The sequence below is a fragment of the Camelus dromedarius genome, chromosome 2 (assembly GCF_036321535.1).
Source record: "Camelus dromedarius isolate mCamDro1 chromosome 2, mCamDro1.pat, whole genome shotgun sequence".
NCBI classification, from domain to species: Eukaryota; Metazoa; Chordata; class Mammalia; order Artiodactyla; family Camelidae; genus Camelus; species Camelus dromedarius.
This window is the reverse complement of record NC_087437.1, coordinates 20,716,441-20,960,160: the sequence shown is the minus strand read 5'-3', so window position 1 is coordinate 20,960,160 and position 243,720 is coordinate 20,716,441. Positions and strand designations below refer to the sequence as shown.

The 243,720-nt window shown below is 45.2% G+C and overlaps 2 protein-coding genes and 2 long non-coding RNA genes across 14 annotated transcripts; 2 read left to right on the top strand and 2 right to left on the bottom strand.

Moving 5' to 3' along the window:
• Window positions 1-38,955: 38,955 nt before the first annotated feature.
• On the bottom strand, window positions 38,956-150,979 carry ZBTB38 (zinc finger and BTB domain containing 38). 9 transcript variants are annotated; one of them, XM_010976792.3, is made up of 7 exons: window positions 150,597-150,979; window positions 149,801-149,925; window positions 109,805-109,948; window positions 108,548-108,631; window positions 92,157-92,222; window positions 78,040-78,144; window positions 38,956-43,781 (listed from the first exon to the last, which is right to left on the bottom strand). In XM_010976792.3, the coding sequence occupies exon 7, from the start codon at window positions 43,779-43,781 to the stop codon at window positions 40,191-40,193; it is 3,591 nt and encodes a 1,196-aa protein (XP_010975094.1). In that variant the 5' UTR covers window positions 78,040-78,144; window positions 92,157-92,222; window positions 108,548-108,631; window positions 109,805-109,948; window positions 149,801-149,925; window positions 150,597-150,979; the 3' UTR covers window positions 38,956-40,190. The 9 variants fall into 9 exon arrangements, 8 of the variants coding, with proteins under 8 accessions (XP_010975094.1, XP_064347686.1, XP_064347684.1 ...); XM_064491616.1 differs by lacking the exons at window positions 149,801-149,925; window positions 150,597-150,979 and adding exons at window positions 91,210-91,569; window positions 143,503-143,741; XM_064491614.1 differs by lacking the exons at window positions 149,801-149,925; window positions 150,597-150,979 and adding an exon at window positions 143,503-143,752.
• Window positions 111,836-129,004, top strand: LOC116150742 (uncharacterized). Its single transcript, XR_004134496.2, has 3 exons — window positions 111,836-112,090; window positions 112,260-112,329; window positions 128,278-129,004. It is a non-coding gene; the product is annotated as an uncharacterized LOC116150742 (long non-coding RNA).
• A 269-nt stretch (window positions 150,980-151,248) lies between the features above and the next one.
• LOC116150759 (uncharacterized) lies at window positions 151,249-157,935 on the top strand. Its single transcript, XR_004134506.2, has 3 exons — window positions 151,249-151,594; window positions 154,434-154,503; window positions 157,777-157,935. It is a non-coding gene; the product is annotated as an uncharacterized LOC116150759 (long non-coding RNA).
• Window positions 157,936-159,574: 1,639 nt separating this feature from the next.
• Window positions 159,575-225,493, bottom strand: PXYLP1 (2-phosphoxylose phosphatase 1). Of its 3 annotated transcripts, XM_031445049.2 has the most exons (7): window positions 225,398-225,493; window positions 224,796-224,950; window positions 193,657-193,788; window positions 176,502-176,660; window positions 175,556-175,682; window positions 166,414-166,553; window positions 159,575-161,948 (listed from the first exon to the last, which is right to left on the bottom strand). In XM_031445049.2, the coding sequence occupies exons 3-7, from the start codon at window positions 193,733-193,735 to the stop codon at window positions 161,011-161,013; spliced, it is 1,443 nt and encodes a 480-aa protein (XP_031300909.1). In that variant the 5' UTR covers window positions 193,736-193,788; window positions 224,796-224,950; window positions 225,398-225,493; the 3' UTR covers window positions 159,575-161,010. The 3 variants fall into 3 exon arrangements, with proteins under 3 accessions (XP_031300909.1, XP_031300977.1, XP_064347716.1); XM_031445117.2 differs by lacking the exon at window positions 224,796-224,950 and having other exon boundaries at window positions 225,398-225,492; XM_064491646.1 differs by lacking the exon at window positions 225,398-225,493 and having other exon boundaries at window positions 224,796-225,299.
• Between the last annotated feature and the right edge of the window lie 18,227 nt (window positions 225,494-243,720).

The following is a 243,720-nucleotide window of genomic DNA, read 5'->3' as shown; positions in this document are numbered from 1 at the left end:
AAGAACTAAGATGATTAAGCTGGGAAGTCAGGGAATGCCTTCCTGGGAAATGTACTGAGGAACCAACAGAAGACAAGGCGGGAGGGGCAGAAATGTGCCAAAGAGCAGAAGCTTCTTGTGCCAAGGCTGGGCAGCGCAGGGAATGGCCTTGGTATGTGTCTGTGGCCAAGGAGTGACCCTTCCAGGTCTGTGCGTGTTGCCGTTGACCTCTGTGTGATTTGTACACATGTTGGGGAGAGTAAACCTACCACCTCATGTGTTTTGCTGTCATTTCAAACAATAGATCCGAAACATATTCCCTATCATCCTTTTCCGAATCTGAATTCACAGCCATATTCTGTTATCCAGGCTAAAACTCTGACTCTTTTCTGAATCCCTAGGCCCCATACTGTTTTCAGTTGCCACATCCTTCTGACTCTGCCGAAATCTCTCTCTTCCTTCCTTTCCATTCTCTGTCATTGTCCTTGTTAAAACCATCCTCATCTGAGTAGTGTCGACATGTTACAGTTTTTGTGTGTGTGTTTCATCTTCAAAAAGAATGAGTTTATGAGACAGACAGACTTGGGTTGGAGCCTAATTCTACCACTTTTATATGTGTGACATTTGGGCAAGTTACTCAATCTTTCTGAACCTGTTTTTCAACAATAAACTGGGAATACTATACTTACTATCCCTTCCTCAAAGGGTTATTCTCAGGATTAAATCATGATGGAGAGTACATGTGTGAGGCATCTAGTGGAATGCTGGGCATGTAGTTGGATTAACTCAGTAAATGTCACCTCATGCTCTTGACTGGAACTCATAATAGGTCTCCCATCCTTCTCATTCTGCCTACACACCACTTAAATTAATCTTCCTGAAGCAAAAATTGGGGTTTGTCACTTGTCTGCTCAAAAAAGCATCAATGGCTTCATTCATCCCTTCAGCCAGCAAGCACGCTACGCTACAGGTCATGAAAAGTACTAGAAATGACTAAAGAGTAAAGTTCACATTCCTCAGGCAAGTGTTCAGCGTTGGAAATGGACCCAGCCTACCTAACTCCTCTTATCTCCCGCCATACCGGGCCACTTTTCCCCCCCAGCTGGGCTCTGTTAGGAGGGCCTTTCCTCCCTCCTGGCCAAATGCTGCCCCATCTGTCTCTCTCTACCTGGTGTTATAAACCTGTGTACTTGTTTATCTCTTCTTCTGGATATTTAACTCCACTGATAAATATCTGTCAAATGAATGAAATTGAATCATATTTGCCCACTTTCTTCCTCCACTCTGCAGACTAGATATTTTCCTATTTTGGAAATCCTGTTATGTACTCAGTATTCATTTTCATATCTGTCCAAATGGTTAAAAGAAGAATGGAAAACCTTAATGACATCCTATCATTTGAAATTAAAAGCCAGCTTTTAAAGGTTTGTTCCTTTTTTAAAAATAATATCCATACCAGATTCTTCTAATTTCCTTTCTTTTCACTAGCTTATTCCCAAGTCCATAACTCTATCACAAAATTGTGTGAAAAACAATTTTACATGAAGTGTAAAAATTACACTTTTTTCTTCCCAGGCAGTCTTCCTGTTGCACAGTTCAAAATTATCATAGTCTTTCACTAAAACTCAGAAACTCCATTTTTTTCCATCTGAAATTACTCCCAATTACTCTAATTCTGAATAAACATGTAAGGACATTGATGTTCTTTTACTGGCAGCGGTCTGCTTTGCAGAGACTTTTAGCAGAATCAGTGTTTCCTGAGTGTAAAATATTTGGGAAATAAAGTTTTGTAAAGACTCGTAGGATTTACTCACAGTGCTATGACAAGAAGGCTGTTCCATCCCCCTCCCTTAATTGCCCTTGCACTGTGTTTTAAATTCAACTAGAGTTCCTCTCCTTTCTTCATGAGGTTTGGTAACTGGAACAATATTGCATCATACACAAACTGGCCCTTCACTTCCTTCCTCAAATTATTAATGAATGTGTTTAAAGGCCCTCACTCCTCTCTCTACCCACTCCATTCACTACTTCGTCTTTTCCTATTTCTTAATCAGGTTTTAACCCATTCAGTCATTTTTCACCCATAAATTGGCTGTCTTCATGGTGACCGAGGTAGGGAAACTCTTAATAAGAATATGTCCACACATGGAAGCAACCTAAATGACCGTTGACAGATGAATGGATAAATAAGATGTGGTATATATACAATGCAATACTATTTAGCTGCAAAAAAAAGAAAATGAAATAATGCCATTTGCAGCAACATGGATGGACCTAGAAATTATCATACTAAGTAAAGTAAGTCGAGCCAGAGAAAGCCAAAAATATGATATCACTTATAATATGGAGTCTAAAAAATGATACAACTGAACTTATTTTCAAAAGAGAAACAGACAGACATAGGAAACAAACATAGTTACCAAACAGGAAAGGTGGGGAAAGGGATCATTTAGGAGTTTGGGGTTAGCAGATACAAACCACTACATGGAAAATAGATAAACAACAAGGTCTGACTGTAGAGCACAGGGAACTATATTCAATATCTTGTAATAACCTATAATGAAAAAGAATATTAAAAAGAATATATATGTAAAACTGAACCACTTTGCTGTACACCAGAAACTAACACAACATTGTAAATTAACTATTCTTCACTTAAAAAAAAGAATGTGTCCTACAGCTAGAAAGAAATCCCAAGATGGGTCAGTTATACAGCATTGTTTGGAAACAACACCCATCAACCTATAACATGGCAACAGAAGGGGTATCTCCTGGCCCTGAGTTATTTATTTATTCACCTTCTTTCTGGTGAGTCAGAGGAATACAAATGGGCTTGCTTTTTAATATTTAAATGTAGATCATTTTCATAGGGCTGTCGACTCCGGAGGCAGAACTGGTAGGGAGGCAAGTTCCTTTGGTCGTTGATGACGTGATCTCCCCATTCATCTTGTTAGAGTACTGTTTGTGTCTCAAGCATGATGCACTCAGCTACATTGTACAAATAGTCCCTCACTTCAGGCATTTTTCTTTTTGATAATTTAAATTGGTGGAAGGTGAGACAAGACCTTAAATATTAGGAGTATTTGCAGAATATTCAAAATGCACTTTTAACAGCTTACCTCAAAATCAAACAGGGCCACAACAGGGATGTGCTCAAAAATACACACAAGGTGGGGGGTGGGTATAGTTCAGTGGGAGAGTGCATGCCTAGCATTTATGAGGTCCTGGGTTCCATCCCCAGTACCTCCATTAAAAAAATTTTTTTTATTAAAAAAAAAAACTTTCACTATAAAAAAAGAAAATTTATTAAAAACACACACACACAAGTTTTTCTCCTAAAGCCTCCAACTCCTCCATTAAAAATCTTTTCAAATTTGCTGCGCTCTGAGAGCAGGACATTGAAGGCCTGAATGCTGGAGCATGGGACAGTCTATGCCCTTAGGCCTGCCTGACTTCACTTTTTTCTCAGCCTCCCTCTTTTTGAACTGTGATGGTATATCCACTGCACCTCCACTGAACTTTTCTTATCATTTTAGACTGACAAAATAATGGGTCTGAAAAGAAAACCAGAAAGTTGGACAATCATGCTCACGTTTCATTGCTACTCTGTCCTTGAGAAATTTCTCTCTTTGTCTGGGCAGATTTGTCCATTCACCGTGAACCCTGGAGACATGCTCCACCCAGTTGGCAAGAACTGGGCTGTGGCCCAGCTGATTTTCATGCTGTGAAGATATAGGCAAGGTCTTCTGAGGCCAAGAAGCCTGTCACTTGCCTGGTTGGTACCCGGTTGAGTTTGTCCCTCCAGCACTCATCAAAGGAGGATGGCTAGAGACCCACCTGGCTGTACTTGTGCAGGTTGGAGATAGATGTGTCACCTCCCAGACCCGTCCCCAGTGCCATGGGGGAATAATGGAGTGGTGCTTGGATAGAGGATGCCCTTGCGTTCTTCCAAACTCTGAGGAAGGAGCAAAGGAGACTTGGGTGGAACTAGAAAGGAGATGGCCACAGAGCAGGCCCAGAGCATCCTCCTACAGCAAAGTTCAGGGGTGAGAAAACATCAATAAGGAGAAAGATTCAAGGGAGGGTATAGGTCAGTGGCAGAGTGCATGCCTAGCATGTGTGAGGTCATGGGTTCAATCCCCAGTACCTCCATTAAATAAATAAACAAACAAAGCTAATTACCCGTCCCCCACCCCAAAAGGAGAGTGATTCAACAATGCAAATCCAAGGGGAACTTCTCTGAAAAGTATCTCTACCGTCTGGCAAGACATAGGAACTCATAGTGCCCTGTATTGAGTGCTTACTCTGTGCCAGACTCTTCACCTGGACCCACAGGATCTGATATTATTGTCATTTATTGTTGCTTGTGTTGTAATTGTTATTCCCATTTTATTGATATCTCTGAGTAGAGAAAGATTTTTTTAAAATCTTGCAGGTCAGACAGCTAGTAAAGAGGCTATCTGTGATTGGAACTGATGCTGTTCTGGCTATAGGTCACACCACTCCAGTGTCATCCTGGAGATCCATCTCCCACTGGGCAGTTTTCCCAGCGGTAAGAGATTGGGAAAGTCCAGTTCTGAGAGGCAGTCCGTCACTCCTGATGGTGACAGCAACTTCTGAGCAGCTTCCATTGGTGTGTTGGAGGTGAAAAAGCTATTTGGACGTTTAGCCCTAGAACAGCAACGCTGATTCCAGAAAAGAACCATAGGAAAATCTTATTTGAGTAGAGAAGGGCACACGTCACTCCTGGAGACAAAAAGAACTTTAGAGGGAGGGGACCTGACTGGAAGAGCAGGGCAGCTTGGAGGGGGAGGGGCCAGCAGCTCCTGCACTAACCACTGTGTTGCATAAGCAGAATTCTGGGCACTGATGACTTTATTTCCCCCTCCATGTCGTTTCTCTCTACCCTCTACTCTCCCAGCCCTGGGTGAAGGCTCATACAGGTTTCACTGCTGGTTCAGTCACTTTTAGTTATAAAAAATGGCTCATGTCAGTAATTAAATGTTTAATTTAGACTAATAATCAAAATTTCTCACTTCAAAGTCAAGGCTTCTCCTCTGCCTTGATTTAGATGTGCCCCAGGCTGGAGGGTTTACAGAAGGAGGGAGAATGAGATTGACTTCTTGCCGTTTTTCCTGAGCTCCTTCTGCACTCAGGGAGATGGCTGACTCCTTGGGGATAGACAGGGTCCAGGGGAAGGGAGATGGAGAATGACACCCCTTGGATGACCTGTCCTGGAATGATGCAGCACTGCAGCTCTGAGCCTCATGGTGCTCAGAGCAGCCTCTTTCATTCATGGACCACTTTGGTGGGTTTCCTGGAGATTCTCTGTTCTGAACCTCAACTCTGGCCATGTCTCCTCCAGTCAACAGCTGGAAACTCCAAACATTCGGCCCCTAGACTTCCTCAGCTTATCCCTCTGCTAGGGCTGGCCATCTGGCACCTCCCACTTCAGGTGAAGCCCTTTAAGTGATGTCTCCAGTCAGTCCCTCTGGGAAATCATGCGCCCTCTCTGTGGAAGGGAAGCGCTCTCCCACTGCATCTAGTTCTTGCTTCCTCTCTCTCTCCCTCTCCCTCTCCCTCTCCCTCTCTCTCTCTCTCTCTCTCTCTCTCTCTCTCTGCTGTTCTGCAATCTTAGGGCAGTAGTCTCAGCCCCTCACTTTTAGATTTCTCATGCTTGTCACACTCCAGGGACACCCTCCAGGTGTAATGAGGAGTCCTTTGGGGGTCACTTTCGCTTTTCTTGATAAGAAACGCCCTCCTTGCCTTTGCCCATAGAGGTGCATGGAGAAATGCCGTAGCACACTAACGACCCTTTCTGGAAGACTTTTCCACCCTCTGCCCACTATAGGTCAGAATGGAGAGATGGCTAAAGCTGGCCCGCAGAATGGGTCCCCCCTAGTCTCTTGCAGACCCTGCATAGGAGGTCTGGCTCCTCATATTTAGGATGTGGGGAGATACCTACAGTAGCATCCTGTCACACCAGGACAGTGAGATGGATCGTGCCACTCATCACCCCCCAGACAGCAGAAGAAAGTAATAGACCTTAAAGGAGACTGGCTGTTGAAGACCTCCTAGCTTTTGGAAGGGAGTGGTCTTGAGACCCTCTCTGACTCACTGAATGGAGGACAGTCCAAGAAGATAAGGAACAGGGGATGATGAGGCTGATGAGGCTAGAACCCTGAGGTTGATCCAGGCGGACGTCACACTCAAGGCTGCTCCAGCCTGCCTGCAGACAGCAGGGAAAGGTGCTCCCTCAAGAAGCCTTAGGTCCAGGGGACTCTGAGCCTCAGGGCTTCTGCAGCCCTGAATGACTGGCTGTTCCTGGGGAAAGTAAGGTGATGGCCTAATAGAGTATATCTTCCAGGGGGACTGGTGAGGCCTCAAAGGTGCGTGGAGGCAGAGTGAAGTTTAGATGGCCTGAACCCAGGAGCTGAATTCGTCAAGGGCTCACTCTCCACGAACGGAGGAGGAAAGCTTATTCAATAAAAAATTCACTGAAACCTGATAACCACAAATACCTACATCTAACTTGTCAAGTCAAAAAGTGTGTTCTTTTAAAACACTTCCTCTTTAGATATCAATTAAGGCTTATATATACACCATTTGACCCTCTAATGTTAACATTTAAAAATATTTCCTTTTTGGCTTTCCCATTTTCTCTCTCTGCTACTCTCCCTCTCTCTGTCTCCCTCCCTCCTTCCCCTCTTCCTGCAACCATTTCAGAGTAAGTGGTGCCTCTACCCATAAATACTTCTGTGTATATGCCCTGAAAACAAGAGTTCTCTTACATGACCTAGTGCAATTGTCAAAATCAGGAAATTAACATTGATACCATATACTAGCTAATCTATGGGCTTTATTTGAATTTTATCAACTGTCCTGATAATGATCTTTATAGAAAAAGAAAATCCTTTATGATGAATTGCACTCAGCTGTTTTGTTATGTGTCTTTAATCTGGGACAGTTCTTTCAGTTTTCCTTGTATTTCACAAGCTTGACATTTTTGATTAGTACAGGCCAGTTATTCTGCAGAATATCCTCCAATTTGTGTTACGTGTTTTTGGCAGGAGCCCTGCATAAGTAAGCAATGCTGAGTTCTCAGTCCATCTTTTCAGGAAGCTCCTGGTGACCATCTCTCCCACTGCTGGTGACGTTAGCTTTGATCTGCTGGTTAAGGTGGTGTCTGCCAGTTTGTCCTCTGTGAAGTCACTATGTTCCCATGTAATGAATAAGTATCTTGTGAGCTGATTCTTGAAGTTTAATAAAAATGAATTGCTTTTTCTCCCTAGACATGTTCCTCCTTACATATTCCACTTGGATGAATTACACCTTCACTGGCCCAACTGCCCCAGCCAGAAACTAGGCTCATCACTCTTTCCTCTTCCTGGTCCTTCGTGTTCAATTACCAAATCCGTAGATTCTGCCCCTTTAATGTCATTCAAGTTGAGCTTCTTCCCCACCTCCATTGCCTCAGGTTAGCTCAGTGTCTCATCATCTTTCCCTTGAGTTACTGAGACACCCTTAAGTAGGCTCCCCACTTCCTGTCTCTTCCTCTCCCCACCGAACCCGCTTTGCCACCAGAGCTGTCTTTCAAAAATGCCAATCTACATTTTCCTGTCTAAAAAATCTTTCATTGCAAATTGGAGGTTTTCAGGCCGTGATGGGAACCACATGACATTTGTACTACAACTCTGTACCATAACAAAATACCACAGACTGGGTGGTTTAACCAACAGAAATGTATTTTCTCACAGTTCTGGACGCCAGAAGTCCAAGATCAAGGTTGTGGTCAGTTCTATTTCTGGTGAGAGCTCTTTTCCTGGATTTCAGATGGTGCCTTCTTGCTCGGTCCTCACATGGCCTTTCTTTGATGCATGCACAAGGAGAAAGACTATGGGCTCCCTGATGTCTCTTCTTATAAGGAGACACTAATCCTATTGGATCAGGGCCCCTCTTTTATGACCTCATTTAACCTTATATGTCCTTAAAGGCCCGAGCTCCAAATACAGCCACACGCCATAATACAAATGCTACAGCTTCAAGATATGAATTTCGGGGGGACACAGATGTTCCGTCCATAACAAGCTCCCATGTCTGCCTTCCTCATACCCATGGCTCACACTGTCAAACAATCAGAGCACTCTTCTGCTGAATTTGAATGAGCCTCAGACCATTGTGCCCCACCTTCTCAAGGTCAAAGTCTCTCTTGAAGCTGGGATGCATGCATGTAACTCAGTTTCCCCCAGGGAGCTTTAGCCATATGAGACTTTGATTCAGAGGAGAGAAGTATGAGAAAGAAAAGGATATTGCTGGTGAAGGTGGCAAGGCAGAGCAGAAGGCCCTCAGGCAGTAGAGGTAGCGGCCCAGGCTACTGTGTCCTGTGCAAACTGCAGTTCCTGTGAGTGTTGACCAGATGTGTGACTTGGGCGTTGTTTTCAGATGAAAAGTTTTCCACTGGATTCTTTGACCCGCCAAGAGATTGTTAGTTACCCAATACCTTTAATGCATTTGTTTCCTGCTTAAGCTAGCTAGGATGGGTTTTGTTTTCTTGACAACAAAGACAAGTGATACATTCTTTCACTTTATGCACCGATACAAGCTCTTTGCAGTTTCCTTAATGTGCCAGGTGGTTCTGTGCAGATCTGCTGTACTCCAACTGCCCCCTTTGTCCAAGATTCCCTCCCTACCCCATCCTCCATTAATACCAGTTAAGAGGCTTTTGTCTGCAAGTAACAGGAAAACTGTCAGAAAATGCTTTTTTTAAAAAAATCCAGTTTATTTTGTCAAAAATGAAGTCCTATGGGCCCTCAAAATTTAAAAATAGAATTACTATATGATCCAGAAATTCCACTTCTGGGTATATACCCCAAAGAACTGAAAGCAGAGTCTCAAGGAGATTTGTACACCCATGTTCATAGCAGCTTTATTCACAATAGTGAAAATGTGGAAGTAACTCAAATGTCCATTGACGGCTGAATGGATAAGCAAAATGTGGTATATACATCTAATGGAATATTTTTCAGCCTTAAAAAGGAAGGTAATTCTAACTTGTTACAACATGTCTGAACTTTGAGGCTATTACATACTCTAAGTGAAATAAGCTGGTCATTAAAAGACACATACTGGACAATTCCATTTTTACATGGTACCTAGAGTAGTCAAAATCCTAGAGACAGAAAGTGGAATGATGTGGCCAAGGGCTGAGGGGAGATAAGAACAGGGAGTTATCATTTGATGGGTACAGAGATTCAGTTTTGCAAGAGAAAAGGAGTTCTAATGTTCTGGCTCATTTTTGGCAGAGGTAGCCAAGAGAGCATCATGGGTCATGAACTGTTGTCTAGTAGTGAGCTAGATCTAACCATTTTCCATTTTTTTTTTTTTTTTTGTGGATTGTTGTAGAAGCTGGAAAATTGATTTCAGTGGGGGAGATATAGCTCAAGTGGTAGAGTGCATGCTTAGTATGCACGAGGTTCTGGGTTCAATCCCCAGTACCTCCATTAAAAAAAAATTAAAATAAATAAGTAAATAAGCCTAATCACATCCCTGCCCCCCCCACAAAAAGGAAAGAAGTGATGATTATACAACAATATGACTTACTTAATATCACTGAATTGTATATTTAAAATGGCTAAGATGGTAAATCTTATGTATATTTTACCACAATAAAAAAAATTCTTGGGGGTGGGAAGGGACAGACTGGGATTTCAACATGTAGAACAGATAAACAAGATTGTACTGTGTAGCACAGGGAAATATATACAGGATCTTGTGGTGGCTCACAGCAGAAGAGAATGTGGCAATGAATGTATGTATGTTTATGTATAACTGAAAAATTGGGCTCTACACTGGAATTTGACACAACATTGTAAAATGACTATAACTCAATAAACTTAAATTTTAAGTTAAAAAAAAATCTTGGGAAAAAAATCCTTAGGTATGTAACTCCAGGATGATTAATTCATCAACTCAACAATGTCAAGGTTTGAGTTAGCATCTTTGCAATTCTTTTGGCTTTGGCCTCATGGGCACAAGAAGACTTGCTGCAGCTCCAAACATCTCAACATCCAATGAGAGGAAAAACCATTTTCTCCTAAAATGTCTTTTTTTTTTTTTTTTTCAATTAGAGAGGAAAAGCCTTCCCAGATACTTTTTCTGGAAGTCACCCCGCCACCACTCTTCCTCTCACCCTGATCAGGAAACTTTTCCTTCACATCCCATTCACAATCATGATGAATGTATAATTAACATTAATACCCCTGAATCTGGAGGCGAACTTTCCTTCCCAAAGTGCATTTCTGCCTGAAACCTAAGACCTGAACCAAACAAATGCTGTGAAAAAGAGGGCCACAGCCTCTGAGTAGACAGCCAATTCTGTGCACCACACTAACATATCTACTTATCTTTCAATGATAATGTCAACCGAAAATATGTCGATGTGCGTAACAGCAGAGATTCATCTCCTGCCTTGCCCTGTAGAACTGGCGCCTTCTTTCTTGGTGCCACTGTGGTACCCTGTGTGTACATTCACTGCAATGCCCAAATCACATTTACTGTTCCTATTTGTTGATCTGTATGTAAGATTCTCAAAGATTGGACAATGTTTTATTTGTCTTTGCCTCTCTTGTGCACAGAAAACATAGAAGAACACCAAAGGCACTTATGAAGCAATTGCTGAATGGTGAATGAATAAATGAATGAATGAATGAGCAAATGAATGAGATGAACTATTCAGAGAAGCTGCTAACACATGAGCTGAGAATTTTGAATTTCAAACCCACAAGGGAAACCAGAGCAGACCACATAACCATGCTGGGCTGAGCCCGAGTTTTGCAGGAAGCTCAGGTGCAGAAAAAAGGCAAGGTCTCAGAAGTCAGATGAGGAAGGAGGAAGGGAAATAGGCAGAGTCTAGGGTTTTCTTTCAATCCTCCTGCTGGGCTGGGGTTGTGTATGTCACAAGCAGCTCATTTTTGGCAGAGGTAGCCAAGGACAACAGAAGCTCATGGGTCATGAACTGTTGTCTAGTAGTGGACTAGATCTAACCATCTTCCATTTTTGTGGGTTGTTGTAGAAGCTGGAAAATTGATTTCAGTTGGGGAGATAAAGCTCAAGTGGTAGAGTGCATGCTTAGTATGCATGAAGTTCTGGGTTCAATCCTCAGTACCTCCATTTAAAAAATTAAAATAAATAAGTAAATAAACCTAATTACCTCCCTGCCCCACCCCCAAAAAAGAAAATGCAATTTCATAGTCAGAAAAGAGTTCCAGATTTTAAAAAATTGATTTCAAAGTTGCAAGTTGTTTTCATGCTTGTTACTATGGTCAAATCTCCAGGCAGCTATTTCAGCCTGTGGTTACATCCTTACTCCCAGGAATCCTTTTTAGTAGATGTCTGATCTGCAACAACACAAAACGTATTTATTGGGTCCTCCGTGAAATTGCCCTGAAGGGTGGGATGGGGGAAGACTAGATTCTGAGGGTTCTCCAGGAGTGAGCAAAGGATGGAGAGTAAACATGACTGCTCATATTGATCACGTCTTAAATGTGATAGCTATTTGGTGGGCTAGTTTTATATTTTTATACTGAGAATAAAAATATAAGGGTTTTTCATGAATTTTCTAGAAATTTCCATATTCACCTCTATTTTTCCACAGGGTCTGGAATTCTTCAATAGAAATCCTCCCACCTGAAATGTTTTCAGGAACCTGAATCCTGTGATCTGGCTGATATTACTGCATGTGTGTAAGTGCTGGTTAAGAATTTTACAAACATGAAATGTTTAAGTTGAAAAAAAAAGTGTCTTTTCATTGAGAAGATGTAAGCAAACAAGAGCCCCTCCTCCATTTTTCTGTATCAGAGTTTTTCAACCTTGGCACTACTGACAGTTTGGCTGAGATAATGCTTTGAAGTTGGGGGCTGTCCTGTGCCTTAGGATGTTAAGCAGTGTGTCTGGCCTCTGCTCACTAGATGCCACAAGCATCTTCCCAGTTTTGACAATCAAAATGTCTGTGATTAAAAAAAAATGTTTTCTTTTGTATAGCACAGGGAACTATGTTCAATATCTTGTAATAACTTCTAATGGAAAAAAAAATGAAAATGAATATATGCATGCATATGCATGACTGATATATTGTGCTGTACACCAGAGACAGACACATTGTAATTGACTATACGTCAATAAAAAATAAATTTAAAAATAACTGACAGAAAGAATATTGAAATGTTCGCCAAAGTACATTATATAAAATAAAACCTTAGCCTTTTGACCCACCCCCCAAAAAAAAGTCTGTAGATAATGCCAAATGTCACTAGGGAGGCAAAATCACCCCCTGCTCTATATTTATGCGTCTCATATAGTAGCAGGGTCACTGTGTTTGTAAACCTGACACCTGTCACAGCTGAGATCCACGTGGTCCAGCCCCTGAGTGGGTGAGGTTCAAAGAAGCAAAGTCCTGATAGGATTTCTAGGCTTCATCTCAAGGAACAGAAGTGAGATCTAAGTATGTAATCGGGAGCAGCTCTTATCTAAACATCTTTCCTCTTCTGTCATATTCAGCCACTCCATTCCTCTCTTTCCCCAGAATGGAGCGCTCTCACCCACCCATTCTGTCCCTACATCTCTGTGTCCCCCTCCCACCTGATGCCTCTGAACACAGTGATGACCCCTGTTCTCTGTTTCTCCCCTTAGAATCTACCCAAGTGGCTTATACCACCACCATCCCTCCCCCTTTCCCCTAATTCTCCAAAGATCCGGTCTAGACCATCCAAGCTCTTCTCCACAGTTAGATGTGGGTGGATGGGAGGAACTGAGCAGCCCAAACAGCACCAAATTTAGCAGCAGGGAGGAGGACAGGGAAAGCTGACAACACTCGTATGTGTGAAGGTTTGCAGATTTTTTCACCCTACTCACAAATGTGCAAAGAAGATGTAGCATTTCATGTCTCCAAAATTGTTCTCAACTTTCTTACGCGCCTCCAACCACTAAACAGAGGGGGAAATATTCTGACACACTTTAGACATTTTAGGTAAGTGGTCCATCTCTTCAGGTAAAAAATGCTGTCTCTCAGGCATCTGTATCCTCCTTTTCTATCTTTTTAAGATGGTGCCTAGGTTTTGGTGGAGTTGGGACTCATAAACCTTGGAGGGACAGAAAGAGGAAGGGATCCACAGGTCTGTGCAGCATCTTCTGCTTCCTTGCTGATTTCCATCGTGGGGGTTGGTCTGGACACTCCTGGGCTGTGTCTAACCTGTCCCTGGGAGTTCAGTGAGGACCTGCTGTTGAGGCTACATTTATTGCACCTGTGGTCTGGTTCCTCCTGGCTTGGAAGCTCACTGATGACTCTGCCTCTGCTCTGGCTGCTACAGACCCCTTATCCTCCACCTGACTCTTACTTAGAATGTTCACCCTTGGTCTTGCTGCTCACTTCCCTTTCCCTCATGATGGCTGAGGCGTAGAGGCCTCTTGGCTCTAAACTCAGCTCCTCTCCTGGCCTCTTGTCTGGAGCCAGTGGGAATTCCTTTATCTGTTTTATTTCATACTTGTTCTGGGGGCAGCCCTGCCCGTCTCCCGGCAGAATCCTACTGTGCTGCTGAGTTAAACCTGGATGTAGCCACTCCCAGGGTGGTGCCAGCCAACCTGCAAGGTGAGCCCCTCCCAGAGTCCCAAACACAGAGGCTTCAGAAGCCCTCCACCTTTCCCCCAACTGCTTAAAAAAACTCCCCATTTAGGGTGGAATCAGGAGAAAGGAGATTAGAGTCACCTCTGACAGCCTAGGACTGATAGGGTGGGCATTCCTCTTCCTCTTCCTGTCTTCTCCAGAACTTCCCCGTGTAAGACTTTGTGATCAAGCTGGCTTTTGATATGCCAACAAGAGAAATAAAGGAATCTAGACCATTTTTTTCCTCTCTCTTACAAAGCCTAGCTTTTAAGAGCATCTGGTAGAAAAATCTTAAAATCCGATTTGGAAACTGATACTTACCTTTTTCTTTCTCTTTTCCTTTGCTGTTGTTGTTGTTTATTTTTTCCCTTGTAACAACCCTAAACCTCCCTGGGGTAAATGGAAACCACTGGAAATACGGGGCAGGGGGAGGGGAAGTGTAAGGAAATAAAAAAGAAAGCAGCCTATTGGGGTATTTCAAAATGAAATTATCATCATACATACATCGATCATTTTTCCTGTCACATGTCATGTTCTTATGAGGTTGTTCCATAGAGGTCTGAAAGCCCGAGACCTCAGCCTGTGGGTAGACCACGTCTGTCCAGTGAATGGCCAGAAGTAAGTAGATGTAGGTCCTCAGACAGGAAACCAGAACTCTGAGGGCAAATCTTAACAGACAGGAGATCTGTTTACCATCCTCGAGGTCTCTTGGCTCAGACCCTCAGGGCCTCAGGACTAGCACAGCCCTTCCAGGTGTGGGCTAATTTTCTCTCCCAAATGAAGTTGGGCCAGAGTCTGCAGAAGGGAAATTTCTTTGTAGGGCTGTCCTTCCCTGACTCTACAGTCCAAAAAAATCAGTGTAATAAAATGCTTTTAATGGGAGGACTAACATAGAGGTATCAACTTTTTATTTTGCCAAGCAAGTATGTTTAAAACAAACCACTATTTCTATCATCAATATTTATTTTTTTTAAAAAAGGACTTTTAACACCTAAAAATTTGGTGATTTAGTTTTAAGGAAGGAATCATTTATTGATAGGAGAGAAAGCTAAACAGATGCCTGGAATGGCATGGGGAAAGGGCATGGAACAGAGGCAGGGAAGGGAGATAGGAAATGGCTATTCCCAGGCGGTAGGTATGCTTCTTTGCCTACAGGATTTGTACAGGAGCCGCTGGAATGTGGACTGAAAGGAAATCAGAGCATGTCATAGAGATCCTTGAGTAACAGGGTGAGAGACTGGAAAGTCTGCTTTGAGAGAGCCAGAGCTTCTGACTCTTTCGTGAGAAGGGAATTGACACAAAGAAAGCCACTTCGGGGAAATTTAAGCTGTAGGTTATGTACAGCCTCTGATGAAATCACTACACTGTGAGGGAGAGAGGCTAGAGGAAGGAAAGACATTTAGGAGAGAAAATATGGAACCATCCTAGACTTTGGCTGAAGTGTAACCTTCAGTGGGAGATGAATGAGTCACTTTTTCTGTGTCTGTTGGTTATTGTGTCATATGGTTACCCTGGTGGGGGTGGTTGGTGATTTTAAAGAGGGCTACATGTATTACTAATAACTTAATGGGCACAGGGTGGATTTTTAACACTTTAGACAATTCCTGTTTCATTCTGTACAGAAGTTAGTCCATATTGATGCGGGCTTTCTGCCTTGATTCATCTTATCTCAGTGTCTGTACAGTTACACGGCTTGTACTTTTCTTTTGGACGACTTACCACAGTTTGTGATTATGTCATTAACGTGAGCATTTCAGTGATGTCTGTTTCCTCACAGAATGGGGTTCTTGAAGGCCACAATCAAACACAAATAATTGATCCCATGATCACTGCTACAGGAAGCGGTCTCGGTAGTTCCTGGTGGCCTTCTTCCCCAGCTAGCGTTCATGAGCCAGGGTGCCACCTGTTGGATAAAACAGACAATCCAGCATTTTGCACAATCACATATCTCTTTACAAATAAGCATGTTGCAGTCCCATCTAATTTTTGCTGATAGAGAATCTTTTCCTGGCATTTACAATTTTTTTTTACATTAAAAAATTTGGTTTCATTTCCTCAGCAAAACTTAGTGTTTTCTCACTCTTTCTTAAACAGTAGCTTTGTTTAATCCCATGCTCCACGTTTCAGATAAAGGAAGCTTCTATGTTAAATTGTAGTAAAATCTCTCTTACATCTAAGGAGTCAGAGAATGGAACAACAACTGGAATTACCTTTTGTGCCAGGCATGCACAAGTGACTTGAAGACACAGATATTTGCGACAGAAGAACATCCCATAGTGCTGGTGCAAGCACACTTTCGTTGATAAAAGATTATTGAAAAGAAACTTTGAGAATATGTAGTTCCTCAGTCATTATTGTAAACTCCTGTTATTATAGTGGAAAAGCATGAACATAATGGTTAACGGAGTCCTGGCCAAAGATGGTACTAATTGTATTTTTCAGGAACACATATATTTTCAAACATTTTCCGTTAAACACACATTCACACCTTGACCTACTCGTCCATGTTGGGAGAAATGCACGTTGACTTAAATGATGTTGGGTTCCCAGGGTCTCTTGTCAGTGGTTTTATCACGTCAGCCTTAAAGAGGAAACGTTGGCTTGCTTATCTGGACAGATTTCCGAACTCTTTTTCTAAAGTCTTACGTTTTGATATTTGATATTTTATCTTCTATTTGCTTTCCTCATTCCGGGTTCCATATCAGAAGTGGAACCTTTTCGTGATCCTTTGACTTGGGGAGGTGTGGGAGGAGAAACAAGTTTTCTTCTTACTGATTTCTGGGAAATATTTACGTACAGCAGATCTGAACTGTTTGTATGCAGATGTGATGTGCTGCTATGTTCTGTGTGTGTGTGTGTGTGTGTGTGTGGTGTGTGTAGCCTTGTTTGTAGTATTTTCATCGGATAAAAATTGTCAATTTTGACAGATCCAAACTCAATCTTTTCCTTTGTGATAATTTTTATCACTTTTGTGCTCAGAATAGCTTGTCTTTCCAGAAATTAGATATATGTGCATTTAGTTTTTATTTTGTTTTCCTGATTTTATATTTTCCATTGCACTCTTTGATTCATTTGAAATTGAGTGTATAGTCTGAACCAAGCTTCAAGTATTCTCTCAAACTGGCCGTGATCTCAACACCATTTGCTTAACAGACCATTTTCTTTTCATTTTATTATAAACTACATAATCTTTTACGTAAAAATCAATTTTGTGACTTCCATTTCTGTTCCCCTAAGCAGCCTGTTAGTTATTGTGCCAATTCCACACATATTTAATCCCCATAACTGTTTAATAGCTTTCAATATCTGTCTTCCTCATTACTATTCCTTTAGAATTTTTATCACCTATTCTTGTTTGCTTTTTCTTCCAAATGAACTATGAGGATCATCTTGCCAGTTCCCAAAATACAACTATTAGAATTTTGATTCACCCTTTACATCCTATTCAGTAAACATTTATTAAGAATTGATATGAAGGCGCTAATAAACATTGACCAAATAATAATGTTATGAACGTTTGTAAGCGTATACTTCCTTATATTTGTAAGAAAGATCCTTTAAATATTTTAAAGGATATCACCTTTCATATTGTTCATCCAGGAGTTACAGAATACTTGAACACAAGACAATTAAGGTAGGTATGAAGAGGGAGGAAATCTTTTCGCTGTAAACCAGGAGGGGAACAGGCTGGCTGAGTACAACTAGGATTGAGAATCTCTTTAATTCAAAATAGAAAATTGAAAGTTATATAAGAGGTTAAGACAGAAAGGAGACACATGGGCTCAGAGAGTCCCATACCCCAAAATGAGACTCCACATGACAACAGGCACCAGGCTGGCATTTCAGAGAAGGGCACCTGGGTCCCATGTTCAGGTTCCATGGATCCCAGATTGCAGCTCTGCACATGAGTAGGATAACTGCCTTGTAGCCCCAAGAAGACAGAGAAAAAAGTTTGGGCATGATAAAGAAAATCAACCCATGCTATTAAAAACTGGAATTAAATATGAATTTTATAATCAGCATAATCTGTGAGTGTTTATTATTTATGCTATTGGAAAAATTAAGAGTTTTCATTAGAAACTACTAAGATAATGTAATTAAGCTTGTCAACAGAGTTTGAATGTTAAGTGAATCTAAATTACTACACCTACATGTTTCATTTAATATATTTATTACTTTTTGATGGATTTAGTAAGATTTTGCTTGTTAAATTTGAAACTCCATTCTGCGAGGCAACTGAAATGCCTGAGAGGATCCAATATTAAATTTATAAATATTGTTTAAAATGTTTAACGGTGCTTCATTAAGTCAATTTATATAAAGAGTTGTTTGCTTAGGGGAATATAATCTTTTAAATGTACAAGTTAATGAAACATTAATTCAAGGATGAGAAAAAATGGTTATTTTTACACATAATAGACTTTTATACATAATTGCGAACATGCATATTTGGATAAAATAACCATATTTATAAGTTGATTTGTATGCTTACATTTTTAAAAACTTAAACTTAAATGAATTGAATATTGATTCAGATACATGTTAACATGCATATTTCTTTGCATGCTGCAAGATCTACCTTAAACATTAAAGCCCAGTTGTTAGTAGTAAGGAAACCAACTCATTTTAGTTTTCTTGAGCCTACTTTTGTTTTTGCTTCTGCTTTTTCTTTTCCTTTTATTGAAGTATAATCAGTTTACAATGTTGCATGAATTTCTGGTGTACAGCATAATGCTTCAGTCATACATATACATACATATATTCCTTTTCATATTCTTTTCACCATAGATTACAAGATATTGAATATAGTTCCCTGTGCCATACAGTATGAATTTGTTTACCTATTTTTTATATAGTAGTTAGTATATGCAAATCTCAAACTCCCAATTTATCCCTTTCCACCCCCTTTTTCACAGTTACCATAAGTTTGTTTTCTATGTCTGTGAGTCTGTTTCTGTTTTGTAAATAAGTTCAATTTTTTTTGTTATCAATTGTGGGTTTTTTAATTGATTTTTAATCATTTTACAATGTTGTGTCAAATTCCAGTGTAGAGCACAATTTTTCAGTTATACATGAACATATATATATATATTCATTGTCACAGTAAATAAGTTCAATTTTGTCTTTTTTTTTTTTTAGATTCCACATATAAGTGATATCGTATGGTATTTTTCTTTCTTTCTGGCTTACTTCACTTAGAATGACAATCTCCAGGTCCACCCATGTTGCTGCAAATGGCATTATTTTATTCTTTCTCATGACTAAGTAGTATTTCATTGCATAAATATACCACAACTTTTTCATCTAGTCGTCTATCGATGGACATTTAGGTCATTTCCATGTCTTGGCTATTTTGGGACTACTTTGGTTTTAAAACTGAAAGTCTCCCCTCCTGGGAAACTTGGCAAACTGAGACGGTAGGTCACTGTCATTGGCAGACAATCCTCTGACCTTCACAACAGGCCTGTGGCCACCTTGCATGAAATCTGTGCTCAGATTTATCATCCTTGTTACCTGAGGAAGCACCTGGGCTCAGGCGTTCACATGGCTTGGCCAAGGCCGTGGATTGGTTTATATTTATCTTCTTTCTCTATGTTCTTTTTCTACTGAATTTGATTGGCTGACTTATATCTGAGGTCTCCCCCTGGCACCCCATAGAGAACTTGGTTTCCTCTAGAATGAATGAGATCTATTTTTACCTAGAAGGGACTTGGACTAGGAATAATTTTAGCAATGGTCTCTGCAAGTTCCTTTGCAGAGACATTCAGGGAGGTGGCCTTAGCCTTTACAAGACAGGTAGAAATGGACGTGATGAAGATGTTCAGGGGCAGGATTACTGTACTTTTAAAAATCATTTTGCTGCCTATTTAAAATGTGTTACTACTTATAATTCACTTTCTAATAACAACTTTATTGAGGTAAAAATAACAGACCATACAATTCAATCATTATAGTGTATAATTCAATGATTTTTAGTATATTCTCAGAATTCTACAACCATCATCACAATCAATTTTACAATATTTTCCTCACCGCCCCAAAAGAAACTCCAGGCCTATCAGGAATCACTCTCCATGTCCCTTCAGCCAGCCTTTGTCAATTACAGATACTTTCTATCTCTATAGATTTGCCTATTCTGGAAGTTTCATATAAATGGAGTCATGCAATATGGGATCTTATGCATCTGGGTTTTTTTCACTTACAATGTTTTCAAGGTTGTAGTATGTGTCAGCACTTCAGTTTTCCTTATAGTCAAATACTATTCCATAGTGCAGATATACAACATTTTATTTATTCTTTCATCAGTTGATGGGCATTTGGGTTGTTTATACTTTGTGGATACTATGAATATCCCAAGGCTGCTATGAACACTGGTGTACACATCAGTGTGTGGACATATGCTTTCATTTCTCTCAGGTATAGACTTAGGAGTGGAATTACTGGGTCATATAGTAACTCTATGTTTAATCATTTGAGGAAATGCCAGACTGTTTCCAAAGATGCTGCAACATTTTACGTTGCCACCATCAGTGCTCAGGGGTTCCAGTTTCTTCACATGCTTCCTAACACTTGCTATTATCTATCTTTTCTTGTTATAGCTACTCTATTGGATGTGAAGTGGTATCTCATTGTGTTTTTGATTTGCATTTCCCTGGTGATGAATGACATTGAGCATCTTCTCATGTACTTACTCGCCATTTGCGTACCTTCTTGGAGAAAATGTCTGTTTAGATCATTTGCCTATTTTTAAATTGGGTTGTCTTTTTATCACTGAGTTTTAACTGCACTTTATATATTCTAGATGTAAGTGTTTTATCAGATATATTATTTTCAAATATTTTCTACCATTTTGAGTGTTGTCTTCATTTCTTTGATGCCCTTTGTAGCAAAAAAGTTCTAAATTTTGATGTCCAATTTATCTATTTTTTGTTGTTTTTGCTGTCATATTTAAGACAGAATTTACTTTAAAAAGTTATGGTATGAAAATAGATGTTATTTGTGTATGTGTCTGTGTGTTTGATTTAAATACTTTATGGTATATGGACATTCTTAGTGACTGAAAGTCCAGAAAACAAGATGTGACCCTAAACTCAAATTCCATTGAAGAAGAGAGACATTTTCTATCTGAGACAATTGTTTTAAAAGCTGGAGGAGGTTGGGGTGGGACTGAGGGGATGGATGTTATCCGTGTGAATGGCAATACCCTTTGATCACGAACACTAAATGTGGGAAACATTTCTTGAACTTCTGTGAGAGGAAAATATTTTTCACCCAGGTAAGCGTTAAGCCTGGGAAGCACCGCGAAGAGGTTTTCCAAGACTGGAGGGCGGCGAGGGAGGGGGATAATAGTTTTAATTAAAGGTGCCATAAAACAAATTTGGTGAATTCTTTAATTCCAGAATCAGTAGTAATTTGTTTTTCTTAGGACTGGACACTAGATGTCTCAGTTACATTGAGTCTGCAATGAGAAAAGAGGAATTTATTTAAAAAGACTGGCACAGAAATGTGAGCTTTGTAATCACATATATTGCAGCTTTTTATTTGGGATGGTGAAGTTTAACTTCAATGAAACTTTCTTTGAAATAAGGCCACTGATAGCTATTACCTTTAAAATTCTTAACTAAAAACATTGAAATGTCAGTCATGTCTGGCAATTTCCTGGATGAGGAAATAAAAAGGAAGATACTTAAAGATTTATTAGAAGACTTAGATGAAAGTGGAATTAGAAATCGGGTACAATCCAGAAATTACTCACTCCCTATAATATAAGAAAGCAGCTATTTCCACTGAGTAATTTACAAGAAGATTTTTGTTAGTGCAAAACCGGAAAGTGCTCCAGATAAGACAGATGTATTTAAAAGAAGTATAATGTGGAGGAGCCTAAAGACGATTTTTTAAAATACTGAAATCACTGTTTTTATGCTCCAAGATACCCTTCAAATTCCCTCTGTCTGGGTCTTGTTTTCCTCCAGCACCAGGGGCAGTTTTCTTGAAGGTGGAGCTCAAGAATCAACCGAATTCTCATGACCACCACACAACTCGCAATTTTTTTTGTAATGAAAAGTAAAATAAATGCATAGCTAATTCAACTATAAAATGTTTGTCTGTGTGCTCCTGAAATTATCTTGGGTGCCTCTAGGTGTACACATGCCCTGCTCTTAGGGGAAGTGGGCTCCTGACTACTGCAGCCTTCCACAGAGACAAGGAGAAAGGATGAGACTAGAAGCAGAACATGGATAGAGGTAGAAAAGAGGCCAAGAGAGTGCAGGACAATGAGCACGATCCAGCACACACCTGTTCTACGTTGGGCTCATGGGCTCCTCCCAACCCTGGGAGGGAGGAAAAAGAATGGCTCCCAGTGAACCCAGGGTGACCCCTGGGGGTGGGGTGGGGTTAATTACAACAGGTGCCACACTCTCTGGCCCTCGGGCCCCGCCCACTTTGCTCCCACTCGCACTCATACCCAGCTCCTGATGGCTCTCTAACATACACACGCAGGCACAGTCACACCCTGTAGCCAGGGTAGCCTTGGTCCTGCCTCCACGACCGCAGAAAGGGCGGAAATAAAAGGATAATTGTTGGTACATGAGCCTCTTAGGTGACATTTTTGGTACTTCCTGGGAAATCACCCCTCGCCCTCAACCTCTGGCCCTCCCGGTCATTGCCCACCCTCACCCGCCTCCCTCACTGGGCCATTTATCCAGGCGCCTGTGGGTGTGCCCTTGAGGTGGAGCTTGCGAGGGAAGTTGAAGGGGACTCGCTTCTGTTCCCAGACTGCTGAGTTTCACTGAGAAGGAACAAATGATGACTGTTCTGCAAGGCCAGACAATGAGCTGCTTTCTCCAGAGCCCTGACCTTTACCCAGGAAGAGGCCAAGCACACTTATCGAGTCTCTGCCTTGGCGGGAGAGGATCTGTGGTAAACAGGGCAAGAAGGCCTTCATTGTCACGGAGGGCCTCCAGAAGCCACCAGAGATTTTTACAAAGAGCCCCAGCTCGCCTGGTCAATGGCTGCCATCCAATTTTACTATCGAAATGGATTATTTAAAGTTAAACAATAATTTATTTAGTTGAATTTGGATTGGCCTGGATGATTGCCAGTGACTGCCCATGTGGTCGTCCTATGGCAAACGTGTTGGTTGCTCACTCATAATTCATCTCTTCTTCTGTCCTCAAAGAGCCTGGGTTTCGTGTGGCCATTTGGTGACCAGAAACCTAGTTCCAGGGGCTAACACTTGGCGTAACCACCTGTTTCCTCTTTGTCAAAGATTGGTCTAAATTGTGGAGAGCTGAGGGCCTCCGAGGACAGGAGAAAAACCCTGCCTTTTTGCCCTTTCTTCTTGCTTTTGGACTCATGTAAGGGCCCGATACTTGGACTTGCTTTGGCCGTCTTCTGTGTGTGAGGGTAGATGTAACAGACAGAGCTGACAGATGTGAATAAAGGCCTGAGTCCTTGTTGACACAACTGAGCTACAGAATTGCTTACTGAGACTTCTTGTTAAGTTGGTTTTTCTCTGGGTTGCAATTCAAAGCATCTGAATTAATATATATAAATATACACATATCTTTTCTCCCAGGAGATCTAACATTATTAGGCATAAAGCAAACCCTTCAGCAAACAATTTATAAACACTCTGGTATCATTATGGCTTAAAGCAATGACTCCAGAGAATTTCCAGGGAGTCTGATTGTGCAGTTATACTACAGAGGAACTGGAAATTGATTTGAACAATAAACATCAGGTTGGACGGCCAGGGAGTCCCTATCCTGTTAAGATGACAGCCTGCTTACCTCAGAAATGGCCTTCTTCTTTGTTTAGTTCTTTTTCTTTCCCTGAAGAATTTGGAACAGAGATCCATCCATCCATCTATCCAGCATATATCTATTAAATCCCCTCCATGTGAGCATTTGCTCAGATTGTGGCTGTGATGGGGTCCCCTGGTGCGCTGTGACAAGTGTGGCAGTGCTGTGGGCAACGGGAGTTTTGGCCCACAGCCTCCTGCTCTCAATGCTGGGCTCTCTTGGAGGCAGTGTCAAGGCAGCCCCTGGAGGATCTCAGCCTAACAAAAAGGTTTATCCCATGCCAGTCATGTAGGGCCGTGCCGCAGGTACAGGGTAAGAGACCTTCTGCAGTTGTGATATAGGGGCTATTGCATCAAAACACGCTGAATGGGTGTCATTGGCTTGGAAGACGTCTCAGAGGAGACACTTAAAAAATGCTGCCCCACTAACAGTTACTGGACAGATAAGGACACACATGCAGAGAGGACAAGTCACTTGTTTTACGCATATTCAATCCGTCACACTGTCCACTTGAGATTTGCACTCTTTTTTATTTTTTTTCTCTTTAATAGAGGGACTGGGGATTGAACCCAGGACCTTGTGCATGCTAAGCACATGCTCTACCGCTGAGCTATACCCCCACCCCCCAATAAAATATACCCCCACTCCCCAAGATTTGCACTCTTCAGTTTGGGTATGTTTTTTCTTCAATAAAAAAGTAAAAAAAGAACAGAAGAAATAAAATGACTAGATATTTGTTACCATCACGCAGAGAAAGGAATAAAGGCAGAACTTTGAATAAAGGGAAAATTAGCGATACTTTACAATTTAAATTAGTAATGATGGGAATGATCCAATTAATTTACCATCCTTCTCCAGCTGGAATCTCTTTTAGATCTTAAGTTGAAGTTTCAACGAGATGATTCTAAATGTGTGTTGTTTTCTGCAGGTCAGGTGATATGCATTGGAAACACTGGTATCTCAGGGTTGATCTTAGAGTTCAAATTCATACTTTGAAGGTGTTGGCTCCCACTCTGGGGTCAGGAATGGGCACCAAGATTCAGAATGGTCTGGATGTTGGTTAAAGAATAATCTCCAGTGATCTTTGGAGCCTGAGCAGCTTGCCTTGGCTGATCAGGTTTATCTCAAATGAACCTCAGTCAGGAATCCTAAGGTATCAGATGTCAGAACTTGCTCAGAGAACCCAGGAGTGCAGTTCTAAAAAGGCACAAGAGGAGCTCAATGGGCCACTGAAGATCTGGGAGTAGCATGAACTTCAGGCATGGCTGGATTCAGGGCTCAAACAATGTCATCAGGACTCCATTTCCCTCCACTTTGAGGTTCTTCCACTGAGACAGTCATGATCGCAGGAGCTCCCAGGTGGCCCCACTCAGCTCCAGGTTTTCCCTCTTGCTGGCAAGAAAGAGGCAGTGTCTCCAGACTGAATTTCCTCAGCTCCAAGTCCAGTCAGGAGAGAACCACACCTTCTTCTTCTTCTTCTTCTTCTCCTTCTCCTTCGTCGTCTTCGTCATCTTCTTCTTCTTTAAATTATTTTTTGTTTATTTAAATGAAGGTACTGGGGCTTGAACCCAGGACCTGACGCATGCTAGGCATGCGCTCTACCACTGAGCTACACCCTCCCCCTAACACCTTCTGTCTTACAGCACTGCCACGAGTCGTTAAGTCTCATTGGCTCTGAGTGGGTCACATGCACATTGCTGAGCCAATCACTGTGACCATGGAAATGCAGTGTATTGATTGGCTTAGGCTGAGGTCACATGCTTCTTCCTCAGCACTCTTCTGGAAAGGACAGCTTCCTCCCCTTCCCATAGGGTTTCCTGCTGCCACTGTGCCTCTGTATTTCCTGCTGGTTTCATAGGATCATCACACATCTATTGCCCAGTGGCTGTGAGGTGCAGTTACCTGGCTGCCTGTGTGGGGAACAGACCACATATCCTAATGGCTTATGAAGTTTGTATTCTCACCCGGCCTCTGAGACTGGCAGCATCTTGGAGACACGAGGTGGGTGCTACCCTGTGGCAATTCAATGGTTTGTAGGTGCTCTACTACTTCTTCCCTCATCCTGCAAGTGCAGTTTCCTCTCCATCCTTCATGCATAGATAGCCCCTAGTGGCATCTCTTTGCTCTATTGGTGGCCACTTGAGAATGCTGGCAGTTCAGTCCATTGTCTCTGGCTATTGTCCATGGCTAGCTTTTGGCCCACAGGTAGCCCTCATAGATGCTTCTCATTCTTTGCAAGCAGTCCACAGGCAATTTCTTTTTTCACTCTTTTGGGTGTACCACACCATTCCATACCATGGCACCCATCCTTACTCTATAGGGGTTTTTGCACGTAACCATGGCTGTGTGTGTGTATATGAGCAGTGGGTAAGAAGCAAGTGTAACTAGTTTACAGAATGGGGAACACCTGGTCAGGTACAACCCAGGGTTAAAGCAGATCCTGATGTCCTGCTATTGTCTGTCTCGTTCTGAGTATTAACTTAATATTAATGTAAAGCCCCTTAGGTGGGGATATCCAAAGGTGGGTACTGCTGGGAAAAGGTGCTGATAGCATGCACACACTTGGTCCGTGCAACAACGACTTTCACTTCCTTCAATAAGCTAAGCAGGGAGCGAGTTAATGGAAAGGGGCTGGAATGGGGCAGACACAACCTTATTGGGATGGGCTGGCCTGCTGAGTCCCAGCTGGAGCGACAGTGACCTCTGCTGGCAAGATTTTCCCCTCTGGTCCACACAAGGGTTAGAGTCTTCTCCAGGTTTGTGTGTCTGTTCCATGTTCTTTCAGAGAGATGCCTGAGATTGATCTCAGAGAGGGTAGGGCAGGATGGGCATTCACGCTAAAATTTTTACTAGGGGGTTAGAGGTTACAGCAGCCAGGAGTTTAAGCATAGATCCCATTCTGCCTCCACCAGCTTATTTCCATTACTCATTTTCCAGATATATGCATGTTTTCTTCCTTTTTAAAAAAATGCTTTTCTCAAAAAGGACATATTTATTTATTGTTTTAAAAGCCTTTTTTTTTTTACTTTATTACATTATGGAGGTAATTAGGTTTATTTATTTAATTAATTAATTTTTTAAATGGAGGTACTGGGGATTGAACCCAGGACCTTGTGCATGCTAAGCAAGCACCCTACCACTGAGCTATACCCTTCCCCAAAAAGGACATATTTAAAAAACACGTTTCATAGAAACAAGTTTACAAAATGTCTTCAGAATAACATATTTGCAAAGCGAGGTGAAAACACTCTATCAAAACAAGTTCACTTTTGCACGTGTGTGGGTCAGGGGCTGAGGCGTCCTTTACAAACACCTCTACCAAATCATACATGTCACATTGCCACACGTCAGCTCACCCACAGAGACACGTGAAACGCTGTCATTGGGTAAGGCCTGAGCCCGCCTCTACACCTGGCAGACTTTTTAATAACTGCCCAGGGACATCAGTCATGGGAGACTCTGGGGTAGAAGGCTGGACAGCCAAGTAGAAGCCATTATGACAGGTTTCAAGGGTCACCCTGATGCAGAGTTACTGACTAAGCAGCTGTTGTCCCCGTGGGACCACACGGTGGGCACTTGAGGGCCTCTGCCAGCCCACCCGCCTTCTCTGCTTATGGATCATGGTTTGCCTTGGGATTGGGCCTCTGCAGCCATCTTCTACAAGGGCTCTGTCCCGTTAACCAGAATTCAACAGACCAGGAGGAAACCGACCAAGGGGAACCCATTCCTTCCATGGGGCGTGGGGGAGGGTGAGAACCAGATTTCCTTTTCCTGAAATTGGCAGTTAGGATACAGGGTCGGCAGTCATTCTCTGATGGAGACTGTGCCTGTCCTGTAGGGCCGGCCAGCATCCTCTACTGCAGGCAGAGAGAGTCGAACAAAGGGGACACGAGGGAGGCACAGAGATGAGGTGATGTGGAGAGAAGGATGCTTCTGCTTTCTGATTTCAGTTCGCAGTCATTCTCCCATAAGCTCTGTCATATCTTCTTGTCTCCCTCCCACACTCCATTTTATTCAAACAACAAAAGCCCCCAAACACGTGCACTTCTATTTAGTTTGCTTGTGATACAGAGCAAAGTAATTCTGAAACTTTGGCTTGAGAGCTCAGAATTTGAATTGATCCAAACTACCAGGAACCCTCAGAGCAGAGTGAGGCCTCTGTTAATTGGATTTTCTGGATAAACGTGAGGTCAGCAGAAAACTGTTGTTTTGTTTGCTTTCATCTTTGATATAAAAATCTATCTAAAATGCATGAGTAAAGAAAAGGTGGGAAACAACTAAAATGTCTGTCCATAGGAGACTGGTTAGGGATTCACCCAGGGAGTGGCATCATGCAGGCATTAAAAGAAGACGACAGACCCAGGTGCCCCACCATGGAATTTTCTCCATAATAAACAAACTAAATGAAGAATTGAATGCTGTGAGGAATGTGTAAGGAAAAAAAAGGAAATAAAAATATGTAAGTTCATAAGTACACATACATATATGCTTGGATATACACAAGATATCTGTCGAAAGGTAGCCAAGATCTGGAACAGTACATGCCTCTGGGGAGAAACCTGGCGGCAGAATGAGAGGGAAATTTATTTTTCTCTGTGTGTCCTTTTGTGCTATTTGAAAAAAAATTTTTAATTGTGTACTTTAGCTCTTTAAATCCGGATGTAATACATAAGCACACAAATGCATTCGCCTACTTTCCACTTCTAAAGTACAGAGCAGTAGTTTCCCTTAGCCAAGAGAGTTCCTGGAAACTGGAATAGAAAGATCTTTTTTAAGTGGCAGGGGAGGTAATTAGGTTTGTTAATTAAATGAATGAATTAATTATTTTGACGGAGGGACCGGGGATTGAACCCAGGACCTTGTGCATGCTAAGTACACACTGTACCACTGAGCTATACCCTCCCCACCACAGATCTTTATAAACACCCACATAGCTGGGGCCACATATTCTAACGTGTTCCTTTCATTGGTAAAAGTCATTGAGTGCTCCGATAAAGATGGTGAGAAGTGAGGGCCCAGCGTTCCTGGGGCAGCAGGGAAGTGGGAGGGGTGGTTCTGAGTATCAGCAAGTCGGTATCCAAGGTGGAGGGGCTGCCAGTCAACTGGGTTCTCATTTCCTACGTGGATTCTCATCTCTCAGTTTGAAGTCCTTGGGACTGTGGGGCCTTTTGCATCTATTAAACAGTGAAAACAACACCACCTTTCCAGGTTCTTCTGAGGAATGAAGACAAAAGCTCTCCCAGCCCAGACTCGCACAGCCTGGCTAGATGTTTCCTCATGGCTCAGGGGCGGGTGGTGGAAAGTCAGCAGTCCCATTCATTGTTTCAAACTTAAATTGGCGACTTTGTTCTACTTGTGTCACGGCTGCTGATGCCCCGTTTCTTTCTGAATAGCCTCTTCCCCATGAGGGTGACCAATCATCCTGGTTTTCCCGAGACTGTCCTGGTTTCACACTGAAAGTCCAGCATCTTGCAAATAGCCTCCTTCCCGGGCACACCTTAGAATGGGGAATCGGCACTTTTTGTAGGTGACTCACGTTTGGGAGCTCTGTGCTGATGCTGGAGACATAGAGCTAAATAAGTCAGCTCTGGGCTCGGCCTGGAGGGGCTAGTCGTCTGAGAGGAGGGATAGAGTTGAAAATGGGTGATCCCGGAGAGCTGAGTAGGACGGAGGTGGAGGCCAGCAGAGGTCTGTGGGGCTGTTTCACACAACACTGCAACCAAGATCTTTTAGAGGGGCTTTTGACCTAGATGTTGAGAAATGATTATTCCTATGGATGGGGGTGGGGTGGGGGTGGGAATGGACATTTGCATCCCATGGCCCGGAGCTTGCACACAGACATAGGTATTTTGGGGATTGGTGACAGCACCCTCCTCACCCCAACATATTCGCAGGGTTGGGGGCAATCACATAGATGGCGGCCTATATATCATGCATCAAAATATTTAAAAGTTACAAATCAGGCTAATAAGCTCTAAATGAAAAATGCTCTATTCTCCCATGACAAACATACCTTCTTAACAACCTAGAAGGCCAGGTTTGCACCTGAAATTCCCAGGTTCTTTGGTGTTTGGGCTGGAATGAGCCAGCACAGGGAAGCTGGGCTCTGGTCTCCCTCCCATCCCTTCCTGTCCTCTCCCCTGCTCCTTCCCACACTGCTGGGGGCCTCATGTGGACCCTGAAACTACATCCCAAACTCTGGCCACATCCCCTGCAAACAGTGGCCGCTTGCCCATCCACGGGACCTGGGGGAGTGACACAGGCAGGAAAGAACCCAGGGTGTGCCCTGGAAGGGGATAGGGAATTCTCAGGACTGGATACTCAGAGTGGGCTCTGGGGGTTGGCACAGACTCCGGGGGGCACATCTCTGTTGGCCCTGCAGACTCTTTTCCCGGGGGGAGGAGCCTCTGGAGGAGGCCAGGGCTGGGCTCTCTTGCCTGGTGTGAGAAGGATGCTGAGTGGTGAGCAGTTCCCAGTGGCTGAATTGTTGTCATATGAGCATGAGCAACAGCAGAGGAGGAGGCTCCTTCCCATTATGATGAGAGATGACAGAAAACAGTGGCTCCAAATTCTTACCGTTGGTCTTTCAGAGGAGAAACAGCAGAAAAGACCTGGGACATGGCCCGCCGCCCTTCCCACTCTCTGCATTTACACAGAAGCTCAGCACATCTGAAACAGTGTATGTGGCCTGACCTTTTAGCCCAGTAAAATCGAAAAGCTAGAAATGAATAGGACCTAAGCTATACACTGTCTCAGGTTGTCAGAGTTCGAGAGAGAGAAACTGGTCACTTGGGAACAAGTCCGCTTCTCTCTGGTAACAGTGCATGGCTCAGATGAAGTGAGTAAGCTTTTTGAAGCAGAGATGCCATTTCCTTGTCCTTCTAGGGAGGGGCCAGAACATGTACAAAGTAAGCCAAGACCCGGACTCTCAGGGCAATGGCGTTGTACAGCAGGGGGCGCTGAAGGAGCTTGAAAAGCCTTTCTGACGCTGCCCTCCACCTGCATGCTAACTCCCTGCTCCGAGCCCTAGGCGCCCCCATGTCTGACCCTTTTGAGTAGATAACTAAAAGTTTCAGATTTCAGTTACTTAAAGCAAAAAACAACACACGCATACAGTTTTCCAATTCCTGATTGGAGAGACAGAAACAAAATTCTGAAGTCTTCCATTTGCTTTGGGCTGCGCAAGACCGTACTTTCACCCCCAACATAAAAAGAGCCTTGTTTAGATTGTCCTTGAAATTTGACCCAGTTTGTACTCATTTCTTTCCATTGATAGTATTTTTAGAATTTCTCCCTCTCTCTCACATTCCTGACCGATAACCCCAGGACCTCTCTGGGTCTACTATGAGTAACACTGTGCTCGTAACCACCGCAGTTTTCCTGTGAGAGCCTGTGCTGTGCTCTTGGGCTCCAGACCCTTTGGCCTCTCCTAGCAGGCTCTGAAACTCAACTACCTGGGGTTCACTCTGTTTCTCTGCAGCTGGTAAGCTGTGTGACCTTGAGTGAATTACTTAACCTCTCTGTGCCTTGGTTTTCCCACTGGGAATTATCTCTTGCAGTAGCTTGTCTCCGAGGATGGCTGCCATCCATTCCTTTCCTCCCTGTACGTGCCTGCCACTCCCCTGTTGAGAAGCGGAGTCCATTCCTCCACCTTCTTGCATGTGGGCTGGGCTGTGACTGTCTTGATGCAGTGCAGTCCAGCCCTTAGATGACTCCGCCACACCACTGTCTGACTACAACTACATGAGATGCCCGCTCAGCTGACCCCAGTCAAACCACAGAAGATGTGAAATAGTAATAATGGTTGTGTTAAGCCACTAAGTTTTGTGGCAAAAGATGACCACACTAAGCATCCGTGGGGATGATGATAATTAGGTCTGTCTCACAGGATCGAAATGAGGATTATTTATTTGTTGAAGTATACTCAGTTTACAACGCTGTGTTAGTTTCTAGTTTACCGCATAGTGATTCAGTTATACATATATATATATATATATGTATATATATTCTTTTTCATATTCTTCTCAATTATAGGCTATTACAAGTTATTGAAGATAGTTCCCTGTGCTATACAGTAGGACCTTGCTGTTTATCTATTTTATATACAGTTGTTAGTATCTACAAATCCCTAACTCCCAATTTATCCCTCCACCCCTTCTTGCCTCCCTGGTAACCACAAGTTTGTTTTCTATGTCTGTGAGTCTGTTTCTGCTTTGTAAATAAGTTCATTTGTGTATTTTTTTTTTTAAAGATTCCACATGTAAGTGATATTATAATGGTATTTTTCTTTCTCTTTCTGGCTTACTTCACTTAGTATCTCCAGGTCCATCCATGTTGCTGCAAATGGCATTATTTTATTATTTTTTATTGTTGAGTAGTATTCATTGTATACATATACCACAGCTTCTTTATCCTGTCATCTGTTGATGGACATTTATTTTGCTTCCATGTCTTGGTTATTGTAAATAGTGCTGCTATGAACACTAAGATGCATGTATCTTTTCGAATTAGAGTTCTCTCCGGGTATATGCCCAGGAGTGGGATTGCTGGATCATATGGTAAGTCTATTTTTAGTTTTTTAAGGAATTTCTATATTATTTTCCATAATGGCTGCACCAAACTACATTCTCATCAACAGTGTAGGAGGGTTCCTTTTTTTCCACACTCTCTCCATCATTTTTTGTTTATGGACTTTTGAATGATGGCCATTCTGACTATCGTAGGGTGATATCTCATTGTAGTTTTGATTTGCATTTCTCTAATAGTTAGCGATAGTGAACATTTTTTCATGTGTCTATTGGCCATTTGTATAATGGAGAAATATTTGCTTAGGTCTTTTGCTCATTTCTTTGATTGGGTTGTTTTTGTTGTTGTTGTTTTGTTATTGAATTGAATGAGCTGTTTGTAAATTCTGGAAATTAAGCCCTTGTCAGTCTCATCACTTGCAAATATTTTCTCCCATTCTGTAGGTTGTCTTTTCATTTTGTTTATAGTTTCCTTTGCTATGCAGAAGTTTATGAGTTTAATTAGGTCCCATTTGTTTATTGTTGCTTTTATTTCTGTTGCCTTGGTAGACTGCCCTGGGAAAACATTACTAAGATTTATGTTGAAGAATATTTTGCCTATGTTTTCTTCTAGGAGGTTTATAGTGTCTTGTCTTATGTTTAAGTCTTTAAGCCATTTTGAGTTTATTTTTGTGTATGGTGTGAGGGAGTGTTCTAATTTCATTGACTTACGTGATCTGAGGATTAAATGAGTTAACATTTCTTAGAGACTTAGTGCAGTGCATGGCAATACTAGCTGCCGTATAAGAACACGTTGAATGAAAAAGTGAGTGACCAAGACCCTGAGGGTTTTAGAGTCTCAAACTAATAAACACTCTTTTCGAGGAAAGCACAATACTTACCATCCCAGTCTCTGGTCTTCCAAAAATACCTTAGTCCATGTAGGGTCAGTTGTTGATGGCGAAAACAGTATCTTTTTTTTTAAGGACCTTTTTTTTTTTTTTTTTTTAGTTGAAGTATAGTTGATTTACAATGTTGTATTAGTTTCAGGTGTACAGCAAAGTGATCAGTTATATAGAGATTATTACAAGCTATTGAATATAGTCCCCTGTACTATACAGTAGGTCCTTGTTGTTTATCTATTTTATATATAATAGTGTGCATAGAAAACAGTTTCTTAAAAACCCAAAAGCTAAGTGTTGGTCCCATCTCTCTGAGCCTGGGCAAGCCCACAGGCTTCCCTCTGCCTCCATGTCCACATCTTTCAAATAAAGACAGTCATCACTGCCACCACAACAGGACTGTTGTGAGGGTCGAATATGAAAATGGTTGTGAAAGATCTTTGAGGAACATAGATTCTTTAGCTTTCCTGAGACACCTCATGTCTGACCCTCTATTAGTGTCTATCAGACACTGAGGTCTGTATGTCCTTAAATGAAACCCAGGCTCCCCAGTTCTTGGCTATAATCAGTCTCTCACCAGTACCCTCAGTTTCCTTGCCTCTTCATCCTTTGTTCTACCCAGCATGGTGGAATCCTGCTCTCCAAATCTTAGGTTCCACTTACAGCTGCCTCTCTGTCCTTCTTCTCCCCTTCAGAGCTATGCTTCTTGAAAGAAGAGTCTCACTCCCTGTCTCCACCTCCACTCATGCATCTGCTCCCCCCAGTTCCCACCCTCACCACCACACTGGAGCTCCTGCTGCCAGGAAACTGGTTGAGTCACTACAGCAGGCTCTTAACCAGCTCTCATGAGCCAACTGGATGCCTCTCTTCCCAACCCCACATTCAGTGACATCATGTTGGTAGCTTAAAATCAGCCATGATGGGAGTATTTACACTGCAGAAATTGGCAAACACCATAAATCAGGCTTTTGCCCCCACCCCCAAAGAGCTGGGGTTAACCATTTACCAGTGCGCACTGCCAGGCTCCTTCCAGTTGCTGAGTCCAAAAGGGCCCTTCCCAGCCTTTCCTTACTTGGCTTTATCTTCAATCGACATGACTGATCATTCTCTCCTTTCTTAGAGGTTCCTCATCTCTGGCTTCCTAGATGCCACTCCCTCAATTTTCCTCTTACTTCTCTGGCCCTGTCTCTGCCTCAGACTCCTGTATACTTTTATTTAACTCATCTTTCAAATATTGGTGTTTTCCAGGATTTTGTCTTCCTTGTCTGTACAAGCTTCATAGAGGATATCTTACTTTCCCACAGTTCCAACAATTCTGAAACCAAAAGGTTATCCTTGACACCTTCCCAGTCCTCACTTCCCGTATCAATCCAACATCAAGTCCTGCTGGTTTTGTCTCCTCAACAGCTCTCAAATCCTCCCCTCTCTGTCTTCACCTTCTATACGTAATCCACGCCACCGTCACCTCCAGCCTGGACCACAGTGATGGCTTCCTACCTGCTCTCCCTCTTGCTCTTACTGTCCTCCAATTCATTCTCTACATTTCAGCAACAGTGACTTTTTCACAAGGCAAGACTGACTGAACTACCTCTTCTTGTCCCAACCTGCTTTAAACAATTCAGTGGCTTCCTGTTGCTCTTAGAATAAGATCCAAATCCTTTGCGTGACGTGGGAGGCCTGCGTGGCATGGCTCCGGTCCCCCATCTCAGACCCATCTCTCTTGCACTCTGGCCACCACTGGTCCAGAGCGCTGTGTTCTCTTTAGAAGCTGACTTTTGTACATGCTATTCCCTCCACCTGGAAACTCTCCCCCCTTTCAACTCTCACTCACCTCTCAGCTCGCAGCTCAGAAGTTACTTCTCAAGGATGACTTCCCTTAACTGCCAGACTTGGTTAGGTGCCCCCATTAGATGTCCTCACGGCATCACGTGGCTCTTCTTCACAGCATTCACTGAAGTTGTAATTAGTTTTTTATGGTCCCCGTTAGAGCAGGTGAGTCTATAAATAAAATAACATTGGCTATGTGCATGACAGGGACATTGTGCTGTACACCAGAAATTGACACATTGTAACTGACTGTACTTCAGTCTAAAAAAATTGGCTATGAATTGTTGATTGCTGACGTTGGATGATGGGTACACTGGCGTCCACCGTACTATTCTACTTTTGCATGTTTGAAAAACTTCTAATTAAAAGATTAAAAAATACCTATCCAGAACGTGACCTATTCTTCCTGTTTTCGTTACTCCCACTCTTGGCCAAGCCCCTGTCGTCTCTCACTTGTTCTGCCACAGCCTCACATCTGATGTCTCCACCTCCACCCTTGCCCTGACATGTGGTTTCTTCACTACTCTGCAGTGACAATGATCCTTTAAATACATGAGATGGTTCCCTCTCTGCTTAAGCCCTGCAATGGCTTCTCGTCTTGCTTGGACCTGCAGTACATCTCTCTGACCTCGTCTGCTAGTACTCAGCCCCTCACGGTCTCCCTGCCAACCCCCATTGCCCTTCTGCTCTTGGGAGAGAAGTACAGACTCTTCGGCAAGGGCCACGAGGCCCTGCTGATGTGTCCTTAGCAGGCTTCTCCTGACTCACCACCCCGAACCCCAGGCTTGTGGGACAATCTACACTCACTCGTGGCTCCTTTAATCACTGCTACCTGGACCTGCCCTCACTGGGAAGCGCAGACTCTGTCAGCCCCAGCTCACTGCCAGTTTTCTCTGGTTTGGTTCTGAGCCCCGAGGAGCTTAGGGCTTGTTTTATAATTATCCATTGCCTCCTTCCCTGAATTCAGGTACCTTGAAGTCACAGGCTACCACCTATATCGTTATAAAAATACCCAGCACTCAAAATTAAGCATATTCCGAGTAACTGAATTAAAATTCTCCGTCACTTAGCATTGTTACACCTCTTAAATTTCTGTATTCCAAAGTTTTTAAAAACAGGAATAAAGTACTCCTATAATTACACAGAAGTCATCACATTAAAAATGACTGGAAAAGATGTTCTCGACTTAGTAAAATATTCAGAATAGAATTACTTGGTATCTTACGTCAAGAATGAATTAATATATACGTAATCACACTTCTGTTATGATCAGTTCTTCCAGTAGTTCTCTAAATTCGGAGTGTTTAGTTTTAAAAGTTGCACACCAAGCCAACTCGCCCACTCACTGATCATCTTGCTTAAAGAATCAGGGTTGAAGGGTGCAAACTGGGAGGAGGGGGCAAAGGGGACTGCTGTCCGCAGAAGGGAGATTAATAGATGGCCAGGGTGGGGGTTGGTGGGGAGGTGAATGGTTCTCAGATCTGGAGGAACTTGAAATGGAAGAAACATTGCCTCTGCAAAGAGGAACTGATGGAGACCAGAGTGGAACCAAATCATGAGGAAGGAGAGCGGGGGAATGGAACGATCTGATGTCATTAAAGAATGTGGAACTGCTTTGCAGGATTTGGTTTTTACACTTTTAATCCAGTTAGTTTCTCAACTGTTACAAATCCTTTTGATACTAATTCTGTTGTTTTGATAGAGAATTAAATTCATCTGAGCAGATAGTAATTACAGAAGTTTTGGAGAATGGGTCTGGACCGCCCTTCAAATACAAAATCATTGCTATCGGCCAGTCATTAGGACTGGAAATGTGAGTTCTTCTCCCTGTGTTGGTGACGGATTGTGCTGCCTGAGCCCTTCCACGTTACCCATTGTAACTAACTGCATGCACTTGCAGACAATTAGCTAAGGTTAGGAGTACAGTCTGCGATGATGGAACAGACTTTCTCTTCGTGTGAAAAATGGCTAGTTTATAATGGCATTAAATTATAATTTCACTCCATAGTCTAAAAAAAAGTGTACAAAGTCTTAAAAGCTGATTTCATAAGGCAATATCCCTGAATAGAAGAAAAACCAAAGGCCCAAAGTATTGAGGCCTCAGTAAGTAAATCAGCGTGGCGTCCGGGGAAGCTGAGTCTAACACGGCCTCCTTCCAGCCAGCATCGTGGCAGCTCCCATCACCAGCTGCCCTGCTTTGTCCAATCTCTTTCCCTCACTCTCTGCTCAGTTTCCATTAAGCATTTTTCTCTAAGGTGTTGAGAAGGAACAAAAATATGAGCTTTGGAGTCAGGCAGCCCTGGGTTGGGATCCTGGCTCTGTCTGGATGTGGGAGCTTCTCAAAATCACTATACAACGTGGACAGTGAAAGCTACTTCCTAAGATCGTTGGGAAAGGACTGAACAAAAGAGCCCATGTAAAGAACGTGGCCAAATACCACGCAGTCAACAAATGTGATGCTTCCTGTGGATGGGCAGAGCAGAATGCTTCCAACACTGATTTATCATGAGATCAGGCCTATCCAAAGTACTAAATGATAACAAGACGTCCATCTCTTTTATTCTGCTTTTTTTTTAATGTCATATTCCATTTGAGTCCTAAGCATGTAAGCAGGTACCAGGAAATGTAAACAAGTAAGGAAACAGAAATATACTGAATGAATCGTATGTGAAGCAATGCTGTGACTCACGCAGGTGACATAGCTGCTTGGCTGCACAAAAGAAATTAACATCAAAACGTTTAAAAAGAGACAACATAGGAATAAGCTATTTTAATCGAGCAAAAACACATTTATATTCATTAGTTCTAAAAATAAAATTAGACTTTTCCAACCCTTAACATCTGCATTTAATAATATCTTCTAACCAAAATACAGATGCTAAAACAGCAAATTACATTATATCTTGTACAGCATACAGTATGTTCACTGTTAACACTTACTTTAATTCTAGTTGGTCGTTATGTACTCAATGCATAAACATCACTTATAATAAAATTTTCACAATGAACAAAAAAAGTGACAAGGCTGTCTTAAAATGTCTCTGCTATAAATTGTATAGAATATACAGAATTACAAAGTCAAGTATTTTTTATCAAAATATACACCCCTCCCTGAAACTAACACAAGCTATCAACATTTGAAACGAATAATACAATTATAGAAAATATTTGCAAAATTATTTTTTCATGTATAAATATTCTGCCATATTTACTTTGGTCTAGAATTATCAGCATACAAGTCCACTTAAAAAATACCCACATGTAAGGGCTGGGAGACATCACTACATGTAATAATTTTACATTTGGAGTTGCCTCAAATCAAAATGACTCAAATACACAGTCATTCTCCTTGACTCATAATCCTAATTGAGATAAAACAAATTAGTAGATCACAGGATTGCTTATTCAGTTTTCTAATTATCAATTCAAAAATGATTTTCATAAGCCCTTTGCAACTATCTGTTTAACAAAACCCAAATGAAGAGTGCAGGTGTACATATATACAACATATAAAATAAAGTTGAATTCATTTGCATTTTCCTGTATTATATAATACTGTTTGTAAGTGAAAGTAGCTGAACAAAAGGTAAATGCAGATACAATGTTGGGGTTACTTAACAGCAAAGTACAACAGTATAAAAATGTCAGCTTTGATCATGTCCTTTTCTGGGTGTTTAAATGCTTTCTTGCCCACCCCAATCCATATTAGGTCTTCTTCATGGAGACATCACAACACTTGAAGAAAGAAACTGGAGTCCTTTGAGCTACTTCTTCACAATGGTAACCTGGCAACCTTGGGTTTCCATCTATTAAATCCCATGAACGTGAATGGCTGCAGGTCATCCTTGAACCGGGTTCCAGATTCTGTTCATACTGGTGATCAAAGGGGTAAGAATGCTTTCTCTCCCCCTTCTATTCTGGCAGTTTAAAGAGTAAGAATTATGAATTCCAGCTTCCCAGGAACCTAGTCCACATGATGGAATATCCTATAGGGTAATTAGATTTTGAGGGTAGTGTTGACAGTGTGGATTAGCATAAAAGAGCATTAAAAAAAAAAAAAAACCAGAAGTGGGTTTTCAGCAAGGGGGCTAGGTGACTACAAACATGAAGCCAAGGCATCTGGCTTGTGGATATATTTCTGAGTCACACAGGGGAATGATGGAAACTTGTCACTCCATGTTCTATTCCCCCACCCCCGCCAAGGACAAAGCTCTGTTTGAGGCAAGGAAGGTCATCATTTAAGTCATTAATGGGTGGGGTAGGGGTGTGTGTTTCTGTTGTCCTTTTTTTTTTTTTTTTTTTTTACTAGTATATACTCCTGCTGCATAATCTCCAAGAAGGCTGACATTTGTAGGGAGCAGGCTGTCGCTTCCACGTGCCTGGGAATTCACCACTGTATGCATGCCTTGCGCTACATTTCCTGGACACTCCTTCAGTGGAATGGGAGGTGTCCAGTTTTACTTGAACCCTTGAGCCTGGTTAAGTCTGTCTGGAAAGACCTCCACCTCCATGGAGATGTGATGAATGGAAGACTGCAGGGAGTTTCAGAAGAATTCGACCTTTCTTCATTTTCTGAAGTGAGGCCACTAAAAATAATTTATAGCACAGCACGCGTAACCGCAGGTAAATTCTGGGAAGGCTCTCCCCCACAGATAAGGCATGACCCATGTTTTCTGGGACTTGAGTAGACCAGTTCCAGTAACAGCTCGTCCATAATGTCAAAAGAACAGCATTCCGCAGCACACACATGCTCTGAAGTCATACTCGAAATGCTTGCTACTGAATTTTACATCAGTCCTCATTATTTGTGGATCTATTGCTCATCCTTCTAATTCTCTACAGGGGACCTGGACAGTTAGAAGTTACAGTGACTTATATATGTATTTTACAAGGCTTGTGTTGCAGAAAAGTATTTCTAGATAATGTATGAATGTCCTACTTCAGTTACTCATTTCACACATATTTTCAGCTATACTATTAAGTATTTCATATGTATCCATTAATTTAAACGATTTTTTAATAGTGCAGAAGCTGGATGGGGGTAATAACTGTCATAGCTCACTTACCTTCTAACATATTTATGAAGATGACATTTTCACAATCTCTAACCCTTATTTTCTCCAGTGACTAAAGACAGTTCAGCAGCCAGCTCTTATAAGCACTTACAAGAAAGTTTTAAATTAGGCTAAAATTAAACCCTTTTCTGTCCCCGCTGGTAGAAATACCACAGCTGAGAACTTCATAGACTTTCACAAGATACTTGGGATATTGGAAGATTCCGGTATTTTGTTTTTGTGCACTTTGCATGAAGTTAATGCTAAAACCCAAAGTAGATATTAGGATCCTTTTTCTGGAATTTTCGCAAATGAGATTTTGTTACATTCCATTCCTTCATGACTGTTATGTGAACAAAACTAAACAAAAACAAAGATAACAGCTAACTAAAAAAACAAACAAAAAAACCCAAACCCACCAACTTCCAAGTTAGGTTTTTGAAGATTTTTCTAAGTGTCGCCATTCAAAGGACATTGTCAACAACAGTTTGTACATTATCCTTTTGGTCACTGTCTTCTGAATCAACGAAATGTGGATTCTCCATTGAGTTTTCATGGCCCGTGTCGCCTTCTGTTTTCTCCTGCTGACTTGGGCTTTTGAATGAGTGTTTCTTCTGGTGCATCCCCAGGGCAGCAGCTGTCTTGCAAATCTTGGGACACTGGAAGCAGGCATAGCCCTTCCCATTGTGCTCCCGAATATGCCTCTGCTCGTGATTCCGTTTCGTGGAGAGATACAAAAAACTCTGAAAGCAGATCTGACAGTGGTAGCGCTTTTCGCCAGTGTGGATCCTTTCGTGGATTTTGAGGGTCTCGTTCAGCGTGAAGGCCTTATTGCAGTACTGACAGATGAACTCCTTCACGCCCAGGTGGATGCGCTCGTGTTTCTGCAAGTTGCCTTGCACGGAGAAGCACCGCCCACACGTCTTGCACTCATAGGGCTTCTCGCCCGTGTGACACCTCATGTGCATCTTGAGGGTGGAGGGGCTCTGGAACGGCTTGGCGCAGAGCTCGCACGTGTAAGGCCTGGCCGTGAGATGCCGGTGGGGCCTGCCTTGGTTCCCGGCCCCCGAGGCTTTGTCCCCGTCGCAGAGTTCGCACTGCAACTTGGGCATCTCTTTATTTTCTTCCTCCTCAAGGGCCTTCTCCTGGGGGGCCCTCCCCACAGCGCAGTCCAGTTCCGCCGGGTATTTGCATTTACCGCTCGGGCTCCGGTGCTCATGCTCCTTCCTCCAGTTGGCTTTCCTCATTTTTCTCAACTGCCTGGACTTCTTTTTGGGTTTGTAGTTGTAGTAAGGGCGCCACGGTTTGTCCGTGGAGTCCTGGTCACTGGCGTCGTCGAACATCTCGCTCATCTCCACACACTCGGACTGGCAGAGCCCGAGTGGGCTATCTCCGTTGGTCTCCTGGTCACTCTCTTGTGGCAGAGTCTCCTCCTGCGTTTGGTACTTGGGTCTCCTCCCTCTCTTATAGAACAATTTTGATCCTAGGATGTGCCTCTTCACAATGGCCTCATTCCCAATTTTCACCGTTATTTGGCAGAGGGGCGCGACGTTGCTGTTGGTGGAGGTTCCGGGGAGAGCAGGCTTTGCGATGTAAGTTTCAATCTTACTGGATTCTTTAATGATGCTTGTGGTTTTGCTCAAGGACCCTCCAGGATCAGCCACGTATTTGGACTCCTCTGGTGTTTCTCCCCTGTTACACAGTATGGTTTTCTTTTTCTCCTTCATACTCTTGGGTCTGCTGATGACCCTCCCCACTCTGTCTGGCTCGGGTCTGCTGTCGTCTTTTGGGGTCTGACTCACAGCCGGGTCTGGAGGGGCCCTGGGGAGGTGGCCGGTGGTGGCAGCGACTGTGTTGCTGTGCATTATCACCGAGGAAAACTGGCTGCTGTGCACAATGACCGAGGGGGCCGAGCCACTGTAGCTGATCACAGAGGTGGAGTTCTCACTGCCGTTACTCACCGACAAAATGGGGGCCTCCCCTGCCGGGCCATCAGAACTGACGGCGTTCTCAGTGGAAGAAACTGACACCTCTGTTGAATAAAAGTTACCATCCGCATCGACTTTCAGCTTCCCCCGCTCTCTCCATTTGGTACCCTCTGCGTTCTGCACACTGGCGGGAGTGGGAACTGCATCCTGATGTGCTGGTGTTTCCAAAGGGATGGCTGGACTGTTGGTCAAGGTGTTTACACTGTCTTGGAAATTCAGAGCAGGTAATTCAGAGCCGTGTGGATTCTGAATAACATAGGGACCAGGGGCAGATTCATTCATCTGACTGTTTTCTTGCGTGTTTTCATAGGAAGAATGTCGGTAGCTCTTGTAAGGAGCCCTCTTGCATTTCATTGGCAGGAGCCTATAAAGTTTATATGGATAGACACTAGGCTTCAAGCCGCCGTTTGCTGTTTTTTTACTGATGGAAAGTCTGTGATCGATGGCATGGAAAGACTTCTGGTGGTTTTTCAGTATATAGTAGGTCATGAAAGTTTCAAGGCAGAAAATGCACTGATAGCGCCTCTCTCCTGTGTGCCAAATCTCGTGTCTTGTCCTGTACTCGGCCAATGCAAATACTTTGTTGCAGTAATGGCAAGGATACGTTCTTCTCCATGAGTGAACATTCGCATGTCTGCGGAGGCTGGATAAAGTCACATAGCTACGTTTGCATACAACACAGCTGTACAGCATCTGCCCGTTAACAAATTTAACCATGTGGTCTGTTTCTGGCAAGGTGCTCCCGGCACTGGAAAATTCACCAATCCTGTTTTCAGACAATAAAGGTTCTGGACCTGTGAAGGAACTTCCGTTCTGCCCAATGGTGGGGTAGTTTTCTAAAAAGCGCGGATTCCCTCCAGGAACGGGCATATGGCTGGACCGCATGCAGATCTGCTCGTGCCGGTCCAGTCTGTTGAGGGTGCTGAACTGTTTGTTGCAGTACTTGCACACTAAGGGCTCCTGGGTTGGCTTGTGAAGCTGCATGTGGGCGCTGAGCAAAGTGCTACTGTCAAAAGATTTGGAACAACAGCTACAATTGTAAACGAGAGGCGGAACCTCCGCGGCCGGCGGCCCGGGGACGTCAGAGGATTTATTTTCCTCTTCCCTGGGAAAACGGACATCTCCTTCGCTGGTGCTGGGAGATTTTGAACGGGAAAGACTTGCAGCGGGCTGAGGACTTCCTTCTTGATTCCCCTCCGAGCTGGCTGCTGGAAGGGGTGGTATATTTTCGGGAGCTGAGTCTGAATCCTGGGGTACAGGGAGGGTCTTTGGCTTTCGGCATGTTTTCGGTTTTGCTGCAGGGGCCTCGCAATTTTCTTTAGCCGTTTTCCCAGGCGAACTGCTGTCGTGTTCACGTCCAGGCTGACTTCTGTAAGCCTCGGCCACGGAGGACACGGCGTATGAGTGCTCGGCGAGGGTGCGGACAGGCTCCACCTCGTGGCAGACATCAGTCCTCTCCAGGCAAAGGCTCGTGGTTCTCATGGAGTCGGAGACCTTTTTGAAACTTGCCCTCAAGTCCAGTGGAGAAAACATGTTATTACTATTTTCTGTCTCAATGATGGAAAAGGCATTTGTGATCCTTGGCCCATTTGTGATGGCTGGCTCTTCATGCCTTTTTTCATTTTTTTCTTCTTTAACCACTCCTTTTTCAGTAATGCAGAAGACATAGGGACCTGGGGAATTTGAGAAGTTGCGATCTGTAAGATCTTCCAAGAAGGATATTCCCAGCTTTTTTCCTGCAGCTGCAAGGTCAGTGACTGTTTCCTGTCTCTTGACGACGACTGTGGAGCTGTAGATATAATTAAGGATTTCTGTAAACACTTCAGCTTTGAGATCATCCAGCTCCAGAACGTGGCTGGAAATACAGATTGTATGGCTCCAAAAGATATTTTTGAAATAAAGGCTTGAAGCAGCCAGGACATTGCTGTGGGCTTTAAATTTGGTGTCTTCCACAATGATAGTGACATCACATAAAATGCCCCGAATGCGCTGCTCATTTAAGATGGAGAGCACTGTGTCGCTGTGAAAGTCGTCCTTGAGGTCCCTGGAAAGGGACATGACTGTCATCTGGAACAAGAGGAGAGAAATGGTCAGAGCCCCTTCCACAATGAGCTTCTTTACTTCCAGGCTATTTTCAATTTCTTTGAGAAACCTTCTTTTTTTTTTTTGTATGAAAATATAGGGTTTTGTTTTTTTTTTAAAAAAAACTCATCCTGTTGTTGCTTCTAAGACTTGGACAAAGCTAAATCTTTATCTTGCCCCAGCCTGTTTCTCATACCATTGCTAAGAGTTGTTATAGTTGGAAATCCTCCCAGAATTTTTCTCCTTCTTTCTTCAAAGTTGTAGCTACATATGCATGTCCAAACTTAGGGGGAGAAGGTTTTCCCACCAGATGTTAAGGGTCTTATCATCGCTCAGGGCTGCTGCATTGAACTCTTAAGAGTGGGACAATACCATGGTCCCACCACAGGCCTCCTATCTATTTCCAAAGACCACCCTGATGATCTGATCCAAACATAATTCATGAAGCAGAAAAATTATTTTTAAAAAGTTTCCGCTCAGTAAGCAGTACCTGTGAGTAAAGGTACTGGCTGCTCAGGAAAGCAGTGAAAACTGAAGGAGCCATTCCTAATTTGTGGCTCTGAAGGGTCTCTCAGTGGAAAGGCTCAGTCTGCATGACCGAGTCTGACCACCAGGGGCACCCTGCTCCTCTGCGCCACCGGCCCTTGTGGGGACCCATCCCGTTCCTTCTGGTCTGATTTCCCTTTCATGATAGCCAAAGTAGAACAGGTTTTGTTTTGTTTTGTTTTTTTCTAACTGAAGTACCATCGGTTCCAATGTGTCGATTTCTGGTGTACAGCACAATGTCCCAGTCATGCATATACATACTAGACCAGGGATTTCAAAAAGAATTCACGGAGGTACTAAAGGCAAACAAATAGGAAACAAAATACAAAACCAGGAAAGTACGTTTCTGAGTTGCCATATAGCGTCTAGTCACAGGTTCCTATATTTGCACAGTTTAAAGGCACGGTGGATCTTGTTCTGGTCTGAGGAGCCCACCTTTGTGGTCCCCAGAGCCCAGTTGTCATCCCCTCTATGTCCTTGAATGAGCCTGGGATGGCCAGTGCCTACCCAGCAGCGTTCATGGTTACCCACAGTAAGAAATACACAGTACGTAGTGACCTAAGACAGTGGTGCAACTAAAACTTACCCTTACCATATGTGATGCAGTCTATTCTGTCCTATTATCTTTCATGTAAAAAAAACTGAAGTATAGCTGATTTACAGTTCGTGTTAGTTTCTGGTGTGCAGCACATGATTCAGTCATACATATATAAGCATACACATATATATGTGCATATATATATATATATATATATATATATATATACATATTCTTTTGCATTATAGGTTGTTACAAGATACTGAATATAGTTCCCTGTGCTATACAGTAGGACCTGTTGTTTGTTCTGTATATAGTAGTTTGTATCTACTAATCCCAAATTCCTAATTTATCTCTCTTCCCCTGCCCATTTTCCCCTTTGGTAACCATGTTTGTTTTCTATGTTTGTGAGTCTATCTCTGTTTTGTAAATTAACTTCATTTGTCTCAGTTTTTTTAGATTCCACATATAAGTGATATCACATGTTATTTGTCTTTGTCTGACGTAGTATGCTAATCTCTAGGTCCATCCATGTTGCTACAAATTGTCCTATTAGCTTTCATTTAAAAATGCTAACAGCAACTCACTAATTTTACTACACAATAATAGATCATCCCCTAACTTAAAATAAAACCCCAAACCCTCTCTGGTCTAAAAGACATACTACCCCACTCTTCATCTAGTCTCTCTACCCCTTGTCCAGTGCTGTCGAGAAAGCCGTAAAGCCCATTTCTTTAACTCCATGGCAGTGTCTTCAAGCACGGGAGTATAACGTTTAGCTCGTGGCATTCATCACTTGGAACAACCTGATGGCCACATAAAGAATCTCTTTTTAACTTTTTGTAAAGTGATTATAAGCTGTGTCCAGTATGTTATTTAGTGTCCTTTACACAAGAATCCACTTGATAAATTCTTTTTATCTCACTCAGCCATTGGAAAAAGTGCATTCCTACTAACAAATTCTTCATTATTCTGATAACGAGAACAATGTACTTGCCATGCTTCTCTTTTAATTCTCAAGATGAGGCAGCGTAGAACTTTCATCATCAATTGTTGCAGCCACTGTGAGCCTGGGTTTCTGGTGTGACTACTGTCTCACTTTCTTTATTCAGTGATGGCTCCTCCCCTCTTGCTTTCCCTGCCTTTAACTGTTAACCTTCCATGAATCTTTTCTAGAGATGTGGGAAATTAAATCTATCAATAAAAATGGAATTAAATGAAAAGGAATCTGTATGGCTTCCTCTGTGCCCCCAAAGGGAGAAAGGGTCCCCCTGAACGGGCTGCAGGACTCCATCCTTCACTGGGTTATAGATCATAGCATATTTGGCTGATGCTTCTTTTGCCTTCCTTGAGGTCTCTCTGTCCTGGGTCCCCATAGGATCTACTTTCTCTCCTGACTCATACCTTCTTATCCTGCTTGGCTTCTCTGAAGCTCATACATTATTTCAGTTCTTTATCTGGCCTGACTGGACAGTCTCAGAACTGGCAAAACACACGCTATAACTCAAAAAAGTGGTTTCCAACTCGGCTTAGTTCTTTGCTGACATCACCTATTGTGTCTTCTGCTGCCAAACCCCTGCACCTCCCGGAACCTCCTCCTCCACAGCACTCTGAACCTTCCACTAGGTTCTGCTCTGTCTGGGGAATACAGTGTTTCATGGCAAGTTAATAAATACCCTAGGGTGTCAGATTATAATCCCTGCTTGCTTCTGTAGGCTTCTCTGATTCTTAGCTTGTTCAGTTAGGATGGTTAGAAAAAGACCAACTCAACCATATCTTAGTCATATTCACAGTTAGAACAACAAGTACAATAGGACATATCTTTATACATGTCATTAAAACACCCTCATAACTTTAGAACATCCAAGTACAACATCTTTCAGGGCAATATCAACCACTGAATCACAGAAATCCTTAAAATATCAGTTACTCAGCAGCACCTTACTTTGCCTTCTTGGCACATACACAAAAACGTCCTTGTATCAGTTTTATCCAGTAGATATGTTATTACCTAACACAGTGCCTGGAGCTGGAGATACCGAGGAGAGTAAGGCAAGTCTCTGCCCTCAAGGAGCTCAGCGTCGAGGGGAAGAAAGAGAACTGTCAACGAATAGCGGGCATCCACAAGGGCAGGCCTCATACTGAATGCACAGCATGTCAGAAGATGAAACGACAACTTAGTATTTACAGGGGCCCTGGAAGGCTTGGCATCAGTGAATAAATAACACAGGGGTGTGGGAAGGGCATTCTAAGCAGAAGGAACACCATAGGCAAAACAAACAATGGTAACGGAGGACACCGTACTCAGGGACTGGTGAGTGGGTCTGTGCAATGGCAGGGGAGGGTGTGTGCACAGCTCCGTCCCAGCGTCCTCAGCAAAGCTGGGCACACGGCAGGCCTCGGCGTCTCTCTGTTGGATGCGATGGGCAAGGAGCGGAAGTCAGCCCAGATCATACAGCACTCTAGAGGGCTCCCCACAGCAAGTTTTACGTTGCAAGTACCAGTTATCATGGAAATTAGAGTCAGATTTGAGTTAAAAAAAAGATCCCTCAGGATCACTTAGGTGGCAGGCTGCTCAAAGGATGAGAGAGGGAGGCAAGCTGGTTGCACATCAGCTAGTTAGGCCATCCTAGTGGTCCAGGTAAAAATTAACCCATCCACCCCAGACAGAGTGAGAGCCTGGGAAGGAACAGGTGGCCCCATCCCCACCTAAGAAAGTGGGCGAGTTAGTATCTGAACTCAGAATTTATTTTAATTCCTTTGACCAATTTTTTTTTGTACTGAAATGCCATTTATTTTGTAAAGCTTCAGTATGCATTCTGAATTCTTTTTAAATTTTATTTTATTGAGTTATAGTCTTTCAAACTCCCAGTCTGTCCCTTCCCACCCCCCTCCCCCCAGCAACCACAAGTTTGTATTCTATGTCTATGAGCCCGTTTCTGTTTTGTATTTATGTTCATTTGTCTTTTTCTCTTTCTTTCTTTCTTTTCTTTTTAGATTCCACACATGAGCGATCTTATACAGTATTTTTCTTTTTCTTTATGGCTTACTTCACTTAGAATGACACTCTCCAGGGACATCCACGTTGCTGCATTATGTTGTCATTTTTATGGCTGACTAGTATTCCATTGTATAAATATACCACATCTTCTTTATCCAGTTGACTGGTTTATTGAACAACTGCTAAGTGCAAGGCATCTGGCTAAGTGCTGTAGGAAGACAAGCGTTCATTTCTCCTTTGAACAGATGCTTACTGAACACCTACTTTAGGGCTTTGGGATAGTAGTTCCCAAACCTGGCTATGCATCAGAATCCCCTGTGAAACTTTAAAACAGTACAGATTTACAGACTCCCCCCTACAGATCCTGCCTCTGCAGAGACTGGTTTGGAACAGCTGAGGTAAGAGCCTGGAATCCATAATATTTTTATACTTGATTTAGTGAATAAGGAATACATTCATATGATAAATTCAAAAGGCACAATGAGTAAACCTTGAAAAGTCTCCTTCCCACTTGGTCTCAGAGGCTCTTCAGGTTTACTTTTATCAACCAGCCAGAGCTAGGCCTGGGGGCTGATACTAAAACCTAGTGCTGTTGGTGTTAGAGAAACAAAAATTCTGCCCCCAAGGGTTTGTGGAATAGCAGGGAAAATAGGATGTGTTCACGAACTGCTGTAAAACAAAGATGCCTGGTGGATGTGCTTCCTGGGAGAAGGTTCTGGGAGTTGGGGGGAGAGGCTTGGGAACAGGTGTGAGGGAAGGCAGAGCCCAGCAACACCTTGCAGGGAGATGTGGCACTGACTTTAGCAATGCAGATACAGACAAGGCTGAGGAAAAGGAAATTCAGTCAGAAAGAGGCACAGTCAAGGGGTTCATGCCCTCAAGAAGCTCATAATCTAGCAGTCAGTGGAACAGTTTAGAACAAAGACTCCAAATCTGCAAATGCAAATTGAAAAAGCAGTCGAAGCTGCAAATTAAAGTCATATTCTACATGTGCAAAGTGCAACCAAGGAATAAGTTCCAAGTCTGCAGCCCAGAGGGGACCCACTGGAGGCCACGGGCACATCTGGTTCCCACAGGTTGGGTTTTTGAAGTCATGTTTTTGAAAAACTGAGCTGATGTTGAAAAACAGTAAGATTTAATATAAAAATCAATATATCTTTTCTTGAAAAAAAAGAAGACTGGGCAACGATGGGTTATTACCTGCCTAGCAACCGAGCAGCCGTGTCCCTGCGTCACAGTCACCTACATGCACGTGCTACCTGCCCACGTACCACTAAGCAGCTTCTCTCGGTAACAAGACCAGCCTGGCCCCTTTCGTCAGTTTGGTTTGTGCAACTGATAAGAACATTAAAGCCAAATCACACTGGACCCACAGTTCTGATCAGATAAACTTACTTTAAGGATAACCCCCCAATTAAGATGTAAATGAGCTTGTGGGGGGGAGGCAGTCATTCTCACCAAAAATGTATTCTTTGACTTAAAAAAGTAAAGTGATTTTCTCCTCTGCAATATTTCCTCATAGAGAGTAACTGCATACAGAAGTCTTAGGAATTCCTGCCAGTGGACAGCCCACAACAGACTTCAGAAAAAGACACAAGTTGGGAAGCAGATGAGATAGAATTTACATGAAATTTTCTAAAATGTGTTCTAAAAAGCGAGTTTCGTGCAATACATTCACTCTTTTCAGTAGTACTGCTATGATGGAGTAAATAAGCATGGAAAAGGCTAACAAAAATGTTACACATGCAAAAATTTGGGTGAACCAGCATTTTAAAGAATAAAATAATTTGTGATTAGATAACTGTGGTCACCTGACTTATGTTACCATTTTTCTGAGTCTCTATTTTAGCTGCAATAGTTTTTAACATATATCTTCCAAACACATACATACACATATGTATATATCCACAAGCACGTACACATAAATGTATGACTATAAAAGTATATGAACATATGCTATATATATATTTTATAAGCACACAGGGTGGACATATAATTCAGCATCTGAAAAACAGGACACGAGAAAGAAAGGGGGTGTAATGAGTAACTATGCAGGGAAACAGGTACACATTGGGAATGGACCCTGGGAAGTAAGAATAAATGATCATCCTGTATTTATATATATAAATATGTAAACAAAATAAACACCTCTAGATAAATTAAATATAAAATTCTGTATTGTAGCTATAATTATATACGGGTATATTTACATAAAATATACTTTATAAGTATGTAAAATGCTTTTAAGGCTTTTACAAATATATGATAATATATTCATACTTAATATAAATGCCATTGGGAAATGCTAGTTAATCAGCATATTTAGAATCTGCTGCTGCTTTTGTCTCCTGCCATATTCCAGCCTTATATGATAAATACACACATGTATCATGCAAAGATAGGCACTTAAATGAGATGCTTTTGGTGATTAAAATGACTTTTCTTCACCTACTTTCAGAATTAACTAGTTTTTAAAAAGTAAAATAAATCTGTGCTCATGGGAAAATACTCAAACAGTCCAGAAGTGCATTAGGGTACAAAGCAGAAGGCCCTCCTCCGTGCCAGCCTCCCAGCCCCACATCAACACACTCACAACACGCACAGCACACGCACTCCCTACGTGGGTGCCCTTCCTCGTGCCTCGGGAAGATTTCCACACTCTGCATGAAACTCTGGAAGGAAAACTGTATTTCCTCTTGAGGTCCTCCTTTATCCTCGCCCCTAGGCTCCTCCGCCTGGCAATTCCCATAATTTACTCATCTCAGGTGCCACCTTATCTGGTCAGCCTCCCTCCTTTGGAGTTTCTAGTTGGAATTTCTACTTTCTAGTTTGGGGTTCCTACCTTTTTTGTCACATGCAATATTATGCATTTGTTCACATTTTTATCTTCCCCTCTTTGCTCCTTGAGCACAGGGGCAACCTGGCTCATCCTGCACCCTCTGCACCCATCGGATATGGTGCAGTGTTAATACCGACAGTGAGCAGGGAGGCACTGGCTCCTCAGGCCCTGAGCAGCAAGTTGCTTAAATAACATACTGTGCTTAGAAAGATTCCTGATTGAAAACTTTAAAAAATTAGACCTAGATGAAGCCAAATTCTACTCTAGACAAAGCAAAATTACTAGGAAAATAAAAATCAATTCCTGTTCCTTTTTTTTTTTCTAGTTTCCTTCTAAACAGGCAGTTCTCGAAGTGTGTTTCATGGACCTCTGGGTCTCCCAAGCCCCTTTCAGCAGGTTCCTGAAGTTAAAATGATTTTCGTGACAACACTGAGATGTCATTTGCCTTTTTTTACTCTGCTGACGTGCATTAATGGTGCAAAAGCAAAGATGGGGAAACTGCTGGCCCCTTAGCAGGCATCAAGCCAGTAACACTTAGATGAAGGAGTAAAAATTATTTTCTATTAAATCTTAACCCTTGAATATATATCTTTTTACTATTGTGTGAGAAAATGGGACGCACACATAAAACACTTCTGGTGGTATTGAGAAGTGATGACTGTCTTGAAAAAAGCACTTAGCCTTGGGTGTTTCTTTGAGTTTTAAGTTGAACTAGTCAATTTTTTTCATGGAACACCATTTTTACTCAGAAAAAAATGACTGACAGACCCACCATGGTTATTCAGATACAGGTATCTGGACAAACATTTTCTTTGAAAATGAACTAAGCAAGTCTGTCATTTCAAGGGAATAGCCATTTTGTTGCCAGTAATAAAATCTGACTTTTGAGCGAAAAATAGAATTTTGGAAAACTTGTATCTACCACCATGACACTTCTCAATACATAATGACTGCTGCTCTAACCTACAAGAAAATGTTCAAAATCATTTTTTAAAAAACTATTTAAAATTATTTTACTCAATAAAATGAATCCTATATAAGCCTAAATGAACTAAAGACAAAATGAATGAAAGTGTGTTAAAATACAAAGCAGAAATACGAGGCGACAGAAGGAGAAACCAAGGGATAGAGAAACACAGACAGACACGCTCACAGGCACAGAGATGCACACACACACTATAGCCAACTTTTAATTATCTAAGCGTGAAATTATTACTATCTATCTTTTGAATTTGAGCATGGCTGGAAAACCATGTGGACCACCAGCCATTCCACACTACACTCAGGTGAAAATTGGCCCTTGATTTGCAGGGTTGCTGCCTATATTCTGTTGGTACAACTTATCATTGCTTAAATCCTTGTCTTCCAAGTCTCAAAGGTTAGCTTGGTCAGAATATTTTGTTTGCCCTTATGAGTCCAACCATTCATCTACTAAATTAGTCCTCTCCTCCTTATATCCTGGATACTGCTTTGGTTAACTCGTTCTGGGAGTGAACTTGAAAACAAGGGAAACAATTTTTGGCAATGATCTGATCAACTAATTCCCAGTATTTCTAGCTTAATTAAATATTCCATCCCCCTAGTTAGGGCAAGGCAACTCTACTGAAATATAGAGAAGTCAAAAAACTTAAAATCACAGTTTCCATAAAAATTCTAACTCTTACAATGTAAACAAAAAAATCTTGAAAAACCTCTTTAAGTTGTTTAACCAATGTAATTATTATACAGAACTTCATAGGGCTTGTCAATAAAATCTGATGTACTTTTATTAGCAAATCTTTAAGACACGACAGATGAAGAGTAGGGTAACCCTGCTCAGTCTGCATTCTTAGTGAGAACTAGAAGTCACCTACTTACGGCCACTCTCCAGGGCCAGACTGAATCCTATTTTCCTAGGTCTTCTGATCAGAGGAAAAGGCCAAGAGCCCTCTTGCTGCACCTCGGCCACTCAATTCCCAACGTACATAATGACGAACTGAATCAACAGAACAGACTTCTCCTCTCTACTGCAAGTCGTCTTCTATAAAAAGAAACTCAGAAATAAAGCCCAACTAAAAAAAGAACACACTGTATTAGGATACTGACCTGGAATCCTGCAAAAGTCAAACTCACTGTCCATTCTGGGCCAGCGCGGGGCCCATACTGAAGTGAAGTAAAATCTACTGTGTGGATCTGCTATTCTCTGCAGAAAGTGTTCTGACAAAGGACACTGCTTCAGTGATCCGGCTCCGCCATCCCACACACATCTTTGCGGTGCGTTTTCTCATAGTCATGTTGGGTGACTACGTCAGACCTCCTCACGTGACAGGGTGTTAGAAACACACGCATCAGATCTCGAAAACAGATTACAAAACAGAAGCCCTTTATAGAGTTCAGCTACGTCTAGGAAAAGGAAAATCCTCTTGATTTGCCTTCTAAATGCAGCCCGATAGGAGCAGAGAAGAGCTGCATTTATCAGACTTTAATGCAGTTAAGCTATCAGATTCGAGGAAGGGTAGGATGACAAGGGAAGTTTGTTTTTCATCTAAAATTCAGGTGGCTGGAAAGGCTAACACCAGGAAGCTGCTAAGGTGCATTCAGCAGAGAGGGAGGTTGGCCTGTACCATCTTCCTTGAATATATTATTTTGAAAAGGTAAACATGTGGTCTCCAGACTTGTAGTTGCGTGCATGTAAGTTGTGAGAACAGCATTATCAGATTCACGATTGATGCAATGTGCCCAGTTAAATATTTCAGGTTGCTTGTTTAGAAAGATGAAAGGGAAAGGTCCTTGGTTTCTTTTTGCTTGTTTGTTTTCCTTTTTGAAATACAGCAGTGTTTAGGGTAGCTCCTGGGTTTATCTCAGGATCAAGCTTGCCAGGCCACCTGTCTGCTTAAGAAAGCTGGCAAATGGGCTTAGAGCATCTATCACTGAAACCCTGAAGGGCTGCGTCCGTTTCTTGCCTCAACCAAATTCCACTAACCTTTAGAGACGCTGACGTGGAAGGACATTTAAAATCTGAATGCTGTGGGGACCAGGACAGGTTTCCGTCCCCTGGAACACCGACTTTTAGGGATGAGCTTATCACCATGAGTGGATTCAAAAGCCAAATACCACTTTCTTAAAGGGCCAGCTGACTGAAAGGCCCTGTTCCTCTCAGCTAACTTCCTGTCAGGGAGGGTGAAGGGAAGAACGGTTGTACATTCTGATTCTAAACAAGAATGAACCTCCGGCTTATTGCAAGACAGGTTATCCTAAGAAAGGACAGAAACCAACTGCTGTTCTGTTGTTAAACCATCAGAATTCACCTGCCATCGCGCCCTTGCTCTCCACCCCTGGTCCCCCTGCACCCCAGCTTTCAGGAGACTCCTGCAAGACAACGAATCACAGTTTGCATGGATTCTTTCTGGACGAATCAGAAACTCGGTAGAGAAGAGTGAACCAGGTAATGCACAGGAAAAGCACAAAGCACAGTGCTCAGCGCACAGTGGGACTTCAATGAATGCGAGTCAGTTGGAGAACGGGCTGTATCCTGCTTGCTTGTATGGAGAGAACTCCTGGCATGGGCCACCCTTCATGCAGTGCAGTACGGCCTTTTAACATAAAGGAGGCAGGGGTGGAGGTGGGTATAGCTCAGTGGTAGAGGAGGTCCTGGGTTCAATCCCCAGTACCTACACTAAAAAAAAAACCCAAAAAACCAAAAAAACCACAAAGGAGATCGAGTCAGGCCCTGCTGGGAGCCCTTCAGTGGCTCTCCTCAGATGTTAGGGTAGAATCCAGACCCCTGCAAGGCTCTACACTGTCCAGGGGTCCTGGCCACTCTCCCCCGGCCTCACAGCTCCCTCTGCCCTTCTTCCCACTCACACCCATGCCCCCCTTTGCCAACTCCAGCTGCCGAGTCTCCCCCAGCCCCAGTCCAGGTCCTGCCCATGGCTGGCTCACTTCCACTTCAGGCCCAGCTCAATGTCACTCAGGGGGACCACCTCACCGCTCTATTTGCTCCCACCTTTACTTGCCCCTCCCATCACCTGGTTTATTTCCACAGCACGTACCGCAGCCTGCAATTATCATATGTGTTTGCCCGCCAGAAAGGAAACTCCAGGAGGGAAGGACCTTATCTATCCGGTTCACTGCTGTGGCTCCAGGCCACCGTACATGGCAGGTGCTCAGGAAATATTTAAAAACACAGACTCACCCTGATGAAAAAAGCAACCTGCACGCCTGCCCCCTCCTAGCTGCTCTGCTTTCTTCTTTTCCTCAGCACTCATAACAGCCCCACGCATCACACAACTTACTCATTATTATTTATTGTCCGTCTGCCTGCTAGAATCTAAGCACCACAAGGGCAGCAGTCTTTGATTTTCTCCACTGATGTATCTTAAGCACCTAAAACAATGCCTTCTACATCATTGTAGGCCCTCAAAAAATATTCATATACTAAATGAATGACCTGTACTATAAATTGATGCCTGTTTGTAAATCAGCATTATGTATGAATAGGCAGCATAAATATTGCAAATTACAATTTTCATCTGTCTGAAATTCCCCAATCCATTTTGAATAAAATTCCTTGTAGCTGACACACTCCAGGTTGCAAAGCACTTCACATATTAATCTATTTAATCCCCTTCATCATCCTGCAGGGCGGGCATGGAAAATGGAGACGCTACTATGTACCCACAGGGTTAAAGGAATGAACAGAGTCAGCGCTCACTATGTGGAAGCTGCTACTCTCACGCCCACAGTATAGATGTGGGAACTGAACCCAGAGAAGTGCCCAGCTTGCAGAAGAGCTGTAACCTCTGATGGTGGTACACCGTCCAGGCCTCTGTGCTCTGCTGCTTCATTCGCATGTACACACACAGGAGGGAAGTCAGAGCAGCTGACCCACTGCATCCAACACAAAACGGCTCTGCACCATGTCCCAAGCTGCAGGCTGGTTGCACAGGATGACCCCTGCAGAAGCCTGTGGCAGGCACAGGCCCAGGTGAGATTCAAAAGCTAGGACTGTTGAGGGCAGCCAGCCTGGGTTCCATGCCAAGAAGTCACTGGGAAATGCTGCCTGTCATGAAGCAGAATGTGCCAGAAGGGTCCCCAAAAAGGGCAGCTGAGGATCTGCATTCAGGCAAGCAGATCCCTGATCATGGGCAGTGGTTACCAGGGCAACCTGGGCATTGCTAGATGATGCACTGTGGGCCTGGGACCCACTGCAGCTGGCAGGTGTACAGTAGTGGTACAGGAGACGATTTCAAAGTGCCAACTGAACACGTAGTCAGTCACAGCTTCTGCCCCACAGCCCAGAATCTATGAAGCACTCAACATCAAGAACACCTTTACACTATGCTTATAGGTTGCCAACTTAAAATTTTTTGCATTAAAAACAAAGTTGATTTTTAAAAACTTGTTGCCAATTCAGTCCAAGCACACAGGAGATAAAAGCCAAGGATCTGCCCTGCCAGGATTTGCTAATCTGAAGTGAATGCATCAGGAAGATGAGTTTTTGGTTGCCTTCCCTCCCCCACCACAAGTATTTAAAGTTATCCTTTCATTCCCGGCCTGGGGATGATATAGTTGCAGGGATCATGAGGCTCAGGCTGGAGACCTGTCAGTCATGATAAAGCAAAAGACTGGTGGGTACGAAGCCTCAAGAGAGCTCTAAAGGAAGAGATTCTCCAGGGTGGGGTCAGCTTTGAAAGGGAGCCTTTTCCGTGACAGAGAAAAGAGTTTCCTGGCCAACATGGAGATGAGACAAGGTCAGTGAGGCTCAGTTAAATCCCTAAACCCAAATTCCAGTACTTTTACCAAGGCTTATAAGGTCCTCTGTGATCTGACCTCATTTCCTGCCACTCTAACCCCTACCAGCCTTCCTTCTGTTCCTTGAATGTGCCAAGGATCTTCCCACCTCAGGGCCTTTGCACGTGCTGCTTCTACAGCCGAGAAGGCCTTTGTAGCCTGGACAGCAGCCCACCCTGATCTCTACCCAACGGTCCCTTCCCCCTCATCAGGTTCATCTGTCCTATCCTCTCAGCATACTTTTCTTTCACAGTACTTACTATGATTTTAATTATTATTTGACGAACATATGCTTTACCACAAGTGCTTAAGTTCCATGAGGACTGAGACTGTTTATCAGTCTCCCCTAGCTCCCAGTACCACACTTGGCACATAACAGAGCCAATAAATCTTGATTAAATAAATGCAAAACCAAAAAACACTTAAACAGTAAGCTTTCTAGAGCCTATCATACCCGTCACTGTTGCAAAGCTTTCTCGATCCAGCATTAGGTCAACGCGAACGGCCCTACCATTTGTCACCTATGCTAAAAGGGGGAAATAGCTTTGTTGAACACTACAAAGTAAAAAAAAAAGACTATTCTGACATGGTAAAAGGAAGAACAAAATACAAACAAAATGAATCAACACTGCTGGCCTAAAGCTCAGCTGGGTAAAACAAGCCAGGGCCACCCACTGCTCACAAAGTTGTCCAACTAGTTAAAACACCGAAACATGGCTTTGGAACACCAAAACTGCTTACTATTATGGCTTTAGCTCAAAGGAAGGAAAAGAGCAATCCTTCAGGCTCTAAGGATATACTTTGTTCTGATAAAGACAAGACAACAGGCCCAAAATGGAGGTGCTTATGCTAAGCTCCAGGTCACGAAACGGAAATTCAACTTAGTTACAATTTTGGCTCTCTCTACAATGAAGTCCTAAACTAGGTATCGGCTTAAGTCAGGAATCGACTGATCAGCATTAGTTAGGCAAACTGCCTGATAACACCCTGTCATCCCCTAGAAGGAAAGTAACTTTGCAATAACCAACCCACCTTTTTGCCTAATTTCCCTGTTCTGTTCCCTTCTGTCTATAAAACTTCTCACCTTGTATAGCTCTTCCTCGGCTCCTCCATGGCATCTTTTTTTTTTTTTTAATTTAAGTATAGTCAATCTACAATGTTGTGTTAATGTCTTGCCTTGTATAGCTCTTTGGAGCTCCATTCTATCTGCTAGATTGGATACCGCCTGACTCATGAATCACTAAATAAAGCCAGTAAGATCTTTAAGATGTGCTCAGTTGAATTTTGTTTTTTAACCTTTAAACTCCAGGGATTTGGCCTTTGTGTCTCGGGTGCCTGGACTGACTTGGCGACAAACTTTTAAAAATTAACCTTTAAAAAAAGTACTAAAAATTTAAAGTTGTCAACATGCGGGTGGGTGCAGTATAAGGCCCTGGTGCTGGGTGTTTGTAAGGACTCTGTTTGTGTATGCTGTCCTCCCTTCAAGAGCCCCCAGAAGTGTCCACTCTCTGTAACCACTTTCCAGTTCCTTCCTCTGGCATCTCCCTCACCCAGCCTCCTCTCATGAGATGCTGATCTGGAGGAGGTTCTGGGCCAGCAAAGCATAGCTGGGCCCATAGCCTGCTTCTGGGTCCCGTAACTGTGGATGTTTGTGCTTCCAGGGTGCACCAATCCGTGACCACCCCGAAAGCATATCCAGGCCCTCTTCCCCCATCAAACAACCAACAGTAGGATGGAAACGGCACCACAGAGCGAGCTTAGGATGGTTCCCCACAGAGCCGCACATCAGACTCACCTGTGGAACCTCAAAAAGAATACAAACTAGGTGGCACTGCTGACACTGAACCAGTTTCGGGAATAGGGTCTGGGCAGGCGGGCTTTTTGCCTCCTGCTGAAAATTACCCTGGTGTACTACACACACGAGCTGGCCCATGACCTCTAACTGCACTATGAAGAAATGGGTCACTGTGTCTCCTGCTTGTGTTGGAGCCCCTCTGACATCCCATCACAAAGGCGTCAATGTCCCCAATTCTACCTATTCATGCGACAGGAGGAAGTTCACCTAAACATGCCGGCCACGTGCGATGCCCCCAGCACCACACAAGCACATCCACGTGCCCGGCACCGTTCTACACACTCTGCATCTACTATCCCGATAAAGTCTCACGGCAACCTTATCTTACAAATGAGAAAACTGAGACTCAGAGAGGCTGTATAACTCAACCAAGGTCACTTAGCTAGCGAGCAGCAGAGCTGGGATGAAAACCCGGGCAGTGTGACTCAACCACCACACTCTCCACTGTAGGTTCAGCAGCACCGAGAAATGAAGAACTTAGCTTTTCCATGTCTTTCTTGGTAAAGGCTCCTAGGCTCATGCCCCCAGCCTACCTACCAGCATATAAGCACTTGGCAACTAGTAGCCTGGACTTGAGTGGAGCTGCTACATGCAGAGGGACAGGTCACACCCTGTGGTATGCTGTGGGTACATGGGGAGGCTGAAAACCAGCCCACATCCTGCTTGGCCAGGAACGTACCCTGGTGAGGGCTGCATCCCCCAGCCAGGAGGGGGCCAATTCTCTAATATGCACAAAGATGCCGTATGGACCACCAGGTGGCCCTGGGGTGAACACCTCAGGGAAACTCAGAATTTTCCATAAATTCCTACTTTTAATTTATTTTCTTAAAAAAATACACTTTGAAGTAATAGATGGCACTCATAAGTATCATTTTTGATCCACTTCCATTTGAAGGTAATATTTATTGAATGCCTACCACCCACCCGCTATTATTGAGTATAACACGGGCTACCACGAGAAGTGGGCACAGGAGGGGGATGGGGTGGGGGGAGACCAAAGCCACTGCACAAAGAGCTGGGAGATACCAGAGCACTGTCAGCGTCCACTCAGGGCTCTCCCTAAGGATAATCTAGGATAAGGCAGACCACGTCCAGTCTGGCACCATGGCTAACAGCCTGAACTTTCATGTCAAGTGGCTCTTGTCACGTTCCGGCTGTGACCTTGGGCAAGTTTCTTAAACTCTCTGCACCTCAGCTTCTTCATCTGCAAAATGGAGCTAATAAGAGAATCTACCAGGTTAATGTGAGGATTAAATGATAATACCTATAAAGTGCTGAGCTTAATGTCTGGCACAAAATCAAGCTTAATAAACCTTGGCTATTATTAGTATTACTATTACTAACTAATTATTATTAATCACAAATGTCAGTAGGAACAAGTATTACCAAGCCTTGGCCCCAAGCCCCAAATCTAGGGAATGTGAAATCCCTCAATGGAGACAAGTGTTCTATTTCACTGTGCACCCACAGCTCCCCATTCCCCCCACACAATGTTTAATACCCCAGAGGGTCTCCTTAACTCAGTCTCAGTCATTAGGTCCAAGCCTTAGGTCGTATGTAGGCACTGAGTTACAAGTATCTAAAGGATTTCCTTCCTTAGTTTCACCGTTTGTTAGCATTTCTTCTAAGCCCATGGAAGAAGGCACTAAGAATTTAAATAAAAATTATTCAAATTGGCGATTTATTAGCAATTCTGATAAAAAGCTTGATAGGAAGGGGACTAAAATAATCTGTTTAAGACAAATACTTAAATCATCTACACATTTCCAGTCTGTCTGTCCACTTGTCCTTTTAAGTCAGAAATTTGGCTTCATAAACAAGGCTAGGTACTGTCCGTTTACTGGGTCATGTGCCTGTTTCAGATGGCCATATTCTTTTATTTCATTTAAAAAAAAGCCTCCCCTGTGTTCTGCCTTATCACCTCTCCTATCTGTTTAAACCCCCAACAGACGACATTTGCTCCTTTGCCCTCACACCAAGGGGATTTTGGGAGGGCAAAACGTTTTTTCTTTCTTTTTTTTAACTAAGGTACTGGGAACTGAACCCAGGACCTCCTGCATGCTAAGCGTGCACTCTACCACTGAGCTATACCCTCCACCCATGGAAGGTGAAGTCTTGAGAGCTCTTCTCTCTTACTTTAAACTAGGAACCTAATAACATGTCAGAATGGTTAAGATTTATTTTAGACACTACTTAGATGTTTTGGGTTTTTGATTTAAAAATCTTAGTTTATGTCTCAGGTTAATGGATTCATTAGGTAGTGGTTTATTCACTAAAATTTTTTTAAAATTTGGGTTCAGTTTGGGGTTTTGCATGTTTGTATGCTGATTTTAGATTTTAGTTCAAGCTTCCACTGAAGCCCCTGATTAAAATTTTTGACAACTGTCAGATGTAGTTGATAGTTCTAAGCTTTCCTCATCCTGTTCCCTGGGCCGTCCTCTCTCCTCCTGTAGAGTTAGTCATCTTTAGCCTCAGAGCGCAGAGCAGGGCCCCTGCTCACACACCTGGGTTCAAATTCCAGTTCTGCTACTTAGTAGCTGTATGAGTTTGGATGAGTTAATTAACACCTCAAGATTTTTTTTTAAATCTATAAAATGGCTATAAAAATGCAACTTAGTTATTAATAGGATTAGAAGAGACAATCCAGATAAAAACATAGTATCTCATTCCACTGCTCTCATTCACCCTGATCATTTTCCATGAAAATCCCAGAAAAACAAAACAATTCCTACAACTCTCCTCTCTAGCCCATCTCATTAGGATAACAGCAACCAATTTAATGTCTGTTGGTTGAGAGGGTGTTGGAAGCAGGGGTCATTTTGTGTGTGGAGATTTCCTGGGGGCTGAAATGGAGAGATGAGGGGCCTGGAGAGTCTTGGGCTTTGAGGGCTCCCAGGGAGCCCGGGCAGCTTAGCTCTGGTGGGCTGGATGGTCAGGAGGCACGGGGCTCAGGCCAGGGTGACCCCCGAAAGGAGGGAAGTTAGAAAAACATACTTAGGGAAGTTAAGTGCAAAAATAAATATTTAGCAAAATAAGGGACTGTGGGTAATTCACTAAATGTTCCTATATTAAGCTCTTAGGAGACTATTATTATAGTTATGGTAATGTAATTGAAAAAAACAAATACTTTTAAAGAATAAGCATATGCATTGTGATGTAGTATTATGTAAATAAAACCAGTAACTGTGTATTAACAGATACAAAATCAGTGACTCTACTGTTTTGGGATGTCCTGCATGTCCATTAAAAATATCCCCACAGCCCCCTGCCAACCCTTCTGTGAAGAATAAGCAGAGGAGAGGAGGCTGGGGCACTGAAGAACCAGAGAGAGCTCCTACGCTTCAAGTGGCCTCTCTAGGTCCACAGTTTGCTCTTTCCCATCTGGTAAAGGCACTGAGCAAGACTGTCTTCAGACCATCCTCTCAGCCCTGGATAAGATTATCACTCAGTTTCTTCACACACAGAAATAGCAAAAGCCTCGCGGTGGCTGGCCTCACCAGTGTTAGAAGACAGGGTCAGGGAAGGCAAAGCATTTTCCAACCCAAGTGCTCTGTTCCCGTCACAACTTCAATCTGTCCCACCCTCACCTTGCTGGGAAGGAGGCCTTTAAGCATGGTAAGGCAGCTTATGCTCTGAGTGGCAATGGATGCCAGCAAGAAGGAGAGGCGGCAGGGTGGAGTCCCAGATCAGGAGAGGTGGGCCTGGATGCACGATACAGGGGGAGGGAGGCCAGAGGGGAAGGGGCCTGGGGCTCCCTCCTGAGGAGGCCTCTGTACTGACTCCCTCCCTAGGAAACAGGACCCAGTGCTGTATCTGGGAAGGTCCGGCTACTGTGTCACCAGCCTGCCCACTCTGCTCTTCCAGCGTCATGGGCGTAACAACAGGGTTAGAGTCATGAAAGTAAATTCCCCAAGGCAGCTCCCAGCTCTGAGCACAGGCAGCCCCTTTTAGAAACACCACCCCTTAGACAGAGCCCTTCGCTGGCAGCAGCTCTCCCAGGGATGTGTCCTGCCGTCCCTTCACGGCTGATGACCAGAGTCCACTCCCCGTTCACAGGGCCATGTCCACAAGATGGTGCTGAGTCCACACAAAGACAAGCTCCTTGGTCCCGAGTGACTGGGAATCCAGTCCCCGAAACCCTACTGAAAATGGGCAGAGGAGGGAGCCTCGCTTCAAAGTAAACAGACCCTGGGTGTTTGAGATAAACAAAAAGCAAAGAGAGCAAGCTTCTTAGTGGAGTGCACCTTCTAACTCCTTAATTTGCCACAAACGGATTCTAGAGATTCTTCAGACCAGGGGTGGGGACCACTCCACCCAGTGTGGGCATTTCCTCCTGAGAGGCGCAGTCCTCACGGGGAGCTGCTGACGGGCCCTCAGCTGCAGCCTCTGCCACGTGACAGCCCAGAATGGCTCCTCTGCATGTCCCTTTCCGGGGCTAAACGTCACCAACTCCAATGATGCCCCAACAAAGAGAATTTTAGACAAGAAACTTGAGCTAGTTTAGCCTCACCCTCTCATTTCAGACATGAGAAAACAGAGGCACGGAGAAGTAGAATGACCGGCCTAAGGTCTCATGGTGTCACCAAAACAGGTTTGCAGCCTTCTGGCCCCTACACCTTGCAGTACACCGTACTCCTCAACTGCCAGTTGCTGGGACCCGCTCACACTAGAATGTACTTGACCTCCCTAAGCCTCAGTGTCTTCACATACAAAATGGAACAAATCCTACACGCTTCATGGGGTGCTGGGAGGATTAAAGGAGAGTTTCGGAGCACTCAGCCAGTGCAAGTGCACAGCAAATACTAAGTGCGTGATCACTGATTTTATTTATAATACACAGACTTTTTCTTTTTTTTTTTGGCATGGACTTCTCCTTTCTTCCCTTGAGTTCTTCTTCCTCCTTGGCTTCCCAACTTCCATGGCTGAACTTTTAAACTGAAACTCAAAAAATCACTCATTCTGGTTAAATGGAATCGTGTTCACTTGATGTCTGCATCGGGTCACCTGTAACCAAGGAGCAGCCTTGGTCCTTTATCGCTAGCCTGCTGGAATATCTTAGGACGTCAATTCAGTCTTAAAATATACCTACCGATTCCTTAGACATGTTACCCTGATTCCCACTCCGGAAACATTCAGCTAAGTTTAGGGTGGTGATGTCTGAGACAAAAAGTCTCCCCTCTGGAGAGCAGCAGAATGTGACCACTCTTCTAACCCACCCAGATCATATTTCAAGACTGGGACTGTTATACTGATGGTGACTCAGAAAATATTTTTCGATCTATTAGAATAAAAAAGACAAAGCCTTGGTTTCACCTTTAAAGAGGAAGGAGGTTGAAGCCACCCTATCAGGAAGCAGCCATGACCCTGTGAGGAGAAGCCCTGGTGTGTCAACACGTGTTTGGAATGGAGACACCCAGACCTCGAGGTGAGTGAGCACTTGCACTGACATCCAGAAAACTTCAGAGCTGCTGGGGTTGAAATTGTTAGGAATAACCTACGAGTGAAAGAACAAGATTTCAAGCCTTTGGAGCTGATTGGTGGTCCCTGGGTTGGTCCTTGGTTACAGGTGACCCAATGCAAAACCCTGACCGTGACATCCTCTCAGCTCCACTGTATCATAAGCACAGCAAGACTCTAACTTTCAAACCATTCTTCTCATTCCTTCATCCTCCCTAACTAGTTCAGGCCATCTGTTTCTCAGGGGCTCCCATCCCAGAATCCTGGTACCCTGCCCCACCAGGAAATTCGGGCAGTGGCAATTGTTTCTGTGCCCATATTGGCCCACCCGGTAGAACACCGCCTTCCCCATCCGGACTCTTCCCAAACGCCAACTTTCTGGACCCAAACACAGAACAAAGACAAGAACACCTCACCTTCTTCCTGTTCAGCCCTACACCATTTACAAATCACTTTCATACACAGGGTCTCCTCTTCTTTCTCATGACACCCCTGTGGGCTGTGAAACAATATTTCCATTTCAAAGATGAAGAGGCTGAAGCTCGGAAAAAATTAAGCCAAAATCCCACCACCACACAGCTTATAATTGGCAAGCTGGGTTTTCGCCCCTGATCTTGTGACTCTGGGTCACAAACTCCTTCCAGCATACTTAAAAGGAAGACTACATTTATGGGATTCCAAATGTTAGTGTAAGTCACCATCACATCTTCTGATTGATATGCTTAATGGCTGTGTTTGTTTTATGCCAAATTTGGTGTCAAATGTGTATTTGCCACTCAAAAAAAAAAAAACCTACAAATCATTAGCTATTTTTACCCAATTAAACTGGTTTTTCCCTGATCAGCCTACATACCATTGACATACTGCTGCTCAGGTGATCATCTATGCATTCTACTTCATATTCTCTGCCATTTTCCAGTATCTAACCTCATAATATTTTGTTTAATTCATTCTCTAAAGTGGGAATGATACTTGAGATGATTACTCTGATGGTTAAATGAGGCAATGACTGTAGAGACTTTAGCTAGCAAGGGTTCAATTAATGGTATTACACATTACTACTACTACAACTTCATCACATTCATTAAAACCAAGCAGAGTTTTGTTTTCTTAACAAGTATCTGATGAGCTATCAGGCAGTGTGGGTACAATCATTCAGAGAAGCAGAAAAACCATCCCATTCCCTTGGCCTTGTTTAATCCTTTTTTCTTTCCCCTTCCAGCAACATCCTGGAGCCCACAGTCCAATGGAGGAGACAGACAGCTCCTCTGTGATGATGGATGCGCTCTAGTGAGCGTGCCCAGGGCTTTGGAGGAGGCAGCCTTCAACTGAGCCTAGGGAAGGAGAGTCAGGGAAGGAGAGGTGGAGACAAATCTTGAAAGATAGGGAGCCTTTCTTTGGAATCCAAGAGGGGAAAAGACATTCTATTTCAGGGAGAGGTCAAGCAAAGGCAAGGAGGCAGGAAGCGGAATGACACATTTGGGGAATGGCAAAGGGGTGGGGATGTCTGCTGCAAGCAGCAAGGGCAGGGCTGGATGGGAGATGGAGAGGGAGAAACTGGTCAGGGACCCGGTCGTGAAGAGAGCATCACGATGACTTTGGACTTTATCTTCTAGCCTGGTAGTTCTCAACCCATAACTGCCTACTAGAATCACCCATGGGAACCTGAAAAAGATACCAACACTCAGGCTCCAACTCGAGATTCTGATTTGTTTGGTCTTGGGTGGATGCTACGTATTGAGATTAAAAAAAAAACAAAACCAACAACTCCAGGTGATTCCAATGTGCAGCCCAGACAACAGTGCGTCATTTAAAAGATATGAAGTGGGAATCATCTGACAAATTTGCAGACAGGTCATTCTGGGAGCAGTCTAAACAGGAATCATCTGACACATTCGCAGACAGGAACAGTCTGATGAGAAGGCTGTCTGGAGTGGGGCTGGAAAGAAGGCAAGGAAACAGGTGGGGATGACAAAAAAGGAAAGAAAAGCCATCTGGATGGAAGAAATCAACTAGTCGGAAACTGAGGGAGCAAGAAAGAGGGAAGGATGAAGGCTGACACACCAGTTCTGTGGCCTAGATGGGTCATTAACAGGTAGGGACCCAGATCAAAGAGCTGGTCTGGGAGGAGAACGAGGTCTGGGCTCCCTCAGAGGAGGCTGTGGAAGACACAGGTGGCCCCCTCAACCAACAGGCATCCATCGTGGATTTGACGCCGAAAGGAAGCAGGGCTGAAGATTCAGCTGTACAGTGCATGGACACACAGGAGGCGGCTGCATACATGAGTATGGATAATGCCTAAGGAAAGCGGGTGAAAAGAAAGTAACCCAAAAGGCGGCACTGAGGAACACTGATACTGAGAGGGTAATGGATGTCCAAGCGTCACCTGGAGGCTCTTATTAAAAACTTAGTTTCTTGGCGCCACCCCCGACTGACTGAATCAGACAGCCAGGGGTAAGACCCCAGAAACTGATTTTTAATAAGTTTCCAGGCACTTTGGGAACAAAGCTAGGTTTGACACTGTATCAGTTTCCTGAGGCTGCTGAACAAGCTACCATAAACTTAGTGACTTAAAAACAAGAAAAATTTATTCTCTTATAGTCCTGGAGGTCAGAAGTCAAAATTAAGGTGTTGGCAGGGCCATGTTCTCTCTGAAGACTCGGCGGGGAGAATCCTTCCTCACCCCTTCTAGCTTCTGCTGGTCCCTGGTTCCTCGGCTTGTAGCCACAGAGCTCCAATCTCTGCTTCATCTTCACATGGCCCTCTCCTCTTCCTGCGTCTCTCTTCTGTGTCTCTTATAAGGACACTTACCATTAGATTTAGGATCCACCTGATAATCTAGGATGAACTTATCTCAAGATCCTTAAAAAGTTTGCATCTGCAAAGACCTTTTTTCCAAAAAGGCCACATTCCCAGCTTTGGGGATGTAGACCTATCTTGGGAGGGGCGACCAGGCACCACGGCAGTAACTCATCTGGATGGATGGGGAGAGGGGACTGGGATCCAGTACTTCAAGCTAAGTTCCCCAACAGTGGCAGGAAGAGGTGGCAGAAAACAAGAAGAGAGAGCCATTTCCAGGACCACTAATTATGCAGCTGCATTTCCAAGTCTTGGGCAGCCTAGGGCCTGGGCCATTTGAAAGTGCCATACAGAATGGAAAACATCACCACGATCATAAATTAACAAAACGCTAAACCACATTACCCTCAAAATACAGGTGAGAGCTTTGAAGGGCTGAAAAGGCTTTTGGTTAATTCACTTTCTAAACTAAACTAATTTGCTATGAAGCTAGGATTTCATCTCTAAGATACTATGGCCCTTTTCTCCTCACCACCTTAGTAGCTTCCAAACCAAACAGTATATCAGCATGACAGCAACGACAGCACGGGATTGGTTATTTCTATTTTTCAAAATGTTTCTTAGGAACAGGCAATGCTCCCAGTCACCAGCATTAAAGAAAGTTCAGTTACACCTTCCTTCTCATCACCTACCAGGGTCCCAAAACCTTCACTGAGACCGACTGCCCTCACTTTTACATTGATATCTGTTCTGTCATTAAAGTCCTACCCTAACCTGTTACTCTTTGTGTTGGCTCCCTGACACACAAAGGTTTCCTACCCTTTAACAGGAATATTTCCCGTCTTGGCAACAGGGTTTGCATGGCCAGAAGGTCAATGGCATGGGGGAGGGGAGAGAGGGAGGGAGAGGGGAGGAACCAGGTGCTTTCTTAAGGTTAAAGTCACAGCCAGGAGACAGTAGCCTTTCAGAATCAGATTCTTAGTGTCATCAAAGCCACCCCATCATACACCCCTACAGCATAATGTAAAAGGCACCCCCTCAGCCTCTCCCAAGACTGCCCCAAAGTACCTCCTAGCTAGTAAGTCCACGAGGACCAATCTCTATGCAAGTCTGTCTCTGTGCTCCGCCAGCGTCTAGAGTAGTGCTCCCCGAACACTACTGTGTGTGAGTCAGTGGGGATCATGTTAAGTGCATTTTCTGGCACAGTGGATTATGTACGTGTGGTCCATCCTCAGTTATGTCAGGCTAGAGATGGTGGAGGTACACAACCAAGTTCAACGTTTAAGGAAGCCAAGTTTCTGTATCTGCTGGGGAAATGGCAATAGTTATAATGGCGATGATGATGATGCCAATGACAATAAAAGCTAATATTTACCGAGCACTTTCTACAAGCCAGGCCCTGTGCGAAGTGTTTTACAGACATTATGACTCACTTAGCACCATGAGAGCTGACGAAAATGAGAGTGATTAAAAGATGTTTAGAAAAAAGGGAAGGCATTATAAATTCCAGGATGTGCAGAAGGTCATTCGAGTGTCAACAGAGAGAGGACAATTCTCACATTGTCCCAGTCTAGGACTAGTTAGGAAGTTGCTAACTGCCTGATATTTCACAAAGCATCCTTGGGCCACGCAGGTCAATACCATAGACCAGGTATATCAAGAAATGCCTGCCATCCTCTGCTGTCACCCCGTGGCCCAGTGCCATCCAGGTTAGCCTCTGCAGGCTTGGCTTCTTTCAGCTGCCTTGGGAGTGACATGCCCGGAAAAGGAGGGGCTCCCTTTGGTGGGTTCTTCCTGTTCTGTCCCGAGATGGGCACACTGAGTACTGGGAAGCTTAATCAAGGCTGCTATGTCTGATGCCTCTCCAGATGTCCTTGGACACACAAACTGTGTTCCATTGCTGACTCTCCTAACAAATCACTTTGCCTGTATGAGACGGACACACTTCATTTCAAAGTTGCTCTTTTATTTGCTGTGACACAGAGAAGATTCAATGGCTCTGAGTTTTTCTTGGGCTGGGTCTTGGAGAGCTTCAAGCCCAATGCTCTGCAGGAAAAGGCTGGGCAGGCTGCCACTGAGGAAATCCAGACTGGTGGATGGAGTCAGATGGCGTAGCTCTACAACTGCTGTGCAAAACAGCAGGCCAAAGGCTGAACTCGGCCAGCAGAACGGTTTCATTCAGTCCATGGTATTTTAGAAAGGTTTAATGCCCCCAGTTTGCCACGATCTAACCACTCTATCTTCTGATACCCAGCCCACACTGAACATTCATATTACCTTCCGGTCCCTGAATGTACCTGAATTTTAGACCCTAATCTATAACATAAGGACAGATCACGTAAGCCTGTAACATTTCAGTCTCTATACTGTGAGTCATCATCTTCCTAAAATTTAAATGGTGAGATATCAGTATTCAAGCTTTCAAAACTACCAAAGTATTCCATCTTAAAGAATGGTAGCTGGGAGAAGCCTTAACATGGAATATATTTGGGTCGCATAATGTTTCTTCAGAATCCCTCCAGTTTGTTCCTTCCCATGTGGAAAGTTTCCTAATAGATGAATTCTGGGGGACAGGGGGACAGGTATCAAACTCACTTTACTTCAAAGTCATTTAATGATAGAGTCTGCTCAAGCTTCGAGAAGGACATGGTAACTCCTAATGAGCCCTCCACACAATCAGACTCACAGTCTCAGAGGCACGCAGCTCTCCATTTCAAAAGCGGGTTCCCCATTCATCACGAGCAGGTGATGTAACGAGGGGAGCAGTAATTGCTGAGCAGGTATAGCCACTTAGTGGCTCAAAGTATTCTGAATTGATATCACACTCCATCACTGCATCACACAGACAATACCAATTCTAAAACCTAGATCACAGGAATGGAGCCTGGAGGTCAAACAGTGGGGTCGACATGATAAAGCATACCCAGCAAGATCACAAGCGTCCTCGGGGAATCTCTGAGAAGTACTCAGTGGAACAATGGCGGTCAACCCAAGGAAGCAAATCCCGCTCTAGAGATGTTGGGAGGTGGGGGGGCAGTGCAGAGCTGATCCCTTTAGTCTGGACAGCAGTGTAAGCCTCTGCATGCTGGTGGGGACCTCCTGGAGAAGAGCTGCTGATGCTCTTGCCCTGCTCCACCAGGCCCCCTCCCCACCATTAGACAGTCCCCCATTCATGGTGGTTCCCCACTTGGTTCCAGACACAAAACGCCAATGTACAGAGATCATTTTTATGGAGCACTCAGATATTTGAGTCCACGGACATACTTTCCTTGCACACACATTTCCTCCTCCCCGGTTTTCCACAGTTCCACCTCCCATTTTTCCAGTTTGAAGCCACTGCTGGCAACACTGCAATCTCTGGAGGGAGGCCAGGCATGGCCGCGCACATCTCTGAGGCAGCACAGGATTGTGAAACAGTCACCTCTACCCAGACACAGGTGACTTGCAGAGCTGTCAAGCAAGCCCACCCGCCGATCTCACCTACGCCCAGAGGCATAGAAGCTTAGCTTTTTTGTACTGCGGAAATGCTACAAAAAACTCTGGCCAGTCACACAAATGGATGCACAGTGGTTTAGACAAAAGAAATCAACTGGGGAAAACTGTTGGGCGGAGGGAGGGAAGAGTATTAAAGAACTAAGTTCCAGTTAGCTTTAGCCAATTTTACCCTGAAAGAAATTTAATTAAAACTAAATGAAGGTTTCTGGCAGTAGGTATCCAAACAGTTCCCCCTGCTCACCTGTTTTACAGTGAAATTATCTGGGGGGGGGGGGTGAGGGGAACAGGGAGCAGTTACATCAATAACTATGTTGTCTGTATTTAAAAGAAGTAAAATTCCCAAAACAAACCCAAACCCACTGCAGATAAAAACCCACAATAGGCTGTTTAGAAAAATTATGCTTTAAATATACGGATCTAAAAAAAAAAAAATCTACAGAACAGGCTGTTCTGCAGAACAGCTCGAGTTTCTGCCTGTGCTTTCATTTTAGAAAACAAATGCTCATAGACTCCACAGGGGGAGGAGTTTAACCCAGGGATTCAAACTCACAGAAAATGGCCACCGGGTTTTAGAAACCTGAACACAACAAGCAGGGCACTCAAGGGACCTTCTGGGAACACAGGGCCCGTACCTTTCACAGGAGTCCTTGTCTAGAGACAGATAGAACCTTTTTTTCCGACCAGTAACATAAATCATGGCCTCCAAAGTATTTGTTTGCTGAACGCCACAATGACTAATCACCCGACTTTTATTATCCTCCCTGAATAAGGGAACCTCGTGGGGGGAAAAATAGGTCATTTTTAATACAAGGTAGCTGCTAGGATTGGAGGGAAGACTCCCCCCGTTTAAGCTTCATAAAAGCTTAAACACACACACAAGACCTCAAAAAGTATTTCCTAAAATAGAGAGAAGCACAAATCATCTTATCAGAAACGCCTATCATTAAATAGAAAAGAGTCTTAAAATAGACCATTCAAACAGGGCACAAAGCTCTTGAGTGATTTCCTGCAAAACGTCAAAAGCAAAAACAAATATTGAGACTATTAAATAAACAATCAAACAAGGTAAGAACTCGCTTCGTAGCGCATATTCATTTAGGAAGAAATGTTCTCCCGGGTAATTTACGGTGCTCCTGTGCAAAAAGCCCGCTTACAGCGTAGAATGGAGAAAGAAACTCCAGAATTGCTAGACCTTGACAGGAAAAATTCTAAAGGTCAGGCTTTTTTCTTTTTCTTTCTCTCTCTCTCTCTCTTTTTTTTTTTTTTTAACCCGATTTAGCACAGCACCCGGGGAAGGCCAGTTCTCTAATGTCTGAGTAAAACCCCATTCTGCCACGTCATCTATTTTTCCGCCTATCCTAGTGCCTTCTGCTGCCTCAAAGTGGTCCTCCCACCCCTTCCCATATTAGAGCAAAGGTAGAATGTGCATTCGCCCAAGGGAAGGGCAGAGCACACCACAGGAGGCATTCGCAGCAGGCACCCAGAAAGCTGGCATGACTGGCTACTGCCTCCCCTGGTGAGCATCAAACACCCCGAGACCCAGGGACCCCTGCTCCCCAAGTTCGGGTCAGAGACTACAAGACCGGAATAAATAAGTATAAGCAAGCGCAGACCAGAATGCCGAGGTTTTGAAAACAGAAAATCCTCACTTTGGTCTAGAAGCGATTCCGCGTCCTATTAGAGTTAATCAGAAATCTCCATGCTTCCATGAAAATGCATGTATGTTTGGGGAGACTGATTCTGAACATTGTGGTCTCTCTTGCCTGGCACGATAATAAATTCACTTTTGTTTTCACTGAATTGCTGGCCTTATTACCCAGTTGTAATCAACTCTACAAATAATCAGAAGTCGTTCTAACACACAAACAGGAAAAATAACACAAACAAAACGGGACCTAGATACAATATCCGACTCACAAAGCAGGAAGTGGCAGCTTCTGTCTGTCTCACCTGGCACAAAGCCGGCCTTCAGGGGTTGCTGCAACAACCCCAGGATGTGTCTCTAGGACTCGAACAGCTACTGGACTTCTCACGATAACAAGGCACCCTGGGATGAACACACGCAGAGGAGGGACCAACAACATGGGGTGTGGAAGCTGGAAGCTGGGTCTTCATACTCCCCGAGAAAATGTTTCATTCCTCTCAAAATTAAATCATTGCAGACTTGAGCAATTTTCACTTAAATAAGAGAGGTAAAATGCTTTAAAAAATAGGAAACAGCTTTCTTCCTCTCCCAGATTAAAAAGAAATGTTCTTGACTACCTTAATTGACAAGAGTCCCAGTGCTTCAAACGGGATGGGAGGTTCATGTTGTGGTGTCCTTCCAGCCACGTCTGCTAGAAGCCCAGCAGGCATCATGGGCTGCTCTCTCCAACAGAACAATCCTGCCACCTCCTTAGGCTTTGCGCGCTGACTACCATCTCCTGCTCTCCTGACAATCTGCCTTAGGACAGGACCTACCCCTTTCTGCAGAGACCGTACTGAACGGACAGGGGATACTGGCTTCTGTTCCGTGTTTGCCACTAGCCGTGTGACCCTGAGCAAACCCTACGAATTTCCCTGGACTTCCGTATCCTTATCCGGAATGCAAAGAGGTTGGGCTAGTTTATTTCTAAGGTTCTTTCTTGCCATAAACCTTAATAAAGGGATTTCCTACCTCCTATTCTGTCACCTTTTGACTGATTCCCAATCAATCCTTCCAAATAAGAATTCTTATTTCCTCCAAAGCAGACAATCTCTCCCACCCTTAAATTCATGCACTTTCCTCAAAAGCGTACGGGGTAAAGGCAGAATCCAAAGTCTAGCCAGTACTAGTATCTCTCTGAGGACAGTTGGAAGGAGCTTTGCAATCAGGACCCCTGGCAGACCTCAAACATGGAGTTTACCACCTGCTTGTCTCAGTCCCTCCACTTTTCTGTCAGACAGGAAGTCGAATTACTGCACTGAAGAGCTGGAAGGAAGCTTTGTCATCATTGAGCCAAACCTTCTCTGGTTACAGGTGAGGAAACCAAGCCAGAAAAGTTACATGATTTTCTTTCCCAAAGTTACACAGTGGGTCACAGGGACAAGTTCCAGGCCTCCTGTCTTGCTTCTTACACTGTGGTCTTCTGCATCCCCCAACACCCCCTCTGCAGGGCTCAGTGCTATTCCCTTGTTCCCTGCAGACTTCCCTGGGGCCTCAGAGGGTAATCAACAAACACTTACTGTGCACCTCTGGGCAAGCCCCCAAGGAACTGCTTTAAACTTTCAAAATGCTAGAGTGACTCTGGGAACATTCAGCCCGGCACAAGGACAGTGACAGCTATAGTAAGACACTGTTCTTATCAGTGCAGAAATCCATTGGTGTTTCCACTTTAAAAGAAAAGCCTGCAGCAGCACTTAGATGGTAGATAAGAACAGGTGAGAAAGATAAGGAAGCCCCATGAGGGTGGGGTCCTGATCTGATACCTGGCATAGTTGATCTTTGTTGAAAAATTCAAGTTTGCACATTACCTCTGTCCATTTGCTTCTTGTCAAAAATTCTGAGGTTACTGTAATATCAGGGACAAGGGTCTCTAAGTCATTATCAGGAACAATGATCTATTTCATACTCATAATATGTAGCTGGAAAAACAACATGTGATGTGGTGAGAGGAGGCTGGACTTTGAAGTCAGGTAAGAGCCCAGGGTGTGGGGGAAAAAAAAATCTCATCTCTACAGCATTACTGAACCTCTTTGCATCAACTTCCACCACACCAGGTTATCTGGAGGTTCTAATAAGATGGCTGAGATAATGCACATAAGGTACAGAATGGACTCCATGAAAGTCAGTTCTGTTTTTCTCCCCTTCAGGTTAGGGGTATAGACAGAGAAAACCTGATTCTAGGCAAGGCTCTAGGCCACTGGCATCCTGCTCCAAAAGAACTAACCCATCAGTGAAATGCCAACCATGTTATGAAATGACTCAGTATAGTTTTAATAAATATAGCCCTGTTAAGTCACCTGATTTTTAAATTATATACCAGGAACATAAAGCACAATTTAATATACACAAGTCAAATATGTTTTATATTCTCCATACACAGCTTAACACCAACCATGTAAATACACTTCAATCCTTTTGCAAAGAAGAGCGCTAGGAATAGGAGGGAAGAAAGGATAAATTATTCTCTCATCTATAAAATTAGGTTGGGATAGAGGAACAACATGAACTAGCCTAAAAATTATGATTCCAAGATGCAGAGAATGAGAGGAATATAATATAATGACATAGATATTTATCAACCAGAAGACACAGAGTCAGATAGACAAATCCATCACAATATTTTACTGGCATGACTGTGCTCTGTTACTGCCATTAAATATATTATTGGTAACAACATTCAGGTTACACTGGTTTTGCAAACTCTGGGCATAGGGTCAGGGTGTCACCACTTACTCCACAGGAAAAGAAGCTGACGTGGGGGCTGTGTGTTGCTCAGTACCGCTGTGGATACACTGCAGATGGCGATGGTGGCGGGGCAATAACACCACCATTCCTTGACTAGCTGGGATCCATTTGTTTCATCTTATTACAAATATAATCCATGAACATTAATAATACAGATACAAAGCTTTTGAGCATCCACATGTCTTTAATAGAAACTGGATCTGAAATCATCAGCCTATCAAGGCTCAGGTCTACTCCCTTCCTCTACTTCCTAGAAACTGGCATTTGTTGATCTTCATCACAGCTGTGCTTGTTTAAAATGAAGATTCTCAGGGGTCCCATCTGAAATTTACTGAGTTAGAATCTCTGTGCCAGGGACCTGGGAACCTACATTTTAACAAAAATCCCCAGATGGATTCTTGTCTATATGAAATTGCAGGTCACTTAAACTCTCACAGGAGGCATGCACTTTCCATGACAAAATTAACACATTAAAATGAATCGTAAAGGTAAGGCTCTGCCTGTAGAAGATCATTATGCAGAAATGTACATACCTAAAGAAGGTTGTAAGGGGAAGGGAATCAGCATCTATTAACTGCCTGTTATGATATAGATCCTGACCAAATTATATATTACTCAATCTTCAAAATAATCCTATTTGAGTGATGGATGGAAAAAGTTAGGCTTAGAGAGAGAGTAACTTTTCTGGAGTCACAACCCTGGAAAATAGCCCAGCTAGGTTGTGAAACTAGATTTATCTGACCCCAGCCTTCTCATTCCATTGTCCTAAGCTCATATGCCCATGAAAACACACATACATTCTCTCTCTCTCTCTCATGTCATACAACAGCCATATGGCAAAAGGCAAAATAAAAATTTAATTACTGTCAGAAACCTTTGCATCAACAGCAATGTAGTTTTTAAAGAATTATCTATCACCGGATATTCTTTGGTCGGTCTGTTGACCACAGAATAAAGTGTACGACTAGTATCAAAATCACATTTAACTGCCTGAATTGTAGTACTCAGAAGTGTGATTACTAGAGGCTTACTAGGGTCAAATTTAACAGTGATTCTTGATGTGTGCAAGCTACAAATTTTTGCAGACGAAACCACTTGATATTCATTCTGCAAGTCACAGTGCCTTACAAAGGAAAATGCCAACAAATGTGTGACCTAGCACTTGTCAATCCAATGGCCTTCCTGGGCCACCCCTCCTCCCCTTCCTGAGTCTGACACTCCAGGCTCCCTTCTCTGGGAAACCCCCTTCTTCTGGCTTCTGGAGCCCTATTCTCTTGTTCTTCCTCACTCTCTCGCCAGACTTTTCTCTAGGTCCTCCGTAGGTCCTTCTTTTCTCATCCAATTCCATCCTCAAGCTTTTCCTCCCTATATCCTCCCACTGGAATATCTCCTCTCTCACCTCTTGACTTCTAGATCCCAGTGACTCCCAAACTAGCCCTGGCCTTTCTCTGGGTTGCAAATCCCCAGATCATCTCAGGGACATTATGCTTCAATACTTCAAACTCAGCACCTCTGAAAATGTAGCCCGTCACCTCCATCTAAGCTGTCTTCCTGGGTACCGCTGCTCTGGATATCTCAGCGCCAGCTTTAGCTGCTTCTTCTCTACTCTGAGGGCAGACTGTGTCAGTTCTTTCCTTCACATCTGCTCCCTTCCCGTTTCACTGCTGTCACCATTTCCGGCCTTCTGCTTGGTGAACTATGGTACCCTTCTAACTGCTCTCCCTGTCTCTGCGCTCTGCCCTGCCTGTCCTCCCCATCTCATGGCAGGTACTCAATAAATATTTGCTGTAACATTTCTGGAACTCCTAGGAGTCTGCAAAGTACATTCATACTCAGCATCTCATTTGTTCCATTTGGAGCTTAAGTTTATTACAAGTGGCATTTAAGGCTTACAATCTGATTTCTGCTACTCAATGCAATTATTGGAGCTATCTCTAACTCTGCACCTTGTAAATTCAAGTATCCCTTAAATTGCTTTACTTTTGAACACTCTGAGTCTTGGGTGGCCTACAAGCTAAAAAATTAGAGCATTTTAAGTCAAAGAAAACCCCCCACCCCTGGCCAAACTGCTTTTTACTCTGCCTATAGGTTAAGTGTATAAATAAAAGGCCTCTAAATGTAGGTGACGGCAAAAATCAAAATTTAAAAGAGAAGTAAGAAATTCCTTTCTGAGGATTTTAAGATTTTTAAAAAAGATTTTCCTGTTTATCCAGTTGGAATCCTATTTATGCGTCAATCTCCAACATCCCTAGAGCTGATAGTCTAGCATGTTAACAGAGAATCTCTAACAGCTGAACAATAATTCTTTGCTAAGAGACTGATGATGGCTAATACCAAGATTGTAAAAACACAGTAATATATTTGGTCTTGAATATCCAAGTAAGTTCCTTGTAGGAGCTCAATAAACATTTGTTGAATGAACAAATAAATACATGAATTCAGAGACGGTCTTACTATTGTTTATAAAGTGAAAGTATAAATTTTCATAGATGGATAGAATTGTATGTTAAATTTGAAAAGAATGAAAAATTGCATTGAGGGTAAGAACTGTGGTATATCAACTACTCTGGCCTCTTCTGTGACAGATCTCTCTCTGACTGTCAGAGAAGCAGGTGGAGGAGAGAGGGGTGTACGTCAGGCGCGGCCCACCTGACTCCGCCTCCTTGGAGTCAAGGTTACAAGCTCCTGGAGGGCAAGCACTGTCCCTGCAACTTTATGGTCCTAGCATTGTGCTTTGCCTACAGAATGTACACCCTAGATGTATATGAGATGCAAAGCCCTCCATGACCTGCCTGCATTTTCACATTTCAATCCTTCACATCTATCCTTCCTTATTTCGCAGTGGTGTTATGAGGAGTAAGTAAAAATACAGCACTTAAAGCCCTTAATGCACTGCCTTGCACACACACACACACACAAAAGGGCTTGACAAATGATAGTTGTTATTATCACCATCTGGGGCTCTGTGGAGGCCTCAAAGGTGGAGCTCAGTGTGCCGGGCTGTCAATACTTGTCTGTGCAAACTGCGAGTGTCTGGGGGTGGGCTCCTCAGGCTTGTATTCTCAGTGTCTAGCACAGTGCTCACCCTACAGCAGGCCCAGAAGCCGGCTGCCTGACTGAGCAATCGAGATCCAAGCTCCAGTCCTGCCCCTACGCCACTGGGTCTCCCTGAAGAGTCATTCAAACTCTCCGGATCTCAGTGACATCTGTAGGTCCTTCTGGCCTGAAGAAGCCAGAAGAGACTTACAGGCGCTCCCACGACAATCACTGGCAGAACAGGAACGAGAAACCAGTTGGCCTGAAGCCCCGTTCACTTAGTTCCCTATTCATCACAGGGCCCTCACACATCACGTCTCCTTAATAACAGTTCGCTTAAATGTCATTGTCACTTTGTAATCCCCAAATCTAGTGGATCCCTGGCCCAAATCGTAAGCCCCCTGAGAGTCATTCAGTTCCTCAGAGAACCCATTCCCTATTGCATGTAGACTACGGAGAGATGCAAATTCAGTTACCTCAGTTAGAACAGACCAGCCTTAACAGAGTTAGTTTTTCGTGCTTTGGAAGAAATCACTTGGAAATCCTTGGTTCTGAGTCCTCCATCTTCTCCACATTGAGGTCTATAAAAAAGAAAAAGAAAGAACAGCGTTCCATGACTAGCTGTCAGGATTAATGTATCAGCAACAACTGAGTTGCAATTAGCATGTGTACTGAATACCTACTGTAAGTCAATCACTGGGCAAAGTGATTGACATACGTGACCTCATATAGTCTTCAGATTGTAGAAGACATTCCCCCATTTTATAGCTACACAAAAAAGAGTCTCCGAAAGGTCAGAGAATCTGTTCAAGGTCACAGAGCCAGTTTATGTTAGACCTGGGACTTAAATGCAACTTCAACTGATTCCAAATCCTGGGTTATTAATCTGTAAGTTAAGCTTTAAAAACTTTTTGACAGAGACCTACCATTTTTAAAAATCACATTATATAAACTGAAACCCCACAGTCTGAAAACAATGCTTACTTTTACTACGCGTAGTGCACCCATATTTTCCAGTCTATTCTATTCTTTTCTATGTTGTATTACATATTTTATCTCTTTTTTCATAATCTGGTAGTAACCCACTAAACTGATTTCACAATCTTCTAATGCGTCCCTACTCTCATTAAAAAAAACACTACACCCAGATAATAGTACCTCAGGAGAAGCTTCTCTGAAGCCGCGTACTTAATCCTCTTACGCTTTTTAACCATGAGAACCTGACCGAGTTGTTGAGCTTCATGATTAGGAGAAAAGTCTTTAACCTTTAAAATATGTATAAGGCACCATCATACGTATCATCCATAATGGATCCTTAGGAGAGAGACTCAATTTAGGCCAAAGTCCAGAATGGAATTAGTCACTTACCTATAGCAGAGGAGTTACAAAGTGGAACCGCGGACAGACTAAAATCTCAGGTGATTTACGATATTCCCTGCAAAGAAGTGGCTAACAGCGGGCGGTCGTGTTGTACCAACACTGGAGACCTAACTACTGCAGAAGTAGGAGGCTGAGATTGCAAACCCCTGGGGGCAGGGCCCTGCCTTTGCACGTCCCATTCAATTCAAGGGGCTTGGTGTTGAAGCAAGGAAAATCTTCAGATGCCGGATAGGTCCGGACGGGGGTCCGAGTCGCAGTCCAGGGGACTGGAGATGGACTGTCAGCTCAGTTCCTGAGTCTGCTGGACCGGAGCCCGTCACGTCCCCAGCCCTTGGGTGCGCATTTGTCCCCGGCCCCCCGCCCTCTAGCACAGCCGCGCAGATGGGCCACTCGCTGCGGTGCGAAGTGCCCTGACTCTGCGGTTGGAACCCCCTCCCCCCGGGCGCGGGCCCCGGCGTCCGGGCACCTGCGGGCGCTCGGTCCCCGCAGCAGCTCGGCTCTTAAGCGTCCGCGGAGCTCCCAGTCCTGCGCGAACGTTCCCTGGCCGGGTTTCGAGGCTCCCTCCTAGGAGAGGAGGGGTCAGGCCGGCCGCGCCTCTCCCACCCAGCCCGGACACGGCCCCGCGATGGCACTTACAGGGCTCCACCGCTGCCCCGCGAGCGCGTTCCCCGGGGGTCCATGGCGCTTCCGGACCCGCGAGTCAGGCCGCGGCGCCGCGCAGCACCGCCCAGAAAATGGACGCCGGCTGCTCGGCTCGGCCGGCCCGGCCCGCCCCCGGCGCGGGGTCGGAGACGCGGCCCGGCCGGGAAGAGGGCTCCCCGACCTCAGTCGCGGGCTGGAGTGCCAGGGACCAACGTGCCCAGCACCGGGCCTCGGGAGGACAGCGGCGGGGCTGGGGAGGAGGGAAGCACCACCGCTCGGCGAGGCCCCAGACCCTACCTGGGTGCGACGGGGGTGGAGGGACCCACGACACCTCAGATGCCATCAAGGGGGGCAGCGGCCTCCACCTCCCTCTTCTCGGGGGAGAACACAACTGGCAACCTGCCGCAAGGACAACCCAGTTTGGGGTCTTTGGCCACAGAGCCTGTCACTATCAGAACCAGGCCTGGGTCCGCAGAGGGGTCCCTGGGTTCCGGATCCAGATCCCAGACAGCATCAACCCCTGCACATTTGAGAGAAAAAGGCTTCAGACAAAGTCAAGTGCAGTTTTAACTTAAATTCTCAGGAATGGGTGTCACCTGCGCTTTCCCATGGCTGACGGGAGAGGCCTAGATTGATTTTTCCCAACATGCTGTTAAAGCTATTTCACGCAAGAGACCCAGGCCTCTTCCTTAAATAAAGGGCACTGCCTGCCTGCTAGGATCCTTCGTCCAAGATTCTGGGACTGCTCATTGAAAAAGTATTTACTGAGGCCTGCCACAAACTGGCCTTGTGGAGCAAACGTACTAGTGCTCTAACGTACAGGTTTTGTTTGCTTGGTTTTTTTTTTTTTTTCCCCCAAAACTATCCATGTTCCCTGGGTTCTGGTAGTATGAGTCTTATTTTTAAAATTTCTTTTGAAAAGATTCATTCCCAGGTTCCAATTTACAAGGATAAGAAGTCCATTCTTTGCTTGACTTACATCCTGTTTTTATCTTGGAATACAATGCTCACAATTCTGCGTCCCCGTTACTGACCATGTTTTTAAGATTGTGATCATTCTGATGAATAAAGTAGATCCCAATATTACATTCACAGCTGGTAAAACATTTTACTGAGGAGAAATATACTGACTTAAAGGCAAACTGAAGCATCATGTAATTAAAAAATAAAGACGGGGTTCTGAAGGCCGACAGGCTGGGTAACATGCACACACATGCATCTAGCAGTTCCCAATCTCCTCAAAGCCAAGCACCCTTTACTGTCTCTCCGTGGGCCACGTTCAGAAAGAGCTATTCCACTAAATTGCATTTATTAACTAATGATTCATCTTCCCACTTAAAAAAAACAACCCTGCAATGTTTTCGTATATGTAATTGCCAATCAGAGCTTCTACAAAACCTGGGTGAACCCGTTGTTAATCATGGATTCCAAAGTAAAGAGACTTGTGAGCTGATTGTGAGTTTATGTGTTTCCACTGAGGCTTTGGGGAACTGTGAAAATCATTCAGAGACCTCCAAGAAAACAAAGGCATGGGGATTAGGAACTTCAGGTTGGGAAGTGCCAGTATGAGGCTCTGCTCCCTGTGCCGCCCTGCACCTGGAAGATGGGAGGTGGTGGAGCAAGGCAATTTGGCCTTTGGATTCCGCCAGTCTGGGTTGAAAGCCCAGCTTTGTCACTTATAAGGCAACTCACCGTGTGACTTTGGGCAAGTTACTTAACGTCCCTGAGCCTCAGCTTGCTCATCTGTCAAATGGGGCTGATTTTAACATTACTCTAACCTCATAAGGCTTTTTGATAGTTAAATGGGATAAAGTAGGCCAAACATCTACAACAGTGTGGGCACCTGGTAAGTGCTTCATGATCATAAGCTGTTACGGCTGTTAGTGCTGGAGGTCAAGTATCCAGAGCCCTAAGTTCCTACCATCCAAGCAGTAAGAATCATAGTTCCCGTGTGTAAAGCAACTTTTATACCCTAGAAATTTTCCATGGGTAAGCTGCCAGGGTCACACGGTGAGTGACATAAAGGGATTTAAATACAGGTCTGACTCTATAGTCCACTGTCTGTGCTGCTAACATGTTCCAGGTGGTACCTTGATCAGACACTGTCAACAGCTTGTTAAGGGTGAAATCGGCTCTGGCTTTCCTAAGAGGCTTAGCAAGTGAATGGCTCCTTACATCCACTTGCGAATCCACAAACAGTGGCATTTCTTTCTCATTAGGGCCAAATGTTTCTCCAGAAGCGAGTAGATTTCCCCCAAATTGTTATTAATAACTAAAATATCACGGCAACAGTTTTAAACACCGCAGCCTAAAACTTACATAATCAGCCTGTCCTTCAAAATTTTCCACCCTTCCTCATAACCAGTCACAGATTCTCTCTCTTAATCATTCTTCTGAGTATGGGGAACTATCTGGAAATTTCCAAGAACATCCCGACTTGTCATAATTTTATTTTTTTCTGTAAAGATTGATTTCTTTCACAACAGCTAAATGTGATATACATATTTTTACATCCTTATAATACTTTTCATTTCAATGCATTTGCAATTAAGAAAAAACATCCTAAGGCTTTCAAGATTCTCTCTTCTCTTAAATTTCTACTAGTTCTTCAACATCTCCACAGCATGGCTCCTGGTCCTGGTCCTTTTCTGGTGACCTTTTCTAGGAGGCTTTTCTTATTTTCTCCTTTGTTTTGCTTGTTCCCCACGTGATTTCTATTATGCTACAACTGCCTGCTTGAGCTTTCTGATTTAGGACTGTTGGCCAGTTTAACGTGTACCACCCCCCTTCTTTCTCTCTTAAAAATTTTTTTCCTTTTTTAAAAATTAAATTCTTTTGTGGAGGGGGTAATGAGGTTAATTAATTAATTTATTTAATAGAGGTGCTGGGGACTGAACCCAGGGCGTTGTGCATGTTGGGCATGTACTCTACCACTGAGCTCTACCCTCCCCTCTCCTTCTTTCTCTCTTTTAAGTTTTCATTATTATCACAATATAGAAAAAGTCTAAAGCATTGTCTCTTTTAAAGCCACTGGCTTCCTTCGTTTCTGTTAGGCTTCTGTAACTCATTCCGCCTCCTCTCCTTGCCTTGCTCACTCTGTGAATTTATTTTAGTGTTTTACTTTTCTTCTCTTTCCCTCATCCCCGGCACGTACCAGGTTCTATCCCTTAGCTTCCTCTTATTTGGCTGCTTATCCTTTTCCCTTCAAGCATTTTAAGAAAGTCCCTGTCCAAATCATTTTCTCTGATCTCCACCAAGTTCCTGAAAAGCCTCTTGTGATGTTGCGTTGAGAAGTCTCCCAAAGGCCCTGAAGAGGCCATGTGGAGAACAGGGCTGGCAGCTTCTCGGCCCTGGAAGCCAAGCAGGAAGTAGTAAGAACTGGGGACTACAGGATCAATCATGTCCCACCTAAATGGGGCGGGGGGTGGTCACTACCCAGCCCCAGACCAACTGTTGCCAGATGAAAATGCCAGATCTGCAGAATATTCCATGAAGCCCAAATCAGGATTTTTATATAAAATATATGAAATGTTGACTTCTTAAAAAAAAAAAAAAGGAATCTGAGTCTGATCAAGTCTCTAAGTGAGAGAATTTACAGAAAATCTCTGAGACAGAGGACCATGTAGAACAGCACCAAGGAATGCAATCTCAGATTTCCCATTGTGGGAAACTCTATGAGCTAAACTGTTTCTTCAACAAAACTTTTATAGCAATAGCAAGGGTGAAAGAAAGAGAGGGAGTAAACCTTTAGATTAAATGAAATTCAAGGGAATATTAACTGCACTGTATGGACCTTATTTGGAATTGTGCTTTGAACAAACAAGCTGTTTTTTTTTTTTTTTAAATGACCTAACTGGACAAATTTGCTGACTACGATATTTGATGTTATTAAAGAATCACTGTTATTTTTCGGTTTGATAATGATACTGTGGTTATTTTTCCTAGTAATCCACATTTTTAAAAAATGCATTTTTTTAGTAATCCACATTTTAAAAGTTTCACTTAGAACTATTTAAAAACTATAAAAGAATTGAAAGAATAGCACCAAAAAAACTATATACACTCCACCCATATCTAATTTTTTTACCTATTACCTTTTTCCCGAAACATCTGTAAGTTGCAAACATCATTCTCTTTTAACCCTAAATACTTCAGCATTTATTTCTTAAGAAAAAGCATCTTCTTTTGGTCTCCTTGTCTTTTAAAGAATCATACTAAAATATTTAGAGATACAATGATACAATCTAGGATTTGCTTTAAAATAATACAGGCGAGGATTTACATGAAACAAGACTGGCTGGCCACTGAGAACTGAAGCTGAGTGACGGCTACATAGGGGTTCACTGCACTGGTTTTTCCACATTGTGCATATGCTTAAGATTTTCATAATAAAGTTTTAAAAGATTATGTTAATGAGAGAATTTAAAATGACATAAAATGCTTATGATATGACATTAAGTAACAAAAAAAGTTTTAAAATTGTCTGCAAAATATTATCTCAACCACTAAAAAAATCACCAGGCATAGATAAAGGACTGAAATTATGCATGCCAGAATGTTAACATTCCAAATTGTTTCACAGTACGTATATGTTACTTTTATAGTTAGAAGAAAAACATAATACAATTAAAAATTAGAAGACAAAAACCTGGCAACAGATCCAATTAAAACTATTGTTAGAAGTCAAACAAAGTACATACGTGAACTGGACTGACCAGTGGGCCCCAGTTTGTAGCTTTTGACTTAGAGAATAGGTCCGCCAACTATGGCCTGCAGGCCAGTTCTGCCTGCCACCTGTTTTTGTATAACCTGTAAGCTGAGGATGGTTCTGACATTTTTAAATGATTGGAAAAAAAATCAAAAGGAAAATAGTATTTCATGACATGAAAATTACATGAAATTCAAATTTCACTGCCCATAAGTGAAGTTTTACTGGGACACAGCCATAGTCATTCATTTCTGTATCTATGACAGTATATATTATTATTATTATTATTATTATTATTATTATTATTATTATTATTATTATACTTCATATTATGTATTTTATATTTTTAATTTCATTAATAAAAAGTTTATGGAAATTGTTTTCTTTGTTGTTATATAAATACCTACATGGCATCCTCAATTCTGTGTCGATCCACAAAGCCTAAAAATATTTCTTGTCTGGCCCTTTACAGAAACAGTTTGCCAACCTCTGGTTTAGAACTTGGCTTCCCAAGCAACCTAAAAAGCAGCTTGGTTTAGCAGAAAGAGCACTGGAGTAGGAGTCAAGCATGACCGCTTAACTTTCTGTGTAACCTGGAGAAGTCACAACTTCTCTGGGCCACAATGCCCTCAATGACAGAACAAAGTGGGTTTAAGTTTCACAAAGCAACTGAAGTGCTGGTTCCCATTCCCACAAGAGCTAAGCGAGAAGTCTAGGGCGGTGGCAGCACCAAGTGCGGGTGTGCCAGCCAGGTGTGGGGCTTCTGGAGGCCAAGGAACCCGATCAGACCAGGGCCTGGATTGGCTGCGGAAGCGCAGGGAAGGACAGGCTTTGGGGGCTCCAAAAGTAAAGCAGCATCCCTGCTATGGGCCACATGACTTTCGGCAAAAGAGTTTCTAGAATCTGCAGCTTAAAACAGGTATTTTGGGTCTCTCTCCAGCCTGAGCTTGGTAGAAAACCAAAAGCATTTGGGCACAGACCATGTAAGGAGTCTGCTCATTTAAAGTTTAATCCAGATCTAGTCGAGTTGTGGGTGGGGGTGGGGGGTGGGGGTTGGCATCCTCAGCATGTAGAATAGGAGCCTTGGGATAGAGACTTCATAAGATTCTGGGATAAATTACCCTTAGAGATGCCGATCTGTAGGCTCTTCAGAACAGCCAGCCTGGGACAGTAAAGCCCCAAGGCCATCATTACGACTGAAGCCACACGGAACGTGAGAGCAGGTCCCTACACTGCAGGCCTGCAGCCTGCATCTTAGGTGCTCTCCCTGAGATGCAGCACCTCCCACTCTTGCCCCCTTTTACACGACTCCCCTGGCTCCAGGGTGCGGCACAGCAGCCTGCCTCCTGATTGACTGTTCCCTTTGTTCCCTCTTTCTCATGTTCTGCACCCCCTCCCGCCCCCTTGCTGCCCTCTCAGTCCATAGTCATCTTCATCTCCCTATTTTGCCTACCAGATGACCACCCCACTCTCTTCCACACTATTTCCCCAACATCCTGTGTTTTCTAGAGAACCTTTCAGTGAGGGAGCCCCTCTCTGTCCCTATTAAAGGTCCCCCACCTCCCTCCTACAGCTCAAGAAACAAGAGGAAAGGGGAAAAATTTACAAGGGCACTGCCCTTCTGGGATCTAACCACATTCTCAGCTGGTGGCTTTTGTTTTCTCGACTAGCTGGCTTGTAAGGGCCTCGGGGCAGGGACTCCACGTCACACTCAGCGCTGGGGAAGACAGGCAGGACTGTTAGACCTTAATTAGAGCAAGGCCTCAGACAGGGTAGAAGATTTTAGCAGACAAAAAAAAAAAAAAAAAAAAAAGAATTTCAAAATCTCCATTTGGCAGCAATGACCACGGGGTAAGGAAGAGGTTTATTTAATCATATAAAGAAAATCATAAAAGCTCTCACAGCTCATCATGAACACAGAAAAAATATTGACACTGGCATTTTAAAAACAAAACAGAACCGAAAACAAACTTCCTCCACAGGCCAAATATAGTGAGAGTAGACGCTAGTGCTAGTCTTGAACCCTGAACAGGAATAGCTGCAGAAGCAAGGAAGTCATTAAAGGAAAAGATGCAAAATGAATGACAAGATCAAAAGAGTCATTTTCTGGTCAGTGAGATGTTTGGGCCATGGCAGAGCCATGCTGGGATCACCTAACAGAGACAAGGGCTTTGGCAGCTGGTCTGTGATTTCCCGGCTGCCCGCAAAGCCCTCTGCAGAACAGCCAGCAGGGAGACCCCCACTGTCCATCAGGGAAACTAAAAAAGCAGAAGCATCTTGCCTGCATCGCAAATTCAAATTTTTACATTCAAGGGCTTCTCAACTTAACATCTGCTCATGAATGCGAAAGAGTGGCAGGCGTTAAGGAGGTCACCTGGCAAGGCAGGCAGACCAGCTTGGAGCAGGGCGGCCAGACATACGGTGGCCTATTAGGAGCCAAGACACTTTGGGAAGGTGATGAGGATGATACAGAGTCTCAGGGAAGAACCATTCTGGCCATCGGTTGAGATGCTCCCCCGAACTGAGGACTAGTTTTCAGCAAACAGTATAAAAGGCCATTAAGAGAACAGCATTCATTTTTTTTCTGGAACAGAGGACACATAATTGTGCTTGTCCATACAATGCCCCAGCTCTGTGTAAGAACTTGGACATGAGCTTCACAGGGAATTTCACGTCATATTCCCCTTCTGCTTGGATTGGAGTGGTGTGTGTCACACAGTAGATGCTCAAGAAATATTCGAAGAAGTGAACTGAATTGTTGAAGCCCCCTCCCCGTGGATGGGCAATACTCGACTACAAAGGACTAGAACATTCTTCATGCAAGGGAATGTTTCACGACTAGTCAAAACCAAATGAGGAGTAAGGAGTCAGCCAGGCCACTTTTAACTTGTGATAAGCAAAGTCCATTAAATTATTAATCGATTTTAGAAGGTGCTTCTGAAACATTCAGAAGACTCTGAAGGGCTTTAAAATAGTTTCTAACTTGTACAGCAAACCTATCCCTTTGTTCCTGGAGCTTCATTAGCAGACTAACCTAAAAGGCATAACAGGGTTCTGGTTCTGAAGAAGAATTTTCTTAGTATTATTTGTTCAAATAGAGAAGACCACTCCAAGAGGCAAGCTCATTCGAAAGCCACCAACAGTAAAAGAGTTCTGCAGAACTGAAGCGTTTGATGCATAGGAGGACAAGGACAATTTATTGGCAAGCTGGGACAGACCTTTCCACCATTTGCCTTTGAAACAACTTAAAGGAAGTGGCCATGTCAGTGTTTTGCCACAAGTTGAAGTTCTGGAGTTCTTATGAAAGGCAAAGCAAGAGGCTTTCCAGAAATTTCCTTGCTCCGAGATTCCTTTCTTCTGTGGATTTCCTGGGTTGGCACTGACCCTGTGCCAGAATTTCACCACTGCCTAGGACTGTGACGTCCAGGGCTTTACCACACCGTAGGCAGCATTGGGGTGGGGCTGGGTCAAAGGCAATGACTTCACTGGCACCGAGTCCTGGAAATTTGACAAAAACCAGCTGTGGGGGCCTAGCCTACCGTCTCACTGCAGGGAAGCTTCCATAAGTCAGGCTCAACCCACAAAGTCCTCAGACCTGGCTCTGATATAATGGCGGTTACACATAGAAAGGGAAGTTTGCGGTCTGAGCATGAGTGCACCTCTGCCAGATAATGCTCCCGTCAGCTCTTTGCCTGCCTGGATCATCCCTCCACGCAGGTCTCCTCCTCTGGAAGGCTTTCCCTGGCCCATGGTTCTAAAACAGCTCCTCTCCTCCCCACATGACACCCTTGCCTTTTAAAATTTTCTTTTCTTTTTCTTCTTTGCACTTGTCTTCTTTAATTAATTGTTAACATATTTATTTTTGTGCCCCTCGCCCCCACAACTCCACCACACTAGGGTCAGGTCCATGAGAAGCAGGCCCTGGTCTCTCTTGTTCATTACTACATGTCCAACCTCTGGAATGTGCCTGGTATACAGTAGACACTCAATAAATGTGTTGAATGCTTAATTACCAAGAAAGCTGTTAAGAACAGCATTTCCCTTGGAAGAGAGGTGTTAGAATGAACCATATGGTACCAGGAACTCAAAGGCTTAGCGTAATTTAGCATTAAAGAGAAAAATGCTAGGTTTTCTAGTTCCGTCTCCCCCTACCAACCAGCCCTAAGTCGTGGTCTGGCTACCAGTCCCTCTTTGGGGGATCCATGGAAATGGCTGAGGTAGATCAATATCACTCTAGTAGCAAGAAATGCAATGTTGGTATTCTCACTGACTTAAGGCTTGGGAAAATAATTCCTAGTCCCCAAAAAAGAAAAAAAGAAAAGAAAAAGAGGAGTTGAGAATTTTAGACCATAAATCATTCAGGCAGAAAACCACAGATTTGCCCATTTCATTTTGGTGAGAACAAAGCAGTTGTTTGCACATTCTTCCTGTCGCACCTGCTCTGGCCTGCCCAGTGTAAACACCTTAGCCAAGAAGTGTAAATGGGTTAAGCAATGGGTTAAGCACAGCCTTTCCAGCAATGAGAAGGGGTAAGTGCCATCCTCTACAATCGGCAGGAAGTGTTTTTGGCTAATCTAGGAAATCCAAAGACAATTGTAAATGGGTCAGCTTAGAAAAGCTTTGTGCCTAGTAAACATTTCTGTGAAATATGAAGGCAAAGCATTAAGGCGAAACACAACAAAGTAATAAATAATAATTATTCTTCCATTCACTGGTCTATTTATTAGAATGACAATGGTACAATGAACTTCCCAAACGTCTTATTTGGCTTTCAAGCTCCTTAAATTGTGTTTAAAATTCTTTTAGGCGAGACCCGGAGCAACATAAATGAGAAACGGCACAGAAAATCATGAGGTATGAAAATCTACAAGATGACGCAACCATCCTTGAGTTAAAGACAAAAGGATCGACATTTTACAAAGAGGAAATAACACCGTTGAATCTCTCAGGCATTCATTTGTAGGGTAAAACAATTCCATTGCATCCATCTAATCTTGTGATTAAGATTCAAATGGGTTCAAAATGATTAATTTGTACCAGCCTATCAAAGTGGAAGACATTGAGTTGTAATCTTTCCGAATAGCAATAGTGTTTTAATTACAAATGCAGGGCTCGTTATTTGCTCAAGAGCAAATGACGATTAGCTTGATCCTACTGCAACTGTTAATGCCACTGGTACTAAAATAAACAGGCAATACTGAATCAGGTTTTTGGCATTTCCCTTCAGTCTACGATCTTCTGATTGATGCTATATTCAAAATGCACTTAGTCATTTTAAGTCACAGGCAAGAAGGAAAATGGCTCCCAAACAGCAACCCCCCCCCCAAAAAAAAGGTGTTGCAGGAAGGCTATTTCATGGCAAGCCCAAAGAACGAAATCACTGAGATGAATCATGTTCTAATACAAGTAAGCCAGGGAAAAACTCCAAGCAAAATAGTTAAGTTGGCCTCAAAACAACACAATAACAACAATATAACAACAAATCGTCAGACCATAAGAGGTTTGATTTTTACAGACAGTGCTTTGGAATAGTAGACAAACTGCTACGATAAAGCAACTATTTACACAGATGGTTCTGCATTCTCAATGTTCTTCACATTGGAGCAAACCTCAGGGAGGTTTTGGGTTTGGCAGCATCTTCCTCCTAAACACACCTACAAAGACGTTTTCCACAGAGGCTCAGTGTGCACTTATCATTGCCGGGGGGGTGGGCTTGGGTGAGGGTCCCTCTATGCCGAGAGCTCGGAGGTTACCAGCAGAGGGATCAGGCAAAACAAGAGCATCGGCATTTTCTGATTCTCAGAATTTCTGAGATACCTTTTGTTTCAGTGGCGCTGGTGAACTCATGATAATGAAACTACACCTTTGCACACAGACCTTGACTGGCATTCTGGAGCACATTACAAAGAAAACCTTCATTTTGAAAGTACTGAGCACAAAGGAGGAAGGAAAAAGCTCTCCCTGTGTAAGCTTTCTGTCTATGTGTAGAAATATGGCTTAATTTTCAAGGCTTGAAGACCGCATTTTAAAACATCTAAAACCAATTTAGACTCTCTATGAGAAGAAAAAGAACTGCAAAATTTTCATGAAACATTTTTTTTTAAGACAATCCTTTGTATATCTCTTATTGCATTTTTAAACAGGATGGGGTTACTAAGGAAATAGGCTCTGGCCCAGTGTTAATTTGAAACTAAAATATATTTGAGAAGTTAAGCTCAAAGGAAAGAGCCCATTAAATTATTTTGAAAAGTGCCAGAATCTGGTACTTATAGAACCACAGCTGTATGATCTGCAATGAACCATTCTAGGGACTCTGTTTCATTTAGTGAAGCTCTTTTTCTTGTAACAGAGCCACCTATAGTTAATATTTCCCCCTTTAAATATTGTAATCCTCACCTCCCCAAATAATATAGATATACAAATAATGCATTTATTCTTATATATGATCTAAAATTGATTTTGGAAGTATTTAAGTTTTTACTTTCATCTTTCATATAACCACGTTTAAAGACCGCTTCTTAAAATTTAAATATTTTAAATGTTTCTTATTAAGCTTGTTTGCGCTATTCAAAATTATCTCCAGAAACCCATTTATTTTTAGTTTCAAGCAAAAATGGAGCTGAATACACAGACTTTTCAAAAAATTCTTTTGTTGTCTAATGGCGCCACACCTATCATATATATGATTTTTTAAGAGGAATCATCTTACTTTTATAACAGAATCAGTTTATAAGTTTATAAAAGATATATATTTATATAGTACCTGAATAGGAAAGGCTATGCAACTTAATACCCTGCCCCCCCCAAATTACAACTGTCTTATTTAATTTTGTTTTAATAATCATATTTTAATCTATCTGATGTTCTTGCTACATGGCTCAAAAAAAATCTATAAAACATGCAAATTTCAACCTACCTGTATGTATCACTTAATGCAGTGCTAGCATGAAAGACACTCAGCCATTTTTGTGTAAAGCGATGGAGACCAACTGATTTCTCCGTCTTCTTGCTCTCAAGTTTTAGATGCAATTGTCACACACACACAAAGTCATACGCAGAACAGCTTGAATGTACTGTGATCACGAGAACTGAATTTATCAACAGGAAAACAGGTTTGAAAAAAGAAGTTTCTCATCCAAGGTTTCTCTGAGCTGAGGCTCAAGGAGGTGGTGTGTTGAATTTTTTTCCCTTCCTCCTCTGAGAGTTCAAAGCCCGGAGCTGACCACTGCAAAGGCCACTGTCACATTTGCTGAAAATCAAACCACTGATACCAGCACTGAAAATACAAATTTGAGAACCAAGTTGTTTGCACACCATGGAGTGCATGAGTTAAAAATAGATTCCACCTTGCCTCCTACCTGCATAATAAACATGTAAGTTTCAACTGTTTAATTTGATATTCACATTAATTAACAATACAACATACATTATTTAAAAGACAGCAAACGCAAGAAGAAAGGGGAGACACCATCTGGTAGCAGAGTTTTGTTGTTGTTTTGTTTTTAGCGTTTTTTTTTTTTTTTTTGGCTTTGTTAAAAAAAAAAAAAGAGGTAAAATTCCATTTTGAATGTGATAAAAAGCAAACATCCAGAAGCAAATGAATCGGAACTGAAAGGTGATGCTGAAATAGCTAAGGCTGTAATGAGGCAAAAACAAGTCTTCGCTACCAGATGATATGGCATACCGAGCATTTACATACTCACATCTGAAATACTAGGCAACGTGTAATGAATTCTATACACAGCATGCACACACAGCACAAGCACGGCTAATCCTGCCTGCCATCTTAGGCTTGCAGAAGCAAGATACGCACTGCATGCAGCACACGAGCACTGGGGAAGGAGGAGGCAAGGGACAGCTCACCTTAAATGCAGTATCTGATTAATGTTGTAAGTGACATTGCATATCAGCCTCAGAGTCTTGGTTCAACTGGGTAGGAGGGAACAAAGAAAAATGTCATCAACTGGTGATGCAAGATGAGCCCAATCACTAAACACTGTTTAGCAAACTCCAAATTCTGCAACCAGACAGTAGAAGGCATTTCATACAGTTAAGCAGAGCTGCTGCACAATGAATGTGTCTTTTTGCTTCTGAGAATCAAACAATCCTTTTGCTAAGGAAGAAAATAAGCTGGAACGAATACTGTCATATCTTCTTCTTGAAGAGAGCTTTCAATACAGTATGTATCTGGTTCGGGATGCATTTTCTAGACTGTTAATTTCATAGAATTGCTAGCAACAATAACAGAAAAAACAAACCTTTTAAGCTATTGCAAAGTAAAGAACAATATTATAAAGGGTGTAGCATTTCTAGATTATTTTTTAGAATCCTAAATGGTGCCGGCAGGCTTGTAGAAGAATGCATGATCAGCTGTCTGTATCTGTGCTATAACCTCTAACCACAAGCCGTGTAAATGTATTCTGCTAAATGTATCTGCAGTACAGAACAGCAGATACCTCCTCAGTTGGAATTGTATTAAAATGTGAATGAATTTGCTTAGAATTAGAAGCAGAATAAAATCAGTTACAGAAAAATTAATTGATGCTGAGTTCCTTTGCATGTATAACCGACCATCGTGAACGATAAATGCTGTCCTTAGGACACTGACCTAAATAATGTTAAGTCTTGCAACAGCATATTGTGCTTGCTCAGAACCTAGGAAACGCAAAATGATTTTTCTCCTCCCTCCCCCTCTGAAAGCTAAATTGTAAAGTAACAAGCTATTAATAAGAATACCAAAAGGCTTTGTGTGTGTGTGTGTGTGTGTATACATATATAGTACATACTGTAAGAGAAGAAACGATGTTGAGCTGAGATGCACTGTTTCTTTGTTTTACTTTGAGGCTTATCTCAGCTACGCTCGCACGATGACATTGACATCATGGAGGTCAGGGCTGACACTGGGGTGCTATCCGTTTTATGAGTGAAATGTTTTCCGAAAATTAAATCTCATCTACTCAAACACTGAATTTCATGTCTTCTTCAATATCACTTCCCTACCCCCGCTGCTCAAGATTGATGGGCTCTAGTTTGGCTGTACGTAATAAATCGGAATCACCTTCTGTAGAGACTCCAACACATAATTGTAGGAATTAATTTTTTATACAAAAAAACCTTCAAGAATTCTTATGCATCCCCTTTCAATCTTTCCAATCAGCACACACACGCACACACAATTGAAGCTCAAATTGCAATGAAATGTTTAACATGTGGAATAAAAAATGTGGAAAGAGCTGCTTATTCAGGATTTTGAAGAAATGCCTAATAAGCAAAGACTGTTTTGCTACAAAACCAGTGTCACCATGTTCCCCAAAAGAGGAAAACAGCACAGCTTGCTAGGAAAATTTCCTCCAGATCCTGCCGGCAGGTAAAAATCAGAAAAGCATTCCATTTACCATGCTTTATAAAGCATGAAGTGTTTTATTTTTAAGGAAATAGGACAGATTCTTTTCTACTCTTTCTTCAGCTACAAAGAAACCATACCCACCCCCACCCTTAGATCCTGGACATAAGCCAACATTTTTTTATAAAATGCTATGAGACTGATTTTGAATATATAACACGTACATTTTTCTTCTTCTTATCTCTCCAAAAGTCTTTAATTGCCTATTGCATCACTAAATATGCTAATGTTAATTTTAACACGTGCAAAAATGAATTAATCTTTTCTGGGATTGCCTCTGTCTTTTAGAAGGACTAGCTACAAATAATCAGGTTAGCAAAACATTCAAGTTCCCCAGAATTTTTTAAAAGGAGAAAATGTATTTGAACATCTTTAACTTAGGTACTAGGTTTCACAACCGTATCTTTTGTTTCTAGTTCTCATTCTATCTCCTTCCACAGAACCCAAGTGATTTTTAGCTCAGTGTGGGGAAAGTACCCAGCCCACCTCTGTCCCATACACGTTAAGGTCCCTGAGTTGGGTTGTCCAGATGGTTGGTCATACCTGAACCACACCGAGTCCTCTTCTCTTTGGAGCACATCTCTCTCCCACAACTACTCCAGAAATAAATGTGGCTCTAACGGATACAGTAGCTCCTGGTCTAACACCAACGGTGGAGCCATCTTCCCCACCCCCACGTCACTGCTCTACAAGCTCTGGTTAGCATTGACAGCGACAGAAAATTAGAATGGAGTGTCCTTAGGCTAATTCCTCCTTTACCATGGGGGTCGAGAATTAGAGAGACTGTAACACTGAGTTACAAGGTACTAATTTAAGATATGGTCATCTATAAAGCAGGGTCCTTAGTGTTGGGGTGGGAGGAGTAGGGGTTGGAGAAGGCTGAGGCGAACACCTAAGCATTTGATGCCCTTGGTGTCTGTTCAGATTTTCCTCATCAATAACACTTGAAAGCTAGACATTCACATTAAAATACTCACAAAATATTATCATGTAGGCTAAATACACACGATATGGCATCAACTCCGACCATGTAGAATGAAGTCGCTGCCCCTTCTGACTGGGATAATAAATGACAGTGACAAGGACAGTAATCCGTATCAGGCTCCCACAAGATGAGTGAATAGCGTTACGTCCTCTTTGCAGGGGCACGGTGGCGAATGTGGTCAGGTCCCCTACTGGTACTTATAAGCCGGATGCCAGGGCAAGAGGTTTCCAAACCTCCCTGTGGGCTTCCCTGTCTACCCTCTGTCAAAACGAGCCTAAAAGCCACGTATTGGTTTATTTTGTGATGTTCCAAAACACTCAACGAGCAAACGTAGCTCGTTTACCAAACCTGCTTGTGTTAAACAAATTTGAGCTGTAGTTGAAAGCGTTCAGATGGATGAGCTTGTTTAGACTGACATTCTCCATGAGTAAATCCTGTTTTGCACTTAAAAAAAAAAAAACCATGCTCATGCGCGAATTCCTTAAGCTTTGTCATGATTACAAGTGGCAAGGGTATGCATTCACTTATGATTTTTAAAAATAGTGTGCTCATCAACCTCCTCAGGGCACATGCACAAACGTTAATTTAACAGACAAATCTCTTTTCCACGATGAGAATTTTAACCTGCTTTTGCCACTTTGATGAATCAAGCACGAGGAACCCAAAATAATCTGGCAGGAGCAGGCTGGGGAAGGACAGAGCTAGCAGTGAGGGGTGCCTCTTTCATTTTGATTAACGCTCTTGCTTGCACACAGTCTCCGTCTGCAGTCTGAGCTCATTTTATTTTCAGTCCTGTGGGTTAAAGTTAAATTGCATGACTTATGCAAAGTACATAATTCAAGTATGAACAAAGCTTGACTCTCTGTTTAAAAAAAACAACAACAAAAAACCATAAAGTCAGGGCACTGAGTCCCAGAGGAATCCTTGGTTTATAAACATTTGGACTGGTTTGCACATTTCTTTGCTCCATTCACTGTATTAAAAAACTACAGTTGGTTTCCGTTTATACCTAATATAGATATTCAGCATTTGTGGGTAAGTTTATCAGGTTAGGTTATTCAAATCTCAATTTTTAAAAATAAAATGTTTATAGTAAAGTAAATGCAACAAAGAATCTAGAAAAAAGATAAAATATTTACCACATGTAATATTTTTGTTTAAATTCTTAGAATTTAAAAAGTTTAAACATTTTTATGAGGTTGGTTATTACATCTGTTTATAGTATATTCAGTCCTGGAAACAACATGGTGACTTAATTTATCAATGACTAAAAATGCCTTTGGATGATACGTTAGCCTAAATTTTCGGGGAAAGTCCATTGCTACTTTGAACATCTACATTTTGCCTAGAGATCTGAGCAGGAACTTCTGCTTTCTACCTTGAGCAGAGCTAAGTCTGTAATAGCTGCCATTTATTGAAAACCTACTACATACACAATATTTTAGCTATATTATTTAATTCTAATCCAATAATCTTGCAAAATGGATATTTGTTATTGTCAACTTTTGGTTAGGAACTAATTGAAATTACTAGTCACACAGTAAAGAGCAGAGTTAGGATTCAAACCTAAGTCCAACTAATTTCAAAGTCTGGGTCTTTCCACCAATCCTAAGGGGATAAAGCCTCCTCCATCTGTATTCTGCTCTGATGTAGTAATCTTCTGACTATGCAGACTTGTAGTGGAGGGGACCCCCACTCTCTGGAGCCAGAACTAGCCCTGTTTAGATGAACCAGCCTCAATGCCCCAGGCCCTGGGGATTGTGGGTACCAAGAATGCTGCCAACTGGAGATAGTCTGGACCAGCAGGTGGAAAAGACTAAGAGAAGACGAATTAACTAGACCATGTTGAAAAGTCAAGGGTAGAAAGCAGAATAACAATTTTCATCAGAGATTTGTCATAATTTGGAAATGTTTTATAAGGCGAAGTAAGTGGAAAAGCTTACATTTCCACCTGAGCAAACCACTTCACCCAATTAAGTCTTTTCATGTTACAGATGAGGAAACTGAGGCTGTGAGACATCTGGTCATTTGCCCAAGATCACACACTGAATAAGTGAATTTGTCCATTTGCTGAATTAAAATTCTTCTACAAGCCTGCTTTTGTGAGTAAATTTGTTACCCAGTTGTGAGATTGTTCTCATCTAAATTAACAAAGAAAAATTAATGTAACAATCAAGACTGACCTGGTTTCCACTCACAAACATTATTTTTGTCCTGAACAGGTAACCTAAGTCAGTATGATGAGTTCCTACCCCAACATATTTTAAGAATGGACTTTTGAAAAGCTTAACTTTTGAGGAAGAGATTTTCCTCAACCAGCTTTAGTGTTTCAAATGCATCGTTTTAATGATTGACTCTCAATGTTCACATCTATACATTCTGCCCCTGTTTAAGATCCCTTCCAGCTCTGAAGGTTTGTGATTCTAAAAGATCCAAGGTTGGCGAGCCCAAGAGCTGGACTCCAAGTCTCCAGCCTCCTAGTTATGTGGCCTGACAGTCTCCTTTTTGGCAGTAATTTCATATGCCAACCAGATGGCCCTCAAAGGAGGCATTCTAATCACTCCATCAGCTCCATCCTGCTCGAAATATGAGAGGAGGATTATCTCCCTCAGTGCTTGGGAGGCAGTAGAATGAAGGGCTGGGTGAATGGAAGTGCATGAGGAGTCTGAACTCCAGGGAGCCGGCTCCAATTCTTAGATCTAAGCTTCCTCACTTCCAACCATTAGCATCTGTGTAAGGTGTGGGCAAGGAGTACACACCTTATGGCAAGGACTGGGCAGCAAGCCTTGGGGACCAAACTGAGGTTACCCTCAAGGAAAGAGCTGGAGGGAGAAGGGAAATGTGAACCATGTGGTCTTCAACAGAGAAAAGGTGCTAAGTGACTTAGGGTTGCCAGGGAGACTGTGGTGGACGACACCCACCCCACCCTAATCCAGCTCAGACTCTCCCATGGGAATATCCTCAGCGCAGCTCACCACTATTTTTGATATTACGACCTCAGCTTTAGCAGCAGAATCATCCCTGCTTTCATTGCTCAGTGCATTTGAAACATGGCACTAGTAAAGACCTCACATGCCCATGGAGATCAAGAGCATTCCTGCATCCCCAATCACACGTTCACTTGCAGCCCTCGCGGCTGGCCACCCCCCAGATGGAGAGCAAATGGAACAACACAGAACAGGGTCTTCTGGTTCCTGAATTGGCAAAATATATATTCAGCAAGAGGGCCGGGTTTCTTGTTTCTAGAGAAATTGGCAGCTAGGTTGAAGAGGGAAGGGTGAGGTGTAAATAAAGGTTGAGAAGGAAGAATTCTTACAGACGGGTAAAATCTACCCCATGTGAGAGCATCATCCTCTCCTCGTATCCTTCTTCATTCTGGGCAATAACTATTCCAAGACACCCTGGGAACAAACTCATTTGCTTTTTCTTCTCTCAGATAAATGACTTTGTAGCTCAGAAAGGTCACAACCGTGAACTTCTTCTCACCAGGGCAACTTAGCAAACCTCAGTAAATCTTCACTTCCTTTGGACTGAAGATGAAAGCCCTATATGTTCCTGTTGCATTGAATTATCTACCTTGACTCACATCTCTGGCTTGCATCCTGTGACATCTGTGTACCTGTCACGGCACCTAGAGCCTTGCCTGGTGCAATGGAGGGGCGTATGAGGACACGCTCTTGACTGACCAACATCAATTTGGGGGTCTCTTCCCTGCTCCCACCACTAGCAGTGGAAATCTTCAGCTCATGAAACCACTTCCGAAAATTAGAATTTGTTCCATAAATTGAGGAATGAACCCGTGGACTAAAAAGACCTATGGTAGTCTTTCAAGTTCTTAATCATCTGTTTACCAAGGGGGTGGGGTGGGGCACAAGTTGTCTGGTGAGCAGATCATAGGTTTTCTTTATAGCTGTCCCTCCTAGAACAGGGAGAGAGGTGACAGAAATAAGAGTGGCCTGACAACAGTACCGCTGCCTCCAAAATGTGCCTCAGCATTTCCGCGGGCCCTCTGTGGCAGAGAGCATTTCACAGAATTGCAGGATGGGCAGGGCACTTTAGAAGGTGTCATCTGAATCCCTTCTGCGAGGGAGAAGAAAATCAGATTCAAAGAGAAATTTGTATCTGAAGACCTCAGCAACCAGGATAAAAGCCATGTTCCTTAATTACTAATATTCTGTTCTTTGCAATGCAACACACAGTTTCAATTTTTGAAAATCCACCTTTCACTTAATAGGTGTCCAATAAATGGTAACAGAATAAGTGAATTAATGAATAGATTCCAGGATAGAGCATTTATGACTTTTTTCCTAAGTCCTCTCTGCAGATGATATTATAGAACACTTGTTTAATTTTTTTAAAGCTCAAGTAATTATCATTTTAAGCAAAATAGTAAATATTAGCCAAAATATCACCTGGGACCAAGTGTCACTTGAGAAGTATCAGAGAAGTAGGCTTAATTGCTATATTAAGTCAATCAGATTAAGTTTAGCCCGCTGAAGGAGACTTTATCCTATTTGGTTTGCAAAGAGAAATCTCATGAGTTAGCATGAGCAGCTAAAAATAAGTTGCAGGTTTCATTTTCCGTTGTTCAGTATGGTTTTGAAACCAAAAGGTGCAAAACTAGGAGGTTCACCAACGCCTACTGAAGACAGGCAATTCAGATAGTCACCTTTCTGGCACACTGTCCTGACTACAGCTCACAACCAGGCATAAGCCACGGACGCCTATGTCCCTCTCACCATGGTCTCTTGAGATGAGTCCCCCTAATAAATAAGACGTGGCAGGAAATTAGGGGCCGAGGCCAGTCCTGGGGGACAGTGGCTTGTGTGTGTGTCTTGTTATATCCGGACAGGATGCCACATAGACGTCAGCCCCATACGCAGAGCCTCAATCTTAGGTGATGCTGGGGATGGACCCCTCAGCAAAACAAGGGAGTAAATCATGCTAGAATTTCATGAAGATGGGGCCTTGAAGGTAATGAACACAGCAAGTACCCCTTGGCCTGAATGCCCAGGGCCTTGTGCAATTCCATACTGCAAACTCAGATGGCTCACGATAAGTTTAATTTCAAAACTGTCTTCCCAGGGCCAAATCTGGCAAAAAGGTGTGTGAGAGAGGCAGAGATGCCTCAGAGGGAAGGCAGCCATCTCACGCTGGAGCGTTCAGCTGTGGCACAGGGCCCGGAGAGAGCACTGCTGGTGAAAGCAAGCTCTCAGCTGACTGCGAGGGAGCAGAGAAGGGTTAATCTCCTTCCATTAGAGGAGGGGCCGTTTGGTGAAGGTGAAGAGAATAATCTGTATGAAGAGCAGGGAAGACAAAGAGCCATTCCAGAAAAGGAATTGCTGGGCAGGGGCGAGAAAGATGATTTGTCCAAGATCTTCACCGTGAGATCATTTCTTAGATCTGAGTCTTTACATCGCTTTGAAGTTACAGACTTAGGGAAGCGGGGGATGGGGGCATATTCACACTCAGCCCTGGAAGACATGAGCTTCTTTCGACTGGATCCCAGATGGGCTGACTCTGAGAAGCAGAGGGTGAGGCCAAAGCCACCAGGACGCCGTCGTAGAAGCCTAACCATAAATTAGACAGCGGCGAAGTAAACAATAGGGGTTGCTCATAAAAGACAAGCCAGTGGCTGAATCCTCCTTTCCTGGGGTGAGGAACAACCTCCCCCTTTTCTTTAAACTTAAAAAAAAAACTTTTAAAAAGTTGCTTTAATAATTTTGGGAGAAATAGTTTAAGATTCACAAGAAATTGCAAAAATAGTACAGTAACTGTGTGACATCACCTAGCTCTCCAGAATGATAACATCTTATACCACTGTAGTACATTGTCTAAACTAAGAAACTAACATTGGTACAATACTCCTAACTCAGGCACAGACCCACTTGGGATTTTGCCAGTTTCTGCACACACTGTGTGGGGGTCTGTCTGTCTGTCTAAAGTTCAATGAAATTTTATCACACCTATAGACTGGAGTGGCCATGATTACAATCAAGACACAGAACTATTTCATCACCACAAAGAAATTCCCTGTGCTGGCCCGCTACAGTCACACCTTCCCCCAACCCTAACCCCTGCCACTGATCTGTTCTCCATCACTGTCATTTTGTCCCTTTGAGAATGTTATATAAATGGAATCATGCAGTCTGTAACCCGAGATTGGCTTTCTTTTCACCCAGCTGAATGCCCTTATGATTCATTCCAGTTGTACGTAAAGATGTGCCTTTTCACCCTTGAATAGGAGTCCATGGTATGGATGTACCGCAGTGTGTTATCCATTCACCCACTGAGGGACATCTGGCTGGTGTCCAGTTTTAAGCTATAACCAATAAAACTGCTATGAATATTCATGAACAGGGTTTTGTGTGAACCTACGTTTTCATTTCTCTTGGGTAAATCCCCAGGAACGGGAATGTACGGCAAGTATACCTTTAACTTTATTAAAAACTGTCAAACTGTTTTCCAGAGCAGCTGCACCATTTACTCTCCCCCCACCATGCATGAGCGGTCGTCTCCCCACACCCTCGCCAGCATTTGGTAACGTCTTTTTATTTTAGCCATCCTGATCGACATGTAGGGGCTCCTTTTGATGCTGTCCAGTCAAGATGGCAGTCAAGTGTGAGGCCTTCAGAACTTGCACGGGGTGACTTCAGATCTCTCTCACCATTTTAGCTTTCCTAATACTTGCCCGGCACTTTGTGCTGTCAGGCATTTTGATGATGGAAAAATAGGACTCTTGATATGGCGTGAGCCCCTGGGTTTGCCAGGTTGCTCCTGACTGTGGAAGTGGGACGTCACCAACTGGGAATGCTGGGCTTCTTCGAGGCAGTGCCCCTTGGCCTGGCAGGCAGACTTGACAGCAGTGACACTGGTTCCCATGGGGCAATAGGAAGGCCATGATGGGACAGCCATGGGGCAGAGACAGACTGCCCGGGCCAGGGGCCTCTGGCACTTTTGATAAAGGACTGTATTAGTGCTTTTTATTCCTAAAGTTAGTTACTTATTAGCAGGGTGTGTGTGTAGGGGTGGGGGAGGGGCATGGAGTCAGCACAGACAGGTAGGAATGGGACCACCAGTGGCACTTGTAAAATGTCCTGGGCCCCAAAGAACACTCTTTGCCCTCAGATCTCCTACTCTGCTGACCACTCAAGACTCCCTGGCGGCATATGGACACCTTATCTGGATGTCACAGAACTCCGATTTCCACCTCCTGGGAGTTAGATCTGGAGGCACTGCTGTCACCACCACATAGACCTTCCTAGCTTTGGGATCCAGGTCTTGCCAGCAATCAAAACTTCATCTGAGTATCAGAAGGTGCCTCAGCCAGGGAAGTTCAGGACACCAGGGAAATGGGCTCTGTAAAGGGCCAACCTCATAGTGATGACTCAAACTGCCCCAGCCATGTCTGGAAAGTCACCCTCCATCTGTTGTAACCCTGATTCAGGGGAGGCTGTGGAGCTTCCCAGAATCCCTACTCGTCATGACCCTGGCTCCGCAAGTTTGGACCAGGAGGCCAAGCATCAGGAAGGCAGGGATCCTGCATGGGACAGCCAAAAGATGACAAAGACCAAACACAGGAGCAGGGAAGCTCAGTGATCCTTGGCAAATTCCCTTGTGCTTACACGTGCAGGATGGGTGCCAAGAAGCTGTTCCTTTGGGTTTGGGCTCTCATGCTTCTCCTGGTGCAGTCACAGGAGAAGGATGTGAACTTGGGCATGGAGGAAGCTAAATGGTGATTTATAGACGCTGACCCTGAACTGGGGACTGTGAGGGCTGAGCAGTCTGTGGAGGCTGAACTTGAAGCTGAGCTTGAGAGTCAAATGGTACAATGGCGGCCCTCCAGAAGTTGAGGTAGTAAAACCAGTGGAAGGGCAGCCACACAGTATCAGGTGACCCATGAGTGTGGTCTTCTGGCTGTCAGCAGAGTGATGCAGACAGGATGGAGAGTCACACTTCCGCTCAGAAGGTGGTGAGGATTTTAAAATTTGGTTGTTGTTTGTTCACTGTGTTCTCTGGGGTAACAGAAATGTCCAAGTTTCCATTTTCAGGTACCTCTCCTCTGACCCATTACCCCTCGTTTGGCCAGGTGCTCCTACTCACCTGCTGTTAGAAGGCAGCCGAGCAGACAGCACCTTCTAGATTTAATGAGGCAGGTGCAGATTGGGCAGGTACATCACCTGACCACGAAGTTGGGTAAGGGGATGTCACCCTCAAGGCTGAACCCATGGCAGCGACCCTCAGCTCTGGCTTTGACTTTTCAACGCATGCCTGTCTTGACCTAGCTTTTGCCCACAGTGTGAGTCTTGCCCTTGCCCTGTCCCTGCTCTATTCTTTTGGCTTCTGACTCTGGACCCCACCTCCTACTCAGTTCTCATGGCATGGAGCCGAGTAGCTGCCCTATGTCCTCCTCGGTCTAGCTCCAATGTTACCCCCTCGGGGCTCAGGGCACAGAGCGGTCTCATGAAGTGACCCTCGCAGGGTCTGAGCTGCCCACACACATCCCAAGAGAGGCCCTGCCTACCAGAAGGCAGATCAAAGTTCCCCGGCTGAAGCAGAGGCTCATTTCAGGAGTTAGCCTTCTCACAGGTGCCTTGTCTCTGCTCCTCAGAGGTTGGGTGGATCCGGGCCCTTTGCCTCCTCAAGTTCTGCTTCTATCTCTGCCACTACATCTCTGGGTAACAACCACAAGTGAGTAAATGAACCATTCTGGGTCTCGGTTATCTCATATTTACAACAAGGTTTCCTAACTTCCCAGCTGATGATCTTTCAACTATACCACACTACGATTAAGGAAAAATCTAAAATTCAGAAGCCGAAAAGAGCCTTCAAGTTAAATTCTGGTTTACATAAACTAGCTTAGGGTCCCCTGACTTCTTTCTGTCTAATAAGTGCTGCTGAAAATGAATGTTTATTGAATTGAACACAGCATTATCAATAGTTCTCAGGCCTTAAGGTGCCTAAAGACTGGGAGGGTATATTAAAATGCATATTCCTAGGCCCCCTCCTCAGCGCTTTTGATACTACTGGGGACTATGAACTTGCATTTTAACATGAGAAACTGAAAGGGCTTAAGTTTTGAAACAGACATTGGTAACTTTTTAGAGGCTAATTTATCAACATGCGTTCGGAACTTTAAAAATAGGTCATTTGACCTACTGATTCAATTCTAGGAATTTTCCCTAAGACGTCCACCAAGATTTATCTACAAGAATGTTTTCGTGTTTATAACAGCAGAACAGTAGAGGCAATAAAAATGCCCATCAAAAAAAAAAAAAAAGAATGGATAAATTAAGACATATTAGTGCAATGGAAACACAATCATTAAAACTCAAATTTCCAAAGAGCATTCAGTGACTTGGAAAAATGTTTACAACACAATGTTAAGTGGGGTGAGAAAAAGCATATAAAAATACCATTTCAATAATGTTTAAAAGGAGAAAAGAACATGTGAAAAATTGGAAATAAATACATCAACATGTTAATGTTGAATTGTTGCGTAATTGTTGGATTACTGGAGATGGTTGTTTTCTTCTTGATATTTTTCTGTATTTTCTAGATTTTGTATAGTAACCAGTTCTGGCTCTTTCTATTTGAAAAACAGTGCTCATTTTTTTTTAAAGTAAAGAAAAGGAATTTCCCTCATGTGGAGTAAACACAGAGGGAAGAGAAGTCCCTTAGGAGTCCAGCCCAGCCATGGCCTGGCTGCTGCAGCAGGACTTAGAGGCGGACAGACTGGGTCCAGTGCTTGGCGTGAATTTTAAGCTACGCTCTCTTTTGCAAAGTACCTTAGTATAGCTGATGCCAAGGAATTTGGGTCAATGAGAAAGTCCTTTTCACTAGGTACTACTTTCTTGCTACATTCGAAGATAACAGACGGCAGGATCTGGGACATGGATGGGAGTCCACAGTTTCAACAGCATCTCTACCGCTCTTGGGTTGAGCTCATGCTTGTCACCTCTGTGTATGACCCCCCACACACCCTGGCCCCACCCCACAGTACCAAGCAGACACACTGCACTCTGAGTGGGGGCTTTTGGACAGACGACAGACTCCACTCCGGCTTGGGAGACACCACCCAGGGTCAGCGCTTCCGCAGAGTGATTTCAAAACCTCCTTTGGCCAGCACGCTGGGAGCCCCATCAAATGCCAGGAAGCATCTTTTCTTGGCAGAGAGATGGCTCAAATCGACCTTCCCTCACAGAGCTCAGTGAGAAGCCTCACAGTTAGGCTCCTGGCCTAGAGTCAGACCTTTCCAAATATCCTTGAAATTTTTGTACCACAGCTTTAGCTAGTTAGGAAGTGGTGCTAAGGATCTCAGATGAAAGTCCATTTAGAAAGACAAAAAAAAAAAAAAGTAATAATGATACTTACAATAGTAACAGCAATATCCAAAACACTGACCATAACTATGGTAGTTACTTTCATCAGCACCCTGACCTGCCATACATTTTTCTAAGTCGCCCAAGCCAGTCCACATATATTACCTTACTTATTCTAACAGAATCTCAGTTTTACATTTTTTAAAAATACTATTTTAGAGGCGGGAGGAAGCTATAAAGTTCTGATGAAAACCAGAGCTTGAGTTAAAAACAAAACCTTGAAGTCTTCAGTGTGGTGTTTTCCAACTGCGTTCTTGACAAGAAGTCAGGGGATTTCAGCATGAGAAATTACGAAGCCCCATTACCATGAATTCTTAGCTTTGGTGACTGTGACGTGGCCTGATTGTAAAATCCTCAAAAGGGAGTAACCGAACATTCATAAAGCTGACCCAGGGCAAGAAGGGGCCTTGTCCTTCTGTGCCATGAAAAGCACAAAACCAACTGGTCCAGGCACTGCTTACATCAGCCAGCTGTGCCCAGACCACATCTGTGCATCAGACATCACAGGGGTGATCTGAGCCCTGAAAAGACTATGGGGCCCCACATTTGAATTCTACCCCTCCTGTGGAATTAAGATTTTTCAAAATAACAAAATACAAAACTGTAAGTTAAGGGAGCTCAAGAAAGTCTAACTTTCCCCATGATGTCTACTTGGATGCTGTTTTGAAAATGTCAAAGATCAAAATATTTACAAAGCAGGTATTTGTTACCTATGCCTTGCTGGTGTGTCTGTGATATGACCCAGGATGCTGTACCAACACTGTAGACAGGTTGCATTAACAGTGGTGAAATTCTGATTTGGTGGCCACACACCTCTCTCTGCCATGCTAGGCAGCTAGACATTAGAAATGAGGAGGTTGACGCCACCTCACCTCTCTGTAACAGGGAAGAACAAATCTGACTCCATATTGGATCTGCTTTTTTTACTTTAACCTTTGTAGTCTATTGCTTTTACTACAAGTTAAGAATGCTGCCCATAGCCTGAAATATACAAGATAGCTCACTGTCAAGACTCTGAACTTTAAAGGTATAATACTTCTTCATTCATATAGAAATTAAAAGTTACAGAACAAATAGTGGTATTTGTCTCCTTGAAGGTTTACAGTAACATCATGACCTGAACTACATGGACAGCTGCAAGAGCAAAGGATTCTGACACCAAGAAGTTTGCAGTAACCAACCTCCTCCTCTTTTAGTATAAAAGAAGCCTGAGTTCTAACTTGGGTAAGATGGTTCTTCGGGACAGTGATCCACCATCCTCTTGGTCTGTTGGCTTTCTGAATAAAGTTGCTATTCCTTACCCTCAAAACTCATCTCTCCATTTATTGGCCTGTTGTGCAGCGAGTTTGGACTTGGTAACACCTCTACATGTATGTCAATTCCTGCATACTCAGTAATTTGAGGAGTCATTATCATGTGGCTGTTGAAATTAACAAGCTGTGAATACTGAGTCTCCCCAGTGAATGGACCCTGACACTTTTCCTCCTTGACCATGGCCTTTGGCCCTGTCTTTCCTGGCAGATTCCTTTAGGCTTGAACATCCAGCAACAGATCATCCCCACCTGGCTCCAGTTTTTGAAACATGGTACTTGTTCTCAACTAACTTCTTTTGGTTGCTCCCTTTTTGCTGCTTGTAGCAGGCACTGTACCCTCCTATTCAACCTGGTCTTATCTTTAGCTTACTCTGCCAGCTCAGCTAGCTCTCGCAAGACCCAAGAAAATGGACTTTCAAAGGTTGAAGCATTTTTGCAACAAATCAACCTGTTATTCTATTCCCCTCCTCCTTAGCCCACCCCTGGTGTGAGGGAACAGAGCAGAGACCAGGGAGCAGTAATAGGAGATGAGACCAGGCTTTGGGCTCTGTGAGAGCCTGAGAGCTGTGTTAAATCAGCCAGTAGCTGGCCTTCCCACACAATGGACAATGTGTATTCTTCAGGGTGTGGGTGCCAGAAATGTCAAGTCCAGGGGCAAAATATAATAAGAAACCAGGGTATCTAGCAAATATCTAGCCAAATATTGACAACAAAACTAGAGAACTAGGTACCAGGCTGCTCAGGCAAGGATGGTAGTCCATTTTTATAGTATATATGCTGCTGAAATGAGCACATATAGTCCATTTTTTATTGAAGTTCTTTATGATGCCTTGGGGGTATCATAAGGGCACCACCATATGTTTTCTGATATTTACCAGTGAGGGGGATACTGCACTAAGACCAACAATGGTGAAAAGGCTGAATAAAATATAAAATCAGTTCAGAATTCTCCAAACAGGGCTTATAACCTTACCACTCATTATTTCACTAAATGCTTTGAAATTTTCCTGAAAAGTAAAAGCTAGAATTATATATCAAATCCTTTGGGGAGCGTTAATCTCCCCAGCCTGAGCCTTTTTAGTCTAGTTTTAATTGTTTCTCTAATAACTTGGTTTGAAGAGTCCATCTTGTCAGGGATTTCCTCCTCTACCTCCCAAGATTAAAATGTATGCCAAGATCTAGAATAGATCCCAAATCCCCCAGGAGCAGACAGAACCAGGAGTCAAAGAAACCATGAGCTTTCCTAGAGAACACTGGGGCTTAATGTTGGGGGAACAGAATTCTCTTGGAGAATTCCAACTAACATGACTAGACCCAGGACCAGGAGACAGAGCCAGAATGGTCCAAGACCAAGAGGACCTTGGAGGGAAAAAAAGAGGGGAGGAATGTCCTTCATGGTTCACTGGCTATTGGTGCCATGCTGGTGCTCATATAAAGGCTCAGGATCAGAAGCGACATAGCCGTCTTGAAAAATCTCACCCATGGCTCTTTGCCCACTCTTTACCTAAGCGTGTCAGAAAGAGAATTCTAAATATATGATCTTTTTTACTTCTCCCACTGCTTCATTCTGCTATCCTGTCCTTGAGCATCTCTAAGTTTCTGATTATGCTGTGCCAGGGAGGACTACCTCTTCTCCAGAAACCCTCCAGAGATGTCACTGGGAAGTAGCTGCCCACTGCCCACCTGGGACTACATTTCCCAGATCCCTTTGCAGTCAGATGTGGTCATGTGACTGGGTTTTAGTCAACAGAGTGTGAGCAGAAGTGTTGTGTGCCACTTCTAGGCAGGGGCCATGAAAACCTCCTACGTGCCCTTGCTCACATTCTTTATTCTTCCTCCACTGGGAAGTGGAAACAATCCCAGATGACCTTGAAAACCACATACCGTGGAAGGTGGAGCCTCTCTCAACCTGTGTCTCTGAAGGAATGCATGAAAGAGAGTTGCCCCACTAACCTGTGCTGTTACACGAGCAAGAAATAAACTTCTATTGTGTCTGAGCCATTATCCATTTTTCAGTTTGTTACAGCAATCAGCCTATCCTATTACTATTATCCTCTTTGATACAGCTGTTATCATTTTATGCAGACATCCCTGTGCCTGCTCCCCTTTCCTTAAAAGAACAGATTTAGTAACCTAAATTTAAGCAGCCAGTAGGGACAAATGACACTCACCAAATTAATGGTCACAGCATTCAGATCTTTCAGCCCGAAGAAGAGTAGTTTAGCAGAGACTCACTTCCAAGGCAACCTGATATACTAAAATAAAACAAAAAGTAAAATGTGAGATCTACAAAAAGGAGATATTAGAGTGTGATGGTTAATTTCCAAAGGGTGTTGTCAGTTTACAAAGGAATTTGCCACTCTTTTCAGTAAACAAGCTTCCCTATTGCGTTTATAAAATAAAATTCATTTTTAAATACCATCCCCTCCATCATTTCAAAACAGAATTTATAAAGAACAATTCTACTCTGCTAAGTAAGCTATACAAAGACTAGATGCTGACTCAGGAGATGACTTTGGAAGCCAGGAAAACTGGGTTTGATTTCTATGCCTGTGTGCTCTGCAGTTCTGTACATGTTAAAACTTTTCTCCTGGGAACTTAACTTTCTTAGGTAGAAACTTCCAGAGCTTGTAAAATTATAGCCTACGCAAAGACTTAAGATTTTTTAGGTGAAGTTAAAACAGACACCAAAATACATTATAATCTGTCTTTGTGTTTAATACTATCCCAGATGCGATGGCACAGTGGGAATGAAAATAAGATCTCTGTAAACAGGGCCATCAGACAATGGAGGTGCACGCACCAGAACAGCCAGAGACAACCAGAAACACACTCAGTATAGGCGGCAGGTTGCGGTCATTTTCTTACCAGAGCTGCCATCTTTTAAAAGGTTAGGTGCGAAAGTACCATTTGACAGCACAGGGCACATAGTTTCCTAGAACAGGGTTTGTTTTTGTGTCTGATTACTTGGTGTAAGATCCAGGAAGCAAAGCGTTCAGAACTCTGAACAAACATTCTGGCAGCCCAAAACAGAGCACTGGGGCGGAAGGAGGAAGAGGAAACAAAACAAGAGGGCTGACGGGGGAAGGCACGAGGTGGGCCATTTTCCCCAGGATTTCAGCCTTAATGTGTGTGTGTGTGTGTGTGTGTGTGTGTGTGTGTATACACATACACACACATATACATCTACCTATCTATCTACCTATCTCTATATTTTTTTTTTTTTGGAGAGGAAATGCATTTTTGTCTGGTCCTGCGGAGAAGAGAAAGATCAGATAGATTCCTTTGGTGCCGTATTTGGACGGTTCCCCAGCCCCCACTCCCTCCCTCTGGGCTGGGGCCTGCCAAGCGCAGGTGTCAGGGAACAAGATGGCGCCCCACGGCGAAGGGCGCTGAGTGAGGGGGCCCAGGGGTGGGCCTTCACTTACTCGGAGGCGCTGGCTCCTCTGAAACCCAGACGCTGCCAACTCCCTGGGCTCAGGAGTTACAACCGCTTTCTTGCTCTGGGTTCTTCACTCCTTGTCGAGATCAGCTCCACATATTTTTCTGATGATGTCACCCATTCTGACTTCCTACAATTTTGAAAGTTGATCTATAAGTAAAACCTTCTGTGAGGCTTCAAAAAAACAAAAGGCAGCAGAAAAGGAAAGAAAGGTGTGCTGAGGGGCGATGGAGAGGAGGAGGAGAGAGGCAGTTGCCTCCCTATTTTGAGATTTGCTGCAGCCTGCGAGTGCCACTCCCCAGTTTCCTGGCTGCAGAGGGAGGCCAGTGGCAGGGCGTGGGTGACGTCAGGGCCGGGCCTGAGTCATCGCCAGCGGCCGGTCTGCCCTGCCACTCGGAAGGGGACAAAAGGAACCTTTGATGTCCAGGGGCCCTCCTCTCGGGACACTCGCCTGTATGAGCAGCAGGCCAGAACATTCCTGCCGCCTCCCCACCCCCGGCAGCCCTTCCTACTTCCGGAACCATCCCAGGCATATTCAGCAAGGCCTCCCCAGGGGACATCACCCTCCTGCATGGCAGAGGCAGTGTCGCTTCTGCCAAAGAGAGAAGCAGGGGAGGGTGTTTCTCTGCAGAACTCTCACCTTGCCCTTTGGCAACCCCCTTCTTCCCTGAGGTGCCACCTTACGCAGGCAGTCACAGGGGTCCTAAAAAAGATCTGGAAAGGTGGCAGGTGCTCTTGTCACCCTCTCTGGGCAGCACCCAGCACTCAGTGTCTATTCTCTGACTTTGTGCCATGACCCTGGGCCTCAGCTCCCAGCTCTCCGGGTGCCACAGCAAACTTGTGCTCCCTAGATTGACGAGAACCCCTCTCTTTACGAGGGGTATTTATATCCCAATGCCTGCCAAGGGGCTCGGTAAATGCACGGTGAATAAATGAAAGGTAATTTTAAAATAAAATAGTAGAGAACATGTATTAAATGCTTATGGTGAATGTCGGAGCCTCAGTGCTAAGGGTTTTACAAAGATGATTTCATTTATTGTTATCATAAGAAAGCTGTGAGGTAGGTATGATTATTATTCCCAGTTCTATAGATGAGGTGCTCAGAGAGATTAAGACATTTTTCGGAAGTCTCACAGCTAGCTAGTGGCAGAGTCTGGATCGTCTGATCTCAAATCTTGTGTTCTCAACTATGACGCTGAGTGGCTGAGCAAATGAATGAATACTGACCAAGAGCAGCTTGTCCAGGTGAAGGGAAATGATGGCAATGATGGGGCTTGAAACCAAATCCTATAAGGAAATCGTGGAGCAATTAGGGATGATCTGTGTAGAGGAGTAGGCCTCATGCTTTCCTGATGGGTCAGTACCACGTCTGAGGCTTGCTGGGATGCCCAGAGGGGCCAGGAGGGTAAGTCTGATCATGTCCAAGTGGAGGCGAGGAGCTGGACCCTGAAGACAATGCTAGGGAGGTCTGGCGGCGTGTGGTGGATGCAGGGGCTGAGAGCACAGTGGACAGAGCAGCTCAGAGGAGCCGAGGCCAGACTTGTCTTTATTGCCCCCTGGCCCCGTGGGTGTAGGTGGGAGGGTCAGTGTAACTGAAGGCACGAGTCTGAGGCAGACAAGAAGACCACAGGCAAGGAAGAAAGAGGGCATTCTCCAAGACTCTGAGCCCTGGAGAAGGAGCTGGAACTACCATGTGGTTTCAAAGCCCCAGGAGGGGCTGGAGGTGACAGGAGACAGAGCTGGACCTGACAATGGCAGTCACTGCCCTGAGCACCACCGTACCAGGAATCAGCTGCTTTTCTGGGACGGAGCGAGAGTCCCACCAGTGGCTGTGTTCACACCAAAGTGAGGAGGGTTGGCACAAGAAGAACACCTGTTTACGGGGGTGTCCGGGCCCCGGCTAAGAACGGCCTTGGAGTTACCTTCTTCCCTCTATGGTTTATGATTCTGTGGTTTGTACTTTTCCATGGTCTCCCAGGGTAAATGTCTGATTCCAAGAGGAAGACAAAAGCCAGGAATTTCCAGTCCCTGGTGGCAGTGGCCAGGAGGTGTTGGTGGCCTCCTCAATAATGCCACTCCACCGCTCTCCTTCCCACTGTGGGGCGGGGTGTCGGTCACGGGATCCCTCTCCTGGGCTCAGAAAGTCAATGCCTCTGATCGTTGGGGACCTTGTGTCATTACCTTGTTCCTGGGACCTCTGCCAGTTGCCACTCTGAGGAATTACACTTGTGCTGTGCGGTCTGACTCCCCAGGCAGGTGGAGTTAAGCAGAGGTGAGTTTCAGAAGAGAGAAAGCCACATGCTTTTAATCAAGGGAGCAGCAACAACGGACCAGGGTCCCTGTCAACATCCATACAGAGCCTGACCTTGGGCCTGAGGGACATGCTTTAAGTTCCAGGCTTTTTTGGCAACAGCTTGTTGATTCTTTTCTTCTCTCTGCAGAAAATGCCTCTAGGCACCTCCCTGCTGTTTCCCCAAAGGCTCTGAGGACTTGCTTGCTTCACAGACACAGGTATTTATGTCTTTAATAAGATGAACAGAGGTGATTGTTTTTCAGTCTACCTTGTGGGACCAAGATAATGTGAAAAGAAAAGTAAAGAAGGAGAAATGAGTAAGCTTAAGTGACACACAGCTCCTTCATTGAATGCTCTGGGGTTGATTCTAACAGGGAGGATAAAATCAGAGAATTGGGCAAAACATCTGGGGGCACAGAGATGTAAGTACGGTGACACCCTAACTTCTGCGTCATCTGGAGAACACTCCTCTTTGGTACAACAGATGCAGTTATATACTGGAAATTAAAAAACAAAAACAAAGACTTGGAAAACCTGTCTATACTTTCTGCTTCCACTTTCTCTCATCTCCATCACTTAAAAAAAAAAACAATTTATTATTATGGTATAATTTATACCCCATAAAGTTAACCCACTTACAGTATACAATTCAGTGGATTTTAGTATACTTGCAGAATTATGTGATCCATAACCTAAATTTAGAACACTTTTATCACCCCCCAAAGAAACCTTGTGCCCACTGGCAGAGAAAGCCACATGTTTTTGATCAAGGGAGCAGCAACAGCTGACGAGGGTCCCTGTCAGCGTCCACACAGAGCCTGACCTTGGGCTGAGGAAAATGTTTTAAGTTCACTTGCTCCCTCCCCGCCAGTCCTAGGCAAACATTAATCTCTCTGTCTCTGTAGATTTGCCTCTTCTGGACATTCTGTATAAATGGAGTCACATAATATGTGGTCGTTTGTGTCTGGCTTCTTTCATTTAGCATAATGTTCTCAAGGTCCATCCACGTTGTAGAATATATCAGTACTTCATTCATTTTTATGCCAAATAATATTCCATTGTGTGGCTATTCCACATTTTGTCTATCCATACATCAGCTGATACACATTTGAATTGTTTTCATTTTTGGATGTTATGAATAATGTTGCCATGAACATTCGAGTACAAGTTTTTGTGTGGACATATGTTTTCATGTGTCTTGGGTGTAATTGCTGGGTCACAAGGTAACTCCATGTTTAACATTTTGAGGGACTGCCAAACTGTTTTCCAAAGTGCTGCACCATTTCACATTCCCGTCAGTGATGTGTGAGAGTTCTGATTTCTCCACAGCCTCACCAACAATCTTACTGTCCATCTTTCGGAGCCTAGCCATCCTAGTGGATGTGACGTAGTATTTCATTTCAGTTTTAATTTGCATTTCCCTAGTGACTAGTAATGTTGAGCATCTTTTCATGAACTTATTGGCCATTTATGTATCTTCTTTGAGAAATGTCTATTCAAATACCTTATTCATTTTTAAATTAAATTGTCTTTTTATTTCTGAGTTGTAGAGGGTCTTTATATATATTCTGGATACAAATACATCTCCCTGTCTGTAGCTGCCATTTCATGTTCTTAAAGGAGAAAAAATTTTAATTTTGATGAAGTCTAACTTATCGATCTTCTCTTTTATCATTTGTGCTTTTGGTGTCATGTCTGAGAAACCATTGTGAAACCCAGGTCATAAAGTTTACACCTGAGTTTTCTAAGAGTTTTATAGTTTTAGTTCTTACATTTAGGTCTATGATCCACACTAAGTTAATTTTTACGTAAGATAGGGATCTAAATTCATTCTTTTCATGTAGGTAGCCAGTTGTCCCAGAACCATTTGTTGAAAAGACTATTCTCACAAGAATTCTGTATATCTAAAACTAATCTAAAATTAGAAGGTTATTTAAAAAATAATCTGTCCTTTCCCTTTATGAATTGTCTTGTCCCCTTTGTCAAAAATCAACTGACTATATACACACACACAGTGGAATACTACTCAGCTATAAAAAAGAATGAAATAATGCCATTTGCAGCAACATGGATGGACCAAGGGATTATCATACTAAGTGAAGTAAGTCCAAAAGAGAAAGCCAAATACCATATGATATCCCTTGTATATGGAATCTAAGATCTGATACACATGAACTTATTTACAAAACAGAAACAGACTCACAGATGTAGAAAGCAAACTTACAGTTACTAAAGTGGAAGTGGAAGTAGGAGTTTGAGATTAGCAGATACAAACTACTAAATATAAAATAGATAAATAAAGTCCTACTGTATAGCACAGGGACCTATATTCAATATCCTATCATAAACCATAATGGAAAAGAACATGAAAAAGAATATATATGTGTGTGTATGTGCGTGTATATATATGTAAAATTGAATCACTTTGCTGTACACCAGAAACTAACACAACATTGTAAATTTTAGACTATATTTCAATTAAAAATTTTAAAAAATCAACTGACCTAAAAACTAATAAATACTAGTTTACTTCTGGATTCTTAATTCTAGTCCATTGATCTAGACGTCTGTTCTTAAGCCAGCAGCACACTGTTTGGATTACTGTTGCTTCTGTTTGATTACTGTTTGGAAACTTAGAGGTATGAGTCTACCAACTTTTGTTCTTTTTCAAGGTTATTTTAGCTATTCTGGATCCCTTGAATTTCCATATAGTTTTTAGGATTATCTTCTCAATTTCTGCAAAAAAAATCCAGCTGGGATTTCGATGGAGATTGTGTTCTATCTACAGATCAATTTGGGGAGAATTTTTCCATATGTATTAGCTATATGACTCTAAGGTTACTTAGTATATATCAGCCTCCTTTTCTAATCTGAAAAAAAATACCACCTCCTGGGTTTGTAATGCAGATTAAATAAAATAATGCATACATAACCTTATGAGACCTTGACCCACATGGGCCAGTCTCAGGGTGGTGTCAGTCTGAGAAACCCAGTCCAGTCACCGAAAAGTAACTTCAGATGAATTGGTATTCAGTACTTGCATTTCTCAAACATCATCCAGAGCCCCCTGCAATTGTTATTAACATCCCTTTTCCCTTCCTATCCAAGCCCCTTATATCCCACAGCTTCAGCCCCACCCTCCATCTTTCTCCCAGGGTCCCTACAAAGCTTTTTCTCCAGCCCTAACCAACGTTCCTCCAGTCCTTCTACTTCTGTCCAGTTCTCCTTCTGGATGGGGCAAGGAAAGAAACTGGATAGGCAAAGCCAGAATGCCTCTTAGTGGGCAGGAAGAAAGGAAACGCAGGGAGCACTTGAACTTCATTTACATCCCATCACTCGTATCAGGTGCTTAGTGAAATGTCTGACGTGTAATAAGGGCTCACTAAATGCAGGGGTTTTAGTTTTCATTGTGGTGGTGGTTCCGTCATGCCCACCTGTATTTGATGTCAATAGGGTGGGTCTAGCTGAGGACCTCTCAGAATCCAGCCTGGAGCCCACTGCCCAGTGGCCCATCCTCACTCATTTAGGTGAATCTGGGACTGTTGCTTTTTTTTCCTTCCTCCTGAATCATTCCTCAAAGAATCAGCCCCCAGAAAAGTGTAAAAAGTTCATCTTTGAGGCTCTGAGGAATGCTTGAGAGGCACAGCTCCTGTTTCCTCCCTCACCCAGCACCAGGACCCAGCTTTCCTCCTCTCCTCCCACAAAAATTCCTAGAACATTGGTTTTAAAATTGCATGTCAGGACCCACTACCTATTGGGTCACAACCAGCAATGGTTTCAAGTGACAGAATAAAAGAAAACAGAATAGAAAAAATCCAAGTGTATTACAAGTAAGACATTTGTTTTAGTTTTATATGTGTGTGAGCTGGGTCTCTCTGTGAAACATATTTCTTACTATGGTTCAAGATTTTTAAAAAGTTTAAAAAACAGTGTTGAGATTTGCAAATGTTAACCACTATATATAAAAAATAGATAAAAAACAAATTTCTTCTGTATAGCACAGGGAACTCTATTCAGTATCTTGTAATAACCTTCAATGAAAAAAATATGAAAACAAATATATGTATATATATGCATGACTGGGACATTATTCTGTACACCAGAAATTGACACACTGTAACCGACTATACTTCAATTTAAAAAAAGCAGTATTGGAGGTAGACCTCTCATTTTCATTAAGGTGTTTAAATATCTCATAAGGGAGTAAAATAACACCCCTCCAAGTGGCCTGTCCATTTTGATGGGGATTGAAACCTTATGTTCCATCATTAGTAAAGGATTTGGGGACATTGAGACCGTTTCCTGTAATTTAACACGTCGATGGAGGAATATCTTCTGTTACCTGTGTGGACATACCTTAACCTGGTTCCCTCCCTGCCCACCCCCCACCATGCTACCTCTCAGCCATCACCTTCTCTCACTCCCACAATAGCTGCAAATCAACACCTTGAACTTGTGTGGGGTTTTTGATTTTTCAAAACTTTCTCACCTACTCCATCTCATTTGATTCTCACAACTATCCCATGAAGTCAACAGCTTAGATCCAAATCCATCCTTGACCATCCTTTCACTCAGTATGTAACCTCAAGCACGTAACTCAACTTCTCAGCCTATCTCAGCTCTATTATATGTAACCAGAAAGGTTAAGAGACTTGGCCAGCATCACACAGCCTAGAAGTGGCAGGATCAGGAAGAAAACTAGATCTTCCACCTCTCAGCCTAGTTGTCCCACAGACTTTCTTCATGGAGATGCGTAACTTCTTTTTAGTGATGTGATTCATCTAACTGCCTCACAAAGAATGTTGAAAAAGCAAAGAACATTTTGCACTCTTCCACCATATCTAAAAACAACGACTTTTATGGCACAAAGCACAAGACAAATAGCTCTTCATGCCTTGTGGTTAAGGGTTATCACTCTCCACATCAAAGGCTATTTATTAAAGGCTGGGGGCATTGGGAACAGAGACAGCAAAGTCCACCAAGGAGGGAAAACAAGTTCCCCTAGGGCTGTGTTTTGTCCTTTGTATTGCAGAGTGCTCCCTCTAGTGGCTCTGGAGGAAAATAGCTTCTGGAAAGCACAAAGATTCCGTACTGATAGAATCAGAGAATGTTGGTGCTTCAAGGGAGCGTGGTGAGGACTTGGCTCAAGGTTTCCCTTCATTGACGAGAAATTGAGGACTAGAGAAGTGTTCCCAACGGGGGCAATTCTGCCCCCCAGGGAACATTTGGCAACGCCTGTAAACATTTCTGGCTGTCATTTGGCCAGGGTTGGGATGCTGCTGTCATGAATACAAAGAAGCCAGGGATGCTGCTAACCATCCTACAACACACAGAACAGTTCCCCACCCCAACAAAGAATTATCCAGCCCCAAATGTCAATAGTGATGAGGTGGATTAGAGAAATGGTGTGACCCTCCCAAGAATTTGTAGCTTTTTCTCCCCCAGCTTTCCTGAGATATAATTGACACATAAACAAGGACTTGAAGCTTATTCATGGCTTTTGATGGCTCAAGCTAGGTGCTTTCTTTCATCTCTTTTAAAATGTTTTTTTATCAGAATTGCAAAAAATTCAGGAGCAATACATGGTTATAATTAAAAGCAATATAATAAAAGGCTTTCTATCACTCTGTATAATCAATGTTAACATCCTTGGTGGTTTATTAGCTGGTACTATATTAAAATGCCTGTTTTAGATCATTTTCGACTTACAAAAATGCCAGTTTCCCATGGTAATACTTAGGCTGTTCCTCCGCTTCTCCATGTGCTCACCAGGACAAGCATCAGTCCACACACAGAGGATTCTTTTCACTTTGCTTGTTGTACAAAAGGTGGGTTACTTTGCAACTTGCTTTTTTTAATTTAGTAAACTGTGAATCTCTCTTCAGATCAAAAATAAGGATCTCCTGTGCGTTCCCAGAAGTTTAGGATGCTCAGTACTGGGGGCTCCAAGGAGCTAAGATGGCCCATGACAACAGGGCATTAACCCACACTGCACTGCATGGTGTGTATCTTTAATATCTCTCTGACATTTGAGAGGACACTTTTGTAGAGAGCTCAGCTCAGGATCAGGATCTCCTATAGGCCGTGCTACCTAACTATCTCTTTAAGTAAGAATTCAAAAATTCTCCTTTTTTTTTTTTTTTCCCGCCTGGACTGATATTAGCCATATTACCGGGCTTCTTCTTAACATGGTGCATGGCCAACTGCCTAGCTCTGCAGGGAGGGCGGGGGAGGGGAGGGGAGGATGGGGAGCTACTGCGTCCTGATTTCCTCCTGCATAACTCCCCCTGTTCAAGGGTCAGTTATGAATGATTTTCACTTCCCTGCTGTTTGTTTCCCTGCTTTAATGTGAGTTGGGTTTTGGTGTAGAGTTTTATCATCTTTACATTCCACCAAATACACAGGCTTTTCCTGAGCCTGGTATTTTCCCTCATCCCACTGTCCTTCCTAAATAGGGACACATCAGTCCTGTAACACATTTGATGAGTTAGGGAAAGGCGTCCCCTCAGGCTCAGCCCCCGAACAGACTGTAGAGCTTTGTGAGCGGACTGTAGGGTCTACAGGCCCTCCTGCCTCCCCCCAACCCCGGCCACTAGACCAGCAGTCCTGTTCCTCACACCAGCCGTCAGGAAATCTTTGCAAATTGCCATTTCCTCATTTCAAATGGTCACAGGACACATTGGCACCTGCTACAGTTAATGCTTGCAGACATGTGGCTCAGGTTTCTTTCCTGGCTTCTCTGCTAAGCTGCCTTGGAGATTCCATCAGGGGTCCAGATCCCCTGTGTTAATGCTTTTAGCCACCATACCCCCACCTCCACCACACACGCAAACACACACACCACATGCTCAGTGTTCACCCAGGAAACAGAGAGGGATGGCGAAGTTAATCGCTGTCTTATCCTTTTTACTGCTGTGCCCTTATCAGCAAAAAAGGAACAATAGGGTAGTTTTCTTGTCGGCCTTGAGTTTTAAGTTCTGGCCTTTCCCTTCCTCAGGGGAAAAAGAAATAGCCCTTTGTGCTTTGAAGTCTTACCCAGAGAGGTTTCTAGGCCCCAGGTTAAGGCCCCTTCACTCTGATCTTTGAATGGAAACCAGTCTTGTTAAGAAGAAAATTCAGGATGGCGGAAATAGTTGCTGCTTTTAAAGGAGGGAAATTTGGCCCAGCCTTATGGGTGGCTTCCCTGAGATGGAGATGTCTTTACGCGCATGTGCACGTGTGCGTGCCCGCGTGCAGGCACGTGTGTAGGGGCAGTGGGTGCAGGCTTCTGGGGCTGTAGGGGGTCTGTGTCCCACCATCCCTGCAGGAACTGACGTGAGAGGTTACTTGAAAGCCTATGGTGGCTGGACACTCCATAATCCTGCTCTGAGAGCCTGGCTAGGTTATCCCGGGGATAACCCGTGGCCAGTGGAGAGGATACAGCGCCAAGAAGCCTCTCCATGGTCCTCCCAGGTTCTCCCTGCATGCCAGAAAAGGCCAGCACATGGGGTAGCAGAGGAGCCCTGGTAACTGTGGCACCTGGCGTGGCCTACAAATCAGGATGCCCCCACTTTCCTGGGCCAATGAGAGCCCAGGAGACCCAGTCATCATAATATTAGATTCTTCCCCAACCTTGGAGAGTGAGAAATATGAAACCAAGTTTAATCTGATTTTAAAGAAATACAACAATGCGGCATCCTCTGCACCTGGGCATTGTGGAGCGATTCTCACCTGTCACCCACGTTTCTCTCTGTAATGCAATCTATGGAATTCCTCCTTGGAATAGAGGGGATCTTGCCTTTTTTTTTTTTTCCTGTTCTTCTGCAAGTGGGTTTTAATGTCCTGTTGCTCTAATTTTAATTTAGTAAATTCTCAATAGCACCTGTGCAGTAAACTTTGTATGTAATACGGCCATCGTGGCAATCAAGACCAGCAGTCTGTGGAGGGAGCCGGGTTCTTCTATGTTAACTCGCCATTTCTCAGCACCCTCCTCACTGTGACTTGTACAGAATCACAGGAGCTGCTGAAACCAGCTGGATCCTTTGCCTTCCCTTAACTTCTGGCCAGCCTCCATTCATACTGCTTTACTTCCAATCCCCCCTCTCCAAAGTAGGTGGTGTTGGTGGGGTCTTAGATCCCCTCAACTACCCTTATCTCCTGGGGAAATTTGTCACCATATGCCTCTGAGCATTGCTTCTCAATATAGTTTTTTTGCTGTTATTCCTGCTGGTTTTGGAAGTTCTCCTGGGGAGGTAGGGGACGGCTGTGGCTCACCCAGGGGATATAAAAGCTGGTGCAGACATTCCAGGGTGTCCATCTGCATGAGTTTTCCTGGATGCTGACATCTTGATTGGATCATTAGCCAAGAGGTTCTTGCCTTTTGGGCAGAGCTTCCTTAACTCCTTCCTCTGATTATAATCTTCAACCCTTAGATACTCTCTCTTATCTAAACAACATGTATAGTTTCATTTATAACATGCATATATTAATTTGGTGGAAACATGAGTTCTTAGGATCGTCTCAAGTGGTCTATTCTCCATTTTTAAAAAAGATAGAAATAGGATCTTCAAGAAGAATCATGAAAATGAGACAAGGAATTGGAGCCACTAGCTTAGACCTAGATCTTGACGACACTGGAAACTCTCCCAGTGCCTGAGAGGAACAACTGGGGAAAACCTGGATGAACTGTGAGTCCCCAGGCAAAGGGATTTATTTCCTTTGACTCCGAGTTTTCAAGTAACACCCACTACACAAACTGGCAATGTGATAGGAACTCTGCAGATACAGAGAAGTAAAAGATATGGGTCCTTCCAGGAGGAAGGAACCAGTTTCCTGGATCTAGACTATGGGCCGTGAAGTGCACAATGGGGCCAAGCTGGTAGGTAAAACAAGGGGTGCCCAGAGAGCCACAGGACTGGATAAGTCAGGGAAGTCTTCCCGGAGGAGGGGTTCTGGGAGGAAACCCTTGCCCCATTCAATTTCCTGATTCCAGTTGGCTAGAAAAGGAACAGAGGTGAGGATGCTCACTGCCTGGTTGTCAGGGAGATGATGCACATTGGGAGTAATAGGGAACAGGAAGAGTTAGATTAGGAGGGTGCGACCAGATTGTGGATGGCTTTCAATGCTGGGCAGCAGAGTTCAGATATGAGGTGCTTGAGTTTCCAGAATGGGAATTACATGATGAGGGCAGAGTTGAAGGAGGATTAGCAGGCATCTCCCATGGGAGATGCCAAATGTTAGAAAGTCTCTGCTTTAGTAATGATTTCTCTGTAATGATGCTTATAGTATTTTAAAAAGTTGACTTTTTAAAAAATTGAAGTACCATCAATTACAATGTGTCAAGTTCTGGTGTACAGCACAATATCCCAGTCATGCATATACATACATATATTCATTTCCATATTAAAAATAAAGCTGACTTTGAGATGCAAGTGTTGTATGTATTGTGCATAGAACTTCTAAAGAGGTTTTTATACTTTGACGCGACTCAATCCACACTATTGGTAAAGGAGAGTGAAGGGATTATTGACTTAGGAAATTGACAAGTCCAATCAGGAGGGTCTGGGTTGTAGAAACTTGGGAAACTTAAGACCAGGTACCCAAGTGCTGACTTCATAAGGTAGTCATGCCGCCAACTGCAGAAGTTGGCTGACGACCATGTTGTTCTGCAACTGAGCGTCCCTGGAGTCAGACAACTGATGAAGGTGCAGACTTCAACAATGAGTGACAAGGTTTCTAAAATCCACTGCGAGAGGCAGACATGCACAGGAATGGCTGTTCTCTCTTTAGTGAAATAGCTATTGCTCTGGCAGGTGATTGGTTCTCAGTTTTCCACCCTGAGTTCCAATGTCAATTTCTGCTCTCTGTTCAGCAACATAAGTGAAGACATTCAATGAGAAGTTTCTAGAATTCCTTCCTTTTTTCCTTCTTCTAACGGGTGTGGGTTGGAGGAGGGTTCTTTGGTTTGTCTGAGCTGAGGTAAGGGATGCAAAATAGAGTGATGACTAGCCTAATGGCACACAGTATTTTCATGGTCACAATAACGTAGACCCTGTTATTCCTTTTCAACTCCTAGGCTATTGAGAGAGCACTGAAGACTTGGTTTTAGCCGCAGAACAGATTACAAATGTCACAGAGGACTTTTTATGTATCCTCAATGTATAAATTTAATGATTAAATGTCTAGGAGACTCATGTCTTTCACCTCTGGGAAACACCTTGTATTTCCCATTATCCAATTTTTCTTTCTTGTAACTTCTATTAGTCAGGTGTGGGATATCCTGGATTAGCCCTCTAAGACTTTTTTCTCTTACGATTTCCATCTCTGTCCTTTCTCTGGGAGATTTCTTTGAATTTACATCCTAATGTTTCCGTTGAATTTTTTTTACTATAAATGTGTTTTTAATTTCCAGGTGCTATTTACACTTCTTTGATAATTTCTTTTCCATTGCATCCTGTTCTTTTATGATGCAATATCTTTTCAGATTTCTCTGAGGATAGTAATTGGAAGTTTCTTTCTTCTTTTCTGGTTCGAGTCTTTACTCTTTCCTCTTGGTCACTCTTGTGTTTATTTTTATCTATCTTTCATGTTGCGGCCTTTTGTCAAGTATCTGGTCATCCTCGGTTGTTTCTACTTCAGACTGAGGCAGTAAGATGCTCATTGGTACTTTTTTTTTGCACGTAGATGAGGCTTATTAGTTGGGCCTTTACCTTGTGGTGATCTAGTTCTGCCAGTTACTTGCTGTGTGATCTTAGGCTACTTAGTAATCACTCTGTTCTTCAGTTTCTCCTAGAGTTGCTGTGAACATTAAATGAATTAATGATGTATATGTTACAGTGCTATCTAACTATTTCCTGCTTCTATTGCTTTTACTATGATTACTTGGCAGAGTCCCAGTTAGGGAACTCAAAAATCCCTGCATGTTAGGGTCTTATCTTTGGGGTCATTACATTTTGTAGAGAGGAGAACAAGACTGTTGTTTTTTATTGGGAGGGGTGATGCAGAGCCTATTTGACTGCCACGTGGGGTGGGAGGCCAACTGCTTCCCTGAGCCATTTTATCAGTCACCATAGTTTCAGCCCTATCACTCACTCAGCTGATATTTATGAATTTCCTAGTGTCCCAAGTTCTGTTCTACCCTCCTCCAGCCTCCCACTCATGTAATATAAGTTTAGTTGCCTCTGTTCTCTTTCTTCTGCCATCACTCCTTACCCACTGTCTACTCTCCAGAAATTCTTTGAAATCTCTTATCTGCTGAGAGTCCCTCTGCTATTACTGGGTATTTATCACTTTTTAAATGTCATATTACCATTTTAGTGGGGTTTTGGCAAGGATAAAATCAAGCATGCTTAATCTGCCATCTTTAATCAGACATCCATATACTCTCTTGACAGACACAGTGCCAGGTTCCATGTTTGAAATTCTGTCCCTTTTACTTGCTTTTCTTTTACTTGTAGGGTCCTTTAAGCAAGAGGAGGGAGGGAGGGTGGAAAGGAATTGGTAGCCAAAGTGACTTGCTATAGTTGAGGGAGGGATCTTAGAAGATAGTCTACTAATGCATTCCCCTCCTGGAACGATACAGTCCATCTGAATTTGCAGTCAGCAGGAGAGAGCATTTTAGGCAAAGGTTCAGGAAAGATACTGCAAGTAATGATAAAGATAAATCACTTAAAGAGGGAGACATGAATTACTTCCCAGTTTCAAAGTAGTTATTATGAGTATTTCCTTTACTGTAACTATTACCAGATCATTCCTGCATGATGCTATTGCTGGAAGTCAGTATGCATATTAGCTCAAGAATGAATGTGAGCTATTTCTGCAAAATACAAAATAGAAGTGGTTCTATTACGAATAAAAATCATTCGTTGACTTATGATGCACGATTTCCATTACATGTAGCATAGGAATGCATTGAGTAAACTTAGGCTTCTGCTTTGAAGTTCAAGATGGTAGAATTTACAACCATTTTTGAAATTTAAGCTTTTAAAAAATTTAGTGGCAAGTAATAACTTTAATAGATTATGAACTGCCCTTCAAACAAATAATTATAGACAACAACAGATTGGTAACCACAACCCTAATTAGAGAATTTGCTAACAGTTAATCCATGTTAAAGAAAAATACATTTTAGCATGACATATGTTATCAGTCTGGTTATCAGGATCTAACCAGAACAACAGAAATTACTACACATATTCATAACAGAGGGAATTTAATGCAGGGAGTTGGTTACATAGTTGATGGATGATCTGAGAAGTTTAGATTAGTGACAGTGGGAAGTCACTTCCAAGCCTGGAAAAATCAGAGGAGATGGTGTTACCAGGGCTCAGTGGCTGGGGTCGCTGATGGCAGATGGAACCACAGCTGGCCTTTGTGGCAGGGTCTGGAGCCTTGCTACAGCCACTGTCAGAAATCATAGAAGGGCAGAAGGCTTCCTGGGAGAGAGACACCCTGGCCTTTCCCTTCCCCCAGTCCAGTGCTTCTCACTGGCTGAGCCCGGCTGGAACCCAGGTGACCTGGCAGCCTGGGAAAACTCTGCAATGGCCAGCCCCCCTGAGACACAGAGCAGAACAGGGGAAGGTGAGGAATGGACCTGAAACCAATGGGCCCAAGACCTGTACAACATGTACATAGTATTAAATACAGTATGGACTTTCCTTAGGTTAACTATGCAAGTGTCCATGTATAATATGAACATGTGTACGTAAGCCTCTATAGCTCTGTTTGCACTCAGATTAAATTGGAGCCATAATCTTGGCCAGTTGAGCCAGGTCTATCTTAATTGGTTAAGATCAGGTTCAAATGAACCATAAACTATTGCTAATATAGCTATCAATTAAACCACGTTTGTTTTTTTTTTTTAAATCAAGAAACACATCAACCAGCCTTTAGAAGTGAAAACGATTTCCTTCCTCTCATTTTATCTCTAATCCTAACACTAGGGGCATGTAGTCTAAGATACACAACCACAGTTTCCACAATGGCATAAATGCTGCAACTCACAGACTGTGTATGGCTTTTAAACCAACACTGCCTGAGTTTAAAATTCGTTGGTAAATTTCAGGAGACTATAAAAGAATAATATTCTGAAACCCGGGCTTCGCAAAAAATGAAGACTAGCTCTTTGATTCTTCCTGTATAAAAGCTAGTAGTGGAAGCGCCGAGCTGGCTGTTTTCCCACACTAATTTCCTCCTGGCAGACGGCAGATTAAAACCTTCACAGTAGACAGTGCCTTCTTTCAGAGATTCTGAAATCTACGGGGTGTGTGGAGAAGCCTTGAGTCTTCGTCTCCTTCAGATGTGAGCATTAAACCATAAAGGAAACCCGGAGAGTTTGAGAGATGCCTTCAGCCTGTGCTTTCTAGAAAGTCTGATAGCTGTCTACATGGAGTGGGCCAGGCTGGGCCAGACTGGACACTGACTCATTTCCTATTTTCCCGGGGTCTGAGTGTCTCACCCCAACTCCCCTCTGCTCCGTTGCAAGTCTTTCAAGCCAAGAGGAAATAAAAACATTAAATAGCTGTAGACTGTGCTGTTTTTTTCATCCTCACCCTTTGCTGCAATGGAATAATAGCTCTCTTTTGTTCAAAAGGGGACAGTACAATTAATTCTGAATCATTATAATAAAAATGGGTAGAAGGGAGAAAGGGAGAAAGAGTAGAATAAATGAAAGGGGAGGAGCTAATGAAGAAATTTCCCCAGCTAATGGGAAGCATTTATTTCAATGCTGCTAGCCTCACTCCCACCCCAGCCTCAAGGTTATTCACAGTCTCCTGGTAACTGGTTGGCATTGCTGGCTGGTCACCGGGAGCATTAGACTGCCTGAACTAACAAGCCAGTTAAATCAGATTCTCTGGGTGTCACTATTTTTAAGATCCCTGTGATTCTGATGGGCAGGCAGAATGGAGAACCTCTAAGATGAGCCCCACCCCCTACCCTCCTTGGGCAGAACATGACCAAAGCGTGAATAGCAGGAGTTCAAGAGGTGATTGCTTTAACTGGTAAGAAATCATAGTCACTATTTAGAGAACTGGCTGCCAGTTGGGGGTTGTTCCAGGAAACTTCTTCCCACACAGGGGCCCCAGTAAACCAGAAACTGCCATCCCAGCCCCTGCTGAGGACAGGCACTGCCTTCCGCTCACAGACTCTGAGCACAAGTTCTCCATGACGGTGACCTTGTCCCCTGGGAGGCCTTTGGGAACTCCATGGGGCTGTTTTCAGTTGTCACAAAAATTTCTGGAGTTTAGGGGGAAGCTAAGTGGTTGGAAAAAGTGAGGAAGGTATAGGGAAGGGAACTAATGTTTGAAACCTATTGTCTGTTAAGCACAGGGACAGGCACTTAGGAGAGGTGGGGGCTCTCACCCTCCCACGTCTCCATCCCTCAACACACACCTATGCACGCACCCCCACGCACGCACCACACCCTTACACAGCTCTTCTGAGTTCAGGGAGAAGTAATTGCCAATGCATGGAAGCTAAGAGATGGAATCCGGCAAGAGATGGAAGAAAATTCTCCTTGCATAATAGGGCCAAGATAATTAGTTCACACGAAATAAGGTCGAAGTTGAATAAACAGAAGCACTATGTATTGCAAATGCAGGCAGACAGGGCTGGGAAAAGAAGACTCTACCCTCACAGCATGAGGTCTGCCTGACTTCAGATATTAAGGGACAGAAGAGCAGTAGCCCAAGCAGAGTTCCACCTTCTTCAGTGCTCACATCCCTGCACCCCTGCATCCTGGCATCCCCCATAGGCCAGAGTTTACCTCTTCCCAGCATAAGTGGTCCAGTATCACTGCCCAGATCCACGCGTTTCAGTCACAAGGGCAGCCCTGTGGTCCCTCCACACCTGTGTTCCCAGGACTGACCCTGACCAACCCTCTCAAAGCCTTTTTTTTTTTTAATGTTCTGTTCCCCCACTGCATCTTTCTTTCCCACAGAAACCACAAGGGCTTCTTCCCAGGCCAAACATCTATCCAGAGAGGTTGCCTCATCTTTTCAACCCACCCAAATACAGTCTTGTCCAGCTTCTTTCTTTTGTAAAAGTTCTCAGAAGCATATCATGATTGGGGGGGGGGGGATGCTAACCCTTGGCAATATACAGTATCGTCTAGATCCTTGATGACAAGAAGTGTCTAGAAATACATCAGGCCTGGCTACCCTCTCGGGAAGATGGGAAATTACCTTTATTTCTTCCCTAGGATTGACACAAGGGCTTCTTGCCATACCAACTGTAGTAGGCAGAATAATAGCCTCCCAAAGATGTCCACATCCTAATCCTGGAACTTGTGAATATGTTCCTTCACGTGGCAAAGGGGACTTGGCAGAAGTGATTAAGGTCATGAACCTTGAGATGGAGAGATTATGCTGGATTAGCTGGGTGAGCACAATGTAATCACAGGAGTCTTTCAAAGCAGAGAGCCCGTCCCAGCTGTAGTCAGTGGGAGGGAGATGTGGCTATGGAAGGGCCATGGGGACACCACGCCGCTGGCTTTGAGGATGGAGGACGAGGGCCCCAAGCCCAGGAAGGGGGCCAAATTCTAGAGCTGCAGAAGGCAGGGAGAGGGCTCTCTGGATCCTTCAGGAAGAAACACAGCTCTACTGATGACACCTTGACTTTTGCCCAGTGGGACCCATGTCAGACTTATGACCCAGATAATAAGTCTGTGTTTTAAGCCACTAAGTATGTGGTGATTTTTACAGCAACAACGGAAAACGATTACAGAGCTGACTAAAACGTAGCCAAAGCAGACCACCGTTTAAGGTCTCCTGTCCTGCTATTACTAGAATCAAAGAATACCTGGGTTCCTAAGGTAAATGGGACACTTAAAGTAGATTTTGTGCTTCGGGGCAAATTGTTAGAGCCACGTCCACCAGAGTTCCCAGGATCCAAGTTTTCTCTCCTCTACCATTAGAGGTTCTTGGGTGCAAAAGTTTGAGAATCACTGACAAGAGGGTTCACTGGCCTCCTTCATGGAATTCACACAGTGGAGCGTGTTGCTGGGGCACACAGACAGAGGAGACAACTGACGGGAATCCGAGCCATGTAACCTTCTCAAGTCTGCACTATGTTTGAGGCAAAGCTTTTGCGAGTATTCTTTACCTAGAAGGACGATCATACTCTGAAATCTGCCTGGCCCTGGCTGCACTGTGGTTGCTCAAGAAGTCAGTCCATTTCTTTCTCTGCAGTGGCCCCAGAATCTTTGACCTACATCTCCTGGAATCTTCAACCAACCAGGGTTGGAGGACATCATCCTCTGCTGCTATGGACAAGAAGACCATGTGTGGACAAGACGTCTAAGCATGCTGTGGCCTTGGGTGCCATCTTCCAGAATCCGTGGCCACCAAGGGAGAAGCATTCAACCTGCTTGGCCCCCTTTGCTCAGAGTCCTTCTCCTCTGCCATCTTACCCCCCACCACTCCTGGGAGTTGTCCAGCCCTACGGCCTGGTTGGCTCATGTTTTGACCTCATGTCATCACAATTCCCAAGGGCCCTGTGTCTTCACCCTGATGCTCCTGCCACACTGACTTTTATGACTTAATACCAAGCCCAGAGCTCCTCTGATGCCCTGCTCCTTAGATGGAACCGCCTGGAATTCTGAGGAAGGTTACAAGATTACACTGGAGCTTGGCCCCACTACTGGGATCTTGGATGCTATGAATTGCCCATTTTCCCTTTGCCAATCTTTTAACTGGGCTGTTTGTCTTTTTATTTTTGAGTTGTAAGAGTTTTTACACATTCAGGATACAAGTCCCTTATCAGAAACATAATTTACAAATATTTTCTCCCATCCTGTGGGCTGTCTTTGGATGCTTCTTAATCACCTTTATCCCCACAGTCTCTAGCACAGTAGATCATTCAATAAACATCTATTGAATTCAACTGAATTACTCTTAGGTCTTTTAGGCAAAGTCTTTAAACATCTTTTTTTTACTCTCTTCTCAACTTCAACTTTGTTTCTTAGAGTATAAGTAAATATGAATAAAAACAAAGAATATGAACAATTTGGGATGGACATATGCATTAAAAAGATCTAAAATGTAAGTAGCTTTTAAAGAACAGATTTTAGCAAAGTCCTTAATGTCTCCAGGCCTCAGTTTCCTCTGCTGTAAATTGGAGAGAGGTTGGAAGCTTGAACTTGATCATCTCTAAGTTTGCTTTTACTCTAACATTCAATGACCTTAATAATAATAAAGGTCAAGACCATTCCTGGTGGCATGCTGGGTTTAGAGCAAGCCACTTTGAATAATTACCATGTCAGTCTCGCTTGCTGCTGTATTCCAAGCACAAAGCACTGTGAGCTACACATAGTAGGTAATAAGCTAGAAAGAGTTCTACTCAGTCCCCAGTAAGCTCATGAAGCACCACACCTGTATATGCATCAGTGACTCCCTAATGTATCACTAGCATGGATTATATTCTGACGGATCTATTTGCTGATTCAACACTTCCGATTGCAGCTCTAACAGCCATCACAACAGTAATGGGTCAAAAACAGAACTCTTGATTCTGCACACCTCCTCAAACTTGCTCCCCCACCCCATACCAGGCTTTCTAACTTCAGTAAACGGTACTATCTCCAATGAGATGCGCAGGCAAAAACCTAGGAGTCATTCTTAACTGCTCTTCTTCCTCCATAAAGGTCATTCAGTTCATCCGAAAGTCTTATCAGATCTACCTTCAACATGTACCCCTGATCCAACCACTTCTTACTCTTTCCACAGCTTACCACTCTGATCCAGGCCACTATCTTCTCTTCCTGGGATTTCTACAGTGGACTTCTAACTAATGTCCTTGAATCTGCTCCACCTTGCTTACAATCGTTATTCACACAGGAGCCAGGACATTCTCTAAAAACTTAAGCCATATCAAACCACTCCCCTGTTCAAAACTCTCCAATGACTTCTCATTGCACTCAGAATCTGTCCGAAGTCCTAACAATGGCCTAGAAAAGCTCAAGTGATCAGGGCCCAGCTTCCCTCTGATCTGAGCTCCATGTCTCTCTGCCTCACTAACTCCAGTCTGGCCTTGCTGGCTTCCCGATGCGCCTTAAATATGCCCAGCGTGCTCTACCTCAGGGCCTTTGCACCTACTGATCACAGCCTGGTTCACCTGAGATTTCAGCACAGTCTGCTCTTTTGCTTTGTTTGTGTCTTTGCTTGAATGTCACCACCTCAGGGAGGCCTTATCCAATGCCCTTCCTGAAGTAGCCCCTTCTGCAACTCACTGACCCCTTATTCTGCTTTAAATTCATTCATAGTACTTAGTGGCCCCTAAGTTACAGTATATATTTGTGTGTTTACTTCTTAGTTGTCTCCCTGGCTAGAATGTAAACTCTATGAAGGCAGAGATCTCCTCTTTGTTTACTGCTTTGTTCACTGCTGTACTCTGTTACTGGGTACCATTTCCAGCACATTAGAGACATCCAATAAATACTGTTGACTAAATAAATAATATGATTATCTGAGAGCAAGCCCTGGGTTTGCACTCTGGCTCTCCACTCAATAACTGAACAGCTTGGGCAAACTGTCTAACCTCTCTAGGTCTCAGTTTTCTCACCTATAAAAATGAGCTACTAATACCTATTGTGAAGGACATTCTGGGGCCTAGAGATAAGAGATGAAAGTGCCTGATATTAGGTGCTCATTTCATAGACCTATAATTACCCATAAAAGTAAACATCCTTGTTCATGCATCACTTGGTTGAGGGACAAAGGCAATCACCAAAACTGCTCTCTTAAAATCAGAACCTATTGCCAGAAAACAGCACACTAGAGGCTGAGGAAGGAAAGGAATCCATTTCAGTGCCGGAGACTCAGAGGGCTGGGCTTATGCAGCAGCCGAAGTAGCCAGGCTTAGAGATGTTACTTCCAAATTCAAGTCAAGGCACCACTCCGTTCTGTGGACAGCAGCGGGGTTGGCGGCAATGACTCAAAATGACCTCAGCTTTTGTCTAATCTGGTTCTGTGATCAGACCAGAGGCGACGCCTTGTCCAGGGTAGTAATTTCCTTTGCTGCTCTCTGCTAAGAGGCCCATGGACACACAGTTAAATACCAGAGCCACTACAAAGGGGGAGGCATCTCAACGCGTTCTGACATGCAGAGATCTTCAACTCATGCTCCTGAGTGAAAATCTCAAGCTGCAGAGGAGATGTGTGTATACAAATGCCAGGGCTCTCCTACACTTGCATACAGGTTTCTGCACATGCATGTAAACATGTGGAAAGGAATGGGAACCATATCAGTCCCCCTCGCTTCTTCAGGGAAGTGGGGAAAGGACTAAAATGGGAAGTAGGTGTCAGCTTTATCTAAAATATATTTCTACAAAGAGACTGTGTTACTTCTTTAAATAAAAAATTTTAAAAATGCCCAAACAGGATGATGCTAAAACAGCACATTATAAGGCACAAGAGGGGATTCACTCTCCCCTAACTGGCAGTTCTCAGATGGGGCAGTATCACCCCCAGTGGGTGTCTGGAAATGCCCTTTGGCACTTTTTTGACTCCCAGGCTATTGGCATTTAGCTGCCCAAGGACTAGGGATGTTAAGTGTCCTAGTGTGTGAGAAAGTCCCACACCACAAAGTAGCATCCCAGCCCACATGCCAGCAGTGGTCTTGGTGAGAAATACTACAAAAGCTTGGGTTAGTTTTAAATTCTAAATTCATCTGTGACCCCCCCCGCCCAATTAAGAATTTTCTGTCTGATTTGAGCTACCGAGATGACCGGCCCCTATTCCATCTGGGTACATAAAATAGTCAATTTTATACCTGACAGTCTAGAGAAGGAAGTTGAAAAGCCTGCCAAGTGCTCTGGGAAGCCCAGGTGGCTTGGGTTTTATCTTTCCTTGTAGGGTGTGCAGGTACTTCTGAGAATAAGGGTTGTCCGTGCACCAGCCAGTGCCGCTGACCTTAGCTGAGACTTTAAGGCAAATGTCCTGCCAGCCAGCAATCAGGCTGAGGCTGAGAGCCTTCAAGGGAAAGTCGGAAGAGGGCTTTTTCTGGTGGATAGCGGTTCCCACAAGGACAGGCTGCCCTCAGACCCACAGCCCTTAGGAAGCAGCTCCCAGCTCCCAGGAACAAGAGTGAGAAAGATGATGACAAGCAAAACAGAAAGAACATGTGGTATTTCCCCCTTCAGTTCCATACGTTCTGACACTGTTGTGGTACATGCGTTCACAAATATTTCCCGAGCACCTACTATGTGTCAAGCACTGTGCTGGGTGCTGCGGTAAAAGCAGAGAATGAGACAGAGATGCTTACGTTCTAGTTGGGAAGACGTCATAACTAAACAGGTATATGTAAATCTGATCATTTTAAACAGTGATAGCTGTAATGTGATTGCTAGAGACTAGGGATGGGGTCTGACAGAGATCTCTATGGGGAGGTTGTCTGAAGGGGTGAGCTGGGTCCTGGGGAGAGTAACTGTGCTGGGAGGGGATGTGTCAGGGACAGCCATGGAAGCCTGTGTCTGTGGGGCTGTCTTTCCAGCCCAGCTGCCTAGGACAGCAGATGTGGTCCAAATATTTGCCTGGTCCAGGGCAGCTAAAATTAGGAAGAGTAACATTGACACTTATTTTGTTTTCCAGCTGTCTCCATTCAGGATTTCACTTGTGTCTGAGAAGTGGTTTTCATTTGTTTCAGAGATGTAGGGGTAGAGGGTCCTGGCAAATAACCAGCATGGGGTTTTAACCAAGTAAATTATTATTACTTAAAAACATGGCACGTACTTTGTGTCAGGCACTGCTCTGAATGCTTCACAAATGTGAAGCCATTTCATCCTCACAACAAACCTACATACCAGGCCCTGGAGAAGAGTATTACCCTCAGTTCATGCTGAGGACGTGGGGCTGTTTCTCCTGTCACGGCCCTTTCCGTGATGGCGCAGAGAGGTCCTGCATCAGCACTGGGTTGGGGACATGGCAGCGGTGGCCAAGCTGTCAGAAATGCAGGTTCTTGACCTGTTGGGCTACTGAATCAAATCTCTCCAGTGATTCTTACGGATAGCCAAATTTAAGACAACTGATCTAGCCCATCTTTTCCTTTTTAGGGAAATGACCTGAAGGCTGAGCCTTCCATTGTTAGCTAATTGTTCAAAATCAGGTCAGTATTTTGTCTGAACTGACCTTTTCCCCTCCTTAGTTAACGTTCACTTCTCAGGTAGGGGAACCAAGCATGGCAGGGCTAGAATCAACCGGTGAACCAAGGCACACGGAAGCAGGAAGTCGTACATGCAGAGGGCTGGGACTGGGGGTGCCTGGGTTGGGGAGAGTACAGGGGAGATGGTGCAAACTACAAGACATTGTTCCTGCTTCAGAGAGCACCTTATCCCTGAGTGGAGAAAAGATACCTAATTGCCAAATGGGGGATGGTCAGAGGGACTGTACTTTTACAGTGACATCCCATCCTAGGAGCAACTAACTGAAGTCAATGTAACCATATATCCTTGACAGAAAGAAAGGAAAAAAGTAAGAAAGGGAGAAATAGAGCGGGAAGGAGGTAGGGAGGGCGAAAGGGAGTGAGAGAGAGAAAGGGAGGAAGGGAGAGGGAGGAAGGGAGGGGAGGGCAGGGTGAAGATGGTATGCTGTGGGGTACTCCCCCACATTCCTAGGATGAGATGCCTCAGAGAGAACATGCATTTCCCTGTGGTGTTCTCTAGCTAAGAATGGATCTAACATTTAAAGATTTTTTATCAGGCATGGCCACTGAAGGCAAAGCACTCACATCCCCTGGCTGTCAGCCAACAAACAGGGTCTGCTCTGTGCTGGAGGGAAAACTGGCTGTGTTGGGCTTGCTGAGAGACGTAGGTGGCCCATACCTTATGGGTGACTTTAAGGATTTTCCACAGACATTTTGATTACATATATTTTCATCTTACGTGCTGACTTCAGACATGACCTTTTATGTTAGATACCACACTGGGCACGAAGGCCTCGTGTTCTGACTTCCTCTATTGCCAAAGCTGAGAAACCGGCTAACCAGACCCCATCCTATGCTGCAAAATCCACACTGAGAGCGAGGAAACAAGGCTGCAGCCTCTAGAGGAAGCAAGAGCCTCGAGGTTGTTGATGGATTCTGAGAGTGAAAATATCCCCTGCCACATCCCTGTGCCCACACAACGGACACTGTGGGCTCAGAACCCCTGGGAACCCCTGTCCAGGTGGCCTGGGCTCCCATGCCTGGCCTTATGCAACCAGACTTCCTGGTGGTGCTTCCTGAGCCCCCTATGGCCCCTGCCCTCCACTCAGCACCGACTGGACCCAATCAAACCTAGGGTCTCCCTCCTACAATGTGACCTGAGTGGCAGCTGGTCAGATGGCTACAGGCTCTGGCACCTCTGGGCCCATGGACCCTGGGCTGGTGGCCACCTTGAGCACACAGAGCGGGTGACAAGGCAGAGAGCAGCAGGTAGGGTAGGCCTGGAGTGAGCAACCAAGCCAGGGAGCCTCTTCCTGGTCAGGTGCTGCCTCTGCCGGCTGCCCTAGGCCCCCTTTGCCCGTGCCTCACACCATCCACGCCCTCTTAGTGAGCTGGCCCGCTCCATTCTATCTCTTGCATCCAAACAAGGCTTCACTGGCTGGGGCTTCACACCCACACCTGGGGGCCTCAAAGGCCTGCATAGAGGAGACCAGTCTAACTGCTTGGACGATTCACTTCTGAGTTTCCATCACTTGTGACCTCTGGTGATCCAAAATGCAAACTTCTAGAATTTAGATGGTCTTGGCCAATTCATTTGTCCCTTTCTTACAGGCCAGAAATTTTTTCCTGGGACTGCGTAACACGCCCACTCTTTGAGCCAAATCCTTCCTTTTGTGATGGTTTCTCAGTGCTCCAGGCACATTTTTCAAAAGTGGGCCTAATTTTTTCCCACTGTTTATCACATTAGGCATGGAAATAATAACAGTGGGATGCAATGGTTTTCAAATTATCAGCACAGGATTTTTTTTTTTATTAATGTTATTGGAAACCTCCATACAGATAAGATACGAGACTAGTTAGCACTGGGTTTCTTCTCTCCACACCCCTCCCCCCACTGTCCCCTAAAACCAAGGGCCCTGGTTTCATCCTTATCTCAGGCAAACATCAAGAAACACCCGTTACATATTATAGACATACTATAGCCTGCTCTGAGCTCTGGAAACTCTCTGGAAGCACGGCAAAGTGAAAGACATGATCCTGACACAGAGGGGAGGCAGGGTAGACAGGATGCCGACAGTCAACAACCAGGACCCTGCCCCCGTAGGAGGGTGTCACAAGTATACAGAGGGCTGCCAGCTCAGAGATGGGAGGAGAGGCTGGGGCTGGAGCAGGTGGGGCTTGGGCAGGGTTTCCGCAGACTTATATGAGAAGAGAAAGTAAAATCCGAAGGGTGGGGGGTGGTGGGTGCACCCAGACCAGAGGAGAAGCAAGGGCAAGGGTGGAAATGTGGGTGATGCGTCCAGGGAATGGTTAGCTGATGAATGTGGTTGGAGAACAGGGTGGTCAGAAGGGGGAAATGGGAAGGAGCCAGAATTTGAATGAAAGGCTAGGAAAATTCAACTCACTTCAGAGACCATCAAGAGCCCTGAATGATTCAACTGAGAAGGAAAAAACCATTAGGAAAAAGAAAAACAAGATAAGAGCAAGAATCCAATGTCAGGCTGCTCAGATGTGCTGTATGACATGGACTCCAGGAAAAGAGAAGGGGCATTAAAGGGAGACGTTGATGACACATTTCCCGCTGCTGACCCTCCCCCCAAAAGGGTCACACGCCTCGAGACCGGTGAAGGCAAAATACATTATCTCCACTTATTCGTCGGACATCAAGCAATGCAGTGACTCATGTGGAGTCACCCAGCTGAGGACTGCGGGGGTCTTGACTCACAGGCCTTCCCAGAAGAATCCTCTCCAGCAAGAACACGTGATCTCCAGACACTTGTGCTGCGGCCACTGAGAACAGTCTCCCACCAGCTCCGTGCTTCTCAGACCGTCCTCTTTCCACCCAAATCCATGAACAGGGAACACCCAAACTCTCTCCCAGCCCAGCCTCAGCTTACGACACACAGCCAAAGGAATTCAGAGAACGGCCTTATGTTGAAACCTCTCCAAGATCATCACAGTGAAACACGCACACGTGGCATGCACACACAGGCATTCTCAGAGTAGGCATGAGGAGCGGGGATGAATGGGTCCTGGAAAAGTGAGGGCTGCACGCAGCCTGCCCTGTGGCAAGGGCCCCATGCTACAAACTTCCCTGGGGATGATGGTTTAAGATGTCACCTCACCAGACACAGTTTGATGGTACCACACTTGGGCTGGCCACTCTCTCTCTCTCTCTCTGCCTCTGTGATCCCTACATAATCAAAAATCTAGAGACATGGGGCAGATGGGAGAGAAATGAGGTAATCTGAGTATCCTGCACAAGGCCCCAGACAAGGTGGTGCGTGGTCCCCCCTCATCCTAGTCCTCCAGTTACAGAAGCTGTGTCCTGTCAACAGCTCCACTGAATGGACGAGAGTAACAACATCAGAAAAGGGGACAAAGAGGAAGGAGGACACACTGCACATCCCCCATAGTGGGGAGGGAGGCTTTCCAGGAGGTCGCGCCGGACTTCCTGGCACCTCCGCTGAATTCCCAGGAGTCTGTTCCGGAGGCTCTGGGGGCTGAGGGGAGGGCACCATGATGGCCTTACAGTCAGGAGAGTATGTCAGCGGCAGTTCAGCCGGTGACTCAGCACTGATGGGAAGGCCAGACCTCCCTGAGGTCACAGGCTGCAGTAAACACTGGGCTCCTCCACCTCCCAACGCTCGGCCCCACCACGAGGAGCTAACACAAATCAGCCTCCTAGTGACCGTGCCCCCATCTTCTGCAATACACACGCTGTCTCCCCTTCACTGGTTTTCTAATCCAACTTGTTTTCTAAATTTATAAATGCAATAATATGCACCTGATTAAAAAAAAAATCTCTAACAGTACCAAAGACTGTCCAATAAAAAGAAGCAATGGAGGTTTAAGGGTAATTTTTTAGTTCTTGATTCACCCATGTAGGGAAGCTTCACGAGACTTCTATTTTTGTAGACTAGGAAACTAACCCGCTTTGTCTGACCTCCCACTTCTGCTCTCCCCGCCCACCCCTAAGTTCTGGCCCCGACTAGCACAGTCACCTAGCAACACAGTTCACCACTCCTATGTTCTGTTCTAGAAATAGAAGTGTTTGTGCTTCGTCTAGAACTTAATTCTTAAAATTAAAAACAAACAACCAGCATTTAAGATATTCTGATTGTGTAAGAATTGTTCCCTCCAGAGGCAAGTGGACAACCTCAGAGAAGAACAGGCAGACACGCCACAAAACTGCTGCTGCTTGAAGGGAAACACAACTAAGTTGGGAGGACTGGGGAGGGGATGGGGTGAGGTACTGGTGTTAGTTTTCCTCGGCACTGAAGGCATTTCCCTGAGTCCTTCCCTCAAGTTGGCATGGAGGGTGGAAGGAACAACATCAGGGCCCTGCATTCATGGGCTTTTCATCTGTATTTCTTGAGCACCGATATGTGTTGGGTGTATGCTAAGCATTCAAGATGTGTATAGGAACAGTTTCTGCCCTCAAAATCTCCCAAGGGAGAGAAGGGAAAATCAAAGACTGCAAAGAATGAATGATCCAACAAGACGGAGTTTTTGGTTTTGTTTTCTGTTTTGTTCATGGCTGTATTTTTAATATCTAAACTAGCCAATTACTGAATGAATGAATGAATGAACATAGTGCCTAAGTTATGCACAGTGGAGGAGGTGGGGGTGGGGAAGGGGGACCGGACTCGGGGGGGGTGGCACCTATAAGAACACTACAGAGGAGGCCTGCAGGTGCCTGCCTCGGTCTTGAAGGCTCAGAGAAAGTCCCCAAAGAGAGTTTGGGTTGGATATTGAAGCCCAAGTAGGAGGAGGACATGGGAAGAAGCGGCAAGGGAATGCCCAGTGGTATGGTAGAAGCCGAAGGTGCGTTTGGGAACATGGTAGGAAATGCTGAGAGAATGACAAGAGAGGCAGTTGTCTCCAAGAAGGGACTTCTGTGCCATGTTGATGAGCCTGGCCTGTATTCTAGGGGTGACAAGGAATCTCACAGGGCTGTCCACAGGGGAGTAGTGCAGTCAGGTCTGTGTGTTAGAGACACACCTGTGTGGGCAGGGTGAGGGTACATTGGCTGGAGGTGGGAGTCTGGCTAGGGGACGGAGGCTGTCTCTGGGATGAGACATGGCAAGAAGCCAAACTAAGGCTCTGAGGTTGGAGAGAAGGGCTTAGCTCTTAGAAACATTTAGGAGGTAGAATCTGGACAATCTGGTAGCTAAGGGGTTTTGTGGGATAACTCAGTGCTCCTGATCTGAGTGGCTGAGTGGTGGCATCATCCACAAAAAGGGGGATTAAAAGAGTCCAGCTCATCAGGCAGATAAAAAGATGCTCAATATCTCTAATTATCAAAGAAATGCAAATCAAAACTACAATGATGTATCACCTCACACCAGTCAGAATGGCCATCATTAAAAAGTCTACAAATGATAAATGCTGGAGAGGGTGTGGAGAAAAGGGAACCCTCCTACACTGCTGGTGGGAATGTAAGTTGATGCAGCCATTTTCCATGCTGGAAAACAATATGGAGACTCCTTAAAAACTAAAAATAGACTTACCATATGATCCAGCAATCCCTCTCCTGGGCATATATCCAGAGAAAATTTTCATTAGAAAAGATACATGCATCCCAATGTTCATAGCAGCACTATTTACAATAGCCAAGACATGGAAGCAACCTAGATGTCCATCGACAGATGACTGGATAAAGAAGTTGTGGTACATATATATGTGTGTATATATACACATATGTATATACATAATGGAATACTACTCAGCCATAAAAAAGAATAAAATAATGCCAGTTGCAGCAACATGGATGGAACTGGAGATCACCATTTTAAGTGAAGTAAGCCAGAAAGAGAAAGCAAAATACCATATGATATCACTTATATGTGGAATCTTAAAAAAAAAGACACAAATGAACTTATTTACAAAACAGAAACAGACTCACACACATAGAAAACAGACTTTTGGTTACGAGGGGGAAAGGCAGTGGGAAGGCTAAATTGGGAGTTTGAGATTTGCAGATACTAACTACTATCTAAAAAATAGATAAACAAGTTTCTATTGTACAGCACAGGGAACTATATTCAATATCTTGTAGTAACCTATAATGAAAAAGAATATGAAAAGGAATATATGTATGCGTATGTATGACTGAAACATTAATTGCTGTACACCAGAAATTGATGCAACATTATAAACTGACTATATTTCAATTAAAAAAAAGTGATACAACTAGACAAAAAAGAAAGAGCATGGGCTCAGCAAGTTTGAGAAGTGCTAAGTACCACTGTGCGTTGTGCAAGTGGGGACGTCTTTAGACAGGTGGATCTATTTACAGATGAGAGAGTTATGGCAGGTCAGTGGTAGATGAAGCCGAGGACAGAAAGAGGTAAGGTAGTAGACACAGGAAAGTGTGTGAGAAACACCACCTGTAAGGATGGATAGACACAGAGAAGTCCTCGGACACTGGGAGAGTTGAACCAGCAGAGAGGGTATCACTTTTCATCGCAGGGGTGTGTGTGAATGAATGAATGTGTATACTAAACAATTTCTCCCTGCTTTTCCTCTTGGTTTCTCTCTCTTGAAGTAACTTCAAGTACTAGACTGTACAACTAGAATTGGTCCCCATTGATCTTGGGGTGATAGTCACCAGAGGCACCATCTAGTTCTTGATGTGATTATAAAGTTTCTCTTGGATTTTCAGGAAATATTGCAGGTCACGAAGAGTCTCAGTAGTTTTCCAATCAGTGGTTTCTCTGGCAGTTAGCTTTTTTTTTTTTTTCAAATAAACTTTTTATTCTAGAATAGTTTTAGGATTAGAGAAAAGTCAAGAAGGTAATAGAAATAGAAACAGACTCACAGATGTCGAAAACAAATTTATGGTTACCAGGGGGAAGAAGATGGGAAGGGATAAATTGGGAGTTTGAGATTTGCAGATACTGACTCGTATATATAAAATAGATAAACCAGTTTATACTGTATAGCACAGGGAACTATATTCTATATCTTGTAGTAGCTTATGGTGAAAAAAGAATATAAAAACAAATATATGTATATTCATGTATGACTGAAGCATTGTGCTGTACACCAGAAACTGACACATTGTAAACTGTATATCGCAATTAACAAAGTAAAAAAAAAAAGGTAATAGAATTCCCATGTACTCAACACTCAAGTTTCCCCTATTGTTCACACCTTACTGTGGTACATCTGTCATAACTAATGTACCAATACTGATACATTATTATTAACTAAAATCCATACTTTATTCAGAGTTCCTTAATTTTTAAGTATTGTCCTTTTTGTTCTAGGAAAGCATTCAGTTGTCATGCCTCTTTAGGTTTCTCTGGGCTGTGATAGTTTCACACACTTCCCTTGTCTTTGATGAACTTAACAGTTTTGAGAGGTACTACGGGTCAGGTATTTATAGAATTTCCTTCAGTTTGGGCTTGTCTGATGTTTTTCTCATTATCAGACTGGGGTTATAGGTTTTGCAGAGGAAGACCACAGAGGCCAAGGGCCGCTTTCACCACATCACATCGAGGTACCTACACACCGTCAGCACGAGTGATCGCTGTTGATGTTGACCTCGGTCGCCCGGCTGAGGTGGTGTCTGCAGGTCTCCCCACTATAAAGTCCCTCCCCGCCCACTTCCACACTGTGCTCTTTGGAAGGAAGTCACTACATGCGGCCCACACTGCAGGACTGGGGAGTCATGTGCCCCTTCCTTGAGTGGGAAAGCAGTTAGCTCTTTAAATCTCATCCTCCCCTTTCACCTGAAGGAAATCTCTCCTGCTTCCTTTCCTGTCTTTCAGATACTCTTCTGGGAACACATAGACCTGTCAACTAGCCCTTTTATGGGACATAACATTTCTAAGTGTATCTACGTGCACCTCAAAATACCATATGATGAGATTTTAAAAGCGAGTAGGGATTTCCCTCCAGGGAAGCACTGATTTACTGCTGATTCCAGGCATGGAGGTTCCCTTTGAAGTAAGCCTGGAAGGATATCACGTCCAGGGGCCCATCTGGGGGGCCCTCACCCCTTGTCCACCTGCTGGTGTCATGTGTGAGGCTGGCCTAACTTAAAAGTCAGGAATAAGTGAAAATCCCCTACAAGAGGGAAGAATCAGAAGGGAAGTACTTGAAAAGAATAATGCTGTTTCACTGTATTATGTGGACAAATAATGCCCTCCTTTGTTACAATAACAGCGCTCACTTCTATAAACCAAGAATATCATAGTAAAGACACACGACGTGGTCAAAGATTGCATCATACCAAGGAAGGAAGGTCAAGAACTTAACACCAAGACTTTTAGAAAAAAGAGATCATTATTTAAAGACATAATGAAACTCCAACAGGAATTAGGGCCATGTGAGTTAGGAAACATGGCACTTGTATCTTTGCATAATAAATCTGTATAATTTAATTTAAAAAATTATTGTACGTTATTAAGATAAGACCCCACCGCATGCTTTGGTTTCCCCCAGTGTTTGCGCACTGCTGCCCCCTGGGGCCTCTCCACAGGGTTAGGAAAAGCAAGCATTGACAAGCCAACTGTTGTTCTCTCTCACTGTTTTCCTCCTTATTGCCTGGACTTTGAAGTTCAATGTCATGTAAACATTAACTTGCTTCTTAAATAAAGCCACAAAAGGCAAACTGTAACCTGAGCATATGATTTATCCCAACTCTTTCCCATGCACTCTAAGGATTCTGATTTCTTCTCCACCAGTATGTCTCTATCTTATAGAAATAGTTTTGAAATAGTCTTAAATTATTTTTATTATTAATAATTATTATTTTATTATTGAAGTGTTTTCCAAAGAATGCCCATCAGAGACGACTTTAGGTTGTAATAACCACTAACTTTCTTTTTAAATATTTTTAAGTTAAAAAAAGTTGATTTAAAGGAAAAAACATGTTAAATAGCAGAACAAGTGGCAAAAGGGAGGACGAAAATTATCACTGGCTGAAGTTTGGGGCCTACTGAACTCTTGCACTAATCAGTTTCACAGGTAAAATTTATTGTACACACAAAAAACTGAATTATTCTAACTTCAGGAACACCCCACAGAAGCCAAGATAGTATTCTCTTTTTTTTTCAGTCACCAGTCATTATCTACCTACATTACAGCAGTCTTCTTTTATAATACAGTTGTGCTGATCATGATAGTCTAAATCATTCTGGCAAGCCCTTCAAAACAAATTATACGCCTCATTTATGCAATTTTGCAAGACTGGTGTCAAAACAGATTTTCCTGAATTTACTATGGAAATGGTTTCAGATTTTTCTCCTAGGTTATATTTTATTTTCCCCAAATTAAAAGAATATAAAATTATAGTGACTCTTCCTAACATTGAGAACTTTAATAAATGCCACTATCTGAATTGCTGAGGAAACAGTTCCTTAGTTTTCAGATCTTGATTTTATAAAAACTATGTCTTACTTATTCCCCTTCTACCTTCACCACAGTGGTCTGTTCTTTTGCCATGTAAGTGTCATTTAGAATTATTTTCTAAACCTGAACTGTGGAGCCGTACGATCTCAAATAAATGAAAGAATGATACTAAAAAAAAAAAAAAAAAAAAAAAAAAGCTAATTTCCTTAATCTTTTTCTTTTCCTGCACTGAGATATTTCTCCCTGACACATAATTAAATATGGTTGAGCATTTGCTGAATTACTGTGTGGTTAACCCCTTTCAACAGCAGGGAACCCAGATATTTTTAAATTTCTTGAATGCACAGTTTCTGATTAGTTGACCTTTTCTACACACCAAGCTGATCAGATGCAGTCATTTCTATCACCTCCATGTCCAGATTGCATTTATCCATAAATAAAGTCCTTGGTTTTTGTTTTTGTTGCTGTTGTTATTCTGGTTGTCTACTATAATTTTATCTTCATAAATAAAATTTCAATTTGCAAAATGACTTAATTTGTTTTATTGATTCTAGGTGTCAGCGATAATGCAACTAATCAGTTTGAAAACACAAAAAACATTATTTCTGAATAATACATGAACATTCTTTCCATTCATGCCCTTCTCCAGTCCCTTCCTTTTCCTCACCTTCTCTCCTATCTTTCTCTCCGTCCTTCATCAAACATTCATTAAGCCTGTCAGGAACTATGCTAGATGTTGAGAATCAATGATGGATAAACTCTCAGTCCCCCATGAAGCTTATCCTATCGATTTAAAATTTTTCCTTCCTGTTTATTCCAAAGGTCATTTGGACAAAACACACTAATGAAATTCATGGGAAAGAAAACAAGCATGGACAGCTTTCACTGAGTTGGAGAAAAAGTATGTCACCAACCTTTAGCTGTTGCAGAGAAATCTTTCCTCTCTGGGGGCTCGGGCTATATCAACAATTCTTCTTTTCCCCGAGAACTGGCTCTGGGGCGGGCATTCTTCCTCCTCTAGCATAAATAACCTCGGGTGGGAATGTTTGGATGGACACCAATTGGATGAGACCCAGAGCAGCAGGAGAGCCTCCTAGAAAACTTAGGTGCCCACACTCTGGTGTGGCTGTGTGAGGCCTCTGGTATAGAGCTCCTGTAGAAAACCACAAATGCACAGGAAATTGGGGAAAATCAGATAAAGGCAAACCATTAAATGACACATGAACAGAAAGGAAACAGTTAAGAATTAACCCAAATTAATTTAAGGCTATAAGAACGAGTGGTGCAACGGTTTAGTTAATAAGTAGCTGGTCTCCAAAGCTAGGGCATTTGAGCTGAATGACTAAGGGCTTTTAGACCCATCAGGGGGCAGGTGGAAGGAGAAAGAATCACAAGTTGCTGTGGGAAGCAGGAGCAGACACTGTATCCTGGACGCAGATAGATTCATGCATACACTCATCTACCCATATGTACAGACACTAATCCATTCAAGCAAATGCTTGCTGAGTACCACTGCTCTAGGTGATGGTGCTGAGGGTACAGCAGTGAGCACGACCTTGAAATTCAGGCGCCTGCTGGAGGCACAGTAAGCAACTGGCTGGAATTTAGGTGGGTATTATACAAAGAAAAAGGCAATGCTGAAGCGTGAGTCTACTGAGTTTGGCTAGTTTCTTTGGAATACCAGGACCCAAAGAATCTTCCAGTGGAACAAGCTGTTACTTACTCCCTCAACCTTTCCCTAAGTCTGAGGTTGTCTTCCCTTTTTTTCATTCTCTCAGCCTAGCAAGACCATGTCACCATCCACATCTTTAAGCTCAGGCCCATCTACACTCAGGCCTCCAGGTGGCTACCTTCTTGCTGTATCTTCACAGGGCCTTTTCTCTGAGTGTGCCCATCCCTGGCGTGACTTTTTTGTGGCCAAATTTGCTCTTCTTGTAAGACTTGTCAGATTGGATTAGGGCCCACTCTAATGGCCTCATTTAACTTAATCTTTCCTTTTAAAGGCCCCATCTCCAAATACAGTCACATTCTGAAATAACAGGTGGTAGGGCTTTAACATATGTAATTTAGGGGGATATGATTCGGCCTATAACCCCACTCCACACCCAGCCCCTGGAGATTCTTGCTGTCTGGTTGCCCTGTGAAAAATGGCATGAACCACAAAGAAAGTCAGTGACCACAGGGCTGTTTACCTCCTAAAAGAATGCCTGCCTCAAACCGAGAGACAAGAGAGTAAGTCTTGGGATCTGCACCCCCTTATGCACAGCTACAGTCTACTGCAGAGAGAGCCTTGCTTCATGCCCTCTCAGGATCTGAAGCAATTTCCTAAATTTTAAGAGTAACAAAGGAAGTTTCTGCTAGAGGCAGCTGAAAGGTCTATTTTGTACCTTAGGATCACGTGGGAAAGACACAAACCTTTGACCATCAGAGGCTTCCAAGGAGCTTTCAAAGATCTCAGGTTGCTTTAGAGGCAAACTACAATGTAATAACAGGGCCAAGTCAAGAGGAAGTAAAAGAACTCTGTAAGGCAGTGAGTAGCACTCTGAAAATTCATGTTTCCTGTTTGCTTCAAATCTTCTTCCACAGGGGCCTTGCTCAATGTTAACAGGGCCTGTTTGCCAGCGGCTCTAGGTCAGTTCACTGAAAGTCAGTTGTTTCCATCCTACATTTCTGCCAGTCCCACCCCTTCCCCTCCCTCTTATCAAGTTTCTTCAGTTGTTTTTAACCCCTGTCAGTCCTTCCACTGCCATTTGTGCTCAATTCCTCCAGTCCTTTCAAGACCTTCTGGTTCCTAATCCCTGGCCCTTCCCCCCGTCACCCATCAATCCTGGCCCCTCAAATCACTCCCAGACCCACAGATCGCCCCCTTTACTTGCCAGAGCTTTAGCCCTGCCCACTCTTTCCTACCTCCCCATACCTCAAAGGAAACACAGGCATTTTACTGGTGATTTATACAGCCAAATTGCCTACGAAAAATTCTGTACCAACTTACACTTACATCAACATTGAATTCTATGAAACGGCTTGATGTCAGAACAACTTCACCAAGCCTACTACTCTTTTTAACTACCTTATAGTATGTTGTAAAAATAGACATATTCCTGCTGCTTTATCCTGTATTTTCTTGATTACTAATAATGTTAAAATCTTGTCAAATGTTTTTTGGTCAACTGTATTTCTGAATCTGTGAACTGCCTGTTCATATTCTTTGTCCATTTTTCAGTTAGGATGTCTTATTCTTCATGAATATTTTCTCCTAGGTGTCCCTTCTCTTCTAACTGGGCTGCAACAGACTGAATAGTCCTTAAAATGCCATCATGCAGATATAATGGAATACTGGCCAACTAGGATTTTGCAGAAATGTTCAAAGGTTGTTTAAAAAATTCCACCCAGTATGAATTGCTGTAAACTTTATAAACAGGCAAAAGCAGCAAGCAAATGTGGTGGATCGATCAGTGAACTGGGTTTCAGCAAATGGGTCTGCTTCCTTTACCAGCATATCCATATCAATATAGATTTTTTAGTCACACAGCAATATATCTTACTGTGGAAAGATTTAAAATACACATATATATATAGATAATTACAGCAGATTTTTTTGTGCTTGCCCAGTGGCCACTCCCCCTTCACCCATCATAGCCAAGCCCAGATTTTGTTCAGGTATCCATTCAAACTTGTTCATGGGATTGTTTAATTCTTTAATTTGTTACTTAATTTATGAACTTCTGAGAAAGTGACATTAAGAGGTGGGGTAGGGACACCCAGGAACTATGGTTTCATGGCCCCAGGTCCTTCAGTGAGCATGCGAATTGCTGGAACCTCATGGGTGACCACATTGGGAGAGGGTCCGCTCACTCCACAGTGGTGTAGTGAGCCCGCCTTTGTATCTGTTGTGGGCTTCATTTATGAGGTGCTCATACAAGTTCTAAAAGGGGTCTACAGTGGATTCAGTGTGTGGCAATTTGCAGAACTGGTGGGCTGGCAAGCCAAGTAGACATCTACTCTTATGAGAGCTTTAGGTGAGAGAACTTGGCAGAGATGTGATGCATGACAGACACTGGCATCCTGCCTGACCCTAGGGGAGAAGGGACTAAGAAGGAGAGAAGGTCTTTTTACGAGGGACTTTGTATAACCTGAACTGACGGCCTTGTGAAAGTGGTGAGTTTGCATACGTGGCGAGAGGTCTGGGTACTCTCAGGTTACAAATCAAATATCACAAATATGTCATTGACACAGACTCAGAGAGCCATGAAACACACAAAATTCTTTAAATCCCAACAGTGCACACTTCGGCCCAATATACCAGACGAATATGCAGCAAAACGGACACAATGCTTATATAGAGGAAGGGGAATCTTCTCTTCTGTGTGTTCTTTCAACTTTTTTGTTATAAAATACTTTACACACAAAATAATATGTAAGAGATAAAGAAGGTGAATAAATATCACATATCAATCATCTAGTTTAAGAAACAGAACATTACCAATCCCTTTGAAGATGGGATTGTTAATGTATGTTTCCACTTAATACCCTGAACTGAAAACTGAACACAGTACCTACACCTCACCTTATGTATCATTGGACAGAACTGCACCACATGCCCAGACCTAAACATGCCATTTCAAGGCCGACAGGACCATCATGACTGCTTGGGCAGTTCAAACTTTTTGGTCTCTGGACCCCTTTACACTCTTACAAATGATTAAGGATGCCAAAGAGCTTTTGTTAGTATCGCTTGTATCTATCAATGCTGAACACATCAGAAGTTAAAACTGAGAAAATGTTAAGATACTTAATTCATTTACAAGTTACAATAATAAATCCAATACATGTCACTGCACACACACATTAAGAAAAATTATTTTCCAAACAAAAAGTAATTAGTGAGAAGAGCTGCACTGTCTTACATTTTTGCAAATCTGTCTGGCTTAATTAAAGAAGACAGCTGGATTCTCATGTCTGCTTCTGCATTCCAGTCTGTTCTAATGTTGTTTTGGGTGAAGTATATGAAGAAAATTTGGCCTCACAAAGATAAGTAGTTAGAAATGAGGAGAATGTTTTAATAGTCTTTTCAGATGATTTTGGATATTCTTGTTTGATACTACACCAAAACTCAACAAATGATTGCTGCTTCTTCGTTTTTTGACTTTTTATTTTTTACCCTCGCGCAGCAACAGGCCCAGCACGGGGTCCCAGATGGGCCACTCGCTGCTTGATTGGCCCAGCGCCGCCTGCAGCTGCAAGCCCTGTGTCCTCGCTCCAGCCCCCACAGCTGGCCCCCGGAGCTTGTGCTCCGCTGGCCTCGGGGAGGGAGGGGAAAATGATGGAGGAAAGATTGGATTTAAGCACGCAATCTGGGTCATAGCACCAAAATTAACGTTACCGGGAAAAGGGAAATAAGAATTACCTTGGTTTTTAGTCACCCGAAAAAAAAAAGAATTTTTGATGAGAGACAAAAAGCATGATATAAGCAAGATTTTTATTAGTGAAGTAAAAAAAAATAGTGAAAGATAGTACACTTCCAAGAATTAGGAGCAGGCCAATCCAAGAGAGGAAATATGGCCAGCAAATGATTGCTTCTTAAAGGTTAGTAGCAATGTGGAATCTAAAGCAACATCAATGAACTACTCCTACTCTGTTACATTAAAAATCCATTGGGCTTTTACATGTGGAATAGACTTTTTTCTACCCATGCTTCATGGTTTTGTAACATCACACAGTGGTCATTTGGAAAATACTGGTTCACTAAATGTAGTGCTATTAAAATATGTCCATGGATTCTTTGGTACTCCTCCCTTTAGGAGGTGGAACTTAACTTCCCTCTTCTTGAATATGGGCTGTACCTGTGACTCAGTTCTAATGAGTAGAATGGGGTAGAAAGCACAGTGTGACTTAAGAGGGTAGATCATAAAAGACATGGAGGCTTCTATGTTGCTCCCTCTCTCTTGGATCACTTACTCTGGGGGAAGCTACCTGCCATGTTGTCAGGATGCTCAAAGTCCTGCGGAGAGGTCCACGTGGTAAGAAACCAAGTGTCCTGCCAACAGCCATGTGAGTGTGCCATCTTGGAAGCAGATAGCCTAGCTCCAGCCACACTTTCAAAACAGACATCTTGACTGCAACTGTAGGCAAAGCCCTAAATCAGAACCACCTATTTAAGTTGCTCCCAAATTCTTCACCCACAGAAACTGTGAGATAATAAATATTTGTTGTTTTAAATTACTATGTCTTAGAGTAATTTTTAAAGCAACAACAGATGTCTAATATACCGAGTTATGCAGACCTTTCAAATATCGACACATTCCATTATTCAGTATATTTTTTAAAATCACATTTGCAGGTATTGCCGCCAAGCTCATCCAAAGAATCTTTTAAACAGAAGCTGTCATGATATATGGTAGACATAATTCTTTAAAATTCTAGTTTTCGCTTGAAAGACCACATTTTATCACTGGCAACAAATAATGTCAGTTGGATTCTCTTGACAGGACAAGCTAATTTTGTTCATTTTCTAGAAAGTGTTTACTCAACATCCAAGTCCAAAAAATCACTGTCATCCATTCAAGTAAAAGAGGTGTTTTTAAGAAGAGAGACTAGTGCACCTAGCAAATCAACCAAGCATAGAATTGCTTTTTCTTGGGCAGATGACACCGATCACCATCTCCAGCGGAGGAGTCTTAACACATGGAGGATAGCAATTGGTATAAGAATACCTGCCACAGGACTGGCAGCCCCAGGATGTCAACCTGCTCCACGGTTCGCAGGTGCCAGGGCGCCCGGGTTGCCAGAAAAACACGACTCACAGAGGCACTGGGTGGAACAGTCCTTTACTCTTTACTTGTGAAGAGAAAGAGCAAGATCAGCTTCAGTGGTGATTGTCCCCCATGGCCAGCAGAACTGTGTGCACTCCTCTTGTGCTACAAGCAAAGGACCCCATTCCCTCCCCTCCTGGAACAGATACAGCAGTAGGGTTGGTCAGGTGTCATATGACACACACACTGAAGCAGAACAAAGAAGTACACATCCAGTCTGGAACAGAGAAAGATATTCCAAACAAAGAGATATGCCCAGCACAGGCTGTGAGAGCTCTTTTTATCTTTGTAAGGAAATTTTCCAGGCCCATGGCACATTCTTATACAACGGTATAGGGGTTCAAAGACTGCACATGTAACTACTTTGTTAAACATTTTTTCCTCCAGACAAATACAGTACCTTGGTATGCAGCAGACTTGCTTGATGTATACCTCCCATTCTGTCACACGGAATATCAAAAGGACAGGTACTCAAGGCTCAAAATTGAGTAAAATGAATACTTCTATAGCTTCATTAACGACATTCTGTTAAAAGAAGAAACAATAGGCCCCAAATGGATTCACTTGTGCTAAGTCTCATGTCAACAAACCAAGACTTAATACCTAACCAACTGCAATTTCAGCCTCTCCTTGGAACGTGAACTCTAAGCAGTCTGAAATTTCAGGACCAGCACTGGTGAGGTAATTCGCTTGCTAGATCACTGCCTTTCACTAAAGGAAGGTGACCTTGCCTGAAACTCTTGAAAAATATGTTTATCTGCCTGCTTAGGGATACACATAGTTCTACCTTTTGATATACACGGTGACGGCAGGTCTCATTTCCTCTCACTCCCGTGCTCTAACCCTCCCATTTTGCTTCAGTAACTTTGAGTCTCTTAAATGCCCTACAGTTCCTTCTTAGTCCACTCCTTCCCTTCTGGTTTCCTCTTTCCGTCCAAATGCTCCAGACCCTCTACCTCAATCCCAACCCCACCAATTGCTCCCATTTCTAGCCAGGCCATTTGCTCTAAGCGGCCTCGAGGGGAAAGGTGAAAATAGGCAGTGGGGCCCAGACAGGTGTTGCTGGGGTCTGAGGATGAGGCAGGGGGCTGAAGGGTCTGAGGAAGGAGGCTGTCTTTCTTGAGAATCCACGCATTTAAGGACTTGTGCTGGACGGGCCCCATATAGCCACAGAGCTGGGGCCACAGGAAAGTTACCTTCTTGGGAACAGGGACAGCAGGTCAGGAACTACAGATCTTCCTCCTCCCTGCTACTGTCCACAGCTTGGATTCCTGCAGCTACTGCTGGAAGTTGCAAAAGAGCTGTGGGATCCACACAAGGAGCCCCGTGGGTTATGCCCTTGGGGCAAAAGTCTTCACTTCTTCCCGGTGGAAGACAAGCAACGCAAGACTGGGAATAAAGAGTACCCAAGACCATCTATCTCCAGAGACGCCCAGAGGTGGGGAGAGAGCACGTAGCGGCAGAGGGCTACAAAGCCGCGGCAGGCAGAAAGTGCAAGGCCGCAGCGGGCCTGGACGCGCGTGCCAGAGGGAACGGAACACTGCACTGAAGGACTGTCGCCAGGTCCTTTCCTTTCGAAGTCTGTTTCTCTGACTCACGAACGACCCCTAGAGGTAGACAAAACCTCGAGCCGTTCTACCCTTTCAGAAACCGACTCCACATCCAGACTCACCCTAACTTCCACATTCGGAAAAAGAGCGCATGTCCGGGGTGGGGGTCCCGCGGAGCTTTGTGGGAAATGGAGTCTTTGTCGGGTGGATTCTGGGAGTCGTAGTTCCTCCTGGTCCCTCAGCGCACGCGCATTTCTGTCCTCACATCGCGTCTTCCAGCCCTCGGCGGCGCCGGAAGGAGACGTGTGAACTGGTGTGTGGGTGGCCTCTGAGCTGCGGTGGCTCAGGGTTTGTCTTGTGGGGAGGAGTCCCGAGGTGGAACGTGACAGACCGACTTGGGGCCTCTGTCAATTACAATTGTTAATTGTAATCGGGCAATTACAGCACAAGTGATAATCTCCGAGATGCGGGATGTAGGAGCAGCGTGTAAGGGCCTGGAGGACGAGGTTTCGGAGCCAAAACATTGAGGTGTGGCTTAGGACCAGGCCGTGGGGCGACGTGTTTAAAGCCTGGGGCCTCGAGAGCTCGAGTCCCCAGTGAGCAGGGCTGCCGCTATGAAAGGACTCTCGAGTCGCACAGAGGAGGTGGGCGTTATCCCCTGACAGTGTAAATCTGTTGTCGGTTTCCGGTGGGGCGCGCTGTGATACTAACTTAATTTTTCAACGTCATTGTGGCTCCAGTTCTGAGGGGTCGCGAGGGGAGGGCATTGAAGACCGAATAGTAGTTCAGGGAGAGATGATGAGAGCCGATGGTGGCTGTGGACTGAGTAGATAATGGGAGCTCAAGGAAAGGGAAGAGTTGAGGATCCCCATATTAGTGGTGTGGGCTGCTGGCGTGTATGTAGATATTCTCAGAGACATTCTTAATCAGTCTGCCTCAACCCTCCCGCCCTCCTCCCCCCAAAAGACTTGAGGGGTCCATCAGTGAGCATATATGTGCAAATACATTCACAAAACTATTCAGATGCACACTGACCCAAAGGACATTCACGTACGTAGCCTGTTAACACCCACCTTTGTGAGCACACTGGTGTCTATAAATACACACAGCCACATAGGTACTCAAAATCACATACTCATACATACCCCCTATCCCAGACAAAGGCTCTAGTAAATGTATCTTTCATCCTAGCTCGAAGGGTCTCTGTCCAGAGCTGAGGATGCCACCATCTTGGTCAAAGTTTAGCCTACAAGCCAAAAGGACACAGGGTGATTTCCTTGAGCCTCTCTCTGGAAACTTCACACACAGCTCAGCTTTTATCCTTCCACCTTACTACATCCAAATCCACTGTGACTCTAACTCTTTTTAGTTAAACTTTCTGCCACTCTGGCCCAATATGAGAGAGAAATGGGGCTTGAATTTAGGTAAGGGCTTTGCTTATCAGAATGTGTTTGTTGAGGGTCTTCACAGAGTAGTAGTTCTGAAGATATTTGTGGGTGTTGAATTCTTTTGAGAATCTAATGAAAGCTGTGAACCCTCTTCCCAGATAACATATCTTTATATCCACACTATTTGGAGAACAAAATTGAAACCTATCTGTGGAGCCCTGATTAAGAACCTTACTAGAGGTAGATCAGAAGGTCAGTTTCCTGGTTGCCTCCTCCTGGTTGGCACCTTCAGATGGCTCCAGAGAGGAGAAGAGTAGGTCCCAAGCCCAAAGAGGAATCAGGGCATGAGGAAGGGGCAGTCTCTCCTCCCATCCGTTATCCCTTGTCATGGAGCCAGGCTGCCAGTCTTGCCAGTTCTCTGCTGGGCAGTCAGTCATAACCACTAAATGGTTAGTGGGAGAGTCAGCCGGGTAGGTGGTTCAAGCTTATCAGATGTTTAGTTGTTTAGGCTTAGTAGGTCAGTTAGAAACACAGTAGGTCCATTAGAAAGACAATAAATTAATCAAATGATTTGTAATTTAGAAACTTAACCATTCAGCCAGTCAGTTACTCAGGATTAATTTTTCAGATGGGCAGTAGGATCTCAGCATCCATCAATCAGAAGGTCAATTTAATGGTCTGTCCATTAGGGAGCCAGTTATGAGAATGCTAAACAGTTCCTTGATCAGTGGGACAAAAGGGCAGTTACGGTAAGACCATCTGGATACAGTGTGTCTCTACTTGTTACATCTTGAAGACAGCGTTGGCAGTGGGAAGAGTTGGCTCCTAGGCTGACAGAGGGAGCTTCCGTTTGCGGGGAAAGAGGCCTTGTCTGGTGTGGGGAACAGGAAAAGGAAAAACTGCAGAACCAGAGCCAGGGAAGTTGCCACTAGAGGGCAGTGTGGCGTCCCTTCACAGGCACAGGGTGCAGCTTCAGGCTAGTGGGAGCCCCTGTCTCTGGTCTCTGGCCAGCTTCTGAAGGAAGGCTCCTGAAAGGACTTCTCATTTGGGGAGGACCTAACCAAGATGCGCTTGGCTCCAAGCTGGGAGGAAGGCAGCCAGCTGCCCCCCAGGAGAAGGACATGTCTTTCCTGGGCACTGCTGCTGGGGCACGCCTGTACGGGGCACTGGGGAGGAGGGTGAGTGGAGGAGGAAGAGCACCTCACTGGTTGGCCTCAGGAGCATGGAGGGCGGCAGCTGCCTATATCGTAGGCACCGAGGGCAGGATCTGTCTCCTGTCGAGGTGCATGTCACTTCCCAGCCTGCTTCTCCTTCAGTGCCTCTAGGGGCCAAAGAAGGACCAGACCAATGGCCTAAAGCCTCCAGACTCCCACTCCTTTACTGAACTCTGTGGTCAGCTGCTGCTTCTGCAACGGGCAGCAACTCTAAAGCAGGAAGATGGAGGTCAGACATAGATAATAAAGGAAACAGGAGGAAAGGACAAGCGATGAGATGTTTATGCAAGGTGTCACATACAGCATGGGCACAAAGGGAGGAGGAAGATTAGAGTTCTTTTCTCCCACAAAGGGGGGAGTTGTATCTCCCAGTTATACCTAGAGGAGGATGCTGTGCCTCCATGTGGGTTTCCTGGCTTTAAAAAATGGGCAGGGATGTTTTCTGCTTCTAGCTCGTTTTGGTGATTCAGTGCAGTTAAGAGTAAGTGGGGGCAGTGATGAAGGCTCCCATTTAAGAGGTGCCCCCCTCCACGTGCCGAGGGCTTTCTGTACACTCTCTCCGGGGAGGGGTCATCCTAGATGATTCAGGAGGACTCTGGGGCCTAGAGAGACTAGTTGTCTTGCCTAAGGACTCATAGCTGGGAAGTGATACAGAACTGAGTTTGAACTTGGTCTGTGTGGCTCCAAAGCACTTTTCCCCCCCCTGGGAGATGGGGAAGAGGACACAGATGGGGAGGGGGAGGAGGGTGAAGGACTGGCAGGTTGCTCTGTCATGAGGACGATTATCTGGGGACAGGGCTCTGGACAGAACTGTCCCTTCAGAGACTCTGCAAACCTGACACCCCACATGGTGGCATGAAGACCCTTTCTCTCTCTCCCAGGCGTACAAAAAATGCATCAACAACTACCATCTGCTTACAGCCCCTTCAGACTTGTACTATTGCAAGAGAGGTAAGTGGGGGCCAGACCATTAACAACCTGTTGAGTCACCTTAGGGAGCTTGGATTTCTCTAGAAGGTGGTGGAGGGCAAGGGTTTTTATTTTTAATAAGGAGTGGCATGATTCGCTTGGCATGGATGCAAAGGGACTTTCCATATATGGCAAATGACCTGTTCTGTCCGTTTCTTTCCCCCTCTCACAAATGAGAGATGATGATGATTTCTAAGCCACAGAGTTGCTGTGAGGATGAAACAAGGTTAGGCTTTTAAAACACAGCACAGCGCTGGGCACATTAAAGCACTCAGTGAATGCTGGCTGGTCTTCACACCCCACACATCGCCTGCTCCGCTTCCCATCCTTTCGGCCTCCTGCCTTTTCTCAGCCATTGTGAGACGGCCAGGCCCACGCAGGCTGTGATCTGACAGCATCTCCTCTCACTTCCTGCCCGAGAGCTTCTCAGATGCCAGGTGCCCAGGTGGACACGCTCAGGCATGTTCCACCCAGAAGTATGGGGGAGACAGCTGTGGACAGAGCCAAGGGATAAACGTCCCCGTGCCCCCTTTCCCCCAGGTGACCAGTGAGGAGGTGCGCTTTATAGGGCTTCTGGGAGGTCCCATGGCTGGAGGGGCTGGTTACCATGGTCAGCTCACCTGCATCTCGCTCTGGCATTCCCCTCCCCTTCTCCCTTCCCTGTCCTTCACCTCTGCAACTTGGGGCCACATTTCCTACTGAACACCTAGACTTAAGGATTTTCTTCAGACTCTGCTTTCAGAGGAACCCAGGCTAAAGCAACCCATTATAAGATGATCCTACTTTCTTGGAAATGCTGCATGAGAAGATGCTAGAAACATGAGCATCCCTAACAAAGATCATCCCCTGGGGTTGGGCAGACTCTTGTCTAAAGCCCATTTTTGCGGTTTTGTTCACTTGTCGGAGGGCAGAGGAAGTGGTGTGCTGAGGGAGCTGAAGAACACTGGGACCTAGGGACACGTAGTCCACACCCAGGCCGCAGTCTGCTACTCACAACTGATGCCATCCTAGGTGGACGTCTGCCTCTGAGCCTCCATTTCCTGAGCTATAAAACAGAGATAGTAAATGCCTGCTCATACGCTGAGTCACGGAGACTCTCATTTGAGTGTGTGGCCCAGTGTCCAGCCCCTGGCATGTGATGAGTAAATGGTGAGTCTTGGTATAACGGCCCTCTGTAATCAGTGTTGGACTGTCCTAGGTCAAGTTTCTCCTGTGGCTTCACATGTGCTTCCTTAGCTTCCACAGTGAAATGGGAAGCCTTTCACAGGCGGTGATAGAAGAAATCTGTGATCAATAGATACATAATCTCTTCCAAATAAATGACTCCAGCTTTACTGCCCAAATTAGCAGAGGCCTTAGTCCTAGGATTTGCTTCTCTTCCATGGCAGGTTGGTTCCCAAGAAGCAGACTCTGAGACAAATGTGGATGCAGGAAATTTACCGAGGAGTGTTCTGGGGTCATCACCATGAAGGAAGGGAGGGAGGCAAGGTAGGGCAGAAGTGGGCTGTGCTGCAGTCACAAGGCCTCGGCGGACCCCCTGGGGGGCACTGCAGCTGGGGGGCCCTTCGGGCTTGCCCTCGGGACTTTAAACCCCTGCCCTGCCCGGTCACTGGGTGTGGCTGCCTAGAAAGGAGGCACTGCCAGCCTGCGCGCTCCCAGCCACTGCGGGAAGAAGCCCCGAAGTGGGGGATGTGGGTGGTGCAGTTCTCAGGGGTGGCTTTGGAGAATGTGACAGTCACTGCCAGTTCTCTAAGCAGTACCCACTGGCCCCTTCTTCCTCATGAAGAGGGCCTGATTTGTTTGAGACAGCAACATGCCCAATAAAAATACTCACTTTCCTAGACTCCTCTGTCGTAGAGGTAGGCTGAGGAACCCCATGCCGGCCAGAAAGATATAAATAGCAGCCTGGATTCCTGATGACGTGGTGGAGCCACTGGAGGAAATGGAACGCTTTATTTGCTTAATCACTGTAGTCAGGTTTCTGCTGCATGTAACCTAACAGTCCGGAATGGTTCAGAGACACGTTATTACATCCTGCCTAAGAACATGGGCCTTAGAGTTCATGGATGACAGCTCTGAGTCCCAGCTCTGCTGCATCCCAGCTAGCTATGGAAACCTGAGTCACTCCATCATGCATTCCTGTTTCTATGAAGCGGGAATGACAGTACTACCTAGTGCCTGTCTCACATTACACTAGGGTAACCAGCTTGTCCCAGTTTGCCTGGAACCTGACAAGTTTTAGCACTGAAAGTCCCACATCCTGGGAAACTTCTCAGGCCCAGGCAAACCGGGACAGCTGGTCACCCTATTAAATCTCCCCAAAATAGCTACCTCCTTTACAAATGAAAGACTGGGCCCTAAAGGCTAACAATTATAGTTGATGCTGCCCTCTAGTGGCTGAGTATAATATAACACAACTGCAGAGATGAAGTTTCCATTATGTAGTTTTTCCTTAACCAAAACAGTAACCACAGAAGGTCAGAAGCAGAGTTGGAATATTCTCCTAACCATTTAGATTCAAATTTATAACTGTTGTAATCCCACTGTATTTTAATACTCAGTGATAATCACCAGCAAATATGGTATCTTTTGGGGCTATTGGCAGGATTAAATGAGTGCAGGAAAGCCTTTTCCATGGTTTGTCACAATCTGTGCGGTATAATGTTCACTGGTCTCGTGGAAACTTGGGTTAGACTCTGCACTTTGACTCTTCCTTTGAAAGGTGACTTCACTCTCATCAGTTTGTTTCCTCATTTGTGTTAGGGGTAATAGGACCTTCCTCAGAGGGTTGTTTAGATTGATAGAGATACTTGTGGGGCCCCTCTTGGGAAGCAGGACCCCAAAAATGGTGGCTTTACTACTGACAGAGTTATCCAGAAGCCAGGCCTCAGGCTATCCCTCCGTGAGGGGCTCTGCAGCTCTGGGAGGAGCTGTCCCGGCCCCTCAGGGATGCCTTCTCCCCATCAAGGCCAGTCTAAGCGGGCAGTAGGACTTCAGACGCCAGGAAGTCCTGCTCAGACACTCTGATGAAGTCAGCTGGCTCCTCTTAAGCTGGAACGATGATTACTCCTCTGAGCTGGTCACCAGGCAGGCATCATCAAGGCACAACCCAACATTCAGTTCAGTGGCCTTGAACAACGGGAGCTAACCAGTGCCTGGGCCAGAACTCTGAGCTAGCCCCAATCAAAGCCAGAACTGCAGTGTAAACCCCAGCTGTGTTCTGCTTTCTACTTATGTTGTGTTTAAACACACCAGGGTGCGCCCACACTCGTCTGGACCGCTCCATCTGTTCAGAAGGCTTCCTAAAGAGTCAGAGAAACACAAGCGTCCCTGCCTCTCCTGCCGTAGTCTTTATCAGTTCTAAAACAAGGGATTACTCAAATCTTCCAAACATCTAATTCTGCTGTCACTACAAAGACCCTCAAGTAAGCTTAATAGCAATATTGGATTAAGTTCTTCAATTCTATTTCTTTCTTTTTTTATTGAAGTAAAGTTGATTTACAATGTTGTATTAATTTCTGGTGTATAGCATAATCATTCAGTTATATATATATTCAGGTACAATACATATATATATATATATATGTATTCCTTTTCATATTCTTTTTCATTATTGACCGTTACAAGGTATTGGATATAGTTCCCTGTGCTATACAGTAGGACCTTGTTGTTTATTTTATATTATCTATTTTATATATTCAATTCTATTTCTAAGTGAAATTAGAGAAAGAATATGTACTCCACTCATATTAATCAACACATACAATTGGTGGCTTCTCTGCTCTGTTCTGTGTGCCTCAGATGCCTTGTAGTCCTGTTTCATTACCTTGGTGTTAAGTTTTAATTTTGTTCACTTTTAATGACAATTAAAAAATATCTCATCTATGTCATGAAATTATGACATATTATGCTATGACTGTAAAAAGAGCTTTTTTTCTTTCTACTGCTCCCCCATGCCATCCCCCTCTCTCAGTGTGGAAATCTCCAAGACATGCTATTAAGGGAAGCAAGTTAATGAGAAATATGCCTCAGACATATTGCTAAAGGAAACAAATGAATAAAAATATATTTTAAGGGAAGCTAGCCACAGAACAATATATGTTAAATGATCTTGTTCCTATTAAACATTACCTGTATTTCTGTATCTGTGTGTTAAATTTCTGGAAGAATGTCTGTCCAGCAGCTCACAGTATTCTCTCTAGAGGTGGGATTAGAGAACTTAATCTCTGAAGTTGTTTTCAGTATTGTTTGATCATCTCCCAGTGTGCACGTAGTAATTTTAATCATGAAAACAAGAATGCTGACCATGCAGTGTGTACCCACACATCTTCCATAAACTAAGCCATCGAGACCACTGCCCTGAAACCGAGGACGAAATCCATCAGCCTCAGCTGGGTGCTCTGGGTTTGTTTATGGAAATGAAATGTCTCAGAACTCAATACTGAGGAGATGCTTTAATGCCTGATGTCTTGGGAGGCAAAGCCTCTATCTACACTTTTAATGTTGGCTCTTATCCAAAATATTTACTCTTACCAACAGATGTCGGGAATTGATTTTTAAAACATCTTCTGATTCACCTTTATTTTAATTCTTCAAGTTGTGTTTAGCTGTTCTGATTCCAATAGATCGTTAGTGGGAGCAAAAAAAAAAAAAATCTGCTTAGGCTTTAAATCCTCGAGAGACAACACACAATTTTCCAGCAATAAAAAAAAGCACTTAAGATAAATTTTCACCCAGTCCAAGGCCACCAGCTGTGACACATCCTCTCAGCCCTGATACTGCTGTTGGAGAAGGAAGCCGCAGCCCCTCTGTGGCCCAGTGCAGGACCCTGTCCCTTCCCGTCACCCCTGCTGGGCCCAACTGGGCCCGGGGCTGGCCACCTGGGCCAGGGGGCCGGGCCCTCCCTTCCCCACGTGTCCTGCAGAGTTTTCTAATTTAAAACATTTTTATTTATCTATATATAAAAAAGATAAATTAAAAAAACACTGGAACTCACCTCAAAAGAAACAGAAGGACTTATAGGTACAAGCCATGAGTTGTACGTATGAGTTTTCTTCAAAAATTTATTAATAGAAACAGACATATTCAAATGCAACATTGGACAAAAACAAAGAGGAAAGGATGCAATGCCAACGGCACTGGGGAATCTCACTTGTACTTGACATTTCTTCGCACAGAACTAGCACCATTTTAGTCAGAAATCACAGATTTAATTATAATTGCTTCTAATATATAAAATACCTTACAAAGATTATTTAACTATCTAGTAACAAAGTTCTTCCAAAAACTTATTTAAAAACCAAATTCGAAATTTACCATTTGAAACTGACGAAAATGGTTTAAAAATCGATCCGACTCTACAGCTTGTCAGAGGGAACGAGCCATCAGTTTTATTGGAAGAAAGTACCTGATCTCAAGCTTCCGGCTCCCTTCTAAACCACCAAGCAGATAGAGGAAACTGAATAGTACATAGAATAAGAGCACATCTAAAACTGGTCTTAGAAAATATTCTCCTAGACTGTAAAAATACTAAATGGAATACAAAAATTTCAGCATATACAGCAAGTAGACTACAGCAGACAAATATTTCAAACCTACTCGAAACTATCTTATACCACAATCGTCATGAACATCAAGTATTATTCTAATGACTTTTCTCTGATTCATTGTAAGTCCTTGTTTACCTCCCCTCAGGTTGTGTTATAATATCAGATACAGACCAGATTCCGTGTTTCTCACAGAAGTTAGTGGAGGCACCGCTGAATGAGTCTCGGTATTCAGCTGGTGCTCTCTCAAAGTGCTGAAGGTGCAGTTGTAGCATAGCCTGGTTTTTAGCTCAGGGGTCAGCAAACTACAGCCCACGGGCCACACCTGGCCCAGTACATGTTTTGTGTGGCCAGTGAACGCAGCCACACTTACTTACTCACGTTGTCTGTGGTTGCTCTCATCTTACAAGAGCAGAGCTGCGTAGCTGTGACAGACGCTCTATGTGGCCTTTTGGTCCACAAATCGTATAATATTTACTATCTGGCTCTTTACAGGAAAAGTTTGCCCACCCTGATTTTAGAGAAATTACTTCAGGCCATTTTTCACTGAACAGGGACAAGGTCATATTGCCCCAGATTATGAAAATTTTGGCTGAGGTTTGCTGGTTCCATCATACAGTACCAAGGCAGATCAAAAGAATACACATTTAGATTGGCAACTTTGGGTACTAAAGTATTATTCTGGCATCATAAGGAGAACCTGGCTATGATTAAGTACCTTCCTTTCTCTGTGAACTCGCCGTCGTGGACCAAGTCACTCATGTACCCAGTTACAGCAATATACTCACTGTTCAACCCAAACCATCTACGTGGCCCCCAAGCACGATCTCCAGCCTTCAAAAGTCTATCGTTTTGTACCCTTAGCAACGGATAGAAATAGAAGCGAACCTTTCCCACCTCTTCGTATTGACACAGATTCTGTTAGCGCCGCACTGCCTACCTTTCAGAGTCCTGCCCTGTGACATGCATCATGATAATTAGTACCACCACCACCCAGGGCCACAAACATGTCCTTTTTGACAAAGCGGACTAAGTTTTCGAGGGGGCACATGGGCTTGAGAGAACGCTTGTGGTGGTCCCGGCAGAAGGAGGTGTGGAACGTGACATCCACACCGTTGTAGAGAATCCGGACGGAGTGCTCGCTGGGTTTCTCCCTGTCTTGCCACAGCTCAAAGATCAGCCTGGCTGCAAACCTCGGGAATCTGGCTTCCGTAAGGCCCAAGGCACTAAGAACTGGCGACAGGGTGACGTCATGAGCCGAGTAGAGAGCAAAGAGCTCTCCCCGCCTGCCCTCTGCGGCGCGCTGCATGCGGCCGATGGTCTGATTCAGGATGGGGTGTGCGCCCAGGAGCGCGTACCCCAGATACAGTTTCTTCTCCTGCCTCTCTCTCTCATCCTCTATCTGATGCGTCTTGATCACCTTGAAGTGCTCCATGCCAATGCAGCCGTTGCGGGTGCAAGGGAAGCTGACGTTGTGGCAGAAGTGGCAGAGCATGGAGTCTATGGGGTTGGCAGCCCGGAGCTGCTTGGTGGGGACGTCCACGATCCTGGCCATGTCCCCGTAGGTCCTCTCCAGCTGGTTGTTTTTCAAACGTAACAGGTACTGCCGACGCTGCTCCTTTTCCAGATAATGGTTCCTCACCGGGCAATAGCAGTTTCCAGAGCAGAACAGAGCACTGGGCTGGTGCCTGAAATAAATCTTCTTCCAGTCAAAATCGGGGAGAAAGCCATAAAGCAAGGCCAGCCCACTCTGCAGCGTCCGGCTTTTGCCAGTGGTCTCTAAGTAAAGCTGGTCCATGGACCAGTCACTCGGCAGGAGCTTGTGTTTCTTTAGATAGATGTCCCTCAGCAGCTGGCCGTTCTGCAGGTGCTGCACAACCCCTGAAACACAAGAGTGCCACATGCCTGCATGACTACCCGCTTAGCAGGGGGAACAGCTGGGGGGGCCAAGGCACGTCCAACTCTGGAGTGCTTTAGGCAGCATATGATTATATGACCGAGCCCAGCCGCTGCTGCATGGAAGCCACAAGAATGGGCTCACATCAGGGTGCATAGGGAGCCCTGTGGGCTTATCCACAAAGGAATGAGCAGAGCCCTGTCCTCTGGACCTGCGGACTTTTCATGGAGATCAAGGACCATCTATCTGCCTCCATCCCTCCCTGTTGACCGGCCCCTCCTCAGGAGAGGGGCATGACTGGTGAGGCTCAGAGGGCAGGAATCACCCCGCTGGTGGACATCTAGGTGGTAGTCGGCAGGGGCCTAAGGAGAGCTTTCTCTCTCCTGGCCAGGGACACAGCATTCCCCAGTGTGCCCAGGGACTCATGGAAATCAGTCAGGCAAGGGGAACAAATCACTTGCTGACTGCCTAGTCCCCTCCCTGTGGGGGATTCCCTCCTTCACCCCACCACCCTACTATCCCAGCTGAAGGCTCTCTGCTAACCTAGGTACGTCCTGCCCAGTCCTGCTGGGGCTTCACCTGCTCACCTGCAAGAATACTCTCTCTGTATGGATGTGGAATGATCTCCCAGATACCCAGACAGAATATTTGGGGGAAAAAAAAAGGCAGAACAGTATGTTTATTACACTCCTTTTAAATAAAAATGGGGGAAAAAATAAGAACGTGGATTGGCGGCTGCCTGTGTTTTGCATAAGGAACCTTAGGAAGGCTGCACAATGGTTACCTGGGGATGACAGGGGCACAGAAATGGGGGCAGGGAGATGGAACGTGGGTAGGAGCACGAATTTTAAGTTTATCTTTTAGTTGTAGTTTTGGACTACATGCAGGAACTGTGCCATAGTACAGTAATACATTATCTTGAAAGATAAAGTGAAAATGCCTTATCTTCAAGCAGAAGGCAGTCCAAGGTAAAAGCAAGCTCACACTCCAGCCAACAGGATGTTAGGATGGAATTTCAGAGAGAAATCTGAATTCTGAGCGTGTAAACCAGAGGCAGGCCCAATGACCAGCAATGCCATTTATTCAGCTACCCAAATGGTTTGAAAAGCCCCACTATGTTGAGGAGACAACTTCAGGCTGAAATGCATGAGACAGAGGGAATGGTGTAGGCCCAGGAAGAGAACAGTTCAGGAGAAAACCCACGAAGGATGTCTGCATCCTGCTCTGAATGAAGAGTACTGAGAAGCAGAATTCCCTCAGAGATCTGGGCTGGGTCAGGTCTTAGCATTTCCAAGTGGCCTGCAAAAGGGGCAAACCGCAAGTGACAAACATCAAGAATCTGTCTGGCCCCCATTCCCCTCTGGGCCTACCTGTACTCTGAGGCTACAAATGTTAAGGTTGGCATGTTTACCAGGTGCCGGACCTTTCTCCTTTAATCCTCACAAAAAACCAGCAAAGAAGGCATATTATTGTCCCCCTTTTCCTTCTTTTACAGAGGAGAACACTGAGGCCTGAGCCTTTCACAGTTAACAAGTGGTCGAGGCAGAACTCCAGCCCCCATCTGGCCCCAACCTTGTGCTCTTAGTCCCGGCTCACAGCCCTGTCTCCCAACATGTTCACGCAGAAACACTGAGTTCCACCCTTCTAGGGGCTTCTCCTTCTCTCAAAACACAGCCTGCATCTTCATGACTCTGTTCATGCCCTTCCCTTTCTCTGCCCAGTGAAATCCTCATCTAACACCTGGCTCCAGTACCACCTACTCTGTTGCCTTCTTCTCTCCCAGTTTGGATTCATCATTTTCCCTCCTGCTGGCACAGCCCGCTGGACCTCTGAGGCATTGCTGTATTCATTATTCATTGAGTCTAGTTTATGCTAGCACTGTGCTGGGCACTTAATGCACATCATCTAATTCAACTTGCCACCAGTTCTGTCGGGAAGATGTCATGAGCCCCATCTCATAGTGTGTCTACTCCAGGGCCCATGTTTATTCTGTAAGAGCCTGCAGCTGTCAGCGGTACCCTCAGTGGGCTCCACGCACTATCCCATGGCAGCTGCGGGCTCCGTTAGGACAGGCAGGGGAGCGTCCTAGCCCTCAGCCACCCCCTCCCCTTCAGGCAGCAGCTGCCAAAGCATCTGGGACAGAGGAGGCACGGATGATCAATCTCATCTTACAGAGTTCTGCGGGGTGCCCAGAGTGTGCCAGTTATAAATGATTATTCCAACAGAGATGCAAAAACTCAAATAGAAGATAAAAGTGACCATTAAAAGAGAACAAGGAAAAACGAGCAAGGAGTACTGCAAAAATGATTTCTAGAGTAATATTAATTTAGAAAATGGTGATAATAGATCAATTGAGAAGAAAGATCAGAATGAATAATGCTCGATGCAGTTACCCGACCACCTAGCCAGCTGGTGGACACTGACCCTCAAGGACTGCACCAGGTTCTCTCAAGAATTTGAACTTGTAAGTTCATCTCTAGGTGTGGCTAGGACTGTCTCTGTTGACAGACACACAGCAAAACCACAGAGGCAGGGACAGACAGCCTTTTTATTCCTGGTTACAGCCTCTGGAGGCCTGGTCATATTCTTGCCCTTAGAGCCTGTGAGTCACCCCAACTTTTTATAATGAATGACCTTTTATTGCTTGAGTTACTCTCTGTTACTCACAACCAGTGATCGTCAGCCAGTATGGTTCTGCCCTCAGGGAGGGTTTGGGTTGCCACAATAACACAGAGAAGAACATTCCCGACACCTAGCGGGTGGGGCCAAGGGGCTAGACAGTCTCCACAATGAACTCTTCTCTGCCCCACATAGCTTTTGAACGCACAAGACATTCCCACGTGCGAAAACCCTGTTTAAATACTTCAGTTTTGAATCCAGCTTTTTGTGTCTATAAACACAAAAGCATTTTTGCATAACATTAGCAGCCTCTGAATTTTCCAGAAATGCAATATAAACTAAGGCACATCTGTATTTTGTTTTGATCAGACCTTGTCAAAAAAGTAAAAATCATGTCCTGACAGGAGGTATGAGAGTCACCAGTACAACACCCCTCCGTCTACATTTGTAGCTGTCACAGACACCAATCTACACTGAAGTGCAAGCAGTCGGTTACCTCCTATTTTCTAGTAAAGGTGTGCGCAAGCATTTATGTTGAAATATATAGAAGGTACATAATAGTTTCCTTTTGTTCCTTTATATTACAATTAGGGTGCCTGATACAACTTTGTTTTAAATTATGTCTATAGAAAGGTTATATTTGAATTTATTTCAGGTTAGTTAAAAGAACATCACAAAATACTTGTTAATAAAAGGGGGCACTGGATCTGATGGGAGGTGAACTGTTTTAAACTAAGGCAGAGCTTGTTTGTGTGGAACTAATTATCAAAAGCTTTTGGCAACACTCCTTATTCGAGGCTAGTCCTCCAGAGCCTTCAGCTTGCCCTTCTCTGTCACTTACTATCACTCTCCCCAGTAATAACAGCTTTTAAAATATGGCAAAACCAACAGGGCCAAGTACCAGGAGGGAGACCTTCCTTCCATCAAAGCTGAAGATGCTGTTGGAACAAGGTAACGGAACATGGTCATCCCAATCCTTCCAAAAGGCTCGTGACCAAGCAAAGGTCCTTTGAGGCCTCAGACTGAAGAAATAGGTCTTAGGGGACCACCAGCACCTTCTCATCCCAACAAAGGTGACCCCACAGTTAACTCACCAACCTATGCTGACAGTGAACTGGGTGCACAACGGTACAAACAGGGCTGTAGAGGGAGAGATAGGCTTCTGTGAGGAACCCACTTGCCAGACAAACTCTATGCTCAGCGGGGCTCTGCCGTTCACAGGTCTCCCTGAGATCTTGCACATTAAAACCTTTCAGCTGTTTTGTCTGACATATGTAAGAACATGGGATTGGTCACATAAGTTGTGGCCCATCCACAGTGGAATAATATGCAGCCATCAAAAGAGATGTTGATGAATTATTGATAGGGCAAGATTATCACAATATATTGTTATATGAAAAAGTGGGTTAGAAAATAGTGTGATTAATAAGATACCACTGTGTGTATGTATATGTATATGTGAGTGTGTGTGTGTGTGTGTGCGCATGTGCTCTCACAGAGGTGTCTCATTAAACACAGGAAGAAAGATTACTAATTTCTTTGATGGGATTATAAATGCTTTAAATTTTTCTTCCTTTTGCTTAATTATCTTTCCTAGTTTCTCTTCTATGCACATATATTGTTTTTGTAATAAGAAAAAAGGTTATTTTTAATTTTTAGAAATCAGTTGTTTAGTTAGATACCTTGGTAGGCTCACGGCCACTTGAGGTGCTGGTCCTGACTCACCCCTGCGCCCACAGAGCCCACCCCAGGAGGCCCTGCTGCACATGTCCGTCCGCCAAATGCAGGAGCAGGTGGGGGCGTACGTGGGGGGACGGTGGTCACACATACCTGTCTGCGTCAGCTCTCCCATCTCACATAGCTGGTGACTGGGGTAAAGAGGCAGTGAGTGCAAGGGGCTTTCGAAAGAGGCTCCGGATCCTTTTGACATGTGACTAACGAAAGCCTCCAGCTTAGGGTGATATGGTTTCCTAAAGAGACAACACAGAGGATTAGTGGTAAGCTTGCTCCAAAGCTGTCCACAGTGACTGCAACTTCAGCAAGCAAGATCCCAAGTGAATCATGCCCTTTCTCACCCACACAGTCCATTCCAATTTCTTTCTTACTCGACCGCTGGTATCTACACATAACACCCCCACTCCGTCAGGCCAGCCCAAGTCCCCGCCCTCTACTGGAGCGCCCATCATTCTCTGCACGGAGGGAGTCAGCGCTGCCCTCAGCCCGCGCCCCTCCTGTCTCCCTCTCTAGGAGGCACAGACCCCCCACCCGGCAGCTAAGCTTAGGATGGGGGGGTCCTCCTCCATTTCTCCCTCCCCCACCTCTGCACATGTGTTCTCCTGGGCTTCTCCACCCCTCTCCTCCGCATCCCTGCATCCCTGGGCTGGTTCTGGATGGCATGGGCTCTTCCTCAGCCCGCCTGCAGGCTCATCTTGCCTCCTCCACTGCCAGTGAGATTGACGTAAAGGGCAACCCAACCGTCACTGCTCTTCCCTGGAAGGAGTCATGCACAGCTGTCTGTCTATTTTGGCCCCCCGTCACTTTGAGGCTCAGGGCTCCCTAACACTGTGCTCTGGCCACACGCAGCATGTGCCTTCTGTGGCCCCAGCACACCTCGTTCTTTACGCTTCCAAGACTTTCCACACGCTCCCTCTTTCTCCTAGAAAACCCACCCCAACCTTCACTGGGGTAACCCTCAGTTGTGACCTCTGGAAAATCTGTGAAGAAAATAACTGACGAAGATAACCCAGATCTCTACAGCTCACTATGCATTTTGCACACATGGGATCTCCTAGAACATGGGGTGGTAATGAATAGTGAAAAAAAAAAACAGGTTATTTATGAGATCTGATATTTATATTTCCTCCATGAAGTACACTTGGTAAACCAAGATTTATCGTTCTAGTCACTAACACGCAATTTCCCTGAAAAAATGAAACGACCTATGAATACATACACATTTTCTCTGAATAATGAGATGACCAATGAATATCCCCACCTTTTCTTTGAATAATGAAATGGCCTATGAATGTTTATACATCGTCCAGCTGAACAGAGGCGGACAGATAGAGTAGTTCCCAACTAAACTAAATCGGCATGAAAAGAAGCAAAGATACATTATTTAACGGCAGTTCCCTGCTATCTGAAAGGCTAATTAACTTTGGCAGTGCTTTTACCAGGGCTGCCAAAATGGGTTTATTATCTCTCAAAAACATAAAGCTAAAAAAAAAACCCATTACAAAAATATGTTTCAAAATTAGAGACTGCTAATCCTGATGCAGTGCATTCTAATAAGTCACCCTGGTGGCTGCAGGGCATTATGGCTTTCCCTAAAAAACAGAGAATATGTTCTTTCTCCTGAGGCTAGAACACATAAATATTCACAAGCTGGGAATAAAACGTCCAGACTTGATAATGAGGCTGCCAAAACAAATCCTTATAAACAAAGGCCAGCCATCAACAGGAGTCAAATATTCTGCTCCAGGCCATTATTTCAGGTTGGAGAATTTTTTGAGGATCTGACAAAGCTTTGCTACCATTTTAGAAGTGCAATTTCATGACTGACAGTGTTTGCCAAGATGTCGTGGATTTTCTGGGCATCTGATGACTTAATGATGCGTTAATATCCAACTGTATTTATGAGAACTTGTTTTTGATAGGGAAAGATGAAGATGCATGGAAGAAAAACTTCACTTCCAGAAGAGATACCAAACGACTTGGTCTTTTAAACAGGAAGAGGACCAGGTAGCCTGAGTCCCCGGGCCTGTCCAGGAACTGAATGACCAGGTCCTGACTGCCTCATCCACTGCTCCATCCCTGGAGCTGAGAGGGTACCTACCTAGCACATGGTGGAGACATGTGTGAATGAATTCAACTGGGAAATGCCCCATCTTTAGATGCTTCAAGAAAAATGTAAGCCTTCTATAATCTGTAGCAATGAATATGGCATGTTCCCACAGTGCTTATTAAAATATTCAGATTTTGATGGAAATATTAAAAATGAAGGCTGTTGTGAGTGAGACTGACTTGTGACAGACCAAACTCTCTTTGACCAAACTTTAGTCTCCTCTGAACCTCTTCCCAACCTGGGCCTGGACCTCTGGACTTTCATGTCCTTTGGCTTTACGTCTGCCTTTGCATGCTGCTAAATCCTGCTAGGTGGGTTTAGACAGAACCTCCCACTCTTGATATCTGATCACCCCTGGTATCTGATCAAATTCCTCATCCCCCAGTGGTATCTGATCACTCTGGTCTGCCTTCAGCATGAGTTCTTTAGCCAGAACCCCCTCACCCTTGGTGGCTCCTCTTAGTAATCTTCCATCCACTGACTCCCACCCTGCTGCTTGGCTCCCAATCCCCACTTGTCCAGGCTGTGTTTGGAACTGAGCCCAGTTCTATACCAAGGTCTCTTTTCTCCTACTGCATTAATTCCTGAGTAAGATCTGTTTTTCCTGCTTTACCTTCTGTCTGGCTCTGGTTCTTCTTCAACAGTTATGTACTACAATCTTTCCTCCTCTTCCTGAACACTTGATTAGATCCCATTTCTAAGGTGCTCGTGGCAGTTAGAGCCACGTGACTAAGTACCCGCCAATGGAGTGGAAGGACATCCACCCATCTGGGTTTAGGCTTTCAGATCCTGGTGTGCCCCCTTCACACTCTCTTCCTTCCCTCTGGCCACTACTGAGGCACAGCAGCAACCCAGGTGCAGTCACATAGACGTCCCTAAGGCATGGTGGGAGCAACAACCCAGAAGGAACCTGGGGCCCTGAATGAACAGGTGGAGACAAGTCATACAACCTGGAACACTCATCTCAGAACTTCATGCAAGGAAGAGAGAAATCGCTGTGATTTAAGCCAATGCATTCTTGGCTCTCTTTTATAACAGCATGCAACCTAGCCTTACCCTGACTAACACAAAAATGATTATATCTGTGACGATAAGTTTTTCTTCAAGAAAAACTCATGCTATTGTAGCCTCGTTAGAAACCTACCTTCATACTGAAAATTGAAAGACCCAGCACTGCTACTACTGTAGGCCTTCAAAGAATTTACTTCAGAGCTCTTATTTACATTTTTATATGCATTTTCCACACCTACTTATGCCACAAAGCTCAAGACAGAACCCTGAGGCTGATCTCCACACCCATGAGAAAATGTATTGTGCTGTAGCCATAATCTGAGCAATTACTGAGTTCTGCACAGAACATTGAGGCAAGCAGAGGAGACGTGTAAGACCAGTGACACTCTTACCAGAAAACACAATTCAAAACCTGATATGGCTGGAGACTGGAATAAGCATATACCACTGATTTTTATAATTTATGCAAATTAAAGAATTTATTATTTTATATTATTAATAAAATGAATTTATTTATTTATTTATTTGGGGGGTTATTTATTTATTTATTTTTAATGGAGGTACTGGGGATTGAACTCAGGACCTTGTGCATGCTAAGCATGCGCTTTACCACTGAACTCTACCCTCCCCCCAGTAAAATGAAATTCTCAAAATATGAACTCAGTATACTCTTCTAAGTCTTTCACTTTCTGGACCACTTTGCTCTGTTTGATGTGCTTACCCACTGAACGCCCCCTTCCTTAGCTCTCATAACATCACACTCCTGCCTTCTTCCTATCCGCTCACCATCTCCTCTGGGGACCCTCCTTTCTCTCTGGGCTATCATTGGTTGGTGCTCTTACAGGACTCTGTTTTGGGCCCTTCCCTTGCTCCTCAGGCTCTGTGTATGATACCTAATTGAAGCCCAGCGCTTCGGCTACCATCGACATGCCGAACTCTGAAATCAACCTCTATCTCCCTGGAAGACCATGTTCCTGAGCCCCACAACTACTCAGCCTTTACCACCTTCCAGAAATCATCACTTGGAATCTGATGACAGCACAGACTGAAAACAGAGACCCGTCCATATAACTTTGCTCCCAACCCTCCCCTCTTCCGTGCTCTCTCTTTTGGGGAGGGGCACCACCACCAGCCAGAGACCCAATCAGAAACTGGGGCACCATCCTCTCTCTCTTCCTCACCCCCATCCAACCTGTCACCAGGTCCTATAATCCCACCTTGTGATATTCTCTCAGATCCACCCCCTCTCTCCATCTCTGTGAGTTCCAGAATGAATCATTTATTCACTTAACCAACACTTAATCATGCTCTTCCCATGTGCCAGGCACTGTCCTAGGTACTTGGGATACACCTGCACTCAACAAAAACAAATAAAAACCACTGCCTTCAGGGAGCTTACATTCTAGCTTGGGGAAACAGATAACATATAGTGAACACGCTAAATGAGTGTGTGTGTGTGTCTGTGTGTGTGTGTTAGAAGGTAACAGAGGCTGTGAAATGCTGATGAATTTATTACATGGAAGAGCAAGGTAAGGGAGACCTGGAGACTTGGGTGGAAGGAGAGTGGAGAGCGCACTGGTATTTTAACTGCAGAGTTCTGAGTCATCTTACTGAGAAGGTGACATTTGAGTAAAGACTGGAAGGAGGTGAGAGAAATGGCCATAAAGCTACCCAGGGAACAGCCACCTAGAGAGAGGACACAGTCACCACAAAAGCCCTGCCATCGGCAGCGGGAAGCAGAGTGGGGGTCAGAGTGGCTGAAGCGGATGAATGAGGACGAGGAGGGGAGCAGGGCGGGTCTGACGGGCAAGGGAAGGAGGGAGAGTACAAAGGGTCTTGCAGGTCATTTTAAGTTCCTGGGCTCTGACTGTGCAGGCTCTCTTCTGAATCGCTGTCCCTGTCATAATGGAACCACCACCACCAGCTTCCAATCCATCCTCCACCTCACGGTGGCTGGAGATCAGCAGAATTTCACCCCTTCCCTCTCCAGCTCTCTGACCACCTTCACACTTGGAGTCCACACTCCTTAGCTGGGCATTCAAAGCATCAGATGACCTAGTTCCTACCCTTCTCCACTCCAAGCTCAAGCCCATGGCTGGGCTGTCCACCTCCCCACACCTTCGCACAGGTAGGTCTCACCACCCCAGGGACTGTTTATCATTGGCTGTTATGTGACTTGTTCCTGCCCACCCACTGGGTCCCTTTCTCTTGGTGCCTTTCCCGATCTCCCACCCCACCTCTCCTCCTTGCCCCAAGCTGGGTCCAGCTGCCGTCTTCTGGCTCATACCCCAGATATGATACCCAAACTACTTCCACTTCTTCTTACTCTTTTTCCACATTGTTCTCTAATCCTCCTGCTGCTGCTATACCTGCACTGGCCACAGCTCACTGAGGCCGCTCTTGCACCACACACCGCATCTGTCTTTCCAGGGTGAGTGGGCCCTCCGAGCGCAGAAATAGCTTTTCTTCTGGGAACCCTCAGAAGCTCCTCTCCCCTTCATTCCTGCAGTCCAGCCACACATTGGCCTTTTTGTTACTCATGCCCAGCTCTTCTAGCCCCAGGCCCTTTGCACTTGCTAGTCCCTCCATCCTCCTTCCCCAGATCGTCACAGGACTGGCTCCTTCACACCTCTGAGGTGTCTGCTCGCGTGCCACCTCCTGTTAAATGAGCCAGGCATGTGTGACAGTACCTGCCATGTGATAGGTGTTTAAAAATAAAATGGGGGGAGGAGGGTATAGCTCAGTGGTAGAGCACGTGCTTAGCATGCACCAAGTCAATCCCCAGTACCTCCATTAAAAACAAAAAAAGAATTAAATTTTTTTAAAAATAAAATAAAAATAAAAAATAAAAACAAAATGTATTGAATAAATGCTGATTGAATCTTCACTTCCTCGGATGTAGAAAAGAATATCTAATTCCTATTCATGAATGCAAAAAAAAAAAAAAACAAACCAAAAAGTGTTGACTAAGCACAGCCTATTGATGGTAATAACCTTCCTGCTGGCTGAACGTAGTCCTGTGAGGGTTTAAAAAAAAGCACCTTTGTCACAAGGTGTGTGACATTCACGAAGAGGCAGCTTCCACTGCAAAGACCTTCAGAGCCAGGATAGGTGTCCTTGTGGAGGGAAACATGGGGGTGTCTGGCCCCTACTGACTCAGCTCCCTACACCCCACGTGCTGGCCCAGACAGTCCCCTTCACCAGACCAGGGTAATGGGCACACTTCAGGATGCACTGCCTTCAAGGAGGCCATAAAAATTAATCATTCATGAAGCTGAACTGGCACCTGGAAGGCAGCAGGCACAGCTGCTGGCCCAGATCCCACAGTCCCAGGGGAGGCAGAGGCCCAAAGTGGGTCCGCTTTGCTGGGAGTCCTGCTCACTCTTCCGTGATATGCGTGTTTGTAATGACAAATCAACTTCTATTGTTTTTAAAGATGGAATTTGTTAAGTGACATGAATTAATTAAACATGCATACTCTACCCACTTTCTATAAACGATTGAAAGCAGCTCGTAAAAATACAGTGTTGGACAGAATAGAACAAGGCCAGAAGTTCAAGGCCGGGGGAAATGAAGGCAGATGCAGCTCAGGCAGCCGGTCCTCAGAATCGCGCCTCTAGAGTGGGAGCTCCGGAAGCGGCCCTGTCACAGGGGCCTGCTGTCGCTGTGGCAGAACGAGGGGCCCTGGGACCTGGCCTGGCCTCGTCAGGAAAGGAGGCTGGGCCCGGAAGGCTCCAGGCTGCTGCGGGACAGAAAACTCCATGTCTCAGGCTCTCAGCGGGGACCGGGCTCAGTGCTTTACTCTGTCACTTTAGTTAGACCTCACAAGGATGCTATAGGGAGGCATTACTATCCCCATGTTCCAGAACAGAATGTTGAGGCCCAGAGAGGTAAAAAGATTTGCCCTACATCAAATAGGTGACCATGGCCTCAGAGGATTGGATTCTGTGGTAGAGGCTCAAATCTACTGTGACAGATACATGACAGGCAATTACGACCTGTGGTTCTCACTGAGGTTCTGAATTCACTCTGCAACCAACCCAGACCAGCAACTCTTACACACCAGGCTTGGGCTGGACACCAGTGATCCAGGAAAGAGTAAGACCCAATGTCCTGGGGAGCTGGTGGTGCAGGGAGGGCAGAGACAACGATGCTGGGAGGACAAGCTATAGTGCGCCCAGCGGAGGCCTGCACGCTGCCCTGCGGCCCTGCCCAAGGGGCCCCGTCTCTGGGAAGAGCCAGGTGGCCCCCAGAGGCCTCAAGGTGTCCAGGGGCCTTCCAGCAATAGCTGACCAGTCTGTAGGCAGATCCATTCTCACGCCTGGGACTCTGAAACCCAGCAAGAGAAAAGCGAGCAGAAGCTGCCAGCTGCCAGGGCTGAAGCAAGGTAACTTCCACAGGCTGAGGCTGCCCTGGGTCTGGCCAGCTCAGAGGCCTAGTGGCCTCTCTGTCCGCGGGCTACTCATAGGGCACATATCAATCAGCGTGGGACAGCAGGCCTGTGCCAGCTGTTAGCACACTGAAGCCCCGCTGTGCCCAAAGGAGCAAAGCCACTTCCCCTCGCTGCCCTCCCTGCACCCTACCCTGTGTCCTCCTGCCACCCCCGATGCTCCAGCCCAGAGAGTAAAGGGTTAATGCCCAGCACAGCAAGTAGCCTCCACCCCTGCCCTAGTCCTAAGGCCAGCTAAGGTCTAGTCATTAAACATTTTGTTCTGAGACCCCTCCTGTACATCCCGTTTTCAGGTTGAGTGAGGCAGAGGCAGCGCCTGATACAAGCAGAGAATCTCTCCTCATATATTGAGAGAGGTTTCCAAGAAGGGGTAACATCCCAGGGGGCCTCAAAGGAGCTACAGAAGGCATCCAGCAAGCCAAATGGCAGGTGTGAAGGCCTGAAGGGTGAGGGGCCAGCAAGCCGTGGTTGGCAGTGGGAGAGGGTCCCAGCAGAAAGGCTAGAGATGAGGAAGAAAGCCAGTGTCTTCTCCATGGGCTCTGACATGGGCTGGACTCGACCCAGGGTGTTTTCCAGCCCGTGAGACACAAGGATAGGTGCCCACACTTGCTGAACACAGAAAAGAAGGCCCAAATCCTCAGGACTTCATGACCTCCGGCAGGACATGAAACCCTAGAATGACATGGAGTTTCATGATGTTTCTACATAAAATGGCTCACTTCGTCTCCCCCAGGATACCGGACAATAAGAAGGCTGAGATGCAGAGGGTTAGCCTGGAACTCCTGGATCCACACTGTAGCCCACTGTGAACAAACGGCCCTGGCTGCAGGGAGGCCATCCGTGGTTCCACCAGGCTAGTGCGACCTGGGGTGAGCTGGCACCCAAAGCATTCCGTCAAAATAACATCTTTGTCATGGAGCATGCCCCCCATCCCCTCTGCTCATTCAGTAAATCTGCCAGGGATGTTACATGCCCCCCAACACATTTGCTGAGGCCTGGCCCATCAATTTATTGCTACCTGTGCCTCTCATTTTAGTGCCATGTCATTTCCATATGCACAATTTCTACTCTCTTTGCAAATATTTTTCAGCCTAAGGGCTCTCAACCAAGAGCAAGCTGTCTCTACTCCCATGAAGAATGAAAAGGTTGAAGGAATGTCTTCCATGTATATGGCTTTGCAACTGGTAATGTGCCTCCTCCTCTATCATCACACTTACTTTTCATCCCAACCCTGCATGGTCAGAGTCGTCATCCCCATTTTTGAGAGAGAAAGCTGAGGCTCAGAGAGACTCAGGGACTTACCTGCTGCCCTGAATGGGAACAGCCAAGTCAGGATCCAAGGACTCCTAACCCAGTGCTCCCAGCCATTTCTCAAACTGAAGAACAGCAGGATGGGAGACTGCAGACAGCAGTCAGGCCTGGGCGCAAATCTCAGTTTATCTGCTGTGTGGCCTTATACAGGTGCCCTCACCTCTCTGGGCCTCTGTCCTCTCAATTGTGAAATGGGATTAACCTGCAGGATTGTTCTGAAGATCAGACTCCCGGCAAACAGTACTCACTAGACAAATGTAGGCCACTCCCCTGTCCTGTAATTCTCCAGTCAGCCTTTTGATTCTAACTGAGACAACAGACTATTGAAAATGACTTTTAGGAAAAGTGCAATTTACCTGTTAGCCACCAGAGTGCAGTCAATTTCTGGGCGCTTCGTTTTGGGAATGACATACAGTGGGTACCTGTCCCCGTGTCGAATGAACACATGCACGGAGACCAGCTTAAAATGATGCGGAGCGTGACCTGCAAGAGAGAAGCACACGGTCTGGTTACCACCCAGGAACTGCCCAGCACTTTCACTATGCCGAGGCGGGGAGGGGTGACCACGTGGAAGGGTGCCATGCTGGGTGCGAGGGGCCTCTGACTAGCCTCACAAGGCAGGGCAGAGGAACATGAGAGGGCTGGTTCTGTCTCAGACCCCCAGAAGCCATGGGGAGGCTGTAGGGGTGTGGCTGGGGACTAGGGGCCAGTGAACTGTAGGCAAGACTGTTCATGGAGCCCCACGCACATCTGCAGACTAGGGGGAGGCCCGCAGAAACACTGGAAACAACGACTTCTGCTTTACATCTCTCGTGGAACAAGGCAGGGCACAAACAGACAAATTCAACATCATTCTCTAATACACTTTCAAAAAGGAAAACTCAACAAGGAAATTGTATTTTTCCACATCTTTACTGCCAGACACCACTGGAGCAGCCTGGGGAGGTCCTAAGCCTGAAGAGAGCCTGCCTGGGAAAGGGGTGAGCGGAGGGCGACACCCTAGAGCCTGCGGAGGCCACCTTTCTATTCCGCTGGTGTCTCACTGAAAAGCATGATGATGGCAAACCTTTGTGGAGGGCGTATCATGAGACTCGTGCTGCTCAAAGTGGCTACTTACTCCTCCCAGCAGCCTGGTGAGCGGGTGCTGCTCATCACTCCCATTTTACAGATGAGGAAACTAAGACCTGAGAGCCTATCCAAGGGCCCAGCCTAGTGGCAACTGCAGGACTTGGACCCTGGCCATCCAGGTCCTTAGATGCTGCTTGGAGATGGTACCAAGTTGGGTGGCACAGCCAGGCCTACCTTCCATGCTGCGCTCAGCCACGCTGGGAGTGTTGCAGTACAACAGGGCTTCGTAAACAGGGTCCACCCCCGGGGGCTCCGTCACTGGCTCAGGCATGATTCTCTTTCGACTCTTGCTGCTCACTTCATTTTTAGCTGTCGACACCGGGATCAGGTGGACTGCAGGGAAAAGTAAAGCAGGTCATGACACATGTGGTCACTGGGCTGAGTGGGGGTGGGCTGTGGACAGACCAGCTGGAAGGGCCCAGAATGCAGCTGAATTTTCATCGTAACTGCTGTCTCCCTCAGAGTTAGGCTGGACTTCAACGTAGCAAAAAGTCAGCTTCTCATTCAAGAACTGTTTCTTGAGCCCCGCTCCAGGCCCTGCCCCTTTCTCAATGCCACTACCCTCTCGTCACCAATAATTATCTATGCAATGCTGAGGGGCCACCCTGACAAAGGGGGCCACACCTACAATGGTCAAGGAAGAGCTTACACACTAACTTTGTGCAACCTGACTACTTTGTTCTGAACACCCTTTGAATTCTGGTAAATACTAAGTAGGAAGACCATTGCTTATGGAGCGCCTACAAAGTGCTGGACAGGTGTCTATCATATCTCATTTAATACCACCTACTTTGCATCTTGTGGCCCCCAGAGCCCAATCACAGGCATCTGCTCATTCATCCTCAAGAGACCATTTTACAGAGAAGAGAGCCAGGGACCCAAGGGGAGGGGGAGGTGGCTGCCCAAGGCATACCAGATGGATGGAAAGCCATCTCAAGCTCACTGCTCTGCCTCCAGACCAGGTTCGCCCCCACCGTCTGCTACATGTCATGCGTGGGCCCTGTCATCTGCGTGCGACGTTTGTCCACCTAGCATCCCTCTGTCAGCGAACCACTCCTCCCCCTGCCCAGGTGAAGCCGTTGAACTGTCAATCACAACGCCCCACCTCCTTCAGAGAGGTAGGACACAGACACGGAAGTCTCCTTTTCTCCTGGACGCTGATCTCTAGGAACGGAAACCTGGGGCTGCCCCAGCCATCTGTCCCTCCACAGATGAAAATGAGGCTAAGTAGAGACAAGCCAGATGGACAAATGAAGAGCATTAGAGAGAGAAAGGAAGACCTGAGGACATCCATCCTCTGAGCCTCTGGGTCCAGATGTGGTCGAGGCCAGAACTTCCCTTAGATGCCCCAGATCTGTGAGTCGAGAAAGTCCTCTTCTTACTTAAGCTAGTTTGAGCTGGGTTTCAGTTACTTCCAACCAAATGAGTCCTGATTCATGCACTTTATCAATTATGTATAAGTAGATGTAAGCCCAGGTTCTGGGTCAGTGGTCCCCAATCTTTCCAAGAGTTCCCAGTCTGGAACTCCCTACATAAAATAATAGTTGTATTTCTAGCATCTGACAACTGAGGAAATACCCGGAAATAGGAGTGTCCATGAATCATTTAACATCTAAAAGGCTTATTAATCATCATGTAATACATATGCATACATTTGAACAACAGCATAAACAGGGCCCAATCACCAGTCTAAATCCATTTAAACTCCCCACCTTCTTCTACAAATTCTTCTAAGTAAATATTTAAAACTTGCCTTTGGCAAACAGACGTTATAAACAAAGGTAAAAGACAAGTTAGCCACTGAAAGGAAAATGTTTGCAACACATAACAAATCATTAATATTCAAAGAGCATAGATCTCCTATAGCTGATAAATGAATAAAGGACATAAACAAGCTCATTATAGAAAAATAAATACCAGTGGCAATAAACATATGAAAAATGTTCAACATTTATACATATTTAAAGAAATACAGAAACAGGATATGATTCTCTCCCACCCCTGTCAGACTAGAAATTCACGTTTTAATAATATCATCAGTCCTAGCCACCACATGGAACCCACACTTCCAGACACTGCAGGTGAGAGTGGAAATTGGAAGGACTTTTCAGGAGTATCTGGCAGTCACCACCAAAACGTGACATGTGCTTTTTTTCCCTGATCTCATTATTATACCTCTTGGAATCTATTTGAAAAAGACATCAGTTCTCATCACAGAGACGAATGGCTGAAGAGATTCACTGCGATGCTGTTTATAATGACAAAAAAAAAGGGAAATGACCTAAATCTCTCTCATTAGCAGAACAGAATGTTACATCCACCATACGGAATATTTTGCTAGTTACAAGAATGGAAAAGCATCAAAGATGAATAAAGCAAATGAACCAAGTCACTGGATAGTTATGTATTTCTCTTTGTGGAAAGAAAAGAAAACCTACACATGTATTTGAAGGCATTTTTTATTATGTAAATGAGCAGAAAAATGTCTCCGAGGACATCCTTCGCGATGCAGCAGGGGCTTCCTCTGGGGGATGGGTGGAATGGGGCGTGAAGAAGTATTTTCACTGGTTTTTCTGTAACTGTCTATATTGTTTTATAAATCCACATAGATACATATGTGTATATAGCTACGGTAAGCACATATTACATATATTCTATAAGTATAGAAATATATGTATATTTCTATAATGCCTAGATACACCTCTTTTTTCCCAATAAGCATATTTCATTCATTACTTGTGATAAAACAATCACAGAGCTACAGAGTTGGCCCTTCACCAACTCAGATTAGCTCTTTGGTTAGTCCTAGAGCCATCTCCTTCCTGGAAGGGTCCAGAACTGCTGACACACAGCTCAGGTGTCCAGAGGTCATTTCTGGTGGGTTGGCGGGCAGATTTGTGCCGCAGCAAGGGAATGATGTCCTCAGTCAGTATGTTAATGACCCAGCACTCCCAGAGGCTGTGTGGCGCTCCTCAGTGCTTGACTCTGCTCCTTTGAGAAGTGGTACCAGGTTCTGGCCCCTTGGCCTTGCCTGTGGGCACACTCCCTTTGAGTCTGGGCCAGGGAGAGGTGACATGATAATAGGCTGACACAGGGGCAGAGGGGCATGAGTCCCTGGACATCCCAGAGTCCCTACAGTTTGCTGATTTATCTGAGAGCACACAGGGGAAGGCTTGTGGGGGCTGCCACCTGGGAACTGCTATACACTGAATATTTATGTTTCCCCCAAATTCACATGTTGAAATCCTAACTGCCAGTGTGATGGTATTTGGAGGTGGGACCTTTGGGAGTGAGTCGGTCAAGAGGGTGGGGCCTTTGAGAATGGGATTAGTGCCCTTATAAAAGAGACCCCAAAGAGCTCCCCTGCCCCCACTTCTCTGCCATGTGATGTTACAGCAAAAAGATGCCCTCTAGGAAGTGAGCACCCCCTAGACGCCAAACCTGCTGGTGCTTCAGCCTTGGATTTCCCAGCCTCAGGAACTGTGAGAAATAAATTCCTGTTGTTTATGAGCTGCCAGTTTATGGTATGTTTATTAAGCAGCCCAGTGGACTAAGACAGGAACCACCTACAACTCAAGGAAGCAGCGGTTGAAAGCTACATGTAAAGAGATCTTCCATCCAGACAGATTTTATCTGCTGTTTCCTCTGGCATCTGGGCCTGTCTGTCAGCTTCGCCCACTGGCTGTTGAGATGAACTTGCATTGTTTCAAACCCTCCTAAGTCACCAAGACACAGCATCAGTCCATGTGGGGCCCTTCAAAGGGTCCTCCAGATACTAGGCAATCGGGGGCAAGTTCTGATGCACAGAAACAATGGAGTGAGACATCTCACCAGCATCCCCTCCCCTAACCTGGTTCTCATTGTCCTGAACTGTTCAGAGCTGTCCCTGCTCCCATAGGATGTTTCTCAGGATGTCTCCTTCCCCTTGCTTGTGACTCTACCCACATTCCAACCTCCATACCCCAGATCAGGTCAACTCCGTAACTGACCCCAGGGGTCACCTCCTCCAGGAAGCCCACCCTGAATCCTCAAGTAGTCTGGACATCCCTCTTCTATGAGCCCACCTGGTTCTTGCTGCCCTCCTGGCTCACACTACAGTACATGTAAGCAAGGGTGTCCACAGTTTGTCAACCCGCCACCCCAAACATCCAGAGGGCCAGAACCATGTCTCTTTCATGTTTATGCTCCCTCACCAACCGGCACAGGGCAGGCCCTCCACACATGCTTGTTGAACTGAAGGCCTGCTCTGAGCAGCCCTGTGCTCCATGCTTTTGGTGGAATACCTGCTTGAACCCTCAGGGAGAGCAGTTACCTGACCAGCCGGTGGTGGGGATCATCCAAGCAGGCTTCCTCGAGAAGACGCCTAAGCTGGGACTGAAAGGCTGAAATGAAGCTGGCTACACGGGGAAAAGGACAGGACGAGGGAGGGCTGGGCGGTGCGGCAAACACCGCAGACAAGAGGCGGCAGGCTGGCTCTAGACACCTTTGAGGCCTTGGCCCCACCAGGGCTGATGCTCTGGGAGAGGCTGGCTGCAAAGGAGCCTGAAGGAGCAGACCCCGGGATGGAGGCTGCCTCTCCCCTGGCTACTGCCTGACCTGCCACATCAGCAGTCCTGGGCTTGCCTTGTTCATCTCAAGGGCACTGAGGGGCAGACTTGGGGACTTGGGGACTGGTGAGCAGATGTGGCATCTGGGGTCTGGGGCTGCAGGAAGCTGCTTCTCCTGGCAGGCCTCCCCAGCTCCTCCAGTGCCCTGTGGGACAATTAGGAACTCTGCTGATCCCAAGCAGAAGACAGGCCAGTGCCCTTCCTCTGGGGGACCAAACCCATGCTCATAGTCTCCAGCTTATCTCCCCATGTCGGGGCTCTGTCCTGGGACAGAGGACAAGAATCCGCCTGCTTCCTGGCCTTTCCCCACCAGATCTGGCCTTAAGAACCCCGTGTATGCAGCCCTTTACAGGTGATCCTGATGGAACGCTGGGAACCCCATCCGTAGGTCAGAGCACCACCCCTCCTTTCCTTCTGTGGGGTGGCTCCTCCAGGACCCTGTCCTTACCATGCTGACGGCCCCAGGGATGGACCCGGCCCTAGCCAACCGTGCCAATAAAGACCCTTTCCAGGAAAGAGAGCTTCCCCACGTGGAAGAGTCCATTTTGCAGAGAGTCAGGTGACCTCTGAACCCCTGTCTCCTGCCATCCCTGCCCTAGTTTTTAGTTATCCTACTGTTGTTTAGTTGTCAGCTCTTCCTCTGATTGCACAGACACCCTGGCTGACCGAAGCCAGGTGTCAGGGATCCGCAGGTGTCCCAGCACAGGTGAGAACGATGGGGCTAGACTGCTGGCTCAGCTCTGCCTGCACTGCTCTGGGCTCAGCTGTCACACAAGTCTTATCACCAAGGGCGCCAGCAAAGAACCTGGAGGGGCCGAGGTGTGGCCCCCTCCCCCACCTGCTTTGCACCTTCCTAGTCAGAGCCCAGGGCTGGTCACCTCCCTAGCGGACAGTAGTCACATCTTCCTTGGGACTCCTCTTTCCCAGTGCCACTCAAGACTGTCCTCAGTCACCTCTGCAGCCACGACTGTCCATGGTTCTGAATGCAGGGAGGTGGCATGGGCCTGGGGGCCAGAGTCATGAAGACCTGGGCTCAAGTCCTGGCTCTGTTACTTCTGAGATCGGTGACCCTGGGCCAATGTTCCTGCCTCACTGTGCCTCGCTTCCTTCACCTGTGAAATGAAGACAATGACAGCTGTGCCAGGGTGGTGGTGAGGATGACTCGAGGCATCACCTGAGAAAGGCCTTCCAGTGGCTGGAATGTGGTAAGAAATCCAGCAGTGCTGGTTCCACGTCTGTCCCTTGAATGTGATTATTCATATTCCTTATGGGCTTTTAAAAGGTCCCACCTTCAACTAAGAATCTGGAAGGGATGCTGACCCGCCGTGGCCACACCTTTCACAGGAGCACAAGGGAAGTCAGCCACCCTGCCCACCTTGACCACCTTAATTTTAGTAGCTTTTCTGACTCCCTTAAATAATCCAGTTTACCCAAGATGGTGCCTTCTCATAAGTTAACCCCCAAGTCCTATCTCCTGATTTCTCCAATATCTTCCTCCCAACAGTCCAAACCTCCCCTTGGATTCTCTCCTTCACTGGCCTGCCAAAGAATCATGGTTTGCTCTGACAGGCAATTCCCACAATCCGCTTGGTGTTCCTCCGTCCACTAAGGTGTCTTTAATGCCCTTTCTGCCTCTAGCCTGCACTGAATATAAAAATGTGTGTAAAGCTCAAATAGAAACCAGAACCATGCCACCGGAGCCCACAGTTCGGTTATTTGCTTTCAGTCATTTGCTTTTGAAGGCAGGGGCAGAAATTGCGTTGACAGGCCTAATGTGAAAAATCAAGTCTGCATCTGGACAGGCTGAGAGGCTTGGTTTCACAGAGACAAGACTGATCGGACAGCTGAATCCACAGCTACCTTCTGATCTACCAGCCCACAAATACAACACCACAATACACCAACCTTCCTCATTATCCTCATTCTTAATCGGTCTGCATCCCTCGTTCTCATTGTTTCATGGCAAACCACTGTCAGGCAAGAATCTAGTAAATGCTTTTGGTGCCAGTGGTAAGTCTGGTCCCATTCCGGGAGCCAGGAACCAGAGATTCAGCTCCTGCCCTAGGCTATTCCCAACCTCTTATCTCCTCCCTGCCTGACCCCTCCGACATCTGAGACCTAAGTCCACAGGACAGACAGAGCACAGGGGCAGGAGTCCCACTGTGGCCTGAACCTGAGTCCAGGTGTGGCTTCCCGGAGGGGCCAGGAAATCTCATGCTCCTCTGGGGCTACTGGTAACTGGACTTATCCTAACCTGGTATCCTGGGTTAGATGCTGCAAACACCAAGGATTCCAAACCATGATAGAAACTAGAAATCAGAGAGACATAAGGGACAGCCTCCCAAAAGAACTATGGAAAGAACCTCAGTCATCCTTAACCATCTCAGGGCCTGGGTCCCTTCTGCCTCACCTCTGAGAATCTGACAAAAGATACTGATCCTCACTCCTGAAAAAGGACTGTACCCACAAGCTTTAAAATTTGATTTCTAGGGGTTCACAGGACCCCTGAAACCACAGGAGACAATGTAGATGTCTGTGGATGCAGGCTAAGAACCCAATGTACCTGGAAACAGGTTTCCAATTTCAACACCTTCAAGAAGAGCATTTTCTTTTCATAAAATGAAAAGGGATCTTTCAAATTTATATAAATGTGTGTTCATCCTAAAATAGCCATTCAACACTGAGGTATAAAAAGAAGTGAGTCACGCATATTCTTAGCGCCCAGAGAAACCCACAGTGAGCACTGCAGTGTGTGTGTGGCTGGATGTCCTGCCGGAGGTGACATCTGTCTTTCTGTCCCTGCTCTGGTGGGAACACTGACAGGGTCCCTATGGCCCAGGTGCATTGCTCCCCCCTCCCAAGAGGAACAAATAAGCTTCCTGTGTCTCAAATGTCTGCACCCCATCAAGGCCACCAACGCGACTGCCCAGGAAGATGGGCCAGTCATTCGCTTCTGTGAAAAGGGTCAAAGGCAAGAGCCGGCCAGGTGGGTGGGAGAGCTTTGGGAAGGCCACCTCTGTGAGACACCATGTGGGTACAGGAGGCGCCGTGCCCGCAGGTGTCTGGACACTGTGAAGGCCAGCTGTCCGTCCCACCCTCTGGCAGATACCCGGGGCTGGGGAGAGGCAGAGCTGGGTTCCAGGTTCCCCAAGAGGCAGACCCCTGGCCAGTGAGGTCCAGACCCTCAGATGACACAGGACAAAGAGGAGAGGAGGGAGGGCAGGCAAGAGGTGACACTGGAGCCCAAACAAGATAAATCAGAGAGGGCCCTGCATCATGGCCAACTCCCTGTCCCTCCTGCCAGGCGCCTGGCTCTGCTGGGCCTGGCTCTGCTGGGCCTCGCTGAGGACCACGTGCTGGGGCCATGTTGGCAGAAAGGATGATGAGACAGTTCCAGGTGGTTCTGTGTGCATTGCTGACCTCACTTTCTTATTCAGAACTCAGATTCTGCCCCCAAGACCTCATTCCCGATCAGTTTCAAAATTCCCCCCCTCCCACAAGGTAGGGCGTACCAAGGTAGGGCGCTACTAAGATCACAGGGCTCTGCCTCTGATTAGCGCTCACATCACTTCAAGTTGTTTTTTTTTTAATGTCATCAGCTTGGAGCCCAGTTGCCAAGACAACAAGGAGAGGGGCCCAAGCTGATCGGTGCAAACTCCGCCTGGGCAGACTCCCACTGCGTCCTGGGCTCCCCTCCATTCTGTGGTGACTCCAGCGTAAACATCTCGCACCTCCCTCCCCTCTTCTGTCTCTCTCCTCATACAGTCTTGGAGATTGGCACATCCTCTCCTGAATTCACCAACTCATTTTACTAACACTTTCTAGTTTTACTAACTAACTCTGATTGCTTCCTCTCCTCTAAAATGGGAGAGACCCCTTCTTATCAATACTGCTGACTACACACACACACACACACACACACACACACACACACCCATACCCATATAAAATACCACTTGTCCTTTTAGTAAATATATTACAGACATCTTCCAAGTCAATACAGACAGGTCTATGTAAACATGGTGTAGTGGAGGCAGGATTATTTACTGTTGGACACTTGGTCACCCAGCTCTTTTTCCTATTATAAGCAGCAGTGCAATAAATATCTTTGATCATACATCTCTATCTTCCCATTTATTCTTAGGAGAAATTCTCTAAGATCAGAAACAAGGAAGGAAAGAAGAAAGGGAGGAGCAGAGAAAGAGAGAGAGAGAGAGAGAGAGAGAGAGAGAAGGAGAGAGAGAGAGAGAGAAGGAGAGAGAGAGAGAGAGAAACAATGTCTCCGCCTTGGAAGAACACGAGAAATGACCCACAGACATAAATGTGTCCCCTTTGCAGTTTGTCCCTGGTGCAAGGTGCTCTCACCTCCTCCAATGTAACTACAACAGGAGCTTAAATTAAGACCTTGTGATCAAAGCTGATTTGTCAGACTTGATCTGGTCACTTGTCTCCAGAATTTTTTTCACCCACAGATATTTAACTCTATGTGGTAGCTGGATGTGAAACATTCAAAGAAAAAGCAAAATTAAAACTCTCAGAAATTACAAAAAATAAATCTCCATCCAAGGAAAGAGTCAAGATGAATATAAAAAATACAAAGTGAAAAATTTGGGTGATAATGATGAGATGGTGATATTATAACAGAACCCTTAGTTGAAACATGCAAACCCTCATTTTTAATTTCTTGTTCTTTTGGACTTCAACTCACCAAAATAAAAACCCAGGACGAACTTTATTGTGTTTTTTGAAAAAACAGACAATACATTAGAGCCTTGGCATTCTTGCATCCCCGAACCTTTGCCATCAAAACATATTAATATCTTCATGAATCCCCAGATTCACCCATACCACTGAGACACATGCTTTTCTCCCTAAAATATACACCAGACAGAGAGGAGAGAATGACAAAGCCCTCAGGCTGGACGGCAGGACACAGGACCAGGCCCACTCAGGGGCCAAGGAGTCCACTTGCAGCTATGAGTATGTGAATTTGTGCCTCAGCAAAATTCACAGGGGTGCCCACAAAGAGCTGGAGCTGCAAATGCCAACAGCCGACCTCGAAGAGTGGGCTGAGCCTGAAAGCCAGGACCTGGCGGACCGAGGCAAGCAGCGCAGCGCCCGGGCAGCCTGCAAGCGCTCCGCGCTCTCCCACCTGGGGGCAGCTTTCTTTTAATCTACACACTGTTCCACCTTTTGTCCCTTTCCTGTCTGCCCATTTCTGTTCCCCTCTAACCTTAAAAACATCTAAATAACAGGAATGAGATCTTTAGGCAATTTAACCTGACTCCTGACTTATGCTCTCCTGAATGCACACTATGTTGATTCTTTTCCTAGATTAAGAGAAGAATGAAGAATTAAGTGTTAAAGAATGACTAGCTCTACTCAGCCATAAAAACTGACAACATAACGCCATCTGCAGCAACATGGATGCTCCTGGAGAATGTCATTCTAAGTGAAGTAAGCCAGAAAGAGAAAGAAAAATACCATATGAGATCGCTCATATGTGGAATCTAAAAAAAAAACCACACACACAAACGAAGCATAAATACAAAACAGAAATAGACTCACAGACATAGAATATAAACTTGTGGTTGCCAAAGGGGCGGGGGGTGGGAAGAGACAGACTGGGATTTCAAAATTGTAGAATGGATAGACAAGATTATACTGTATGGCACAGGGAGATATGTGCAGGATCTTATGGTAGCTCACAGAGAAAAGGATGTGACAATGAATATACACATGTTCATGTATGGCTGAGGAATTGTGCTGTACACTGGAATTTGACACAACATTGTAAAATGATTATAAATCAATAAAAAAATGTTAAAAAAAAAAAAAAAGAATGACTAGCTCTCTATCCCCAGCAACCCCTTAGCAATCCTGCGGGCAGGTCACGCAGGAAAGGTAACATCTGAAGAGAGCCAGCCTGCATGCGATGGAGAACGATGCCGACCCAACCTCTCGCCTTGATGATTCACTCAGAATCTTCCACATTTTTTCCCTTTAAAAGCTGTCATGGCTTAACAGATGACTAGATAAAGAAGATGTCACAGACACACACACACACACACACACACACACACACACACACACAATGGAATACTGATCAGCCATAAAAAAGAATAAAATAAAGCCATCTGCAACAACATGGATGGACCTGCGAGATTGTCATTCTAAGTGAATGAGAAGGAAAGATGCCATATGATATCACTTATATGTGGAATCTAAAAAAAAAAAAAGACACAAACTACTTATTATTTATAACTTAGATGACTGATTTCTTGAGTATGTGTAAGCACATCTGATTGTCCTTTATGATTGGATTACTACATTCTGTTGATTCTTATTTTGTAGTTGGCTTTATTCCTTTGATAATTACGTAAGTTAAAAAAGCTAATGCTCTAAACTGTTCTTAGAAACAATGAACAGCACATATATGTAAATTTTTAAAAACTGATTTTCTGTTTGCACTATAAAAATACATAGTTTTTTTTTAAAAAAGAAAAAAAACTGTCATGGCTGAGCAGAATCTTCAGAACTGGTCTCAGGACGTGAGTCCACCTTCTCCCCAGATTGCTGGCTTTTCTGTTTGATTAAAGCACCTTTCCTGTCTACGAAAATTGTCTCTCAATTATTGGCTTTTGAGCAGTGAGCAGCCAAACCTGAGTAGCAGAACCTGAGTTTGGTAACACCAAGCCTGGTTATTCTCTTTCCTAGCAGACAACAGACCCAAACAAAGCAGTGTGAGGGACAGGGCATGGGGGCTGGAGGATACAGGAAAATGATGGCTCTGCAGGGAAGAAAGGTGCCAAGGAAACTACTAGATGCATGTCCCCCCACACACACACACCACACACACTACATTCACACACACCACATAGACCACATATATACACATGCTACACACACATGCACACTACATTCTCACACACACCACATACATGCACACACATAGTTGGCTAGGCTGGGCTCCTCAGCTGCCCACCTGAGAACCTGAAGGGATCACCTGCCTCCCTCTGCTCTGGGGCCCATCTCTGCCTTGGCTTTGTTTCCTTCATGGCCTCTCCTCCTTCATCTGCCCAGACTTCACCTTTCCCTGCCCTCTTATCCCTCCACCTGCACACAGGGCACAGACTCCACAGCTGATAGGGCTTGGCAAGTGGGCCGTGGATAAAGAGGGACTCGCGCTGCCCCTAAAGGGGGCAGACCCCCCAGCTGTCAGCTCCAGCCAAGTGTCCCTGTGAGGGACTCTGGGCCTCGGCTTGTGGACAGTCTGGTTATTAAAAGAGGGGCTGGAAGTTTATGTGAAATTGCCAAGTTTGAAAACACTTGTAAATAAATTTTAAAATGTGAAAACACTGGTTGGCCAAACAAAACAAGCCCACAGGCTGCGGGTCTGGAGAGGCCTCTGCATGCTCCTGGGAGACCAGGGGACGCTGAACAAAGTCCCTGAACAGGGGGTCTGATGGGTCTCTCTTAGGCTCAGCCCCTGAAATCCACCCTCCAGCAGGACACTGCACCCACTGTGCTCTTGGGTACCTCCAGTGTCCCCTGTGCACCTCGCTGACTCCCCTAGATCCCCTCCCCCTTCTCTGCCCCCAGCTCATCCAGCTCCAGGCTTGTCCTGCCCCTCCTCTTGCTCACAGCACTTTCCCTGGGCCTCCTTGTCCAGGCGCAGGGAGCCATCAGCCCCTCCCAGTCTATGTTCTGGGCATTTCCTTCCACCTTTGGCATACTTACCCCAGACGACAGGAGACGTCTGTGTGAGTGAATGCACGAACGGATGAATGAAGACAGCACCTACAGAACTACCCAGACCCTCCATGTCATGGTGGAGCTCCCCAACTTCATCCTGGTCCCACCGCAGCACCACCTGACGCTCTCAGCTTTGCTTCTTCCCTTCAGGACCAACACTGGCATCGAAGCCTCCCTCGGCCTTGAACTGAAGGAGGAGAATGGCCCTCCTAGCATCACCCTTCCACCAGCCTCTGAACAGACAGCACCCAAATTCTGTGTATATCTGAATCCCCCAGGGAGCCCCTGATTCTGTGGGGAGGGGCACAAAATGTGCTTTTTTTTTGTTTCTGGAACATGCATCTTAACAAATTCCCAGGGCTACTCTGACCCAGATGCTCAGGAGACCACACTTCATCTGCCCAGACTGGCAAACACTGCACCATACTGTGGTCTTTCCCAGATACAAATCCAATCATGTGTTGCCTTTCTTGCTCCAGTGGCTCCCTGTACCCTCAGGATATCACACGGTGACAGAGGTGGCCCAGGCCTTCATCCACCTGCACAGCTACACACAGGTGACTAACCTGGCCCTGCTCCCTCTCGCTCCATCTTTGCACACCCACTTCCATCTTCCAGGAATGCCCTTCCCAGCTTCCTCTTTGAACAACTCCAACTCACCCTTTGGGGCTGAAGCGTGGGTGTCACTCACTCTGGGAGTCTTTCCTGACATCCCAGGCTGGCTTAGCTTTTCTTGTCCTTGACCCTCCCCTATCACCCTGCCAGAAGTCATCTCTGATTCATTTTCTTTAACAAACATGCACATAGTGATCACTATGCGCTAGGAACTGTTCTAGGTATGCTACAAATATCCTTTACCAACCCTCTGACACAGGAACTCTCATTATCCCCATTTTACAGATGAGGAAGCCGAGGCCCAGAGAGGGCAGATAACGTGCCTGGGGCACACAGCTGGTAAGTGGCAGGACAGGGATTCGATCCGGGTAGCCTGGCCCCAGAGTCCACGCTCTTTCCCACCTCCTCGTGCCGCTGCCTCTTTCCCGTCCTAGTACATCGTGCACTGTGTTCTAAGGACCTGCTGGTGATTCTCTCCCGCTAGACAGAGAAAGCCTGTGGCTCTTGGGAGATGAAACTCCCAGCCCAGGGACTAGCACACAGTGGGAACTCAGGGACGTTTGCTGAAGACAAAGCTGTGCAAACTCATGGCACTGGATCAACAAGGAAGGATAAAATTCCTCAAACCTCAGAGTCAGAAGAGGCTTTAAATGGGATCAGGCCCAATGACATGCCTACCACGCTACTGTTTGTAGAGCGCCAGGGTGTGCTCACCACCCGCTCCACCTCTGCGTGATGCTGAATTTCTGGAAGCTCCACCTTATGCTTCCCTGAAATGTGTCTCCGTGGTCACCAGCCCACACGGAGCTGGTCCGACTCGTCTTACAGATGGATGCTCTCCCGATACTGAAGACAACCCTGGCCTTCACGTCTGCAGGTTAACCCTTTCCTCTGCTACCTGGGGAGCTGAGTTTCCAGTCCACCTTGACATTTCCCTCAGAACTTGCTCTGGTTAATCAGGGCCCCACCCAAGAAGCGGACCCCCGGACACAAGTGCCATGTGCCCCCCATAGACTGACCCCTATCATGGCCAAAGAACTTTGCTCAAAAAGAAAGAAATGTATGATACGCTGTTTCAAAAGCTCTCTCAACACGTGGCTGAAGCAGCCTCCGGGACACCAAGAGCCCTGGACCCTGATAATGCTGATGCATCGTGACAGGAACCGGTACTGTTTACACCAACTGTGCATCCCCGAGCCAAGGGTTTTCCCACAAAATCTCCATTCTCATGCCAGTGTTTCAAAGAAGCAACAATTAACTCCTTTTTTACAGAAGAAGAAACAGAGGCCCTGGGAGGTCCCACTGGGCGAGGGCACACGGCTGCTAAGTGGCAGAGCAGCACTCAGACCCAAGGCTGTGGCTCCGGTGTCTGTGTGCTCCCGCCACGCTGCCGTCTGGGGAATGCCGGTTGGAACGTGGCGAAACGTGCACAAAAGCAGCACGAAGGGAAGGGTGGGCTGAAGCAGGAAAATGGACGGTCACAAACGAGCAGCAAGAGCAGCAACGTAACTCAGCCCCCACGAGCCCCCACAGCCCGATGGTCCTCCCCGGCCGCCCTGAAGGAGTCCCTCAATTTGAGAAGCTATCTTCCCACTTGTACTCGTTTTAATGAGAATAATTAATGAGATTTATGCCGGACTTGTTTTCTTCTTCGATTCGAGCATCGGGAACTTCAGGATCTCCCTATTTCCAAACTCAAAAACATCCAGGACTTGAAAATACAAAATGAATGATTTTCATTAAAGCCTAGTAGCGTGTAGGGAGTCATTAATACTATTCAAAATAAACATATTTTGAGAAACTTCGACCTGTATGTTAATCTTTTTTGTCTCCTTTCCCTACTACCTCCACCCCGACAGTGTAGAAAAATACCCAACACACATAAATGCTTAACAAACACATCTGAGCTCACATACACACTTTCTGTACTGAGAAAAAGAAATCCTTATTTAAACAACCTGATTTTTTTTTCATTGTAACCTGGGTCATAACTTTCTCATAATCAAAACATCAGAAAAAGAAAACTACCAATGAGACAAAATAAAATGTACAGTCATTCCAGAAAACAAACACAACTACGCTGTTCACTTGAAGTCCGAGAAAACCAAGTTACATTCGATTGCCTCAACTCTTTCCTAAAACAGTTGTACATGCTAATCTGGTATTCACAAATTAGCCAAAAGAAATGGTAAAGCAAAAGTCTATATGTTTTAGGGTAAGGATGAAAATGTAAGTATTACTTAAGCATACGCCTTTGGATTATGCGGTATGGTGTAAGTGCGGTTTCTTACACCATACTAATTAGCAACCAATAACGTGATTAAATAAATAAAACAATGAAACTCAATTTTCACAGAAACTATTAAATTCCAAAGTTACAGTTTACCTAGAAGCAGAAGAGCGGAAAGGACGTCCATATCTTAATATTTTCCTGAACTCCAACACGTATCCAAGAATGAAGACCTCAGACTCAGGCAGGCTAATTTACCCTGCAAAATTTTCCCTAAAAAAAAGTGTGGCTGAAAATTGGCTCTCTTAAAACAGAAGGTACTTTCAGAAGAGTTATATAAGCAAAACAAACAGGCCAATTCAGTGACATGGAAACCACCTCATACAAGAGAAACGCAGCAAACCCAAGTAACCCACAGTCGCGTCTCAGAACAAGAATCGAGGTTGGTTGTAACATCCTACCTCTCTGACCAAAGGATGAAAAATTTTTAATGAAAAGTGATAAACAGCTAAATGGCCGACAGCCCTAATACACTTTTTGGAACGGATTCTTTTTTTCTTTTTTTTTTTTTTTTTTACAGTTCCTTAACCAGCTGGAGTACCTTTAAACTTCTGCCCACCTTCTCTTGACCTCTTTTCCCATGCTGGAAGGATAAAGTGGGTTATTTTTAATTCTCTTTACTATGAGAAGCGTCTGTCATATGCACCAGATGTGTGCATGAAGCATGTCACAAATCAGAGGTGAAGCAAGGAAATTTGCTCAAAGCCTCCTCCCTTCAAATCACTTATTCCAAATGCCAAGTCATTCTTATGCCCCTTGCATCCTCAGAATGTCCCACTCTCTCAGCCACCTGACATTCCTCCCATCACTCAAACTGCAACAGCAACACCACCTCCTCACGGAACTGTCCGAGGCGGTGATGGACGCCCAGCTCTTGTCTCCCATCCACGGGGGTGAGGTGGAGATTGGAAGGTAGGTAGGTGGTAACAAAAACACAATTGCCAGCATCGCACAGTTCTTTTCTCAGCTTCAAGGACCCAGTACCAGAAGTTTAGGGAATTAGGGTCAGCCTGCTTTCCAGAGCAGGTGTGGATTCATTCATTCACTTAACAAGTATTCACGAGACACCTACTGTGGGGTCAGCAGTGATGGTTCCTGCAGGAAAGAGGGACACAGACATGGTACCTGCTCTCAAAAAGCAGACAGTCTTATAGAAGGAAAAGACACAAAAACTGAAAATGATGGTACCATGCAGAGAGTGTAAACACGGGAACAGGCTCAGGGACATACAACAAAGAAGCCCAGGCCCAGTTAGGGAGTCATGGAAGGTTCCTGGAGGAGAAACGGCTGAGGGAACCATGCAGAGGAGAGGATGGAAGGGAGGTGAGGAAGAGAGCAGCCCACACAGAGGGGCAGGCAGGATCTGGCCACAGGAATCTGCCCCAAGAAGGGAAGGGGTCTCCCAGAGACCCACCACTAAAGGGTTACAACCAAGCAGGTATCAGGCTAGATCTGTGTTTGAGATGACCACCCTTGGAGAGCAGCAGGGCACCTAGATTTGGGGCCCAGCCTGAGCACAAGCTCCCAAAGAAGGGCAGAGTGCTGGTGGTGAGGCCGGGGACCTGTTCCTGCCTCGCCGCACAGGGTTTCCCATTGCACCATCCCCGCTGCCCAGGGGGCTGAGTTTCCTACTGGGACCTAATCCCCCACACTCACCAACAACTCCAGCCCCACTGCTTACCCGACAGAACGGACACCCACCCCTCAAAGAACCAACCTGCAGGCCGGGCGCCTCGGCCATGTGGCCTGGCAGGAGGAGACAAGCTGACCACTCACTGTCTTCGCCTTGGGAACCTGAACTAAGGATCCAGGAATCACCAGGCAGGTCAGGAACCCAGGGGGACGTCAGGAACGAGTCCGAGGCCCCGTGATTGCTCCTGTTTCTCGCAAGCAAAGACGTACACCCAGACTCCTACCCACGTCCACCTACCATTCGCCCCAGTGATAAAGAGACTCGGTCGTTTGAACCCTCACTGTTCATTTAGAGAACAAAGGCTTCCCACGGGGCCCTCTGTTTCAGAGAGAGGCCCCCACCCCTCCCAGGACCCACAACCAGACTCACAGAACTGCAGGCTGAGGCTCACGAAGGCCAGCAGCGCAGCCAGGGCCAGCAGCAGCAAGAAGCGGTTGCGGAAAAGCATTATTATCTGTTCTATCTTCTCTTCATGGTTTCACCTCAAATTGGGAACCCGTCCTGTGAAGAGACGAGAGGCAATAAATGTGTGTTCCAAGGTGGGAAACCAAGTTTGTCAACTGAAAACAATCCAATTAGCCCTGTCCTCTGGCAGGGAAGCGTGACTCCCAGGCCGAGAACAATCGTGCGCTGTTGCTTGGGGCCTTGCCCCCAGATAAGCCCAGCTGAGAAGGTGACCTTCAACTTAGTAAGTGGAACAGGTCGTGCTCTGTTTATCTGACCTTAACAGGGAAGGAGATTTTCCAGTGCGGACTTTCCAAAGAAAAATGTAAAGGAAGTTTACTGAGCACTTCCGGTGTGCCAGACAACGGAGGCTTACAGGGACCAGCAAATGCTCATGCTGTTCTGATCCCCAACTTCTAAATCTTCAACCTTTCCTGATGAACACCCTGCCAGGAGGATCCTGCTCTTCTTTCATTTCAACTGTGACCCTGAAAGTCAATCGCTGCCTCGTGCCCCACGTTACTGCCTTTAGGGACGGCGAGGGTGAGCCGGAGGAGCTGTTCCGACACTAAGGAGCCCATCTGCTCACTAGAGGCTTCCCCGATCCTGGACCACTGAGCCTATTTCAGCTGCATCCGTGGATCTCCCCACAGCCCCACTCACCATTCTGATTTCCTCTGACCACATCAGAACTGTGCAAAAGGATTTTTTTTTTTAATGCTGAATGACGCTCTAACTGCCCCTTCTGTGAAAAAAATGAAAGGTTGCCCTGGGGTTTTACTCCCTCAGTCTTAGCTACCAAGTTTATTTCCCGGTTCTCATTGGGGTTTGAAATAAAACTTGAAAATCACAGCCTCTTCCGAAAAGGTACTTAACTATAGCAAGATTTATGACAGGTATTTCAAACTTGATTCTAGTGGCAGTTTCTTTTTCTTCTTCAAATATAAACTCATTCAGAGCCCCAGTGGATACAATCAGATAAGGGCTCACCGGCTAATGTGATGGGGGCTACACACTTCTGAGTGTACTAATAGCTACTGAATTACACACTTTGCGTGAGTTGTTTGGTATGCGAATTATATCTCAATAAAGCTGTTTTCTTAAAAGCATATATGCAGGGAATAAAGCAGGAGTCCCTTGCTTCCCAGCTGTCCTCCCCCTGACCCCACCCTCACCCCAGAGCCCCTACAGAGGAGTTGGAGAACCACTTATTTAAGGCATCTGTCAGACTTTCTACCACAAGAGAACATTGGCTGAAAGACTGACAAAAATACACTTGCACCTCACCACTGAGCCTGCAGTCCAGCACCCGGCAACTCTGTTAACAAACGAATCCCAATTTACACCTTCACATAAGCACTGCTTCTGTCCCTTGAGTCACCACTCCTACCCAGGGGTCAGTGCCTCATGCTCTAGGATGGTCTGCAAGTCTTCCTGGGGACGCTTCTCTCTCTGGCCTGGAGGGGACTCACCAGCCGTGAAAGCTCTCAGGCTAAAACAACACACTAGGAACTCAAACCACTCAAAACCACCCATTTCCTTAGGTTTCCATCCACTGAGCATAGTGTGAGCCAGCTGCCATGTGGGGCCCTTGACATCCCGTCAGGATAGGCTTGGTAATTTCTAATTTCTAATATGTAAGCAGAAAACTGAAGGCACAAGGTTATTAAGTGGTGGTGACGAGGTACAAAATGAGATCCGTGCCTCTGAAGCTTTCTTATGCATTATCATGTTGCCCCTACACGTCTGCACACTGATTCGAGTTGTCACCTGTGGGTCTGCACAGAACAAGTTAACTCCTGGCACGTGCCAGCTTCTTGGATGCCTGAGGAGGGCTGGCGGCTTCTGGCTCATGGAGCTCACGGAGCTCATGGATTTCAGAACCTTCATTATCTCAGTCCTTCCGGATTGAATTTATTTTACTTTACAATGACCCTCTTATAATTTGATCTCTAATTTGAGGAAGGTGAGTGGAGTGTGTGGGTGGAGGGTGGCTCACAGACGGTTCAGAACAAATGTCTCCTTCTGGGGGTCCCTGGACCCCCAACAATAAAGATGGGGTTTTCTTCAGGCCTTCCTCCCCCTTCTGTTAGGCTACCACCTTCTTTTGAGGCGAATACCATCTTTGGAAAGTCTCCTTTTCCTTCACATGAACGTCTTCAAGAGTTCCTGCCTGGGGTTGCGGGGAGGATACAGCTCCAGTGGTAGAGCGCATGCTTGGCATACACGAGGTCCTGGGTTCAATTCCCAGTACTGCCACCAAAATAAACAGACAGACCTGATTACCTCCCCCAACCAAAAAAAAAAAAAAAAAAAAAAAAAAAAAAGCTCCTGACTGGCAGATGGCCTCTGGGGTCTTTCAGGGTTTTACTGTTAGGAGAGGCCTGCAGCCCTTGCTGTCTGAAGGTGCTTTTTCTTGTGGGACCACATCAGCAGGGTGTGCAGAGAAAGGGCACAGGACTCTGGAGGCAGATGGACCTGCGTAAGAACCTTGAGCACAGGGGCCATGGGCCAAGTTACTTCACCTCCGAGATTTAGTTTCTTCATCTGTACATTGGGACCAATCACCTGGGGATGCTGTGAGGACTAAATTAAAGGCTAAGTACAGTCCCCAGCCTACGGGAGACATTCAAACGAAAACGGCTGTCATGACCTTCACTACCTACTCGTCTCCCATCAGGTCACTTTCCTGCTTTGTCCCTCCTCCTGGGAAACAGGAATAGTTTCTTAACCTGTTTGTTGGCTCCTCCAGGTATGCTGAGTACTGAACGCTCACACGTTCACATCCCTCTGTCTGCCGCCCTGGCTCAGATGTCTTCGGCTCCTCACTCTGGGCCTGGGACACAACCTTGCCGGCCTGGGGAAACCACCCACCCCGATTTCTGAGTCTGGCTTCAGCGCCGCAGAGAACAGACTTGCCTCTTGGTTGCTCTGTATTTGGGTGTGGGAGGTGAGAACCTTTCTTCTGATGCTGGGCCAGATCTGGCCTTTCAATCACTTCCTGCCTCCAGCTGCTCGGGAGACTTCCCACCACACTTACCAGCAGACGACGCCACGTGAACTGCTAAGCGCGCTGCCTGGTTTTCCCCGACGCTGCCTTTTTACACAAGGGTTAATCACAATACGGTTCAGAGTCACCCTCAGATGGGTGTTAGGTGGAAACCCTGCCTTTGCTAAGTTAAACCTCAGGCTTATAGGTATGCTCGCCCTGTTGCAGGGATGGCCCCAATTTGTTCTTGCCTCTCTGTATCCATGGCCTTGTGAAGGCTCCTCCCAAGCTGACTCTAAGCTTGGACAAGGTATCTGCTTTAGCTGATGGGACAACAGCAACTAAGCTACAAGCAGAGGCGTGAGAAGTACTTACTCACTGGGGCTTGTCCTCCTTTGCTGCTTTGGGAATGCCAAGTCCACCAAGTGAAGACACCCAGGTGAGCTGCTGAAGGATGAGAGACCACATGGGGCCAAGGCAAGCAGTCCTGGCCAAGGCTCTCTTCAAACAACCAGCTTGCGAATCATCACACATGTGAGCAAGGCCATCCCAGACCATCCAACCCAGCCACACCCCCCATAGATGGATACCAGGAGAGTCAGCCTGGACTAGAAGAATTGCATGGCCAACCCACAGATTACAGCAAACATAAAGGTTGCTGTTTTAAGCCACTACGTTTTGAGAGCTTGATCCATGTAGAACAAACACTAACTGATCCAATAAAGAAAAAAATACCTTGGGTCTTTACCAGGAAATTCTAAGTAAGCCAGGGTCTAGATCTCCATGTCCTCATTTTTTTTTTTTTTTTTGCAGACACCATATGCAAAAGCTCCATCTTGTCTACATTTTTCAAATATGCTGAGTGCTTTTTGGGAAAGGGGCTATATTTAGTTCTAGATTTAAAATACTGAGGATATGTTGGGTTAGCCAGATGGCTGGGATCATGTGACTGCCTTACTGCTTTTAGTTTTTGCGCTACTGACATCTCTGTGTATCTGTGGCTTTTCATTTGATGACACAGGATTCCTTCTGGAGTCCCACCCACCATTTCGCCTTGATACACTCTGAGTTTCTGTGTCCCTATCTTCTGACTCTGTTTTGGCAAATTCCAAATGGCACATGATGGTCAGAGTCTCACTACGTCCACTCGAGCTAGGCCCAGCCTGGGGCGCACATGACCCAGGGGCAGGTGTGGGGTAGGGTGGAGTACATTGACACTGGGATAAACAGACATCTTCCCCTGAAGTTTATTTTCCTGGAAAACTTAGAGAGGAAGATCATGCTCTATTCTTTTTTTTTTTTTTAAATGGCTAAACAGTAATGATAAGATGCAAAATTCTTATGACTTTAAAGTTTCTCTTTGCCACTGGAGCTAGGACCCCCAGCACTGTGTGTATGCATGAGTCAATCCAATGTGAGACTCCGGCGCATGGCTCTGCCCTGGGGTGTTTCTTCACTGGGGACACTTCCTCAGTGGGAGAGGCAGAGGGGAGCCCTGATGTAGTGGAAAGCATGAGGCTTTAGCCACCAGCAGATTTGTGTCAAGTCCCTGCTCTGCCCTCCTGACAACTTCACTTTGCTGAGTTTCAGGACCCTGATCTTTAAATAAGTTTGGGGATAAGAGTCTGAAAGAGCAAGAGGGCGGTGGGTGAGGAGTAAATATCATAATGCACAGAGCACTTGGCACAGAGGGATGTGCTGAGTTTGAATCCTCAGCTCTGGGGGAGTCATACAGGCTCCTGCCCACCATCTAAACACAAAGATTTGCCCTTTCCTGGAGCTGCTGCTTCTGCTCCATGCTGTGGTTCCCCTTCCAAATCCTGGCCACTGGCCACTTCCCTATTTACAGGCCCAGCCCCATTCATCAGGAGGGGCAGCCACGTTTGCAGCCCATTCCCGGCCCCTCCGCCATGCCAGCCTTCCCTGGGGCTGACTCAGCTGTGGTGCTCTGCCTCACCACAGGTTTTCCAGCCTGGAACATCTGTCTCAGCTTCTGTTGGGCCCCATCCTAAGAAGACAGGATTACCAGCCAACAGGCTTTCTCTGACTCTGTGGCCCAGGCTCCAGCCCCATTCTCCAGAGACCCTTTCTCCTTTTCAATCCCTAGCAAGGAAGCTCACAGCCACTCAAGAAGTCCAGCATTCCTCGGTTTCCCTTCCAGCCATCTTCCTGCATACCCACTCCACAGGAGATCTGAGCACGCACACCCCGGGGGTCTACTGCAGCTCCTCCTGACGCCGCCTCAGACTTGTCTAAGTCATGCCAAGTGACAGCCAGGACTCGGCCCATAGCAGAAACCCCACAGCCTGCTCCCTCACAGCCCAGAAAGTAAAGGCCACAGGAAGAGTCATGGCCACATCAGCAGGGTGAGATGCTATGGGATTACGACATACTTCAGTACAGATCCCAGCTCTCCTAATCCTCCAATATCTCCCAAGTCCATCACCTTCCACGGAAAAGATGCTCTTGCTCAATATGGCGTCATGACCAAATCTAACTCTTATAAACACGTCGGTGGAAACAACTGTTTTACGTTGCAGTTTGAACAGGTAACAGTTCCCAGTCATCAAATGTCTACTGGGCGCAGACTTAGTCCCTTGTGCTAAACCCACACAGTAAAAATATCTTAAATCCAGAAATAGAAGTGTTATTCTAAATTCCTGATGAAGCAGCAAAAAAGAAAACAAACAAGCAAAAATCTCAGTTAACTTAATTCAACTTTACAATAGATTTGAATAGTAAAAGAAAATATTGAGAATATAATTTTGAAAAAAGCACTAGTTAATAGGCAGTTCCCATTGCAGTATTATGGTAAACACTATTTCTGAATTAAGAGGAAAAAGGAACATATCAAAGGCATTTTTACAAGCTACCATTCTACCACCAGAGATTTCCAAAGCCCCAGCTCTGGCCTGATTTTCACCTTGTAAAAGCTGGATATGCCACGTCTAGTGACTCTAGTCTCAGAGTCCCCTTCAAAGTGTACAGAATTTAGGGTTTTAAACATGACCATGACTGTTGGAAAGAAAAATGTGCATTCAATTATCTCCCATTTGTGTAGTTAAAATACCGTTACCAGGAATAGAAAGATGGTATTAAAGAAAATGCTTTAGATGTATTCTATACATTGATTTTTTTTTGTCCTAATCATTTTGGCCGAAGTAAACAAAGCATTATATATTAAAAAAGCCAAAACCCTCAAGTGTATAATTGTGAACTAAATATGAACCAAGCAAAGGTAAAAGCTACATCTTCATAGTCTTCCCTCCCCAAGGTCACCTCAAAGTGGAGTTTAATTGCAAAATCAAAGATGTTCAGCTAAGAATAAACCAAGCTTAAAGTCTGATGAGTGAGAGCCAGACAGATTCCAGAACCTCCTGCAAAGCCCGGGCAGCAGGACAGGCGGCAGGGAGGCTGCGGGCTCCCAGCGCTCATTCACATTCTAGTTACTCCAGCTGCAGCTAATGTGCAGACTGGGCTCTAAAGGCTGAAACTGAGTCATTCATCCAGTCAATCTGTTGATTCAAAACAACATATCTCCCCCAAAGCCAAGATGTGTTGGGCACCATCCAAAGTGCTGAGAACACAGGACACAGGATACAGGACACAGCTTCTGCCATCTTAAAGCTTACAGCTGAAATGTACTTATGAGAGAAAGGATGTGAGATTTAGGAATTGCTTGAAAATATCCTGGAAGTGGGGGTGGCAAGGTGAGGTCGAGGAGAAGTTAATGAAACAAGACCGGCAAAATGTTGACAACTGTTGAAGTTGGGTGATGAATCCTAGAGGGCACATTATATGATCCTCTGTGACTTTGTGTATGTTTGAAGTTAAAAAAAAAATTTTTTTAAAGAGGTTTAAAAAAAAAAAAGGAAGCTCACAGTCTGTCAGTGAGGCAATAAGTAAACAGACCATTAGGCCTGTGAAACTAGTACCATCAGGGGGAAGCAGGGTCAGGGAGCGTTGGAGACCCACAGAACCACGGAGGCCCAGAGAGGGTGGTAGGTTTCCTATGAAGCAGGCTCACCCTGAGTTCAATCTTCAAAAGCAGATTGGAGCCGGTGTGTTTGTAATTGCACTTTAGGAAAATAGAATGAATCAAAGAAACAGCACTAAGTAAGACTGTACTGACTGTTGCAGGCAGTGGGAGCTTGGCATCTTTGTGAATGAGAGGAGTCAGAAGGGCAGTGGGTTAGTCCAGGCACCACCCCACAGCTGCACAAGCAGTGAGTCTGCTGCACTTGGGTACAGCCAGCTGCCCAGAGGCCCCAGAGGAGAAGGATCAGGGAACCCTCATCTTGGGGAGTTTGCCTGTGGCCTGGCAACCAACCAACAGGCAGGTGGCTGCAAGGGCCCCATTTCCCCACCTAGGCCAGCCTACCCACTGACTCCAAGGAAGCCCACCCCCAAGGGAACTAGACAACACACCCACTGATGCCCACTCCCTTCCTGGAGTCCACTCTGGGCAAAAAGACACTGACCTCCAGGTCAGAGCAGGAGGAAGACCCAGGAGCCAGGCCACCAAGCAGTGCCAGATTGAAGGACAGGCCTACTTGGTGGACTGAACCTCATTTTCTAGGGTCAGGATTCTATCCTTTCCCAGAACCAGCTTCCTGCAGGAATATAAGACAGGAGCAGACCCAGAGGCCTCCCTGCCCCTCTCAGCAGGGGCGACACTTTAAAGGAAGCCTAGAACCATGCAGTGTGCCTCTCCTGGAACATTCTACACTGTGCCCCACACTGAGCCTGCCAGGCACCTCTCTCACCCACGTTACTCTCCTCCTGAAGAACAGCCTGTCTTCTACCTTGGACTGGTGAGGGGTGATGTAACCCATGGCAACGTCATGCCCAGATGGGACTCAGAGTGCCATGTGCACCTCCTGGCTATGGGGTCACCAGTGGTGGGGTCATCAATGCTGCCCTGGACAAAGGCAGCATCAGGCCCTAGGCTCTCCTGCCCTGCTTCCTGGGCTCACAATGACCTGTCACACCCCACAAACCCCATCACAGGTCCCAGGCCTTCCCAGGACATGGAGTGAAGCCTGTGGGCTCAGGGGTCAGTTGGCTAAGTCAAGAGCTCTTCTTGAACCCTCCCTGAGCCCCAGTTTCCCCATCTATGAAATGGGTACAATCATAGGGTCCATCTCACAGGGTGTGTCAGGGATTAATACGTGTAAGGGACACAGCCCAGTACTGGGCTCCTAATAAGCTCTCAATAAATGTTAGCAGTGACTTCTCTCCTGGCTTCAATACCCACCACCCACATGGGAGGTACTCACCCTACTGCTGCCTCGTCTCTGCCCCCGACAGGAGAAATAGAATGCCTGCCCTGGGAGGCTATGCAGAGAAAGTCAGAGTTTGAAGAGGCTTTAAACATCCCTAGTTGAGGTCCCTAGTCTGACCAGAAGACAGGACAAGGGCAGGTCAGAACTGGCACAAGGCTCCAGGCTGCTGAGGGATCCCAGTTCTCATGGCTCCCACCCCTGTGGCACAATCAGAGAGTGGCAGCCAGCACTCTGTCATGCTCTTCCTCTTCATTGTAGAGACACATATGTAGCCGACACTCTGAACTGTCCCCCAGCATCTATTCTCTCCTCCTTACTAACAGAATCCTTGAGGTTTTAGCCACTGAGCAGAGATAGTTATTTCTCAGGCTCTCTTGCAACTAGTCATCATCATGTGATCAAGTCTGGCCAGTGAGGTGTGACTGGAAGTAACACGTGCAATTCTCAGTCAAAAGGCAGCTGTCTACCCTGCCCCAATCTGCCCTCCCTTCTTCCTGCCTCCCCATGCTCCAAAACACTGGTGTGGGGGTGAGCCAGCTTTCTCAAAGCCCAAAGAGACAACATCCTTGTGGATGACAGAGGAGAAGCCTGGATGACCCCTGGGGGAAGGCCACTCATCTCCTTGACCACCAACCAGCTCAAACTGTTTGGAGAGAGAAAGATCAACCTCACAACCTTTTAAAGTCACTGTTATTTCATTTCTGTTAAAGCAGCCAAAGCAATATCTTAATTAGAACTCATCACTAGCTCTAAAGAACAATGGTCCTCTCCACGGGGGCTCCCTCAGTGGAGTGTGATGGATAAGCACACACATTCATGTTGAATTGCATTAGGCAGAAAAACTTCATCACCGACCAGGCTGAACATCTCACTTAGATGTGATATAAATGAGATATGGTCATGGTAAACTTTGTTGTTTTGGAGGGCTTTTTTTGTTTGTTTTATCGTAAACAATTCATGGACTTACAAAGATGGGTTGGCTGCTGGTAATAGAAAACCCTGCTAACGCAAAGGGGCCCATCAAAATTCACATATAATGAGTCACGGTATTAGGAACTGCTGCTCCAGGGTTGCTTAATTCAGCAACTCAAGGGCATCATGCGGAAGCCAGGATCTTCCCATCTCTGGATTCTCTGCCATCCTCTGTGTCTTGTCTCCAGGATGGAGCCCCTCAAAGTGTCACAGATGGTGACCACTTTCCCCAGCATCATCACACTTGGCAATACTCAGAGGCAGAAGGAACAACCCTGCACATTTCTACTGGAAGCAAGGATGGCTTTCCCAGAAACCCTCCAGTGGACTTCCCCTAATGCCTAACGGCCAGAACTCTGCCCAAACTGATCACCCGCACCAGGAATGGACCAATGAGGATTCACTTCCTAGCAGAGGCCCACGCAAGGAGGGTGATGGTGGAGGCCTGAACAGAATCGGAGTTCTGTTAGGACGGAGGGAGGGAAGGGATGTCCGCAACAACCCACAGCTGGAGAAGATCTAACAAAACACAGTTATTCTGAAAAAACAAAAACAAAAACAAAAAAAACCTCTCAAACCCACTCATCTGATGACAGTACCAGCCTGTTTCAGATCTAGCAATCACAGCTCATACAGTCATAATTATATGTTTAAGGAACATCAGTGCTGGTTTGCTCGGGTGCAGTTCAGTGACAACCAGCAGAGCAGCTCCCCTCAGCCTGCCGACTGCAAGTTCTACCGACAGCACCTTTTATTCCATATCTCACATGTGCTTAAATATGCAGCATGAATTATTTATCTACCGCTTCTTTCCGAAAAGGATTCTGAGGCAGATAATCTGCAGATTTAGTGTTTTTAAATCCCTGAAATACTGAAGTTCTCCCCCCGCCTCCCCCACATTTGTGACCTACACGTTCCCCCTACTCTCCTCTTTGAGGTGTTCTTTCCAGCTTGACAAAGGATAAACTTGTCAGGACTGCTGATCACTTCTCAGGACCAGAACAGACTGAGATAACTAATTCAGCAAGCCAGAATTTCCACTTTTATATACTCTCCAGTGATTTTTTTCCCCTGATATTTGGGGAGAAGTCTGGGTTCCACCCAAATTTGCTGCTTTGCTCTTTCTTGAGTTCTAAAAGCATCACATCTGAAACTGGCATGCTTATTTTAGAAAGTCAAGCACAAGGGTAAGTACCTCAACAACCAAAAAAAGTAGAACATGCAGTTGGCGTGCTTTATCCACCACAAAGCCACTTGAAAAATATAGCTGATTCTTTTTATTTTGCAGGCAAACCATGTCAATTAAAAGTTCCTTAAAATGTCAAGGAAAGCACAAAAGGACTACACAGGCAGGGTTGTAAAACCAGAAATATAAGTGGTGTACAATGGAAGATTTGAGTGAGGAAGTCCAAATTTTAAAGGAAAAAAAAAAAGCTTGCAGGGTCCTGAGATTCACAGCTGTGCAAAGTGAATCAGGCACATGAAAGGGTAGGTTGCCAAGGCCAGTTACGCGTTCGGAAAGCTGCATTTTCTATGTTAACAATACTACATGGAAATAAGACTTTTCCCTGGACATTTACAAGAACAGCGCACTCATCTGTGCAACGGATCGAGGTGTTTCTCCCAGGAGGCCTTTTTCCGGCTGGAAGCACACTCGCCTAGAGCCTCGTGCCCGCTGCTGGCCCACACCATGGCCTGACGGCGTCGAGGCGTGGGGCCCCGGGCACTCTGTGGGTCATCATCACGGCTGGTACTGGTGGGCAGGAACTCCATGCCCCGAAAATACTTCTTAGAAAACTGCTGGGTGATTGATTCAGTGGGAGACTGGCAGCATGAGTGTCAATACAGAGTGAGCCCTCCTGCCCAAGGAGGTGGTCGAGTGGGCAGCTGCCTGCAGGGGGTCCTTGTGGAGGGGTTGACATGGGTGACCTCTCGGAGCATCCATGTGCTGAGATCCAAGGATTCTCTGATTCAGATGTTTTAAGATGCTCTCAAAACTTTTCCTTTTTTTCCTTCACACATACAAAGAGACAGAGAGAGCAAACACAGAGCTAAGAGCACAGTCACATAGAATCACAGACATTTAGCTTGGAAGGAATTTGAATTGCTATTTAATCCCAGCTCCTGTCTGATGAGGTAGAGAATAACATTGTAATAAACACCATTTAGCTGATTCAGCTTAAAGTTGCAATGAATCACAAGCCTCAAAGTCAATGGTACTTATACACACAGTGGTGAAAAGTTAAAGGTTTTCCTCTAAGAGCAGAAATAAGACAAGGATGCCCACTCTCTCCACTCTTATTCAACACAGAGCTAGACATCCTAGACAGAAAAATTAGGCAAAATTAAGAAGTAAAAGGCATCCAAGTCAGAATGGAAGAAGTAAAACTGTCTCTATTTGCAGATGACATAATGTTATATACAGAAACCGCTAAGGATTCCACCAAAAAAACCTGTTAGAATAAATGATTTCAATAAAGTTGCAGGATACCAAATCAATATACAAAAATCAGTTGCATTTTTATACACTAAAAATGAACTATCAGAAAAAGAAATTAAGAAAACAATCCCATTTACAACTGCATCAAAAAGAACAGAATATGAGGAATAAAATTAAATACAGAAATGAAAACTATAAGTCACTGATGAAAGAAAGCAAAGATAAAATAAATGGAAAGATATTCCATGCTCATGGATTGGAAGAATTAATGTTGTTAAAATGTCCATACTGCTCTAAGCAATTTACACATGCTATCAAAATTCAAATGGCATTTTTCATAGAAATAGAGAAACAATCCTAAAATTTGTATGGAACCACAAAAGACCCCAATTAGCCAAAGCAATCTCAAGGAATAACAAAGGTGGAGGCATCACACTTCCTGATTTCAAGCTACATTATAAAAATATAGTAATCAACACAGTATGTTATTGGCATAAAAATAGACACACAGATCAATGGAACAGAACAGAGAGCCCAGAAAGAAACCCATGCATATATGATTAATTAATTACAACAAAGGAGCCAAGAATAAACAATGGGAAAAGGATAGCCTCTTCAATAAATGATATTGGAAAACCGTACTGCCCCATGAGAAAGAATGAAACCGGACCCCTATCTCACACCACCTACAAAAACTGACTCAAAATGGATTAAAGAGTTAAATGTAAGACCCGAACCCATAAAACTCCTAAAGGAAAACATAGCGGGCAAGCTTCTTGACACTGGTCTTGGCAATGACCTTTGGATTTGGACACCAAAAAATAAAGGCAACAAAAGCAAAAAATAGACAAATGGGATTATATCAAACTAAAAGGCTTCTACATAGCAAAAAATGAACAAAATGAAAAGGCAACCTATGAAATGGGAGAAAATATTTGCAAATCATATATAAAACTAGGGGTTAGTATGCAAAATATATATGAAGAACTCAATAGCAAAAAAAATCTGATTAAAAAATGAGCAGAAGAACTGAATAAACATTTTTCCAAAAAAGATATGCAAATTGTCAACAAGTACATGAAAAGAAGCTCAACATCACTAGTCATCAAGGAAATGCAAATCAAAAGCACAATGAGATATCACTTCACACCTGTTAGAATGGCTATTATCAGAAAGATGAGATAACAAGTGTTGGTGAGGATGTAGAGAAAAGGGGACCCTTGTGCACTATTGGTCGGAATGTAAACTGGTGTAGCCACTATAGAAGATAGTATGGAGGATCCTCAAAACATTAAAAATAGAACTACCATAGGATCCAGCAATTCTACTTCTGGGTATGTGTCCAAAGGAAACAAAATCATTACCTTGAAGAGTTATCTGCACCCCATGTTCATTGCAGCATTATTTATAGTAACCAAGATATAGATCTATATCTACATCTATGTACACATATTACATTTTCTTTATCCATTCATCCATCGATGGGCACTTAGGTTGTAGGTACACACACACACACACACACACACAATGGAATATTGTCCAGGCACAAAAAGAAGGAAATCCTACCATTTGCAACAACATGCCTGGACCTTGAGGGCATTATGCATAAGTCGACAGAAAAAGATAAATATGGTATGATCTCACTTATATGTGGAATCTGAAAAAAACTCAGAAACGGAGAACAGATCAGTGGTTGCCAGAGGTGGCAGGGGTGGTGGGGTGAGTGGTAAGGAAAATGGGTAAATGTGGTCAAAAGGTACAAACTTCCAGCTGTAAGATAAATAAGTTTGTGGGATGTCATGTACAGCATCGTGATTATGCTTAACGATACTGTATTGTACTGTATTGTTACAGTACTGTATGTTTGAAAGTCTCTATTAGATTCTCAGTTTTCATCACAAGAAAAAAAATGCATACCTCTGTGAGGTGATGGATATTAACTAGACTTCTTGTGGTGATCATTTTGCAGTATATACATCAAATGTTATACACCTTAAACTAATACAATGGTTTTTTCTTTATATGTTTTAATTTTTAATATTTTTGGATTTGCAATGTTGTATTAGTTTCTGGTGTACAGCACAGTGATTCATTTATACATATATATATATTCTTTTTCACTACAGGTTACTATAAGCCACTGAATATAGTTCCCTGTGCTGTACAGTAGGACCTTATTGTTTATCTATTCTGTACATAGTAGTTTGTATCAGCGACAATCCCAAACTCCCAGTTTATCCCTCCCACCCCACTTTTCCCTGCTGGTAACCATAAGTTTGTTTTCTATGTCTACGAGTTTCTTTCTGTTTTTGTAAATAAGTTTGTTTGTGTCATTTTTTTAGATTCCATATATAGGTGATACGTTTGTTTTTCTCTGATCAACTTACTTGACTTAGTATGATAATCTCTAGGTCCATCCACGTTGCTGCAAATGACATTTCATTCCTTTTTATGGCTGAGTATAAACTAATACAATGTTATACGTTAATTATATCTCAATAAAACTGTAGGAAAAAAGAAGATATAAATTGATGTTGAATAAATATGAATGTACAGTGTTAAAAAATAATAAATGAAAATAACCAAAAGAAAAAGGCAAACTTGAAAATCACATGCCAATAGAGGTAGAGCTTCTACAAGACTGGGTCCCCAGATCTGTGTGGAACAGTGGTCCCATCCCTTTCATTCACGCCCATCCTTAACACCATTGTCCTGGAACCAAATTAGATCATTTTGTAAAGGAAAAGTAATCTATCGTGTTAAGCCACTGAAATTTGGGAGTTTATCTGTTAGTGCAGCTTAACACTAATCTTAACAATCACTAGTCCGTATACATAGGCTTTGATAAAGATTAAGCAAAATGTACATGAAATACCTGAATCGTAATAGCTCAGAAATGGTTAATTCCTTTCCGCTCATGGGTCTGCTACCCACCTGAAAATACACCAGTAAAATCTTTTTTTATTATTATTAGGAATATTTAAATGTACAGATTGGGGCTAACTCCTTAAGCTTACTATCAGGCAACATTTTTGGAAGAGTTTTGACTATTTACATCTTTAAATCACTCTGTGATGTGGGATCTGATGCTTGCCTTGAACCCTAATTTGAAGCCGAGAGAGGCAGAGATCTAAGAACAAAGAAAGCCACCTCACTCAGTGGATGGCAGGCCTTTTCAAATTTTCCACAGTGAGTCATACCTGTAATCTACTAGGTGTTCTAAAAAAAGAAGTCAAAATGCTTAATTGGAAACATGAAGAAAGATGCTGTCCCAAACCAAGTGCTTTTGAGAATGCCCAGCACTGGGACAGCCACCATCCTTGTTCACAGACCAGTTTCCACAAACTTAGGTTAAATGAGCAAATACTTATTCCGTATTCTCATCAGAAAATTGAGTTTCTAAGTATGACTATGAAACAGGGCAAAGAACTATCCTATAATATTTAGAGGTTTGTTTTCATAGTCATCTTGCACAGTCTGTTGTGTTGTAAGTTGGGCACGATCGTGTATATAACAGGGTTTGACAGTGGTAGGAATGATTTCAGTAGGTCGTGTTCAGTAACAGTGCTGTGAACTGTTGGTTATGGAGGATTGGCTCTGCCCAACAACCCCGTGATGCCTAACCTCAGACTGCCATGTCACTCACTGATCTGGTTATGACTGACTCAGTCAGGATGGAGATCCCTTTCCTCGTCTCAAGTTAGGAACATACTTGATGTCTTCTCTTGTAAGAAAAGTAAAGCATTCTAAGAGATTACTTTAAAAACATAATGCAAAACCTTGTTGTCCCCGGAAGGAGTGTCTTCTAAAATTTTCCCAGCAGGTGGTCATCAGAACTCTGGCCAGCAAGCTGCCTCCCCTGCCCCTCCTGCCCCTCCACCTTTCCCACCTTGCTGACTCCTGATCATCCCTTGGATTCCAGCTCAAAGATCACTTTCTCAGTTCAAGCTGCCCTTGAACTCCCCTATCTACATCAGCATCCTGTCTGATACTCTCAAATCACCCTGTGTTTCTCCTTCGTGACACTTCTCAGGACTATCATTACATAACCAACCATGCTGAAATTTCTGGCTGGCTGGCTGTCTTCTGTGATTGAGTGTAAGCTACCTGACAGTTGAGATGGGGTCTGTCTGTTCACAAGGGTGTCTCCAGCACTGGACAAAGCCTGGCACACAGCTGGCTGATGGCACGTCAGAACATTTCCGGAGATGGACAATATTTAGCTCAGCTGCTTTTACTCACAACATTCCTGACATGAAACATGTGGGATTTTTTTTCTCTCATATCAATCATTCTTCCGATTCTTCGGACACCAGTTAGGTATCCCACAATTCAACTCGATTCTGACACTGACCACCGTGACTTAGCTTCAGACCCCACAAGTTTAAGGGCTCAGTCCCAAAGGCTGCCCCCATTTCAGATGCCAGTCGCAAGTCTCAGCCCCCAGGTTGTCCAATTCTGTCCCACTTGGCTACAAAGTCGGGGAAGAGGGGTTCCCACAAGCCCTCTACTTTCAGGTTTGATAATTTGTTAGAACAACTCACAAAGCTGGAAATAGAGTAAGTAACTCTGTTACTTCCTGTAGATTTATGATCAAGGATACAGCTTAGGAATAGCCAATAAAAGAAATGCACAGGGCCACGTACGGGGCAAGGGCTCAGAGCGTCCCCCCTCTCTTCTGGCTCGGCCACCCTCCTAGCACCTCTATGTGCTCGCCAACCTGAAGTTCTCTAAACCCCACTCTTTAGAGGTTTTATTTTTAAATTTTTTTTTATTGAAGTACAATTGGTTTACAATGTTGCATCAATTTCTGGTGTACAGCTTTTAATTTTTAAAAAGAGTTTTTTATACAGGTTTTATGTAGGCAAGATTGACTAGATCACTGACCATTAATGACTGAACTCAACCTCCAGCTCTCTCCTCTCCCCTGCCTGGAGGTTGTGTGGGGTGGATCATTACAACTCTTTAATCAGGCCTTGGTCTTTTTGGCACCCGCCCCTCGACCAGATACCTGTACGTCTCATTAGCATATAAAAGACACTCTTCACACTCTGGAAATTCCAAGGGTTTTCGGAGCCGTGTGCCAGGAACCTGGGACAAAGGCCAGATATTTGTTTTTTTAATGATACCAACAGCCAATCCCATTATTAGAAGGTGCTAATCCTTAGAATTCCCATTAATACTGAGCTAGAATTGGCCTCTAACTACCAGCCTATCCTCCACCAGGCTTTCCAAATTCACTTACACCCTGGGAATCCTCACCACACAGACCCCGGGGAACCAGAGAGGGGAGAGGCTGAGGTCCTTCTTCGTGATGACACAGCAGACAGCAGTTGGGGGTTGGGGGGGTGGTGGCACAGCTAGAATCTGAAGCCAGCTCCCTGACCTTGCCGGCTCCATGCGATCCCCATCACACCGCACTGCCTCCTGCGAGTTTTCACCCATGTTAAATGCTCTGGAAGCTTCATAATCCCTCCATCCAAACAACAACAAAGAAAGCTGGGCACTTTTCATAATGGAACATACGAAACTGGTGAAGCTTCTTAACATTTAACACATTGCATTCAATATCTATATAGAACAGGAGCTCAGAGAGCTCACAGTGACAACTTAGGCACCTCCCTGTCAAATACCTAAGGGGTGAGCCCCTGAGCAAACATCTAATTCAGATTTTAATTTGGTTCCTATTTACTGGATAGACCCTGTGTCAATTCTCTGCAGAAGTTTCTTCCCTCTTACTTATCCCCAGGGTCTTTGGAGATTAAGGACATAAATAAACTCTAGGGGATTTACAAGAGTTCAATAAGATAACACCCCTGAACAACTGAGCTTTTGAAGACAGTGAAATGACTGGGAAAAGAAAATATGAAAGTTTTAATATGACTTAATGTAAAAAGTGAAAAAAAGCATACAGAACCATGTACTGCATGACGTTAATTTTTTTAAAATGTGTGTATGTATATGCTTGGAAAACTAGGATGGGAAGAAACACAAATTTTAAAATGCCATGGCATGTCTCACTCTTTGGATTGCCAAAAAATAAAAGACTGTGCATCTTTAGCGAATGCCAGTCTCAATAGGGATGAATTCTTTCATGCACTGTGGGTGAGAGGGTTAACAGGAATGGAATTTTGAAGAACCAGTGGTCTTGTTGAAACAATAAATACACACCGCATTTGCCCCAAAACTCCATATTCTGGGTATCTATTCCCCCAAAATGCTCACTCATCTGTACAAAGCAGCAATAAGAATAATTATAAAAATGTGAAAACAACTGAAATGTTCACATGGACAGAAATGGCTCAAAATTAGTTTCTCCATACAATGCAACCTGATTCAGCCTTAAAAGAAAGAGGTAGATTTAGCTTTGGATGTGGACAAACCTCCAGGAGACACTGCCCAGTAAAAACCAGATGAGAGTGCTGGAAACAGCGTAATAGATACAGGAGAATCTCACGTAGGTAAAACACACATTTGCATATCTCAGCATACATATGGGAAGTTTAAGACAACGTGCAAACTTACAGAAAAAGGTCTAGAAAGGGACAGCCCCCCAAATGAACAGCGGTAGACTTTTAATTTCTATTGTGGACTTCTCAGTATTTACTCACATATTTGATGCTTTCTTTTTATAACATGTTGGGTACCCATATTAAAAGATTAATAGTGACAGAAGAAAATGTTCTATTGCTAAATCAAAACAGCAAGCTATAATAGAGCACGTACAGTTTGAACTCAATTATGTCATAACGAAGCTATGTTACAAAATTGGCCGGAGTGGTTTGAAACAGGTAAAAGTGGGAGTTTTCATGGTTTACTCTTCAGAATTCTGAATCTATTACTATTTTAAAAAATGAATACAAGTAACAATTAAAAAATGCAGTGGAAAGAGAAAATACGCCCTCACTGTTATGAGTACTTATAACTGGGATTACATCTTATTTTCTTTAAAATCGCAAGACAGAAAGAAGACTGGCTTCCAACTCTTTAAGCAGGTGGTGGGATCCTAGAAGATTTCTTTTCTTATTTGTAATTTTCTGCATTTTCTAAGTTTTCTTAAGTAAATATGTCTCACTTTTCAAATCAGAAAAAACGAAAGCTGTAAAATTTACTTAAATTAGTTTTAAACAATGTTTAACTACATGAGTCACAGGGTGGGTATGTGATCAATTACAGAGAGACCAGTGGTTTTGGAAGAGCACCCCGTTCAAAACTCAGTGCAACGTGGACCCTGATGTGTAAGAGAGATAAAAGCAGAGTTTACTAGGAGGGGCCTCAGGCCCCAGGCAGCAGAAGCCCCATCACACTGCAGAATTCAGGGTTCCAGGAACACCATTAGGAAATGCACTGTAGAGACATTCCCTGGGGCTGCAGGGAATAGGGGCGGTGGGTAGGGGTGGATTCTGCTAGAATGGTCAGAGAGGGCTTCAGGGAAGAGGCAGAAACTGCGTTAAAACTAAAAGGGCAGGGAGGACGTCGGTGGGCATGCCTGATGTGAGGAGGTATTTGGAGGAGGATAAAGGATGGGTGTGGTGGTACAGAGATGGGGGCGAAGCCCACCCACCCCTCAGCTGTTGACTGATGACAGCCTTTACACGGTGACTCATCAGTGAACAGGGTGGAGAATGGTTGGGACCAGATTAGGTTCCCGTAGGAGGAGGGAGCCACAGAAGGTTCCTAAACACATGCATGGCAGGATGAAGGCAGATTACAGAAACATCACTCATTTCTACACCGTTCACCCCACTCTCAAGTTATAGCAAGGTGCTGGCAGCAAGAAGACAGACAACTTTCTGGGCCTTGAGCTCACTGTTAACTCAAAGTCTTGTGATGGTTGTGCTGCATGTGCTCAGTGCTATCCTAGAAGTAACTCATATTCCAAGGGCAACAGGGAACCCCAAGCCACAGCTCACGGTATGTCCCTGGGACTGAGATGCAGGCCACTTCCCAACTGTAGCACCTCAGGCAAGGTACGTACCTTACCTCCCTGAGCTGCAGTTTCCTCACCTGTAAATACTGATTCAATTATTCATTCAACAAACATTTGACTGAGCATCTGCTATACACCAAGTGCAGTCCTAGAAACTGGACATCAGTGGGCACCAAGTCAGTCCAAAATTCCTACCCTTGTGGACCTTAGATTCTAGTGGAATGTAAAATTTCCCACTTCCTGAGGTTGCAGAAGGAATTAGATAAGATATTTCCTGGAAAGCACTTAGGGTAGTAATGCTTCTGTACCTAATTCCAATGTGTGTGGGACTTCTTCCCCACAACACCAAGCAATTCTCAACACCAGCTGGGTGTCCTACCATTCAACTCAATCCTGACCCTATCCATCCGGAAAAAAGCCCGAGATCTCACAAGTTAAGGACTTAATTCCACAAGATTACCCCTTCACCACTCCAGATGCCAATCGTAAATGCAAGTTGTCACCTGTGCTTCTAACTGGCTATAGATTGGAGGTTCCGATGCCCTCCTGTCTTTGGGGGCCAATTAATTTTCTAGAGTGGCTCAGAGAACTCAGAAACATTTTACTTACTAGATTACCAGTGTATGATAAAAGGGTATGATTCAGGAACAGCCCAATTGAAGAGACACCTATGGCAAGGTATGAGGGAAAGGTCTCGGAGTTTCCATGCTCTCTCCTAGAACGCCACTCTCCCCACATCTCCACGTGTTCACCAACTTGGAAGCTCTCTAAACCCCATCCTCTTGAGTCTTTACGGAAACATCATTACATAGGCATGTCTGATTAAGTCATTGGCCACCGGCAACTGATTCAACCTCTAGCCCCCACTTTCCTCCCCAGTGGTCTGGAGCGGGACAGAAAGTTCCAAACCTCTAATCATAAGTTTGGTTCTCCTGGCAACCAGCCCCCATCCTTGGGTTACCTGAGCGCTTTCCAAAAGTCACCTCAATAACATAATAAAAGACATTTATCCCTAGGGTCTCTTCCAGGAAATTTCAAGGGTTTTAGGAGCTCTGTGCCAGAAACAGAACAAATATATATTGCTAACTGTAAACCACAATAACACAGGTTGTAACGATCCTCCTCCTCATTTGATTAATATGCATGACCTCTACTGCACTTGGCACCAAAAAGGTACCCAGTAAACACCCAACAAAACAAAAGGACCCAAAAAACACATCTACAGATTGAGATTGCCCTACCTGGGAACAAAGTGCCCCACATTCAGCCCTGGGCTTGGACTAGCAAGAAGGTTCCTCTCTCTGCACCGCACCCCCCAGCACTGTCAATTCCACCTTAATAAACAAGGCTGGGAAAGGAGAATGAAGGAAACCACCTTTGGGGCCATTCATCACAATGAAGGCAGCTGACAGCTATTCTAAACCGTGGCTCAGCCCTCTTGTCCTCAGGGAGATGAGCAAAACTCTGCAGGCTGATGAGACCTGACCCCTTCTCAGGCAGCGCTGACCATAGTCCTCACCAGCACATGAGCCCCAGATGGACTGCCCCATGAGATGACCCAGCCCCTCCAATCAGGCCCATGGCAAGGCCAGCCCTCACTTGGTGGATTTCAGCATTCAGTGTTCATTTCAATGTGCTCACAGGGTGGGTAACAGACACAACCAGAACATACTTACTCTGAGCCAAGTGACCAGAAGTTTTGGGATGTGTTGAAAGGAGAAAAAAAAAAAACAAAAAACTGTAAGCCAACTTTAGAATCTCATCCTTGGAGTTCCAAGAAAGTGTTCCACCAAAAATCGAGCTGGCACATATCTTGATACGTAATGACAGATTCAGCTTTCCTCACCAACTACATGCTGGTGTTCTGGTGCCAGCCTCTATTTTTATAGCCTGAGTAATGCCTGGGCAAAGGACCAGACAAGAGTTGGAGACAGAGGGACGGGGCACGAGAGGTGATAGCATAAGTAATGGGGCCCACATCCTACTCGGCATCCAACAGCAGACCCTCTGGAGCAGAATCTGGGACAGCAGCCAAGCTCTCCGCAGATTCGGGCCCACCCTCCTCTGCAGCCTCACCCCCTCTCACAGCCCAGACCCTGAGTTCCCTTGGGGATGGGGCTTTATCTGCCTTGTTTCCTGCTCTGACCCCAGGGCCTGGAGCACAGCAGTATTAAATGGGAGCATGACCACACCATCCCACCCCAACTCCAGCACACTGGACCCCTGGCCATTCCTCCAAACCCCAAGCACCCCTTCTCCAAAATCAGCATGTGTGCCATTTCACTCTCTTGGCCCAGATGCCTTCTTGATCTTGTTAACACTCACTCATCTTTAAACTCAGCTCAAATGCCACTTCCGTCTGGGAGCCCTCCCTAACCCCAAGGCTGGGAGAGGTCCCCCAATATCAGGCAACCACAACCCTCCCACAACATTCATCAACACCCCAGGCTCATGTCAGCTTCGCTACCTACCTCCCCCAGGGCTGGGTGGACACGGAGCTAAGTAAGCAGCAGGTGCTCATTAGGTGTGTGTAGGAAGAAGGGAGGGAGGGAGGGAGGGAGGGAAGAAAGAAGGGCATCAAGAAGGACGCTGTGGATGGAGAGGCACCTGGCACTGAAACCTACAACAGACTGAACAGGAACAAAGCGCTGGAACCCCATAGATCAATGAACCATTCACCAATGTTTACAGAGGAAAAAAAATTGCAGGAAGTGGTGGGAAAATATTTCTCAGTGGATTCAGATGGGAAGCAGAGGTCACTGTGCTGCAGCCTCCCCTCCCCTCTGGGTGTTGGCTGGGCTGGGGGCTGGAGAGGAAGAGAAACTTTGGGAGGCTGGGTGAGTAGGGGCACTTGAAAGGCTCAGGGGCAAGGAGCTCTCAAAGGCTCGGAGTTCTGAGAGGCTCCTCTGGTCTTAAGGAGGCTGAAGGCCATTTCTTCTGGAGTAACCTCCAACTGCTGAGGCAGATCAACTGGGACTCATTCCCTCAAAGCTATTAAGAACATGGTCTGAGTCAAGAAAGGGATAATGAGGATTTTCCAGTGTCCTGCCGGCCCCGGTCCCAACGGGGAAAGCAGAAGCCAGGATTTAAGACAGGTGGTCTGGGAATAAAGACTATTTTGGGCTGGAGCTTTCTTAGCACAGCATTTTTTTCCCAAGACAGACAACCCTCCGTTGCCCACTCAATATTCATTCCTTTCTCTTTGCTAACAGAATCCTGATTTGGGAGGGACAGTGTGGCAAAGAATGCCAGCTAACCCTGAAACCCATCTCCTCTTCCTCCTAGGCACAGGGCTGGACCACATTTCCCAGCCTCCCTTGCAGGAGGTGTGGTCATGTGATTGGGCCCTGGCCAGCGGAAAGTCGGTGGAAGTAATTCTCCATCTCCAAGCCTGGCCCAAAAAATCCTCCTATACACCATCCTCCATGCTCCTTCTTCTTCCACTGATTGATGCAAAAAAGTGTGGGAGACTCAAGAGTCTGGGCCCCTGAATCACCTTTTGGAAAAGACTTCCCCATACCCCTACTTTGTCAGGAACAGCCATTTTGGACTTTGTGTGAGCAAAAAGTAAATGTCCATCGTATTTGAGTCATTAAACGTACAGCTGAACCTTGAATAACATGGGTCCATTTATAGGCAAATTTTTTTCAATAGTAACTACAGTACTAAACAATCTGAGGTTGGTTGAACCTGCAGATGCAGAACTGTGGATATGGAGGGCCAACTATAAAGTTACATGCAGATTTTTCACTTGCAGGAGGGGGGTCAGCGCCCCAAAGCCTTGTGTTGCTGAAGGGTCAACTGTATTTGGTTTGCTTGTTTGAGCAGTAAGCCTACCTACCCTAGGCAGCAATGTGCCCTGCTACATACTCACATGGCCCTTTTAACTGGGAGTGGTCATGGGACACAGCTCTGGCCATGAAACGTCAAGGGAGGTCTGCTGGATGTTTGGGGGAAAATGTCTGCCTGCTTTCCTGATAAAAGGTACCCATATGGCCGGCGCCTCCTTCCTGCAGCAGCCATTTTGCCACCATGAAGAAAATAACAGTGCCAGTCCAGACAGACATCAGCTGCTGAAAGCAACGCCAGCAACCACCCACCTTCAAACATCTTGTTAAGTGAGAAAAATAAACCATTACTTGCTTAAGCCACTAAGGTAGGGCTTTCTGTTACTTGGCAGCCAAACACAATCCTCACTGCTTTGCAACTACTCGTTCATTCATTCACCTAACCTTTACTGAGGCCCATTTCATGTCAGTTCTTGCATGAAGGGCTGAAGATTCAGAGATGAGCTGGGTGTAGCCCCTGCCCTCCAGAAGCTCCCAGTCAAACGGGGGAGACAGGCCCATGAGCAGACAATCTGAATGCAGTGAGAACAGATGCTGTGATGACACACGATGTCCTGCGACGGTGTGAGCACTGGGTGGTGGGTGGGCACTGAGGCAAGGAGTTCTCAACTCCCTTTCTGCCAGTGGGCACACAGAGCAAACACCCCTTAAGCGAAAAAGCAAGTAACAATGCTACGCTCAGCCGAGCCAACTGCAATTACTTACTGCACATTGAGTTGCTAAACACCATCAATTAATGCAGCTGTTTCAAGATAATCAGCAGTCATTAGAGCAAGATGCACAAGGGGAGAATGGAAAAAAATCATACGCCGCTAAACGCTAACTTAGAAATGCTGGAAATTATGTGAACTGAGATGAGGCAGGCTGGCTTAGATTCTCCTGCCTGCTGACGTTAGAATCTCCTAAAATACACTTTCTTTCTCAAAGACACAGTAATCTTTCACCTTGAAGACAGCCCCCCGAAAATCAAACGTCTATGCCATGACCTTCAACCATAAATGTCCAAGCTTCGATTTTCAGGTCTGGGTTTCCATTAAGAACGGCCATGGAGACAAACTGGCGACAAAAGTCGACCCCGTCTGGGAAATCAAGAGGCAACCAAACCAGAGAAATGAGAGCAGCTGGGGAACCATTTGGAAGCTAGAGAAAAGGTTTTCTTCCTTTTAACTCAATGCTGCCTACACACAAATAAATGTGTGCGTATGCGTGTGTGTTAATGAATGGCATTATTCTCCACTTCTTTGCTTTCCAAGCATGGGGAAAGTATTTTAAGAGAAAAAGACAAAGCCTCATTGACTTCAAATTCCAGTAGTTGAAAAATGAATAAAATAAGCAGGCTCGCCATTAAGAGAATTGATTATCAGGTTTCCAGTCTGACTGCTGACTTCTGAGTACAAAGAATTCCAGTGTAGAGCAAAGGGTGTGCTAATCACACAAGGCAGAGGAGCACTCAGGTTCTGAGGCAGGGGTCCCAGGTTTCTCTAGTCCTCAGCCCATCACCGGAGGCCACCACAGGATGGCAAGGGCTCGCTGGGCAGGCTGCCACGCTGGAGTTTCTCTGTCAGACACACAGAGCGAGGGAGGGTGAGGTCTGAGGAGAAAGGACCTCCCTTTTCAGGACCAGTTATTAAACCCAAGCCTACCAGCAGTTTCCCAGAGACCTTCAGATCAAGAAGGGTCCAGCTCTGGCAGACACAGGACCCATGATTGTGTTAACAGCACCACAATGGCGTCACTTGTGCTGAAACCTGGGATACCAAACCTAGACGTAGGAAACACCTGACCTAACCTCAGTTTCAACCTTCCCAGCAATGCAGTCTTAACTGGCCAGTCTGGGCTTCTCTAGCCAGCACCTGTGAGGTCATCTGTCACGTGGGTCCTGTCTATTCCCACTCCCTCAAAGGAAGCAGAGGTAAACAACATGATAAACCCTCACCCTGTGCACAGAAGAAGGTGACTGGGCCAGAAACAACCCTTTGTTTTCTTCCCCCCTCCCATCAGAGTGCCCTTCTATTACTAGATGGCATGCTGCCCAATTCATGAGCCTAGCATTGAATAAAGCCAATTAGATCTTTGCAGTTCCTGGTTGAATTTTGGTTTTTAGCAGCAGTCTGGCCGTCTGCCTCAGGATAGTCCCCTGCTTGTCCTCAGGAGCAGCCGTGCCATTCCTCACGCAGAGAACTGGGTCTCTGATGGTATCGTGGGCTTCCAGAGTTGCTGAAGAGCCAGCCCAGAACAGTGGTCAGGAAGTTCGGTGCTGTCACCCGGGACCAAGAACAGTGCTGGCAAATCAGGTAAGTAAACACTGAGCTTACTGTCTCTTATCACGCCTCCCACTAATAACCCGAGGCCAAGAGCTGTGGTTAAAATATGAACCACCAGCATGTGTCAGATGCAGGCCAGTCAAACGAGTGCCTGTCTTCAACAGCCGGCAGGGCCACGTCGCCAGTGTGTACTAGCCGAAGATAATCCGCTGCCCTTCCCCCACCACAGTCAACCCTTTATAGTCCACGCCCGGGCCTCTCAGGGCCCTTAACAGGTGGCCAAGAGCAGGTGGGTGCCCGGGGAAACGCCTGCAGTATCATCCATGTCCTTCACTGTGGACTGAAGTACAATGTCCTCTGTTCCATGAGGAAGGAGGCTATGGGTATCTTATTTATCCTATATCCATCATCTCAGTGCAGTTGGTTGGTACCAAAAACATTTTTGAATGAATGAACAGTGAAAACAGCTTAACATAGAAGCACTCACCATGTGCCTAGGCACTAAGTCCTTGTCATGTACTGTCTCATTTCAGCTTGACAACAATACCATGAGGGAGGTATTACCATCACCTCAGTTTTACAAAAGAGGAAGCTGAGGCACAGAGAGGTTAAGTACCGTGTCCAAAAGTACAAGCCTAATAGCAGTAGATCCAGGATACAAAGCCAGTCTGGCTCCAGAATCTACACTCTTAACCACCGTGCTGTGCTGAGGACACAATCTCAGGTACTTAGGTATTAGGAAGTCATCATCAGAGAACCCCGGACATATCCACACACCCTGAGAAACCCTTCCAGGAGGTTTCTGGTGGTGCTAAGCCCACACTGTTTTTGTTTATTTGATCTGCAGGACATTTTAAAGAAAACCAATGCCTACTTTCATCCCCAAGCAGGAGACTACCTGCAATTTTCAAATAACTATGTAAGCACACTGACTTATCAAGCAACTGTAGCAGGCATATCTAGGTACACAGTATTCCTCTGCTCAAGAAATCTGAATAAGCTTTTTAAACATTCTGTGGTCCAATGTCCCCAACTCTAAGAAGATCCCAGACTTGCTAGACAGATTGAACAAGATCATGGACCACAGTTGCCTGTTTAAATGGTAAGCTACTATATAAGCATAACATATGATCATAATAATTAATATATTTTGGGGGACAGGGTATAGCTCAGTGGCAGAGTGTGTGCTTAGCATGCACAAGGTCCTGGATTCAATCCCCAGTACCTCCATTAAATTATTATTAAAAATAATAATTAATATATTTTGATATAACAGATCAAAATATCTATACACATCAATCTATACTTGTCAAAATTCCATACTTGCATATACTTCTATGGAAGTTCCTATTTGTATCTCTCCACATTTCCATGATAACGTACAAAGCTTAATTTATTTCTGTAATACTGTGTCCCTCCATTAGTACTTCGGAGCTTCCAGACATTTCTACTATAACTTTAATAACTTTTCTCTACCTTAATCCAACTACTTCTTTCATTTTAGAAGAAAGAGTTAACAAGGCAGTAAATGTTTTATTCTAACTTCAGATTCTTCTGTATTAGCACATGACAAAATTAGCAAGCAAGGGCTTCATTTTACTTTATAATTAAAAGGCTCAAAATGATACCGCTTTACCTCTGAAGGCCTGATGTTTGGTGTTCGAGCCAAGAATGAGGTGGGTCTAGGAAAGTAAGCTGTGGTTTTTGCTTGTTGGAAAGACACATGTCTCCATATAATTGAGGGGTAGGACAAACAGTATTCAAACTATTTGTAAATTTGGTGTAAATGATGACTCTAACCACAGACAGGAGTGGAGAGGAGGGGGAGGCAGTGTCAAAACCAGGTGCAATCATTTTCACCTTTATCTGTTCTTTAAAGCTCTGGTTTCTACACTATTGAAGGCTCTAAGGAAGTCAGTTATGCACAGGGGCAGAGACAGTGGTTAGCAGATGACAAAAGTATGCTTTATAATACAGAGATGTAACGCATAAGTTGGGGAAGTGACTATGCAAATACAAACAGAATTTTCACGTTCCTACAGTTGCTACCATTAGATACGTGCTTGAGCTCTCCTCCACCCTAGTATCAGCACAGAAATGGCTCGACCAATGTGCGTAGTGCAGGAAGGTGGGGCTGGGGGAGGAGGAGGAAGGAGGGACCAGGATGCAGGGATGAACCCTAGATACTCCTTGTGGACTAGTTCCTGTAGCCAGGAAGCAGCCTAGAGGATGTGGGTGAAGGCTGCCTCCCGGCAGTGGGAACTAGTCCACAAGGCTCCTCCAAGTTCTTTTTCAGTGTCTTTTAATCATGAGCTTCCTCTATGCTTCTGCGACTGCTCTTCTCTTCATTTCTGATGGCCCTGTTCCTTTTTCAAAACCAGTGGCTTCCCCAAGCAGAGCCCTAGAAGATTCAGAGCAGCCCTCTGGTTCCAGGGGTGGAGTCTGTGGCTCAGGCCACCCTGGCCCTTCTGCCTTTTGGACTCAGAGCAGACCCTGCAATTCATTCCCAATTCACAGGTGCCTCCTCATGGCTGCCCTGCAGTACCTCCCGGTTGAGGGGCCTTAGAAGGCCCGACTGTATCTGCAAGGATGCTCAGCAGGTTCAAGAAGAGTCCCTAGGAGGCTGCTTCTGCGAAAAGGCCTACCAGAAGGAAGCTGTCGCCTCCTCTTCACGTACTAAGTGCAGATGCACACACCCTCCCAGCTGCCTCTCTTTTTGCCATGCCCCTGGGTGCTCCCCGCAACATCTCAGGTTTGAGCTGGCTCCCCCGGGGCCGGACCGCAGAACAACGTCATCACTCAAGTCACTGTTTCCAAAGGGGCACAACCCTCATCCAAAAACTTCAAATGGCTCAGTGCTCTCCCACCTTGCTGAGTTCAGTCCTCACCTGGCTTTCAAGGCCTTCTAAGAACCAGAATGGTGGGCCCAGCACCCATTTTTCCCATCTCAGTGACTTTGCTCCTAATGGTAACCCCTCTACCAGAATGTGGGCCCACATCCTTATCCACCAACCAAGAACCCCATCTCAGGGCTGAGGGCTACCTTCCTAAATTTTCAGGACCTTAACTATTCTCCCATCCTTTTTCCTACCCACTCCAGATCACAAGTTCTCTCCTCCTCCCTCCCGCCCTCTCTCGCTCCCTTTCTCTCTCACATACAAAATGCAGCATTAATTAAACCTCTTTTAGAAAACAGATTTTCACCAGCTGCAGGAGTCCTGGGTATGAGTGAGACCTGAAGCCAGAGACAGGCTGAGTGAGGAAGATAAGCTCGTGACAGCTGTGAATGAACCTGTGGGCAGTGCAGCGTCCCACATCCAAGTGACATTATGAATTCCAGCCCTTCCCAGGTTCCTGAAAAAAGGGAGCATAGGTTGCTCCCACTCCTTTAGCCTCTGGCTATTCTCCCCCGGGCTGGCCTTGGACAGAGGCAGGAGAACTGGACTTTCATCCCTCTGCCAGTGAGTCAGTGCCGCCTCCCACAGACAGAAACACCTTCCTCGAACCAGCCTCCCTCCCCAGCACAGCAGCAAACCATATTGCCAGAAAAGTGCAAGAAGGGGTGCTCCCAGCTTTCCCCAGGGTGGGTAGCCCCGCCGGGGTGAAGATGCTGCAATGGGAAACAGCCAGCTGGGCTCCACAGGTGGCTTCCCCCATCACGCGCAGGGATGAGGGATGCTGAAGGCGGCTGTGGGCCACAGCTCAGGGCCCTATAGGTTAAGCTGTGGAGGACTCATCCCTCAGCAAAAAGCCTTAGTTCCTCAGAGTCCTCATCACCCTCTCACCCCAATTATGGGATGAGAACAGCTGCTTTTCTTCATGGACATTCTGAGGTTAGAGGCCCAGTTGTCAAAGCCTGACCCATAAATTGAGCTCTTTGTCCCAAATGCACACAAAAATGAATGTCTCTACTGAGATAAAGTATTTCTTAAAAACATGATGAATTTAAGGATAACATTTTGGAAACAGTGTAGCACAATGGAAAAACACGGATGACAGGCTTAGACTGGATTCAGGAGGGAGACCCACTTCTTTACTAGACAAACACTGAGTACCTACCACTTAGAAGGTGCCAGGCTGGGTGCTGGGGCCACAGAGATGGTTCCACCCCATCTCTGAAGGTGCTCTTGGCCAGTGGGGCATCTGACAGTCAACAACTCATCACAGAGCAGCGTGGCGAGGGCTGAGGTGATACCCACTGGAATTTGTGGGCACTCAGAGGGAGCCTACTGAGCTCCCGTGTGACCCTGGGCTAATTACTTATTAATTCATTATTCAACAGTAAAAGAATATTGAAGTCATTACTATTCAAGCCAGTCACTCAAAAGAAAGAGTTGCAGATACTGCAGTTCCACAAACGATCCAAATGCAGTGCTCCAAAGGCGAGGAGGCCCATCTACTCCCCGGGTGTCCCAAAGTAGCCTCTCACGCATCGGTGAGGGTGAGCTGGCCAGGAGCTATTCCCCAAAAGAGAAGAACCTTCGACATGCCCTTTCTTTGAAATAGGCAATTAATTTAATCCAAGACATGAGAAAAGCCAGGACTTCTCTTCATGCGCTGGCTTTCTGGCTGTCACCCTGCATCTCCACCTCTCTCCAGGGAACACGAGGCTTTTCAAACCATCTGCTTTAAGCCCTCTTCCCACAGACGTCCAGACTGAGAACCAACACCTCTGAGCAGGAGTTGTTCCCAAGTTCCGTCCACAGTCACGTCACGTCACGTTTGCGAGGCTGGCTGGGCACTGCCTGCTCTACAGTCGGGTTCACCCGCGGGCCTTCTGCAAATAGCAACAAATGTCCCCAAGTTGTGGAGCCTTCTTGAGGCTCTCTTGGCCATCCACCCCACACCTCCCCATTCCCACGAGATCTGTTTCCACATCTATCCTGATTTTACCTTTTGAATGCTTACAAAGCATTCTTGTCTTCCCACGAAGGCACGCGCCACCCAGGCGGCGATAGCCTCCCTCCCCACGAAATGCCCCGCCGAAGCGGGAAACATGGCTCCGCACCCTCCGGCACCGTTAATCCTTTAACCAACCACAGGTCCACCCTGAAAGACCACTGCAGCCTCAAAGAAAGCAACCAGCTCTAAGCACATCCAATTTTGTGTGTGTGACAAAGCCAGCTTCTTTAAAAGATTGCGAGCAAAAGCAACGCCGTTGGGGGTAAACCACGCAGTTAAGCTGAGCACCCAGGAACGTTAACGCGCGCGTGGAGCGGCCCCTCCGCGGGGCTCCGGGACTCCCGGGGGCGCCCCGCGCAGGTAGCTGACGGGAGGAGCTGGCCCCACCCCCGAGGAAGGCCGCGGGGAAGTTGCCACCGCCGCCGCTTCCTTACCTGGAGACCAGCAGCCTCGGAATTGCTGGGGAAGGGGGATCCTGGGAGCTCCAGTTTGGGCAGGAATCAGGCGGCAGGAGTGCGGGGGCCGAGCGGGAGCGGGCTGGAGGGGCGGGGACGCGGATGGAGGCAGGCGAGGCAGGCGAGGAGCAGAGCTGGAGGTGGAGAAGCAGGAGGCAGCGGGGGTTAGGGGAGGCACCCGCCGGGAGGTGCGGGGCAGGGGCTTGGGGAAAGGGTGGAGGAATCGTAGGCCGGGTTAGGGGGCGCTGGGGAAAGGAAAGGGAGCGGCAGATTAGGAGGCGGGAGCAGGGATCCCGACGCGTGGGGGTGGGGGGTGGCTTGGGAAGAGGGAACTAGTCGGGGGCTGGGGGCTGGGGAGAGGGCAGAGATGCATGAGGAAGCTTAGTCACCAGGTCCAGACCCCGTGCTTGGAAGCCCGCCCCCGACCCCCCAACCCGTCTCCCACCGGAGACACTGCCGGGCGCGTCCAGAGGACCCCCTAGGTCTCCGAGCCCTGCACCCCGGGAAACTCGCCCGCCTCGAGCCTCCGCGCCGCTCAGCCTCAACTGCAACCACCCCGCCGCGGCCCACGCGGCACTCACCGCCCATGGTGCCGGCCGGGCCCCGGCCCCACAGCTGCGCGCCGGGTTCGGCGCTCACCGCCTACTCCGCCCGGCGCGGGGAAAGCGAGGGAAGCTCACACCCGCCACAGAACAGCGCGGCATCCCGCAGCGCCCCCTACTGCCCTCGCTGCGCCCTGGGCTCGGCCCGCCCCGCCTCGAGCTCCGCCCCGGAGGCGGCGATGCGGTGCGGCCCCGCTGGCCCGAAGGGAGCGGAAGCGACTGCGGAGAAGACACTGCGTGGAGGAGGCCAAACACAGGCCCCAGAGACTGGCCAGTCTGCAGAGATCCTGGCTTGCGAAAGCCAGGGTCACGGGCACCCTGAGTGCGCCGGGACCGCGGCCACCTCGGGATCAGGGATTGCGTGGACGCACGCCTAGACGGCGGTGCACCGACACCGCCCGGACCTGGGGACCTAGTGTGGGTGCCTGTGGGTTTTGTGCTGGGCTGGGCGTGAGTGTTTGGGGGCTGCCACTGCCGGGTGACTGCTGCCGCGTGGACTCAAACTGTCACAATTCTCACCACCTTGCTGCCCCACCCCCTAGCCCACTCCACGTGTCCCTTCCTGCTCCTACCACATCCGGCCCTGTGTGTCAACTCTAGACCTCGATGCTGCACTCTGGGGAGGTCTGGGCAGCCTGCCTCTCCAACCCATCCCCACCCCGTGGCTCTCAGCGTTCTCGAGTTACTGGAGAACCATAGAGCACTTGAATGATTCGGTAACTCCGTTAGACACCCGTGAGGCGCTCAGTTGAACTTGATTTGATGCGGTATTTGGGGGTCATTTCTTTCAAATGTTGGGTTTCAGATGGTGGTGATTCCTACCTGATTTCTCCGCGCGAGATGATCTCGCCAACTGCGACTGTCAAGAGAGGACTTTGGTGTCAGAAGTCTACTGTGACCCCTACGTGCCCCAGCACAACTGGTCTTGCGCAAAACAGGCTCATGAATATTTACTATTGACTTTCCCGGCGCACTTTGTGAAGGAGCGTCTCCCTTGGCCTCTTCTTTCACTCCTGTATTTGATGGCTCCCAATCCACACTCTACACCGAGATATCCCATATTTCTACCTATTCTCTGGTTTTCTGCCTAGAACTTTCCGTCTTAATTCAGCACTCCCAACACCAAATTCTATCTTCCCAGCTCTTCCCAGCTCCCAACCTCATCTGCTCTTATGGTCTCACCATTCCTGCAGACACTGGGATGCCTTCCTCACCTGATGGCTCAATGCCCTTTATAAGCCTTTGCTTATAAACCTGCCTTTCTCACCACATTCCTGAGATGCCAGGCTGTCCTCAGCTGCTTCCTGCCCTGACCACTGACACAACCCCTCCCAGTCACGAACTGTGCCTCCCAGCACAAAATTGTTTCACTGTCCCCTTTAGCATCACTCCAGGCTCTCCCACGTGACTCAGTTCCACCCAACACATCTCCTTTCCTCCCAGGGCTCTGCTGATGGTCCTCTCACCAATCCCAGGCTCTACCCCTTTCCTGGCGCTGCCTCCCTCTTCCCTACACAAGTTAGGGGGCTTTCTGCTGTAAATGAGAGACAACCCAATTCACACTTGCTTAAACAAAAAGGAATTGATTGACGTACATAAGTTAAAAGCTCAGGGTGTCTCTGCTTCAGGCCTGGATTTAGTTCCGGAAACTGAAGACTTTGGGAGCTCTCCATCTCCAGGCTTTGCTTCCTCCCATGGGCACTATACTCTCAGGCTCCACATGAGACCCTAGCAGAGCCAGGCTCACAACTTTGCACAACAAGTCCAGCAGAAAAACAGCTTCTCTTTGTCCACCATTCCTGCAAGCCTTGGGTCTGACTCTGGTTGGCAGGATTGGTTCACTTGTCTATCCTGTTCTCCCAGTCACTGTGACCCCCTCCTGTGGCTCCCTCTCTCTGCTACCTTCTCTTCCCCACAGGGAAAAAGTGCCTGCTCCTGGATCCCTCCTCTGTCACAGCGGGACTGAGAGTGATGCGGGGGCACCATGTCTAACCACTTCCCCACTAAATTTGCCACACTCCACTCCACCGTGCTGCAGCCCTCTGGTGCTGGCACAGGGCATTTTGTGGGGCAGAGTTCCAAAGAGGAAGTGGGTACAGACCCTCTCTGCTTACAGCCTCCTCCTCAACCTGTCTGGGGTCTCTGTCTTTGCACCACCCTAGGTCAAGACTTGGTACGGAGGTGGCCTCAGGCCCCTCAGAACTGGGCATCATGCTCTCCCTAGACTCACCCTCTCAGTCTCTTTCCACACTTTCCCTGTTCTCTGATGGCTTTGATTTCCCTTTCCATCCTGGAGGAGGTGTCCTCTCCCTCCTCCCTGTGGGCTGTGGGTTCTGAGTGGTACCCACCTTTCCCTGCCCCAGGGCAGTAACACCTCTTGGTTAAAACTTAAAGGAGGAAGTGGCTACAAGGAAAGAAAAAAGAAAGGTTCCTACAGGGAAAAAAGACCTGGGGAAGCATCTCAAAACCATTACCCCCATTAAACCTCTTTCCTCTGTGGTGGTTGAGGAGATAAGATGTAGCCTGAAGCAGCTGGTGGCGCCCTGGCCAGCAACTGGGAGGCTGTGCCAGAGACTGGAGCCGACCCAGAGGAAGGCAGAGATGAGAGAGAGGCAGATTGCTGTCGAAACCAGGCCCTGGATTTTTCAAGTACATGTTCAGTGTATCCTTGCTTTTCCCCAAGCAAATTGAATGGGTTTTTCTATCACTTCCTGAGTAACCCAAGCCTATAGCACAGTGCCTGGTACATTTGTCCCTGCAAAATAGTACCTACCATCGTAATATCCATCTGACAGAGGAGCAAGCTGTGCTCACTGATGACCGTAAAACAGAGTAGAAGAGAAAAAGCGCAGGGCCATCTGCTCGTAACCGTGCTCTCCCCTTCTATTCCCAGCTTTCGTCCTTCTCCCACACACATTGTGGCCCCCAGGGAAACTCTCAGAATTTGCTGAAGGTTGAACCTCCCACCTTATAAAAATAGTCCCAGACTCACCCAGTCATGAATATTCTGCCAGGCAGCTCTTGCTGCCATTTCACCCAAGCAGTCCCGGCCTGGAGCTGCTGGGGGCAGGTGCCCTTCTTCAATTCAGCTTCCATCCACTGAGTAAAAAAGCTGAGTAAATATTTGTACAGCCTCCTTTGTCCCGCACTGTAGACTTAGAGAAACAATGGGCTACTGTCCCCACCTTGAAGGGTTGACTCGGGGAAGACAAGCAGTCTAGGACAGACACGAAGGTAACTCAAAGGTATCAGGGAGGCCACTGGGGGGGGAGGGGCAGTGGTTTATTAGCGCCGGGTTCTAAGTTCCAAGGGTCTGTGCCTCCCATCACCCTGCCTCCCAACAGCATTTATACATCTGTACAAAAACACTTCTTTTGTGCCCACCACGATATCTTGGTTACGAATATTATTTTAAAGTTCCAATTACCGTGGGGTTTCTTTCTCAGATCATCAAAGTACCCACTTGTTGTTAAAACTTGGGAAAAAACCAAGTACACAGAAAGATGAAAACTTAAATTATTCACAATAAGTTTGCGTCAAATAATATATTAAACATCAAACTAAGATTGAAAGCCAGAGGACTGTCCCACACATGCTTCCACCCCTCCACTGGCCACCCCAGGGCCTCAGGGAGATAAATATCTTGCAAAAGGTTAAGGTCATTTCTTAGGTCCTTTCAAAAACACTGCACTCTTCCTAACACATGTATATTTTTAAAAACTGCAGTCCAGCCTCCCAGCGCCAGGGTGGTCTGTCCTCTATTATTTATGTATGCATGACTCATCGTGCTTGCTACCAGCTGCAATCCCTTCTCCCCGCCCCAGCAGGCTTATTATACTAGCCCCTTGCCCTCCCCGAGCAACCGGGGAAGGCAAACTCATTTTACCATCTATCTGGGCGAAATCCAATTAGAAAGGCAAATCCAGAAGAACAGAACACAAAATAACCACGTTAAATAAAAATAAGAGATGGCTTCAAATCTGACCAGCCAAAAAAAAAAAAAAATCACAAAGAACTGAAATAGTTTACTGAATCATAGATCTCAATCTTCATTTTTGTCCCCTAACTCTGACCCCCACTGAAAGATGTTTCTGAGGAAAAAAGAAAACAAACAAGCACTCAATGAACTCACACAAATCTTATTTAGAAATCGTAAAAGGACAGCAAGGATTCTGGCTATTTCATCTTCAACAGTGCCTGAAACCTACTTACAAAAATTGGATGAATGGATGAGCGGACCAAGAGCCTGTCCCTCTCATTTCACAATTAGGAGCCAAGAGGAGAGTGGGGTCATGGTGGGGTTTTCTTCAATCTCATGGCCGCTTGAGAGACAAAAAAAAACTGGAGGTCAAGTGCCAATGAGAGAAGTAGGGCCCAGCTAACACCCCAAACTCCCAGTTAGGACCCAAAACAGAAAAGATGGAAGCTAGAAAACAGTCTTAGAATGCTATACATTTCCTTTCATTCATTGCTTGAACTGCACCCCACAATGCTGATAGGTTGTTTTCATTTACATTTGGCTCAAAATACTTTCTAATTTCTCTTTGAGCCGTGGGGTATTTGATAGTGTGTTTAGTTTCTGAATATGTGGGGGAGCTGCCAGCTGTATTTCTGATATTCATTTCTGATTTTATTCCACTCTTGTCAGAGAACACCATGATTTTGTTCTTTTTAAAGTTGTTGAGACTAATTTATGGTCCATAATATAGTCTAAGTTGATAAAGTCCTGTGTGCTCTGGAAAAGAATGTATACATTTTGCTGTTGGTGGGTGGAGGGTCCTACAAATGTGAGTTAGGTCAATCTGGCTAATAGTGTTTTTCAGCTCTTTCAGATCCTCACTAATTTTCTTTCTTTTTTTTTTCCTATCAATTATTGACTGAATGGTTGACATCTCCTTGATTATTTCTCCTTTGAGTTCTCAGCATATTCTAACATGTCCTACAGGGAACAAGAAGCTAAACAGCCCTAACTCTTCCCTCCCTTGCCCCCTTCTCTCTATCCATCATATCTGGCTTCAACACCGCATTCCACTCCCTGGGATACTCCCTGGGTTGCAAAATGTTCCAAATCAGAGAAGTTGAGTTGAGCTATAGCCTGGAGTAGGGTGGGAAGCAGTTCTGGGACAACTGGGGTGCTCCCTGCTGTCCCGGAGAACCACAGGTGCGGTCAACCCAAGTCCCTTTGGAAGAGTGAGAGGCCAGCATAAGGGCAGTCTGGAGGGATGGGCAAAGAGTGGAGTGGTTGCAAGAAGCCTCCAAGCCCCATTCATTCATTTCTCGAATGCCTAGGACATGCCCAGCACTGCACTGAGCACCTCGAAGACAACAGTGAATAATCACTACCTGAGCAGCTTCCAAGTCCTGTCTGGGGAGATGTAGGGTCAAACAAGCAACAGATCGCAGTGTGATCACTGTGGGTTCAGCAGGAAAAAAGTGTAATCCCGTTTCATGTAAAGGATAAAAATAATGGCTAGAGAGGTTAAGTGACATGTGGGGGTGACCCAGCAATTTGGGGGTTGAGGTTGTATAAAATTAAGGTCCAGGGTAGGTTTTCCTTGGCCCTGCCTATCTCATGCCTCGCATCAGTGCAGCCCTTCCACACAGATCAAGGACCCCCCTCACAGGTCAGAACTTTCCAGGGTGCATGTCATGACATCATGAATCTTCAGCAGGGTCCACTGTGCAGGTCCTAGGTTCCTAAGCAGGGTCTGAACCACCCTGAGGTGGAGCCCACTGGGCTCCTGCTACCTCACGTGGCTGTGAGTAGTCCCTGTGATGGCCTGTGAGTTTCTGAGATGGTGATGGCTCTGAATCCCTCAGAGTGGCCTGCACATGCGATCAATAAATGTCTGCTGGTCAAGTCCCTGTTAATGAATGGCGACGAGTTCATCAGTAAATATTGATGGATCTGAGACTCCTGCTCACTCTGGACAACAAGCCAGGGCTTTTGCCAAAGGAGGCAGAAAAGAATCCCCTATAAGCTGCATCTGTTCCAGTCTCTTACATGGACAAATCTGTAATTGATTCAAGGGAGTGCATGTGTGTGTGTTGGGGGGGGGGGGTTCGCTCTGTTGTCATGGTGACTCTGAAAAAAAATTCTTTAACAGCATCCCAGACATCAAGACTCTGAAGTAATGGCCCTTTTAAAATTGAATCATATTAATAAGATCTACCCGATTGAACAATGTCTTTCTTTTTTATTTTATTAGATGCATTATTAACTTGGCTAGCAGCAAGGCCTCATAAATGCAAAGTGCCCATTCAAGAAGAACACCACTTCCAGGATGGAATAAATAAGGATGCAACTCATTAATTCCAGAGATCCTGGGGGATAAGGAATAAACTCTCTGTGAATGGTGATCTTTGGGTTATAAATTTTGAAAGGCCTGGGTTGTGTGTGGGTCACTTCTCTTGAGTGAATCCTCAAAACCCTGCCCAAAAGGCAAGCAGACCAGGCTGATCAAAAAGCATCAGAGGGAAGCTGGGAAAAGAACAAGTAAGTTTCACAGAAATTCTACATTGTACAAGAAAGGAGTGGGAAGAATCTTAAATCTTACAGCTCTCCTGCCCAGTGTCACTTTTTAACTTTGAATTTAGCAATATTTGCTGTTCATTGAACAAAAAATGTGGCAGATGGACTATAAAATGCCCCTCAGGGAACCCCACCTCCTGGTATTCACACCTCATGTAATCTCCTCACCTTGAGTGAGACAAGACTTGTGACTTGCTTCTAACTAATAGAATATGGCAAAGGAGATGAGATGACACTTCTGTGATTACGTTGCAGAAAACGTAACTTCTGTCCTGTTAGCTGACTCTCTCCCTCACTGGCTTTGATGAAGCAAGACGTCATTTGGTGAGCTAGGCTATGGAGAGACCCCCTAGCAACTGAGGATAGGCTCCAGCCAACAGCCAGAAAGGAACTGAGGCCCTCATTCCAACAACCCACAAGGAACTGAATCCTGCCAACAACCACGTGAACTTGGAACTAGATTCTTCCCCAATTATGCCTTCAGATGAGACTCAACCCCCGGCCAGCTCCTGGTTTGCAGCCTCATGAGAAATCCTGGGTCAGAAGACTCAGCTAAGCCATGCCTGGATTCTTGACTCACACAAACACTGAGATAATAAATGCGTGTTATTTTAAGGCACTACCTTTGTGATGCATTGTTACACAGCAATACATAACTAACACAAGCACCCACTGATGTGCTAAGTGCCATGGACACACTAGTGGACAAAACAGACAGTTCACTGCCTTCATGGACATTTCTTACCAGTTGAGGAGATGGGCAATAAGTAAATTAATAAATTATTGCCATGAAGAAAAGGAAATTAAGGCAAGGGAACACAGGAGGAGGTGGATGGTATTTTATGAAGGATTGATGAGTAAGGTTCTCTGTGAGAAGGGAGCATTTGAGCAGAGAACTGAAGAAATGGGCAGAAGGAGGAGCATTCCAGGCAGAGTAGGACTAGGAAGTCCAAAGATCCTGGGGTAGGATCAAGCTTGGCAGGTTGAACCCCAGTTAGTGGAGGGAGTGGAGAGTTGAGCTCAGAGAGTTAGTGGGGTCAGATCACAGATGGTCCTGTAGGCCATAGGGAGGGCTTTGCTTACATTCACCATGTGAAAGGACGTGCCTGAGCCATCTGAGCAGGTAAGTGACATCATCTGACCTGTGAGTGAGCATCTATCTGGAAGGATGACTCTCTTCTAATAGTCACAACATGAACTTCCCAGAAGCTACACAGGACCTGGAGAGTGACAAAGAGCCTCTCATCTATTTTTTGTCAGGGATTCTCCCAGAAACCCTGTGGAGCAGATGGCACAGGTGCAGAAATCCCTCCCCAACTTTGCATCCCTCTAATTCAAAAGGCTGGTCTATGTGCTTGGACTCCTGAGTCCTTTTCCCACACTCAGGAGCCCCATTAGAACGGAGGCAGGACAAATGGTGAGTCGCTCCAGTCATGACCTGGGGGCCCTGGTCATGTCAGAAAGACAGATGAAAACAGTGCATTTCAGATGCACAGTATTTGCAGGAAGGCAAGTAGATGTACAGGAATCTTTTTTTGTCAATTTATAGGTCTCTTTTTGAAATTTAAGAGAAGGAAGGATTCTGAAAATACTTCTTGTAAATTAATTATATAGGACACATTATTGCTAATCTAAAATGTTTCAGATTCCATTAAGATGGTGGTTTGTTTTGTTTTGTGTTTTGACTGGTACTCTAGCATATTCTTTCAGAGACTATATAAATATATCAGAAGTTTTTATATTTACATTTATTATTACTCCCTTAATCTTACTTTTTGTAAGGTTTGAGTTCCACACACACAATATTTTGTTAGGTAAACATAAACCTCGGGTTTCAAAGAGAAATCTGTATTATCCTTGAAGTTAAAGGGATTAAGTAAAGGGCCTCTATGTTTTCTTAGTGGGTCCGGCTGGCTTGGGCCACAGCAGAGGGGGAAAGCAGCAAACCTAACCATATTGGAAAACAGGTGACTAAAACCTCACCCTGTCCTCAATCCACCCCTTATCCATCCATTAATCCACCCAACCCATCTATCCACTCAACATCCAATCACTCAACCATCCATCCATCTATGCATCCACTCACTCATTCATTCAGCCACTCATTCATCCATTTATCCATCCATTCATTTATTTATTCATCATTCCATCCATCCATCCATCCATCCATCCATCCATCCATCCATCCATCCATTGAGCACCAGAGCCAGATGTTGTAATGGAAAACTGGAGACGAGGCAGACATGGCCTCTGTCTTCATAACATCTAATCTTTGTTCTCTGCACAAAGTTGGGTACCTTTCTGCAAGCACCAAGTCCTCCACTGCTCTTGAGTTCTCATTTATGCAATCACACGTCTCAGTCTCACTGGGGGATGTCCAAGTAAATGTTGCTATCCAGTTCTGGGGACCAGAATCCAAGAGATTCCCTCAAATAATTCTCTGAGATGGTTAGGGTCAGAATGGACAATCAAAGGTCTCAGACTGGTCCAAAGTCCTTCTGGTGCCTAATTCACAGGAAGCTCTTCTAGGTACCAACACTAACAGCACAAAGCCTTCTGAAACAAATATTCAAATGTGCTGAATAATTACTACATGCTGGTACAATTGATTAGTATGTTCTTATTTTCAAAAATTACATGGTTCTTTCTAGGTCCTGCTCTTCTACTGCCTCTGCCATAAAATTTTGATGTGTTCCGCAAGGTCAACAACTCAGCCTTCCCCTTCATGTACCCTGAATGATCTCATCCACTTCTTTGACCAGATCTGAATTCTGGTCCAGCTAGATTTCCTAAGCTCTTGCCTTTTGTGTCTATTTTCCTGTTGGACTCACATGCCCCAAAGGTGATGGAAACTCAGTGTGTCCTAAACCAAACCCTTATGGTGTGTACAACAGCAAGATCCCAGAACCCTAAAATCTGATGAATGAAACCCACAGGGATGTCTCCTGGGCTGACCAGAGTAGCACAGAGAGACTACAGCTAATTCAGGGTCATGAACCCAGCTCAAAAAGCAGGCAACAGAGAGAGGGTGGGTGGCAGAGAAAACTAGGGGTTCAGGGAGAAAACTGTGTTATTGTTCAAGGAGGTGAGACCTGGATAGAGGGATCCTGGGCAGACCTGCCACAGAGAGGGACCTTGGCCGTGGGATGGGAGATTATTTAAGGACTCTGGTTCAGGGTCCATGCTTCCTAAGCAGCTGAATGATTAAAACATTACCTTCTTAGCACACTAACACCTTCAGAAACTTCCTGACTCCAGATCAGGATCCCACTGCTGTGAATATACCCCCTTCCGGGGGAAGGGGTACATCAGTCTCCTGTGAGTGTGGTTAGTGTGAGCCAGATGCTGAAAGACATACATACATGAATGAAAAAAGTCAGACACAAAAGGCTCCACAGTCCAACATTGCATCCATAGGAAGTTCAAGAACAGGCAAAAGTAACAGTCATAGAGGTCAGAGTGGAGGTGACCTCAGGGAGGGGATACTGACTGAGCAGGGACACAAAGGAACCATCTGGGGGCTGGATACACACTTCATCATGATCTGGGTGGTGGCTACATGAATGTATTCATACGTGAAAATTAATTGGCTGTACATTGAAAAATACTGCACTTTTGGCAATTTATTTCAAGACACACTTTTTCAACACCAAAAAAGAAACAAAAGGAAGGAAAAATTGTAAAGAATGTACTTGGTCCCGAGCAGGGTATTACTCGAATCCAGGGAGAACAAGTCTGTTTAATCTCTCATACACACTCTGATCAAGCTACATTTTTCTTAAGGGGCAGACAGTAAACATTGTAGGTTTTCTGGGCTATAGCAGCTGTCACAGGTACACACTCTCGCCCTTGTAGCAGGAAAGCGGTCACAGCCAGTGAGTAGATGAGCAGGTGTGGCCGTGCTCCAATAAAGCCTTACTTACAGAAATGAGCAGTGGGTCAGATTGGCCTGTGGGGCTGTAGTTTGCCGAACCCCGATTGAATCCGTGGGCAATGACTCTTTCGGAAAACTGTGTTGAGGACTTCGAGGTCCCTTCAGGGTTCACCTAAGAAGAGTGCGATGATCCATTAGTTACGCCTGTCTTAGGAGAGGACAGAGCAGTCAGGCAGTCACATGGCAGTGGGGAATGGCCAGGTTCTCAAACTGAGCCCTTGGGAACCCTTGTTTCATAGAAAACACACCCCTTGGTCCTTCCCCAATTACTGAAGGCTTCCTCCACCACCTGCCTTCACTCTCTAGCCCCCTGTTTCCCCTGCAGGTTTCCACCAAGTTGGGGGACTCACCTCCTCCATGCCTTATACCCCAGGTCTCCCCACTCCTCCTCCTGCTGCTCCCAAAACACCTGGTATGAAATCCCCTCTTCTTTGGGGTTTGGCCCACAACCATGTCACCCTCTGCCCCTGCTCAGGGCTGAATAGTGAAGCCCTCCGGGCTGCCTACTTCCTCATCCCAGGTACTGTCAACAGCCCCAGGATTCCAGTGCCTACAGGGCTGACCTGCCCAATATCCTAGCGTCTTCCATGACCTTTGCCTGCTCCTCCCTGAGCCACCCATTCCCACAGTCACATCCAGGCCTCCCCATCACGTAGCCTTAGCCCCCTTCCATACGCGCAGCCTGAAACAACCTGTTACACTCTCTAACCCTCTAACCCCAGCCCCCATCCATCCCTCCCCCATTCTTGCTGCACCTGTCCCTCACCTCAGCAAGGTCTGCAGGCTTCTCCCTCTCAGCCACTCCAGGCTTCACTGCTATTCACACAGCTTTCCACCCTCTCGTGGTAACTTCCACCTCCTTGCCCCTCTGTCAAGCCATCTTATCCAATGCCCCCAAATCCCCAGTTCCAAAGGAATCCAGTTGTCTGCTCCTCTGTGCTCATCTCCACCTGGCTGAGAGCTGCTGAAGAACATCCTGCTGTCTCCAGCTGCAGAATATAACCTCATGGACACAACTCAGCTGGGTCCACGGTGACGCAGGAATTCTCTTCCCAAAGTGCCACGGCAGATCTCTGTGGACATCTCCAAGCTCCATCCCTGCCCCTCCCTCGTACTCTCAACAGATGACTTTGCCCCCACTTCTTAGAAGGTGGGGGGGGGGTGTCTTTCAGCATCCTGCCAGCACACCCTCAGGTGTTAACCCCCTTCCCACATTCACCCTGAGCGTCCCCACGTCCCTTCTGGTCCTCTGTGCCTGCCTCAGGGGGCCTCTTAGACTTGCTCCCACCCCCACTGCTGCCTGCCTGCCTCTCCCTACTCCATGCCTGCCCTTTTTCAACGTCCACAGAAGACCACTTTTGGGAGGAACACTTTTCCTCTTCCAACTTGTATCCTGTGATTGGGGGCCTGCAAATTAATTGAGAAAAGACAGACCAACAGGAAAAAAGACAAGGTTTAGTTTCACCCACAGAAGCAGATGCTCCCAACAATGGAGAAACTCACAAAAGAGTTCAAAGTAAACGTTTATAAATATACATCAATTTAACAAAAGGGAGATGGTGAGGGCTTCAGTGGGAGAGTATGGAACATTCTACTGGGCTTTTTGATGCCATGGGGAATAGGCAGTCTGTCTCCTTGGCAGCTGAATTTGTAAGAAACCCCACTGGAGGGGGTTTAAGGCAGCAGTATTTGGGAGAAGCTCTGTTTCGGTCAGATAAAGTTTCTTTCTGCATCTTCTGTAGCTCAAACATTTTCAATATAAAATAATCTGTATACCAATTCTGGGGGTCTGAGAGGGTTGCCCCACCACTCACTCAAAGCACCGTGGTGTTGGCAGAGTTTACTGATCATTCTGGAGACCAATGGAGTTTACATCACACAAAGGCAAACAACCTGAATTGAACTTGAGAATTTCCTGTTGGTAAAATTCCCTCAGGCACGTTTGCCAACTAGAGCCCATCTCGCATGCACAGCTCTGCCTCGCCCTCTGCTTCGTTTGTATTCACAGCCCAGCAACCCCAACATCCCCCCACTTCTTTTTCAGATTACTGTAACCCTCTCCAGCCTCCACACCTACATCATCCCAGGCCCCCCTTTATATGGCCAAAGACGCCAGATATTCAGCTCCACCATGGGCACCTCCTGTGAGTCCTGCAGTGGCCCAGTCTCTGCCAGGGGGAGGGGGAGTCAAGAAATTCCTTTTCCCTCTGACCCTCCGGTATGAGAATGTGGCGGTGGGGAAGGAGCCACAGCCAGTTTTGATTTTTAAAACCACTCCTAAAAAACAACAACACAAAACTCTTTTCCCTGTAACATCTGTCTCCCACGCCCGCCCCCTCCCCCTGTCCGCCCCATCTCAATGGAAGATGTGCTTCCTCTTCCGAGAATCACACCTCCTGAGCCTGCAGGCCTCACCTCTCCTGCCCTCTCATTCTTCTGTTTTTCTCCTCTTTCTCTGGGTTTTAACCACTGTCTCCTTTGGCTTCTTTCCATCTGGATTTAAATATGCTCAATTCTCTTTTAGGCTTCAGGGGAGTAAAAAACAAAAACAAACCCATTTCAAGTCTCATCTTCCATCTCCAGCTGCTCCCTACCTTTCCCCTCTTGTTCTCAGCCAAGGTCTGCAAAGGTCTTCTCCGCTCACGGCCCAGGCACCCCCAGTCCCAGCTCTCCCAGCGGGCCTCCGCTGTCTCCACTCCACCGAAACCTGCTCTGTTTACAGTTTACACCGCAGGCGACCTCTCTGCGGTGAAACAACAGCCGCCTGGCAGCCCCACGCCTAGGTCTCCCCGCAGCGTTCCAAGCTGGAAACACGCCCTCTTCTCCAGACCGGGTTCCTCCGGCTCTAGGACCTCACCCTCGCCCCACCGGCTTCCCTCCTGCATCTCAGCTCCGGCTGCTCCTCCCTGCGCTCCTCCTCCGCCCGCCTCCTAATTGGTGGTCCCGCGGGATGCTTCAGGCATCTTCTCACTGTGTACTGAGCGAGGCTGGTGTTGATAACCATCATTTCTCAAGCCACGCCTCTCCCTGGAAAATTCTGGCATCTCAGGGGTGATGATTATAGCAGGGACTGCTAGTAGCATCTATTCTCCCCTTTTTACCTAGTGACAGATCCCCGATATTTAACGGGGTACGTGGTTGTCCACAATAAAGAGAAGTTTCCCAACCTCCTTTGCATGTGGCTGTGGCCATGTGACCTGGTTCTGTCCAGTCGATGTGACCGTGTCACGGGGGACTTCTGAGAAGACTACTTAAAAGAAGCACACTGCACTTGGGGTCACCCCCATCTCACTTTCCCCCTTCCTCCTTTTCACTGACTGGAAGGAGATGTAATGCCTGTCTCCACTGCCATCTTGGATCAGGAGGTGATTTTAAGGATGGCGGGCCCATGTGGTAGACCAAAACGATGAGTGCGGTCTGGATCCTGGATAACTTGGTGGAGCTTCTACATCGGCCTGGATGCCCATCCGGACCTCTTTCATGGGAGAAGAAAAACACACAAAACTGAACATTGCAGTATGTTTAAACCACTTTTGGATTTGTTGAGTTTGGGAGTCAACAGGAATCCTGACACATCTCTCCTCCTGCTCATTAAGAAGTTGATGATCTCCCATCTCAAACCTGCTCCTCCTCCTGTGTGTCCTACCAGTAAAAAGTACCATCCCTCCCTCTCCGTCCCCTTCCTGACTCACCCCTTGTCCAGACCAGAAACGGGAGTGTCACGTTCATTTCCCTCCCATCTCCGTACACCCACCCAGTGATCACATCCTGTCATTCGTCCCTCTTCACTGAGTCTCAGGATGCACACTGCCCCTAGGTCCTGGTTCAGGCCACGGAAAATGATCACTCCACAACTACCCATAGACCTTGGGGTCCCAGGGTGCTGGGAAACTGCTAAATGCAGGCAGTGATCCTGGGAGCTAAGCCTGGCCTGCCTGAGACAAAAGGGGAGACAGGGAGGTGAGGGTGCCTGCGGGTGGGTGGATGGAGGAAGAGCAACCGAAGGTTCATGAGGCCCCAGGGACAAGCCCCATCTATCCTACTTTTCCTTCCGGGGCCAGCCAGCTGGGATGGTGTCACAGGCAAGGGAAGAGGCAGGCCAAATCTCAACATGCGCTTGTTAGAGCTGCTGCAGCAGGAGCTCCCTGGGGACTTTCCTCTTTTCTCCCAAAGTAACATCCAGCTACTTCTTGGGGAGACTTAATTATCAACTCACAGGCTGCATGCGTGAAGAGTAGGTAAGGGCAGTCAGGGCTCCCAGGTATCCCAGGTTTAATCTTCCACCTGCTAAGTACCTTCTACATGCCTGGCACCGTGCTGGGAGCCTCCATCATCCTTTGGGAGAGTTTTTGACGCCTATTTTGTAGGTGGGACACTGGGACTCAGAGTGGTGACGTGACTTGCTCAGGGTAGCACAGCTCAAAAGGAGTGAGCCTGAGACTGGTCCTGGGGCTGTCTGACTCCAAATCCCTGCTCTGTCCCTGCTCACCAATTATCCTAACCTGAATAAGGATCTCCATCACCTGCAGAGCTATTAAGGATTCTGAGTCTAGGGCCAAACCCCAGAGAGTCTGTTTCAGCTGTTTGGAGTTTGCATTTTCACAGGGGCTCCAGGTCTCCCAGGTGATCCTGACTGTCCTCAGCTGGCCTAGGACCGGCCCTGCACCAGGTCTCGCTGCCTCGTGGTGATAGAAGCTGCCACTTCCCCCGGAGCAGCAGGGAGGGGGAGCCGCTTGGTTGGCCTTGAGGAGGCAGCTGCAGCCCTGCACAGGGGTCTGGCCAAGTGTGAAAGGACTGTACTCAGCAGGCAGCCCAGCAGAGGCTGCTGAAAAGTGCAGGTGCCAGAAGACAGCTGTGTCCCTCTGCTATTCCTTCCCAATACCAGGTTCAGGGATTGTTGCTTTGAATTTTTTGTGCATTTGACCAAATCTAGTTGTTCTTCTTCCCATCCCCTCTATGTAGAGATGCCAAGTTAAGCTGCTGTGCACAGCATCTGCACATGCCAGCCCCTATTTGAACGTTTCCATGGCCTCTTCCCCATCCAGAGGGTCCAGGTGAAGCTCCTGACCCCAAGGTGGTCTGACCTTATCTCCTACACCTGCCTTCTCTCTGGTTGGTCTCCTTCAAGAAGATGCGGGGTGGGGGTGGGGGCTTTGCTCTGCTTCCCCATTCTCCCCTTCCCTGATTTGGAATACTCCCTAGAGCTCTTCTTCACTCTTCAGATCCCATCCCAGCTTAAATATCCCCTCCTCCAGGGAGCCCTCCAAGATTAACCTGGCCCATAATCCTTCCTGGAACACTTGCTCTTATGTATATCTTGGGTTCTGCTGTGTCTTGTGACTGCCACACATCTGTGTCCTAACAACACAAACAGAGGTCACATTTCAAGGTCATCAGTCAGTCCTCAAAGTCTTCTTGACTTTGTTTCCCTCACTCCCCAGCTGTGCTCCATACCCTGGATTTTCCTAACAATCTCCTTTTCCATTCTTCCCCTGTCCTCAAAACTGCCCTGCCCTGTGGCCCTTTACTCTGCCATAAAACCAGTAAGCCAGTTTGATTAATTTAGCCAAGCTGTTTATGCACGTCTGCCCTTTGCTAGGTGTTTTGCCTCAGTTATCTTACTCATCACAAAACTCCTTGAGGTAGGTGTACTACCCATTTTACTGATGCGGAAACTAACATTCAGGAAAGCTAAGCTGTGCCCATGGTCCCGCAGCCAGTGAGCGATGGAGCCGGGGAGTGACAAGGCAGGGCCCTTTCGATCATTTCCTTAGCACAAATTCCTTTCCTGCTCTGAGTGTTAACAACAGCCGCTAGATGGCGGCGCAAGGCAGTGGCGAGCCAGGCTGGCCTGGCGGAAACGTAGGTGGTACGCTGAACCTGTGGTGCCCACATTCACCACCAGGGGGCAGGCGAGGGAAGAAAATGGCACATAGGGCCACATAAGGGGCGGCTTAGCCCCTAGATCATAGAATCCCTTTTGTCAAATGACTAGTGAACCCCATTATCGTAGGGCTGGGGAAGGCCACAGGAGCTCATTAATTATTTTAGTTCTTCTAAACATTACAAGTTTAAAAATGTGTTACTGAAATCTTCCTTATGTTTAACTGAAACACTATAGCCTAAGCAAAACTTGAATCTTTTTTGTTAACTTAAAGGCATCCACATGGTTGGTAGACAGCACGGAATCCCATCTCTGCAACTTCCTGGCTTGGGAAACAAAGAGAACCACCATTAATTGTCTCCTGTACATGCTTTACTCATTTAATCTTTACATCTTTGAGGGGTCTCGAGAGGTAATTTGCCCAAGTATACACAGCAGAGGCAGGATTTCAACCCAAATTGATTCAATTTCAGAGTTTCTTAACCTCTCTGAGCCTCTGTCCTCTCATCTTTTAAAGGGGCGTAATTATAATAATACTTATCTCAGTGTTGAATAAGATAATGTACGTGAAGTGCTTGAAAGAGGGCAAAGATGTGGAGAGCTAAGTGGGTGAAGTAAAAGATGCAAGTTACCTGAGGTCTGTCCCATGGAGAATTCGAAACCAGGCCTCCAAGCACAGTCTCCCTTCTGCGGCACCAAGAGCATTATAAATTTCGGCGGCAGGTGTTTTCATATCTGATCTACACAGAGAAACTGAGATCAAAAAGGGATGAGATCTGACTGAATGCTGTGAACTGGCTAGTGGGCCATTAATTCTCATTGATTCACTACACTTGACAAACATTTATTGAATACATCTCATGTGTCAGGCCTATGCCAGACACTGGAATACAGGGGTGATTAAGATACTGCCCCAACCTTCAGGTATTCACATTCTAGGGAAATCAGGACTGTGCTTGCATCCCCCCTGCAGTCTGTGATGTCACCTCACCCATACATCCATTCATAGACTCACCCACTGATTCACCCATTCATCCACTCACCTATCCATCCACCCACCAATCTATCCATCCATCTACCTATCTACCTACACAGTCATCCACCCATCTCTCCACCCACCTGTCTATCCATCCATCCATCCATGGATGTACCCACTTATCTGTACATCCATCCAAACAATTGTTTAGACATTCCTTCCTCTGGCTGAAATCCCTCTTTTTAGTGCTCCCACAGTCACTGGAATTCCTTTATCACATCACTGATCACTATCGTAATGCTCCATTCTCTTGCCTGTACTCCCTCTAAACAGCGAGTTTCCTGAGTATAGGAAACTGGGGCACATGAGACACTCCATAAACTCTTATTAATAAAGCAGTGGTGCCCAGAGTGGGAGCTGGACACTCAGGGTTTGTCTAAGATGATCCACTGGAATGTAGGAGGACCATTTTAGAACCTCTGTTTGCATTTCATTTTTAATTAAATAACAAGAGCATAGTTAATCATCTTCTGATATTTGATATCCAGGCTGACAGTGGTGCCGCGGGTGTACTGGATAGTCTGGCATCACTCCTAGTAGGTGAGGCAGCCTGAGAGGAGGATGGGAGTTCCCTGTGGATGGACTGCCGAGACTCCCTTTCTTATTCCCTGGCTTTCAAGCAATTGCAGATGCAGCCATTCTTCAACTGTGGTATTACTGGTGTTATAAAGGCGAGATTTTCAAATATCAAAATCTGTGTGTGACTTTGTAACATGATATTGAGTGACTAAAATTTTTGAGTTAGTTGAATCTGTTTGCTATCACCCTCTGAACTGAATATCAAATGGCAAAGCTGAGTTTTCTATTTAGCAAAACAAAGGGATAAACCAAGAAAGAAGACACAGGATTTAGGACACGGGGGATCCCCCACAGCACCGCAGGGCAGGGGATGTCAGAATGGCTACTGGGCAGCGGG

Bases quoted from the DNA above. Each gene is read 5' to 3' on its own strand.
- ZBTB38 (XM_010976792.3), bottom strand. From the start codon at position 43,781: ATGACAGTCATGTCCCTTTCCAGGGACCTCAAGGACGACTTTCACAGC.
- PXYLP1 (XM_031445049.2), bottom strand. From the start codon at position 193,735: ATGCTTTTCCGCAACCGCTTCTTGCTGCTGCTGGCCCTGGCTGCGCTG. The intron at 166,554-175,555 runs GTAAATTGCACT...TTGTCTCTTTAG, and splicing joins TGCACTCTGGTGGCTAACAG to GAAACCATATCACCCTAAGC. The intron at 161,949-166,413 runs GTATGTGTGACC...CTTGTGTTTCAG, and splicing joins GGGAGAGCTGACGCAGACAG to GGGTTGTGCAGCACCTGCAG.